We start from the raw sequence: 278,143 nt of genomic DNA on the forward strand, positions 1-278,143 counted from the left end.
GCTGTCCTGCCCTTTATGCTGGGGTTGGGAACCTCTCCCCCCCACCCCCAACTGTGTGGACAGACTGTTTTGGGAAGGAGCTCTATTGTGATGCTCGCAGCTTAAGAGTCCTGTAAGTCTGGCCCCTAGGTAGATGCCTAAAAGGATCCTTGGGCACCTTGGCATTCAGGGCCTGGTGGTGGGTGCCAGGCACCTTCATAAGTTCTGCTGAAACACTTAGGTGGGTGGACTGAACTGCTGCTCCTCCACTGGGACTGACTTACAGCCTTATACCCCAGGGGTGAAGCTGTGGGATTTCCCTGGGACTGTCCAACACCTGGGAGTACTCCTTTTGTCCAGCAGATCAGTTCTGGGTGCTGCACTTAAAGAAGGACATGGTAAAGCTTGAGTGAGTCCAGAGAAGGGCCAGAAGGGCCACCCATATGATCAGAGACTTGCGTGGCAAGCCATAAGAAGAAAGGCTGAGGGACCTGGGCCTTTTCAGCCTGAAAAAGAGAAAGCTGAGAGGGGACTTGGTAGCAGCTTACCGCTACTTCAGGGGAGTACATCAAGGGTTCGGTGAACAACTAGGACACCCTTGCGGAAGACCAGAAGTAATGACCACAAATTCCTGGAAGACTGTTTCAGGCTCAACATTAGGAAAAACTTCTTCACAGTTAGAGTGTCCAGATTATGGAATAAGTTTCCTCCAGAGGTGATGCAATCGCTTACCCTGGAAATCTTCGAGGAGACTGGGTGGTCACCTTGCTGGGGTTACTTGACCCCAGTTGTCTTTCCTGCTTGGTCCAGGGGGCTGGACCTGATGATCTTCTGAGGTCCCTTCCAGCCTTATAATCTATGAGGGAGAATTTCACTGCAGGATGGAACATGTGGATGGATGGGATGCTCTGCATTGTTTTTACATTGGTGTATTTGAGTGGGTTGTCTGTGTTGCAGCCTCCTTGCCCTTTCCTGGATGGGTGCTGTGTACGTGCAATGGTAGGGGTGGGGATGGCCTGGCTCTTCCATGCCCAAATGCACTTTTGCTTTCCAGCTGTGACAGGCTGATGCTGGCTAAGCAGGGAGTCTATAAATAACCCTACAAAAATAGACACCATCTAGGCACCAGGCCTAGATTTCACCTCTAGAGGGAGACTGCAGCTCATGCATGACAGAAGAAAGGGCTGGTGGTGGGTAGCACCTCAGGAGCAGCAGTTTAAGCTCAGTTCTGCAGCCAAAGGGCTGTTTTCTGTCTTCTGATCAGTTTGGACAAACAACATATGCAGACAAAGAGCAAGGTTTCCTGCTGTCTGGTGCCAGGGCCTTTTGAGGATTGCGACTCGTCATAGCCAGTATCCGGGTCCAGCAGTGTGAGAGTCAGTGGATCTGGTGGGCAGGGCACTGACCTGGGTCTCAGGAAGTCAGAATGTGATTCCTAGTACTCCTGTGTTTGTTGTCTTGGATAATTCACTTCCGTGCACCATGGATATCCCTCCACACCCCTGTGTCTACATTGGCAATTCAGAAGGCACCCACTCCCATGGTACACAGGGCCCAGGGCCCTTGTGATGGGGTGACCAGCCCTTAGCTGGGGCCAGCTGTGTGCAATCAGCCAGCTCAGCTGCGGATAGTCACATGTTCCCTACGGAGGCCTGGAGAATGGAGTAGTGGGAGAAGAAGCTGTCTAGGTGGGGCAAGACAATGATCTATAACAAATGGCTACCTGGGTGCAGCTGTGGATATACAAGTCTTAATTTATACCTGTGTAATTTTACCACACTTTCCTAGAGTAATTTTGTGCTGGTATAGGGCTGTGTCATGTGTCTGCTTGCTCTCTCTTTTATATCAGCATAAAGATTGATTACACCAGTCCAAGCATGCCATGTGCCCATCTCAGTTGGGGCCTTTATCACTCACAGGTAGGGTGGCCATCAGAGAGGACAGTCTGGTTGTCTTCTGTCCTCTATTGATACGAAACCCGATGCCTTTCTCTTGAAGAGAAAAATAGAGGACATTAACACGTCAGGTTTCATATCAATAGAGGACAGAGTAGCAGAAAAATTGAACATCCTTTATGATGGCCACCCTACTCACAGGCACTCCATTAAGCCTGTGGTCTCATGTCCTCAAGTGGTGATGGGTTGGGGCTTGTGCTTTGAGAGTACAGCACTTCACTTCCTTTCCTGGGATCAGCCCATGAACACCTGCCACTGTCTCCTCTCCCTGTCCTTTGGGGTCTAAAGCTGCTGCACCTAAGGAGAGCTGTGGTATCCTCATCCAGAGAGCAAGGCTATAAATAGGGCACATCCCATGGGGCGTTAAGTCTCCACAGTTCTGTAGTTTCCACAATGCTGCAGATGTAGTCACCATGGTGAGGGGCTGACCATTGAGAACAGGACTAAGTCAGCAACTTGGCCACTGGAGAGCAACTGGAAGATAACAGCACTTTCCTGGACTGCATTCAAACACATGCTGAAAGGCCTCTGAGCCTGAGCCTGGTGTCCTCAAAGGCTGGGTCTCCACTGTGAGTCTTTTGTGGCGTTACTGACATAACATAGTGGCAGAGCAGCACGAAACCATCTCCAGAGGCAAAACAAATTAGTCTTCTGAGAAGCTGATTTTTTCTGGTTTTCCTGTCTAAGCTAAGGGCTTCTGCTGGTTGGTTGGGTACTGTGGAAGCCTAGTGCTGGAAGGGGCCTCTCAAAGACAGTCCCCCACATTTGTGGGCAGTTGCTTCTCTGAAGAGTTCTCAAACTTGTCCACTCCAACCCTTCACACATGCTGCACCACAAAGCACCCTATGAAACCAAGCCCCAAACACCCAGCAATGCAGTACAGGTGATAAGTGGAGGAGACAAGGGCACTGCCAATGACCTGCCACTGTGATGGCAGATAAGTTATTGCTTAGCATATGGCCAGGGGATTCCAGGAAAAGGATCATGCCCCATACTCTAGAGGCAGGCAGAGCACATGCTATCTCATGTCTTGGACTCCTGTGCTACCAGGAGGCTGGAATTCAGACTCAGCTCAGGGAAAGGCTCTGTTTCCCTTCCTGAACTGCTTAAACCTTTAGTGGAGCTTGTGGGTTGGACTCTTGCTGCCCTGCCCTCATGCAATCATTTATGCCACCATGAAGCAACTGTAAAATGCTTCAAGGTTACAGCAGCAGCAGCTTGTAGTTCACTTTGTATCAGATAAATGGCCACAGAAGAGCATGGTGGAGCCATGCTATTTCAGCACCCAGAGAACAAGAAGCATGTCTGAACCTCAGATCCACTTGTGTTCATAACAGCACAGTCATTTTCAGTCTGGAGATAAGCAGGGAATGGTAGTATCCCTGGACTCTGTGTGTCCTACCCCATCAACCAGAAGCCACCATTCTCAGCTGTTGGGACAAGGTCTGGCATATGTATAGGCTCATAGACACCAGTATGATTCTTTCTATTGGCTTTAGTGGGAGTTGAGTCAGGCCCCATCTTGCCAGCTTTGGTGGCTGGTACCCTGGATTCCCCCTTGCTGCACCAAGCCCTGACTCATCAAGGGTTGATGCTAAGATTGTGCTTAAGTCCTCACCTGTGCCTAGAAATCACACATCAGCTGATGTCTATATGATTTGAGTTCTATGGAAACTCATTGGGAGGATGCTTGTATCTATCCCAAAGACCATTGTGTTACATTAGCTTTAGGCAATGACAAGTGAGTTCTTCTGATCAGCTGCTAAACAAACATAAGCCTGCTGGGTACATAAGCCTATGTGTGTGTCCACATAGATTTGCATTGCTTTTACTAAAAGAGCCTGGAAACCTCCCTTAAAATGAAGAGCCCCTGGTATCATAAATCTCACTGCGAGTGAGTATGACTTATGGCTTCCAAGTGCTACAGTGCCAGATTTTCAAAATACGTAGGTGCCTAAAGATGGTGAGAAGCTCTCACTATGATCTCCAGAAGTGTATAAGCTATCAAGCTTCTAACTTGCCTTGATTTTGATGGAACTTGGCCCTTTTGGTGTCCCACAAGGAACCATGTGTATCTCTTAGGGCTTAATCCCTTAGAAAACCTGCAGCCATGTCAACATGGGAAACTCTCCATCCTCCAGAGTGGTGCCTGCATGCCTGCTCCACTGCCTCCTAAAGTAGAAGTGTCTGCATGACATTGCAAGCAAGCTAATTAGCCTGTGAATTAGTTGCTCACTTCTAACTAGCCCACCAGCATTGCCATGTGGATGCTGCACTCTGTTTCTGGTTTAGGAGGCAGCTTGCCTGGAACAGCACACCATGCTTGGGGCTGGTGTCCTGGAGCACGTACAGGTACTTGACTAAACAGCAAGGGGCCCCAACAGCTCACTTCAACCAATACATCTCTTGCTTCAGAAGCACCCTGTGAAAGACTAGGAAATTGCTCATAAACAGGTACACAAACCTCCCAGTCTAGGACTGTGTTAGAGTGGGCTTGAGTAAGATGTACTGGTACTACAGGAAAAAGAAAAGAACAGGAAAGAGATGCTGGCACTGACTTTTCCCAGGCGAGCCCCCCAAAGAGAGCAATGAGGATGATGATGACAAGTATGAGGTTGAGTGAAAGGACTGAACAAATAGGAGGGGGTTTTGGGAGATGGAAAGGGGAAGGCCAGAGGGGTCTGAAGCAGTCCTCTGCATATTAGTGATGGTTTCAAGTGGATGGTAAAGTAAAAAGTGTAGAAGTGTGTGTTTGGGGAATGGGTTGTAGCCGTGTTGGTCTAAGGACATAGGCAGACAAGGTTCTTTGAGTAAATCTGATATCTTTTATTAGCCCAACTTCAGTAGTTGGAAAAATTCTTCTTTGCAAACTTTTGGGTATAAATACCCTTCATCAGGCTGAGGAAGCATCTGTAGCTGGTATGCACTCTTCCATGATGGAATGAAAAGTGTGTTTTTTGGAAGGTCGAGTGAATCATAGCAGTCACAAGACAAATTGTTAGAGGTACAGATATATATATTGCAAAAAAAAAGAGATATGTTTGTAATATGGACATGGCCTAAGTCACTGTAGAATATGGAACTGTGCTTTAAAGTCTAGGGGCTTTGGAAAGCATCTATCCCCAGTCTTACAGTCTCCACACCTCAGTTTCACTATCTCATGCAACATCATTTTGATTAACAATAAGATAAGTATATGGGGCTGTTTGTAGAGAGTTAAGGCAATGCAGCTTGGGCCAAGTTATGATCCGATGTGGCAAAGAAAGGAGCTGAAAGCAAACTGTTGCTGCCTTGATGACTTCCAAAGAGCCAGTGAGCATGATTGGCGGTGAACCCATGTCTAGGGGGTGTTGCCATCTAACATCTTTTTTTTTCTTGTGGGTTTGTGGTAGGGAGGCCAAAGTGAGCAGAAGGGAGCAAGGCCAGAGACTTGTGAGAGGATATTGAGAGGCATAGATCTGGCTGATGGGAATAAATAAACATACTGTCACAAGCAGCCGGCTGGGCTTCAGGACGACTCATTGCTTTTGCTGTTTGCTGAAGAAAAGGCATTCATAAAATGGGTTAGTCACTCATCTTTAAAAGGCAGCCGCTGTTGTTCCCCGCTGTTCTATGCAATGCAGAGCTAAAAAGCAAAGGAAATTAAGGAATTATTTGATCTCCCATTCTCCCCCTTCCCCCTTCACTTCAGCTTTTTATTGAAGTCGGACCCACAGGTCTCGCACAAATGAGGCTAACAACAGGCTGTCACCCACACCTCAGGTCCATTCAACTTGGACAAGTTAGTTTTTCTCTTGTTCAAACTCCTTTAGCAAAATATAGGTGGCGGGGAGGGTGGGAAGGAGAAAAATAATCAAAACCAATACCAAATTCTTTAACCTTTTGACTCGGGAAGGGATGGTGCATGGCTATGTTACCTATGGAGAAGCCCTGAGAAGGGACTGACACAGGCAGCTGTGCTGCTTCCTAGAGCTCCCCACTTCACTAAGGGGTGCTGAATAGGTAATTCTAATATTGCTATATACTGCACTGATGTCTGGCCATGAGTCTGCCCTTTTTCACACAATTTCTGGGAAGGGGCAAAACCCCAAGCTTCAGACATAGTTGTGTGGAAAAAGAATGGGACTGCTACATCCATCTGTTCCCTGCAAGTCTGGGGCCAATCCAGCTGTCAATGAGAGGGCAGCCAGCTGTGCTTCTCTTGCTGTGACCCTGTACATTGGTCCCCTGCGTCTGGGGGAAGAATGGAGGCTCAGCCCTGCTAGGGAGTAGGTATTCCCGAGTCCTGTGCCAGGAGTGGGTGTAGGGTGCTGAGCCTACTGCAGACCTTGTCCCAGCTGTGTGTGCTGAGCTTTGGCAATCCTGCCTGTAAGACACCACTGGCGAATTATCGTTCTTGCCCTACATGCACAAGGTTCTCCTTTGTTCACAGTCTACAGCAGACAGAGAGCCATGATCTAGTCTTCACAGGCCTCAAGGAGTTCTATCCCTTGGTCTAGGAAAGGTTTGTCCACAGTTCTGCTGGAGTTCAGCTTATCTTGAAAGACCAGGCCAAGTGTAACTGAGTGAGTGAGGTCCAGCCCCTTCAGTGCTAGGTGGGTTGACATCCACTCGGGCTGGGCCAGTGATGTCAGCAGCACTATGTTGATTTCATAGATTTTCATAGATTTCATAGACATTAGGGCTGGAAGGGACCTCGGGAGATCATTGAGTCCAGCCCCCTGCCCAAAGGGCAGGAAGTCAGCTGCGGTCATAGGATCCCAGCAAGATAAGCATCCAATTTACTCTTGAAGGTGTTCAATGTAGGTGCTTGAACCACCTCTGCTGGCAGACTGTTCCAGACCTTGGGGGCTCGGACAGTAAAGAAATTCTTCCTTATGTCCAGCCTAAAACGGTCTTGCAGGAGTTTGTGACCGTTCGACCTCGTCATCCCTTGGGGCGCTCTGGTGAACAAACATTCCCCCAGATCCTGGTGGTCACCCCTGATAAACTTATAGGTGGCCATCAGATCACCCCTGAGCCTACGCTTTTCCAGGCTAAAGAGTCCCATGTCTCTCGGCCTGTCATCATAAGATCTGTTTTCCTGACCTCTGATCATGCGCGTGGCTCTCCTCTGGACTCTCTCAAGCTTCTCCACATCCTTTTTGAATTGTGGGGCCCAAAACTGGATGCAGTACTCCAGCTGCGGCCTCACCAAGGCCGAGTACAAGGGGAGAATGACGTCCCGGGATTTGCTCGAGAAGCATCTATGGATGCAAGCCAGCGTTTTGGTCGCTTTACTAGCCGCAGCATCGCATTGCAGGCTCATGTTCATCTTGTGGTCAATGACGACCCCCAAGTCTCTTTCTTCTGTAGTGCTAACCAACGTAGCACTGCCGAGCCTATAAGCGTGCTGCAGGTTTTTCCTCCCAAGGTGGAGAACCTTGCATTTATCGGTGTTAAACACCATGAGGTTCTCGTCTGCCCATTTGCTGAGCTTGTCCAGGTCAGCCTGGATCACCCGCCTATCTTCTGGTGTGGATGCTTTGCCCCAAAGTTTGGTGTCATCGGTGAACTTGGCCAGTCCACTCCTGACTTCAATGTCCATATCATTAATGAAGATGTTGAACAGTATGGGTCCCAGGACAGAGCCTTGAGGGACCCCACTGGTCACAGGGCACCACAATGAGTGACTGCCATCAATCACAACCCTCTGGGTCCGACCACGGAGCCAATTTCCCAGCCAGTGGATCGTGGTGGAGCCAAGGCCACAAATGGCCCGTTATTATTATTCAGAGGCTGCAAGGCTCCCTACAGGCTAGGGCTGCTCTCATTGGCACCACCGAGTCAGTTTCCCCTGTGGGGCTTTGTAGGGGTGCAGTCCTGCTGTGCATCCCATTCCTTTGCTCCAGTCCCTCCCTGGCCCAGTCCTGAGTTACCCCTACCCCAGGCTCTGTGACAATGAAGGGCCCTCTACTGACTCTGTACTAAGCAGGGGGATCTTGGCTGGCACAACAGGGCTGCAGGTCAGCAGGGAACCAGACCCTGGAGTCTCCCCAGAGTGGAAGGCAGTAACATCAGCCTGATGCAAACCCTGCTGAAGAAAATGGAAAGACTCTGGCTGATAGCAATGGGAAGGGGCTCTCAGGAATGGCTGCTCAGCCTATGGCAGCCAAAAGCAAGGTGCCTACTGGGTATAGTGGTGGGTCCTGCCCCAGTCAGCGTGCTGATGTCATCCTCCTCCCAGCTGAATGCCAAAGCACTTTCCCTCCAGCTCTTTCTGCTCCCTTGATCCCAGCAATGCGAGGTTTCTGTGTTCTACCTGTAATCCTTTCCTGCTGCAGGGCCAGGAACAAAAATCCTCTCCCCGTCACTTCTTCCAGCAGTGCTCGAAGCCTTATGATTTCTTGCTGTGGCAAAACGACATCATTTGGAAATAAAAGGCAAAGGGGAAACTCTGAAACACCTTCCTGTTTCTTCCATTATTCAAAATTAAAAAAATTTCTCCCTCCTCGGAGTTGACTAATCACAAAGGTCACTTTCTGTGGAGCTGCTTTTCACTGGAGCAGCTGGGTGGAGCGTGGGATTCAGCATGTTGGAAATGCTGTCAGTACTGTGGGATGGCAGGTTGGCTGGATCCTGCTATGACAGGCACTGCAACAGAGAACCCCCTTCACAAAGTGACTGGGCGCTGTTGGGGTTGAGATCCCCCACCAGCACTGATCAGGGGCTACTACAGCTCCACTGGGCAGAAACTTCCTTCTGACTCCAGGCTCTATTTATCCTATTTCTTCTTGGATCAACATCATCCTTTGCCTTCATTAGCTCTTCTGCCTGTCTGGTGTGTCCCCCTTGCTCTGTTTATACTAGGCAATGAGACCCTCTCTGAGCTCCCATTCTATTCCAAGACCACCCAGCTCTGCTCATCTCTTCTTGTGTGACTGGCACTCTGGTCCCCCAGTCAGCTCAGCCTCTGCTCTGGTTGGTGTTCATCTGTCTGGAACACCTAGCATGCTGTATACGTGCTCCACATATCCTACTCCTAAGCTGTTCAACTCCAGTGTTCAGAGGTTGCTTGTAAAAGTACCCAGGAGAGTTAGGTACTTGACTTCTGTTGGCTCTCAAGTTGATGCAGACTCCTAACTCCTATAGTTCCCTTTGAACCAAATTCCTAGCCTTGCTGCATATTCCCTACTCTCAGCCCATGAAATATTTGCCTGAACAATAAGGCAGGAAGCTTCAATGGTTAGGACACACTTGAGCAATCTGGGTCCAGTGTCCTGCTCTGCTCCCCTCCTCTTCCCCCATCCCTATGACCTTAGACAGATCACGTGGCCTCCCTGGACTACAGTCTGTGGGGCTAGCCTTGTCTTACTGTGCTGGGGTGGACCCAAAGAGGGCCCCTGGGACTTATGGACAGAGTGGCCACCCAAGGTGAAGTAGAGTCATACAGTCTGGCATTTGCTTTGCAGCCCAGGAATGTGGTGAAGTACCTCCTTGGCCTGCAGATTCCCTTGTTCACTCAAAGCTTTGAAATGACAGGGCCCTGGAGCCCTCCCAGGAAGGAACAACAAAAGCCCTGGCTAGGAAAGCAAATTCCCCCCCACGTCTGGGATTTATTTAGTCAGTTCTCTTCCTCTTTGCCTTGGCCCTCCCCCCCAGCACTAGATATCTGGCTACCTCCCAGTTGTGCACTCTGTAAGGGGCTAGGAGTCTGCTCAGGGGAGGTCTTGGGTCTCTGACTGCGTTTTACCAGATGCCTGCACTGCCCCGTGTCTGTGGTGGAGAAGTGTGGCTAGTGCTCAGAGCAGAAGGGGAAACTTGGGATGGGCCTAAGTCCCTGTTGAGCTTGTCCACTGGTCTGACCCTCAAGGCAGCTCTATCCCTGGGCAGGCAGGTTTGCCCATGGGGCAGGGAGCTCCCCATGCCTGGAGGAGCAAGGCTGCTGACCAGAGTCTCTTCTCAGAGCCCTGGGTTCTGATAGGTGTGCTGGACCCAGGCAACCGACCCCTTGCAGACAGAAAAGGATGAAGCCCTTGAACTGTGCCTGCCCTTCTGAAGTCCTCGTGTGGAGCTTAGTTCCTGCCCCCCCCCTCCCCCCCCATAGTAGTGACTGCCTGGATGGCTGTTGGCCAGGACAAGTGATACTGGGGGTGGGCACAGTAGAATGGGTCTACGGTTTTCAATGCCTGCTTGTTACAGCAGCAGCTCTCAGCCAGTCCCAGCCCCCTTCTACCCAGGGGTATATCCAGCCCTCCCTGTCACCTCCCCAACAGGCAGGAGCCTCATCTCTCCTCCTCAGTGTCTGGGAGCCAGGCCCCATCCCTTTGCCCACCTCAAACTGCAGCAGACACTGGTCCTGCACCCCTCCCTCGCCTCTCTGACTCACAGGTGCAGGGCTGGACAGAGAGTACAGGCTGACATCTGTGCTCCCTGGGGCTGAGGGGAGATGGCTTCCAGGGTGGCTTACCCAGACCTCTTGGGTGCGTGCGTGAAGGGCTGGATGTACGCATGCCAGGGAGCTGGGGGCGGGAGGGAGGGGGGAAATGGGAGCGGGTTATTTTTTTCTTCCCTAGGCTTTTTATTTCTCCCCCTTCTCTCAGTTTCTTCAGCAATATCTGCATTGCGTGGGGTTAAATTATTCCACTCATCTGGAGCGGTCTGACGTTCAATTCGGCAAGTCCTTGGGAACAGTTCATGAATGACTCACCTGATATTCTGCTTGTGATTCATCCCTCCGCTGGGCTTAGGAAGTGGCCCCCTCCTCCACACACACACACACACACACACACACACACACACGCACGCATGCACATGGAGAAAGGTAAATATAAAATCCAGGCCCTGGCTGTTCACACAAGCAGGACTTATCTACTTCTCTCCTCCTCGATTGCTTCTTGAGCTTAACCCTTTGCAGATCCAGCTTTCAATGAATAAGAAATACTTGTACTGGCTTCTTTCAAAATGCAAAGCTTGCCTCTTTGGGACACTCTGGGCGAGCTTTCTTGCATTGCTGCAATCAGGTCCAGTGGCCTGACTCTGCATTGCTCTATACTGCATACCGCCATTGGCAGCAGCACAAAGTAATGGGCAGGTGGCTATGATCTGGGACATCTTTCTTGCATGTATGTAAGGGGCTGCATTGCATGTGGGGCAGAGGAGAGAGGAGCCTGCATCTGCAAAAAGCTGGGCTTGCCCTAATATGACTCACAGACAGTGTTGGTGCAGTGTGTCTGCACTGGATGTGTGCATGGGCATAGCTCCACCAAGCTAATTAAAGTGGTACCTTTTTCCTTAGTCTCAGCAAGTCTTGATGCACTAGAATTTTCTTCTGGAGCAAAACAATACACATGCTTCACCTCTCTTTCCCTTTTCATGTCCTTGTGAGAAGGTATTTAGCAGAATCCACAGATTCATTGCAATCTGACATTGCCACACCATGATGTGGCCTCAAACTTGCAACCTCTGGGCTGTCAACTATGCACCTTAGCACCCACATAATCACCCAGCTCTCACTGCTCTGCCAGAGATTGTAAAACACCCTGCGGGAATAAGGATCCTCCTCCTACTATGTCTGGAGGGGAAACTGAGACAGCTTGGTTTTGGGTGCCTCAGACTTTCAGCACTCCAGCCCTTGGGTCTCAGTGTCAGTGGTCTTGATGGGAGATGAGCCTTTGAGCTTCTAAAGAAAAGGCCTGATTCAGGCATAGGGTTGAGGCCTCTGTTGAGAGGGAGGGGAATCTGCTGCCCTGGTTCTACACACTGCAGGATCTAGCCCCCTTGCTGCTGGCCTCTGGACAGCGTTAAACGCCTGCAGTCAGTCAGCCAGATGCTGGCTGCTGTTGGGGGCAGAACAGCAGCTGTAGTGAATCCAGGACAGCTGTTCCTCAGAAACCCCTTCATTTCTCTTCTTGAACCTCTGGTTTTGTGCCCTCGGCAAACAGAGCATTAGGGAGTGTGTGTGTGGGGTGGGGGGATGCGTCCAGTACTGGGTCTGCAAGAAGCAAAGCCACCAATGCCAGGTGCAATAGGCACAACCTCTGGCCCTTTAACCAGCTGCAGGAAGGGGAAGCCAGTCCCTGCATTGCTGCACTTGCATGGCCATGGAGACCCACATTGTCTTCCACTCATGGCTGAGGACATGGGTAGGAGGGGCAGGGGTTCTGTTGGGGCAGTCGTATCACCTTTCCCCCTGCATTCAGGGTGCTGTTCCTCCATTTCTTCAGCCTGGCCCCCACCCCAGGGTTGGCGTTTGCAGAGACAGGGCTGATCCTGCTCCCACCGCAATGAGCAGCAAAATTCCCATCTGTTCAGAGGGAGCAGCCTGATACCTTGTGCCCATCCTCCTGCTGGGGGGTTGTTCTTGTGTGGTGGATAGGGGTAGGAGGGCTGTCTCCAGCATAGACCTACCCCACTCTCCTGATTGTAGCCATGAAAGCCTTGAGGCCTTCTGAAGTTTTGAACTCTTTCTGCACCATTTTACTGAAGCAGGAACCTTTGGCCCTTTGCCTGAGGGACTGGTGATGGCGGGACTGATCAGGTTACAGCAGTGACCTGGGACAGCCCCACTCTACAGATCCTGTGGCAAGAGACAAACCAGGAGAGTGATCTCTGCACCACTGGGATTTCCTAAAGACCCAAAGGCAGTGAGACACTTGCTGTAGGTCTGTAGGATTTGGATTCTCACTATCCCAACCTGGAGATACCATATGCTTCTCCTGCCCTCAGAGCAAGTTGAAAGAGAAGTTACCTGGTGATCTCATGGCAAATACCAAGAGGGTTGTGGTGAATACCAACAACGGAGCCACACTTTGGATGTCTTTCTTGTGCCTTGTCTCTCTGCTAGCATCAGTCACTATTTCTCTGCAGAAACTTCCTCTGGCATCATTTCCTGCCTGTCCCCATTCATGGGGGGGCACTCCCTGCCGCACAGGACAGCCCTGCTCACTACCGTGAGAGGAGATTGGCTGTCACTGCAAAGCAGGCAGGAGTATGTCTGGTCTATGCTGCAGGTTCCCTCACACTACATGCATTTTTATGTGCCAGTTGCAACTGTACAAGGGACTGGGGAAACCTGCATAAGTCATGAAGAGCCCACCCTTCAGATGGGAATGCAGAACCAAATCTTCAGCTGAAGCTGCTGCTGTACAGCTGGCACCCCGAAAAACCTCATAGGCTCAAGCCATGAGACCACTCAGCTGAGTCTCTGTGGCTGCAAACACCTTGCTGAGCATCTCAGTGGGGGCCAGCATAGTGTTTGGTCTGGCACAGCATGTATCTGGTCTTTTTGTCCACTGCTGATGCTGGAGCTGACAAGGGCACTGCTAAATCATCTCTAGAGCAGAGCCATAGCCAAGAAGAATCAGACCTGGGTGCATCCCAGCATTCTGTATTTGTGCTAAGAGGGAGTGCCAGGTGCCGAGGGCAGGAGTGGGCCAGAAACCCCCAAAGGAGACAGTTCTGGGAAAACCTGCCCCACAGGAATGTTTCCTCCTGATGCCCAGCAGGTCAACTCATGGCCTGAAGCAGGATGTATGGCCCTTCCCAAACTCTGGGGGCCAGTTTCCCCTGTAGGCAAAGGACCCTATACCTTGATCCAACTATGCTGCAATTTAGAGGTCTACATGCTCCCACCTGTGGATGGGAGCAGGGTGGAGGAGTTGGAAGCTGGCTCTGCTGGCTTGATGACAGGTGGGTGCTGTCATCAGCAGGGCAACTTTCAGCTGGCTGATCTGGGCTCTATCCTGGCTCCAGGCTGCCTGACTGGAGAAGCAAACCTGTAGCTCCAAATTCCTAGCTGGTTCAGAAGATGAAGTCTGCTGTGCGCCACCACCAGAGCGTGTGGACCCTGCTGCAGGAAAGCCAAGGCAACTTCCTGGTGCTGTGGCACCAGACCAAGGACAATAGACTCTTGAAATCACTGTCTTTCCCAACGGAGCCTCTTCTGCAGTGCAGCAGTGAGGCAGGAGCTGTGTTACTGGGGCTGCATCAGGGGTGGGGAGCTGTGTTGCAGGGAAGGATTGACTGGTGAAGGCTAACCAGGGCAGTGGGATTGGATGTGGGCTTAGCAGCCAAGGCAGGAAGAACCCATGGAAGTTTCCTCCTGGTGGAAGATGCTGCTCTGGCACTTTAAGTGGAAAAATATATTCTGACTTGTGTGCTTAAGCTGATTGACCCTGGGTTGGAAGCGGGGCAGGAGCTCACTTTGTTTCTGCTTTGAAAGCTGCTTCATTGCTGAATTAGTCTTCAAGGACAAAGAGAACCAAGAGTTAAAGAAATGCCAGAATCTCTCTCTCCCTCTCTTATACACAGACAGACAGACACATAAGTATGCACAGACATGCACAGATACACACCATCAGTTGTACTGCTGACACAGCTTTTTAACATTGCCCAAGTGACTTAGGAGCTATTTTCAAATGCAACTTGAAGCTTGACCTTTACTGGCATTTAGACACCTAAAGAAACACCTAGCCTGCTCAGATGGACACCTAGCCTGCTCAGATGCTTCTGGAAAACCCCCTTGTCTCCTATCTGCATTGCTAGGAACCTTAAATACCTTGGAAAAATCTGACTGTTAGGAGCTGAAATCCCACTGCCTTTCAGCAAGATGTAGGCTCCTAGGTTTCTTTGACAATGGAGCCAGATTCCTTGGTCACTCAGGTGGTTTGGTAATTGTTCCCTTCAGATCCCATCTCAGCACTGTGGTGAATAGCTGGGGCTTCCTGGGAGCTCAGCACATCTGGTGGATGCTGAGGGTCCCCCCTCTAGGGTGTGAATGAGAAGCTCAGAGCCCCCAGTGCTAAGCCTGCCAGCGAGGCCTCTGATTATCATGTACAGAACATTACCAGAGCCTGGCCTTGCTTGTCCTTGTCTGCGTCTGGGAAGCTGCATCTGTGCTTCCCTCGGCTTCAGACTCCGGGTACCTTGGAGTGCTCTGTTTGCACAATTGCCTGGAGTATTAAGTTGATTACAAAGCTTCAGTTTGTGCAGAGCTTCTCTGCCAGGACAGTACACCCTGCAAAGAGCAGAGGACAGAATGGATTGCAGCGGCTGGCACCTTTCCACCAGCTTCCGGTGGAGAAAGAAGAATGTGTTTGCAGAGAGGTTTGTCAGATCAGATCGGGAGACAAATGCAGAGGTTTGTGAAAACGAGTCTGGCTCAGCTCTGGCACTTAGACAGGACTGTGAAAAATAAACCAAACCAGCCCACGGCAAGGAAATGCTCCCTTGAGGAATCTGCCTTTTAAGCACTGCAGCTTCATGCAAATTCCAAGGACCCAAATGCTTGGTTTTACTCATACTAAAGACCAAGCTTCTTTAAGAGTTAGTACTACCAGCATGTGATGAAATGAGCTTGAATTCATGAAATCTTGTGCTCTCTCTCTATATCTTTTGTAATTAGGTTATAAGGGTACACGACTCCAGAGCCTTCCAGTAGTACCAGGCCCATGACACACAGTCAAGCAGTTCTGTTTCCATCCAGCAGAGGGCAGCACGCTCAAACTCTCACACAATTCTCCAGTCTGTTGCACTGTTGTCCCATTTCACAGGTGGGGAAACCTGAGCACCAACAGTGGAAGTCCTTTGATGAAAAAGTAGAGCATGTCCCTTGGAGGTATTCATGACAGAGATGAAACTAGCTTCCTAGGAGCTCCCAGCTCAGAGCCTGGCTGCCACAGAACAGTGCTGCCATGCTAGTCTCCATTTTCCATGGGCTTGGGAACCCAAATACCTTAGGACAAGGTGCTAAAGCAGTGGGGTTAACTCTTTTGGCAGGCATGCCATGAATTAGCCCTGTACCCTCCCCAAATGCCATTCCAATCAACTTTCCCCTGCCTGATCTGCTGCTCTGCTTTTTGCTTCCTGACCTATCTGTCACTGTGCTGCCTGCCCCTTCCCGAATCAGTTGCATGCCACACACAGATGCTACCCATGCAACTTGTGCCACATGTGCCACAGGTTGGCCACCGCAGGCTAAAGGATCAGGGCACAGTTCCTTCCACTCAGAGCACAGGTTAGGGGATCAGGAGACAGGGTATTGGAGGGTTTCATCATCAGATGAAGCAAGGGCCCTCTTATTTGGGGAAGCAGGGATGGGGCAGAGCTGCCACAAAGCTGGCCATGTCTCCCTGATTTTGTGCTCGGTGTCAGTGCAGTGCCACCTTGGGACTTCTCTAACCAACATCAGCCAGTAATGGTCCCCAAGGGAAAAGCCGCCCAATGACTACAGCACAACTGAAGCACAGCATGGTCTGGCCACTCCATCCCACCCTGTGCTGGGGATCAGACAGAAATGGTGTGGAACTGGCCTGTGGGTTTCCTCATGTCCCAGGACTTTGGCCAAGCTCTCCCAAGACAGCTCCCAGGAATGGCTGATGGCTGCTACCCAAAGGTGGGTCCAGCGCTATGGGGAAAGGCTGGGAGTATAGAGATGACACCTCCTTTGCTCCTTGCCTTGCTGTGACTCTGGTATGCCAGAGCTATCATAAGATGGTTTCTGTACCCTTGAGTGGCAATGAGTGGTAACAGGCAGACTGAAATATTTCTTTATGTTGCCATACATTCACAGCACCTGCCAAGACTTGGAGCACAGGCCTGAGGATGCTTCAGCCTTTCTTTGCCTGGGGGAGAGGGAAGAGGGTGGGTTGAATGTAGGGATGTGGTGGAAAAAATGGAATGCAAAGGAAGTGCACTGGGAAGCAGCATCTCTCTTCCTGCTCCAGGCACCTCAGCACATTGGTGCACGCAGCTTGAAAGCAGAGGGCATTGCTACAGGGGCACCTTTAGTGGATCTGTCCCTGGACTAGGCTCCTTTCCCTGGCATTGGCAGCTGTCTGTCTGCACTCACTGATCACCTATTGCCCTTCTGGAATGCCTTCCAGTAGAGGATCCCAGGGGAGAGAGTGGCAAAGGAGGAGGAGTGTGAGGACACGGGCTCCACCAGAACTCAATAGTGAACAGGGAGCATGAAGTCAGGGGACAGCAGGCAAGAGAGTTGAGGAAGTGTCCCATTTCAGCAGTGCTCTGCATCATGCATGGGCATTTATATCCATGCAAGGGAGATGCAGTACTGCCACCCCAACCTGCTGCAGGATTTGGCCCAAGGGGTTTTAAGATGGAATCTAAAACAAGATGCAGAGTTAAAGGGGCAGGGAGATATCAAGGAGTTGTAGAGAAGGCTTTTGCTGTGGTAGTAAAGGGGGCAGGAGGAGAGAAGGGACTGGCTAGGGCAGATGTCTGTGTGGCTGCTCACGGAAGGAAAGTTACTCGTGTGGACAAGAGTAGGACTAGGTACTGCACAAGGGAGAAGGACAACACTGGATGTGCCCAGGAAATTGAATGGCTTAGAAAAACACAGCAGAAATGCGGGGTGATAGTATATGGAGCTTTTACATGGCCCTGTTTATCCAGTTGTGGTTAGCAGCAGCATCCCCATTTCATTGCTGAAGGAACTGAGCTGCACAGGAGTGAAGTGGCTGAGTGGATACCCCAGCTTCTTACTTCTATGTGAAATCATTTCCATGTTTTCTGAGAGTAGCCTGAAATGGGTGGTAGCCTTTTAAATCCAATGATACAAATAAAACCTAAAGGCATCTTCAATGGAGAAATGGTAGGGAGGGCAGGGGCAGGGAGGCACTTTAAAAGCTCCAAGGCTGGCCTGATTCTCCAGTGCCCCATGCTGTGGGTAGGTGCTGACACAGGTGCCTATCAGATACAAGCACTGTGGATTCACCTTGCATAAGGTGGAGAGCAAAGGAGAACCCCGCCATTCGGGAGCCCAGCTTTGAAGATTTCTCCAGGCTCAGTCTTCAAGGGCTTGGCCCCTGCAAGGGGATCCCACCATTCAAAAGAGCTCAGCGAATGGTGTGCAACCATTGCTCATGCTTACTCTCATACCCTCACCCTGATGGTGGGCACTGAGAGTTCCTCCCTTGGGCTTGGATCCTAAGCTGCTTCTGCTCTATGCGGCCACATGAAATCCAGAAGCAGACTGGTAAAAGCAGTAGTGCTTTAGCTATCCAAGCTCCCCACTGGGTGCTCAGCACACTTCTCACATCCTGTACTGAAATCACTTCTGGTTTTGCTCACTGCTTCTTGCACTTTCAGGTTCCCAGTGCTGCAACATCTGGGTTTCAAACACTACTAAGGAAACGTTCCTTAGAAGCAACTGATTTCTGTGAGCAAATTGTGGGGATGGTTTCTCGGCTGGCTTTGTTTTGCCAAGATTTTAATTCGGGGCCAAGTTTAAGCTGATGACAGCCCTTTAATAGGTTGCCTTCAACTGTGCAGCAGAGGCGCTGAAAGGCAAGCATGTGCGTGGGCACTGACCAGCTGAGTCTAATGGCTTGCGTCTGCTTTGTACACGTTCTGCAAAGATGATGGACAGCAGCAAACTGGTCCCTGTTCTCTGGTGCCAAGGGGAGCAGGGAACGCGTGAGGCTTTGGAGATGCGCGTGCCCCAGCCTCAAGGGTGCCCAAGCCTCAAGCAACGGCGGCTTCCTTCAGGAGAGCTGCTCCTGGGCCTATGCAAGGAAGAAGACATGTTTGGCAACAGCCATTAGTGGGCCAGTGGTGCAGCTGGGGTGGATGTTCAGTGAAGGCGCTCTGTGTCCCAAAGCTTGTCTAAGCTGTGCTCCAGCCAGAGAAGACCCTGCCGCTCACTCTCTTCAGAAGCGCGCCTCAACTACCCGCCAGCTGCCTGCAGCTGGGCCATGCATGGCTTAGCCTGCAGTTGCGTGTGGCACGGGCATCGAGTGGTATTTGGGGAGGAGGCTGGGTGTCATCAGGGGCTGCCTGCGCTGCCGGCCTAGGCCGTGGTCCCTACAAGGCCAAGTTGCCTGGGAGCACACAGGGGTGCAAAGCCCACAGGCGAGCATGGGTTGCCTGGAAGGAGCAGGCAGCCTGGGGGCAACCCTGGGCTGGCTGGGGGGGGCTGGTTTGGGGACAGGGTCGCCAGGTCTTAAAGTATGAAACCATTGTGTTGGAAGCTGAAAGTTATAGTATTTGTTGGAAAACTATCCTACACTGGCCGTCTTCTTATTGACTTTGTATTGCTCCCAGTGAGGGAGCAAGAACCGGGGCATCAAAGTTGAAGCATTTCTTTACTGGAGGCAAGTCCCAGCGCTGAGAGTCAGCCCGGGATCCCAAGAGGGACCTGGGTCTTGCATCTCCCGCGTCAATGAGCCGCCTCAAGCGCTCCCCACAGCTGGAAAAGGCGCTTTTACTATCACGGGCCGGAGGTCGGACGCGGGCTGGAGTTACCGCACACATGCAAGCCAGTTATCCCTGTGGTAAATGGTGCCCACGGCTCTACCAGTCACCCAGGTTGGGGGCAAGACGGACCACAGCTGGCGCCGGGCCCTTTAAGGCGCAGGCCGCGCCCCCGGGGGCGGGCTCGGGGGCAGTGAGCGCGCGGGTGTTGGGGGGGCAGAGGAAAGGGGCTATTTTTAGCGCAGGGTTCCGTCACGTGACGGCGAGTGACGTCACCGAATGTTGTTGTCGGTGGCGGCGCGAGGGAGCCCACTGCAAAGATGGAGGCGCGGCGGCGGTGGCGGCGCTGCTGTCCCGGCCCCTGCCCCGGCCTCGGCCCCGCGCCCTGTCCCGGCCGCTGCGGCTGCGGCTGTGGGCGGAGGTGAGGGCGCCGCGGGCGCAGCTGCAGCGCGGCCGGCCGGGCCCCGCGCCGCCCCCTGCCCCGCGCCTGCTGCATGCCCGCCGCCCGCGCCCGTGCAGGTAAGGCGGGAGGGGTCGCCACATCCCCGCGTGGGGCCCGGCATCGCCCCGGGGGTGCGGGGCAGCCCGGGACGCTGTGCCTTAGCCGTGCCAGGCTGCTCGCGCGGCCCGGTGGGGTCCGGCCCCGGGGGCTCGGCAGCCCTGCTTGCCCTCCTGCCTGGCGTGCGGGTGTGGGTGCGTGTGCACGGTAGGTAGGGTAGGCAGGAGGGGAAGGGGATGCTCCGGGGCGTACCTATGGCCCCACTGCAGCCTGTGCCCACAGGAGATTTGTTGGGAGGAAACGGGGCGTCTGGTGAGAACCGCACAAAAGCCATGGGGCTGCGGCCTTCCAGCAGGGTCATTCTGCTGCTCCCTAGGAGAGCGCTGGCTTGGATTCCTCACGTGTTCCTTTAACCCTGCTGGTGCTTGTGGCTTCTGAGGCTTCTTGCCACCCTGGAGCCCTTCTTCCTTTGCCCCCTTTTTGGTAACTGGCCTCCGAAGGCTTCAACTTGGTACTGTGGTGCCACAGCCAAACCCAGGGGGCTTCCAGGCTGGGACGGATGCACCGATGCCTTCTCCCACCCCAGCCCTTCTCTCTGGCTGCATGTGCTGCACACCCCTGGTGCTGCATTTCCCTGCCTATAGCCTGAGGTAGGCAACCCCTTGCATGGATGCCAGAGCGTGGCACACAGGCATTTTGTTTGGCATATGTACCTCGGGGCACCCCCACCCCCACCATCTTCCCCAGCAAGGATCAGGCCCCTCACGGCTCCCCTGCTGTAAGATACTGGCATACTGGGGCAGACAAGTCAAGGTTGTGGATGTTTTTGGCACTGCCCAAAAATGTTGCTGACCCCTGCCCTCACAGGAGTGTTGCGGGGCTGGGGGGGTTGGAGTAGGGTAAGGAAGACATGCGTATTATTGCAAGGGAGACAAAAGTCTGTGTCTGCCTCATGTTGCATGCTAGCTTTGTGCTATAAATACTGGGCGGGGGGTGTGTGCGTATTCTTTGGGGGTGGGTGGGGGGGAATAAAAAGGCTCCTGAACAGCAGCTGCTCTTTAATGATTTATCCTTCCTGCTTGTATCCTTTTGAGGAGGATTGTCTAGAATATTGAGAGGCTAAGAGGTTTCCTGCTGGGCCGTGGGTTTTTTTTGTGCTGGCCCTGCTTGTACTGCTTCTCTAGCTGGAGGAGATGTGGGTCTGTGGTGGGGTTCACTTGCCCTCTGGGGGGGGGAGGTGTGTGTGTATGACTTCCAGATTTGCTCTGCTTTCCCTCTTCCCTTCCTCTCCATCCGTCCCTTGTTATCTTTGCAGGTGACCTGAAAAGCAGGGCTTTGGGGAGCGAGCAGTTCCCAGGGAGGGTGGGCTTGACTGATTGATTGGCTCTGTATCCTGTTGGCACTGCTGCAGCAGGACACGGGTGCTCTGGTGCTGCAAGCCATGGGCCAGATCCTGCTGTCAGTGTCAGCTGCAGTGGGTCCGGCAAGCTGCTGTAGATTAGTGCTGGTATGTGACAGAGGGCAGGATGCAGCCGGCCTTTTTGTGCACACGATACTGTTGAGTGAAATGCATTGCCCTCTGCCAGGGATACCAGCCTGCAGTGTCCTACAGGGTTGCTAAAGTTAGAGGTGAGAGAGATGGGCAAACAGGCAAGTATACCCCCATGCCAAGTCAAGGACAGTGGGGAGCTCCCAGCGCTTTCCTGGGGAGGTGATTCTATGCTCTTGTCTTGCTGTTGGGGAAATGGCTCCTTGCATTTGTCCTCAATTCTCCTTCCTGTCCTGTTTCTCCTGGAGTTGCATCCTGACTAATTCCCTTCCCTGCTGGTTGCTTCTGCCCTTCAGATGCTGGGGTGAGGAGTCCTTGCCACATCCTAGTTCATCGGTTGCTCAGATAGTTAATTCTTTCCTCCCAAGCCAGTTTCCTTCATCACTTTTAGCTCTCTAATCAGCCTCCCTTTCTGCAAATGCAGTGGCTAGAACCCAGCGTGATTCCTGGTTGTGGTTGCTTCTATCCCAGATACTGCTAATTTATTATTATGGCGGTGTCCGGAGAAGCCTGGAACAGCAGCAGCAGAGCCTGGCTGCACTGGGTGATCCTGCAGGAGAAGACATTCCCAGCCTTAGGGAGTGAGTGTAAGCAGGGAGCTAGTACTGGGAGAAGATTGAGGGCCCTGGGGCCAGCCCTGGTGGGGAGGGGAGTTCCAGAGGCAGCAGTGCCAATCCCAAGGAAGCAGAAATCACAAATTGGATCCCTCCCCTCAGTTGTGAAGGTTGTTCTTAAATATCACAGCTTGTTTTTAACAAAAAACTCAGGGTTGTCTTTATTTGGTCAGTGGGGCAGGGTCTTCTTTAGGACTCTAGCATTTAATCTCTTCTTTGCCACCATGAGAAGAGAGGCATTTGGTTAAATGGCAGCCCAGCCTCTCACATCATTACGTGGCTCCAGGAGCTGGTGCTGTATAGGGAAAGCATTGCAGATTGTGAGAGCAGGCAGTGTACTGTGCCCCATTTCAGTGCCTCACAGGGTGAGTAAGTGTGTGCGGTCCCATTGACTCCTTCCATTGTCACTACATCCTGCCCCTGGGCCTGGACTTTCTAAGCTCTTGGGACTGGCAGAGCCTGTAGGATGAGCAGCAGAGGGTGGAGTACTCTGCTGAGTCCAGCCCCAGGGTGTCCCGGCAGGAAGCTAGTCCGCTTGCTCTGCACCATTCACCCTAGGAGATTCTGTTTCTGCTCAGTTGGACTCAAGGAGCCCCCTGCCCCCTCTTTCTGGTGCCCACAGTGAGCCCCAGTGAGCAGCCTTTGCTTCCTCCCATCTTGCTAGGGGTCAGAAGCTCCCTCAGTGCCCTGGGACCATGAATGCCCTGTGCCCCCAGAGGCTGGGGCAGCATAGTGAGCTCCTGCAGGCGGTGGCAGGAGTGTGGTGGCAGCAAGCAGGGAGCTCCCGCAGGTGGCCACAGTGCTGTTGGCAGTGGTGAAAGGGGTGTCAGCAAGCATCGACCAGCGGTCAGTGACCACCTGTAGATGCCACCAGTAGGGTTGGAGGTGGCCAGCGGCAGTTGCAGACTGCTTGCATATGCTGCTGGTGGTGTCCATGGTGAGGGGGGTTAGGGAGTGGGGAGCAGCAACTGCCGGCAAGGTCAGCAGCACCTTTTTGCAGGGGGTGCACCACCATGCTCAGGGAGTGCACATGCATTGCCAGTGTTTGGGACAGTCTTGAACTCCCAGGTGATCTGGGTCAGGGGCAGCAGCGAGAACTTTCAAGAAGGGCTCTCCCACAGGGAAAAAAATGGCTTATCCTCAGTCCTGCAGTAACACGTGTGGACCCCAGTCACGGACTTCAGGCCCTCAGGTGTACTGTGCTTTGCAGCCCTGGAATGAGAAGACTGGGTCTGCCCAAAGGGCCTTCCTTTGGTGGCCTGTGAAGGTTCAGATTTGAACCTCCCTCACACCTCTCTCCATTATCACAGCAGTCTGAGCACACTTGGATCTTAAACAGAGGCTGTTTTATTGCACCTGCTTGTCCATGGGCCTAATGGGAATTGGGCAGCCAGGGCCTTTAAGTGGCTTTGAGAATCTGAGCCTTATTTACTATTCTCTTAATGTTTCCAAAAGGTTGCTCAGGCTGAAATGCTGTGCCAGATCCTTGGGGGCTGCAGGCAAAGGCTGTGCATAGCTCGGTGTTCAAAGCCTTGGCTGCACAGGCTTCTGCCATCAGTATAGAGCTGACTTGGAGAGGTAGTAAGCCTGAGCAGTGTTGTCCCAAGTGCTGCTTCTGCAGGTGTGTCAGCAGTGCTGCATGGACTGATTGCAAATGCAGCTGACTCTGGGGCCAGAGGCAGGGCAGGCAGCCCACTGTGTGGTACTGCTTGGAAAGGAATCCGTGGCAGAGTACATCTCTGCAGTGCCAACCCAGGGTCTTACCTGCAGGACTCTGCTCCCGAGAAGGGCTGAGCCTGGCCTATGAGGCTTTGACCTTTTGCTTTCAGGAGGGCCTGAATGTTTTTAATTTGGCTTAAATGCTGGCCCTGTCAGTGGCAAAACTCACTATGACTGCAGAGCTGGGATCTTATCCCTGTGTTTCCAAGGCGGCTTGACTTGCAAATGAAAAGATATTGAAATTTGAAACTGTTTGCTCATGGAACTCCCTCCTGAAGTTGGAACTCTAGCTAGAGTCTCTCCATCTCACCTGGCCTGCAGATACCTATATGTCCTTTCCCTACTATCTTCAAGTGCATCTGAGTGCAGAATTGGCTCCAGTGAGATGGGCATTGTTAACTCTGTTGCAGTGTGGGAGTTAGTGGAATCCTGGTTTCTGTCTTTCTGAGCTTTGTGGGAACAAGTACAATGGAGATCCTTTAGTTAGGACAGTCAGCAGGTTGAAGCAGATCTGGAGCAGCTGGCTTTACACTGTCATATCTTAGAGTAGAGCTCTTTCTGTCAAGTGTGTGTTTTTAAAACCTCTTATGGGGTCAGTACCAGGAGTGCAGTAACTACTGACCAGCAGAGCTGTGCAGTAGGGGTGTAAGGCCAGTCTTGGACATCGGGGTCTCTTCTGGTGTATGGCACAAAAGTGTCCGGCGGGCAAGGTCTCAATGTGGTGGCAAAAATGCTTGGTCAGACTATTGCAGTTGTTCTCTGTGAGCCAGATTCCCAGCTCATACACATCAACATTGCATTCAGTGTACCTGTGCTGCTTAAGAAATTAGGCCTCAGAGCATCTACACTTTCCATTTGAATGAGGCAGGGGTTTTGTGAGCTAACGGGGGGGGGGGATGCTCCTGGAGTTTTGGATTCTATTTCTGACTTTGTGACTAATTCTCTGGGTGACATTGGGCAAGTTGGTTCACCCTGTCTCTCTTTCTGCCCCTTGCTGCAATTGGGTAGCTAGACTGAAGGTCTACACTTACCAACTTGCTGTTGTAGCCAGTTTGGGGAGAGATGTGATTTCTTACCCAATATAGCTGTTGTCAGTAAAACCCAGGAGTGGACCCCGCTAAACTGGTACAGCTTTGTCTGGAATGGGAGTGTGATTCTGTGACTAGTGCAACACTCTGGCTTGCTGTTACACCTGTGTCCATGCTAAGAGCACTGTGCTAGCATGGCACCCTGATATCTCTGTGCCAGTAAGGTGCTCTCAGTGTAGACGCAACCCAGATATGAGGGTGGCCAGAGGGCTCTGGGATAGACACATTCTCTTATTAGGTGTGTGTGATGGTCAGGCTTCAGCGAGTGATGTGGGTGCTCTCATATGGATAAGTGCCTCAGGCCCAAGTTTGTAGCATTTGCTGCCTCTGGTAGAGGAACTGAGGAGACTTGGCAGCTTCATGGAGCTTGCAAAGGGAAACAGAGGCAATAGCATTGCAGCCAGTTTCCCTTTGCTGGCTCCCAGCTTAGAGCCAGCTTCAGAGGGAAACCGACTGGACTTAGTCAGTTTCCTCCCCAAGCTGTTTATGTAACCCGCTGGTGAGAGTGTGTTTCAGCTCCCTCCCCATGCCGGCTGCACAGAGGATGTGAGGAAGTTATGCGCCAGCCAGGGAGCATTGGTTGGCTCAAGGCTGCAGCTCTGTAGCCCTTGACTTAGCTTGGGGGTGTTGGCTGAGGGAACAGCATTCATGCCCTTGTTCTTCAGGCTCCCTCTGTTAGAGGCTGAGAGAAGGGAGCTGACCAGGACCTGGATGAGTCTTCTCTTGAAGTCCACTCCCACCACCACCCAGAAAGCCCAGTTGGCTCATGTGGCTGCTGGGAGTCAGGGCAGTTAGCTGGAAATTCAGCTAATCAGGGTGGGTTTGTAAAACCAGAGGTTGCTCCCACCAAGCCACTTTTCAGGAAGCCTTTTTGAGCACCTCTCTTGTCCCCAGTACCTCTCCATTGAAGATGGCAGGTAGGTACTTGTGATGTTTGGAATGATACCCTAGTGTTCATGTGGTGGTGGAGCAGTGACATGACTGACCCTGTATGCATCCAGGGTGGGCATGAGCCCAACATCTCAGGGCAGAAAATCATGCACCTCCGCCCCTCAAGCCAGAAGGGAAGCTCTGTTAGCTCATGGCTGTAGAAGCACTTGCGTTTTCCTGTGATCCACCTGCTAGAAAGATGGTGGCCCATGTTCTTTTGGCACAGTGGTGAAATGTACTAGGAATGGGCTTCACATGACCTGGGCCTAGGGAGAGCCCTTTCCCCAGCCACAGAGTTCTGGGGACTCTGCAGCCCTCATTGGGGTCACCTGGTTGGCAACCCCGGCAAGAACTGTTGTTTCCCCTGAGCCACTGAGTTCATGTGAATGGAGTTGAAGCCAACTCCATCACCTCCCTGGCTGGACCCGAGGCTACGCCTGTCTGAGCTGGGATAGAATGTGTGGAGCTGCCAGCTCCGTTTCACAGGGGTGTGTTGTCACCTCCCTTGCTGTCAGCTGTAGTTCAGAGAAGGCCCAGCTGTTCCCCATATGGATAAGTTTATGTTGGGTCTGGTCTGCTGGTGGAGATGGGACTGAGTTATGCCCTGGGCCATGCTGTGTGGACTCCTCTGTGCAGCCAGATCCTAGTGTGTTAGACATTGTATTGTGATTCCTTTAGGGGAGGGGAGCAGTGCCGGGAGGAGGGAGAGAGTCCAGAAAATAAGATGAGGGGAATGTATCTGTGTATGCATGCAGCGGGAGCACGAGGTTTGGATTGTTCATATTGTCGGCTCAGCATCTACTTGAGCTCCAGTCTAGCCAGTGCCAAGGAATCGGGTGTCTGCTTGGGTGCTGCTCTGCTAGAAAGGTGTGGCATCAAGCATCCCTCATAGCCTTAGGCCGACACCCGCCCTAGCCAGCTTCACAGCACACCCACGTCTCTGCTCTGTCATGCTGCACTATGCGCTGGTGTGGGGAGGGAGGTTTAATCCTGCAGACCTACCATGGTCTCATCCTCACCTGCTGAGTAGTCTGATGACCCCATTGGCATGGCAGTTATGCTGATGGGCAGGTGCTCTAGGTTGGTGTGGAGAGGGACTAAGTGACACTATGTTGCCTGCATCTAGCCCAGTGCTGCACCTCTCCAGCTGTTGCAGCCTTCCCTGGTGTACTCCTGCCAGCACAGACTTGAGCTTGCTTTCAGAGATTGCACCTGTTTGGGTGTGTCCTCCCTCCCCCTCCCAAACTTTTAGCAGTGCAGTTCTGTGCTCCCAGTGAGGAGGGGATGGTAACTGGGGCTAGCTTTGTTCTGTGGGGCTGGTTCTGTCCTGCATTGCTAGCTGGCAGGTGGTTGCCCTGTCTGCCCCAGTGAACAACATGGTAGTTGAACTAGGGCGGCTTCTCAGTTGCGTTGAACTTGGCCTCTGCTTCACACAGATACAAACAGGCTAGGGCAGGCCTTGCAGTTGCAGCGTAAGAACCAGGAATGCCCGAGCTGTGCTACTGGTTGCCTCTGCCCCACTGGGTAGGCCAGGGTATGGTGTTGCAGCAGTGTGCCTGAAAAGCAGCCAATTGTGCTTGGAGACTTGTGTGTGTGTGTGCCTGTGCAAAGGGCCAGCTATGCATCTAATTGTCCCCTTTGCTGTAGAGATGCCTGATTTGCCTGCTCCATGGAACATTACACTGGGGCTCTGCTGGGCCAGACTCTGAGCTGGCATATGCTAGTATTGCACCAGGGCTTGCATCTGTTATCACTACTTGGGGTTTGGCTGTCCTTCCTTGCCTGCCTGTCTACTGGCAGGGTTGTGATCCCTACTGGCTGCAGGGCAGTGGAGCCACATGCCTGAGCTGTGGCATTCTATAAGACTCTGCCTTAGTGAAGAAGGAGGCTCAGCTGAGAGCTTTCCCTGCTTCTCTCTTCCAAGATTGGCAGTTGCAGCTCTTCCCAGCACCAGCCTCGGAGGCCTTTCAGCAAGTGCCTGGGAGGCCAGCATCCAGCTCCATCCTATGTTGGCAACTGTGTTGTTTAGGGAGAAGACCACAGTGGGCGAGGTGCCTGAGAGACAAGGCAGGAGAGAGCATTGACACCCAAATCCCAGTGGCAGTGTTTGGCACCCCTCTTTGCAGAGCCACTGGCACTAATCCAAAGTGCAGGCACATGCTGTATCTCCTGGACAGGTGGAGATTGTAAGGGTGGCAGCTGGGTGCGCCAGGGTGAGTTATTAATGAGTAACCCTCAGCCCTTCTCCAGTGCTGCTCATCCGAGGTTCTCAAAGGACTTTACAAGTGTAATTTAGTAGAGCCTTAGAGCCCCATTGTGAAATGGGCTGGGGATTAGGTGGTGCAGTCTTGTCTAAAGGTTACAGTGTTGGAACCACAGTAGGAATCGGGCTCTTGGCTTCTGTACCCAGCTCCGGCACTGACTTGCCATTTGTCCTTGGGCCTCTTACCCCTCCCTATCCCAGTCTTTCCCAGCTGTATAATGAGGGCAAATAACAGATGCCGCCTCCTAGCAGGGGTGGGTTATCAGGTTTTGTGATCCCTGGGTATGATAACTGCTGTAGAAAGTGCGTGGGTCACTTCAATTGCTGCTGAAATGCAGCCACCTCTGAGGCTAAGCTGCAGCAGCTGTTGAACAGCATGCAACAATGGTAGAGACCAGGGAGCAGAGAAGACTGCTCTGTTCAGCAGAAAGGTGAGAGAGAGGGAGAAGGAAGGAACGTGAGCTGATTAAAATAGAACTGCTAAGCACCTGTAGAGAATGTCAGATCTTTCAGGGGCACAAGGAGGCAGGGCACCTCCACTGTCCTGCATAGGTATTGAGGGCACTGGGTTTGGTATGGGCTTGGATTCTCTAGTGTGGGGTCTCTGAGGTCTCCTCTCAAGTTCTGACCTGGCTTGACCCTCCTTTACTTGTAAGGTCTGGCAGCCTCTGAATACTTGGTAGATTGGCTGCTGGCAGGACTGTCTGCTCCTTGCCTGTATTGATGTGCTGAGCAGGCTCTGGCAGAGAGAGGCCGGGCCACACTGGGGCTGAGATGCATTCAGCACCAAACCCTAATGCAACAAACTGTCAGCATGAGACTGGCATAGCAGGGCACTAAGGAAGGCTGAAATCTCAGAGTGCTCTGATACCTGGCATGGAGAAGGGACCAAGAGCATCTGCAGGTGACTTCACTCCTCTGATGGTTCTGGACTTGTTTCCACCACCACTTCCCTGTCTGTGAGTCAGCTCACTGCTGTCCATGCCCACTATGGTCTCAGGACATGAGCAGTTCTCATCCCAGAGCAGTGCCAGTGTTTCCTGCGGGTGGGTTCCCAGCTGTACTTGTCCCTGCCCTCGTCCAGAGCATCCTTACCATCTAAGTCCTGATCTGTGACTTTTTTAAACTGGGGTCTTTCCCCTCTCACAGCTCTGCTGGGGCACTGAAATGCCAGCCTGTATCCTTGCTGCTGCCCTGATCTTGGGATTCCCCAAGTGGGGTCTTGGTGCCTCTTAGCTTTGACCTACAAAAGCAGCCCCTGCCATTCTCATCCTGCCTAGTCATTCCTGAAGCCCAAGTTGTGGCACATGTGGCCTGGACTGCCAATTTTTCAGGGGTGGTTTTACAAGGTGAATGCCCTGGAAGCCATTGTGTCTGGGCTTCACTTGAGACCTGAAGCACTATAGTTGATCTGAGCTGACCTCTTTGAGAAGATGCCTGCCTGCCTTGGCTGCTTGCATTCCTCAGCAATGCCAGTCGCCTTGCCACAAGCACCAGGTGGTGGGACTGTCTTCGGTCTCCAGCCATATGCGGATGAACTTCCTGCCAGCTCCTCTGTGGGCACTGAGCTGTGTGGGTGAAGGCTGCCAGCTTAGCAAGTAAATGCAGAGGTGCCACCTGTTGGGTCTTCTCTCTAGGCATGTTAATGGCTGCAAGACAGGAGGGGAAGTATTTACTCTGATGGAGCAGACCCAGGCCAGCTAGCCACAGGGGGTGAGAAATCCCTGTTCCCAGCTGGCAGCTGTGTGTGGTACTGGGAACAGCCTCCTTTTCTGCCTGTTGCACATTTTCAAGCACAGGCTTTTGAGGGGCAGAACAAACCCAGTGAGTTACTATGGGTTAACAAGCAATGAGAACAGGGGCTCTGGCTACACCAGGGGGCCTCTTAAGGCAGCCAGCAGCTGCCATGGGAAAGTAAAATAACCAGTGCAGCTGTGGGCACCATTTGCTTCCTTGGGTTCTCCCTGGGTAAGGGCAGTGGCCAAATGGATTGTAGCAGCTGGTAAACATGTGGGCATGTCTACATGTGCCTTCTGCCAGGTGGGGCCAGAAGCCCCTGGCATTTGGAGAGAGGGGTGTTGCTCTGAGTAGGGACATGTCTGTAGCTGCACTGGGTCAGTAGAAGCCAGCCTTCACTGAAGCCCTGTTCTCTCATCTTCATGGCTCCTTTGCCTGAGTTAGCAACACTCCACTCTGAGGATTGCAAGTGGTGCCTGGCGGTGGCCACAAGTTATAGGTCTAGAAGTGACAACTTGGCAATAAGTCTACAGCTCATAGCCTTAGTCTGGGGAGGGGCCCATGAGTGTAAGAGCAGGAGGTGGCAGGGTCCAGCAGAGTTGCATTCAGTTCCAGGGCTGGAGCAGCCTGGACTGTGACAGGATGGGAAAAGACATGTGCATGCAGAACTGGGCACTGGGTATCCATGAGTGGCTTGGTAGGGCAGGGCTTGACCTGGGAGAGCAGGTAGGGCTGGGATCATGGGGGTCGAATCATGGGGTAGTCGTGGTGCGAAGCCAGGGCCTGGGTCAAAGCCTTAACCATTTCTGACATGCCCCTGTAATGGGTGCTGGTTCTTTAGGGAGGGGATTGTGGCTGTGACGCAGGCTTCAGCTCTGTGCTGTCACTACCCCAAGATCTTGGCCTTGCCTGCCCATCCTGCTCCTGGGTGCAGCATCCTGACCACCCATCCGTGACCCCATCTCATCTACCCAGCTGTGGGCCCTGCCTGCACCAGTTCTGCTCTGTCTCCACAGAGACCCCAGGATCGCTGGGTGGTGCCAGCAGGGGGTTGGGGCCTAGGACAGAGCCATGAGCCACAACCTGCATGCCTCATCCCACAGAACTGGAACCTGTCGCAGCGGCATGTGGGAGCAGATTGCAGCTCTGCCCTGGGCCTGGCAGAGCTGTGATTCCACTGTCACTACACTGATCCCAGCCCCGCCTGCCCGTCACCCTTCTGGATGTTGTTTCCTGCCCTGGAGGGGCTGGCTGTGGCCCTGGTCCTTCTAATGTGATTCTGGAACACAACCACTATGACTGCTGTAGGCCTTGTGTGAAGGGGGAGGGAGGTTATGGGTTTGGTTGCAGGCATCACTGCAGGGCTGGTGTCTCTTTAGGCCCCTGTTCCCCACTTAAGGATGTCCAAGGTGCCTGAGCCTGGCAGCCCATCAGGCTAGTGTGGCTAAGATGCACCATTTCCTATAGCTGGCAGTGGACACTGCAGCAATGTGGTTAGTATAATGGCTGGTTGCCCTTGAATCATGAGCTATAGCCAGGTGGGCTTGGGACAGGGCATACACTGGTGTCTCTGGAGCTGTAGAAAGGTACCATTACCAGTCTGCCACTGTACCCTCATCTGCTTCAGCCTGCCACATGGGAATAGTTATCTCCTTTTCCCCACTGTTCCTTGTCCTGTCTAAGCATGTGAATTGTGTGTCCAACCAGCAAATGGCAAAATGTGGGGATCCCAGTGTGAGATCTGAGGGGTGGAAGAGCTGCTAGGGAATGAATATATCATATTTCCTTGTATACAACCTACATTTTGCCTCTTTTTTTCCCCCCCTGCCCCAAAGTTCAGCCACTGGAAACTGGGGCGTGCATTATAAGTGAGGTAGTAGCTAGTTTGTCTTATGGGGCAGGGGAGGTGAAAGGAATGTGGAGTGTGGGGCTTACTAGCTACTGGCTATGAACTCTTTTCCTCTGTCTCCTCCAATCCCTCTCTGTCCCCATCCCACGCCTCTTCTCAGCATGCTGCAAAAGCTGCTACTCAGTTACTTACTGCCACTTGCCAGTATTTTCAAGGAAAGATTTTTTTTTTTCCTCCCTTCTTTCATTATGCCTTTCAAAAACAAGGTGCATGTCTTATTCAGGGGTGTGCTGTGTGTGAGAGAATGTGGTAGAATTAGTGTATCTGCTGTCTTCTGCATTAGGGGGCTGGAATGACTCATCTGTGTGTCATAAGTCCTATTCTTCTGACAGCCCCTGGAGTTTGCTGTGGGGGTCCTGTCCCTGGTCTTGCAGTGCTGAGGCATGTGGCCAGGGGACAGCCCCACAGACCCAGGGGTCTATTACAAACCTGGCATGCTTTGTAGCTGGCACCTGCATGCATTGAGCCAGCAATGCCCACCTGCCAGCCAGTCAGTATTTCAGCCCCACTGCATGAATGCCAGCAGTCAGCTGTATTGGTAATGCTGCCCTCAGGCTGCAGAGCCCCACGTGCTGAGCCAGGCTTAGTGTCCCATCAGTGACTATTGATTTGGGGGGGGGGTCAGTGAAGGGAGGCTCCATGCCACCAAAGGGGGAGAGGGAAAATAGGGGCTATCTGAGATTTGGCTGCCAGGTGGTTTTTGTGGGGGCTGGTGTTTTGGCCTTGTCAGCCTCTCTCAATTGTGGTTCCTCTCCAGCAGGGCTTCTCCGACAGCTGGCCACGAGGAATGCCTGAGACCCCAGGCTGGGGGTAGAGCTGTGCATACGCACCTTTGCCTGCTGCTGTCCCCTTGTGAACGCCAGCCAGGGCCTGCCGTACTGTTGCTTCCCAGAGGGACCTTCACCTCCCAGTCTTTGGCCAGGATACGCCCGCCTGTCTCTTTGCCGGACGCCATGAACTCCCAGAATGAGTCAGGTGAGCAGGGGCCCTTTCGCTGTGTTCTGTGGGAGTGAGCTGGTGCAGGAGGGCTGCACAGCAGACCCAGGGGGGCGAGTGCACAGCTTGGCAGTGGCAGCCCCAGGTTTGTATGTTCTAGGCAGACAAGGCCATGACTTCCCTTCCTAGCAGGGATGGTTCTGCAGTGTCGACTTATTTAGTGACCTTGACTTCCGCTTGTTTGTACCTTTAGCCTCAAGCCTTCACTCTGTAGATCTTTAAAGATTACTTCCATGGTGCCTTTGCTCCATGCCTTTGTGTTCTTTTGATGTCTTGGCCTGTGGTGCTGTATATTTGACTATTGCTCTGATTTTTTTTCCCCCCTGAGAAGTGGGTGCTGTAGGTAGGGAGGGCAGGCCAGGCTCTGCAAATCCCTGCTTGTGTGAGTTGGGCTTTTTGGGGTGGGTGAGAGATGAAGGGTGAAATGCTCTTAGTCTGAGCCAGACAGTGGCTGTTGCTTTGGGCAGTGGTCATGTTAATGGCTTGGTGTAGTGTGTAGGAGCCCAGCTCAGTCTCTTCCTCACTGCTGGCAGGAGGACTCTAGCTTCAGGATGGTTGGACTGTGGCTGCCTAACTTACCACCTGGAACTCTGCTGAAAATGTCACCAGAAGCTTGTTCTCCTTGATGCCTGCACTGTGTTGTTGTGTAAAGCCTGTGCTTGAGGCTTCTAATCTGGAAGTAGGCTGTGTGGCAAGGTGGCCAACCCATGGCACATAGGCCACAAGTGGCACAAAGGGAAGAAACAGGAGAACAGTAGCTGAAGGGGCAGGGAGCAGGAAGTAGTTTGCAGAGGGAGAAGGGGATCAGAACGGCACCTGGGGAGGATGCAGGGCTTAGCTTCTGACTTGCCTCTCCCCACAGCCAAACACGGTACACTGTAGCATTTTCTTCTGAGCTGGAGCATGTTTCCAAGCTCACTGAGGGAGAGGGACATGTGTGGTTAGCATGGACTGTTTCTGTGGCTCCCTAGCTAGCTCTGAGCATCATTGTTCTAGGCTAGGGTGGAAACTCTGTAGCTATTAAGGGGCCACACTCTGTGGGAATAAGTACTCTCATGGCTAGTGTTAGGGTTTTGTAGGGTGGGAACAGGCCAAAGTGGAGGAACAGCAGCCAGCTGGAGATGAGCTCTGCCCCGCTGTGGGGGTGAGAGTTTTCCTGGTTGTCCTGCAAAGGGTTAAGGAGTAGGACCCTGTTGGTTTCCAGCTGGTCACAAACTCTTTGCACCACCCCTTAGACCCCCAGACCAGAGTGGGTTCTGTCCTGCTGAGGAATGTCCTGCATGGAGTGGCCATCTCATGGCTCCCAAAGGAGCAGGCCCTGCCTAAGCACACCATGCAGCTAGATGGCGGGGGGGACCAGGAGCCACCATCAGACCCTGTTTGTCCCAAGTTGTACAAAGAATGTTGCCTCTCATCTGGGCTCTGCTCTCCCCCAGGTCTCAAGGTTGGCCCAGAGCTCCAAAGGCTGGTGTCAGTTCTGGCCAGGAAGGTTATCCCTATTGGTGCAATGGCGTGTGGCACTTTGGGGTTGGGGGGGGGTGGGCATGGAGGAAATTGCCTGCTGGTCAGGGGGACTGGGGGTGACCACAGGCATCTGCTGCTTTGAGTGCTTGAGCAGATTTTTTCCTCCCCCACGTCTCCTAGGTTTGTTGGCAAGGCCATGTGCTGTGTTGGCTTTCTGTGGGAGCGTGGGGAGTTTGGCAACTTGTGTGCGCATGCACGTGCCTCTGTACATACTGTGTGTGTGTGTGTGTGTGTGCATGCACGTGCCTGTGTACATGTAGGGAGCCTAGGGCAGCTTTGTAATTCTGTTCTGGGAAAAGCATCTTTTGGAATGAGAGCATCTCTGTCCCTTTGGACCTACCCCTGCCCGACCCTTGGGATCAGAGTAGCACCTTGTCCAGCCTGTCTTCTGGTCTGTGGTCCTGCCAGTGCTCCCCTGTTTCCTCCAGCATAACCCCACAGTGAAGCTGGGCACTTGCAAAGCTTCCTGAAGTCTGTGAGAGATAAGCAGATGCTCCCAGAAGGGCTTGCTCCTCTCAGAAGTCTCTTTGCTTTCAGTCCCAGCCAGTTCTATCAGGCAGTCGGGGAGCAGCAGAGCCAACACTTCCTGCATCCTCCATTCCCTCTCTTAATTTCATGCTGGTGGAGGAAATGTGGGCTGCCTTGGGTCTGATGGGAATAGGATAGCACTGGGGCATTGTGCTCCTAAGAGACCGTGGGCTGGGCATGTCTGGGAATCAAACAGAGATCTTATGAGAACCTCAAAAACCCCTTCTCTGTTCGGTGTTCCTTGATTTTTTTTTTTTTTTTTTTTTTTTTTTTTTGTCTGTTACCTGTTGCAGTGAGTGTATGTGCCTCCCTTCTGTTCTCTGCTAGGCAGGGTCTGAGGGACTATACAGCAGTCATTTGGGAGGATTCCCCTTGGGGTTGAGGTATGTGGGAATGGTGCTTTGGGAATATGTCAGTGCAAGTTCTCTACATCTCTGCTGCTGTGAAGCTTCAGACCAATGTGGTGCATGGACTAGCACAAGGTAGGGATCTCAGATGTTTTAGTGTCATGTCCTCTCTTTCCTGTCTGCAGCTGTGTTTGAGTGCTGTTAAGCACCTGCTGTGTTCCTTCCCAGAGGTGGTTGCAGCTTGGGGACTGTGTATGGAGCGGCTGGGTGGAGTTCTAAGAAGTCTGGCTGCTGTGTGTAGGTGCCTAAATAAACTCACTGGGAAACATGGAACAGGCACCAATTCATGCTCAACTCTTCCTATTGTATTTCTAATGGAGCTTGGCCATCTTGACAGGGGCTTCCTGTCTTTTCATCTGCTCCCTGGAGGGGTAGGAGAGCTTTTCTCTAGAGCATAGGTAGGAAGAACAGACTGCAGTGGACAAGAATGTCTGTGTACTGATAATGGATGCATCGAGTAGAAATACTGACCTTAATTAGTAAGGCAGATCAGAGGTATGATGGTTCCCTGTGGACTGGCAGATCTGAGGGTTGTGTTAGAAGTGGCATGCATTGAGGTCTGGGTAGGGACTTATGAAGGAGCCCAAGGGAGTGATATGGGGACAGGGTGGCTCCTCTGACATCCTGAGGTAGTCAGTCTCATAATGTCTCTTCCAGGGCAGGCATTGATGATGAACCCAGTTGAACAGCTCGAGTTGTGTGTTTTCATATCCATGCACTGCAGCGGGTAGGATCAGGGTGCTGTGGTTGTGATGTGGCCTTCAGGTACATCTGGCATGTGTCTCTGCTTCCTGGGGGGTGGTGAAGTGAACATGATGTCCATGTTTGTCATCTTCTACCATCCAACGGCTGTACATGGCAGCCTTGAGTCCCTGCTCTGCCACAGACTTGCTTTGTGACCTTAGGCAAATCACTTAGCTCCAGTGTACAGCTCATTGTACAGTTATGTTAAAAGTGCTGCTTTCCCTCCCAGAGGCACAGTCAGGATAAATGTGTTAAGTAGTTCAGTGTTTGGTGGACTCCTGGTGCTCCCTCATTGACTTGCCCTTTGCCTGACTGGAAGCTCTTTGGGGTAGGCACACTCACTCTGTCTGTGGCACCTTCACCTTGTGCGGCAGGGTCTTCTTGATCAGTGTCTGGGACTCTGAAGGGCCATCACAGTGCCAGAAGTAGAAGCTCTAAGGCCTCAGTTGTCTGCCCTTTCTGTGGGCCAAGCGTAGCAGAGTGAGGCAGCTTATCCAACTGATGGGGCTTGTTTGACTTGATCTGATACCCTTTCTTAAAGGCAATAAACCATAGTTGCAAGGTGCAGGATGGCAGCTGGCTGGCCTCCTCGGCAGCAGTGCATTTGTGGGTGCCATGAGCAGGCGCCACGGTGCCGGTCAAGCTGCTGCAATTGCCTTTGATCTTCGGCTTCCTGGAAGCTTCATCAAGGTATCTGGAGATGCTTGGGATGGGGTGGTCCTTACCTTGCATTATCCCCTCAAACACTGCACTAAGCAAGGAATTGGGCCCACTGGGGCAGTTGAGGAGGTGCACCGTGGTTAGCATGAACGATGCATACCTCTGGAGGCTGTGGGGGGCATGGCAACTGCCCGCAGGTGGCGGCAAGGAGCTCCCACAGGTGGTCACAGTGATGGGGGAGAGGGGTGGGGGGAGCGGCAACTGTCTGCAGGTGCTGCCGGCAGCCTTTGCAGTGCTTCTATTGGAGTGCACTGCCAATCTTGGGGTGCCCGTGTACCTCCTGCACATCACCAATGATGTTTGGTGCTGGCTGGCATGTAGGATTGTGTTTTGGGGCTTGGGAATGCCTAGAGGTTGTAGCTGGAGCACCCTCGGGTCGGTCGTGGTGTGGGCACAGGGAAGCTACCTGCCTTGAGACGGACATGAGGCAGCGGACACAAGGGACTTACTCAAGGTTGCCTAGTAGATTTGTAGTAGGGCTGGGGTTTTAACCTGGTTCTCGGCCTTGTGTCTTACCAGCCTCCTACTGTGACTTGGTGCCCTGTAACTTGGGACAGGGTTGTTCCTGAGGTGGGGGAAGGACTGTTGTGAAGGGGCAGCTCTTTGCCATTGCCCTGAGGTTGGTTTTAAATGCAAAGCAGATATGCAGCCTGTTTGGGGTGCCATGTTCCTACCAGAGCTGGCAGAGCCCCAGGATGTCAAAGTTGCTCACTGGCAGCCTCAAGGTAAGGGCATCTGACCCCCACTTGCAGTAGGGACTTACTCATATAGCAGTAGCCAGTACCAGGGGGTCAGATGTATCCCAGAATCCTTTGAGCCATCTGCTCTGGCAACACCCATTGTGACTGGAACAAAGGAATCTGGGATACAGAGGCAACAACTAGAGCAGCCCTGCTGCTGCTTGCTGGAGCAGGACCTAGGGCCCACTCCATGCCATGGGCAAAGCGGTTGTGGGTTGTTTCGAGAGTAGAAAGGGGATGGCATAGTCTGATGAGGTGAAGACTCATTGAGGAGTGGAGCATGGGTTTCTCTCCAGTAAGGGGACCAGGGCTTTTCTGTTCCTGTTGCACCTAGCAAACTGGGTTGCTATTTGTGCTATTGCCATGTCATCCCCAGAGGATGTGCCCTCTCTGCCTTTTGTCTGCCATATTCTTAGCCCAGATAGGTCAGACCCATGATATCAATGGGGGTCCTTGGAACTGGGATCATCTCAAGTGATTGGTAAAACCCTAGAGTAGGGAAGTTCACAGGTGACTGGTAGAACTGCATTGCTTCTCAGCTGGGGTCAGGTGAGGAGCTGGCTTTGCACTAGCTTGGGACTTGAAATGAGTTTGATTTCTGGTCCTGCCACAGGGTCCCTTTGTGCCCTTGGGTACATCCCTTCCCTCTCTGGGCCTCGGGTTCCCTGTCACTGATGGGGATTATGGTCTTTGCTTTGTAGTTATGCCTGGAAATCCCAGTGTTGGGAGCAAGGGCATGTGATACTGGAGGAAAATGCAGCCAGGAATCTGCTTTTCATCCCACTTTTGTCCTGTCTCTAGCTCATAAACCCTTTCGGCTTTGGGATCATCCCCTGCTGTGGCTTAGCTCTGTCTGCTGCAGGAGTGCCTCAGCAGAGCATTTCTGATGTAGATGCAGCAAGGCCATCCATCCACAGCTGAATTGGGCCATGCCAACAACTTCATGGTTGCAGGAATAACTGCATCTATAGCAGACTTCTGCTAAGTTGGCCATACTGGGCCAGGATCATACATCCTTACTGCCCCAGCTGTGCTGGTGGAAGGCTGTGGCCTGTGTGTCGGTACAACTTCTAGCTTGGTGCAGATCCTAGGGGCTGCCATGATTTTAATTATTAAACATAATAACCGTTTTTCCTTCTGCCTGGTGTTCCTGTAGAGCAGATCCCTTGGTAAGACACAGTGGGGTGCTGGGTGGTATTTGTTAGTTGGTTGAAGCACATTCCTTCTGCTCTGTAAAAGGCTTATGTCGGACAAGACGGCAGCATGGCTGGCATCAGATGCTCTTTTTTCAGTGGCCAGTGATGTGAATGGCTCTGCCTTTTATGGGCAGTGGTTATTGATTCGTGGAAAAGCATCTCATATTTTAAATCTTGCATGTGGAGTCTTTGTACATGGCAGGCGGATGCCTTGAAGGGCTTGGCTTGTGGCCCTGGGCATTGTTTCTACTACGAGTAGCAGTGTGATTGCCAACTGAGCTGACATGTGAGTGGTCCTAGTTGTGCTGAAAAGTAGCAGCCTGGGGCTGAGGGAAGCTTGCACCAGTCTTGGGGTAATGCTTTGGTCCCAGGACAACTGAAAAGGGATGCTTATTTGCTAGTCTTTTACATGACAACCCACAATTGCTGCTGTGGGCTTCAGGGGGAGAGGGCTGTCCTCTGAGCTGTACCTCCTATGATCTAGAGTTGGCTGGGGGGAGGTGAGCCTGTACTGAGGCACGAGATTAGCCTGGGTTCAATCACAGCCCTGTATGAATATAGACTGTTCACTTCCCTTTTCCGTTCTAATTACTTGGGTCTATTTGGAGCACCTCTCCTTTGCCACCTCAGATCCAGAACTTCTTGGGGACAGGGCCTTTATCCAGCAGTGGAACTCTGGTCATTTAGTTGCTTTTCTTAAGTTTTCAGAGCCAGCACTTTGGCAGTGTGTTCAATTTTCCAGGAAAGGTAATTCCCGTCCCTTCAAACTCTGAGAGGCACTCTCAGCCTGGGTCACATTGGGAGGGTTTTCTTTGCAAGTCAGAGGGCTGGCCCTTTTTCTTTTTCTAGTAAATGCTCAAATTCTGCAAAACAATGCCCTTGCTATGAGGCCTGGAACATTGGCCAAACGTGGGGCATTTTTCTTCAGGAGGGAAAAAGTTCTGAAAAGTCTGTGCAAGGGTCTGAAAATGGGAGAAAATGTTTGTGCTGCTTTCTTGCTTTCATCCCTTTTGATGTATTAGCACATTACAGCTCTCTTCCCCACACCCCATTCCTCTCTTTGAAAAGGTTTTTTTTTGCATTGGGAATATTGAGGAGTCATCTCTTTCTGCAGGATGACAGGAGGACTGAAATGGGAGCTTTTTCCCTAGTGTTTGATTAAAATGCTCCTTCATAAGGAGAATGTTTCTCCTTAGTGTTTGTCAGGTGCTTGAGTTCATTGAGAGTTTAAAAAGCAAACAGAAAAAGACAAACTCAGTTTACAATGGTGTAAGTAAATGCACAAGGTTTGGGATGACAAATTTGGGCCAATGGCTGTGAAGGAATCTTTTGTCCCTTGTAGATGTTCAGGTCCTGCTCTGTTCTGGCTGCAGGACCTCAGCCAGATGGGCAAGTTGAAGTTTGCCCCCAGAAACGTCTGCACCATGATGAGGGAATTTAACCCTGGGACTCCCAGGTTTCCATGGCCCACATATCCATCATGCACTGTGGGACGAGAAACCTGCATGATGCCACTCTCCCCTAGCTCATGTCCAGTGGGAGAGCTGCTCATACATGCATCTGCCTCTTCAGGTCACTCTGGTACCAAGGCTGTACTGACAGATCAGCATTGCGGAAGACTGGGAATTCACCTGTGTTAAGGAAGTGCTCTGCAGTCATCCTGCCCTCTCTTCCAAAGTCTGAGCTGGCACTGGCTTCTCCTTCCTGAGCTTGCCTCTAGAGCCCTGGGGCCCTTCCATCCCAGCTCTGAGACTTGGATTTCTGGAAGCTCATTGGACTCTTGTTTCTGGACATGGGCCTAGTGTTTCCTGGTTTTGGTCCTGGTCCTGTCTGGCTATAACATGTCATGTAACTAGGATTTTAAGACCAGTGAAAGCAAAGAGGGTTTGATATATATCCTTCTTTCTCTGCTATCTTGCCATGCATTTTGGGTCTGGACTCCCAGGAGACCTGATCCTTTGTGTTCAAAGCAGTTATGGCACTGACGAGGCAAAATCCACCCCTTCCACCTCCTCTCCCCGGGGGCATCCTTACTGCTGTCCCCTCATGTTATCTCCATTGTTTTACCTCATTGTGAGGGAGAACAGCCATCAGAGCTCTCAAGCCACCCTTTGGCCTTGTGTCCACACTGCAGCTGCACTCCCCCACGTGTACCACCGAAGTCTTAGGAGGCATCTCCTGGGGCTCCTACTGGCCTGAGTCAGCTGAGACCCTCTGAATTCTCTTGCATTCTGGGAACCAGAAGCCATGTCTCATGGCTCCTGTGGTCAAGATGGCTGTTTGCTGGGGCTGGTCAGAGCCTTCCTCCCCCACAATTTAATTCATGGTAATAGTCAGCAGAGGATTAGGCCTGTTGGTTGCTGGGTTTGATTTATGTCTGAAATTTTGGGAGGTGGGGGGAGGGTGTCCTGCATCTTCTGTCCAAGTGTCCTAATCTCTTTTTTCTTTTACCCACTGCGTTTAGATACTGCACCTCTCCCTTGTTCTCTGTGGCAACTGGATGCCAGGTGCTGCAGGACTGGCTGTGTTGCATCTTGCATCTGATTTCAAGCCCCTCCCCCCCCGGGTAGCGGCCTGTTAGGCTGGCATGACTAAGGTGTATGAGTTTCTGTGCCCGATGGCATGCAAAGCTGGGTTGTGGCTGCCACTTTATATCTAGCTTCCTCTGACTCCCCACCTGGCATAACTTGGTACCTGCTATAGATGGAGTTGACTTCAGCTTGAGTCACCCCTGGAACTGTAGGAAAATGCCTGTATCCTGCTGGTGCCCTGGCTTTGCACAGGTGTAAAATGGCTGACATGCAGTTCTGGCTGTGGATGGCAAGGCTCCAGGTCATCAGTCAGAACCTTGGGATGTGGCTGTCTCGAGTTTATTCACACTTATAAATGTATTGTTTGAACCATGCAGGGCCACGGTCAGGTGCTGAGTGTGGGGTGTGAGGAGAGCGCAGTTTGGACCCTGCTGCTGTGACACCTTGAGACCCTGTCCTGCCTGGGGAATAGGCATGGTGCCCCTGAGAGCCAGTCTGCACTGGCCAGGGACACTGCACATCCTGGGCTCTACAGCTAAGGTAACATAGGCAGCCTAATGTGCTGGGTGTATGTTCAGAAGCATGTGCAAGACAGTGAGCTTAATGACATGTGCCCAGCAGTGCCCCAGAGTGGCTCTATTGGCCTCATGTGGCCATCCCAGGGTGGGTGTGGCTTGCTTGCCTCCACCATGCCCTTGTGTGGTCCAGTAGCCATGCAAATGTGGCCTTTGCAAATATGGCCTTGGCCTCCATCCTAAAGGGCTTTGAGGTCTTTGAATGCAGGTACCTGTTCATACTGCTGGGTTCTGAGCAGCTCTAAGAAGAGCCTCCTGGTTCAGTGTTCAGGCCCGGAGCTTGGAAATGTTGTGTGTGTCTACATGAGATGCTTAATGCACAGTAGCTTTAATGTATGTGCAGTAGCCTAATATGCTGTACATTAGCATGCAAGGCAAAAACTGCTAATATGCCACTGCACAGTAGCCTTAGGCTACTGCGCAGTAAGGGTCACTGAAAAATCACGTGCTGGTGCTACTGGGCAGTAAGTGTAGTTACTGTACACTTAGTACTTCATTAAGCAAGTACTAAACTAAATGTGCAGTAACTACTGTGCATTAATAAACATGTAGATGCGACTACTGAGTAGGTAGCTCCTTTTTGAGAGCCCTGTGGGGCCCAGAACGCATTGCAAACTAGACCACGTGCTTGGGCACCCCTTGCTGAGCGTTTGGCTCCCAGGCTCGATCCAGCTGTCACGCATGCCCTGGGGAAGAGACGCATGCTGCCTGCAATCGCTTGTCAGCCCATGATCATTAATTGCCAAGCTCTCTGTTAACACAGAAGCTTGGCTGAGCTTGTACCAGGGTAGAATTGCCAACAGTTGGGATTCTGTATCCCACAGCAACCTCTGTTCTACCCCTGTATCAAGGTTGAAAAGTTCCTGTTTGTAACCAGCACTAGAAAAAATCCTTCACAATACATAAGGTGAGCTTGTTCCCAGCCACTGTGAGCCATGTAACTTTGGGCTTCAGGCTTTGCAAGCCTGTATATCTCCACCAAAATGCACATCCCAGATGCATGGTAGATTTATCCGTCGTAAGATGCCTGCCTTGGGGCTTCCATTCCAGAGTTGTGGGGCGCCTGTGGAGTGTGCTGATCAGAGTTATTGTCAACTGGCAAATTGGGGAAACTAAGGCAGGGAAGAGAACTGGTATTATTTGCAGGCAGCATGGAAGGCTTGTTTATGGCTTTGTCTGTGTTCCCTTAGTGTTCCCCTGGCTCATGTATTTGGAAAGTAAATTACTGGAGTGGTTTGGATGTGAGGTGTTTTTTTTGTGTGTGTGTGTGTGTTTAATGCCATTTAATCTTTGGCTGTTTTTATACTGAAATCTGCTTGAGTCAGCAGTTCATGTGATTGGGGCTTAGCTTAGTGTTTTCCTTCTGCTGTTGCTCCCATGAGCGAGAAATTGGCCTCAGTCATCAGTGTTATGGTTGTGCTTACAAGTCTCAGCCAAAACTTAGGCCCTGTCGTACTTTGAATCCAAGGGCATCACCTTCTCCCCACTCCTGGGGCCTGGACTGACTGCAGCACCAAGAGTGGCTGATCTGGCCTTTGGCCTGTAGCAAAGCAAGGAATGTTGGGTGCGAGAGAGTAGCTGGGTGACCTGTAAGGTTCAGCATCAGGTCCAAACTCTTTCAGAGCCACTAGAGACTCCTGTTGCCTTTTGTGGGATTGTGGTTCAGGCCCTCACTTTTGCTGAGCCTCTGTCTGAGCCCTGGCTGCAGTGGCTTTTCCTGTGGAACCCATAGAACTGGGAGGCAGGGAAAAAGCAGGGTGTTCATCAATCAGCAGGTTAAGGATGGAAGGAAATCCTACCTCTAAACTGCATCTCTTTTGCAGAGGAAGGTGTGGACTTAGCATGAGACTAGAAGCCAGGGCTCTCTAGGATTCTAGTCCCAGCTTTGCCCTGGCTTGCTGTGGCTTGGCAGGCTGCTTTGCCCAACTCTGTCTCAATTTCCCCATCTGCAGGATGGAGCTGATGCTTGGGCCTTACCGCATGAGGAGGTAGAAGTTGGCTGTGGGGAAGGGGAGTGGCTGTGGAGGTCTAGGGAGGTGCAAGGGCTATGTTTCCATTAACTGGAGAACATGAGCTATCTTGGACAACTGGTTCTATGAGGATGCTCGTCTTGCAGGCACGTGGCTTCAGCCTCACAAAACTCTGCACCCGTAGCTTGCTCTAGCTTTTTGCCTTCCATCTTGCACAGTAAGGCAGAAGTGATCTGAGGTCCTGCAACAAAGTGGTGTCAGAGCTGATAATAGAGCTTGATGCCTCCCTCCTGGGTCTTAGCAGGTATCCTGATTCCTTCCTCTCTTCCTTGGGTCCTGGGGTATCCTTCCTGTGAGTGACCTGTCCAAGGTGGACTTGGCTTGCCAGGAGCCTACTATAAGGATGTCTGGGAAACATGTAAGTATTGTTATCTCTGTATCTGCAGGAGGACTGCTAGGTTTGCCAGCATCCCTGCCACCTCTCTCTGGGAGGCATTCTCTTGTCCCCTGGTGGCCCTCCTGGCTTAGAGTGGAGGCCTGGGTGCCAGTGTCACCCTTGCCTTGGAACTAGAGAGTGGGACTCGGTCTGTGGCCTGGAATTAAGATCCCCATCCAAAGCATTGCTTTTTCCCCAGCAGGGGGAGGCACCGTGCTGTTCTGAGTCGTGCCAGCCCTGTGGGCCATGTCCGATGTATTGGGCCAGTGGCTTTGCACTGCTGGGAAAGGTGTTTGTTCCCAAGCCCCAAGAGGATGAGTTAGGTTCTGGTTCTGATCCTCAGTTGTGGGATGTGGGGTGCAGGGAGGGTGGGCCCAGCTGACAGTTGTTGGTGCCTGTTTATAAATCCCTTGTGGGGGCATGTCTGCCTTGGGCAGGGCAGGGCAGGGCCAGGTTGTTATGCCAGTTCCCAGGGAATGGCACCATCTGGCTTTTACGTTGTTTCTTCTCTTGTGCTCTTGAAGTCTTAAAATAGCTCATCCCTCCCCTGTTTCAGAGGGGGAGACTGAGGCACAGAACAAGTAAGTGACTTGCCCATGGCCACTCTGGAAAACTCTTGTCAGAGCAGGGGTCTGAACTCTGGGTCAGCCACAATTGCAAGCCCTTGGACTCATCTGCATAAGGGCCCACATTGTGAGTGCTTCAGTGAGCAGGAACCTAGCTTGATGTACCCCGGCTCTCATTTCTTACCCTAAATGCTGAGTGCTTGCATCTCCCACGAGGGGCTGTATGTACTTGGCACCTCAGAGGATCTGGCCATTGGTGTGTTGGGCTTCTTCCTTGTTGGCAAAAGTGAAGCCATCTAGACTCTAGTTAGCTGAGCTAGAGGGAGAGCCCAGTGCAGGCAAAGCAATCTGCAGCCTCTACATGCGAGAGTAGGCTGTGTCTAGTCTTGGGTTTTTCTCCATCACCTTGAACTCAGCCTACTGAGGTTTGATCCCTTGCTGACCACTGTGTCTTCCTTGGAATAGTTTCATGGTTTCATAGCTTGTAGGGTCGGAAGGAACCTGAGCAGATCATCAAGTCCAATCCCCTGCAATGACAGGAAAGAGTACTGGGGTCAAACGACCCCGGCGAGGTGTTCATCCAGCCTCCTCTTAAACACTCCCAGGGTAGGAGCCAGCACCACTTCACCTGGAAGCTGGTTTCAGATCCTAGCCACCCTGACAGTGAAGTAGCGCCTCCTGATATCTAGCCTGAATCTACCCTCTGCCAGCTTGTGACTGTTATTCCTGGTAGCGCTTTGGGGGGCGGGGGAGAAGGGACTCCCCCAATGCCTGCTGGTCCCCTCTGACTAGTTTGTAACAGGCCACTACATCCCCTCTCAGCCTTCTCTTGTTCAGGTCCCTTAGCCTCTTCTCATAGGGCCTGCCCTACTGCCCCTGGATCATGTGAGTGGCCCTCCTCTGGACCCTCTCCATGTTGTCCATGTCCCTCCTGAAGCATGGTGCCCAGAACTGGACACAGTACTCCAGCTGCAGCCTGACCAGTGTCACAGAGGGGGAGGATCACCTCCTTGGACCTGCTCGAGATGCATCTGTGGATGCATGACAAGGTGCAGCTGGCCTTCCTGACTGCATCCCCACACTGTCGGCCCATGTCCATTTTGGCATCAGTGATGACTCCAAGATTCTTTTCTGCCTCTGCACTGGTGAGAAGGGAGTTCCCCATCCTGTAGGTATGGTGCTGGTTCTTCCTCCCCAGGTGCAGCATCTTGCACTTGTCAGTGTTGAAACCCATCCTGTTCTCATCCGCCCACCCCCGTAACCTGTCTAGGTCCGATTTGCAGCCTATTCCTCCCTTCTAGCGTGCCCACTTCTGCCACATCTTAGTGTCATCAGCAAATTTGAACAGGGTGCTTTTTACCCTCTTGTCCAAGTCACTGATGAAGATGTTGAACAGTGCGGGCCCGAGGACTGAGCCCTGGGGTACCCCACTGCCCACATCCCTCCAGGTCGAAAATGACCCACCACCACCACTCTCTGGGTGCGACCCTCCAGCCAGTTGGTGACCCGTTTGACTGCGTAGGTGTCGATGCCACAGTCCCGCAGTTGTTTTTTATGAGAACAGGGTGAGAGACAGTGTTGAAGGCCTTCCTAAAGTCCAGAAAGACTACATCCACCGCTACCCCTGCATCTAAGGATTTGGTGACCTGGTCGTAGAAGGCCACCAGGTTGGTCTGACAGGACCTGCCTCTAATGAACCTGTGTTGGTTGCCCCTAAGCAACCTCCCCTGCTGGCCCCTCATGGACATGCACCAGGATAATTCTCTCAAAAAGCTTACCCAGGATTGAGGTAAGACTGACTGGCCTATAGTTTCCTGGGTCCTCCTTCCTCCCCTTTTTTTGAATTGGCCCTCAGTTAGGTCTTTTGTAGCAAAGGTGAGGCTTGGGAGGGACTGGTTTCCTGAGCTGGATCCCAGTGCCTCATGTGGCAAGGTACCAAGGTCTCATGTGGCAGAGCCCAGAAGGTCTTGGGTTTATACCTTGAGGCAATGGAATGATAGGGAGATGAGAGAGAAACCAGGGCTGAGGCCCTAACATAGGCAACTGTGCCAAGCTCCGTGCTTCTGCTTCCCCACCTGGAGTACACCAGCCAGAGCCATGGTTGAGGACCTGCTTCTTTGCTGCCATGCATCTGGCACTGTTGTTTATACATGAGACACAGTATGTAAATATTACCAGGATCTGGAGCAAATGGATGTGAAGTTATCCTGAGGCAGTTCCCATGGTCCGTGGTCATCTCTGGGTCATGCTAGGAGGTGGAAGGTAATAGGTCAGAACCTATTTGCTTTCAATAAACAGCCACCCTGGGATGAGTGTAGACAAATGAAATCTACTTAGTATAAGCTCAGTGGAATTTCATCCTAGATTTGTTCAGGGGTAATGCTCTACGCTACTGGGCAAAGTTACCCCAGGGCATGGGTTTGTGCTGTCTGTCCATTACCCTGGCTTAATGTCAGTTACATTTGTATGTCAACCTTTTGTCTACCTGCGGCTTTAATGCTGTTTGGGGGCCACCAAAGGATTCGGAATGGAGTGGAGCAGGAATAAGGGTGAGCTATGAAGGTGGGAGGAGCTGGGATCAGGGCAGCTGATGCCACAAGCTGACAGGAATTCTTGAACACAGCAAGAGGTGCCTCAGTTTTAGTCCACACATCAGTGCTGACCTTTGCATGAACAGGCGAGTACAGGTGAAGTGTGCACTGGTTGTTTTAGATGCTGTTTCTGCATGTGCTGGGGTTTTATCTTGGTGGAACTTTGCTGGCATAGGATGGGAGCAAGGCCTAGGGGATCATGCTGCCCTGTAGGGGGTAGAGGATCAGGCTTGGTGTTTGGGCTATCCCAAGGCTCAACATGTATATGGAGCAGGCCCCCAAAAATCCTCATTTCAGAGGCCTAAGGTTGAGTCCAGTGTTGCCCTGGTGCTGGTGGCTGTTCCTGGATGACCCAGCTGTGAAGGGTACTGGGTCCTTTGGGCTGGGAAGTCAAAGGTGGCCATTGGTGATGCTGGACATGTCACTGACTTGCGTGACCCCAGCTCCTGGAACCGGCCTGGTAGTTTGTTCTCCTCACACTGACCTGTGACTGTTTCTTGACTTCACTAAGACAAGACCACACTGTAGACACACTCATGCTATTTTTAAGCAAGCCAACTTGGGCACTGGCATCAGTGTCACCAAAACAGCCTTTTTCTGTCTGTTCTCTACCAGTGCAAGGGTAAGAAACCCCTTTTTGGTGTTTAAATGAAAGCTGCAGGTTTTCTGAAGTCCTGGAGCTGGGGCTTGTAGAAAAAAGTTCATGTGTTTACAGCTGTGGTAGCTGGGCATGGTGACAGATGTGTCTCTCAGACAGTGTCAGGGCCTGGGATTCTGCATGCTGGCACAGCTTGGCTGGCTCGAGTTGGGTCAGTCCTTTTCCTGGGAGCCCCTGCACATTGGATCTTCTCTGTGACCAACTGATGCATGGAAACCCTCAGTCTTTTGCATTCTGGGAATGAGTGGAGCTGTTGTTCTGAACTGAGGCCTCCATCTATCATCTAAGAGGAGGGGTGGGGGAAGACAGACCATGCAAAATTTTGAGAGGGGAGGTGAAAGGCTTTGTAATTGGATCCAAAAGAAGGAGCAGGGTGGGCATGTGGATAACAATATTGAATTAGGTCTGTGCTGCAGGGCTGGAGTCCAGTAATGATGAGAGAAACCAGGGGGTCAGTTTTGAGCCACAAATGTCCATGTGATCAGCCAGATATTGGCTCAGCTTGGGTCCAGCCAGCCATTGTATCCCTTGATGGGTCTCCATCCATCCAAGATGCCTTCATGGGAACTCCAGACTGGTGGAATGCCCCTATTTGACCCCGTGGGGATGAGTGGAGCTCACCCAGTTGGTCCCCAAGGCTGGAGATTGGGGGTGCCATTGTAGGAAAAATGAATCAATGGGGAAAGGGACTAGTCTGAGCTTTAAAATGTGAGAAGTGGAAGGGGCTGTCAGCCAAAAAAAACCTCTGACCCCACCCACTGCTCCTCAGGGGAGCTGAGGGGTGGTTGCCCCCTAGAACACAAAGGAATAAGGGAGCAGTTGCACAGTAGTACTCCTCGCCCGGCCTGTGCCACAGGAAGACAGACTAGGAACCCCCATGGCTTTGTGGGGTTGTACACAACAAGCACTTTCATAGATTTCATAGACATTAGGGCTGGAAGGGACCTTGGGAGATCACAGAGTCCAGCCCCCTGCCCAAAGGGCAGGAAGTCAGCTGGGGTCATAGAATCCCGGCAAGGTAAGAATCCAATTTGCTCTTGAAGGTGTTCAATGTAGGTGCTTGAACCACCTCCGCTGGCAGGCTGTTCCAGACCTTGGGGGCTCGGACAGTAAAGAAATTCTTCCTTATGTCCAGCCTGAAACGGTCTTGCAGGAGTTTGTGACCGTTCGACCTCGTCATCCCTTGGGGTGCTCTGGTGAACAAACTTTAGAGAAGGGTGCTGTGCAGCCAGAGCTCTAAGATGGGCTACAGCCTGGCATGCTGGGCACAGACATGTGCTGGGGTCCCTCTTCACTCCAGGAGGTGCAGGCAGGAAGAGAGCCTTGACTCCAGGCCTGTTTAGTATCTAGCCTCTTCAGGACATGTGCTTCAACTGTAAGTGCTGCCCTATTCTGTGTACTGTGTGTGTGGTAGGTGGTGCCTTTTGGGAGGAGGGGCAGGGGGCAGGACTTGATGTTGGTGCTTTCTTGCTTTGCTCCTTCTAAGCTGTTTGGGTGACTGGAACATGGGAACTGTCAGAAGGTAGCAGGTTCCAGTCTGTGCCTGCTGGGCTGTATGCATGCTGGGAAGTTCAGGGATGGGTTGTATGGTGACACCTGTTAGGGCCTGGAGAGGGTTTTGATCCTTGTCTTGCATCCTGTCGGGGCATGAGGGGAGCAGAGAGCTCGTTGCGTTGACCCCACTCTCCTCTTCCAGCCCTGTATGGTGACAGGGTGGTGCCTCCAGTTCAGGGCACACATGGTCTCTGTCCCAGTGCAGTGTACATTGGACAGATCCCAGCTCCTGAGCCAGCCTTCTCCAGCACATGTTGTTTTGTTGGCCAAGGGCTTTTTCTAGTTGTATGGAGTCCTATATTCAAAACTACTGGATTGTCTTCAAACCCACCCTATAATTTGTCCAGTGGGAACTCCAGGGACATCTGGACCAGCACTAACACAGCCTGGCAGGAACCACACTTCAGGGCAGAGCTGGGGCTGGCCTTGTGTACTGATATTGGTCTTCGGCCCACGCTAGCAGCACTGGCTGTCTCGGTGTCCCCGCTCCCTGAGGATTGTGCATGGGCTGTGGTGTGGGAGACGGGGATGTGGGTTTGGCGCCTCGGAAACCTGCTTTGGCGGGGTGACTGGTGTTCCAGCCTCTGGCAAAAGCTGCCATGGCATGCAGGGGCTGCAACCCCAGGAAGTACTTCCCAATAGGGGAGGTGGAAGTAGTTTCCCCAAAGCTGAGACAGTAAGGCAGAGGAGTGAAGTGACTTGCCCAAGGTCACTTGGCAATGAAGAGCTGGGAAGACATGGGGGAAGGGGGTCAAGTCTCCCAGCCCCCTGCTCAGCACAGTGTCCTTTGCTGGTTGAATAGGCCTTGGCACCAGCTTGAATGGGTTCACACCCTCCCCCAGGTGGCTGGACAGACCAGCTTGGAGCCCCAAAACCAGTTATTCCCGCTCCAACTGTTGGACCCTGCTTCACTTCCTGAGATGGGGGAGAAACCACCAGCTTCTCTTCCAGTCCTGTTCCCCCACTGCAGAAATTTGGGAGAAGTTGAATCAGGTTTGAAATCTTACAGCTGTGTGTGTGGGGCGGGGGGGAGGGTGTTGCTTTTTTTATATAAGGGTAGGGGAATGGGCTGCAGCTATACCCCCAGCCCAGTACTTATCTGCCAGGCTGTGCAGGCCCCTGAAGTGCATGAGTCACTCTCTACTCAAAATGACAGCCTTTTTGGGGTGGGGAAGGGTCAAGCAGGGGCTGGCCCTTTCTGTGTGCAGATATGCGCCATGGCCTTCTTTGCCTGACAGGGCTGCTGTTTGGGTTCTCTCCCGCCTCCTTTAAATACAGCGTAGTATTTTTAGAATGCTGCTCTTGTAGCACACAGCCTAATCCCACTTGTCTGGAAAGCCGCCTTCCCCCCCACCCCCATCTCCCTGCCTATGAGAGCATTGTTGTGCAAGCTTCCCAGTCGTCATACTATCAGAGCCTTTATAACATCCCTGGGAAATTGGGGGTCTTGCACCAACCAGCAGGGTGCCTCCCCCCTCAGACTGGCCCTGGCTTGGATCACAATTCTGTTCTTGTAGGAGTGGGCTCAGCCCCACGTAGCCATTGCCTGTCTTCAGCTGGAGGCAGTGCTGGCTGTGTCAGAAGAAGGAACCTAGCAGGGGGCATTTAGGTCCCAGAGGCTGTTTTATTGTATCGTGTCGTTCCCCCCCACCCCAGCTTGTAGCCTGCAGTATGAGAATGTGTAGCCCTCCTCCCACACCCTTGTCAAATAATTTTGCCCTTTGCTGCCACTTGGGCTGGGCTCGCTTGGCTGTATGTATTGTCTGTACTGTGGGACCCTACCTGGGGACTGGTTATGACATCACCTTGTCAATGAACACCTTCCCCCCCACTCCTCCCAGCCACCGAAAGGGTCCCTTCCAACATGGTTTTGCTTGCCCACCTTGGGGCAAAGTGTGTTTTGAAGGTCCTGAGGTGGGCAAGCAAAACTGTTGGAAGGGACCCTTTTGGTGGCTGCTCCTCACCTCCATGGGACTGACTTCTTCAGGGAAGGGCTGGCAGGGAAAAGCTAGGTAAGGCAGGCAACAGACATGGGGCATGTGTGGGAAGACAAATCCTGGGATATGTGGCATTTTAATGCTCTCTTTAGTCACCAGTTCCAGTGACCTATTTTCACTTGCAGTGCTTTGGAGGGGGGTCTCAGCTCAGTCCTTAGCAAAGGGCTGTTCCTGTAACATGACCTCCAGGCTGTTGTCAGGGCTCTGGCACCAGGGACCTCTGGCTGTTCTAAGCCTTTGAGGGTCTGGACACCACCTCCAAGCTTGGGGCATCTGAGCATGGACTTTGCTGTGCTCCTGTGAGCTGGAACTTCTAGTTCTGTGGTGGATTCCAACTTCTCTGGCTTGCCTACAGCCTATCCACACTCCTTCTCATGTGTCACCTGCGGGCATGAACCTGCTGCAATGTGTCTAACTTCTGGAGGCCTTTGGTGGGTGCAGTAAGCCGAGGCAGAAGGGCCTTGCATGGTATCTGTGATACACCCTTGTGTGACTTGTAGCATGCATGGTCTCCAAAATACCAATTCCTGAGTCCTCTGCAGCACCCTTCACACTAACCCGGAGCTGGCACTCTCTCTGGGGGCATCTGCCTTGCAGTACTGAGCTGCTTTTGTGCCAAGAGGCCCCTGCTGCAGGTGGCTCCCCCTCCTCATGGAGGGTGAATGCCTTGGCCCCTGTTCTTCTGTCAGGGCCTCCCTGCATCACCCCCATTGGGTGATGCCAGGCAGCTGCCAGGTGACAGACCTGTGGTCCTTGGTAGGAGACAGCTTATTGCCTAGTGGGGGACTGTGATTCACTGGGGCAGCACTCTCACTATCTTCCTGCCCTTGAGGAATTTCAGTCCAGCCCAGAGGTCAGAGGGTATGGGGTTGGGGGGTGATGAAGCAGGGACCCGGCTGAAGACTAGGGTTTGCAGCCTAGCAGTGGTGTCTGTAGGGACTGCCTTCTCCCTCAGAGGTTTCCCGTGGTGTAGACCCTTCCCATGAAGAATTCAGCTTGGGCCAGATGCTGGTAAGGTAGTCTGCTCTGTATTACAGCCCCTACTCAGGGTGACACCCTAGCTCTGCTGGTACTGAGACTCATGTTTTAGCTTTTTCCTGGGAGTTGCCTCTTGCAGCAGTGGACCTGGGTGCTGATTGCTTGGTCTGGGAGTGCTGAGGAAGCTGCAGGTGTCTCCCAACCTCTGCTCAGGAAAACCCAGCCACAGAGCAAGCAGGACATCCCCCTGCTGCTGAAGCTGGCATGCTGGTTGGTCCTGAGCACCCTGGCTGCCACTGCTGCAACGCTGGACCTTGACGTGAGGCGAGAGGTTGAGTGTGCAGAGGGGGCAGAAGGATCTTATGGCCTTGCACCCGTTCAAAGCTACAGAAATAGCAGCTCTGACGTCAACTCCAAAAGTGCCCTGTACATGGGAGGGGGCTGATTTGGGGGGGGGGGGGAGCAGTCCAGAAATAACCCTGCTATTAAAAGTCCCAGGTTTGGATTAACACGCTGGTAAATAAACGCCTCCCCCTTTCCCACTCGGTCGGAAACTTAAAAACAGCAGCAGTGGCTGAGCCAGGCAGGCGGGTGACGGCAAACGCGGAGGGTGACCAACCACCGGGGCACGCCGGCTATGGGGCCCTGAAACGTGATCCCGGCCTGTGCTTCCATAGGCACCTTGGCTCCGGACTGTGCGTGCCATTGCAAAAGGCAGCACAGCATGAGGGAAGGGGGAGCAGAGGCCAAGCAGCTCGCGGAGAGCATCTATGTCCCAGGCAGGGTGAGGGCTGGTGTGTGCCTAGGTTCCTCTGCTAGGGCTGCATCAGATATGCCCTGTCACTGTAATGGTTTGTTTTGTGTGGTGACTGGAAACTACTGTTGTGGGGCTGAGGTGCCACAGCACAAAGTGCTGTACAATCACAGGATAAAGAGACTGGCCTTACTCTGAGTGTCCAAGCTAAGATAATCTTAGCCTAGCCTGGCCTTCCCTCATGCTTCTGGCTACCCCACCTGGCAGGGGCTCTGTTCTTTTGAGGCTTAGTCTTTGGGACCTTTTCTGTTGTTGGCCTCTGCCCAGGCTGCCAGAGAAGGGGCAGACAGCACTCTGTTTATGATGCAAATGGGAACCTCTGATATCTTCACATGGGGGCTGGGGTACAGTTCATGGTCTTTCCTTCCAGGTGCTGGAGCTGGGCTTGGAGTGGTCAGCTAGAGGAAGAAAAGATCAAACCTGGCTTCTCCCCCAGCCCCCTCCTGGTTTCCAGCTGCCTGGCATCTTTTGGGACCTTTGCAACCCAGCTGCCCCCCGCTCCCCTTTACTCCAGCCTGCTCCCCTGTGCTGCCCTAGCAAAATCCCACACTATCTGGGGGCTGCCCAACGGGCTGAGAAAACTCAACAACCCACTGCTGCTGCTGGGTTAGTTTGATCTGGCTGCTGTTTATCTTGGATGTTTGTCTGCCCCCTGGGTGCACACTGCTACCCATCACAATGCCACCAGGTGCCCTCTGTCTGAATTCACCCTGGTAGCAATGTCCTGAGAACTCTTGTTGCAGCCTCCAGCATCTCTCCTTTCCTGGGATGGGAGCTGTGCTCTGCATGGGGCCTGAGTGGGAACACTTTTTCCTGGAATCTTGCATGTTTTCTTGGGGCTGAGTGTGGACATGGGGCTTCGGGATCTTCCTTGCACTGGGCAGGCTGCTTTGAAGCCATCGCCAGAGCAGGTGCTGGCACGTTCCAGACAGATTGGGCTGAGCCTGTCAGATTGGGATGAGGTTCAGAGAAGGAGCATTAAGTCTGTTTTCCTACTGCTTGCCTTTCTCCTTCATGTGGCCCTCGCTTGCCTCTGTTTGGCAATGCTTGCAGCCTTTCCCCCAATGAAGCGATTACACTGACCCCTTTGGTAAAGGCAGGCTGTGACAGGCAGGCTCCCTTTGCATGAACAATCCTAATTCCCTGAGCATGCTTGAGCTATTTATAGCTGGCTCCTCCCCACTTGTTCTATTTCAGGTCACCCCAGGCAGTTGCTGTCTCAGTGTGTGGAAAGGATGGGAAAAAAAACCGATAAAGGGAACTGTCAGTGGTGCATTGTGTGTGAGCAGAGGGTTTTCTCAGCCAGCCGGGGTGGAGAGGAACTTGGCCCCATCGTCCCTCGTCTCCTGTCTCGGTGAAGCGAAAGGCAGCCTGTGTCTCTGTTGTCCCTCTCCTGTGGCAGCGAGGTGGAGAGGAGGAGGAGGGGGGGTGCTGCTGCCGCCGCCGCTGCTGTTGCAACGCCAGCTCTGTGCTAGTCCTCCGGGGATCAAAGCCATCTCCTAGGGTGAATCACACAGTGCCGAGATGAGCTTAAACCGTCTTCTCCCTCTCCACTAGCATCTCGTCTGCCTTCCGGATCAGCAGGCTGGTCCCACTCAGCCTGGGCGCTCCGCTGGCGGGATAAGCAAGGACTGTTTCCTTTCCTCTCTGCAAGAAGATCCTCCTTGCATTTCCTGCACATGAACTGATATTCTGTGGGGTGGGCTGCCGTGTTGAATCTTGCCTGACTTTGGATGCTCTAACTTTCTCTCAGAGCCCAGGCACACCTGTTCCCTGCCCCATTTGCCATTGGCGAGTGGGGGGAGAGCACCATCGGATGAGTTTTGGTCACAGCCTGGCCCTGCTGACCCTCCCTTATACTGAGCCCTCTCTTCTACCTTTGGACAGTGAGGAGAAGGTGGGGAGGGGACGTGGATTGTTTGGCCCGGTCCAGTGGGCAGTCGGTGGCTGCTGTGTGTGCCCCCCCTGGCATGCTACTTGTGCCCAGAGCACTGGGACTGCCTGAGATGCTGCAGACCATTTACGAGACCGAATCATGTTTCTCTTCAGATGGGGTATCCGGACGTGATCAGTCACTGGAGCTCTTGTCCCGGGCGCAGATCCACGCGCTACCTGTGGCAGGTGAGTGTGGCGTGGCCATAGCTGTGGCTCTGGGAGTAAACCATGTAGCTCCGGGGGCCCTCTACTTCAAAGGCAGCCCTCAGGGGCTGAGCAGCAAATGCCTCTGGCATTGCTGGGGCCCCATTCTGCAGGGACTGGTCTATCCAGGGAGGGTACTCTGCAACCCCCACCCAGCTGAATGGGGCCCATGGCATTACAGAAACGAGCCCTGACGTTTTTTTCCAGCTTGTTCAGGGCCCAGGTTGCAGAGGCTCAGCACCCTCAGTTGGGGGCATATTTCCCAGAGGGTTCAGCTACTGCTGTGCCCCCCACCCCTCCATTTTTCAAATGAGGCCCAGATCCTGGGTTCTGAGCTCTTCTTTTGATGATCTGATTGGGGGGGGGGGGGGATGCATAATCCTGTATTGTTTGCTGAGTCCCTGGAATTTCTTAAAACCTGGCAGGATGGGGCCCAGGCCTGGACAAATGGGGCACACAGGTGGTATAATGCCATGTTTCTCGTGGTTTGAAAACATTTGCCTCCTTTTAGTTTGGGGATGAATGATACCAACCCCAGTTGGCTCGAGGGCTCTGGCTGAGGGACTGGGAAGGGGTCATTTGGGTGTGATAGCAAACTCACTTGTCTGCCCAAGGCAGGGTCTGACTGGCAGTCTCCTTCCCTGTAGAAGGAAGCTGGTTCCTGTGGGGTCCCTCTTGTTCCCACTCCTGCCATTTCCCCCTAGCTTGCAGTAAGCATCGCTTCCTTGGTTGATCTGTAGCCAGTGGTCTCTCTGCAACAGGGCTGTGCTCCCCAACATGGGGGCCTGACTTGGGGCCTGATCTGAACCCCTTTGAAGCTGAGGGCCAGATCCCCAGCAGATGTACTCAGGTTTGGCCTTGGCCTGGGACCTTGGGTCGCAGCTGGCCCCAAAAGGGACAGCCCTGTGGGTATTGCTGTATGCTAGCACCCACCATGGTCATGTTGGCAGCCCCAGAATGGACCCCTTAATGGCCTCAGCCCTTGGAGGTGGCGTCTTGGTTTCCCCAGCAGGGTTGTAATTGGTGGAGTGTCCGTGGCCTGACCAGATAGAGGACTGGTGCCCTTTTGGCATGGTGCCTGACAACACGTAGTGCTGACAGCTGACATGCCATGCACTTGGTGCATGTGCTGCGCTGTGTGGCCTCCAACATGCCTGCCCCTCAGGTTGGCTGGGGCAGTTCCTCTCTAAGTGATGGGATATAGCTCTTGGTGCATGCGGGGTGAGGATGACTCAACCTTCTGCCCCCAGCCCATGTCCAGTGGGGGCTCTTCATGGCCAGAGTGCCACTTGGTCTGCTGGTGTTTTTGGGATGGGCTTGGTTAGATGCACAGGGGCAACTTCTGCTGGGACTTTTTATCCTTCTCTCAAGCTGCAGTCTTGTTCTGACCCCCTCATCCCCTTCCCACTCCCTGAGGGTCCTCACTCTCCTCAGAAGACTTTAAAGCTCTTTAGTAAACAGGCTATGGGGTTTCTCCCCCTGATGCACATCTTCCCCCTTTGTTCTGCAGCCAGACGTAGTATCTGTTTGCAGCAGGTATGTGCTGACAGAGCTCTGTAGCTTCCCCCTGCTCCCTCCCAGGCTGGAACCATAGGTGGGCAGTGTCCATCTTAGCCCCCCATCTCTGCCTTCAAGGAATGTATCTGCTGCTGGTGGGTTGATAGCACTGACTCCCTTCCTGGGGCTGGGAGAGACCTTGGAGCTGGTGGGTCCATTCTCCCCTGCTTTGTTGCCCCTCGCTGTGTGCAGTTTCCTTACTCTTTTCCACAAGCATGCCAGTCTCACTGCCCCCTCCCACCCCATTAATGGGGAAGGACTGTTTTCATAAACATCAGCCATGCACTTGCGTCAGCCACGCTGCAGCCGATGCTCAGCAGACGCAGGGAGCAGAGGGGCGTGGGCGCAGGATAAACACGGGTGCACATTGGCTTTGTCGTGCATGATTGTGTGTGACGGCTCCTCCCCCACTCCACACTGTGCCAGCCAGACGGGGGTGGGAGGGGGTGGAGCATTTTTGTCTGCTGGGATGTAATGCACTCATGAGAGAGGCCAGGTGGGGTGTATAGAGGTGAGGCAGGTATATGCCTGTCGCAGCCTTTTGTAAAGCTGGCACAGTTATGCCAGCATTAGCTGATCTGGGTGGGTCCTCTAGTTCTGGGGGGCTTCGCTTTGCTTCCTGGCAGGTTAGGACAGGCACGTGAGGCTTTGGGCATCTGGTTAGAGCAAGCTGTAGGGCGGCCTGGCTGGGCTGAGGGAGCTTGTGCATAGAGTATTCTGCATGGTGTCAGATTCTGTGGGCTGGGGGCAGGGGTAGGTTGGGTTCAGGGCCATGCCTTCTGTTGGGTTGGAGAGTTGAGCTGGATAGTGATTCCCTGAGAATTTTGGACCAAGGAATTGCTGTTAACCTGCATGGCCCCTTAAGACTTAGAATTGAAAAGGGACGGGGTAGTGTATTCCACAAACCAGTTGCATGAATGGCCTCATGACTTGGTGATGTGCCACTGTCCGTGACTTCTGTAACGCACCCTTCTGCTTCAGTGTCTGTGCGACTCAGCAGCAGGTGTGACACCATGTTCCCGCCACTCTGCCTGGCCATGGCTGTTTCCTAGAGATGTTTTCAGAACTGGGCCCCTTGGGAGGTGGGTGGGATCCTGGCCTGATGGGCGAGGATTCTGGTGAGGGTTACTATGGGGCCTGGACAAACCTGTTGATGCTGGTATTGCTCCCAGTGGGGAAATGTAGAAGACCCCATCTGCTGTCTGGAACTGGGGAGATCACAGCTGGGATCTGCTCAGGGTCCAATGAACTGGAGGATTCAAAGCTTCCAGTTGGCTGCTTCCCTTCTGCAGTTTGGCTGTGGGGCAAGCCCATGTAAGGGGCCTGTTCCTTTGTGGCACTTAGATGGAGCATGATCCCTGTAGTACTACCCTTTCCATAGGCCTCGCAGGGCAGACTTCTGTTCCTGTGGAGGAAGGCAAAGCACTTTGCCCAGAGCTGGCAAGCTGGAGGCCCAGAGGGGAATGTCACCAGTCCCCATGTCCTGTCCAGTTAGAGCTGTCCCATGATGGGTGCTTCCTATATGTCTGCTGGATTTTAACTACTCAGGCATGCTGGGCCCTCAAAAGTCCCCCTTTGACATCAAGGGGGGGTCCTGCCATGTGCTGCAGTTGGTGTTACCTCAAAGGTATTGTCTGTGCCTCCAGAGCTGTGAGGCTTCAGTGTTTTGCATCAACCAAAGCCAGGGAGGCTGCAATCTGGGGCACGGTGGGATGCGTGGTGTACCCCAAGCCTGCCCTTGTGTAGAGCAGGGGGCCTGTTCTCTCTTCCCCTGGCCCCAACACTCAGAGGGGTGCATGAGCTTCTGTTTCACCAGCCATGAGTCACCCTGCCTGGCAAATTACAGGCTGTGTGCAGTGCTGCTCCAGCCATCTCACTAGCTTGGCATCTCCCCGGGCCGCTGCCTCGAGATCTATGCAACGGCTCTGGCTACTTGGAGGGATTTTTTTTTCAAGGGGGAGGAATGTGGAATGTAAATAGATGTTTCAAATAGAAACCCTGTAACCTTCTATTATAAAAAGATAATAAACACGCAGTCACATGGCAGAGGGGAAAGGAGGTCTGAGAATCCCCATGGATACTTGAACCTTCTCCCATTGAGCTTCCCCCCCTTCCCCCCCCCACTGCTCTTTGCCCTCTAATTATGTGGGTGAAAGGAAAGATGGCAAAAGAGTAGTGGTGGATAAATGTATATGACACGGGCCCTGGTGCCTTCACACCAAGGCTACATTCAAGATTGCATCTGGACGGAATTTTTTTTTCTGAGCTGCTTCAGAAACTGTCCATTGCTAAAATGCAGCCAGCTCTGTGGTGGAGTCCAGCTGGCCTCTTGGCATGCAGCATACAAGAGCTTGGAGGTAAGGAAAGAGTTGGAGCTGTGGGCTTCCAACCTTTCTGGGTCCATGGTGTGTATTTTCAGCACCAGGCGGGGTTGTTTGCTGGCTTTGGGGAGGTAGATGGAGTGTGGAACAGAGACCCAGGTCTGGGCCATGATGACATCTTGTTATTTGGTGTTTTGGGGCTTTGGTAGAGGGACGGGCATGCAGGCCAGGGGTCAGGAGAGATTCTGGAGGTAGTGTGGCTGGCCCTCTGGATACGGCCAGTGAGAGCCAGATGACCTGAGTTCTATTCCTGGCCACTTACTCACTGTATGGCCTTGAGACACAGGCTGAAGGAGTGACTTGCTCAGCCTTCCCCACTTCTGCCATGTGACAGCAGTGCCTGGACACAGCAGAACCCAGTGCTGTGCTGACTCCGAGGGGGATTGCCTCAGGCCCAGGGAACTTGCATGCTACATAGGCAGGACAAACTGCGAGTGGGTTGGGACAGAATTTATCCAAGATGTAGCATCAGGTCAGTGTCAGAATTGAGGATTGAACTCCCAGGCCAGCAGGTTGGCCAGGGCTGCTCACCCCCTTGCAAAGTGGTTTGAGTTGTGTGGTGCTACAGGTTCACATTAACAGGTAGGGGAGATTGAAGCTGCATCCAGCCAGATTCAGGTGCACGTACCCGGTACGTGCACAGATCCCAAAGAGTTAATCTGTGGCTTCACTGGCTGGCTGCTAATTGGAAGAGGTGCAGGCCATTCCCTGTGTCCAAACAGCTGTGAGCTGCTGATGAATTGGGGGTGAAGTGCAAATGGCTGAACTGGAAAATCCCTCATCTTGGCCACTTTTAAATTCCCATTGGTCAGCTGGGGCATCCTAGAGCTGCGCTCCATGATGGCGATGCCTTTTGCTGTGGGAAATCTGAACTGGCTTCACGCTGAGAACTGTTTGCAGGGTCCTTGTCCCAGAGAGTACCTGGCTTTTTTGTAGTGTGTGAAGCAGCAGGCCTGGAGTGTTTGCCAGCTGTTGGTGCCATGATTGGCCATGGTCCCAAGGGCCCACTTACATGCTGTTCTGCAGGGCTGGATCGGGCCCACCCAAGTGCCTCTGCAAAGCTATATGGGTGTTCCATGAGTGCAGTACACAAGATGCAAGTAACTTGCCTCCAAGCTGATCCATTGTGCTTCCTACTGTGGGGTGGGAGAAAAGGGGGCTCTGCCCTTTACTATAGTACTCGGTCTAGGTGTGGGGGGGGGCTGGGCTGGGAGTCGGGACACCTGGGTTCTATTCCTGGCTTTGCCACTGAAACTGCTGTATGGCTTTGGTTGCATCACTTCTGCTGCTGGTGCTTTTGTTTCCCTTCCTAGTTTCAAACTGGGGTGTGGACTGACTGTGTCTCTTCAGGCATGTATGAGTGGGGCTGGGTATGGTGGGGCCTCCCTCTCTACCAGGGTCAGTGGGTAAGTATTGTTCCCAGCTGGGGCTGTAATATCTGGGCAGTTGGGATCTCTGCTATGAGCAGTTCCCATCCTGCTTTTACTGGACTGTAATGTGCAAATGTCCTGCAAGCTTTTCTGCTCTCCTGGGCAGGCTGGGGTGCTGTCCCTGTCTTGTTCCTTGATTGTTTTTGACATTGCCCAGGATCCTTGTCCCTTTCAGGTTCTTGCTCAGCCACCCTGTCCTGTTCTTTCATTTCCTGCAAGCTCATGCTGGGCACTGTCAGAACCTGATACACATTGCCAGGCTGGGAAGCTTGCACTCCCTCAGAAATACCCCTGGATTGTTGCTCTGTTTGGTGGGGTCTGAGAGAAGGGGAGAAGGGACCAAGAAATGGGACGAAGGAAGAACATAGATTTAGAAGGGTATCCTGCTGCTTGGCCCCATCTGTGCATTGCCTGCCACTGGTGCTGCTCATGGTTTGTATGGCAAAGATACCCCAGGGCCTCACTTGGTGATCAGGATTACTTGTGCCAGCCTTGTACCACACGGTGTGGGGTGGGCTCTGGGCTGCAAGATATCCTACTCGAGTGACGCTGTTTAGGGAGAGCCCGCATGCCCCGGCCCAGTGTCTTTGTGAGCACCCACATGTTGGTGTGCTCTTCTCTTCCAATTTCTTCAGTAAACAACCTGGGCTTCCAGTTAGTGGGATGCGCCTTTTTTTTTTAAGCGCTGAATCATGGTTGTAGGGAAAGGGATCTAAATTTTGGGGAAGAAAGTGTGTGGTGTTACCTAGATTACAAGTAACCTTTGGGGTAGGCTACTAGTAAGAGGCCGAAGCAGGTTTATAGCTCAGCCTTTTATTTGCTTGCACCTTAAAACATGAGAACAAGCATTTATCCTAAAGTCTATCTGGCTACCCACAACAGCACAATATGCATTCTCGCCCATCTCAGCTGGGGAGACTTGAGAGGTGGGAAGACGGTGGCGCACAGATTGGCAGCAGGTCTTCTTGAATGGCAGAGTTCTCCAAATATCTCCCTAGCCTATGCCCAATACTCATAGATGGCTGGCTTTAATATTCTAATAAATAACCTCTGATTTGGTTTCATTTAAATGTTTGTTTCACTGAAGCTTTTGGAACAGGGCTGAAGCAGGTTTTTTTTAACAGACTTGGATGGTGTCAGTTATTTCCTTGGGGGAGTTTCTCATCTCTTTCCTTCCCCACTGTGGAATGCTGTTTCTGTTTCTTCTTGACCTTTACTTTATGGCCTTTCTGATGGGCTGTCTTTTTGTTTTTACAAATTATCTAAGCATTTTAGCAAAAATATATCTATTATAGCAAAATGACATCTAAAACATTTGGTTGCATCAATCACTACTACTACTTTAAGACAGAGCTATGATATAGTGTATATGGATTATTTAATGTATGGCCTTCTCTTATCTCCTTTTTTAGGCCTTGTGCTTTGTTTAATTGTGTTTGATGGTTTCCTTTATTGCTGACCAATTTAGTTGTCACATTGCAAAAGTTCACACTACAATCATTCAGACAGGTTTTTGAAAATGGCTAAGGCTGGCAACAGCATGTGTGCGTTGGGGGAGGAGATCTGAGTTGCTAATGGAAACCCAGTGTGGCCTGTAGGACCCGTAAGCACCCTTCTCTCAGCTGGGGTGGAGTTTGCTAGACCTGCCTTTGTTTCTTATATACTGGAGAGAGAAAAAAACTTGCTTTTTCAAAATCCTCCCCCAAGACCCCAGGGCACTGAGTCCAACCCACTGCAAAATCCCTGCCAGTGCCAGTTGGAGGGGTGATTTCCCCCTTGTCTCTCAAACCCCAGAGGAGTTGGGTATGCTTCTGCTGGGGAAATGTTAGAATTGCTGCTATTTACATGGAGGTAGCATATAAAACTCCTGCCCCAGAGGGCTGGTAGAGAGAGAATCTGCCCCAAGCAACTTCCAGCTTGGAGTGATGGGTAGAAGCTAGGGCTTGGGGCACCTGTTTTGCAGGGGTAACAGAGGTGCAATTGTGGGGCAGGTTTTAAAGTGTTCAGTATGTACAGTGGGGTCCTTCTGTCACTGCAACAACACATCCAGACCATGTCACTGCAGGAACCATGGCAGAGCCAAAGACAGAACCATGTCTCTCAGGTGGCAGGGCTGTACCCTACTCACAAGGGTGCCTGCCTGCCCTCCTTCAATAGGGCGCTGCCTCTTGGTGTCATTAAATGCTGGATCCCACCCCTGTGCCTCTAACCCCCTGCCCTTTTGGCAGAATGGCCCCTCAGGGGAATGCCAGCAGTGGGGCTTAGATTGGACAAAGATGATTCCAGGAGCCCGGTTCACCCAGTACGCACAGAGGGGTGCACCTGCTGCAGCTGCACCTTTTGGATTCCTGATCCACACCTGTGTCAGCAAGAGGAGAGTCGGGCTCTCTCTGTCCCTGCCTTGCCCCGTCTCCACAGGTCCCTGGAAAGCCAGTGACCCCTGTAGCAGCTCTTACCTGTTCTCCGATTTCTCAGTATGTTCCTTGGAGCTGATCTCCATTGCAGCTCTGTGCCGATGTGCTCATGTAGGATGCTTTCGAAGGCCTGCCAATGCCTAAGAATACCAGGCAGGTATTTTTAGAGCTGAGTTCTAAGCTGCTTATCACTGCCAACCTGGCATTAACACCCTGGAGCCAAGTGCTGCTCTAATCCAGCTCTGCTGCGGGGCCTGGCACACGACAGGTTTTGCAGAGGAAGCCATGCTGGGGCTGTGCCCTGGTCCTGCCAGGTGCCTGGCACCCTTGGCCGGCTAGGGAGGAGGCATAGAACATGCACTCAGAGTGTGGCTGGAAGGGTGTTTCTTTGGCCCTTGGGGCCAGGTGGGGAGATGTATATTGGTGCCCCCATCTGTTCTGAACACAAGGGCCCAAGCCTGCCCCATCTTCTGGGATCTCATGGCACTTTCTACCAGAGCGTGGCCTTGGCCTTCCCTACCCTAGCAAGGGGGTATCTATGTTATAGCAGCACCTTAAAATGCTAGGGCCCTGGTGCTATGCAGTGGGAAATGGCCCCTGTCCCAAAGCATTTAAAATCGAGCTGCATACAAGATGGGGAGCAAGGAACTGCATGGGGGTGGGGAACGGGTGGAAATGGGAGGTGAAGGGACAAGCCCAAGGTCATGCAGAACATTTGTGGCAAAAGTGGGAACAGGTTTCTTTCCCCCCATCTCAGCAGGAGATGGGGAGGTCTGGGTTGGTTCAGCCTGGCAGAGTGAAGGCTGTGGGGGTCTGATTTCTTTTTGTAACCATATGGAAAGGAGAAGAAGCTAAAGGACTGTGTTGGGAGTAATGGGGGTAAACTGAGCAAATAACTTGTGATAGGGGATCACAGGTTTGTGGCAGTGGTGCAGGCCCTCATATGGAGTAGGAGGCTTGGGAATTGGGTAGGTCTGAGATGAGGCTTGGTCAGTTTTATGAAGGGGATGATGTATCGCAGTGCTTGGGATGGCAGAGACTGGACTGGGGGAGCTGGGAGGGCCTTGCCAATCCTGTGCTCCTGTCTCCTAGGGCAAGGCTGCTGCTTTTCCTAGTATTCAAAGCTGTCCTTCATGTACTGCCCCTCCTCCCCCACCCCAGCATCCTCCTTATTAGTCCAGTGCCTGCCAAACCATTCTGAGGCCCCTCCTTCACCCCACCCAAGATAAGCGCCCATGCCAGAGAGTGGGGGCACCGATCTAACCGACTGGTTCATTTGACTCAGCCAGGTGCAGTAGTCTAGTCTGATGGGAGAAGCGGGCAGAGCCGAGAGGCTGCAGGGCCACAGAACAGAGCTGGGAGCGGTGTCCCCTGTCCTGCATTGCCCAACCTGGGCTGGGGGGTGGCAGCTCTCGTTGAGCTTGGGGTGTGGTGGGGTGGGATTCATCTTTGGCTTCTCAGTTTTCCCTGGGTTGAGGAGGTCTGCCTTAATCTCTCTGGAGTTAGAGGTAAGGCCAAGTTGCAGAGCAGTAGAAGTAGATGGAGCCTTGAGGGGGCAACTCTTCAGCTGAGGCAAGACAGACAGGCTGTGTGGACCCTGGTGCTTGGTGATGCGACAGTGGAACAGGCCCCGAGGGGCCACTTGACCAAGGCTGGAGCGGACCTTAGGCTGGGCCTGAGGAAACTTGGGCTCCATTTCTGGTCCTGCTGGAGAGCTCAGGCAGCTCTGCCCCAGCTCCACACTACCTGCTGGGGCTGTGGTGAGGCCAAAATCCATCAGCATATGCAAGGCGTTTGGGGCCTCAGCTGCTGAGTACGAGGGTCCTTTGAGGTGATTCTGCAGCCCCAGCTGTGAGGCTACCCCGTGTCTCCCCAGCCCTCCATATGCCCCCTCCTGCTGGTTCCTTTGGCTCCCTGGGGTACAGCACTGCCTTCGGGGTTACTCAGGATGCAGTGTTGTAGAGCTGTGCTGGGCTGGCTGAGAAGCTGCTGCTTGAAGAAGCATTGCAGCTCTGCACCTGGGCCAGACAGTGGAGCTACTAAACAGGGGCTCCCCCTGTGCCTAGTGAGGGACTAAATGGCTCTGGTCCAGGTTCTGCTGCCATTGATGTGGTGGGAGCGGTGTCAGGCTGACTGCCTAGTTCAAACATCCTGGCACTCTAGAGGTGCATCGGTCCGATTTTATCAGATCAGCACTGATTTATAAAGAAAATTGACTGTACTGGAAATTAGCCTGATGTGGCTGAGAATTTGGCTAATAAATTGCACGTAGGCAGCAAGGTGCACAGCCCAGCATCATGGAGAGCTGTGTACAGCTGGTAAGTCTGTGGTGGAAGGGGAGGGAAGGGGCGTGGTGGGGGGCAGATCAAGGCTTCCATGGTGAGGGAGGGAGTGGTGCTGGGGTAGGCATGGGATGGAGTTGCCCCACTGGAACACCCCCCCCCCCCCGATGAGCTGTGGCTGTCTAGCATCCCAGCCCTACTCCGTCACCATGGAGCCTTGGTCTGCCTCCCCGCACACCCCTTCCCTTCCCTCCCCTTTCCACTTCCACCATAACAGTTACCAGCTGCATGCAGCTCTTCAAGCTGCCAGGCTGCATATCGGAAATCGGATCTGTATTAGCTGATATGCCTCTTTTAAAAATTGGCTGTCGGTATCGGCCCCCCAAAATCTCTATCAGTGAACACCTATAGCACTCCTTGCTCTGATATCGAAATGCTGGCCCGCTGGGCTCTCGTGAGACAGGCTGCTGGTTTACAGATTGGGGGGGGAAATGAAGCACAGAGGAATTATCAAGGCCAGGGGTCTTATGACCTCCCATTTTAAGCACCTATATAAGTAAGTGTCAGTGTCTGGGGCTCAGGGCTCCTGGGTTCTAGCCCCACATCCCAGAGAGGGGGCTGCTACAAGGGGGCAGGACTCCTGGGGTCACTTCTTGACTCTGCCACTGACTCACTCCCATGGTCTTCAGCCTTCCACTTTTCTGCACTGGCAGAACAGCAGGATTCTGGGGTGACTTGCTGGCTGTCTGTGTCCCTCCCTATGCTGGCCCCAGGAGCTGGCACCTGCCAGGTAGGAGCATGTGCTGCTGCTTGGAGGAGGAGGGGATGTGTGAGGAAGAGAGCCTAGCTGGGATCCCTCTCCACGGGGGTGCTCTGCTCCCACTCTGTCATGGGAAGGGAATCTCCTCTGAGCCTGGGGCTCCTGCCAACTGTGCTGCCCTTCCACCCTCTGTCCTGGGAGCTGCTTCTGAGGGTGCTGGCAGCTGGTTGTTGTTCTTTCTTGGGAAGAATCGCGTGGTTTCCTTGGAGTGGGAAATTAATTGCTTGCAGCAGTGTGGAGCCTGACATCCCCTTGATACCAGTTAAGTCAGGGGCTTCCTACCTATGCAGGTTCCTCTCCTCCAGAGGCTGTGCTGCACCTGGGGAGCGTCCCCTGCTTCCAGGAGTTGCAGAGATGTCCCTGGGCCTTGGGCAGCAGTGGGATGGGCTGGGCCTGCACCTTCCTTGCAAGGAGATGGTAGCTTTGTAAGCTTGACCTCTGTATAACCGTCCATGTTTCCTTCTATGGAGAGGTGTAGCTGGGACTGAGAGCACTGGTGGGGGGCGGGGGGGGAAGAGCTCCTAGTTATTCCAGTCCAGCAGGAGGTGCTGCAGGAGAGCCTGGCTGTGGGAGAGATCCATGGGTGGTGTAGTCTTAGGTTCTGCCAGCAGCAGGTGTTGTAGCAGGAGCTGCAGTGTTTACTCAGAGCAGTGATTGGGGGGGCGGGGGAGGGATTGAAAGCCACTTCCACATATTGATCCTTGGTACTGTCTCTTGCCAAGAGCTCCCAAATTGACAAAAATACCAGAGCGCACAAAGATAAAGATATGGGCACTTTTTATTGTGTGAAAGGAAAGGAAAGTGATGCAGGGTCTCGATGGGGAACAATTTAGAGCAGGGGATAGGCAGACTCCAGCAAGTGTGTACGTTTGGCATGTGGAGACACTTTCCTTGGCATGCCAGGTAGTGTGCGAGGAAAATGTTTAAAGATGTATACTTTTTTTTTAAGCTGCTGCTCTGGTCTCAGCACTGCGGCAGGCACCAGGGGCACAGTCAGGAGCACGTTGGCAGGGATGCAGTCTGTGTGAATCTTAGAAAGTTAGGGCTGGAAGGGCCATATAGTTCAACCCTCTGCTCAGAGCAGGACCATCCCCAACTAGATCATCCCAGCTAAAGCTTTGTCTAGCCAGGTCTTGAAAACCCCCCAGGATGGAGCTTCTTTCGCCTCTCTGGATAACCTGTTCCAGTGTTTTACCACGCTCCTAGTGAGAAAATTATTCCTAGTATCTAACCTGAACTTCCCTTGCTGCAACTTGAGACGGTTGCTCCTTGTTCTGGCATCTGTCACCACTGTGAACAGTCTCTAGCTTCATCTTCTTTTGAACCCGCCTTCACATAGTTGAAGGCTGCTATTAAGTCCCCTCTCAGTCCCCTCTTCTCTAGACTAAATAAGCCCAGTTCTCTCAGCCTGTCCTCAGTAAGTTATGTCCTGCAGCCCCTTCTCCAGTTTTGTCACCGTTTGCTGGACCCTACAATTTGTCCATATCCTTTCTGTAGTAGGAGGCCCAAAACTGGACATAGTACTCCAGATGTGGCTTCACCAGTGCCAAATAGAGGGGAAGAATAATTTGTCTTGACATACTGGCAACACACCTACCAATGCAGCCCAGTATGGCATTGGCCTTCTTGGTAACAAGGGCATGCTGCTGGCTCATTCAGTTTATTGTCCACATTCTGCTGACCCCACACCCTGTCCCTGAGCTGCGCCCTCCAGCCCGGCCTGGCCCCTGGAGGGGAGCTGTGAGTGGGTGAAGCTGGGGCCCGAATAGGCGCTGTGGAGGGCTGCTGTGCTGGAGGCTCCCAGCTGGCTTGGCCTTGAGCGCTGTTCCTAAGGGGCCCCCCAGGCAGGCCCTTGTACCAGGGGTGGCTCTGCCCCGCTTACATTGTGCCTGGTATGCAGGGAGGCAGAGTCCAGAGCCAGGAGCCCCCTGAGCCCAGAGTCCTGCCTCAGCCAGGCAGCATCCCCTCATGGGGTGGGTGGCTGTGGCCCATCCCTGTGGAGCTGTGTGGGCCGTGTCCCAACTCAGGTGCTGCTGGGTGCCCCTGCCTGCCTGCTCACCCACTGCAGCATGAATCTGGAGCCCTGGGGCAGCCCCCGCTCTCCTTCTATTGCTGCCTTCCCAAAATGGGCTGGCCTGCCTGCAGTGCCTACCCTCTGTGCCTGTTTCTCTATGCTACCTGTCCCAGCACTTTGTGCCCGGTGGTGCTCTGCCCAGATGGCATGGGATGTCTGTCTGCCTGGGGCCCAGGCATCCCCCAGCTCAGGAGGCCTAAGCATTCTGACCGTGGTGGCTGCTACTGGGGTGTCACTGCCTTAGTCTGCCAGATGCTGCCCTGGACCAGTGGGCTCGAGCCACAGCTGGTAGTGGTGGGAGAAGTGGGTGGGAAGGGACACACCCTCTTTCTCTCTTCCCTTTTTTCTCATCTTTCTCTCTTCTTTCTTTCCTTCTTTTCCTTCTTTTTTTCTTTCTCTTTCTTCTCTCTCCCCTTTTCTTTTTTCTCTTCTTTTCTTTCCTCTTTTTCTCTGTCATCACATGCTTAACAAAAACAATATACAAACAAAAGTAGTATATGAAGTTTTTTTTTTTGTCTCCAGGTTTAGAATTTTTAGAAAACATGATATTTACTATAATAAAAAAGCAACATTTTATGATTATTAATTATATTAATAAGCAGTGTGTACTGTCATGTACCCCTGTGCTGGCTTTGTTTTTGTGGCATGCTGTCACTTCGGCATCTTACAAGGTAGATGCTTTTTCAACACTCCTTCGAAAAACATTGCTTACCCCTGCTTTAGAGTATGGGCTGTTGGCCTCATTCCCTGTGCTGGGGCTTTTGAGCACAGGCTTTCCAGAGCTCCATGTGGTATGTGCAATTGGAAAGCCAGGCTGGGAGTGCACATGCAGGGATAGTAGGGCAGGACTCCTGGGCTCCATTTGCAGCTCAGGGCAGGGAGCATTACTGGTGGGTTGGAGGTTCTGCCTCTTCTCAGCGCTCCCCAAAGTCTTTTGTGCCTCTCGGGGCGAGTCTCTCCCCTGTCCACCTTGCACAGTTGTGAGCAGGTGACTGTGTGCACCCTGCATGTGGGGCAGAGTGGTGCATCTTCTTGTATGCAGAGCTCTCCTGACACTTCAGTGGAAGTCATTTTTCTATTATTATCTATCCAGCTGAGGGGTGTGCATGCATGTAGGGGTGAGTTCTTTTCCCTGGAAGAAGCTCTTGGGAAGTGCATTTGAGGGCAGTGGAGTTGGTGGAGCTCCAGAAGCACCTGTTTTCCCAGGGAGCAGCTGGCTCTGATTTGGTCAGGATCTGTCCCTACAGTCCTTCCCTCCTCACCTCCTTGAGACCTTCCCCATCTCAGCAGCCTTTCCTGTCCCTGCGAGAGTCCACCGGTTGGGTGTCTCAGCAGCAGCCAGCCCTGCTTTGCCTGCAGCCTCTGGCCAGCACTGTCCCAACTCGGGGAGCCCAGGCTGTCCTGGGGTAGCCTCATGGCAGCTTGGCACCACCCCCTCCCCTCCCCTCCTCCCAGCAGTAGTTTACTTCCCTGTTGGTTTTGGAAAACCTATTCCCCCTCCAAAGTCTAGCAGGTTTTGGTGGAAAGGCCTGAATTTTTCTTGCCCTGCGCCTAGTGTCATTGGTTATTGCCCCCAAGCTACTGCCGTGATGATCTCGTGGTGTTTAACACTCACTCTGTACTGCAGGAAACCACCACACCGCAGGGCACCAGCACTCTTGGCCTCTTGTGTCTCTTTCCCACTCGCTTCAGGGAAAGGCAAGAGTCACACCACTGGCACAACTGCTAGGGGCAGGAGAAGGATCAGGCCTCTGAGGTATAAATACACAGAGCATTTTGGTGATGACAGCCCTGAGCCATGGCAGCCAAACCAGAGGCTGGCAAACTCCAGATACTGGGGAATTTTGAGGTGGGTTATGAAACTCCTGAAATATACTCCATGCAGGGCAGAGCTACCTCCTTTCCCCCCTACCCCTTTACAGCTTGGGAAATGCTTTCACTGTAGCAGAGTGGCCTAGGAGCAGGGGCTTGGGGAACATATTCAGTTCAACCTATGTCGAGGCGGGTTTGGGAGGCAGCAGGCAGCTTCTGCAGCTGCAGTCCAGCTAGGATGCAGGGGTCATTTGATCTGTGCCAGACTGCTGGACACCTTGCTGCCTTCAGTACATTTTCCTTTCCCCTCCTTCCAGCCTTTGAGGAGCAGGAGCTGCTGCCCTGATTCCCAAAGGTTCTGATTTCATATCCATGGGGTTTAGGCACCTAAATACCTGCAAGGATCTGGGTTTGTGACTCAACCCAACTCCAAAAGGAAGTCTGTGGCAGGACAGGTATCTGTGCTGATATCTCCCCAGAGACATGCTGCTTTGCAGCTGCATCCCTGCTTCAGTCAGGATCTATCTGTGTTTGTTGCACATGAAAGTGATCCTGAGGATGTCTCCAGCTCACCGATGAAGCTGTGGCTTTGCAAGATTTCACCCTGGCTTGCCTGAGACCAGGAAGGTTGCTGGGCAGCTGAGGCCCATGTCTCTTCAGCTTGCCTGTGGTGGGTAGTGGAGCCAGCAGGGTTAGAGCTAGCTCTGATGGGTGTGCATGGGCCTCAGGTGCACCTTGAATGCCTCTGCCCTGAGCCCAGTGCTTCAGAACAGAGCATGGGAGACCTTTGACCAGCAGAGCCAAGAGCTTCCCCCAGCAGCTCAGATGCCACCAGAACTGTGGGCAGGTCATCTCCTTCTGACTCACCAGCATGTTTTCCTGGGGACAGTGCTAGTCCCTGCCTTGATCGTGGCCCACTAAGGCTGGAGCCCTGGAGTAGAAGCTTGTCCTGGTGTTCAGGGTGGAGGGTAGTAGAGAGATGCCTGCAGATGTCTGGTATTGACTTGAATGGGTCCCCCTGTTCCCTTTCCCCCTACCTGGCTACTGATGGGTCATGGAACATGGCCTTGCAACTAGAACCCTGGACTAGACTCTGGAGACCAGGGGGACACTCTGCTTCTCTGGCTTTCCTTCCTGTGTGCCTTTGGGCATGTCACTGATTCTTTCTGGGTTTGAGTTCTGCACTGGGGCAATAACACCCTTTTGCCTGTTGTCTCCCCCATTGAGCTAGGAGGCTCCTTGGGGCAGGGCCTGTGTCCGTGCAGCCTTGAACCATCCTCTGATATATCGATAATAGTGTGATGGGTGGGGTAAGGGCATATATCTACCTGTCACTGCTTCAGCCCTATAGCGCCTCCCTGAGGCTATGGCTGGCTCCCCTCCCCCACTCCCAGTGCGAGATGGAGCAGGAGATGGCTGAGGGCAGCGTGCTCTTTGCTGTCACGCCCTGGGAAAATGACCGGGTGTGTGTGGAAGGCATGGACCTGGGTGGATCATCTTCCCCAACCACAAACTCCAGCTCTTGTATTTTTGCCTGGGTCTAATTGGAGCTGGCAGCAGAGAGCCCTGTTCCCACCCTTTCTAGCACTCCCTGGGGCTTTGCAGTGGAATTTGCCTCCCCTTTGCCAGGGGGTTGGCATTTGTCTTTCACAGACCTGGGCACCCAGATCCAGCTCATGCTGCATCTCAGAAGTATTGGCAGTGACAGGAAGTGACAAGTGAGCTATGGAGGAAGTCCTACTGCAAGCGTGGCAGGGCAGGTACTGAGATCCACTATTCAGCATTGTCCCTGTCTGCAGGGTGGCAGCCCATTGCAAGACTGCAGTAGGGGAAATGCCAGGCAGGGGTATCCAGGACAGTGTGCACAGCTCCTTTTGCCCAGCAGCCCTCATACTTCTGGTTTATGGCTTCCCCTAGTGCAAGTGAGGAGGAGGATGCCAGAGCAGTGAACACCTGGGACCTCCTGAGAGTCGCTTTTCTGCCCCTCTGGCTAAGGGGAAACTGTGGAACAAGAGCAAAAACAAGACCTTTCTCTCCCTGCACAGGGGTCAGCAGCACCCTCCGGGGAGCTGGGCTGTGACTCAGGCTTTTCAAGCTCTTTACTCTAAATTCTGTGCTACAGATCTGGCTCCTGGAGCTCAAGGAGCTAATGCTGATTTTTGTCCCTCACTCCCAGGCCAATGAATATGTTGTGTTAAGATGTCTACCTTGGGTACCAGTCTGGTTCCATCTCTGATGGCTTTCTTGCCTGTCAGGTGCTGCTATTGCATCTGTGCCAGGCAGTTAAACACCTTTGTGGGTTGGAGCTAAGGGAGTTCTGGTCTGTAGCAGATCAGGGATTTGAATCTGCATCTCTGGGGACATGGTGGTGGGGCCTTGGGTCCACTCTGCGCACAAGTTTGGGTTTTGGGGCAGCAGCTCTGATCTTTGCAGCTGTGCCATGGGCAGCTCCCTGCTAGCTAGCTATCACATGTGCCCTGCTACTGGTTGGCCTGCCCCAGCTTCCCCCTACAGAGCCCAGCTGGGGTCCTGGCTATCTTCCTGCCTAGGTGTGTTGTGCAGTCTGCTGCTGGCAGAGTTGTGCATCCTCTCGCCAGGAAAAAGCTACTTCTGAGCAGGGCTAAGTGCATGTTTGGCTGGGGCCAGAGCACCCCAGGTTCCCCACTTAGTCCCTCCTATGTCTCTTCTTCTGCTGCAAGGGCCAGGTCTTCTGCACAGCCCATTAGTGTCTGAGCTAGATCTCCCCATTAGCTCTACTGGTGGAAGTGGTATAGTGCTGTTTAGCCTGGTGCTCTGCCTAGGGTATATCAGCGCCAGCATGGCACTGTGCTGACAGGATTAGCTTGCTCCTCGTACCTGAGCTAGGTTGGGCATTTCTGCCTGGTGCTGCATGCATGTACCCAAAGATAGACTTACTGCTGGGACTCCCTTTACAGCAGCTCAGAGCTCCTCAGAGTCTGGGTTCAGTCTCACAGCCCTAGGGAGGCAAGACAGCAGGTTTACTGCTGTTGTATTGAAACCTGCCAGGGGCAGGGACTTGACCAAGGTCACACAGGAAGTTATTGGTGGAACAGGGGATTGAACCTGGGCCCCAGAGGCAAGTGCGCTGACCACTGAGCCCTAATACCTCTCCTCTTGCTCAGAGGTGATTAGCAGGGTTAGCCTGAAGCCAGTGAGAAGGTAGGGCAGGATGGGACCTTGGAGGCAAGCTGGTCCAGAGAGGCATAAGCTTTTGCAGGCAACAGCCTGTGTTGTTGGATGCTATGAAATCACAGCATCACTAATGAAGTACATGGTCTCTGAAAGCTCATACCTGTCTAAGCTGGTTAGTCTCTAAGGTGCCACCCTCTTGTTGAGACCCAGGAGTCAAATGCTGCTCTCCTTCCCCTCCCTATACTCACAGCCTGATGAAAAGCAGGAGGGCCGGGACCCCCTGCAGGACTCCCTCTCCACCTCAAGGGCCAAACTGCTGTGGGACTGGTTCTCCTGTTACTCATGGCTGTGTGTTTCCATTGACTTTGGGCTTATTTGTGATTTAAACAGTCATAAGTACAAGCAGGGCTTGCACATGCCTTTGCCTTCCCCGTCCCACCCCAGTGTTGCAGCAGAGGGGCTGGGGCAGGCTTTTCTCTCCTAGCATTTCCACTCTGGGGATCCTCTGTCTTCTTTAGGGTTGCCTCATGTACAGCCCTCCCAGGAAGGAGGATGGGGCAGGCATTGCCTTGCAGCTGGGTGTGGGTTTTCCTTAACAGGGGAAAAGTGCAGTGTGATGTGCCTTTTACAGTTTCATAGTTTCTAGGGTCGGAAGGGACCTGAGCAGATCATCGAGTCCGACCCCCTGCCATGGCAGGAAAGAGTACTGGGGTCAAATGACCCCAGCAAGGTGTAAATCTAGCCTCCTCTTAAAGACCCCCGGCGTAGGAGCCGGCACCACTTCTCTTGGAAGTTCGTTCCAGATCCTAGCCACCCTGACAGTGAAGTAGCACCTCCTGATATCTAGCCTAAATCTACCCTCTGCCAGCTTGTGTCCGTTATTTTTTGTCACTCCTGGCTGTGCTCGGGGGAACAGGGACTTCCCCAATATCTGTTGGTCCCCCCTGACTAGTTTGTAACAGGCCACAAGATCCCCCCTCAGCCTTCTCTCGTGGAGGCTGAATAGGTTCAGGTCCCGTAGCCTCTCCTCGTAGGGCCTGCCCTGCTGCCCCCTGATCATGCAAGTGGCCCTCCTCTGGACCCTCTCCATGTTGTCCACATCCCTCCTGACGCACGGTGCCCAGAACTGGATGCAGTACTCCAGCTGTGGCCTGACCAGTGCCGCATAGAGAGCGAGGATGACCTACTTGAGATGCATCTGTGGATGCATGACAAGGTGCAGTTGGCCTTCCTGACTGCATCCCCACACTGCCGGCCTATGTTCATCTTGGAGTCCATGATGACTCCAAGATCCTTTTCTGCCTCTGCACTAACAAGAAGGGAGTTCCCCAGCCTGTAGGTATGGTGCCGGTTCTTCCTCCCCAGGTGTATCACCTTGCACTTGTCAGTGCTGAATCCCATCCTATTCTCATCTCCCCACCCTTGTAACCTGTCTAGGTCCGATTGCAGCCTATTCCTCCCTTCTAGTGTCATTTGTGAATTTGAACAGGGTGCTATTTACCCCCTTGTCCAAGTCACTGAAGAAGATGTTGAACAGCGCGGGCCCGAAGACCAAGCCCTGGGGGACCCCACTGCCCACATCCCTCTTAAGTCGAAAATGACCCATCCACTACCACTCTCTGGGTGCGGACCTCCAGCCAGTTGGCGACCCATTTGACTGTAGATGTCGACACCACGGTCCCCCAGTTTCTTAATGAGAACGGGATGAGAGACGGTGTTGAAGGCCTTCCGAAAGTCCAGAAAGACTATGTCCACTGCTACCCCTGCATCTAAGGATTTGGTGACCTGGTCGTAAAAGGTTGCCAGGTTGGTCTGACGGGACCTACCGCTAATGAACCCGTGTTGGTTGCCCCTCAGCATAACCTCCCCTGCTGGCCCCTCATGGACATGCACCAGGATAATTCTCTCAAAAAGCTTGCCCAGGATCGAGGTAAAACTGACTGACCTATAGTTTCCCAGGACCTCCTTCCTCCCCTTTTTGAAGATGGGAACCACACTGGCCCTCTTCCAGTCTTCTGGCACCACACCAAAGCACCACGAGTGCTCGTAAAGCCGTTCCAGGGGTCCCACAATGACCTCAGCTAATTCCCTCAGTACTCGGGGGTGGAGATCGTCCAGACCAGCTGATTTGAATACATCCAGTCCCACCAGAAGTTCCCTGACTAGATCCTTACTAACCCTTGGCCTGGGTGCAGCTCTCCTGGGGCCTGAGGGGGGCCCAGAGGGGGGGGGTGGCTGTTCTGGTCCCTGCTCAGGAACATAGAGGCAAAGAAATTATTAAATATGTTGGCTTTGTTGTCTGGTGTGACAACCAGATTTCCTAGTGTGTCCTGCGGGGGCCCCACATTACCTGGAACCTTCTTTTTGCCCCCTATGTATTTAAAAAAGGACTTGTTGCTGTCCTTGATCTTGGTAGCTAGTTGCAGTCCCATCTCTGCCTTGGCCTTCCTGACCGCCCCCCTGCAGCCCGGAGCAACCACAGTATAGTCCTTCCTGGTGATGGCCCCTCCCTGCCAATGGGTGTGCACCTCCCTTTTAGCTAGGAGACATTCCAAGATGCTTTTGGTGAGCCATGGGGCTTGTGTGCCCTCCTGCTCCCTTTGATCTGTGTTGGGATTACCTCCCTTTGGGCTTGGAGGATTGTCTCCTTAAGGAGCAACCACTCTTCTTGGACACCTGGCTCCCCTCCCCTCTGGGACCTCAGTGCTTCCCCGACTATTCTCCTTAGTGCATTGAAGTCCACCCTCCTGAAATCTAGGGCTGCTGCCTTGCTGTAGGCCTTTGCCACCTTGTGCTGGATGGTGAATTCCAGCAGGTGATGATCGCTGTTGCCCAGGGGGTTGAGCACCTTCAGCCCCCTCACCAGGTCGTCTCCCCAGGTGGGGCTGTGCACCTCCTGGGTTAGATGGAGGTCCTGCATTTTGGCTAGGAACCTATGTGAGCGGTCAGACCTGGCTGACTGCTCTTCCCAGCAGATGTCTGGAAAGTTCAGGTTGCCCATGATGACCACGTCCTTTGACTTTGCTACCTCTGTGAGCTGACTTAAGAATTCCTGGTCTAGCTCTTCCCCTTGGTTGGGTGGTCTGTAGTACACCCCCACCGTTAACCCGCGACTGCCCTGTATTCTAACCCAGAGCACTTCAGAGTGCCCTTCCTCCAATTCTTTGTTAATTGACAAGGATGTGTATTCCTCCTTAATGTAGAGTGCCACACTTCTGCCTTTCCTCTCTGTCCTTTTCCTCCTGTACAGCCTATAGCCCTTGATATTCACCGCCCAGTCATGCGTTGGGTCCCACCACATTTCAGTGAGCCCCACTATGTCTGGGTTGGTGTCAGCCAGCAGGAGGGTAAGTTCCTCCTGCTTGTTTCCCATACTACGAGTGTTTGCGTAGAGGCATTTGAGGCCTCCTGTGGCTGTGTGCACTGGCCCCCTGCTTCCAGCATTGCCCTGGCCCCTGTTGCTTACCTGCCTATATGTTCCACTCGTCCGCCTAGGCTGGGCTGTTCTTGTGGGTGTTACTTGGTTTGGCAGTCCAGTGTTTCCTCCGCCCTCATCTTCCCCTTCCCCCAACGAGCCTAGTTTAAAGCCCCCCAGAGGAGATCCACCAACCTAGAAGAAAACACACGCTTACCTTTAGGGGAAAGCTGGAGCCCATCCCATCTGAGCATGTCTCTTGTCATGATGTGCCAGTCATTGTCGAGGAAGCCAAAGCCCGCCTCGAGACACCATTCCCGAAGCCTCCGGTTGGTTTCCACGATGCACGTTGCATGCTGTCTTCCATGTCTGCTCACTGGTAGGACAGAAGAGAAAACCACTTGTGCACCTATCTCCTTCAGCACACACCCCAGAGCGTGGTAGTCTGCCATCAAGTGATCAGGGCTTCTCCTGGCTGCATCATTAGTACCCACGTGGATTAGGACTATGGGCTAGTAATTGGTGGGCTGGATCATGGCCTGGATCATGCCCTTCATGTCCTGAATCTTTGCTCCGGGTAGGCAGTAGACCTTGCGTGTCGAGGGGTCCTGGCGACAGATGGGGTCCTCTGTACCTCTCAGGATGGGGTCACCTATGACAATCACTCGACGCTTTTTTCCTCCTGGCCTGCTTAGCTCCTTCGGCCTGCTCGGAACGTGGAGAGCGTGAAGTTGCCTCCTCTCTGGTTGCCTCCTCTCCTTCCTTGTCCTCCAGAGTTGCCAGAGCCTCATACCTGTTCTCCAGCCAGACTGGAGAACTGGTACTGCTGTGTTACGAGCAGCCCTGGTTTTGGAGGTGACCGTCTGCCACTCTGCGGTGGAGGGCACTTCCCGGGGTGCTTCTTCCTTGGGTGTGTGACCCTGCAGGGAAAGGAAATATCTGTCAATTTCTTCCTCAGCCTCCCTGATTCCCCTCAGCCTGCTAACCTGCTCCTGGAGCTCCCCCACCTGTGCCTCCAGGGCCCTAAAGTGGGTGCCTGCAGCACAGGTGTGGGGGTCCCCAATCCCTGCCCCTCCCAGGGCTGGCTGGGCAACTCCTGCAGACCAGGGGGAGCGGGGATGCCAGCCCCCCCATGGGCTCTGTCTGGATGGAGGCCTCAGACAAGCCCCGGGAAGTCTGCGCCCCCCAGGCAGGGGCCCTGGCAGCACTCCGTGTCGACACCATCGTAAGAGTTGCTGCTAGTTTCTGGCTTAGTGCAGTGCCTTCGCCCCGCGCTACCAGGAGTCTCCCTCCTGGCCCTTCCTGCTCTCCTGCCGCCACAAACACCAGCGCGCGCTGTTCGCGCTGCTCAGGAGTGCGGCTCCCTACTGGCTCAGTTAAGAGGGATCCAGGGCTTCCCCACTGGATCCGGCTTGGCTGCTTCGGTCCCTCTGGCCCACTTACCTTAGGGGGTTCAGCTGCTGCTGGCTCCGCTACTGCTGTGTTCGCCTCCGCTTCGGGTCAGGTAAGGGGGCACACATGCGTGTGGGACACACGTGTGCCTGGATCCCTCCTCTTCTCCCTGCTCCTGGCTCCCGAGTACCTGGGAGGGGAGAAGCCCTAGTTCCCCTTGCAGGAGAGATGCCAAGGCTGGAGCTTGGTCTGCCCCACTGGTACCTCTCTTGGTACCCCAGTAGGGGTGGTGCCCTGGGCCTGATCGTTGGCTGCTTCTCCCAGGCTGTTCCTCCCAGGTGCAGTCTGGAGTGTAGGTGTAAGTGGCAAAGCATCCCCTGGATTCTGGGCTCCTCTGGAAGTTGAAGCAGCTCCTTGCACATGTGGAAGGGGCTCAAAATCAGGATACCCCTTCTTACTCTGATGACAGGGCTGGTGTAGGCTTCCCTGCAACATGGGGCATTGTCTTGAGGCCAGTGCAACCCTGCTTCTGGGCCTTGGTTGCCACCCTCTGCCCTGACTTGTCAGTCGGGCCTGGATGTAGAGGGAGAAGCAGACTGAGGGCAGCTACAAGTGTGCATATCCCATGGGTGCAATGGGCAGTATATTGAGGACTGCTGGAAAAAATGCACATTGGCATGCACACACACACGTGCCTGCACCATACAGAAAACTGAGGCTGACTGGAAAATGCTCATGTGCCCACACATGTGCCCATGTGTAGTAAATCCAGGATAGGTAGAACTACACCTGTATAGCTTCCCCATGTTGCGTAAAATGTACAATAGGTTGAGGATACTTGGTGTAACACACGTCTACCCATGCATGTACATGCAGAAATATATGTGGTGACATGCACCCCCCTATCCCCCAATGTGTGTGCTCTGCAGTTCATTGCCACTTACAGGGGATGCAGGCGTGCAGTCCCACACCACAGCATTCTCCTTGCTGAGATTTTAGTCAGGCCCCACAGTGACTGAATGCTCCAGAGAGGGGTATCATCGGCTGCTTCTGCTCCTCCCTCTGCCGATGGCATGCTGGCACTAGAGATGAGCTGCAGGCTTGTCTGCAGATACCTCTGGCGTGCCAATCAGTCAGTGTTGCAGCTGTGGGGGAGTGGGGGCATGGGTTGGGGTAAGGTGGGGGTGAGGCTAGGGCATGGGTTATTGTCTGGAGGCTCATTTGACTTGATCAATCGATGTGTTGGCAGTGACGTCCATGTGTCCGTCCATCCTCACAGCCGCGCGTCAGTGTCAGGATGTCTTGAAGGATGACCCACGCTGGGGAGCAGGGAGTATTAGTATTCTGGGCCGCTCCCCCCCCACGCCCTCTCCACCGCCCCCAACTTCCTGTTTGGATTAGAACAGGTTGTTCATTGGAGTGCGGCGGCCCTGCTGCTCGCATACAAATGGGGCTGCGTCTGCCAGGCGGTTACTCACGGCTGCAGCGGGAGCGTGGCTTCATTCATCTGCAGCGCCAGCAATGCTTAGCTCTGGGGGAGGGGCTGTGGCAGTGTTTGGAGCTAGGGCTGGGTCTTGGTCCTCCTTCCTTGAAGTGCAAAGGTCCCTGAGTGCCCAGGGAGTACAGTCCAGGGGAAGTGGTCTGCAGGAAGCACTGAGGGCCAGGGTATTAGGCATAGACTGGAGCCTGGGTGCTTGTCTTCCATACTCAGCTCTGTGACAGTCTCTTTAGTAGCATGGACTGGGGGCCCAGGTGCCTGGGTACTGTTCTCTCTCTATGAAGCCTTGAGCAAGTGAACAAGGCTGCAGTTTCTGGGGTTCCAGCATGTGACCCTAGGGCCTGGTTTTCAGAGTCACTTAATGCTTCCGGCCAGGGTTGCCTGATGTACAGGTACCTGGTCTGGGTTCTGCCCCTGGACTCTGTGCTAGGTTGCCAGGTGGCTTTGGGCAAATCTCTTCCATTGTGAGTGCCTCAGTTTTCCCCTATACAGTGACCCCCAACCTCCCTTGTTGATTACTTTAAGGCTGAAGAAGAGCTGCTCCAGACTGGTGATGCAGTTGTGTGCAAGGCCGCTCAGGCCAAGCAGGTCCCCCTGAAGGAAACTGGCTCAGGAAACACCTTCCCCAGGGTTTGCCAAGACCTGTGTCATCTTGTAGGCTTTGGGGAAGGGGTTACTTCCTCTTTGCTTCAGCCTCTTGTACCTGTGTCATGCCCTTTGCCTCAAAGTGCTTTCTTCTGGTGGGCTGAGGGAGGGGAGACCCCAAGACTTGACTTGGGGAGTGGGTGGTAGAATCAGGAATGGTCCCCCAGGGCCCTGGCAGCCGGTGTCCTGTTCTTACCATTCTGCTGCACTATCAACTTGCCACACCAAGGAGAGATCCCAAGGGGATGTGCAGCCTGTGGCCTCAGCAATGCTGGGTCCGAGCTGGGAGTGGCTGATCCTGAGGAGGCCTTATTCATCTGCTTCTGCTCACTATCTCATGCTGGCATCATGCTGCCCAGCTCTAGGCCAGAGAGCAGCACTGCTGGGAGCACAGAGCCTACCGTATCCGAGCACTCACCTGACCTCTCAAGAGGGCTGTGCAGCCCACCCAGAGCTCCATGCTGCTACAGCCACTCTGCCACCAGCACTTGAGGCAGCCAGGGGGTGTCTGCCCTCCACTGCAATCACAGCCACCACAGCATGGACACGGCCTGCATGAGAAGCAGCTGCATATCCTGTATCGGGTTTCACAGATAGGGAAACTGAGGCACAGGGTGGGGGTGGGGGTGTATGATTGCACAGCATGGAGGTGTCCTTGGCTGGTCCTGTCCCTTTGTGCTCAGCGCGTGACCTTGTGGGTGAAAGCATGGTCTATCTGTAGCCATATGCACAGGATAAATAAAGTTTAATGCAGCCCATCAGTTACTACATATTTAACAGCAGCACCTAGATGGCCATTGGCTGTCAGGGCTCCATGTTGCACACATGCAGGAGCTGGCAGTCTTAGTAGCTTGGGAAGGGGGAGAGAGGTGAAGTGACTTGCTCACAGTCATGCAGGAGGTCCGGGTCAGAGGGGGACTAAGACCCAGGTGTCCTGGTGCCATCTTGTGTCACTGCTATTTCCCCCTCCGTAAGTGATGCCTTATATGCTTGGTCCCAGGCAGGGATGTAGGGCCCCATTGCACACAGACCCAGATATTCTGATGTCTTGTGCATTTTTCCCTGTATGTGGCTGCAGTGCCAGTGTTTTGGAAAGGGAGATCCCCCATGCACCTCATCTCCTTGGATCTAGGGGGGCAGCTGTGGGGGAAGACTTTATGAAAGCATTCCTGCCTTGGGTATGAACATTGGGTGCCCTATTCCATCACACATGCCCTCTGCAATCTTGAGTAACTCATTGCAACCACTGGATTTTAAAGGGATTTTGGTACTTGAATAACATGGCTGTGCCCCAGTACCCTGGGTTTGATGAGTGTGAGAGAGTACCTCCTCCACATTGCCAGGATGGAGAGGGGCACAGGGAACAGGCCACACAGGAGTCTTTTTCCTCACATCTGGCCCAGGCAGGATTCTCTTGTCTCATGTTGTGTGACACCTCAGCAGAGCTGGCACGGGGCCCTGCTTTGCTGAGCTGATAGCATGCTTGCACCTTTTTGGCCTGGGTGTAAGCAGTGCTGCTGGGTATGAGGCTGTGGGGAGGAATGGGTCCTCCTGACTCTCCCTCCCTAACAGTGGCAATGCCAAGGAAATGGAAGTAAAACATCACCACACCTCAAAGTGACCCCACCCTGCCCTCCAAACCAGGTTCATGAAGATTTAATTCGGTTTGTTTGTTGATGGTGTCAGATGGAGAGCACAAAGGCAAGGACCTGCTTCCAGGGGGGAACTGGCTCATGGCAGGGGCAGGGTTAGGGGTAGGGGTGCCCATTAAGTCCATGGACCTGCCTGACATCACAGCCATGACTGAGAAGGCAGAAAGCCAGGCTGGGAGCAGTGTGTGTGTGGGGGGGGTATGTGGCTCTGCTTGGGTGGGAATGGTACATGGCTGGGTGTGTATCTCATCTCTTAGGGGCTGGCTTACTGCTCCACCAGGGCAAACATGGAGGTGGTTTTGCTTTTAGCTGGGGCCTGCCGGTGTCTGATGCCAGCCTGAGCTCCAAGGCCGTGTCATGACTGTTGGTGCTTCCCTCTCCTTGGTTCTTTCGTGGCGTCCAATCCTGGCATACTGATCACCATCCTCTACGTGTTCTTCCTGCCCTGGCATAGCATCCGAGGACCCCAGCTGTGGACTAGGACACCGCAGTGCTAGGCGCTGTACAGGCAGAACAGTAAGACAGGCTGTACCCCAAAGAATGAACCATCAATGTATCGGGCAACACACTGCCGTGAGGGACAAATGGAAGTGGGGACATGGAAAAGCCAGGGGGTGGGAGCGGGCAGCTTGGCTAGAAGTGGGGGCTGGGCCCCTAGAGTCTTGCCAAGGTAAAGTGTTTCGTAGGTGAGTTCTGAGGTGTTTGAGGTGGCAGTCAGTGTCATAACAAATAGCCACCATTTCTATGATGGTAACACCCTAACGAAGGGTCCCATTGTGCTTGGTGCTGTACATACCCAGAGCGAGGGATGGCTCATGCTCTGATGAGGTGAGGTTGACTCTGGCCCTGGGGTACCAAGGATCTCTTCTTGCTGGAAAGCTGAACTCCCCAGCAGCCTCTTTCCCTGCAGATCTTGGGCGATGGGTACTCCATGCCTCAGTTTCCCCTGAAAGCCTGGGGCAATGACACTGGCCTTCCTTAGATTGGGAGCTCTGTGGGGCAGGGGCTCTGTATTTGTACTTCAGAGGCCTGGTCCAGGATGGGGCTGCCGGCCCCAATACAATACCCCAATACAAACAAAGAATACTGCCACAAGTGTGGGTGTGTGAGAAGGGCAGTGCAGGGGGGTGCTTGTTACATAACACATTGATGCCCAGAAGAGGCCTTGAGCTCCTCGGGGGACCTGGTCAACAGAGGACCACTCCTCTCTTTCTCTCCTCCATCATGTCCTCTGCATGGTTCTGGGACTCTTAGCAGCCCTGTTTCCCAGCACTCCTCGCCCTGTTCCCTTCAGACCTTCTCTCTCTCCCTCCTTCCCCGGCCCGGTCTCTCTCAGAACAGCTGCTGTTTGGCTCTGTCTATATTTAGCACTGCCTCTTATTTCCCACCTCTCTGTGTAATTACAGTAAAGCTGCAGGGAGGCGGAGGAGCCTCTTCTAAAGACTTCTTGGCCTGTGCTCAGCAGGAGGTGCCGACCCCACTGGGCACCCCCACCCCAGGCTGTCGGGCTGCCCCAATACGTTCCCATCTGCCCCTGGCAGGGTGGCTGGGGCCTGGGCCTTGAGCGGGGGTGGCAGGCCTGTGTCTGTGCATGTTAATGAAGGCACACGTGGTTTTACAACAGGCTGGGAAAAGAATCAGGGGTGTCAGCAGCTGAGTCACCCACAGGCCAGGCTCATTCAGAGTGTGCCAGAGCGCGCCCAGTGATTCACGTCTGCTCCCAGGATGGCCATGCCAGTGGGGCCTGGGGACCACAGGTGGCAGGCAGCACACAGGCCGTGGCTGATGGGTACCTCCCTCTGGCATGGACACAAGCGCCAAGGCCTGGAGCACTGGCCCTTCCTGGCCTCATCAGTTCTAGAGGGGACCATCAACCCCTTCCCTGGGACTGGCAGGGGGACCAACCCCTGGGCCTTGCACTCTAGGCTCAGCTTGCTTCCCTGGGTGTCAGTAAGGGTGCAGTCAGGAGGTGATGCTGCATTGTGCACTTAATACCTGACCCTACATCAGTGGCTGAGTGGTGGGTCAGCACCTCCTGACCGGAGGCTCCGGGCTTCTCTTGACCTGTGATGCTGGGGCAGGGCAGGAGACATGGTAAGGATTGGAGATGCTTCCTGATGCCCCCTTTGATGACTGGGAACCAAGAAGTCACCCACTGGCCACAGGGCCTTCACTGCTCCTGCAGAACAGCACCTGCCAGGGCCCAGACTGGACAGATTAGCAGACCAAATGTTGGCGGCACCCAGTGAGTCCTAGTGTGTTTGCAGCCCTGATCCAACCTCTTGCTTAGGGAGCAACCTCCCACAGCAAATCAGGAGTCACTGTTGAGAGAACAGATGAGACAAGGCTTGGGGCTAAATTGTGGGGACAGGTGAGGGGGAGGTGATTCTTGGGTTCCCAACAGAGAAGGAGGGAGAGTGGGAAGGAGACCTGCCAGCTTCCAGATCTTGGTCATTTTTTCTTGACCCTGGTTTGACTATAGCCCTCTGGGATGCTGTGTCCAGCAGGCTCCAGGCTGTACTCTGGCTCCTGGGATGCAATGCCCCTGCTCCCCTCCCCCCTTTGGACACAGTCCCTGAGGCTTGGCTCTGCTTCCTCCCCAGCGGTCGACGTGAAGCCAGCGCTGCCTGTGGCCATGCCGAACTCCTCCTGCAGCAGCACCCCAGTGGACCTGCGTACGGAGGCCCGTGCCAGCCTGCCCAGTGTGGACCCCACAGTGCGGGAGCAGCAGCTGCAGCAGGAGCTGCTGGCCCTGAAGCAACAGCAGCAGCTGCAGAAGCAGCTGCTCTTTGCAGAATTTCAGAAGCAGCATGAGCACCTGACCCGGCAGCACGAGGTCCAGCTGCAGAAGCACCTCAAGGTGAGGCTCCCCATGGCTGGGCCTGCCAACCCTTTCTACAGCCTGCTTGCTGCTTCTTTGCTACCCTGTGCTGTGACAGCTGGGATGGAAGCCCTGTTATAGCTCCCAAGCTAAGCAGGCTTGGGCCTGGGTGGCCCTTGAAGGGGAGTCAAAGGGTTGTGGGGAACACACTACTAGAAAGACTCCATCTCCTGGTTGGTCATGGGGCCAGGTGTCTCTGAAGAAGGTGTGAGATACTGCTTAGTGTTCAGCAGTGACCTGAGCAGGGGAGTGCTTTTGTTTTTGAGCCAGACCTGAGTTATGACATTGATGCAAGTTCTGTTGTGAGTTTATGTCCTGCAGCATTGGTCCATCTTCCTCAAAGCTCCAGCTCCTGGTGTCACATGGTTAGGTGAACATCTTGACTTTATTTGGAAGTCCAAGCCATCCTCCTTCCACCCACTCTGATTGGCAAAGCCAGGCTGTGCTTGGCAGGACAGTCTAGATTAGCCTTCCCAGCAGCGTTTGTGGCTGAAGGCGGTTGAATGGAGCTGTGCTGAGATTCAGTTGTCCTGCATTGCCTGTGGCTTCTTGGTGTCCTAGCCATTCCTGGCTGTACCTCTTGGGAAGCCGGCACTGACAATGCAGGCTGAGTCTCTTAGGATCTTCTAGGGCTTCAGTCCACCCCCTTGCTCCCTTCCTGACCTCGGGAAAATCATTGGCACTGCCTCCCTCATTTCCTACCTCAGGTAACCTAGCCAGGTAGTAGGGAGAAGAGCTGGGAGCTTAGTGCTACCTCCAAGCTGCAACAGTCTGCTGCAAGGGCCTGTTACACTCCCAGCTCTGCCACTGGCTGGCAACGCTCAGCCTGGCTCAACCTTGCCTCCACCCTGAAGATGGGGAGGTTGCTGCTAGCATGGCCTTTCACTCCATTGGCCCCTGGTATCTGTCACACTGCAGGCCCCAGGGCACTGCAGCCCATGGGCTGGTGCTGTAAAATAGCTGGTGGCAAAAGGATAGAATAACTTGGGTCCCCCATCTAGCTGCCCCATCCACATAGACATCCTCCTGGGATTGCATTGATTGGGCCCTGTCTCCCAGCAGCAGCAGCAGGAGATGCTGGCAGCAAAACGGCAGCAGGAGCTGGAGCAGCAGCGCAAGCGGGAGCAGCAGCGGCAGGAGGAGCTGGAGAAGCAGCGGCTGGAGCAGCAGCTCCTCATCCTTCGCAACAAGGAGAAGAGCAAAGAGAGTAAGAGCTAGTGAAGCTGGGGCTGGTGGAGCCAGTGCTTCCTGCCCCAGCTTATTTTTGCTTGTATTTTTGTCCTGGTTGACCACAAGTCCACATTATTTTTTGAACTATGCCTGGCCGAGCCCAAAAAATCAGGCCATTTACCAGATAGGCCCAGGCCGTGCAAGGCTGTTTGCCACATGGGCACCCAGCTGGAAGCTCCAAGAGAAAAGGGGAAGCGGGGCAAGGTGGAGCCTGCCGTCATCTTTGGTGTGGGTGGGAAGACTTGGGAGAGCTCAGCTAGGCCTGAGGTAGAGTGTTACATTCTGGGAGATGGTAGCAGTGGTGGCCTAGGTGGGACTGTGGCCTGTGGCAGGGGCATGTTTTGCACCTGCCTTGGCTTTGGGTTATGAGATGAAGAGATCTAGTCCGGGTGCCTGGCTTGGAGCTATGTTTAAATAAGAGCCAACCTGAGGGGGCTGTGATTACCTTCCCCTTTGCCAGACTTGTGCAGGGGACATTGGTGATTCAGCCCTGGCCCATTCACTCCTCAGCCCAGGAACCAGCTGAAAGTGTCAGCATGTGCTCTGCCAGGAGGGCTGGAGAGCCTTGCCTTGGGGGCTGTGCTCAGGGCAGGGTGGCTGGCCTTAGACTAGCCCATGGACATGTCCTGTGTGTCTACAGGTGCCATCGCCAGCACAGAAGTGAAGTTGAAGCTTCAGGAGTTCCTGCTCAGCAAGTCAAAAGAGCCGATAGCAGGCAGCCTCAACCATTCCCTCCCACAGCACCCCAAATGCTGGTAGGTGCCCTGTGGGCACAGCAAGCCTCTTCTCACCAAGAGATGAGGATGGGTGGAGCAAGTGGCAGGTGAAGTGGGTCAGGCCTCTCCTCACAGGAGCCTGCCCTCATGATTGGCACAGGGGCTGGGATTCAGTGCTGCAGTGGGTTGTTCCTGACTTTGCAGTGGGGTGTGGTTCAGTGGCTGGAGCTGGGAGTCAGGACATCTGTGTTCTCTGCTTTGGGGAAGGAGTGTGGTGGGATGTGGGTCACTTAAAGCTTCTGAGGGGCAGAGCTGGGAGGTTGAATCCATGTCCTGACTCAGTTCCTCTTGCAAGCTGTAGGAGTTACATGGCCTCCTAGGGCTCTCTGTCTTTCCAGGCTGGGTGAGGCCTGGGAACTTGCTGCAGGTTACATACAGGCCATGTGTGTTCTGGTCTGTCTGTGAGAGTAGTTCCCCATAATGGCACTCTGAAGGCATGGGGGTGCAAGGAAATAATGTGAAAGCAAGATCAAGACAGTTGGACTGCAAGCAGTTTCCTGGGCCTTCGCTGCACACTGAGGGGAGTGGGGGGAAACCTGGTGGATGGCTCTGACATCAGCCTTTGTCTCTGGCTCAAGGCACAGCCTGGCACACACAGTGGCTAATTGCATTGCATTGACCTGTTCCACTTCCTGAGCTGGGGATGTTTAGGGTATAAATCCACTTAGCCAGCTCAAGCAGAGCCTAGGTTGGCTGCTACTGCCTATCTGCTTCCTTCCTCCCTCCCTCCTCCTTTGTACTCTGACTGAGCCCTTCTTCCCTATGAGTCCCTGATTCTGCCCCCATCTGCTTGGTCTGAGTGCAGCGAAGTGAGGGCTCTGATCACCCAAGACCCCTGGGTTCTTACAACAGCTGTTAAACCCCAGCCTAGCCTTGATGCTCTCCAGGTCTGCTCCATGGGAGGAACTGGGCCTGCCACCATCGTAAGGGGTAGGGGGGCTGGGGGCAGGCATTTGTAACCTCCAGGCATGGGGAGAGCCTGTCTTGGTCTGGGATTGGAGCCAGGGCTGCCCTGGGTTTTTCGCTGTGACTCTCATCCATGTCACAGCCTTGGTTGGAGCCAGCTGTATCTGCTGTGCTCTTGGAGGTGGACATTGATAGCCATGTGCTCTGGACCTGTTTCTCCTGTGGGCTTTCAATGATGCTGGGGAGGTGATTGGGTGGTGACAGGGATCAGAGGAGCATGGGCCTGGCAGGTCACTTCTATTCATCCCCCTGCCCCAGACAGAGGCAGCTATGTCTAAACCAGCTCAGCCAAGTGCATGTCCAGCTGCTTTTAAGCACTGCCAGTGAAGGAGACTTCCCAGCCCCTCTAGGGAACCCGTGCTAGTGCTACACCACTCTGAATGAGAAGGTTCTTCCTCATATCCAACCTGAATCTGCCCTCTTATAATTAGGCCCATCATTTCTTGTCCTGTCCCGTGTAGACCCAGAAATGAGGCCCTCACCATCCTCTTTATAGCCACCCTTCAGGTATTTCCAGACTGTTATCAAATCCCACCTCAGCCTTCTCTTCCCTTGGCTCAATAATCCCAATTTCTCCAGCCTCTGATCCTGTGCTATGCTTTCTAGGCCCTTAGTTGTTCTTGTTGCTCTCCTCTGGATACTTTCCAGCCTGTCTATACCTCCGCTGCCAGTTAGGGAGCCTGGGCTAAATTGTGTCTTAACCTGGAGGACTTTTCAGGGAGGCAGAGCCATGTGGGTCAAGAATATGGGCCAGATTGGTTCCCCCTCCCCGTGAAGGCCTGACTGATGGAACTAGGACCCCACTAGGACTGTGTTGCACAATAGGCTGCCTGACTCCCCAGATGCTGCCTTGCTACATGGAGGCAGCTAAGGGAGAAGGGTCTCCCTCAGGGCTGTACCTGCCATGTCTCTGCAGGGGAGCCCACCACACCTCGTTGGACCAGAGTTCCCCTCCCCAGACAGGAAGCCCAGGAACACCGCCATCCTACAAACTCCCCTTGCTTGGCACCTATGACAGCAGAGACGACTTCCCACTTCGGAAAACAGGTGAGTCTTACTGCAGGGTGGGAAGGGCAGGGAGTCAGATGGCTGGATGCCTGCCTGTGATGTGGTGGGAGGGTCACAATCCAGCATTCCTGGTGCAGGTGTCACAGTGACCATTGCAAGGGCTGCAGTCTGAGTGAAGGGGTCAAGATCCAGCAGACTGCAGAGATTAGATTAACTCTTGTGTCCACTGGGAGCCACGGTTGTTGCTGATGTGGCTTCACATAGCATGCAGAAGGCTGTTATTACTTGTACAGTGTCTAACAGTCAGCTTCCACCAAAGCTTGGCACACTGGGAGCTGGGCTCATTTGCAGAGCTAGCTCCTCCATAGGGCCACAAAGCCCAAGGTACAGAAAGCCCAGCTCCTAGGTACAGAGCTCCATGCTCTGTTAAACACCAGACTGTATCCCACAGCAGCTACTGAGCAGTCATCAGCAGAAGATCCATGAGGTCCTCCTTACAAACTGCGCTGGATTTGAACCTGCAGCCCAGAGGCCTCAGGTTCAGTCTGAAGGCAGGACTTCTACAAGTGGGTGATTCTGCTTTGAGGAGAGACCCAGCTGCCACCCACCCATAACTCACCCCTGTGAGACAGGCCAGGGGTGGGGTGCAGGGCCAGATATATGGACCTGTAGCAAAGGCTGGCAGGACAAAGGAAGAGGAGGAGGAAAGTGGTTGAGGGTATTGGATGGGGGGCATCAGAAGGTTAATCCAGCTTTCCTTTGTCTCTCCAGCCTCTGAACCCAATTTAAAAGTGCGCTCACGGTTAAAACAGAAGGTGGCAGAGAGGAGGAGCAGCCCCCTGCTGCGCAGGAAAGATGGGACCGTCATCAGCACGTTCAAGAAGAGAGCAATCGAGATTACGGGTTAGCAGCAGGCGCAGGGGTAGCAGGATGTGGGCCCTGCCCACAGAAGTTGCTGTGTGGCACCCTCAGGGCCCCATGACTACACAGGGCTTTCTCCAGATTGACAGGATCCTGCAGGTGGCCTGTGGTTCCATGGACTGAGAACCTCTTGAGGCTACTGTGAGATCTGTGCTCAGGCTGGAGGGGATGGGCTTCAGGTGGCAGAGGGCCTTATAGATGGAACATTAGGCTAAGCGTCCAGATTCCTGGGTTCTCTCTGCTGGTGGTTTGTTTTAGTGGCAAGTCACTTTCCCTGCCTATGTCTCTGTTTCCCCATCTGTAAAATAGGCAAGGTGATGCTGATGGGTCTCTGTGGCAAACTGTGGGGTCTCTATGCAGACTAGGGGCCACTGTTCTGAATTGTTCTGACCATGGGCTCTCAAGCAGAGCTGCCCTTTAGATGCATTCAGAACAGCCACCTGGAGAGCTGCCTGAGCTGCTGCTCCCTGATGCAGTAGGGATCTGATGCCATCCAGCCTTGACATCCTCCACAGATGGGGATGCTCAAAGCCAGGAGACTAGCACATGTCCTTCTTTATCCTGCAGGAAGTCAGACCTGCAGTAGGATGCTTACTGGGACACAGGGTCAGCCGAGCTGGTTAAACTGGGACCAGTGGTTTTTGATCTGACTAGAGATGGCCTTGTATTCCTGATGGGGCTCTGACCCTGCAGCAGCAGGCTAGGTGTAGATCCTCTACAGGAAGCAGCAGGGAGCTGCCGTCCGCCGCACCTAACCCACAAACGCTAACTGGGTGAAGGCTGTACTGGATCTCAGCCTACTCTGGGGGAACCTGCTTGACCATGCGCAGCTATTTCTTGGACTGTCTGTGCGCACACTGTGTGCCGGATAGGGACATGCCAGGCCCCCGCCTGTGTGCTCAGATCATGTGACTGGGCAGCATGTGGCAGCCAAGAGCTGGTTGTGTGCAAGCTCATGTGGAGTGCTTGGTCTGGGCCTGTGATGGGCGTATGTGCTCACACCAGTTGGGCCATCCATAGTGTCCATGGGCTCAGACCCCAGGCCTGTCCATGAGGCAATGCTTATCACTGTATAGTTATGCCAGTATAAACCCCATGTGGATTCTTCCCGTCCAGTATATACTGGTTTGACTCTAGCAATGAAAAGTCGCCTAAGCTGGGTGGTTCCTATGCTTTTTGGACCAAGAGGCTGTCATCTGCCCCAACACATTCACCCTTATCCATCTGCTAACTGAGAAGGGGGCACCTTGTGGTTTCTGTGGCCTGCAGACTGTAGTGTGGGTTATGCTGTAGATACTTCCTCCTTGACAGGGCTTCAGGCCAAGCCAGTGGCTTGGGGGAAATGCTGGAAGCTTATATATTCTCCACACCCTGGCTTGAGTGCCCAGGTGTCTGCTCCTGGGCCTTGGGTTTGCCTGCCCTGAGCAAGGGGTCTCTGCACAGCCAAGGCAGAGCCCTGCCTACAGCAAAGCTTCTCCCTTGTCTTGCTCTGGTACTGAGGGAATCACCCCAAAGCCAGTTGCTCAGTGTGTGTGTGTGTGTGTGTGCGCTTGCGCACACATGTATGCACATGCAGTGGAGTACCCCAGAGCCAGATGCTCTCCAAGGAGGCATTTTAGGAGGAGACAGGATGCAAGGGGCAGACACCTTGGCATGGGTAGCATGTAACATCAGCCACATTTGGGAATCAACCCAGGGCTGTCAGCTGTGGCAGCTGTCAAGAGGCACCGTCTGCCTGAGTATCAAGGGAAGCAGCATGGAAACTTCTGGGCCAGATCCTCTGGAGCTGCTGGTGTAACCCAGCAGAGCTCCAGCAGACTGCATGGAGCGAGAGTTCTTGGCAGGTGGCAGCCAGCACAGTCCATGAAATGGTGCTCCAACTGTGGCTCTGTCCTGGACATGGCAACCCCAGAGGGTGCTGTGATGGAGGAAGGCCATGCAGCTGCCCCTATGTGGGAGACTGGTGGAGCTTGCAGAGGAAGGCAGGAACTTGAAGGCAGAACTGGTGCTTGGCTTTTTGCCTGTCCAGGTTGGGGGCTATATTTGGCCGAGTGTGTCCCTGTGGGTGCCCAGGCACTGGGGCAGCAGTTTCTGGCTGGATAGGCATACTCAGGTCCCAGGCACAACCTGCCAGGAGTGGGCATGTGTGTGGATTTCCCCCGTGGGTACATTGGATCCAGAACCATGTTAAAGCTCCAGCTGTGCCCCTGCCCTGGCCCTACGTGGTCCCTTGCACTAGTGCAGGATGTTGCTCAGCAGCCTCCAGCCTGGCCCGGGTATGCCTGCCTGCAGAGAGGGATGCAGCTGTGGGGAGGGCAGAGGGCTTAAGGGCCAGCAACAACTGTGCCTCATATGGGACCATATTGACTACAGCCGACAGGCCTTGCAGAAATTGTACAGCAGGTGGGGAGCAGCGATTACAGCCCTGGAGCACAAGTGCTGAATGTGGCTCCAGAAGTCTGTGCTCTGTCCTGCCTCCCCAACCTTCCCCTTGTCCATCCTGTGGGCCCAGGAATTGGGACCAGCTGGTGATAATTGTGCTTCACCCTTTCCTTCACTCAGTGGTGCTAATGGATTTAACCCTCGCAGCTCTAGCCCTATCAGGGGAAGCGGCATCCCTCCTTTGCAGATGGGAAAGAAAAGGCACAGAGAGGGAAAGTGACTGAATTGTTGTCTAAGCTGAAAGCAGACCCCACTTAGGCCCTTTCTGCCCCCAGTTCCCCTCCTTTGCCTGCTGCCCCCTGGTTCCCATTGGCAGGTGCTCTGTAGCCCCGTCTGCTCATTCAGGGCAGGGGTCCCCTCTTATCCTGTAGATTGTGCAGGGGAGGAGCACCTGGCTGGTGCTGAACATGTGATGCAGGTTGAGCTTTGGTGGAAGGCAAAAATGGCAGGGCTTAACACCCTGGCTGGGGGAGGGGGGCGCTTCCAGCTGGGTGTATCTGTGGTCTAGAAGCTCTGGAGCATTCCTAGGGAGCAGGTATCAGTGCCAGGAGCTGATGTGTGCATCTCTGTTTCCCTTGCAGTGTCCTCAGTGTGTAACAGTGCCCCGGGATCTGGCCCCAGCTCCCCCAACAGCTCCAACAGCACCATCGCTGAAAACGGCTTCACCGGCTCCGTGCCCAACATCCACACTGAGGTTTGCAGGGTGGTCCACACCCCATGCCCGTTCCCCAGGCCCCATGGATTTCCTCAGCCCTTAGAAGCATGGGAGGCCCCTTTGCCTAGTGGGGAAGTGCTCTGAGCCCTGGTGGGTGTATGTTGGAATATGGCATGCCCTGTGCTCTCCTAATTCCCTGGTCTGGGCTTCTCTGTAGCTCTTTTAACCACAAGGGCAACTCCATCACCCTGTCTAGTACCTAAACAGGTCATTTAACCAGGTCAGTGAGGCTGATGATGTAACTAACTGTGGTCCAAAGGGGCTTGGACACTCCCGTGCAGGTTGTGGGTATTAAACACAGCAGTTACAGATGCAGGTTCCACACAAGGCCTTCCTAGGCCTCTGAGTGCTGAAATGCTGCAAGGAGAGAAGGGCAAGGGACAGATCAGTCTGCACAGGCCCTGCTAAATACTCTTTCCTTAGCATCCGTGTTCTGCCATTGTGTGAGACAAGCATATTCCAGGTCAGGAGTTTATATTGGGGTGAAAGGTCAGCTGACCCTGGCTGGCCACTCCAGTGGTAGGGAGTGGATCTATAGCTAGGCCCAGATAAAGTGTTCTGACCACCTGGTGCTAGGCAGGACCTGGAACTAGCTGGGCCTGTCACTTGACCCAGAATAGCAGCTCTTATGTTCTTAAGTATTCCCAGTGTGGAGGAGCATGAAGGGAGGAAGGGCTCTTGGACATTGCTGAGTTTGAGCTTCTTTTTACACTGATCACACATCACACACCCAAAGCACACCTGTGTTTGTGGCATGTTGCCTGAGGCCCTGCATCTCCAGGTAGGTGCAGGACAATGGACAAGATGTCCCATAGGAGCCACAGGAATGCTGTTCACAGGTGGCTTTGAGTGGCAGCATTGGAGAATAGCTCTGGGATGACTTGTGGCTTTCACCTGGGGCTGGGAGAATGAGAAGAGCATTTTGTATCTCTGGTTGGGATGTTGGCATTAAATATATACACACATAGGTTGCTTTGAAAACAAGCTTGTATCCCAGCTAGACACCATCCAGGCCCTCCCCAGGCGCCTCCCTCAGTGACCTTCCATGGTCACTCAGGGTACCCAAGGAGCTGTTTCAGGCTCATTTCCTATTTCTACACAGTGCTGCCCTGTCACAACTGAAATGAGTGAAAGGAAGTCAAAATACCATTTGGATTCCAATACAGTCCAATAAAGAAAGTCATTCTGGGTTGGCAGTTTGCTAGAGGCAAATTACCTGCGCCCCTGCCACCTAATGGTGAAGCATAGCAGTAGCCACCTATTGCAGACAGCTGCATGTCTGCTGCTTCTCATCCCTCTGTACTCCATGTGAGTGTACAAACCTACATTATCTGCCTCAGGGTATGCGTCTGTCTGTCCCTGTCCTCTCCCTCAGCACCAGGCCTGAAATAGGGAGTGTAGATGGGACGCTGACTGTTCAATGATGGGAGTGGGTGGTAGTCCAGGCCCTAGAATGTACATTCCATTCCTGAGACAGGGGTGCGAGTCCATGCATCAGTTTCCTGCTGGGGCTTGTCACTGGCACCTTTTGCCCTAGGACTGGCCTTGAAGCACAGCTGGCATGTTGTGCTCAGATTCCCTGCAGATGTGTCCTGGCCTCCCATGCAGTCTGACCTCCCTGGTGCTTTAGTAAGGAGTCCTTGCCAGATGTCAGTGTCATAGAACCTGTTAGGCTGTCTGCAGATGTCAAGGCCAGACCCCAGCCCATGAGTAGTCTCAGTTGGGTCCCTGCTACTTGCTCTCCAGAGCTGCATGTGGTGGTAGACTCTGGCTTGTCAGATCTGGGCTGTGGCTGGACACAGCTGACTGCCATGAAATAGGGGCATTCTTGGCATGGATCGGAGGTTCAAGGCCTTCTGTTTCCCTGCCTTGTGGGATAGAAGCCATGCCTGAGGAGTGCACTCTTACAGGTGGAATATTACCCGGAGTGGGGTGGGGATTGAGACCACTGAGGGCCCAGTTTGTCTGGGGTGGGTGGCTCTCAGGGAGCTGGGACAAGGCTGACACTCCACTGGCCCAGAGGAGCCAGCCACCGGGTTTAACCTTGATGTGGCTGTGGACAGCACTGGGAGCTGCAGAGCTGTCTCTGCCTTGCATCCCAATCAGGCTGAGCCTCTGCTCCCTGCTGCTGCAGTGGGGATCTGATGCCAGCTCACTGCCAGGAGCCAGCCAAAGAAGAGATAAGGGTTCCTGGACCCAGTAGATTGGGGTGGCGGTGTCCAGCACAAAGTGGGTGGGGAAAGTATCTTTCTAGGGGCATCTTTGGAAGGGGGTGGGGGGCAGCATGGAATGCAGGCTGGGCCCATCCTGCCATGGGCTGGGGGATCCTGCTGTGCCCCATCCTCAATGGAGTGTGGGTAGAAGGGTGCCTGCAGGGGTGGAAGGGGCATGTTCTTCAGGGCATTAGGGGCCAGCAGGGAGATGTTCTCCAGGGCTGGAAGGGATGGGTTGGTGTGAGAGATGGTGTTGGGGCTCTAGGGCTGGATGGGTGTGGGGAAGATGTTCTCTGGGGCTGCTCAGGCCAGGGCTAGGGGGCCATTCTCAGGGGCACAAGGAGCAAGGTGGGGGATGTTCCTCAGTGTGCTAGAAGCAGTGCTGGGGACATTCATTCATGGACTGTCCTGGATCAAGGCCGGGGCCTAATCAGGGAGTGCTCAGTGATGAGCACAGGGATGAGCTGTCAGTGATGAGTTCCTGCCTCTGAGCCCTTTGGATTGAGATGGTCAGGGGACAGTCAGGGACCCCCCTGCCTCAGGTCTGCCCAGTGGGTTGGTGACCCAGGCACGGCCATCCTATCAATGTACCAAGGATGTAGCAGTGCAGCATCCCTTGCCCCCTGGACCAGGGCTGCTCCATCCCATCATCCTTTCAGGCTTCTTTGGTCTTTTTCCTCTTGATGCTGAACAAAAAAGCCTGATAATCCCTGTTTGGATGTTGCCCCTCCCTCTGTCCCTCCCTAGTTCTGCCTTTGGTGGCAGGGAGCTCCCCCTGCTGGCCAGTGCTTTGCTTGCAGAGCCCGTCACACCACATTTCAGCAGGAGTGGCCTAGCCTGCAGCGATGCTCCCCGGGGACTCTGGCTTGCACTGTCCACTTGCCTCCCTTCTCACCTCTGTGCGCTCCTTCCTTCCTGCAGCAGATGCTGCCGCAGCACCGAGCCCTCACTGTGGATGGGACAGCGAGCCAGCTCAGCCTGTACACCTCCCCCTCGCTCCCCAACATCTCCCTGGGGTTGCAGGCCACCGTCACCGTGACTAACTCCCACCTTAATGTGAGTATGGATGCCCTGCACACCTTTGTGCCTTGTACCCCAGGACAGCAGCTGTGGTTAAACTAACTAGTCCGTGATCCAGGAGCTCCTGAGTCTTGGCACTGGCCCAACCCTGGCTCCTAGCACAGCCATGGAGCAGGCATACCACGCTCTGTGCCTCAGTTTCCCCATCCATCAGCAGCTGAGAGCTCTTTGCTTCAGGGTAGAAGCAAAGGGCACTTGCAACCTGTGAACCCTTCAGTGGGTTATCCACTTATCTGTTTCCCGGATGGGGCAGCCCAGACCTGGAGGAGCTGTTTGCCACAGTCAGGCACAGAACTGAGGCAGAGGTGGGCAGCCAGGGGGCATTTTCTGGAATGTTTCCTGCTTTACCTTGACGCCAGCCCAGGACTTCTGGAAAGCACTACTGTGGAGAGCCAGGATCATGGAGAATTGCTGCAGCTTTAGCAGAGTCCTGATCTCACTCTGAGCCCCTACGCTGGCTGCTAACACATGGCCTGCCCTGCCCTGCTGGGGTCCAGTATTGCCAGAAGTCGTTTGTAGTCTCTCTGCAGCCTGCCCTGCCATTGCTTTGCCTGGAGTTCCTCTCTGTATTGTGCTCTGTTGACCTGTGCATGTCTGCACCCATGCCCAGTGAGGCTCCAATCTGCTCCCAGCTGTAGATCCCAGGGCAGGATTCAAGCCAGGACTGGTGACTGTAGCTCATGTCCCCCATCCCTGATCACCATTCCTGTGCGATCACCATTCCTGTCTTTCCCACAGGCCTCCCCAAAGCTCTCTACACAGCAGGAGGCAGAGCGCCAAGCCATCCAGTCACTGCGCCAGGGCGGTGCTTTGACGGGAAAGTTCATGAGCACCTCATCCATCCCTGGCTGCCTGCTGGGGGTGGCGCTGGAGGGTGACACCAACAGCCATGGGCACTCCTCCCTTCTCCAGCATGTCCTGCTCCTTGAACAGGCACGGCAGCAGAACACGCTGATTGCTGGTGAGCTTGGCACAGTTGTGGTGCAGGGGGTATCTGGGGGTTGCAGACGGATTGTAGGGCACAGGCAGGGGGCATCTGCCTCCTTTCCAGGGGTTTCTCTTGTTGTTCTGGTGGGGCAACCAAGGCACAGAGGGAGTGACGACTCTTCTGAGGCTGTCTACTGACTCTGTAGCAGAGCAGGGGATGGAACCCAGGTGTCCTGTCACGGGGTCCCTGCTGCAGTGCCCAGACTTTGTCCCCCTTCCCTCACAGTGGAGGAATTCCTCAGTGCAGAGCATCCTTGGGGTTGGAGCCTTGAGTCTTTAGGATGGGAATTAGGAGGCTGGAGCAGGGTCCCCTCCATGGCCTCAACCAGATCATTTCAGGCCCCTCAGTCACCCTGTCTGGGAAAGCCCTGGGCATCTTCTGGCCACTTAACTAATGCAGCATCTTAGTGCCCTGGTTGCAGTTTGACCTCTGTTGCACTAAAGCACAGGATGTGAGATCACTTGGCTGCCTAGCATCATAGCAAGGGTAGAACCCAGGTGTCCAGGGCACTGTTTCCATTGCCCTGTAGAGCTGGCCTAGCTGTGGCCATCCCCTCTTCAGCCTGACCCTCTGTGCCCCCTCCTGGCAGTGCCGCTTCACGGCCAGTCCCCACTGGTGACGGGTGAGCGCATCTCCACCAACATGCGGACGGTGAACAAGCTGCCCCGGCATCGCCCGCTGAGCCGCACCCAGTCCTCGCCACTGCCCCAGAGCCCCCAGGCCCTGCAGCAGCTGGTCATGCAGCAGCAGCACCAGCAGTTCCTGGAGAAGCAGAAGCAGCAGCAACAGCAGCAGATTCAGCTTGGCAAGGTGGGCAAGGAGCAGGGGCTGGGCAAGGCATGGCAATATTGGGTCAACCTGGGTCCATGCTGTCTTGGGTAGGGGGCAGCAGTGCCAGGGAAACACCCTTGTGCTCTGTGCCACTCTGGGCATGAGCATGGCAGCAATGGCCAGGCAGAGCTGGGTTGGATCATCCTGGAGTAGCCACCCTGAGCATGGAGGCAGCAGCCATGGAGATGTGCCCCCTGGGCATGGCAGCTGTACCAGGGACACAGAGATATGCCCCCCTGGCCTGAAGGTAGGGCACAAGCACTGCCTCCCAGAGCATGCCCTATGCACAAGCAGAGACATGGTCTCTGGTACCCTCCAAACTCACTGCCCCCTTTGCCCTTTCTCCAAAGATCATCACCAAGACAGGGGAGCTGCCCCGCCAGCCCACCACGCACCCAGAGGAGACAGAGGAAGAGCTGACAGAGCAGCAAGAAGGGCCGTTGGAGGAGCAGGTGCCCCTGGGGCAGGGCTCCTTTGCTGTGGATGGCTCCACGGAGAGCGAGAGCACGCAGGATGACTTGGAGGAGGACGATGGCTGTGTTCCACTGAAAGACGATGCAGGCGAGAGTGGGGCTGAGGAGGAGCACACTGAGGTGCAGGATGTGGCCTACAAGCAGGTGAGCTCCTCCTTGCTATGCCCTGGCTTCATGCTCGTCCTCCAGCTGGCATCTTTGGCAGGATTTGAATGCATGGCCTCAGAGCCCTCAAAGGCTGGGCCTGCTGAAAAAGCTGCTGTACAAGCTGGTAGCAGTAGCAGGCTCATCTCCTCTGCCATGCGCCTGCTGTCCAAAGGGAACATTGTGTGTGTGGGTTATGCCAGCGTAGGTGCTACTGGCCTGGAGGCCAAGTCTCCTGTAGAGCACTGCCAGGCTCATGCGTTTTTGGGTAGGACATAGCTAGAACAGGGCAGCTGTTTGTGCCTGGGTATCCTTCCAGCTGTTGCCCATCTCTTTGGTATCTGTGTGGAGCGAGGGTGGAAGGGAGAGGGGGGAAAGGGTTGGTGGGGCTGCAGCTCTGGCCCCCAGTGCCATTCATTCTCTGTGCTGCCTCATGAAGGACCTAACTAGTTCCTGTCACCACTTTAGCCTTGTGTAGGTTCCTGTTTACCTAGGATGCTTCCCTGCCCCCCCCCTCAACTCCTTTGTACTATGTGGGTTTTATACTGGCCAGTGTGAGAAATCTAGGGAGCAGGGAATGGGCATACCCAGGCTGGTTGGGCCCAGAAGATTGTCTTAGACATGGCTTGGACAGCTTAGATGTGGGTTGGACAGACTCCCTGGGATCACAGTGGGCCCTAGAGGTGGCTCTGTGTGTGCTTGCTTACACATGCAGCTGGAGGAAGCAGACAGTGGCAGGGAAAGGCCTGGTCACTATTGTGGGTGACTTGTGCTGTAACATGTCCTACTCCTTGTTTCCCTGCATAGGCCAGTGGGACCAAGCTTCTGTGTAAACAGTGCCCTCGTGCACCCCTCACACACTCAGGCCCTGCCACAAGCACCCTCTAAAGTCCCCCCATGCCGCCCTCATCCATGAGCATGGCTACTCTTGTTACGCACGCTGCTGTTGTGCACCAGGCACACGTGTGCACTCAGAGCATCACAAGGCTCCAGCCTTTGCCTTGTATGCGTGCCCCCTCTCATCTGTGTTGCCAGAGCCAGTGAACATGGAAGTTGGTCCCTTCTCCCTTCCAGCTCTGTTTGAGCCCAGTGGCTGGAAAATTTGCTCCCACTTGTCTTTGAAGTCTCTCCCCTTCACTGGGGACTGCAGCAGAGCTGACTTGGAAGGGAGTGTGACTCATCTCCGCCCCCACATACCCACCATGCCCCCCCCTCCACCCCCACATGCACACACCTCCTGCATCATCCCCAGCTGCCACTTCCTGGCCATGACTCATCCAGGCTTCTGCTTCCCCTCTGCTTTCCAACCCCACCCCCTGCTAAATGTGTTATCAGCCCTGCCTCCCTGTCCTCAGAGGGAAGAGATTTGTGAAAGGGAAATGGACCAAGGAGGAACACTTGGATCAGAAGCTGGCAGGGAACAAGGCAGGGCTGTTTGTTGTCTGCGGTGCTACCCAGAGGGTTGTGGCCCATGCCTCAGCATTCCCCAGCCAGCCCCACTCAGGATCCAGCTGGGTACCTGTGTGTTGCTGGAGAGAGGGAGATGAGGCTGCCATAGAGATTTGGATGCCCACTGCCCAGGGGATATGGACACTCACTCCTGGTTTTCTTGGTGAGCAGCTTTGAGCAGCTTGGTGTGGCCCTGGGGTCACACAGGGAGTCTGTGGTAGAGCAAGGGGCAGGGCCAGGGGCTGATCCCTCACCTGAATCCTGGGTTTCAGTTCAGCAGTATTTTTATTTCAGTCTGTAGCACCCTGCCATGCTATGGCTGGCTGCAGAGAGCAGCAGGTCACAAGAGATGGGCCTGGGTGACATAGGCAAAGCCAACCTGGTACCCCTGTGGGTCTTGCCACCTGCCTCTGAGGGTGGGTGAATGTCAGGTGCCCTGGCTTGGAAGCTGTGAGAGGTCAGCATGAAAGGCTCTTCTGGATATGAGACAGGGCAGTGCTGAGCAGGTTCTGTCAGGAGTGGGTGACTTGAGCCCAGGGGTGCTGCCTTACCCTGGGCACTGTGTGTCTTGAATCTGCTGGGCCTCTGTGCTTCATTGTCATCTACCTGGAGGCTGCAGCTGAGAGCGGCACCTGGAGCTGTATACGCCTGTGCCAGTCTTAGCTTTGAAGGGCAGACGTGCTTAACAGGCAGGGGATGGCAAGGGTGGGAGGGTATTGGCAGCACAGTGAGTGGTGGTGACTGACCATGACCAGATCCCATGGCCCAGCATGGTGCCCCCCCCCCAACAGTGTCTGCCCTTCATGAGCATGGCAGCCTCGCACCAAGTGTAATTCTCCTTTTCTGTCCCCAACGGCGAATGGCCTGGTAGGTGTTCCCTGATGCCCAGCAGCTACAGCCTGCCCAGCTGTACCAGGTGCCCCTGAGCATCATCACCCTGCCACACCAAGCACTGAGCCGCACCCAGTCCTCGCCTGCCTCCTCGGGCATGAAGAGCACTGGAGCCGAGCCCCCGGTCAAACACCTCTTCACTACAGGTAAGGGACTGTGGGCCCAGCTCTTTCCAGCAGGGTGGCAGCTACAGGGGAGCGCTCTTGAGCTCTGCCTATGGGCCAAGCCACACCCGCAGCCCATCTCATGCCTATGGCTTAAGTTCCACCCTCTTGTGGTGCCAAGTAAGGGCCCCTCTCAGGCAGCTGGGCGGATCTGTAGTCCGGGGCAGTCTGACTCCCTCTGAAGTACCTTGATCAGCAGTGGAGCTGGTTGTTATCCAGTGTCCAAGTGGGATCCCACTTATTCCAAGTTCCTTGCAGATGGGGCTGCTGCACTCACCCCAGGGCCTATGTCACAGGTTTCCTTTGGAGGCCCCAGGGCTGGGCACCTTTGCTGGGTTTTAGCAGTGAAAATGTAAAGGGTCTCAGGGCAGAATCTGGTAGGGACCCACCTAAGAGTCTCAGACTGCCTGCTGCCTCCTCCAAGCAGCCTGATTGCCCTACAGGAGAGATGCCTTCCCCTTTGCCGTTCCCTGCCAGACCCTGGAGTCTTGGCAATGAGGGGCAGAGGAAAGGAAGCAAGGAGGTTACCTGGGGCTTAACACAGGGATTGACCCTGGAGCTGACATGCTGTGTCTTACCCAAGTCTGCCACAGGCTTCCAGCTGCCATACATGTCTCTCACCACCAAAGGAGAGACAGGACTGTCTTGTGGAGTTGGTGTGGGTTACTCAGGATAAATCCTTCCAGGACAGTCTCCAGGGATCTGGTCCAGGCAGCCCCCTCATCCCCCCTTCCTTCAACAGCCAGAGGGGTCTTGCTGCTCCTACTGCCAAGTCAGGACATCCTGTTTTTTCCTGCAGGTGTGGTCTATGACACATTCATGCTAAAGCACCAATGTACATGTGGGAACACTAACATTCACCCTGAGCATGCTGGGAGAATCCAAAGCATCTGGTCCAGGCTCCAGGAGACCGGCTTGCTGAACAAGTGTGAGGTGAGACTGAAGCCCAGGGGGCTGGGATATAGCTCAAGTTGCAGGGCAGGGAACGGATGGACCTAAGAGCTGAGGGTGCAGGTATCTTAGGTTGGACTTGCTTGGGGAACCTAATGCAGAATGTGTCTCTCCCCATGCTGCACTCCAGTATAAATGGATCCTTGGGGAGAGGAGGAACAGGTTGGCCTGGGGTGAGGAGAGGGTGCAGCATGAAAGCACTGTGCCACCGCCCTTCCTGCTGACATGGAGCATTGCATAGGTGAACTATTGCAGGGACTGGACACAGCCGCAGCATACTGGGAGCATAAGGCAGGATCCCCTGAAGCTGCAGCAGCCCTGCCTTCCTCCACGTATGCCAGGAGCCCTGTTTGTCCTGTGGGCTCCTAAGGCCAGTGATCCCTGAAAGAAGCCAGCTTTGGAGCTGAGCACATCTGGGGCCGAACAGCTTCTCCTGGCTATAGCTTCGCATTGGGACAGGGGTCTCCTTCACGTCTTTCTCTTTTTGCAGCGGATCCGGGGCAGGAAAGCCACGCTGGATGAAATCCAGGCAGTGCATTCAGAGCATCACACATTGTTATACGGAACCAGCCCTCTCAACCGGCAGAAACTTGACAGCAAGAAGCTGCTGGGTAGGCAGCCTGAGGCCCCTGCCCCACTCTCCCCTTGGTGGAGGCCCAGAGAGCAGATGTGTGCTGCTGTGAGGAGAGGCAGGCCTAGAGCGCATGGCAGGGGGTGTCTTCCTTAGGTGTTTGCCATGATCAGTATCCAGCAGAGGAACTATTGCCCAGTGGTTAGAGCAGGGTGGGGGTGGAGCCATAATTCTTGGGTTCCTAGCTTGAGGGAAATAGTGTGACTGAGGAGAAGTGGGACAAACAAAAGAAAGGACTCCTGGGTTCTCTTTCTTATGCTGGGATGTGCATGCTGCCCTCTGATTAGAGCAGGGCTGAGGAGTCAGGACTCCTGGATTCTGCTCCTGGCTCTAGGCCTATTCGATCCCTTCTTTTGTTTCTCCTGGCTCTAGGAGGAAATGGTGGATTCATGGTTATAATCTGTGTGTGTGGGACCTGTGGGGTGGTGCTGCATCCTTGAGCCCAGACCCCTTCTGCATTTATACACTTTCCCAGTCCCAACCACGTGGGGAGGCTGTGGGGGCAGGGGCTTCCTGTCCTGCTCAGATCTGTGCTCTGTGTCACGGCTCATGTACTCTCCTAGGTCCCATCAGCCAGAAGATGTATGCAGTGTTGCCCTGTGGAGGCATTGGGGTGAGTACATCCTTGGGGACAGGGCTGAAGGGAGGGGGCACCACAACCTCTATAACTAATGGCCCTTGTCACTCTGTGGGCAGGTGGACAGTGACACGGTGTGGAACGAGATGCACTCGTCCAGCGCAGTCCGTATGGCTGTGGGCTGCTTGGTGGAGTTGGCCTTCAAGGTGGCCTCGGGAGAGCTCAAGGTGAGGTCTGCACATGTGCATGTGCATGTATGCACACAGACATGCACTTGTATGTGTACGTCCAAACACGTATGCATGCACAGAGCTTGCAGCTTTTCTCTGCTGGTGGCAGGGGTTCCAGGTGTGGCACACGCTCATCCTCTAGTGGCAGATTCCTGCTACTGCATCTATCTAGCCTGCATTCCCAATCCCAGCTCCACAGAGGCCTTTGGGTCCCTGACTCCTATGTGGGCTTTTAACTACCACAGACATGATTGGCAGTCAGGAGCCTAATACCCTTGTGGGCCTGCCCAGGCTTTTGATGCTGGAAGCCTTTAATTGACATGGAGCAGGTCCATGTAGTGCAGGGTGGGCAAAACGCGCCCCGGGGGCTGGATGCGGCCTGCCAGGCCATTCTGTCTGGCCTGTAGGGCCCCTAAAAAATTTAGAAAATTAATATTTATCTGCCCCTGGCTGCCTATCATGCGGCTCTCGATGGCTTGCCAAAACTCACTAAGCAGGCCTCCGCCTGAAATAATTGCCTGCCCCTGATGTAGTGGATAACAGCTGACTGCTGGAGCTGCTCCTTCAAAGCCTTGGGCTATAGCTGTGAAGGTGTAGTGTTCAGTCCCTGCTGATCCATGCAAAGGCATCAGCCTGGTGTGACTCCAGGGGCGGGGGTACTAATCTGCCCTTCTCCCCAGCTCGGTGAGGAGTTGCACTTTTGTGTCTCCCCCTTTGCCCCAGCTGCAACAGTGAGAGCTTCCTTGTTCCACACACTTGCAGCCCACTTCTCTCTGGGGCCCTTCACCGGCTCCCTGGGGCTCTGAAACATGCAGCCCCAGGGGGGCTGAGCTTCTCAGTGCCTTGGGAGCTCTGGCTCAGGCTGGAATTGTAGCTGCTTTTCTTCCAGTTTGGCAGCTGGAACAAGGAGAAGGAAAATCCCCCATGTGGCTGGCCCCCATGAGGCACAACATGGGAGCTCTGAGCAGGGGGTGGGGGGAATGAGGCAGAATGTTTGGGTCTCTTCCTAGTTTTGGGATACAGTCTTTAGGTACCCAAGGCGAAGGTTGGGAATCAGGACTCCTGGGTTCTGTTCCCAACTGTGGAAAGAAGAGCATGGTCTTGTGATTAGGACAAGAGGATGGAGGCTAGGATACCTGGGCTCTCTTTCTAGCTCTGATAGTGCTGCTTTCAGTTGTGGAAAGGGGAGTGGAATCATGGGGCTGGAGCAAGAGAAAGCACATCAGGATGCCTGGGTCCTATTTCCAATTCTGTTGGGGCCCACTCCATGACCTAGAGTCATACTCTGGGCCTCAGATGGGGAGAACAGGCCTTGTCCCATGAAGCAACCCTGATATGAGGTGCTGCTATTGGTCCCCTGTTCTTTAGAGAGTCCTGTGAGCCCCAGTGTGGCCCTGGGCCCCCAGTGTGTCTGGTGCTGCATACAGTCCAGATGGAGCTGGAACAGACAGCTTCCATTAGTCCTGACAACCTCTGCATCCACGCTGGCATTTCTCCCTGCCCTGATGGACTCTATCCCTGCCTTTCCTGGGTATCCCTGGAGCAGAGTCAGGGCTGGGGAGCCCTCTGTTCTGGAGAGCTGTTGGTCTGGCTCAGTAGCATAACCCCACTCCTGTCCCATCTTCCTGCAGAATGGGTTCGCAGTCATCCGGCCTCCAGGGCACCACGCTGAGGAGTCAACTGCGATGTAAGTGCAGAATTTCCTTCCTCACCAGCCCAGGCACCCTCATGGGGGTAATGCAAAACATAGTGGGACTGTCTGATGCCTGGCTTTCTCTCCCTGGCTTGTTGCCTGCTGCCAAGAGCCCCATCAGACCACTGAAGAGATGGATCCTGTCTGTGTCATGCTGCGCCTCACCCCCTCTCCCACACAGGGATGGGATTTGACAAGGGTGATGGCTCCTGTGGCTAAACTTGGGATGCCTGGAAGGGGCCTGATTCCCAGGCAGTGCAGTGCCTCTTGCCTTTTGAGAGCCACGCCTCTTTGTAGGACCTCGAGTTAGGCTTCTGAACTCACTGCAGGCACCTTAAGGTTAGGTAGTTGCATCCCCCTGTCCTGACCCCTACATATGATCCAGGCCTGGGTGTTCTGGAGCACAGACTCACTGGCTCACTCCAAGCAGTAACAAGCATGGTAGCGAAAGCCCTTCTGGCCACCCTCTCCACTCTGCAGCCACTAGATCATGGCAGCCCTGGTGTAGACGCAGGTAAATTCAGGAGGGCACCTTGCTCATCTCTCTCCTGCTAGGTAGCAGTGACCAAGCCTTCTCCTCTCCTGCCTTTCTAGGGGCTTCTGTTTCTTCAACTCTGTTGCCATTGCTGCCAAGCTGCTCCAGCAGAAGCTCCATGTGGGCAAAATCCTCATAGTGGACTGGGTAAGAAGCATCTGACTGTTCCCACCCACACCCCAGGGCCTGCCTCTGCCTAGCCCTCTTCTGAGCTTACCTCCTGGCGTGAAGATGGTGTCCAGGGAGATAACGTGGATCACATTCTGTTCTTAGTCACACAAAGAGAGGCTGCAGCCATCCCCAAGTGTGACCACAGTCACCTATTTTTGCTTGTCATTAGTAGTCTCCAGAGGCAGCAACCTGCTCAGCCAAAGGGGATTTGTTCCCACTTTCTGAGCTGCTGCTCTACGCAGAGATTCCCTGGGGATGTTTGAGGAGCTTGAAAGTCACTTGTGGTGCCCCATCCTCTGCAGACTCTGTGAGAGCACAGGATCAGAGGGGGGGAGGCACTGTGGAGACAGCAAGGGGCACCCCTGCCATTGAATGGCAGCTGCTGGGGGGCTGTGGGAGAGATACAGCTGGGATGTGGTGCTGATGACTACTCCCAGACGTCAGGGGCATGTTAGCCGCCCTTGGTTCTCTGCATTGGCCCTGAGTGGAGTGTAACGGGAGGCCTTTGCCCAAACCTGAGCTGCACCCAGCCTTTAGAACTGCTGCACCCCATTCTGCCCACAGGACATCCATCATGGCAATGGCACCCAGCAGGCCTTCTACAGTGATCCCAGCGTGCTCTACATCTCCCTACATCGTTATGACAATGGCAACTTCTTCCCCGGCAGTGGGGCCCCTGAGGAGGTGAGTGCCAGGCTGGCCTGACCCGGGGGAGGGTGTTACTAGTGTCACCCATGGGCTGTGGCTCCTTACATGGTGCCTGTAGCCAGAGGACAGCTCTCAGAAAGGCAGGAGCTATCATTTTAAGGCCTGAGGCAGCAACTTCCTTGTGGGAAGCCAGATGTGCTCCAGGGCAGGAGGAGGCCTGAGTCCCTGTGGGGCAGAGACTGCAGACAGGGATCTGAACCACAGTCTGTAGGGAGTATGGGACTCCCTAAGCTCAGACCAGGGCATTCCCAGCAGGAGGTTTTAGTCAAGCAAAGTCTCTCAGTGTCTGCTTACTCTCCATCCCCTCCAGAGGTGTCTCGGGGATTTCCCTTCACTGCAGCTCCTGTCACCAGCCTGTGTGAGGCTGGGACCCCAGGGGCTGAGTTAGCATGGTCCTCTGCCCCATGCTAACACCATCCACATCTCCTGTGTTGCAGGTTGGCAGTGGGATGGGCGTGGGGTACAATATAAACATAGCTTGGACAGGTGGTGTGGACCCCCCCATTGGAGACGTGGAGTACCTGACTGCATTCAGGTAGGAGCGCCAGGCAAGCTTCAGCTGGGGGTGCTGCTCTGATGGTGCAGCCCTCTCCCTCCCCCCCACCTCCTTCCCTTTCCTGGGGGGTGGGGGGAAATTGGAGGGCCCTCTTCCTTGGGGGCTGCATTGGATGCTTGGAGAAGAGCAGGGGACTTGCTTTCCTCCAGGGCAGTTGCTGGGGCCATGACTCACCACCTCAGGCCCAGAAAGTGTTTGTGGTTTGCTTTGAGGGGCAGGGGTGGTTAAGGCTTCCTCTGTCCCATTCCTGAGCTGGCAGGTCCACCCTGGCAGCCCTGGGGACCTCAGCAGTGGATGATTGAGGCTGAGGCAGGTGAGGGGTCAAGAAGGGTGCTCTGAGCTCAGTGCCCATCGCGTCTCCTCCCTAGGACGGTGGTGATGCCGATAGCCAATGAGTTCTCCCCAGATGTGGTCCTGGTCTCTGCTGGCTTTGATGCAGTCGAGGGACACTTGTCTCCCCTGGGTGGCTACTCTGTCACTGCAAAATGTGAGTATGGGGGAAGGCTAGCAAGGTGGGTGACTGACCTGGGAAATAATATCACAAATGGTGAGCTTGTTCCATGAAGCTGAGAACACCCACATGTAGGTGGTGACCTGCCTTTTTTGTGGCATCATAGTGTCATCTGCTAGCAAGGCCTGGAGCAAGGGCTGCTTGCCGCTCAGTACTGTAGGTTTCGGGACAGCCCCCCACACGCCCCTCCTGTCCCCCATCCATTTATGCCCTGCCTTTCTTCTGAGCTCTTCCAACCTCTTTTCCTTGCCCCCCATTTTTAAGCCAAGTAGGCCTGCATGTGCTACTGTGTGTGGAGGGAAGAACCTGAACTAGCAGCATAGAAAAGCTTCTACTGGCCATGTGCGGTGTCTGCAGTAAGCTCCAAATTCAAATTGCAAAATGCTTGAATAGTTGGCTTGCTGCCTACTTAGCATAATTGCATTTTAAACACTGACTTCTGTCTTTTAGGCCTCTGCTACACATTACATATATTACTTAATTAACTGGTTTATCTTTCAATAAATTTAGATCAGCCACATGTGCAAAATAATTCACTCCATAAAAATGTCTCTTCAGGTATAAAAAGAGCCAATCAGCTACAAAGTTTGTGCCTGAAAATATGTAACAGCTCTATAGCTGTTTTCTATCCTGCTTTAATTTGAACGTGTGGCAATGCCCTTATAGTTGCTGTGTGCATTTTGTGTCTGTTTAGTTTCATAGTTTTTTTATTTTGAAATGACTGACACTGGGGCTTGGGAATAAAAACAAAGGAAAATAAGAACTCTTCAGTCCTGAATATCATTCACATTGCGGTTTGTCTCAGACCTGAAGAAGAATGCACTGTGTTTGAAAGCTTGTCTAAATCTATTCCACATGTGCAGTTGGTCCAATAAAAGGTGTCATCCGCAATAGTCCCTGCCTCTCACATTCACATTTACACTTAACTAAAAATAAGAGTTATAAAAAATTGTTAAATTATTTTTAGAATAAATTATTTTTAGAATAATTTAGAACCCCAGGGTGTTGAGGGAGCTAGCAGGAGATATTGCAGGGCTCTTGGCATGGCTTTACGAGTGCTCATGGTGCTCGGGCCAGGTGCCAGATGACTGGAAGATAGCCAACGTGGTCCCCATCTTTAAAGAAGGGAGGAGGAAGGACCCGGGCAACTATAGGCCCGTCAGTCTTACCTCAATCCTAGGGAAACTCTTTGAGAAGACGATCAAGGAACACATCTACGATGGACCGGCTTCAGGGATGATGCTCAAGGGCAACCAGCACGGTTTCATTAGGGGCAGGTCATGTCAGACCAACCTGATTGCCTTTTATGATCAGGTCACAAAAGCATTGAATGCAGGTGTTGTCATGGACATAGTCTTTCTGGACTTCAGCAAGGCCTTTGATACTGTCTCCCACCCCATCCTCATTAAAAAACTAGGTGACTGTGGCATTGATGCCTACACAGTCAGATGGATCGCAGATTGGCTGAAGGGTTGTACTCAGAGGGTGGACGGGTCATATTCGACCTGGGGGGAAGTGGGCAGCGGAGTCCCCCAGGGCTCGGGCCTTGGGCCCGCACTGTTCAATTTCTTTATCAGCTATTTGGATGATGGGGTGAAAAGCAACCTGTTTAAATTTGCTCATGATACCAAAATTTGGGGTGAGATGAGGACATTAGTAGGGAGGGAAAGACTGCAGCAAGACCTGGATAGGTTACAGGGGTGGGCTAACAAAAACAGGATGCATTTCAATACTGACAAGTGCAGGGTGCTGCACTTGGGCAGTAGTAACGAGCAGCACACTTATAAGATGGGAAACTCCCTTCTTGAGAGCACAGAGACAGAAAGGGATCTTGGAGTCATTCTTGACTCCAAGATGAACATGGGCCGACAATGCGAGGTCACGGTTGGCAGGGCTAACTGGACCTTGTCGTGCATCCACAGGTGCATCTCAAGTAGGGCCAAGGAGGTGATCCTCCCCCTCTGTGTGATGCTGGTCAGGCCACAGCTGGAGTACTGCATCCAGTTCTGTGCGCCCCACTTCAGGAGGGATGTGGACAACATTGAGAGGGTCCAAAGGAGAGGTGATCCCAGGACAACAGGGCAGACCCTACAATGAGACTGTGGGACCTGAACCTGTTCAGCCTTCACAAGAGAAGGCCGGGGGGGGACCTGGGACTGTCTATAAACTCACTAGGGGGGACCAGAAGGGTTTGGGAGAGACCTTGTTTCCGCGCCCCCTGGCATAACAAGGAATAACGGCCACAAGTTGTTGGAGAGTAGGTTTAGATTAGACATCTGTAAGAACTACTTCACTGTCAGGGCAGCTAGGAGCTGGAACCAACTTCCAAGGGAAGTGGTGCTGGCTCCTACCCTGGGGGTCTTTAAGAAGAGGCTTGATGCCTACCTGGCTGGAGTCATTTGAGCCCAGTTTTTCTCCTGCCCAGGCAGGGGGTTGGACTTGAAGATCTACAAGGTCCCTTCCGACCTGACTTCTATGATTCTGTGAATTGTTTCACAGTAGCAGTTAACTAATTTGTTTCTTTGTAATTAGTATAATATATCTAACCTGATCAAGATTAAAGTCTCATTCTTCACTAATTTAATAAGTTATTGGTAAAATATTTAACTCTTACTTGACATTATTTGACCAGTCAATTTGACTAAGTATTTTTTGACTAGTCAGATACCCCACCCTAGGATGGGGCTGTCCCATTAGGTACTAAGAAGTCATGCTTGGTGATGGGCAGGGCTGTCCTGAGGCAGGGAAGGGAGTGAAAGGCTATTTTGGAGTGTTGCTGGAGGGCCATGATTGGGGCCAGGCAGGGCTGTCCTGGGCTGGGTGTCAGAGGTCATGTCAGGGGGCAGAGCACTTCAGTACTGGAGAAATCAAAGATCTATTAGTACTGACAGAGGTTCATGAGAGATGGCTAGCCCAGGTACCCAGCCCAGCAGGGCAAGATAAGCAGGGCTCCATCCCTGGCCTCCATTCAGCCTTTCTGTAGGATGAAGGGGTTTCATACCCCCTCTATGTGTGTGCAATGGGGAGAAGGAAAATGTCACCCAGGGTATAAACCAGTGGCAAAGCCCTTTGCAGTGCCCAGGTGATGGGAAAGATGTACAAGATATGGTCTGTTTGCCTTCTTCCCCCAAGAAATGGGGTGGTCTTATCCCACCCAGACTGAAGGATGTTTTCTTTCTGGTTCTGTAGGTTTCGGACACCTAACCAAGCAGCTGATGAAGCTGGCTGGTGGGCGCGTGGTGCTAGCCTTGGAAGGGGGGCATGACCTGACAGCCATTTGTGATGCCTCGGAGGCCTGCGTCTCTGCTCTGCTCAGCTTAGAGGTGAGCACTGGAGTGGGGACTCCAGCTGGCCCTAGCCTACTTGGCCCATTCTGGCTTTTCTCTGGGTCCCCCTCCTGCCTGTTGTTTAAACCAGTGGGGGACAAGCTTTTTGTCAGGCATGCCTTGAACTAGCTCTACACCTTCCCCAAGCGTCACTCCTATTCCTTTTCCTTGCCTGATCTACTGATCTATCTTCTGCTTCCATCCTTGTGCTCCATGTCTGATCTGCTGCTCTGCTTTCTGCCCTATCTGCTGCTGTGCTGCCTGTCCTCCCTGATCTGCTGAGTGCCACACACCTAGGCTGCCCATGCCACTTGTGGCACCCTTGCCTCAGATTTCCCACCCCTGGTTTAAACCATGAGCCCCTCAGGTTAAGTTGTCACTGTGTCTGTGCAGCACCTGGCATGACTGGGCCCTGGGGCAAAGGTTGCCTGTCCTATCACAGTGTTGGGGCAGCACCTGATCCAGTGGAGCTCTGCCCTCTGTTGCGTGCTGCTTATTAGCTATAAATTAGTTAATTAATGTTGTTATGGGCTGTCCTGAATAGTTTAGTCGGAAGCCAAAATGCTTTGCTGAATGGGGTCATACTCTCTAAGAGAGCTGACTGCTCGTTAGAGAGGGCCCTGTGTTTCCTCTGCCCTCCTGCCAGTGAGAAATTGCAGCTGACAAGAGGAGGCAGGGCTGTTTCACTTGGAGATGATGCATCTCATGTCTCTGGCAGGTCTTCCCTTTGGTTGGGGTTTCTGAATGCAGGGAGGGAACCTGGTTCATATTGGGGTTCTGGTGTAACAAGTATATAGAGGCATAATATACAAGCCATGATACCAGCCAGCTGGGCCTGCTCCTGGATGTGAGATCAACCCCAAACCAGTCTGCGAGGTGTGGCTTTCACACTGGGGCATTCCCTTGGTTCTTGTTAAACCCAGCTGTGATTTCACAGGATGCTAGGCCATGTATTCAATGGGGGTGGGGTTGGCTCATGCTGAGTGCTTTTGAAAACCCATGCCTGGACATTAGTTGGAGCCTCTCTGGGTATATAGAGAACACTCCTGCACTGATCAAACTAAAGGGTGAGGACCAAAACTGGTCCCAATTCCTGTCCTTGCAGTAACAGGACACTGATGATGCCTTCATCCCCCTGCTTCACCAGGGTCAGGTTAAGGGATTCTTGATGTTTTGGGCATTGTGCCTGGGAGTTGTACCAGAAGGTTGTTCCTAATGTTTTTAAGAATTAGTTAGATGGGGCTGATTCTGCCTCAGCGGGGGCTAAATGAGATGGCCTCCTGATGGTCCTGCCATCTCTGCTTTCCTGTGATACTGTGACTCTGAAGCCCCAGTGCAAGTGTCATTAGCTCTGCAGACTGTTCTCATTTACATTTCACCCATCCAGTCTCACACCCTAGCCCAGCCCTGCTAGGTTCACAGTCATAGCAAGGAGGGTTTAAAAAAGGAACCGTGATCCTAATGGAACTGAGAACAGTTGACTTCACAGGGGCACTCTGGATCTTATGGCTTAAGAAAACATATTTTTGTGTTGACAGCATTTGGAGATAGCAGAATCTGGTGGGTAGAGGCAGAGATGTCTGGGAGCCCAGGCTCCTGAGTTGTGTTGCTTGCTCTGCCTCTGGTCTGACCTGTCATCTGGGGCCAGTCGCTTCTCCACCTACATTCTTCAGCTTCCACATCTGCAAACTGTGGCAAGGGATGTTGGCCTCACTTTGTAGGGCATGACATGAGCCCCTGATAGGGAGCTGGCATGATTGAGATAGGCATCAGTAAAAATCTGATGGGGGAGGTGTGTCCTGGCAGTGCTTCTGCAGCCAGTCTGCAATGATGAGGCTCCCACCACCCTCCCATGGGACAAAAAGATGGGCATGGGTGGGAGGAGGGGTGGCTATGCAGGGGAAAGTGGAATTGACTGAAGCCTGGGTGGCGATGTGGTGGAAGGGTGTGTGGATGCATGTATGTGTGTGTGCATGCACACCTGGATGCGTACACATGTGTATGGTGGAGGATGTAAAACATGTCTCTCTTTTTTGACTGTCTCCTTCCCTTCCATCCCTCCCAGCTGGACCCCCTGGACCCAGCAATCCTGCAGCAAAAGCCAAATGTAAACGCTGTGACCACATTGGAGAAGGTCATTGAAATCCAGAGTAAGTGGGAGCACCTGGGGATGGGTTGGGGGAGCCCCATATTAATGCCCATCATTTTCACTGCCTGTGGCAGGGTGACAGGAAAGCGAGTCTCTGCTTTGCACAGTGGCAGCAGAATTGGGAACAGGTCAACTCTTTTGTGGGGTTGCAGTGCTGGCTGTGGGGGAGCTCCTAGCTACCCCTGCCCCAGTTGCATGAAGCAGGTTGTTGGCTGTGGAGCTTGATGCCCCTTGTAATGAACTCCTGGTGCCTGCAGGCAAACACTGGAGCTCTGTGAAGCGTTACGCCTCTGTGGTCAGCTGTTCCTTGCTGGAGGCCCAGAAGGGCGAGGCGGAGGAGGCCGAGACAGTAAGTGCCATGGCATTGCTATCAGTTGATGCAGAGCAAGGAAGCACAGACTGCAACCCCAGGTATGGTCCTCCCTCCCTCCTTCTCTCCCATGCATGTCACCTTGTCCTAGTCCCTCATCCCATCCTGGACACTTTGGGTCACGTTGCACATAACATTCACTCCCATAACATAACATAACATTCCCAGTGCACTGGTTCATCCTTCTGCAGCCCACAGGCTGATTTATTGAGCTATGTGCTTGGAGGCTTTACATCTGGGTCTGGGATCCAAGTCAAGACTTGCAGGGACAGTGGGGATAGAACTGTTGTCAGGCCCAGGCCTTTGGCTGTTGAGCAAAGGAAAGTATTTATTAGTTGATATAGCAGTAGAAGGACTGTAACACAGAAGTCATACATCTGCTTCAACCCAGTAGTGGGCAGTGGTGGATATGACCACCCACACATACTCCCACACCCTCATCCAGGTCACACCTGCAGTGCTACAGTTTCAAAAGCAGCTTCTGAAGCTGCTCCTGTTGCTTCTTCATGTCCAGCTTGGTGCACACCACAAGCTGGGAGGCCACCTCAGGCCAGCCCCTCCTGCCCAGGCCTTCATCTCACCTGTGTCTGCTTGGATCTGTGAGCTAGGTGGGTACTGGAGTCACTGAGGCAGGTTCAGCAACATGTGGCAGGTCCATTTACAGCCTGGACTTCTGTGTTCAGGCTGGCCATAGGACCAAATACCATCCAGTGATCCACTGAAGAGACCCCATGATTCCTGGAGTGAGAGGCAGGGCTTCTTTGGTGGAGCTAGGATGAGGGAAGACATCCCAGCCTGATCTGTGCAGGGGGTATCCCAGTCCTGTGTCTGCCATATTACTCTCACCTGCTAGCAGGATGGAGCCTGGAGCCAAACCTCAGTGTCATCAGGCTCATCCCCATCTTCTCCTCTGGCTACATTCCCTCATCTCCCCTGCTTCCTGGCAGGTAGGGAAGCAGGTGGGCAGGGGGCTCAGACTCAGGCCTTATCTGAATGGAGATGTGGCCCCATTTAAGCCATTGGGGGGCTGCATGGAGCAACTCTCCTCGCTCTCTGGCAAAGGACATGCCACATGAGTGGCACTGAACATGCTCCACCCTGGCTTCAGACAGGCGTCTGTTCTAATACTTCCCCATGCCCCCTCTCCATGCTGACCTTACTTGCGTTGCTTATACTGAAGAGGTAGGGCTGGGGGGAAAGAGGTGCTACTGTGCTCCCCTTGGCACTGTGCCTTATGATTTATATTCTAGGTGCAGCTCAGTACCCCCATCCTTCCAGGCACTCTGCAGCCCTGGAAGACAGCCTCTAGTCTAGGCCAAAGAGCCTGCACACAGGACTAGGCAGACAGAATATGCTACAAATGCCCATGCCTGCCTTTGCCAGAGCTAACTTGTTTTTAGAGGGCTATGGGAGTCAGGGGCACCCTAGCTGCTGGGCTGTTAGGAAGTCTTGCTTGTCTGTGTCACAGAGGCAGGCATTGAGAACTGAGCCAGCCCTTATCCAGGCCCCTGTGACTGCTAGTGGGCACGGCACAGCTGGATCTACAGAGCTAGCTGCATGCTCGTGCTCCTGCATTAACAGGCAGTGTGTCTCTCTTTGCTCCCTAGACAAGTGGACGAGCCGATGGAGGCCGAGCCCGTGCTGTGAAGTGCCAACCCGTCGTGTAGCCGTCGTCACTCTTGTGGGTTTTTTGGTCATTTGTGATTTTGTTTAAAAAAAAAAGAAAAAGAAAATTCTTTTTTTTTAATTAAAAAGAAGAGAAAAGAAACAAAAAACCCCCCACATCACACTTGCCTCAGCCACTGAGCGGCGCGTGCGATTGCTTGTGTCCGTCTCCAGCCATCTGGACCCACCAGCATCTCAAACTCACCCCCGTGCCTCCGGGATCCAGGGGCTGGGTTGGGTTCTCCTTCACGTTCTTTCCCCTGTTTCCTTCTCCTCCTTTTTTGGGGGAGGGTTCCATCGTTCTTCCCTCCTGACACCGTGCGGTAGCAGCTAAATGAGGAGCCGTCTCACTTTGGAGTCTTTTGCACTTTGGGACTGGGAGAGAGGAGATCTCCAAACGGATCAAAACGCTAAGCAGCAGCATGTCCCGTTTTCTCTCCCTCTCTCTTCTTTTCTCGTTCCCTTTTTCCTGCTCATGCCAGAACCTGAGCTCTGGGGCTTTCTTGTATTTTGGGTTTTTTTTTTACCCTTCGCACCTGAATTCATCTTTCTGTCAATGGTGTTTAAGTGTTTCTTAAGACAGAAGTGACTCTCGATTCTTCTTGAAGACGGTCCCTGGGGAAGGCGGAAGGAAATATTTGTGCCTTTAATTAAGTCATTTTTTTTTAATGCCTTAATTTCCCTGTGATTTTCATTTTTCTGAGTTTAGTTACCGTTTCTGAGGGAGATATACATATATAAATACAGGGGAAAAATAAGAGTCACGCTATAGTATGATTCGAAATCTACCCCCACCCACCATCCCCTCTCACTCCCTCCGGCTTCCCACCCTGTAATTAATCCCTTTGTAATTAAGAGAGCCATTGTGAGCATATGTTCCTGACCAATGCTTTCTGGAAGTTGTTTTTTTTTTGTTTTGTTTTGTTTGGAGAAGCCTCGTCTCGCTGTAAATAATTTGATTTCCTGTATCATGTGCACAAAAACTTGGTTTCGACGAAAACTTTTTTTGTCCGTTCGTAAAAAAGAAAAAGAAAAAAAAAACTATTTTCTTTTCCTGTTACTTCACCAGCCTAAGAGAACTTAGAACGATTTTAGCTTTAAAAGAGAAACAAAGGTATATAATTTTATTACAGATGTATTATTTAATAGTATTTTTTTAATTGCGCCACACACGCTTTTCCTTTGGAAAGTCGGGTGGGGGGGAGCCAGGGATTTGTAACAAGGACAGAAATGGGTCGTTTTGTTTTAAATTATTCTTTGGTGATGGGATTTCTTGGTTTCGGGTGATGTCAGACTCCGTGTCGCGTTGATTTGCTCTGAGTTGAAGTCTTGACAAAACCCATTAGGGTGACAAATGGCTTTGGTTATGAGTTTGCTTGTGGCTGCTTTTTCCAATGCCCTCTCTGAGCCATCTGAGCTTGTGACCCCCTCCCTTCTTATGTTCCTGCGCCCCCATGTTGCATCTGGGATTTTGGAGTGAGGGAGAAACGATGGGGGTTTCTTTCAGGGGGAGGAGGGTAGCCCATTGTAGTGGGAGAGTGCAGTTGCAATGTGCCCTGCCTAGTGTAGGAATAGGAAAAGGCCCCCTAGGGCTGAAGTACAGGAAGGAGTGGATCATGCATTGGTCCCTGCACCGGTGCAAGTACAGGCCAGGGTGACTTCTCAGTGCCCAACACAAAGCGATGCAGGAGAACTTTGAGCTGGCTGCCATATGAGGGAGGCATTCTGGGAAATAGCACTAGGACTGCAAGCTGGGCTCTTGACTGCCGCTGGCTGCCTTTTGTAGTGGTTGCCTCCCACACTGTCTAATGCTTGGGGCTAGGCCTGGATCCAAACAGCCCCAGATGCTGTGAACCCAGATGCTGATGAATGATCTCTATAATGGGGGGAAATCTGGGCCCCAGATCCAAGCCCCACTGAGCTGTGGGCTCAGTGTTCCTGTTGCCAGAGGGATGCCTTCCTCTGTAGGCAGTTATCTTCCCTTCCCTTTCTTGCCTCCCCCCCAGCATTGGACTGGGCAAATGCCAGCACTAGAACCCCAGTACCAACAAGTGGAGGGCAGGCAGACCCATAGCAGACACTCCTGTGGCTTCACCCTCCTCTGCAGGTTGGGCAAGATTCAGGGGGCTTCTGGACTCCTATCTGCAGTGTGGATGGGATAATCTGGCTGCCCATTGTCACAGCCAGGTCTTGTGCCCTTCAAACCTGAGATCATTGAACAGATCTTCTGCATCCTTGCAGCCTGTTTTCTCACTGAGCCCCTTTCCCCTCCTTTCCAAGGCTGGCTCCAAATCATCCTTCCTCTGGGTGGTGTCCTAGCCCTAGGGGCCAGTAGGAGCACATCTCCCACCAGACAGCCTGGTACCCAACACTAACAGCAAAGTAGGGGAGATTCAGTGCAATACATGGTTGAGAACACTACACGGGACTGGGCAGCACTGCTGCTGAGCACTACGTTCCCGTCCATCCCCCTTAATTGTGGCCAGGGCAATTGGAAAGGCCCTTGGGGTAGGTCGGGCCTGTGCACCTCGGCCTTGACTTTGCTGCCTTCCAGGGGTTTGCCCTGGGATCCCCTGTGGCTTCTGAGCACTCCCGTCCATCAGAGCCCATGTACAGCTCCAGTGCTTTTCAGATCCTGACTGCCTTCCTTCCCGCCGCAAGCAGGGCACAGGCCTCTTCAGCTCCAAGACCCCAAGACCATGTTAAGCCAGGGCAACACCTGCCAGAGGCAGCCCTGGCCTTGCTGTCTTGGTTTCAGGCCCTGTGGCTTCCCCAGATGAACATCCTCCTGCTTTGGCTGGGAGGTTGTAAGGAACCCAACTTTGCCAGGGCAGAAACCAGACAGCTCCTCCACCTCTATTTATCAGCACCTCACCCCCCACCCCATCCCATTCTCTGGGCCCTGCTGGGATATGCCAGCTGTTGGCCTTGTTGGTAGCATGGGCAGGGTGACAAGGCCAGTCACAGCCTCTCAAGTGGGAGGCATGAGGGGACTGCTGTGGTGGAAACTAGGGAGGCAGGAGGGTTTGTGTCTAGGCTTTTTCCTGTACAAACAGCTCCACCACAGATGGCCAGAGGGAAGGGTCTTTGCCACTAAGACAGGGCTTTCTCAGCTTGGGGGCTGGCTCAGAAACATGCCAGGCATGTGTGATCGTAGGGTCCCAGGGGTGGAGGTTCAACTAAGCAGGTTCATGCCTTCTAATCTGCCTTCACCCCTCCCCAGTGCTGAGGGGACATTAGTTCCCTGTCCTGACTTGCTCTGGGGCATTTCCCTCTGCCTGTCCCCAGTGGGGAGAGGCTTCACAGTTGGGCTGCTGTGTAGGGGGACTTGGCAGGGAGGCGAGGATCTCTGCATGGCCCTTAAAAGCTGATGGGGGGTGGAGTTTGCTCCAGGGACAAAACCTGCCTCCTCTCTTTGTGCTGCTGTTAGCTCTGGGCAGGTGCTAAGAGCTTGAGTAGGCCATGCAAAGTGATCTCCCTCCATGTCCCTATCTCTGGGGGCTTCCTTGTCAGGTGGGAGCTGGGCCCTCCTCAGCCTTTGGCTGGGCTGCCTCCAGGAGAGATGTGGACATTGCAGACAGCCGTCCTCTGAGGGGGTGGGGATGGGGTGTTAGGCCTGGAGAGGGGGCTTTGTGCTGTCCTATGCGATTCTGGTGCCTGGTGGGGCAGGAGGCTGTGCAGATGGGACTCGGGGGGCACTCAGCACTGGAGGCAGGGGGAGGGCGATGCCAACAGCTTCTCCCCCTCCTGGGTGAAAGCCTTACCTCTGCCCCCCACCCCAGCCCCTATCTTGCCACAGGAGCAGGGTGATTCCCTTCATCCCTCCCCAAGAGGAACAGCACACAGCTTCCACCCGGGCCTGGTGTCACCAGGCTAGATGAGACCTCAGCTTCTTTGTGAACTGTGCTGAAGCCCTTCACTCTGACTCCTGCAAACTATCCCAATCCCATCTCTGCGAACAGCACAGCCCTGGGGCACCCAGCCCAGGGCTCCGTCAGGCTGACGGTCCACGGCACGGGCAGCTGTATTGATAGGGCTATGTGTCTTTCTGTTGCACTGGTATCTGGGGGGTCCCATCCTTGTTGCCCTGCATCGTAGGCACTTGTTTCCATCTGGTAAAAATACCACCAGATCCACAGGGTCCTGTTGTCCAGCACTGTGGCACAAGTGCACTGACCATGTCAGAGAGGCCACAGGGGAACATGTTCCCAGGACAGGGCAGTGGCAAAGCCATGGGGCAGGGATGCCAGTGTCTTATCTTGGGGGAGGGGGAATTCCCCTCTAGTCTTAGGGCAGATGAGCAAAGGAAAGCTTCTGTCTCTCCTTTCCACCTTGTTTCCCCACAGGGTTGGGTTCATCCACAGCAGCCAGGGAGCAAGTCCCCCAAGGGAGGGAGTCCAAGCAGGTGCGGGGGGAGAGAGGGTGTTGATCTCAGCCAGGGCTCCATTTTCCATTCATTTGCAACTAAACAACTAAGGCGAACCGAAGCCATCGCTCCGTTGGACGACTCCGTGCGTGTTTGTCCGTGGTGTGGATTGTGTCCCCTGGGTATCGTTTCTTGAGCTTCCCCTGTCTCGGCAGTATTCAGTTGTTAGGGGTGCTCTGTGGGGCTCTGTCTTTATTTTGCTTCCCTTCCCCGTGATGCTGTGATGCCCCCCTCTTCCCCTGGGGGTGGGAGCTGTTTCCGTCTTTAGTTTCTTTTTTTTACCCCGTCCCCCCTTTCTGTTCCCCTCCCTTGCTCTCTGTCTTTCTCTGGATATGGTTTTCAGTTGGGTATTTTGTAATCTGTTATAATGTTTGTCCTTGTGTAAATAAAACTGTTTCTGGCAATACTCGGTGGTGGAGACAGCCTGTGTGGGTTTCTTTGGGCTTCACATGCTTCCTCCTCACCAGGCCCAGGTCCCACTGGGCTGACAGTCCTTATCCTGCTGGCAGCAGGGCCATTGCTATTCATTTCGGTAACCGAGACTGCTGGCAGCACAGGAGGAGTGCGGGGTCTGGCTGCTTTGAGACCTCTCTGCATGCTCTGGGATCGTACAGTAGGAAGAGTGTTGCACAGGGCTTTGGGAGATGTGAGTTCAAACCCCAGCTCAGCCAGAACCTCTCCAGGTGGGACCTGGCAGAGTGACTGACTCACTTTGTGCCTCAGGTTCCCCAGTTGTAGAACGGGGGTAACAGCCCTGCACTGTGTCCTGACAGTGCGACGCTTGCCAATGATGAGGCACTGGTGAGGTCCCTCATGATGTGACGTGCTCTGTCAGGGTGACCAACTCTTAGCCCTGCGTGCTGTTCTCACAGGTGGAGGGAACATCACCCGTGCATGAAAGGCTGGGATGCAGCAACCCTGGCAGGGAGGTGCAGCTCAGAGGCTAGAGTTAAGGCCTGAGACTGTTAATGGATAGGGAGAATCCAGACCCAGGTGCTGGGGGCTCATCTGCTCACAAAAGTTAAGTCAGACTAAGAGGGTGTGAATTTAAAGTGCCACTACTGTTCAGGAATAAATCCCTGTGCAGATGCTTGATTTGGCCCAGGGGTAACATGTTACAGTTTCACTTGGGCCCCTGGATAGTTACTGTGAGATAACTCAATGTGCAAACAGGACTTTGGAGATCCACTTGTTCATGGAAAAACTAAGAGCACCCTCTATCCCAAGGGCTTCAGTGGCAACACACAGAACCTCTGATAACTGATCTAAATCCTTAGCTGTGGGCTCCTTGGCAAAACTCCACAGCAACCTGGGGAGTTCCCTTCTTGTCAGTGCGGAGGCAGAAAAGGATCTTGGAGTCATCACTGATGCCAAGATGAACATGGGCCGGCAGTGTGGGGATGCAGTCAGGAAGGCCAACTGCACCTTGTCATGCATCCACAGATGCATCTCAAGCAGGTCCAAGGAGGTGATCCTCCCCCTCTATGCGGCACTGGTCAGGCTGCAGCTGGAGTACTGCGTCCAGTTCTGGGCGCCACACTTCAGGAGGGATGTGGACAACACGGAGAGGGTCCAGAGGAGGCCACTTGCATGATCGGGGGCAGCAGGGCAGGCCCTATGGGGAGAGGCTACGGGACCTGAACCTGTTCAGCCTCCACAAGAGAAGGCTGAGGGGGGATCTAGTGGCCTGTTACAAACTAGTCAGGGGGGACCAGCAGGCACTGGGGGAGTCCCTGTTCCCCCGAGCACTACCAGGAGTGACCAGGAATAATGGTCACAAGCTGGCAGAGGGTAGATTCAGGCTAGATATTAGGAGGCGCTACTTCACGGTCAGGGTGGCTAGGATCTGGAACCAACTTCCAAGAGAAGTGGTGCAGGTTCCTACCCTGGGGATTCATAGTTAGTAGGGTCGGAAGGGACCTGAGCAGATCATCTAGTCTGACCCCCTAAAGTAGAAGGAAAGAGTACTGGGGTCAAATGACCCCAGCAAGCTGATTGTCAAGCCTCGTCTTAGAAGACCCCCAGGGTAGGAGCCAGCACCACTTCACTTGGAAGTTGGTTGCAGATCCCAGCCATCCTGACTGTGAAGTAGCGCCTCCTGATGTCTAATCTGAATTAAGACAAGGCTAGATGAACACCTTGCTGGGGTCATTTGACCCCAGTACTTTTTCCTGCCGAGGCAGGGGGTCAGACTTGATGATCTGCTCAGGTCCCTTCCAACCCTACCAACTATGAAACTATGAAACCTGCACAGTGGGGCTCCACTGACTTCCATGTATGGCCATTGGTCCATGGCCATATTGTCCTGCCCCATACCTATCACTAAGCAGGGCAGTGCCTGGCATGCAAGGGTGTGGGGAGATGGAGGTTAGAGCCAGCAGCAAGCCCAGGACCCTGGGGAGAGCCCAGCCTCTTCCCGCTGGTCAAGGAAGTTGGGACCCCATTGCCCAGTGAGGACCCCTTTCCATCCTCCCTACTGCCAGGCCCCACTGTGCAGATCAGATTTACCCCTGCATCTCAGCACCCTGGTGTGTCCCAGGTGCTGCTGCTCTCTAGTTTGCAATGATGCACTGGGTGCTCACAGGTGGCAGGATGGTCCTTTATTTGGTTTGAATCAAATTGCTGCCTGCACTTGGCACAACAGCTGCACAGTGATTGTCACTTCCTGTCATCCTGTACAAACCTAGAGCCCCCCCCCACACACACACACTTCAAGCTCCAGAGGTTTGGGTTTAGCATTAGCACTGACAACACATACACGACCAAAGGATCTGTATTCAGCAGGGGCAACCACCTGGGCCTACATCTGCCTCCAGCCATGTCCCAGGCTAGTGTAATGGCATGGATTGCTGAGGGCAGTTTTTTTTTCTGGTACAGGGCCTTGGCCTAGGCTAAGCAGATACACTGCTTCCCTGTACAGGTGCATGCAAAGGAGTGCAGCTGGGAATAGGGTAAAACAGTACTGAGCAGTGTCTTGAATCAGGTCCCTGGGTCACCGAGCATTACATTTCTAGTGTGGATGGAAAGTTTGCAGCACAGCAGCTGCCCGGGGGCCAGCTTTGTTCTCCAGCCTCCCTACCTCGCAGTGTGGTGCTTTGTGTTTGGCCCCCAAATCCCTTGCTCTTGGCAACCTTGATGGGTGCAGGGGAGACCTGCAGGAGGAAGGGAAGACAGGGCAGGGGAGACCCACAGCTGCTGGACAACCAAATGGCTCTGGCATGGAGCTCCCATGTACAGAGGCCACAGTGGCCATTTTGCAACACTGCTTGGTGCTCTTACTCAGCACAGGCAGCCCCTCGGGACTGGTGCAAGGTGCAAGCTGCTGCTTGTTTAAAGCCTGGCCCTTGGGATCCTCTCTGAGGGAGGCTGCCCGCCTATGTGGAAGGAGATGCTGTAAACTCTTCACTCAATAGGGACCTCATGCTGAGCCTGCTGCTCATGCTAGCTGCATCCAAGCCCACAGAGAAGAACTGAATTGGGCCTATAGCATCCAATAGGCCCAATGAGGTGAGGGCTATAGAAGGTGAGATCACCTGAGCATTAGCTACACGGGAGGGCCAAGGGGTGTAATCAGACAGGTTGGGGCAGGAGTGTGGGCCAGTGCTGCACAGAAGATGCTATGCAGCATGTGGCTTGGGTTGCAGGTATGGGATGGAGTGCACTAGATGTGGAACAACCACCGCCACCACCCATGGGGAGGCGACGTATTTCATGAAGCTCAGCCCGTACCACAACGCAACATTCTCTGGCTGCAGTGTGTCGCTGAGCAGGCGCAGAGCAGGCAGGGCCACCAGGGTGCACACGGCTCTGTGCTTCCAGCTGGGTCCCTCATGCTTCTGCTGGGTGGCAGTGGAGGAGCAAGCAGCCAGCCCCAGGCCCAGAGCCGTGCCGGTGTCCCGGATCAGCGAGGCAAAGGGTCGTGTGTCCATGCGGATCCAGTCAGGATTCCTGCACCATGTGGTGGCAAGGTGGATTGACCTGCAGCAATGGGGACAAGGCAGTGCTTATGACCCCTCTCTGAAGCGCCCTGCACCAAGAAGCCTGTGAGCTAAGGCTTGGGACTCTCCTACAGGCCCCAGGCGTTGCTGGAAGCCAGTAGAATCCTTAGGGTATGCACAGGAGCCACGGGAAAGAAAACATTGCCCTTGCCCAGCTCTCCACAGTTATCATCTGCCTCAAGGGTCTAACTACAGTATAGCAGAGCTAGAGCCCTGAAGCCCCTTAGTAGTGATGTGGCATAGGGCAACTGAAAGGCATCCCAGCTATCACCTGCACCCCAGGCTACCTGAGTTAAGCCAGCAGAAGCCCTCTTATGCCTGGAAGCCCTGGAATTCACATGGGCGCTGGCTGCCAGCCTACCTGTCTCTCCCCAAAGGCTCCGCCCCTCCACTGGTTCCTCCCCAGTTGCAGCTGCACCTCTCCCCGCACTTTGTCCTTTATGCACTCCCCATCCATGGCCCCACCAAGTCCCAGGACTTTCTGGTCTACCTCCTGATTCTGGCCAAACTTGCCATCTTTCAGATCAGGGAATTTTCCCTCCTGGGTCAAGTAGGGGTGTGTTTCTTGCACCCGCCGACACAGCTATGCAGGCAAAACTGGGGGCAGAACAGAGCAAGGACTGAGAACATTGCCCTGTCCTTGGAGTCACTGTGCCTCCTTGCAGCTCCACTGCACAACAGCTTACCTCTTCCTGGGCTAGGGGGATGCTACTTCATTGTACCCAGAAGCTGCAGGAGGGCAGCCCTGTGTACAAAGCCCCATGGAGAAGGAAGATGGCCCAGACTTGGGTGGGTCTTCAGCTGAAGCAGAGAGAACCCACTGGTTCTACCTAGCCATACCTTGCAGCTGCTCAGGACCCAAGTTCAGTTCTGCCTTTGTTTGCTCAGTGCAGTTGGGCTTAAGGTCCCTCCCCCACTTCAGCTCTTCCTTCAGCTCTGCAGAGCAGGACAAAGGGGCCCCTCCTGGTTGAGGAACTCACCAGTCAAGGTCTGTGCCCAGGGCAACCATGGCACAGTATATCAGGCTGGCACTCAGCAGCAGGCCCAGTGACGTAAGGCCGTAGAAACGCAGCTCCCTCCCTGTTGGGACATGGGCCTCGAGCAGCCAGCCCAGGGCAGCACCTGCACAGCAAGAACAGGCAGATCTGGAGGGATGGGGCTCTCACCTGCAGAGGAAGGAGCCTGGCCTTCCTCAGGGGAGGAGGAGGTGGAGGATGTGGCCTGGCCCACACCAGGCAAGCAGCCTCACCCTTGCAGCCAGTGAAGGGAGCTGCTGTCCCACTGCTGCTATAAGTAGCAGCACCAAGTACTTGCTCATGTGCAGCAAGGTGTGGGGAGGGAAGTTTAATCCACTGCATGCCAGGAGTGCTGCAAGAGGAACCCCGGGGGGTGCTGGGTACAATGCTTTGGTCCTGGGTGGTAGGATTTCTGGCACTGGAGAACACCTGTGGTTGTAGGGGGGGTGCCTTGGCTGACATATGTACGCTGCTGGGAGTGAGGACAGCCTGGGATGACCTCTAGCTTGGCTGCTCTGAGCAGGTCATATGTGAAGTCGCTCCATAGCCAGGCTGTGGGCAGGTGACTGGGCTGCTGCAGCTTCATACAGATCTAGTATGGCCTGGCTACCTCACACACAACTGAGGGTAGAGGCAGAGCCATGAGCCAGGCCAGCCCCCAACTTGGTGCCTTCCATAAGGGTGTTTGTAGGTGATTCAGCTCCTCCCAGCCCAGCTGGGCCTAGGGCCAGAACCCAAGTACCCATCTCCTCCCCCACAAGGGGAAGGGAATGCCTCTGCCAGGGCTAGAGAGGGCTTTAGAGCTGCAGCTTCCTCCTACCTTCTGCAGCCCTCTCCCAGGCTACTAACCTGCCAGAATGCCACCAAGCACCTGATGGGGGAAGTGAGCCAGAATGAAGATGCGTGAGAGCCCCACGGCCAGCAGGAACAGAAAGTAACCCACAAAGGGTGCAAGCTGCACCAGGCGGCTGTGGGAAAGGAAAGAGGCAGGGCAGTGGAAGACATCCAAGGGGAGGAGACTGCAGCAAGAGACCAGCCACTAGTGGCTTCTGCAAGTTGGGGCTTTGTCTTTGTTTTTGCAGGAATTTCACCCAGTTTTCAAAGGCAGGACCCTATTGGGCAAGTCATTTGCAGAGATGGAGCTGCACTTGCTAGAAAGTGTCCTGTTCAGCCATGGGCTGCCCCATCACCCACATGGGCCTTGTGCTGAGTTTGATTCAGCAGAGTACAGACTGATTTTTTTAAGTGCATGCTTAGGCCCATGATTTGATGCCTGGCTGAGCTGCTGCATGCCCCTCTACCTGGGATCTCTTGAATGTATATTAACAACTTTTTGCTAATACACAGCTTTTGTTAATATACAGCTGCAGGATGTTGGCTGCCAGGGCCCCCCTGCTTTACCTCTGGCAGGTTAGGTTGTTGCTTTGTGTTGCATCAGGGTTGACAGTAGTTTTAAAAAGAGGTTAGCTTATGGATTTATATAGGATAGTTTAGATAGAGATGATCCTGCCTCAGGCAGAGGGTGGGACCAGATGACCTCTGGAGGTCCCTTCCAGCCCTACTTCTGTATGATTCTATGAATGGAGGCCCACCCTGGTAATAACACCTTGGTTTCAAAGGTGGCAGCTAACCCAGCTCAAACCCTCCTTCCATGTGTGGTAACAGAGCTTAAAGCTCTTCAGCTGGGCTGGGCTGGCCAGGTATGTTGTTAGACACCTGGGGCTGGTCCTTTGTTGCCCTGCATAGTGCCAACTGCCTGCAATCTGCTGCCAGGTCTGAATGGGTATGTTTGACCAGTACTGACACTTCTGTGAATGAGGACCCTGTGTTCTGAGTAGGAGAGAATCAAGCCCAGAGTAATGCAGCCTGCTGCAGACCTCAAGGCTTAGTGTTTAGTTTATACCCACTGGGATAAGCTGAGCATGAAGCCAGACCTGGGCAGAGGCTCAGCTATCTTATAGTGTGGTCAGCCAGTATCAAAAGACTGCCTGACCCAGGGACCATGCAACACCCACCTGCTGGACTGTCGGGAGGCCGCTGCCGAGAGAGCTGTCACCATTGGCCACAAGGCCGCCCCCATGATCATGCAGTGACCAGAGGGGCTACCTGCATGGAGGGAATGCAAAAGGTTAAACATATTAACTCCCATCCCCTGGACAGAATGAGTCAAGGTGGGAAGCAGGATAAGCCAGAGGATAAGAATGGGACTTGGGGCACCTGGGTTCTCCTCCTTGTCCTGCCACTGGGCTGCTGGGCATGTCCTTTCATTCCCTGTGCCTCAGTTTCCCTACCTGCAAAATGAGGGTCATGAAACTGACCTCCTCTGTCAATTGCTTTGAGGCCTGTCTAGGAAAGGCACTATGGAGGAACTGCAGAAAGGTAGAGTTAATGGCTGGCTCAGATGGGCTGTCCCTAGCAAGCACCATCAGGCAGCGCCAGTGTCAGCTCTGCAGGATGGGTGCCTAACTGGTGCAGACCACTGCGACTTCCCAAGGGAGGGCTCAGCCCTCAATGCCCCAAGGTCTCCTCTTTCAATGCCAGTGCTGATGGGAGTCACTTCCTAAGAGCCATTGGGCCTGGCCCGTAAGGGGACAGAGCATGGCAGGGGCTGGCTACCTCCAAGGCAGTGCAGATGTATGGATGGTAATATGCCAGTCTGGGAGGACTGCAGAGTGGCTTGTGCATGACTCGCCCCACTGTTGCTACGCAATGGAGCACTGTGCTAAATCAGCACTCACTATCCCAAGAGACAGCGCTGGGCCCCCTCAGCTCTTTAGCACATGTGATCTCTGGGCACTTTAGCAAAAGAGGGCAGATATCAGCAGCTCTATGGGACAGATGGAGCAACTGAGGAAGAGGCACTTGACTGGAGTGGATGATTTTCAAAAGTCTTGGAAGAAATGGCTGCCTGTGATCAAAGGGGACTAGACTCGATGGCCCAGGAGACCCCACCAGGTCCTGAGCTCCTGAGTGAGTAACTGTCTGCAGCAAGGTGACCTAGTTTGCAGCAGACTAGTTAAGCTCATAGAAAAAGTAAATTCTCTCTCTATACCTTGGACCTTTGCAGCAGGCGTAATTCCTGGGGGCCGTGTTGTGGTCATAACAGATCCCACAACTTTCTGATGCAAGGTGCAATCAGCCTTCTGGGCCAGATTCCAATGTTACTTTCTACTTCCCTGAAAGCCTGCTGCTGCTTCAACTCAGCATCACAGTCATCCTCACTTCTGGTCCTAAACTGCTGTGCAGTGCTGCCATGCTCTGTGAAGCAGCTGCCATGCTCTGCCTCAAGAGGGGAGCATGTCAGTGGCAGGGGACTGGCAGGGGGGTCAGTGGCTGGTGCTCTGAGAAGGCAAACTCTGGCTATCAGAGCAGTGGTACTTCCTGGAGACATAACCTGAGGGTCCAGCCTTCTCCATAACCCACCTGGCCCCGTTTCACAGGAGACAGGAAACTGGCGCAGCTGGACACTGTCCTTGCTGGCGAACCCGGATTCGTAGACCCACCAGAATGGCCGTTCACCAAACAGGAACCTGAGGGCAGGAAGAGGAGACAGAGTTGTGAAAGCCACAAAACACGAGGCCCCAAGCCCCCCACACTACGTTCTTCCTGGAGTGTGTGGGCATAGACACACAGCAGGTTTACTTTGGAATTAAAGTGGAGTGGACACACAACACACATTCTTACACTGGGATAAGTCATTCCAGCCTGGGGAAAAGTTATCCCAGAGCACACAGCATGGAGTTTGGGGCCAGGCTGTTCCCAGTGACAGAGGCATCAATGCAGAGTGACTCTGCTGAAGACAGCTGTCCTGACAGAGCTGAGATCAGGATCTGGCCAGTGCATTCTGTGACTGCTCATTGCTGGCTGTTTAGTGAAGGCTCAAAGGTTATGGAAGAACAGCAGGAGGAAAGGACAGAAAGGATATAAAGCAAGGAATGAGAGAGAGGAAGGAGGAGAAAAGCAGACAGAGGTGTGGGGGTTTGCAGAAGGGTGGTGGGTAATACTACTGAGTGCTGGGTCTGATCCACTGTCCACAGGTATCAGCGGCAAGGTTCTTGCTGACTTTGAATGAGATCAGATGGGACCCTTAGAGCCCAGTTCAGGGCCTGTTACAATCAATGGAGAGACTCCCATTGATTTCAGTGGGATTTGGATCAGGTCCTCTAAGCCCATGTGGGCTGGGACAACAAGCTGCTTGGGAGCCAGTGGCACTGACAGCACGAAGCAGCTCTGGGTAACCCCTGGGTTCCCTACCTCTTGGACAGCACTTGGATTGGCCTAGGAGGATTCAGACAGGCTGCATATCAGGAGAGTCCCCTGCTATCATCATGCACGGCCATGCCGGGTTTATCCTCACTTGATCACATCCAAGGCAAAGATGTTTCAGCTGCCAAACTCAAACAATGGCCTTTCTATTTGGCTACTACCTCAAATTTGCCTGAACTCAACAATCAGGCTAGAAGCCTCTGCCTCTGCCATTGTCACTAGAGATTGTGATTTCATTGCAAGATTCAACTGATGTTTTCTTCAGAAGCTAGTAGAGACTCTGCCTTGCTTTCCACAGCCTGGCTAAGGGGAGTGGGATCTTTCATGCAGCCACCAAATACAAACATGCAAATAGCAGTAATGATCAGCTCAGTGGGTCCCTCCACCTCAGAGTCCTGTCTCAGCTAGTGGCCACCTCTGGCTATGTCAGAGGAAGGAATCCTGCTATAAGCAGCTGCTTGGGTTTCTTTTTTTCACACATAGAGCCCATGGCTTGGACAGTGCTTGGGTTTCTCTCTGCTGTTTCGTCTTTGCAGGAGTAGCTCACCGTACTTTGCTGCATGCAGCTGCTGCTGTACTGAGCAAGCTTGAGTGTGCCCTCCCAGGGATCTCCTAGGACAACTTCAAATGAACTGAGAGAAAACAATAAATAAATAATATTCTGAGCAATTAAACCTGGGATTTCTTGGGCCGTTAGTTCAGAGGCCTGAGGCTGAGCTGCTCAAAGCAGCACAAAGGATTCATCCCCAAAGCCTTGCAAAGCTCCATCTGACTATCCTTGAGGGCATCATCACTGGTGGGGAAAACTGTAATGACAAACTGAGGTCTGCTTCTGCTCCCCCTAGCCATGCAACACCCCTCCTCCTTCCAGGCCTAAGGTCTCTGCCCTGCAACATCAGCCATTCCTCCATGTAACTCTGCTGCCTGTGAGGCTCTAAGTTTATGTTAGACCGAGAAAGAGGGAGACAGGCCTGGAATGAAGGATGTGGCCCCGCATGGGCACTGCCCTCTCTCACTTTATTGGTAGGTTAGAAGGACTGGTTGGACAACATAGGCAAAACTGGGCCATGTACAGGTGGCACAGATAAAGGAGACGAGTGCCTGTTCTGTGGGGAGGACCAGGCTGTGGGTAATTTGGTGACAGAAAGACGCAACAGGGTGAGGATTCAGAGAAGAACAGAGGATTCCAGGATGGTTTATAAGAAGCTGAAGAGTTTGGCTAAGCAAGGACAGAGAAGAGTTGCTACAGATGGCCCCAGGAGGCTGTAGGAGGAAGAGCAGGGCTTCACTAAGGAAAGGCAGATTCAGGAGAGAGCTGGGTCTCACCCTGCATGTTGGGGGACATATCAGAAACACAAAGAGACCGAGAGTCTCCCCTCATGGGACCAACAGCTGTGGAGCAATTGGCCAAAGGAAACTGAGTTTGCTCCATTGCTCAGGATAATTAAAACTGGACTCTACAGTGCACCAAAGGGGATGGATCTGCACTGGCCCTTCACAGAAGGGACCTGGCACAGGCACTTCAGCTTCTGTGTTGGGCAATACGAACATTACATCTGTCCTCCAGGGGCAGCCCACAGGTCCACCTAACCCCATGTCCTGTTTCTCATGGTGGAAGAGGTCAGGTGAGACGGTGTTTATGCAGGGCCGGTCCAGACAGATCTGTCCCCTGCCCTTCCCCCACTACAGCTCCTGGCATCTCAAGGAAGGCCGAACTAGGAGGCTGCAGCCCTAGCTATTACGTTTGATACCCACAGACGGGCCTGTCTTTCGTGAATCTGCCCCATTTGCCTTTCCTTAATGGAGTTTCTCGGGGCTGCTTGGTAACCTACAAAGACCTCCTGCAGCGCCGGGCTTTCAAGATCATCAGTGTAAGCCAGGCTGTCACCCCTCACCATTTGAGCAATCATCAGCGTAAGCCAGGCTGTCGCCCCTCACCATTTGAGCACCACGTTGAGCCATTCGGAGATTAAGCCTATCCACAGCACGGCCACCCCGACCTTCCGGTCCAGGAAGTAGGCGAGAGGGAAGCAGACAATGAAGATGCACTTAGGGTCCCCCAAGAAAGTTGCCCAGAGCCAGAACTTCTCCAGCCAGGGCGGCCCAGACTGCAGCACCTCAGCAAAGAGGACCCCGCCAGCGTAGAGTGCATCCATGGCACCTGGAAGAAAGGCACATGCGTGAGGCCTGAGCGGCACCAGCAGGGTGAGTCTGGGGGCATCTGCTGTGCCTACCACGGGATCACTCAGAGGCCTGAGGCTGCAGGGATGGAGGCGATCTCCTGGCACAGGGGCTGGGGACACCCCACTCATCGGTCCTCCTTCTTGCCCCATCAGGCTGCCGACTTCCTCCCAGCGCAGCCTCCTACCTCACACCCTCTCGCTAGCTGGGGGGCAGGTTTCTAGGGGTGCTGCTTGCACGGGGCAGCACCAGCCTTTGCGGCCTGCACTGGCGTCCAGGGCGGTGCAGACACAGGCCCCCGGGCTGTCCAGGAGCGGCCCCCAGACCCGGCCTCCACGCAGGAGGCGGCGGGGCGCCGGAGCCCCCGCCCCGCAGCCGGGCCCGGCAGGGGGAGAGGCCGGAGGAGGCCGAGCTGGAGGTCCCCGTGCAGCGCGGCCGGGAAGGAGGCGGAGGCGATGCAGCACAGCCTGGGGCAGGGGCAGGGGCACCCCACACCCGCACAGGAGCGCGGGCACCCCACCGCGATCAGAGCCGGGGCACCGCCAGCCAGGGTCGCGCCGGGGCGGGGACTCGAACTGGAGATCCAGCTCCCGCACCCCCACTGCTCACTCCCGCTCTGACCGGCAGCTCCAGAAGATGCTTCCTCCTCCTGCCACTCCACGTCAGTCCTGCCTACATTTCCCAAGGGCCTCTGCAGCCGGCGGGGCACGGGGCGGGGGAGGGCTCATACTGCTTCGCACCGCGTTCCCTCGGCTGCGGCCCCCGCTGCCAGTCGCAGCCGGGCGATGGCGCTCGTTGGCGCCGCTTGTCTCCGTGACCCCCCGCACCCCCAGTTCAACGCCTGCGCCCCAAGCGCAACCCGTGCCCTTGGCCCACGCTAAACCCGTCCTAATCCTGGATGCCCCTTCACCCCTACCCCAGCCGGTCCCTCCTGTCTCCCAATCCCACCTAGCTCTCTCCTCCCTGTAGCCCAGGGGCGGGCAATTATTTTGGGCTGAGGGCCACTTACTGAGTTTTGGCAAGCCATCGAGGGCTGCGTGACAGGTAGCCAGGGGCGGATAAATATTAATTTTCTACATTTCTTAGGGGCCCGGCGGGCTGGACAGAATGGCCAGGCAGGCTGCATCCAGCCCGTGGACTGCATTTTACCAATCCCTGCTGCAGCCACTCCTGCCCATGTCCCCAGATCTCTTCTTTGCATCCCCAAATCCACCTATCGATACTCTAATCCTAGGTGGCTTTTAGACCCTTGGTCACATTCTCTCTTCACTCCTCCCAACCCCAGCCATGCATCCCCTACAATTATCATCACACCCTCGTGCCTCCCATCCATCATATCCTCCTGGTTCTGCTCTTTTAAGGCCTGATCTATGCCATCTCCCATCTATGCCCGCTCCAATCCGACTGGAGCAGTAAGTAGATGGCCTCTAAGCAAGAGTCTGACAATGGTGAGGTAACCAAAGTCTTAAGTCATCCTTGAAACATCCCATCAGATGCATGTCAGTACTGTTCCTAATATGTGCAGTGTTCAGCATCCCCAGTGAAAAGTTGGCAGTAAAGGAAGACCTGTCAGGAGGGCAGAAGTAGCTTTACTCCAGTTTGCTTTTTATAAGTTTTGAGGATTTGAATCTCAACCTCTCCCCACCCCCAAAAAAGTTTCCCTCACCCACTTATCCTTTGTCTTATAAATGTTCTTATCGATCCTGGAAAACTGTAAATAACCAGTTGCCTAGAAATGACAAAGAAATGAAATCTGATGCCTTGTGATGCCATTTCAGGAAAAGAAGTCCTGCAGTTCAATACTTCTATTAGGGGAAAAAAAAGCCCTGCATATCAGGCCCATGCCTAACAGCTCATTGTCCTATTATGGCACCTGTTTCTGCTGCCCTAGGGAGTGATGTTGCCAGCATCAGTGTCTTCCTTTGACTGCCCACATGCCCGACCAACCACATGCCCATTTACAGCTGGGGCCACTGGGGGCTGCCTTGTACTGCCCCAAATAGGGGTAGATTGAAGCAAATGGCTGGTCATTGGCAATCCCTGGTTTCGAGGATGATCTCTACCACCATGGCTCTCCGACGGTGCTGAGGTGACTGCTAGGGAATCCACGCCCAACCTGTCCCAACCCTGCACCCAGCAGGTTCCATTCCCTTCACCCTGGCAGCCTCCCAGCACAGACGGGAAGGCCACACTTGACCTGTCTGATAATTTTAATGGCAGCAAAGTGGCTTCCTCCCCTCTTTTGGGCACTGGTACCTTCCCTTCCCAGCCTTGCATCTCGAGAAGCACTAAAGCCCTCCCTCTGCAGCTCGCCTGCCTTTCATCAGCAGGAACAAACACCCTCTCAGCTGCTGCCTCCCACGGGGAAATGAAGCCCTTTCTTGGCCCTTCACAGGCAACTCAAGGGGATGTTTTAGGGGTCACTGCAAGGCACTTTCAGCAGAGCAGCAGCACACAGGTGGGTTCCTCTGCTCAAGGTGTGAGCGGCACCTTCCCCTCTGCCTCAGGCCTTCAGGACGAGGGTGCTGCTCTGCTTCCCCAGGGGCTGCCTGCCCCCTGGGCCTTTGAGCCCCATGCTTTTCCTTCTAAATGTGAGGTGGGGGGGAAGGGCCTTTGTGCAAGAGGGTGGCAAGTAACACCCGCTGGGGTAGCTGCGATGCCCTAGTCCTGGCTCTCTCCGTGCTGCAGGGGGAAGGGGGGCACAACTCCCATCCTCTCCATCGCAGCCCCCCCCCCGCAAGTTCACGCTCTCCTCAGGCACGGGCGGCCCCGCCCCTCCACTCCCGGCCCCGCCCCTTGGCCCCGCCCACAGCCACATCCCACCCGCTTCCGCCCCGCTGGCCCCGCCCTTGCCCGCAGCGCTCCACGCTCCCCAGCTAGCCCCGCCCCCGTGCGTGATGATGGAACCGGCGCGGCGCGGTGACGCAGCGGCGCGCCGCCTGGCCCCGCCCCGCCGCGCCTGGCGTGGGGCTCCCTGTGGCTGCTGGTGGCTGAGCCGCGCGAGCCGAGGCCGGCCGCCGCGCTGGGCCCAGACAAGATGGCGGCCCCGGGCGAGTACTTCAGTGTGGGCAGCCAGGTGTCCTGCCGCACGTGCCAGGAGCAGCGGCTGCAGGGCGAGGTCGTGGCCTTCGACTATCCCAGCAAGATGCTGGCGCTCAGTATCCTGCCGCGCCGGGGCCCGGGCAGGGCCGCGCCGGGCTGGGGCTGCCTTCGCCGCGGGGCGCGGGGCCGGCGGGGGGCCCGGTGGGGCGGGGGGAGCGCGGCCTCGCGGGGCGAGGAGGCTTCCGGGAGCAGGGGCTGCTCGGCTGTGGGTCCTGCCCAGGCGGCCCCCGGCTAAGGGGGGCTCTGGCGAGGGCGCCGCCCGTGGGCCTGGAGCAACCCTCCCTCCCTCTACCCACGGGCGCACGTGCCCCCTGCCCTGCCTGGGTGCCGCTCGCCAGGGCCCAGCCGTGCTCGACCCGGGGGGCAGCGGGGGCTGGACTCTACGGTGGCCATGGGATGGCGGTTTGGCCCTTCCGGGTGAAGGGGAGCGAGACTGAGTGCTGGGCCAGGCTCACAGGGGCCATCTCTGCAGCTCCCTGGGGAGAGCAACCGGGTCCGGCTTGCAGGGGAGCACAGGCCGGTAGGGGTTGTGAGTTAGGTGTTGGTCCCTTCAGAGGGAAGAGGATGCGCTGTGTGCATGGGGCACTGGCCTGTGAGGTGCTTCCCTAGGTTTGTCCCTGTTTCGCACCCCCAGGTTTCTCTCTGTTGGAGAGTTTCAGCAAGTGAGCTTCTCATACTAGCATTCATTTGGTCCGGCAGGCTGCCTCCCGAGACTCCTGAGTCCCTGTTTTGTACTGTGCTGTGCGTCTTGGTGATGCATGGGAGGTGGGGAAAGCCTGACCTCAAAGCATCTCCTCCTTCCAGGAGGAGAGAACTGTTGTACCAGACCCATATGCTTAATGCAGTCTCTTCACACTAGCAAGCCTAACATCTCTGTAGCCTAGATGCGTTTCCTGCTTACTCTAGCAGACAGATGAAGAGGAATAGTTAGTCCTCCACTCCTTCATCAAGAACAGATTGCGCAGGAATTAATGTCAGTTCTATAAAGGTTTTTCCGGGGGTGGTAAACTGTTTTCTGATTTACACTTTCTTGTCATGCTGGAAATACCAAACTACTGCAAATGCATGTAGGGTTTGTTATGCTAGCTGCATTTCATAGTTTCATAGTAGCTAGAGTCGGAAGGGACCTAGGTAGATCATCTAGTCCGACCCCCTGCCTTAGCAGGAAAGAGCACCGGGGTCAGATGACCCCGGCAAGGTGCTCATCTAACTTCCTTTTAAAAATCCCCAGGCTAGGAGCCTGCACCACTTCCCCTGGAAGCTGGTTCCAGGCCCTAGCCACCCTGACTGTGAAGTAGCGCCTCCTAATATCTAATCTAAACTTACCCTCCGCCAGTTTGTGACCGTTATTCCTGGTCACTCCTGGCAGTGCACGGGGGAACAGGGACTCCCCCAATACCTGCTGATCCCCCCTGACCAGTTTGTAGCAGGCCACAAGGTCCCCCCTTAGCCTTCTCTTGTGGAGGCTAAACAGGTTCAGGTCCCGTAGCCTATCCTCATAAGGCCTGCCCTGCTGACCCCTGATCATACGAGTGGCCCTCCTCTGAACTCTTTCCATATTGTCCACGTCCCTCTTGAAGTGTGGCGCCCAGAACTGGACGCAGTACTCCAGCTGCGGCCTGACCAGTGCCGCATAGAGGGGGAGGATCACCTCCCTGGACCTGCTCGAGATGCATCTGTGGATGCATGATAGGGTACGATTGGCCTTCTTGACTGCCTCCCCACACTGCCGGCCCATGTTCATCGTGGAGTCAATGACGACTCCAAGATCCTTTTCCGCCTCCGTGCTGGCAAGAGGAGAGTTCCCCAACCTGTAAGTGTGGTGCCGGTTCTTCCTCCCCATGTGCAACACCTTGCACTTATCAGTGTTAAACCCCATCCTATTCTCATCCGCCCACCGTTGCAACCTGTCAAGGTCAGCTTGTAGCCTATTGCATCCTTCTAGTGCACCCACATCCCCCCACATCTTAGTGTCATCAGCAAACTTGAACAGGGTGCTTTCTACCCCCTCATCCAAGTCACTGATGAAGATGTTGAACAGTGCAGGCCCGAGGACCGAGCCCTGCGGAACCCCACTGCCCACATCCTTCCAAGTCGAGAAGAACCCATCCACTACCACCCTCTGGGTGCGGCCCTCCAACCAGTTGGCGACCCATTTGACCGTGTGGGCATCGACACCACAGTCTCTCAGCTTTTTGATGAGGACAGGGTGAGAGACAGTGTCGAAAGCCTTCCGGAAGTCCAAAAAGACTACATCCACAGCAACCCCTGCGTCTAATGATTTGGTGACCTGATCGTAAAAGGCCACCAGGTTGGTCTGACAAGACCTGCCACTGATGAACCCATGTTGGTTGCCCCTGAGCATGCATTCCCCCACAAGGCCCTCCTGGATGTGTGCCAGGATAATTTTTTCAAAGAGCTTACCCGGGATTGAGGTCAGACTAACTGGCCTGTAATTTCCCGGGTCCTCTTTTTTTCCCTTTTTGAAGATAGGGACCACATTGGCCCTCTTCCAGTCCTCCGGCACCTCGCCAGAGCACCACGAGTGCTCATAGAGCCGTGCCAGGGGTCCCGCAATGACCTCAGCCAGTTCCTGTAGAACCCTAGGGTGAAGATCGTCCGGACCAGCGGACTTGAACACGTCCAGCTTCTCCAGAAGTACCCTAACAAACTCCTCGCTAACCCTTGGCCCAGGCGTGTCTCTCTCGGGGCCCGAGGGGGGCCCAGCAGGGAGGTGGCTGAACTGGTCCCTACTTAGGAAGACACCCATTGAATGGGATGGCCTCTTCCTTGAGCCTTCAGAGCTTGCCATGAAGTGATTCTTATGTGCTTAAAGAGTGTTAGTGGAGCAGCTTGTGCGCAGGTAGCATCTGTACACCTGCAATGTTCCCTTGGTCAATTCTTGCCCTAGGCATTGTTTACATGGGGAAAGTTGTTCTGGAATAAGCAAGGGGAAATGCTTAATAAAGCATAGTAGCTATTCTGGCCAACTTCCCTATGTAGGCAAGCCTGCGCTGACTGATGCTTTGTGATGAAGGCCGGGCTTTCTCTGCTTGCAGGAAAACATGACAGGAGTACCTCTAAGCTTCCGTGATTAGACTGGACTAAGGTCTCTCTCCTAAAAACTGTACAGTGTCCCAGATTGTGTTGTAATTATAACTTGTTAACAAAAACAATTCCTGTCTGTTTTATAGTCCTGTGCCCTCCACCCCCACAAAAGGAAAAAAAAAATTGTAGCAGCAACTGAGCTTAAGTACCTGTTGCCAGCACTGTTTCTGACTCTTACTGTTGGCTGTGCATGGGTTTGGATAGGAGTTTGGATGGTTATTTGCTGAAAAACCTGATGCTTCTGATTTGTTTCCTAAATAGCTCAGTAGCACTCCTTGCCAGTGCTCTTTTTAGACATGTTAAATACCTCTGCCTACGTTTGTTTTCCTTAATGTTTTTTTCTCCAGAATGTCCCTCTTCCAGTGGAAAGCCCAACCATGCAGATATCCTGCTTGTAAACTTACAGTATGTTTCAGAAGTGGAAATAATTAATGACCGCACGGAAACCCCTCCTCCTCTAGCTTCACTCAATGTTAGCAAGGTAAGAGCCTTTTCTCCCTTGCGTTTGTGAATTTATACTTGATTCACAGGAAGGGGCGACTGCTCTGGTGACTGCTAATACTTTTGCTACCTTTTGAGTTGGGTGTATTTTCTACTGTTAAAATAGCCTCCTTTGAATGATGCTTAGTTGATGTGGCTTGGTTATGAACTTAAATCTGATCTTCTGTTTTGGTTTTGTTCCTCCTTGTGTCCTGTAGCACTCTGTCATGCCAGAATGCTTCTGTGTTAGTGGGTAGACTGGACATCTTTTTGCTAAGTGATTATTCAGGCCTGAAGTGGAGGTCTAGGACGGGAGGGTTTTCAAGGTGACTTTGCTCAGACAACGAAGCTCATAAGTTACATTGTGTGAATGAAAATGCGAATGTCCAGCTTTCCTTCTGGCTTTGTTTAACTGGTTCAAATGCTTATTGAAATGTATTCTGGAGCATGCCTGTTTGAGTAATGCCAGAGAAAGGAGTATGTTATCCATTTCTTTAGTTTGGTTTATAAGGGAACCAATGGAAGACAGACTGCAGTCTGTAGTTTGACTTGCTGGTGGCTCTGCGTAGCTATGTTCCTGGTGCTGGCCATCATTCTTGTCTGGTGGATGGGGTCAGATTTATCCCAGTGCCACGCTTCCTTTACCCTGGGGTGCTGGACAGTAGTTTGCATTTCATGCTGTGCACAAAGCACTCTTGGGTCCTATTTACACTGTGAAAACTCAAGGTAATGTTGTTTTTCACATGTTTTTGCTATGGAGACCCTCTCCTGTACTAAGTGTCCTCAATTGTACCCCAGCGTTGTGCCCTTTAACTGCTGGAGCTGCAATTTGGGACCCTTACACGGTCAGTTTTAAGCTCGGAGGCCCCACTGTGAGGGATTACTCTGCTGTAATGGGCTCCACAATTCATTGAGTTTTTGTAGTGCACATAGCTGTTTTCCATGCTGGTGAGTGAATGTGAGTTAGCATCTTTGGGTATTAAACACTAAGTGTGAATGAAGGCTTCCTACTTCCGAACCTTGGTGAGTGTTTAATGCCTTATATGCATGCAGTGCTTTTAATCTAACAGAGCTACAGCTGTGTAGATCTCTTTGCTTCTTGCAGACATCCCAAGATCTCTGTTAGAATGTGACACAGTGCTGGCAGCACAGCAGGAAGTGAAGAGTAAGAGGGAATATAGGCAGATCACAATCCTCTGAACTGGAGTTCAGCTAGGGCTAATGTTAATAGCCCAGTATAAAAGTGCAAGAGGCTCTTCAGTGATCATGGGGTGTCAGGACCTCTCAGCCTAAACTTTTAGCTGAAAGAAAGTGCCATCATTAGCAACGTATCTCCTTGCAGAGCTGTGCACTCATTACTTAGCTTGTTATCTGCTGTGCCTGCCAGCCCCTCTGCCTGAAGCACATGAGTGTTTGGGAAGTGGCTTCTCCAAGAACTGATTTGACAAAATATGCTAGAGCAGTCTCTTGGTTTCTCTTTGGCAGTGACACTAGTAGAAGGAAATGGTCAAGAATAGGCTTAATGTTTTGAGCAGTTCCTTCCCCACTTCTGTTTTCTTTATTCCTTCTTCAGCTGGTTCCTGTGGAATCGGAAGGTTCCTGCTATGGCTAACAGCTCGCGATTCCTACAGGAGAGGGTGCAAGCCTGGAAAGCCATGGGATAGCACATTGTCTCAGAGTTCTTCATGTAATTTTCCCTCGAAAATACCACTTCTGGCTTCCTGGTAATGCAGTCTGAGAAACTGAAAGAGAAAGTAGCCTGTACAGTCAGATAATGTCCAGGACCTCCAATTTCTGTGTGCTACTTGGGCTGTGGGAACTGAGGGGAAGGACTAGTTAGCTCTGTGGGTGCTGGCCTTCCAGTATAAAGTACACTAGTACTGTGTACTAGTGCTGGAGTTGGTACCTGGAGTGGTGGGTTGATGTGCCTTTTAGCTGTGTGTCACTGTGAGAGGGAGAACATTGAGAAGGGTGTGGTTGTTGCTTTAACAAAATTTACAGGGACTGCAGGGGAGAGTTCTCTGTAGGGATGGGCTTTTCAAGCTTCTCTGGCCAGGCAGTGGTAATTCCCAGTGCAGCCGATCCTGTGCACTGGCTAGCATTCTCAGTGACTCCCGCAGTACACAAGCTATCCGCTGTCAGGTATCATGGCGCGGTGTCTAGGTATTACAGGTTTTTTCCCCAAACATCAGCATTGTACTTGTGCGGACCAGCTTGTACCTTGCAAACTTCTGTCTGCTTATTGGATTATCGTGTTGACAGAGGTATCAAATGACACAATTGCTGTAAAGATGTAATTACACCTTGTAATTGCATTAATTGCTGTAACTGGAAATGCTGTGGGTATGTGCAGCAGGCGTACAAGACTGGCTGGCTACTAGAGAAATGGCTGGCTGTGTACTGCACTTTAAAGCATATTAGCATAACATTGTATAACTAAATACTTGGGTCTAGCCTTTGTGGCAGCATGAAGGTTTGTAGGAAGTTGGCGCAGACAACACAAATTAAATTGTTCTCCACTAGTGATTTCAAGTGGGCAGGTGCTTCTGTATTTCATAATAGCCCAGGATCTTTCCCTTTACTGAGGCAGTGGCAGCATTTAACAGAGCCATGCTTTTGAAGGCCGGGGAAGGAAACTTGCTTCTAGGCAGTGTAATAGTGAGACTTCATAAGACAGTCTTGTTTGGAGAGATGTATTATGATAGGTTGGGTTACAAGTGGGCATTTGTAGCACTTTGAGACCCCGTCTGTGCTGGGTGCTGTATGTGTCATTGAAAGTCCCAGACAAAAAATTTGCTGTCCCTGGAGATAGTTAACTGGATTAGTGAATTTAATGTTAGAGCAAAGGGACTTATGTATGAAGTTGGAAGCAGGGAGAGCAGCCAATTAAGTGTGGCCAAAGAAGCATTTTTCTAGAGTAGGGATAGTGAGGTGTGAATGGAGTATATGAGGGAGTGGGAAACAAGTAAGTGTGTTGCAGGTACATGTCTGAGTCAGCTGGAGGAGAGGAAATCTTACCTGTAGTATAAATGAAAGTGCTCTAGGAAGAGGCTGACACTGGAGCAAGGCTTTAGTTAGGGCACAGGGTGAAAACCAGGAGGGACCACTTCTGACCATGATAGAGGGCTAGGAAGCTAGAAGGCAGAGGCTACTGTATATGCTGCTTCAGGGATGTTCTTGCTACTGTATCGGTGGGTGTGGACAGACATAATAGTTATACTGTTAAAAGCTGTTCCTTTTGAACTCTGCTCCTATGCCAGTATAAGTAGAGTTAAATTCTGCTGTGACTTTACATGTCTTTTGTTCAGGTTTGACATTACAGTGGTTGAGCTCATTTCTACCAGTGTCTCAGTGGTACAGAGATAGAATAATGGATGACTCTTCTGAGCAGCAAGTCTCTGCCCACTCCCCTTTTGAAATGGTTTAAAGTGACCCCTGTCTATGCCCTGGGACACCTGTGGCTTGGATATAGAAAGGTAATGGGAGAACTGAAGTTAAGTAGAGATTCACTCAAGGCAGGGCTGAACTTGGGTGGCTTTCTGGTGGCATGATGGACACAAGGTAGTTGTGAAAAGGATCTGAAGTGAGAACTGCATCCTTTACCCTCAGAAGCACAGTAAAGGAGTTTGAGGAGAAGAGTGGGGAATAGAAGATTTCCTTACCCAGGCTGAGGATGTTGTGCTTTTGACTCGCTAGTAAATTTGTTGTTGTCTCTCAGTCAGGTTCTGACAGCCGGCATGGGATGTGGTGGACCCCAGTCACAAGCTGTATGTTTTGCCCAGATGCAGCTAAAGCTCGAGCAGTGAGATGCCCTCTGTAGGGGGTGGATGGAGGTCTAGTAAAGGTGGTGCCGTCACAAAAGACCAAAGCTGTGGGTTGAGAAGGGCTTCAAAGAAGAGGGGCTTTTTAGCCCCGATGTCTGTTAGCCCTGTATTCAGTCCTTGCATGACATTTGTGCCTCCGGTGAGATCTCGGTTTTTTTCTGCTGGCTCTGTAGCTCTCCATGGTCCATGCCACAGATTCTGGCCATCTGAGTGCCCCAGGAATCACAGGCACTTCAGTGAAATGCCAGCGACAGATTGGTTGTCCTGCTCTGAATGAGTCTTGTTAGTAATTGCTTTGGTACATGAGCTGATGGCACTGTTGTGTGCTGTACCCCGCTTCTAAGATGGGATGCTTAGGGCCATTGGCGATGTGTAGGGGGTGCATGTGTACCCTCTGAGAGTGGCGGTGCACCCCCTGACAAGTGCCACTGATGCTGCTGGCAGTGCCTGTGGGCAGTTGCTGCCACCCCTGCTGCCATCCCTGCTGGTGGCATCTGTAGGCAGTCCCTGATTGCTGCTGCCTGTCACCAACATCCGCAGGTAGTTGCCAGCTGCTGGTCGGCACTTGCCACCCCTCCAACCACCACCACCGTGGCCGCCTGTGGGAGTTCGCCACTGCCCCACCGCTGCCGCCTGCGGGTGGTTGCTGTGACCCCCAGCCTCCAGGGGCATGTGTCATTCACATCTAGGGCCAAAGACCTAGTGGCTTACGTTGCCACTTAAGAACTTGTTGGGGGGAGTAAGGGATCTTGGGCTTATAGGAAGTTGGTCCCTTTTTTTAGCCTTGCCTGTGTTGGTATCATTCATACGTGCATGAATAGGGAAGGGAAGTGACTCATTCATTCATAGAATTGTTGCACAAGGTGCATATCTGCATCAGCTTACTAGCAGACTAAGTAACAAGTTCAGCTGCTTGCTGGTGAGTGGGGCAGTGGGGGGGTGTGGAATTGCACACAGTGTCTCTGAGGGAGGAGCCCAGAGCCAAAGAGAAGCAGCTATTTTGAAGGCTTGGATTGGAAACCATGTAACAATGGGTATGGTCCTGGCCAATTAACTTTCCTTCCATGACCAGCAGCAAGGAGTAAGTGCAGCATGTCCTATTCAGCTCTTACCTTGCCCAGTAAATACTTGCAGATTAGTATCCTGGCACATGGCTTAGTGAATCGGCTGGAGTTGCAGGGAAACTTGAGCTTTGCTTTTAGTTTTGTTCTCTAAGGGTGAACACATCTGTGTGGTTGAGGCTTGGTGCTAAAACCATTTGGCTTGCTCCAGGCCTCACTGGGTAGGAGGAATAAAGTGCTATGCATGGGTGATGGGGATGCCTGGAATGGCTTGTGGCTGTGCAGTCATGCTTTCTCTGACTTACGGTGCTTTGCACTTCTTTGGCCCCAGAAGGGTCACTGGGCTCATCATGCAGAGAGCATCTCACTAAGGGACTTTGCATCGCATGTAACTGGCAGTCTGTGTCCAATGTCCTGGGCTGTACCATTCCTGCTCCTCGCTGCCTTCCCTATTAAGGTGAGGGCCTTCTCAGTCTTGCCATGGTCACCTAAATACATTCTTGACTTTTTCCTGGCTGTTATACATCAAGCCCCTGGAGAGGCAAGACTTTTCTGACCCAGCTGCTGCGTTCATTTGCATGCTGAGGCCTGATAAAAGTGAATAGCATCAAAGCTGGACAGAGCCATTTAAGCACTGGGCTGTTGCAGTGCAGGCGAGCCTTCTGCTAAATGCTGAGCAGACCTTTCAAAGGCAAGAAGCTGGGAACAGACTGCTTCCTGGGGTGAAATAAAAGCTCTGCCCCATGGGGTGCACTTCAGCTAGCCCAAAGCCCATTTGCTCTCAGCTCAGTCTTGCAGCTTCAGTGGGGGATGTTACAGGTCCAGCCCCTCCATGAGCCAGACACTGCTAGTTACCACTGTCAAGTCGGGGCATCTGAGGTTGCAGAACAACTTTCATGGTCATCTAGAGCCATGTACACCAGACTCTTCTGTAGAGAGCTGTATTTAAACATAGCACTTCTCTGGCCAGGGTGCCTTCCCCTTCCCCCCTCTGCCACCATGCACGCAAACACTTTTACTGGTTGGGAAAACAGTGTTAGCAGCAGCCATGGCAAAAGATGGTTGTTAGTTCAATGACTGTGCTGGGTTAAGTTACCAGGGAAAAATGTGGAAGTGAGTCTTATAATTGGGCTTCAGAGAGATTTAGCTCTTGGCAAAAGTGTTCTCGAAAGAGATCTCCAGACAGGGCTCCTTCAGAGCCAGGCAGCCGCTTGTTTTTGGCCAGAAGGGCTGCTGGTGAGCCAGAGAGAGGCTTTTCCTTCTCCTATCCTCCTGGTATGACTTCTCAATTGTTCAGTGAAACATTCAGGAGCACATGAGAAGCAAGCAAAGCAGCATTGCGGCGCAACTCATTCAGCTAAAAACAGAAACCAGGCATGACAGGCTGGGGTTTTTTTGACTGGCATTTCTTCTCTTTTTGGGTGGAGTGATCTGTCGTTTATTAGCATAGTTTACAGCTATGTCCTAAGACCGTGAGGAGTTTGGGATTTTAATACTGGGGAGGGGAGGGAGAGGGAATCTTCCTCTGTGGCTGGATGAAATCTACTGTTTTCAGCTAGCTAGGGAGAGTGTGCTGGGCTGTTTGAGAAAGCACTGCTATTGGATGTGATGTTCTTTCACAGCATTTGGTAAAGTGAGTTAAAGCTCACAAAGGCTTGAGCTACAACACATACGCACACTTCAGTTAGTCTATAACAGTGGTTCTCAACCTTTTTAAGCTCAAGGCTATAGAGAAATAGTAGGGCAGTTTTTTCTGTTGCAAAGAACTTGGAAAGACTACAACTATGGGGGTCTGTGTCAAATTTTTTGTTTTTGTATTGTGAATCATGTTAACATGCCTGAAAGTGCTAATGTTGTGGCATCTCACAGCACCCTTGAAATTATCTCAAGGCACTTCACAGTGCTGTGGCAACCTGATTTGAGACTTACTGGTCTATAAGGTACAAATTGACTCTGCTGCTTTCATAACTTTCTTAACTTCAGACTAGCATGGCTAACTATGTCACTTTGCTCATGTGATGATCTGTCACGGGAGTGTTTCCATGTTCACTAGGTGTAGTTAAAATGTGCTGTCCTCTCCCACATTTAACTTTACCCCTGTCACCCATTTAGTCAGCAGAGAATGGATGTATCTGTGGGGGTTCTCTTTCACTTTGATATGGTGGATACTAGTTTGTTTATTGATAGGGTCCTTTACAAACATCCTACTTAATCACTAGTGCTGGTCTTGTTGAAGGGAATCAAGCTCTGGTTTCTGCTTCTGAAAGCTCCTCTGAACACTTTGCCTTCTTAATTGTCTCTCTGAGGCTTAGAGGGCAGGGGACTTCCTCTTGTTGTAGGGATTTTCCTTGTGACTGATTGGAACAGCTTTGTCCCCACCTCCATGAGCTTCCAGCACTCCAGCTGGGAGCCTCATGTGGAGGCACTGAGCATGACGGCATGCGAAGACAGCTGGTGAGTGGGGAGGGAGGCTCCTGCCTGTAGTGCTGGGAGCAACATGTGGTGGCGTGGAGCCCACCTGACCTGATGGTGTGCAAACCAGGAGCCAGGGGGAGTTGCATGCCATTGGGCCAGTTGGGCTCTGCACCACCATGTGTGGCTTTCTGCTTGAATGCTGGAAGCCCCATGTGGAAGCATGGAGCCAGCCTGGCCCGATGGTACATGCCTCCCACCTGCAGTGTTGGGAGCCTCGTGCTGGCATGGAGCCAACCTGTTCTGGGCTGGCTCTTTGTCACCATGTGCAGCCCCTGGGACTCAACTAGAGCTGTGTGCTGCTGGGAGGCTCTGCCTGCCATGAGCACCCCAAGGGCCTGCTGCTGCCGTTGGTGGCAGAGGCTTGCACCAATGGGGCCTTGCACCTCTATACACACTATACAAATGCATGTAAGCTGGGACAAAATATTTTTGAAATAAAATTAAAATGTAATAGTAGATATATAGTTTTGTTTTTTTCCAGTTTCAAGATGGCAAACCCCCATCCAAAAAAGAATACTTTTGCAGGGTGAGGGGATGGACTTCTGGTGGCAAAGGTCAGGGATTTAAGGGTGGGATTTTCAGTCCCAAGGTGGCAGTCAGGTCAGAGTTACCCTTGCAGCCCTCAAGAGCTCACTAAAAGCTATTAAGTAGCCCTCCAGCCAAAATAATTGCCCACCTCTGAGTTAGCTGCTCAGAACCAACTTCCCCTGCATGGCTGTCATATTATGCAATGCATGACTTTATTCCCAAATACTCTACTTCATAAATGGAACAGCTGATTCTGAATGAGTGTGGGGGGGCCTTATTTCATTGGTGTTGGACCTGGGGTTCGGAGGGAAGCCGTACTGATGCATCCCAAGTGTATTTCCAGAGTCTTGCTTGCAGTTGATTGGCTCTGTTGCCTGCAGTACAGCATACAACACTGAGCTAGGGAGTAGAAGTAACATTTTAAGGACCACGAGGAGAGGGGGGGTCACATGTCCATTTGAGAACTTATGTTTAGTGGGGTTGAACCCTTCTGTTCTCATGGACATCACATGCCCCGTTAGTGCTTAATTGTGATGGCCATATAACATAGTATGATCCTTGCCCAGAAGATCTCACAGTAGCTTCATGCCAGAACTAATGCAACCCAAGGCACTCAGTGCCACGCTGAACTCCAGGCTAAGGCAGTGCTGCTTGCACTGCCATAGCCTTGAAGCCTTTCTGCTGGAGCCATGCTCCAACCACTCTGAACTACAAATGTGGGAAGATCAATGAGGGATACAACTAGAGGTGCACCGGTACATAGGTCCCATATCAGATCGGCACTGATATAGGGAGAATTGACTGTATCGGAAGTCGGCTTTTTTTGCCTGATTTGGCTGATTTTAATGTGGCCAATAAATGCACTGTGCATGGGCGAGCTGCAGCATTCATGCTGCCAGGAGTGCAGCCTGGCAGCTTGGAGACCAGTTTGTTATGGGGGGAGAGAGGGGGCAGATTGAGGCTCCCACAATGAGAGAGAGAGAGTGGGGTTGGATCAGGTGCTGCACAGCCAGAGCGGGGTGGCTCATCCGGGGTGTGTGTGTGGGGGGGCTCCTACTGCTGCTGCTACGCACACAGGAGGGCTGGGGCTGAGGGCTGTGTTGGGCTCTTCCTGGTGGGGGCTGGGTTGGGTTGTACTGTGCTTAGGGCAGGCTGTGGCAGCGCTGGAAGCAGAGCTATGGGGGGGCTATGGCAAATTTTGAGGTGGCTGTAGCCTCTTCCCAGTGCTGCCACTGTCGCCTGCCCTGGGCACAGCTTGGCCCAGCCCCCCCCCCCAAGAGTCTGGTGCAGCCCCAGCCCACAGCAGCATCCTGCCTTCACCCTGTGTGTAAATCTGGGAGCATGCCCCCATGCCCTCCCCGGGTGCATGCAAGAGCAGGAGCCACCCCTGCACCCCCTGGACGAGTTGTTTGTGGCTCTGTGCTGCGCCCTGCCCTGGCTGAACAGTGCCTGCCCCAGCCCTGTTCTCTCCCTCACCGTGGAGGCCTTGATCTGCCCCCCCCCCCCCACGCCCCTTCCCTTTCCCCACCCTTCCCCCATACCAGACTTACCAGCCGGACACTACTTTCCAAGCTGCCTGGCTGCATATCAGAATCAGATTGATATCGGCTGATATGGCTCCCTAAAAATGGGCCATCAGTATCAGCCCAAAAAATCTCTATCAGTGCATCCCTACATACAACAGCTGTAATTTCTATGACTGTTCCCCTCTTCATGGCAAGAGGTTCTTCTGTGGAGCATGTTCCACCTGTCGTCTTACCCCTTGCTGCTACATGTCTCCCACTCGGGATTTTGATTTTGTTGTGGCTGGAAATCACTAATGCTGCCTGTCTGTTTCCTTCCCCTCCAGCTTGCCAACAAAGCACGGACAGAGAAGGAAGAGAAGCTGAGCCAGGCATATGCAATTAGCGCTGGTGTCTCTCTGGAGGGACAGCAGCTTTTTCAGACTATACATAAGACGTAAGTTTGGCTTTTTTAGGGGGAGGGGTATCTGCTCTCTCCCCTTTTCCAAAGCAGCCTCCATGACTATGTTCCTACCTGTTCTACAGCTGAGTGGGTTCTTTCAAGAAGCCTTGGAAAGCTGTCCTCTTCCTGGCTTCCTTAGTGCAGTTGGTCCCAACTTCCAGCAAGTGTCACAGTTGATGCTCCAGGCTCTTTTTTTCTGTGCTTAACTCAAGTCCATCTCTGCTGCTGTTGACTTGCCCTGTCACTTTTGTGCACTCTGTTTTTCATGGGACTTCAGCTGTGGCAGACTCTGCTCGCCAAACCAAGTGCATCTCTTCCCAGAGCTGTCACTTCTCCCTTTCTGTTGCACTTCAGCTTGCGCAGATTTAACCCACTGTTGCTCTAAGGTGGAGTTGAGGTGTAAGTGGCCCCATGGGATGTAGCCCCACCACCTTTCCTTACATCCTTTAATTAGTGCAAAATGATTAGCATCTTGTCACTGTACTGTTTCATACAGTCACCTGGCTTCCGGCAGGCTGAAACTATAGCCTTGTGAGCTATCGTGCCACTTGGCTGCAGTGTCAAGGATTTGGGTTAGCAGTTGTGCCATGCCATGTTACAAGCTAGTGTTATGGGTACATGGGAGAGTTCTTTTGCTTCTGATGCAGTCAATAAGATCCTGAAGCTCCATCAGAGTGTGATGAATGTTCCCTAGAGGTTTGCACCTCTCTAACCTGAGGGGCAACTTGTAACTGAGAGGTCCTACTGTAGCATCCAAGCCTACCACAATAGTTGTGAGTGATGTCTGCATCTTGCTGCTAGACACCTCTTTCATCAAGACATCAGTTCCAGTAATCCTTCCCTGGAGGTGCCAGCTGTAACATCAGTACCATTCTGGCTGCTGGTCAAACCATGCCTTCAAGCCTAATTAACAGGGGTGGGGGCGGGGGTGGGTGGGGGGGTTGGATTGCTGCAATCTGATTTCAGGTCTTCTGCAGCCAGTAAGCAGTTGACAGGCCCATCAGAATCCCTGAAAGGAGAGGTTTCATGGGATGGGGAGAGTGGGCAACACAGAGCCCAGTAAAATGGCTTGGCTTCTGCCAGTTCCACCTGGCTTGCTGGCAGCAGTTTGCACTCTGCAGTAGTGGGTGGGTATGGATGCTCATCAAGCGACTGTCTGGCTTTGTGACTAAAACTCTTGACCTGTTTGTGCCCATTTCAGCATTAAAGACTGTAAATGGCAAGAGAAGAACATAGTTGTGATGGAAGAAGTTGTTATTGCTCCTCCATACCAAGTGGAAAACTGTAAAGGCAAAGAGGGAAGTGCGCTGAGTCATGTACGCAAAATAGTAAGTAGCACCTTGTCTACGTGCCTGCTTTGCGCCATGAGTCTCTGTCCACTTCTTGGGACTCTGCTAAAGAGAAATGGTGCACTCGGTCAATGAGATGGCTGTTGTGTATTCACCTCCATCTCCCTGCCTTACTGATATGAGTAAGCTGTCGGCCGGGGAAGACTGTTCCAGGGTTGATCAACTCTAGTGCCAGTACGATCACCAGCTCCCATCCTCCACATTGGCAAAGTGTTCTTTGTCTGGAGAGCACTGAGACATGGTCTCACCACCCTATTCTGAGTGTAACACCACTCAGTCTGCCCTCCTGCAAATGTGCCTAGCCAGACTTGTAGGGCACGTTCAGCCAAGTTCTTCCTGTGGTAAATGCCAGCTGGAAGTCTAAATGCTTTGGCAGAAGGGCATTCAGCCCGTGTGTCTTTTATCACCTTCCTCACTGCCGTCTCCTTAGGTTTGCCTTCTGCTCAGTGTCATGAGCCTGGGTGACTAGAAATGTCCTTAGCTGCAGGACAACATGCCACTATTTTAGTCTTTCTCCCAACCCTCCATCCTGATGAAATATGCTGTTGAATTAAAACCTGACATCATTGATCCATCTTCATTCTCTTCTGCCTTGTCCAGGTTGAGAAACATTTTAGAGATGTGGAAAGCCAAAAGGTAATGCAACGTTCACAAGCACAGCAAACACAGAAGGAAAGCACCCTGTCGTCCTGAGTCTGGCCCCTACCACTCACTGGGGGGTTCTTCCAAGATCCAGCAGAAGATGAGATTGACTTCTTCAAAGAAGGCCGGGGTGGGGGCGGGCAGGGGTTATATTTTATTTCCTGTGGGCTCTCTAATGAAGAGCTCGCCAATTCCAAACTTTAGACTTTAAAACAAACAAACAAACAAAAAGAGAATAATTTAAAAGATCATCCATTACTTGACTAACAGACTTTCTTTTTGTCCGCCATGTTTTCTCCTAGGACAGTCAGACTTTGTTAGTTTTATTTTTGAATTTCTTTCTTCTGTCACCCTGCAAAAATACCTTGCTCCCCCTTTTATTTTTACAAAGGGGGTCCATCATTCCCGTTCCCCCCTCCTCCCACTTCCTTCTATAATGTAGGAGAATTTCACCCCACGGCGCCCTTCTAAAAATAAAAATAACAAGCTGACTGCGGTAACTGAATCGGGACCTTCTGTGACCGGCGCGGTCTCGTTTTAATTTTGTTTGCACAGGGCAAGGCTTGAATTAGTCTTATTTTTCTTATCTTTAAATATATATATGAATATATATTAAAATGTTCTTTAAATATTTTTCTGCTTCTAGCAGTTCTCTTCACTGGGATCATGGCAAAAAAAAAAAAAAGGCCCATTGACCTCCCTCTTTTGTCCTAGCATGGCTGGATATTCCAGGTGTTGCTAGGGAGAACTTGAACCCAGGAAGTTGGTGGGGAAGCAAGAGACTCAAGGAAATGATGGCTCCTCTCTGAGCTCCAGATCTCTCTCCCCCCTGGGTTTTCATTTCTTCCTGTGAAGTGTACCCAGACTTGGGAAGAGAGGCAGGCAGGAGGAAGGATGCAGGGTACTGCTGCCAGGAGATTCTCTTCTGACCTCTGCATTGTAGTACTGCCCTGTCCCCTGCAGGCCAGAAGCTCCAGGGCTGCGTTGGCATCCTCTCCTGCAGGCGTGCGCAGAGGATGCGAGTGAATAGTGTTCGGGCGCGTGCCTTAAACGGTTCGCACGATCCACATGGACTTGCACTCAGCCCTTCCATGTCCGGGCAAAGTTAGCTAACTTCCAGGGCCCTTATGAACTGAGCCACCTGCCTGCACATGCCTCTGGGGGCGGTCTTGGAGAGGCTGCAGTGCTCCACTGGTTGAGAGAGTGCTGTGGCTTCTGTCCTATCCAACCCTGGGAGTCTTCAGCTGTGGCTTTGGCTCACTTTAATTGTGTGTCACACCCAGATGGCACTCTTGGAATAAAATGCCAGCTGGATTGACACCCGTGCTGTATGGGCGACTGTGGCTGTTGGCTAATGGCAAGCTCAGTGTGACTTTGGGGAGCAGTGAAGGAGGCCCTGAAGCCTGCTCCCTCCCTAAGTAAGTGGGCATGGGGACCGGCTAAGCAAGTCAGTCTCTCCCTCTCTCTCCCTTTCTCTCTCCCTCTCTCTTTCTCCTTTTTTTTGCCATGATCTTTCCCTTTTTACCTATTTTTTCTTTTTGTTTTAATTTTGTTTTTGTTTTTTGTTTTAAAATAAATGGATCAAAATTTAAATAATTCAAGCCCTGCCTTAAAAAAAAAAAAAAAAAGGAAAATTTTTTAGTATTGTTTAGCAAAACAATAAAACCCAAAATTTTTTTAACCATCAATTGTGTCTGCATCTGTGGGTTTGTCTACTCACAGCAGGGGGCTGGAGCCAGGGCTTGGGGGATGAGAGAGTCCTGCATCCTTCTTGGCTGCAAGGGACCCTTCTGTGTGGGCTGACTCTCTGGTTGGTTTCCTGATGACAAAACTGTATTCAAAATACCTCTTCAGTGGGGGCAGGACCTTGGTGTGGAGTCTCAGGCACCTGGATTCCTGTGCAGTATGAACAATGCAATCTAACCACAGATGAGAAGAGCTGCCTTGGTGTAAGTACTTGGTGGCATGGTGCTTGGGTGGAACAGCCAGAAAAGCTGCTGATCCCTGCCCTTGGCACTGACTTGCATCTATGTTTTGTGGCAGGGCTGCTGGGAGGGCAACCCTGTGTTCACAGATGTACCTTGCAGTTCTAAACGGGTAAAGAAGATTGGCTGTGCCCAGTACTGGCCCAACAGATTGGGCAAGTTACAGCTTTTGTGGGTGGAAGAGGAATGTGGCTTTTTTTTATCCCCATTGTGGAGAGGCCATGGTTTCAGTTTGATGAATAACCTTGGAACAAGAACAGCCTTGGAGAAGGAAGACACTGGGCTACTGTCCAGATAAAGCAAATGTAAAGCCCATGTTGATCCTTCAGCTCCAACTCGGACAGCAAAGGCCCATGGACACTGGTACAGGTGCATTGCCTGGTGGCTCCTCAAATGAGGCCTACGTGGAAGCTCACTCCATACAGGCTGCTTGCTAACAATTGTGTGCCAGAGATGTGCCAGTACTGATAGGGCTTCACCTGGTCAAAAGCCATACTACGTGGGCTGGAAACTTCTCTGTCAGGAAGAGGAGAGGAGAATTGTCCTGTTAAGACCCAGCTGGGCCTTACATGGCAGTGTATTTTGGGCTCTTGCCCTTTGGACGTTTCACCTGCTTGAAATTCACAGCCAGCTGTGGCTGAGCAACTGCAGCAGGGTCATTGTGGAGCAGAAGCTGCTGTCTGGATGTTCCTGGCTCAGTTCAGAAGCACCTGCTACATCCTTCCTGTGCCTACGTGAGGGAACTGCAGGCAGTCCTCGGACTTATGACACAACTGGTTCCTGAAAACACATCTTAAGTTGAAACGTTGTAACTCAGAGCCAATGTTCTCATAAGAAACCATGTTATAAATGTGGGATCGGTTCCTGAACCAAGGCTAGATACCCTGTTTTCACTAAAAATACCCCAGAATTTTGTACTCATCAAATATAGATGAGTAATATAGCTACATTAATGTATTTATATTGTAAATAGCAATCATACTGATTTGGAAGGACTTCTTTGAGGTGACTTTGCTGGACTTCTTGAAGGGCTCTTGGTTGGACTTTTTGAAGGGTTCTTGGCTGGAGTCTTCTCAGGAGTCTTGGTTGTGGGTTTTTCTGGAGTCTTGTCAGCTTTCTTAAAGTTTCCAAGGAAGTTTGGACAGATGTTCTCTGGGGAGATGAGCGACACAGTGAACTTGTTCACTGGCACGGCGTGGCATTAGAGTGTGTAAAATCAAAGTTGATGCCATAAAGTCGAAACGGTGTCAATTAATGAATGTTGTAAGTGCAAAACATTGTAACTCGGAATGTTGTAAATTGGGGACTGCCTGTACTCCCATTCCCATCCAAGAGAGGGGCTAATGACAATTTGAGGGGCAAGATCCTCTAAGCCACCCACTGAGTGCCAAATAGGTTCCCCGTTGTACTACCCTAGCCTTGCCTGCTCTAGATACTGTACCAAGGTAATGCAGTCACCTGCTTGATGTAACTGGATATGCCATGCAATGGCAGCATCTGAATTGGGCACACTGTGATGTGAAGGGCTTGCCGTGGGACCTCTGTTAGACTGCTAGTGATGCAGGTGCCATGGAGGCCTGCACTGCCATCGCTACATCTGCATAGAGACAGACCATGAGCTGGCCCAAAATGTTTGCTCTGCTATTGTCCTGGGTGATCAGAGCCTGATGATGCCACCCCAGCTCAGTCTTGTGTACAGCCAAATGCACCTGCTGATCCCACCTGTGTGTGTGAGATGGGTTTGGAGTTCTGAGTCTCTTCCAGTGCATAGGTATTACACCCAACCTCATTGCCATGTGCTTTCCTGAGAAAGATTGGGGAAATAGCTGTTGTCATGGTCTTGTGTGCTAGCTGGGGAGTTCTGTGCAGGGGAGGGAGGGGCACTCAAAGCTCTCCCCATCACTGCCAGCCTCCTTGCATGGGGGGCAGTGAAGCCAATATCTCTATCTTTGCACCTCCATGCTGGGAACCTCTGCCAGCAGCTGCTTTCTTGGATGGAGCCTGTAAGTGCTTTTTGTAACTGCTTTTGGACTAGTCAGGTATGACGAGGACTGGCTAGGGCTGGGTGGGTTGCCAAATCCTGGGAAAGCCTTTATACATGACAGCCTAGGCCTCGGGTGCTGCACTGTACATCTGATTTAGGGCTGGAATACAGAGTCTGAGAGAGACTCCTTTTTTCTGCTCAGATCCTGTGTCTCAAGGTGAGAACTGGCAGGGGTAGAGGGGGTGTCTGTCCTGGTCACTCCTGCTCTGATTTAGTGAGTAGCACATGCACCCCACACACTATGCTGTGGGGCAGGGGGCTGTAGCCCTACCTCTTTCTTGCTTTGCCCTGCTCTCTTGGTCTGGCTTTGCACTGATCAGGGGGAGCTTTCCCTTGCTCCTTGCTGGGTTCTTTGGTGCCAGCTTCTCCATCTCAGCCCATGGAGCCCAGTTCAGTTCCTGCCTCAATCATTACCCAGAATACTGCACACATTACCTTGCTGGTCTAGGCATGACTGCCCCCTGCTGGAGGACAGGGGTATTGCTCCCACCGCCTCTGCGGGACTGCAGGGTGGGAAGAGTATGTGGTGTAATATGCAACTCTGCTGCAAGAAATCCCCCCAAAAGTGAGAGAACTGGAAGAGGATTAGTTATGTGCATGAACTGGTGGGAAGAGGAATTGGCTATCTGCTGGCAGAGGATTAGGTGGACGCTTCTCCCAGGACACCTTTCTCGGGTTTTTTGCACTTAGCAGCCAGCATAGTCGCATATGGCTGTCCTGGCAGGACACCAGGCCCTGCAGGGACTCCTGGCCTTGTGCTCCCTACAGTGCATGCACAAAGGGCTGTGCTTGGTTCTTCTCAGACCCTGTCTCTGCACACTGAGCATCAGCTGTGTACCCTGTGTGAAGCCTCTGCTGGTGGCTTCTGCTATGGAAATGAGGGTGGTCATGTGTGAGCTTTGGGAATGACTGACTCGCCTCAGGGAACCCAGTGGATTTCCTCCTTCTGTGTGCAGTGCAAGGGGATAGGGGGTGAAGGGGGGGTTACTGCCTCTGGTCGTGTGAGGTCTCAGCTGCTTGTCAAGAAGCATTTGAGCTGGGATAGTCACAGCTGGTCCAGCAGCCCTGCCTTCTGTATCAGCTGGTGCTGCAGTCTTGGCTCTGGCCCTCCCCCTGTGGTTCACAGCTGCCCAATGGGTGGAGCAGCATCTGGGGTCTACAGCCCCCTGGGCCCGATCCCAAATCGGGGATCTCTCAGGTTCTTTGGGTTCCACCCAGTCCTGGGACCTCATCCCTCAGGGCACCAGCTCAGACTAGACTGCCTTGCCTAGGGCTCTCGGTCTCACCTGGGAACAGCTTCAGCATCCAGCAAAGCTTTTTTCCCCACAGAAATGAAAACCCCAAGGCATGCTGTTTCTGGAATCCAGGGTAAGGGAATTTTTTTCGTGTTCATAGATAGGATCCCACCAGGCTGGCTCTGTACAATACCCCACAGCCTGTCTGATGCTCTCTCCATGAGCACCACCTGCCGGGGCCACCCTGGAATGGCATCCTGGGCTGTGGGGGATGATAATGTCCGCGCTCGGCTGCTAGAGGCACCTGCTGTGTGGAAAGTAGCTCCCTTAGCCCCTTGTCAGCGTATTCACTGCTATCTGCTAACTGCCATGGATAGCAGTGATACCCATGCTGTAATCTGTCCTGGGGCCTGAGAGAGAGCACTGACTTGTCCATCATTTCCCCTCATTTGTATTCCCCCTTCCCTTTCTCTCCTGGGTCTTGCTTTGTTTCCAGCTCTCCCAGCAGGAGGCAATGTCAGGGTGGTGCAGAAGCACTGGCTAGGGGAGGACCCATGTCTCAGTTACCGTTGTCCCAGCAGAGGGGGGGCAGGGGTGCCAAGGCCTCCCCTGGGCCTCTCCGGAGAATGACAGTGATGCAGACTGCACCTGGCAGGGAGTGGGCTGAATAGGAGGTGGGATACCTGTGGCTTAACCCCCCCACCTCCTCCACAGGCGAGGCATGTGGCCAGGCAACTCGTTCATTAAACAAAAGCCTTGATTAGCTGCTGGGATGAGGGGGGAGCTCCTGAATGATGGATGAGGTGTGGGGTGATGAATTTTGCATGTCTGGCATGCGGGCATGGGTGCTGAGTGAATGAAACGCAAGATGCCTCAATGCCAGCCCCATGAATTATAAACCCCCAGCCTTGCTCAAGTTCCTGGCTGGAAATGGGCCTGATCAGTGGAGAATGAGCAGGGCAGGGGAGGGCATCACCACAGGATGTGGGAGAGAACCAAAGCCTATGTGAAGGTGCAGCACAATCACTGTCCGAAATCTCTTCCAAATGGGCTTGGTGCCTGCACGGGTGTCACCGGTAGGCAGCCAGTTCTGGGGGGCAGCGCAGCAGGAGTTAATGTTCCTCTGTGTCCCGGCAGAGAGACATGAAGGCTGCAGTTAATGTGGGCGGCCCCTGTTTTGGGGGTGTCTCAAGTGCTGGGTGCCTGCCTGAACCTGGAGCTGCTGGCAGCTGTCAGGTGGTGCCGGGGTGCTCAGTGCCCCTGAAACACTACTTTGGGGTGTCTCAAGTCAGGCACCTAAAAAGGAGGCTTCTGAAGTCTTGGCCACAATCGTGTACCTCAGGGCACATGGATGCCAGCTGGCCAGCCCAAGGGTGGAGCAGGGGTTACTAGGTTCCCAGCTACCAGTCACTTAGGGGGCCCAAATTCCCTTCCCAGAGCCCAGGAGTCTGAGTGATACCCTTCCCTAGCCACTGGACTGCACGCCTGATGGGCCCAGTGCTCCCAAACCCCAGGGCAGGGAGATAGACCTAGCAGCTTCCTCCTCCCCCAGCTTCTGCCCTGCCTGCCCTTTTGCACTGATCCTGGCGGCAAGAAGGGCAAAAATCCCCCCATGCTGCATTGCTTTGGAGTGGAGGAAGAGGTGGATACCTCACCCCTGTCAGAGGAGGGAGGAGCTGGAAGTTTGACAGCCCATCTGCCATCTCTTTCAGCACTGCCCCCTCTTCCTTCCCCCACTCTGCCCCAAAGCTCAGGGCTTCTGCTGGGCACTGTGCCACCCTGGGGGGAGGGAGAGAGAGAGAGAGACCAGGCAAGTGGCATCCAGCCAAATGGCATTGGTAATCCCCAGCTGAGTGAGACTCCACACACTGACAGATCCAGGATGTGGTCCCCTCCGACAGCACCAAGGACCTCAGCTGTACCTGCCTGGGAACTGGACTTGGCAAGGAGCAGGAGCCCAGGTACGTGCATGTGGGATGAGCAACTCCAGCTCCCTCAGCCCCAGGCTGGTCCCACTCTATCCCTACCTGCCTGTCTTTGGAGCAGCTGGGAATGACATGGCCTCCAGGAGAAGGGGCTGGCCAGCTGCGCAGGGCAGGAGAAGGGCCTGGAGGGCATCTTCTCTTCTCGTCCCTCGGCTTCCCTGGATGAGGGACACTGGGGGTGCCAGAGGGGGTGGGTCCTTCCCCCAAAGGCAGCCCAGGGAGACCGCTTCTTCCTGGTGGCTGGGCTGCATGTATTTCACCTGGCAGCAGCTCCCAGCCTCCCACACACACACACACTCTCTCTCATCATGGGTCCAGGGGGCTGCTTTTTGGTGGCCCAGTAACAGTTTCATTGGGCTGGAAAGAGGAAGCAGTAGGCACGTAATCCTCCAGCCTAGAGGTTAGAGCTCTCCCCTAGACCAAACCCATGTGGTATATTCCATGCAATGCCCCTCCAGGGGCAGCTGGGCTCAGTGTGTGTGCCCACTGGATCGAACCCCTGGTTAAACCTGTCCCTGGGCTACCCCAGTGCAGCATCTCTACTTTGGGGGCGGGGTCCTTTGTCCACCCTCTGCCATGACACTTACCCTGGGGCCTGTGGTGGTGGTGGCAATGCTAGCTCCTGCCCCAGGGGACCTCTCCCTGGGCTGCCTATGCTACTCTGCAGAGGCACTCCCATATTCATGCCCCCCATATATGCTCTCAGACTGATCCCATCTCTCACTCCCTATACCCCACCTGCCCCTCCCCATGTTCCCCTTTCCTGCCTTGGCCACAGCTCTCTGGACTGGAGCTGGGCTTGCCCCCCACAGACCACAGGCCCACTCCCTGCCTGCCTCTGAGCAGCATGGTGAGGGGGGGAACTTTGCTCTGAGGAAGGCCATGGTAGGGGTGGACTTTCTGCATGCCCTTAACTGCCCCCTTGGCAGGTATAGCAGGATGCAGCCTCTAGGTACAGCACATTGTCTCCCCTGGATGGCAGCTTGCGTGGACAATACTTTTTTAAGAAGCAGGATGCATTTGGTCACTCTTACTGCATCAACTCTAGCATCGGGAGAGCTGGCAGACAAGCTTCCAGGCCCCATATGCCGTCCCTCAACTCTGCAGCTGGTCCCAGAAAAGCAGTCGCCAGATCCAGCTCCTAGCGCATACTCTGCGTTCACACAGGCTCCTGGGCAGCAGGTTTTGAGCCCAGGACCTCAAGCCCTGACCTCTACTACTTGGAGAGCTACAGCCACTGACAGCAGAAGTAGGCTGGCATCCTAGAGGAGGCCGAGCCATGCTGGACTACCAGGTTATGTAGCAGGGAGGACATGCACAGCCTGCTCTGTCAAGGGCTCTGCGAAGTGGCTTGGATGTGGGTCTGGTGTGTCAGAGCTGGGTGCCCATCCTCTGCTAAGAATGAGTTCGCTGCTTTCCCTCCAGTCTTGGGCTGGGGTGGGGGCCAGGCCCCAGTGAGTAGGGTCATGGACTGTGCCCCTTGCCTCTTCCCCTGCTACCTCAGAAAGTGGCCAGCATCTGCAAAGCAGTGAGACCTTTCAGGCTGAACATGCCCAAGGGACTCAATTCAGGCTAGAGCTGCCTGTCCCCATTTTGATGCCCAGGCAGGGGTCTCCCTGCCCATTGGGCAGCTATTCTTCTACCCCATCTTGCAATCAGTTGGGTAGGAATTGTCAGCCTCAGAGCAAGTCAAACTGTGGTCAAGGCTGAAGCAGCAGTCAATATGCTTTGCAACACTTGTGCAGATATGCTGCTGCTCTGGGCCAGGCCAGGCAGCGCAGGATGGGAGTGCCCCATGTGGGAGATCTCTTAGCCCTGCAGATGACCTTGCAGCTGGCAGGGCTGAGGGGCTGGTAGAAGGTGGGGGTGGCAGGGACGCCACAAAGTGGGAGAGGCGGTTATTCTGTAACAGATCCCAGCACACAATTTTGCCTGCACAGTTGGGGCACAAGTACCATGGGGAGCCTAGGAAGGGATTTCCCTCGGAAGAAGTGACTGTGTAATCAGCCCGCAGGGGAAACAGGGGACTCCGCAGAGCAGAAGTTCCAAGTTGGGGTAGCATGGGTAAACTGCAGCATCTTGCACTGATTTACACTTTGGCCTGCCCTGGCCTAGAATCTGGATCTTGCTTAGACCCACCTGAAGCTCTCTCTGCAGCACCTCCTCTGGGCTCAGAGCAGAACCTTGCCCCCACAATGGCTCTCTACATGGATGGAATTAGCCCTCCTGGGGTTCTTAGATGAGCAGGGAGATTGTCTCTTGGAAAACCCCATTGCAGGCTGTTGCTCTCCCTGCCCCTCTCCAATATTTAGTGCCCTGCCCAGTTGGGCATCCAGAGGCTGGCAGGTAAGATGAAAAGAGAAGCCCAGGCTGGAAGACACTGATGTGAGTGACAGGCCATGCCAACAGATGGTCCCATTATGGACCTATCCATTCTGCTCCCTCCCCTTGGGAATTGTTTACGTTCCCTCTGCTTTGTCCTGAAGAGACTGAAGCCCAAGAAAGCTCATGGCCTGTCATTCAGCAAAGCAGTCTTTTGTTACAGCCTCCTCCAAGGAAATCCGAGCCCCTCCTCGGCGGTGGGACTGATACACTGGGCTGAAAGTGATCTGGACTGGGGTTGTTCCCTCTGTCCTTCAGTCTGTACCAGGACTGCGTGCAGTGCAGGGAGTCTCCCCTGCCACCCGCATTCACCATGCTGCCTTTACTTGTGGTGCTCTGTCTACTCTGGGTGCTGGGGGGAAGAACCTCCACAGCCTGCCCTCCGCTGTGCATCTGCTACGAGTCCTCCAGCTTTGTGGACTGCCATGGCCAGCACCTGGCCTACGTGCCCCATAACATCCCTCGTGGCACTTGGATGCTGGACCTGAAGCACAACAACCTGAGCAGCCTGGAGGAGGGCTCCTTCAATGCCCTGTGGTCCATGAAGATCTTGTTCCTTGCCCACAACTCCATCAGCAGGCTGTGGCCCCAGGCCTTCAGGTCTCTGGGGTTCCTGGAGAAAATGGACCTCAGCCACAACCTCCTGACCCAGCTGCCGCGTGACTTCTCTGTTGAGCTATCCTCCCTGAGGGAGCTCACAGCAGCTTACAACCATCTTTCAGCTGTGGGCTTTGAGAGTCTGCAGCACCTGGAAAACTTGGAGAAGCTGGACCTGAGCTACAACTGGGTGGCGTTCATTGAGAAAGGGGCTTTTCGGGGCCTGTCCCGGCTTCGCTATCTCTATCTCCAGGCCAACTGGATAGAGTTCATCCACAATGGCTGTTTCTCCATGCTCCAGAGCCTGGAAGTCCTTGTCCTCAGCAGCAACAACATCAGCGTCATTGAAGGAGAGGCCTTCACCTCTCTGCATAGCATGAATCTCTTGGCCTTGACAAGAAACCAGCTCATTCACCTCAAGTTTAAGACCTTCCTGAACATCCAGACAGCTGGCACCCACCTCCAGCTTGCCGGCAACCCCTGGGCCTGTGACTGTGACCTCCAGCGGGTCTTTAGTAAGATCCTGAGTGTGCGCCACCTCCACGTTGATGACTATGAGAACATCACCTGTGCCAGCCCCTGGCAGCTGGCTGGCTTGCCCCTTGTGGCCGTGGATGCCCAGCTGTGTATGGCGGAGACAGCCACGGTCCTGGTGATCACTGTCACTGTCCTAGTGACTGTTATTGCAGCCATTGTCATGGCAGAGCGGAACAGGAAGAAGAGCCAGGAGAAGAGCTGGAATGAGTCGGAGGGTCCTTTTGACTCACAGGAGAAGTGAGGGAAGCTGGGGTGGGACAGGGAAGTGCCTGGTTGCTTTCTTAGCCTCCCCTCAGCTCCTGGGCTCATCGCTTAAGGCACTGAATGCCCTTGCCTTCCTGCAGACAAGGTTCTTTAGGTAGATATGATGTCTTTCATTAGACCAACTAAATAGTTGGAAAGATTGTTCTTTGCAAGCTTTTGGTCACAAACACCCTTCTTCAGGCATAGAGAGAGTATGTCTCCCTGCTGCAGCTCTGTCTTTGACAAGTTCAGACCCTAAATCTGTCCCTAGGGCACAGCCAGAGACTGGCACTGTATTCTGACCCAGCGGTGGACTCCTGCAGCTCATCAAGCCTCCAGCAGCTTGTTGAGGAATAGTCTCCCATGGGGCCCTCAGCATTGTGGGTTAACTGGCTGCTCTGAGGATGATGCTCTTCCCATGGCACCTCATCCCTCTGTCATACTGCATAGCCCTAGAATGGGAAAGAAGGAATAAATACACCAGAAATAAAGCCTGCTTTCCTTCTACCTTCTGGCACGGTTTCTCCCTTAGGGGCTTTGCCTGTTGCTAGGAGCCACTGGGAGCTGGAGTTCAGGGCTGTTCTGTGTGCGTGCAGCATCCATCACAGACAACCCTACCCAAGTAGCTTCCACTGTAGTGAGGGTTGTCAGCTGTTTGTGGGGCCCTTTGCACTCTTCCCTTGCGCAGGCACTGGTAAGAGGGCTGGGTGCAGCTTCTTTCTCTGAATTTGTGTAGATTAGCTGGGGGGGGGGGGAGGGGGCATATAACCCACTCAGGGGCTGGGCCCTTTGACATTCAGCTGGTACAAGCCACAAGCCTGTGGGACATTGCTGAAGCCATGCAAGTCCCCCAAAAGGGGAACTGGGCCCCTTGAAACACCAAGGAGCCTTGCTCGAAATGTCCTTTAAAGAGGAAAGGAGACCCCTGGTCCTCCCTTTCCTTGTCCCCATCCTGGAGAGCTCTGTGGACACTTCCTGGCATCGCAGCGCCCGAGCCCTATTCACTGGGCATGCGGGAAACATAGGAGTCAGCGTCACCCTGCTTCCTCCAGCAAGCTGCTGGCTCCCAGCTGGGCCCAGCCCTGCCACAGGTACCCCAGCTGGCAGCGAGGGGGCAAGGGCTCGCCCCAACTGGCAGTTGGCTGGGCTAGTCCCTGCTCAGGCTCTGCTCCCAGGCCGCCCCAGCGTCTCCAGGGGCAGGGCCCAGCACTGCGCCAGCATGGGACGGAGCGGGGCCTTGCGCTTAGAGTCCTAGGCGCCTGTCCCAGTGCTTGACCCCCGCACAGCCACAGCGTCCTCTCCTGCAGCCCGAGGGTCTTGCACCTCATCCTGCCCCCACCATGGCCACGGAGATCGTCGCGGGGTGGGGTGGCCTTGTGGCTCTCCCCTGCCCTCGGCCAGCCGGCCTGGCGCTCGGATCAGGGAAAGCTGGGGCGGCCCCGCGCCCGGCCGGAACCCCCGCGTCGCGGGCGAAGGGCGCGGGGGGACACGCTTGCGGGACAGGACGGAACGGGGCGCGAGGGGCGGGGGCGCGCGTGCGCGGAGGGCCGATGGGGACGCCGCTTCCGCCCCGCACCAAGATGGCGGCCGGCGGCAGGCGGCGGCGCATGCTGCAGCTGCTGATGCAGTTCGGGGCGCTGCTGCTCACGCGCTTCCCGTTCTGGAACTGCTTCGGCGCCCTGCTGCTCTTCGCCGAGCGCGCGGACGCCCGCAGGTGGGGCGGGGCGGGGCGGGGCGGGGCGGGGCGGCCTAGGGGGCGGGGCGCTGGGCTGAGCTGCGCCTGGGGGGCCCTGGGCTCTGCCCGCCCGGCTGTGGGCACGAGGCAGCGGGTGTCAGAGATGCCCTCCGTTGGCCCGGGGATGGGGCGTCGGGGCTGCAGGCAGCATCTGGGCGCTGGGTTATGGGCGCGAGGGAGAGGCTTCCACAACCACATCCCTGCCTCCGACGGTGGGGTCGCCCCTCAGCCCTGCCCCGCCTCATCCCGGTGCCCCTCGGTGTGCATGGGGGATGGTGCCTGCTTTGCCCTGAACGCATGGTGTTGCCAGGGCGGCTGAAAGCCCTTCTTACCACACCCAGGAAGCCGGACATTCCCATCCCGTACCTGTACTTCGACATGGGGGCAGCAGTGCTGTGCGCCAGCTTCATGTCCTTTGGGGTGAAGCGCAGGTGGTTTGCGCTGGGAGCTGCTCTGCAGCTGGCCATCAGCATGTACGCGGCCTACATCGGGGGCTACGTGCACTACGGAGACTGGCTGAAGGTGAGACCCTTGTCCGTGTTCCCTGCTGGCTGGCAGGGGTGGGAGCACCTGCCACCCTACGTTGCTGTGCCGTCCCGGCTCAGTAACCATTGTTGTTGCCTGTGATCGCTGTTTCGCCTGCCTGAAAGGAAGGCAGGCTCAGCCCAGGCCCGTCTGTCATAGTGGAGCCAGTTGCCTCCCAGTGCCTCAGGGTTGGCTGCCCCAAGGAGTGAGGCTGTGGCAGACTTGCCTGGCTCCCCCCTGGGCTGCATCTGCTCTGAACAGAAGGCCTCAGTCTCCAGGCTTGTTGAGCCAGCTGCCTTTCGCAGGTCTATGACAGTAAGAATTACCCTGTCACTACTTTTCTTTTCATTCTACCCCCCACTTTTCCCCTGGGTTTGGTCCTGCTATGGCCTACAGTCTGCTCCCAAGCAGTGGCCAGAGTAGTGCACAAGGCACATGTTGCAGTCCTGCTCTGTTTCTTCCTGACTTCAGCTGATGATTAGCTCACGCCCTGAAGTCTGAACATGAGAGAGGTCTTGCCCTTTGTATTATTCCTGCTGAGACCACACTTGTTCATATAAATGCCTCACCCTTTTCCTTTTCTCCTGAAAGCTTCCTGCAAGGCTCCTTTTTTCTTTCCTAGTCATTAACAGGCACATGCATCCTGTCATCCCCCTTCAGGTGAGGATGTATTCACGCACAATAGCCATCATTGGCGGGTTCCTGGTCCTGGCGAGTGGTGCAGGTGAGGTGTATCGCCAGAAGCCCCGGAGCAGGTCCCTACAGTCCACTGGGCAGGTCTTTCTGGGCATCTACCTCATTTGCGTGGTACGTATCTGCATCAGGGCAAGCTTTGGCTAGTCTAGGATGTGCTTGGCTTGGAAATGGCATGTCTGCCAATGGTAGGACTGCACAATGAAGCCTCTGCCAGCCAACGTGTTGGCTTACACTGAAAGCACTAAAGCAGTAGGAGGAGGCTGAGTAATTAGAAGGAAGGGGGGAGTTGGTGCACTGCTTCAGTGGCTGTAGGTGAAATGTTCAGTTGTTGGGGCAGTTCTGGTCACAGCTGTAGGAGGGTTGGTGCTGCATGAGGCCTGTGCCCTCTTGACTATGCTGCTGGATCTCAGATCAGTCCCATGATGCATTGTGTTACCTGCGTCCTTGGAAGCACCTGTCCCTTAGGAGAGGATATAGGAAACAGAAGCAGTGAATTCACCAGATTGGACAGAAATTGGCATGAATGAGGTGGTTCTTGTTGGACTCAGGGGGGGAAGTCCTGTTCCTTTTTGCTTCCAGAATGGCACTGGGAGTCACCTGCTGCTTCCAGTGCTGCCTTTTAGGGGATGGGTCAACCTGGCATTTGGATTCTGTGGGGTTTCAGGCAGGAGTGGGACCAGATGACTTCTGGAGGTCCTTTCCTGCCCTACTTCTCAATGATTCTGTAAAAAGCTAGCAGTGAACCCTTGTGCCTTGGCTGGATTACGGCTGTGGTAACTGCACGTCTCCTCTCTTGAGCTGCCTTGGAGTGTTGTGGTGCATGTAGTTACACACTTGCCATGTAACTTGGGGAGTCCCTGTACCCTTTCTATCTGTGATAATTCACCCCTACCTCCTGGCTTATTGTTCCTCTGCACTCGCAGGCCTATTCTCTCCAGCACAGCAAAGAGGACCGTCTGGCTTATCTGAACCACATCCTTGGGGGGGAAATCACGCTGCAGCTGCTCTTCATCCTGTATGGGGTGCTGGCCCTGTCCTTCCTGTCTGGCTATTATGTTAGGACGGCTGCTCAGATCCTCTCCGTGATCCTGCCCTTGGTCATCCTGCTCATTGACGGGAACCTCGGCTATTGGCACGACTCACGCCGTGTTGAGTTCTGGAACCAGATGAAACTCATCGGGCAGAATGTCGGGATTTTCGGGGCTGTTGTCATCTTGGCCACAGACGGTTGAGCTGGACACATTGGGATGGACAGAGGACTGCAATTGGGGATGGAGTTTACAGGAGGGGAAGGGAATTTTTTAAAGCATCACTGTTATTTATTCATTTGTTTACTTTTTTTTAAATCCTGTTTTATTTTTCTGCTGACAGCCAAGAGACTTGCTGGGTCCTGCCTCCTGTATGGTCGCAGTCGGATCTCACCATTTCCTTTTTTTCAAGGTTTTGAGCACAGCCTAGCAGGACTGCTGTTTTGGTTCCATATAGCAGCAGGCATAGGGCAGCTCATAGCTGGTGTAGAAGCTGATGTAGATTCTTCCTGGTCATAGAATCACAGAGTTGGACGTGACTGCTAGGGTTGCTTCCTGCAGGCCTTTGCACAGATGCTTGTCCAGCCTCTGCTTGAAACCCCTGAAGGAAGGAGTCAGATGAGCTAATTGGGTTTATCTGGGGGATGTAAATCTTGCCTTTGAAAGCAGAAGAACGTCCGTTAGGCTTTGGCATCCATGTGGAGAGTCAGTAGCTGGGCTGTTGGAGAAGTCAGTGACAGACTGGATATAGATATCAAAGCTGTCTTCCTGGTCTGCTGAACTCTGTGCCTTTGCCAGTAGTGGGGTGTTGGGGTGCTGTCACTTGTGTGTTTCTAGATTACATTCGTGGCAGAAGAGTAATAGTAACATTACCTAGCTTCATGTAGCGCTGTCCATCAGTAGATCTCAAAGTGCTTTCCAGGGGAAGCAGGGCGTGACCTTGCTGTACCAAACACTACACTGTCCTCAACACTGTCCTTGGAGCTGGTGTGGGGATCTCTTCTCCACCTGCTCTTCTTGTAGCAGGGTGCAATGGAGGAAAGGGCTGTAGGAGTCACCCAGGGCTGCTTTTATTGTGCCCACTGAAAGCCTGGAAGACAGTGGAGAAGCTTGCTACCCCCAGCATGGTGCCATTCCTAGAACACTTCAGCACAGACCTTGGGGAGAATCTCCCCCAAATCCCCATGAGGATCCTGTGCCATGCTCTGCCTGCAGCCCTCATTGGCTTTCAGGGCAGGCTGGGAGGCAGTGCCGCATGTTATGACCTGATGTGATGCTGAAAGGAAATTTAACTTGTAGCCAGGTTTGTTCCATCCTGTGCTGTCCTGGGTTTCCAGAGCTGGACCCCACAGGGGGGCCATGTGCATGCTGGATCTGTGCAGCTCCTCATGTCTGGTGAGCTGGTGGAGAGCTCGCCAGTGTTGTAACTCCTTGAATATTCCCCCCCTTCACAGATAAAGCTGCCTACTTTCACTTGTCCTTGAGTCTTCCTTGCTTTTAAGCCACTTTCTTCATTGCCTGTTTCTGATAATTAAATGAGAAAAGTCTTTTAATTCTGCCCCTCAGGCTCTTATTTTTCTCCAGCTGTTGTTTTACCTTTGTGTAACCAAGCCCTGTCTGTCTGTTGACCATGGCTGCTTCAGCAGTTGCTGTTACCTTCATATTTGAGCACCTCCTAATCTTTAAGGCATTTATCCCCACACCACCCCTAGGGGGCAGGGCAGGCCTCTTGTCGTGCTTTACTGATGGCAAACTGAGAGACAGGTGTTGTGCCCAAGGTCCCACAGGCAATCTGTAGCAGAGCAGGGAATTGACCCTGGGTCTTCCAGTACCCTCACAATTGGCCCATCCTTCCCCTCTATTTCCTGTATGTCCCCCTCCACCCTCCCTGCCTCCAATCCCAGAAGATACTTCAGTCACTTTTCTCTAAAACCTGGAAGCCAGGCTTTTTTTACATCGCCAGTAGGAAGGTGATCAGGAGAGTTGGATAAGCAGCACTTCTTAACCTGGCAGCCTGATATTCAGATATGTTAAATGTTCCTGGGAGTGCCTGGCCCCTCACAAGGATGATATGGAGGGACTGGGAGAAGCCAAGAGGCAGGGCACAGCCCAGGTTGGGAACTGAGGCCCAAATAAATGGGTTTGGTTTGCATACCTTATCTGTGTTTTACACACCCTGCCCCTTCCTGGCATAGTTTTGTTGATATAAGCTGTCAAGTAGGTCATTCCAGCAAAACATTCCTTCAGCTCAGGGCTTTCTTAGCTGCTGGAGTGGATGGGGGGAAAGGGTGCACCAGCTGGGGCCATGGCACCCTATCATCTCCCCAACTGCAAGGTCCTCTGGGGCAGGGACAGGAATTGAAAGCTGGAGAAGGGAGAAGGGGAGCCTGGATACCCAGTAGCTGGAGCTGGAGACGGAGAGCTTGAGAGCTGCAGGTTACTACGATTGTGGGCCTAAGTGGCCTGTGGGCTGCCTGCTTTAGCTGGTTTAGCTTAGTCTGGTTGTGGAGCTTGTTCCATTGCCAAACTGTTGCTGGTATGACCTTTGTCTCTCCCTCATCCCTGCTCTGCCCTGGGGGTACTCTTGTGGCACTGCACCTCAAACAGATCTTTTTAAATGCAGATAATCACCCCATTTTACAGAACAGGGACCCATAGAGGTGAAGTGACTTGCTCAGGTCCCAGGAGCTCTCACCCAAGGTCATGTTCAGGATTTGGAGCTAAGCCAGGAATGGGGCTGGGGTGTCCTGTCCCAATCCACCATCTCTCCCCTGTATGTACAAGCATCTCTCATCCTTCTTTCCTCTCACCCTACCCTTTTATCATGGGCCTGATGAGCTGGCTGTATCATAGCACCTGGGGCTTTCATCCCAGTTTCCTGGATCCCTGAGCACCTTTGAGGGTCTAACAGTATGTCAAGGGTGCAATGCACAGTCATGGTACCTCCTTATTGGTGAACCTCCTTCGGCGGGCTTTAAACTAGGCTCGTCGGGGGAGGGGGAAGATGAGGGCGGAGGAGACGATGAGCTACCAGGCCCAGCAACAGCCAGCGAGCCCAGACCAATGGTCAAAAGGGAGAAACAGGTAAGTGATGGGGGACGGGGCATTGCTGAGACTAGGGGGTCAGCGGGCACAACCGTTGGAGGCCTCAAATGCCTCTACACGAATGCTCGAAGTATGGGGAAGAAGCAGGAGGAACTCGCCCTCCTCCTAGCTGTCACCAGCCCTGACATAGTGGGGATCACAGAAACGTGGTGGGACTCATCGCATGACTGGGCGGTGAGTGTCAAGGGCTATAGGCTATACAGGAGGGACAGGATAGGAAGGAAAGGTGGAGGAGTAGCACTCTACATCAAGGAGGAATATACTTCCTCGTCAATTAGCAAGGGGGTAGAGGGGGGGCACTCTGAGGTGCTCTGGGTTAGAGTAAAAGGCAGTCCAGGGGATAGAGACTTAACGGTGGGAGTCTACTATAGACCTCCCAACCAGGGAGAAGAGCTCGACCAGGAATTCTTAGGTCAGCTCACAGAGGCACTGAGGGCTAAGGATGTGGTTATGGGGGACCTGAACTTCCCAGACATCTGCTGGGAAGAGCAGTCAGCCAAGTCTGACCGCTCACGTCGGTTCTTAGCCAGAGTGCAGGACCTCCATCTAACCCAGGAGGTGCACAGCCCCACCAGGGGAGACGCCTTGTTGGACCTGGTGCTGGCCACGGGTGACGACCTGGTGAGGGGGCTGCGGGTGATGGGCCACCTGGGAGACAGTGATCATCGCTTGCTGGAATTCACCATCCAGCGTAAGGTGGCAAAGGGCTGCAGCAAGGCAACAGCCCTAGACTTTAGGAGGGCTGACTTCAACAAGCTAAGGAGGATCGTTGGGGAAGCGCTGAGGACCCAGAGGGGAAGGGAGCCAGATGTCCAAGGTGAGTGGTTGCTCCTTAAGGAGACGATCCTCCATGCCCAAAGGGAGGTAATCCCAACAAGGGTCAAAGGGAGCAGGAGGGCACATAAACCCCCATGGCTCACTAGGAGCATCCGGGAATGTCTCCTTGCTAAAAGGGAGGCATACACCCAATGGAGGGATGGGGTCATCACCAAGAAGGACTATGTTACAGTCGCCCGAGGATGTAGGGGGGCAGTCAGGAGGGCCAAGGCAGAGATGGAGATAGGACTAGCTTCCCAGATTAAGGACAATAAGAAGTCCTTCTTCAAATACATAGGGGGTAAAAAGAGGGTCCCGGGTAATGTGGGGCCCCTGCAGGACACGATGGGCAACTTAGTCGTCATGCCAGATGACAAAGCTAACATATTTAACGATTTCTTTGCCTCTGTCTTCCTAAGTAGGGACCAGTTCAGCCACCTCCCTGCTGGGCCCCCCTCGGGCCCCGGGAGAGACACGCCTGGGCCAGGGGTTAGCGAGGAGTTAGTTAGGGTACTTCTGGAGAGGCTGGACGTGTTCAAGTCCGCTGGTCCGGACGATCTTCACCCTAGGGTTCTACAGGAACTGGCCGAGGTCGTTGCGGGACCCCTGGCGCGGCTCTATGAGCACTCGTGGTGCTCTGGCGAGGTGCCGGAGGACTGGAAGAGGGCCAATGTGGTCCCTATCTTCAAAAAGGGAAAAAAAGAGGACCCGGGAAATTACAGGCCAGTTAGTCTTACCTCAATCCCGGGTAAGCTCTTTGAAAAAATTATCCTGGCACACATCCACGAGGGCCTTGCAGGGGAATGCATGCTCAGGGGCAACCAACATGGGTTCATCAGTGGCAGGTCTTGTCAGACCAACCTGGTGGCCTTTTACGATCAGGTCACCAAATCATTAGACGCAGGGGTTGCTGTGGATGTAGTCTTTCTGGACTTCCGGAAGGCTTTCGATACTGTCTCTCACCCTGTCCTCATCAAAAAGCTGGGAGACTGTGGTGTCGATGCCCACACAGTCAAATGGGTCGCCAACTGGTTAGAGAGCCGCACCCAGAGGGTGGTAGTGGATGGGTTCTTCTCGACCTGGAAGGACGTGGGCAGTGGGGTTCCGCAGGGCTCGGTCCTCGGGCCCGCACTGTTCAACATCTTCATCAGTGACTTGGATGAGGGGGTAGAAAGCACCCTGTTCAAGTTTGCTGATGACACTAAGATGTGGGTGCACTAGAAGGGTGCAACAGGCTACAAGCTGACCTTGACAGGTTGCAACGGTGGGCGGATGAGAATAGGATGGGGTTTAACACTGATAAGTGCAAGGCGTTGCACATGGGGAGGAAGAACCGGCACCACACTTACAGGTTGGGGAACTCCCCTCTTGCCAGCACGGAGACGGAAAAGGATCTTGGAGTCGTCATTGACTCCACGATGAACATGGGCCGGCAGTGTGGGGAGGCAGTCAAGAAGGCCAACCGTACCCTGTCATGCATCCACAGATGCATCTCGAGCAGGTCCAGGGAGGTGATCCTCCCCCTCTATGCGGCACTGGTCAGGCCGCAGCTGGAGTACTGCGTCCAGTTCTGGGCGCCACACTTCAAGAGGGACGTGGACGATATGGAAAGAGTCCAGAGGAGGGCCACTCGTATGATCAGGGGTCAGCAGGGCAGGCCTTATGAGGAGAGGCTACGGGACCTGAACCTGTTTAGCCTCCACAAGAGAAGGTTAAGGGGGGACCTTGTGGCCTGCTACAAACTGGTCAGGGGGGATCAGCAGGTATTGGGGGAGTCCCTGTTCCCCCGTGTGCTGCCAGGAGTGACCAGGAATAACGGTCACAAGCTGGCGGAGGGTAGGTTTAGATTAGATATTAGGAGGCGCTACTTCACGGTCAGGGCGGCTAGGGCCTGGAACCGGCTTCCAGGGGAAGTGGTGCAGGCTCCTAGCCTGGGGATTTTTAAAAGGAAGTTAGATGAGCACCTTGCCGGGGTCATCTGACCCCGGTGCTCTTTCCTGCCAAGGCAGGGGGTCGGACTAGATGATCTACCTAGGTCCCTTCCGACTCTAGCTACTATGAAACTACCTAACTAGACCAGCCTGAGCTCCTGCTTTGGAGACTTGCTGGTGCTCATAGATGCTCTTGGACCCGCTGCTCTTTTACTTAGCCAGCGAGAGGTCTCTGGGATTTTGTGGCAAATAGGGAAATGCAGGCTTGCTGGCTAATTGTTTCACTGTTGTGGATGCTGGGGAGGGATGAAGCTGTTTGGGATCAGGGGCAAGATTTTCAAAATGATTTGACTTGTACTTTCCAAAGTTGCTTATGCTGATGGAAGCCCAAGTGCCCCTGAGATCCCTCATCACTGCAGGAAACTGCCCCATGCATGCTGAGTCACATGGCTTCTTTTGAAAATGCTGCTCTTGGTCTGTGATGTTTATAGCTGGCCTTCCCAAGAGCTTAAAAGAGGATGGGGGAAGGCTCCAGGGACAGTTCAGTGCCTATCCGCTTATGAATTCTCTGGCTGGTGTCTGAAGCTCAGCATTGATTCAGAGCAGCTTTCCATACTAGTAAGAGCAAGATAAGGAGACAGGGCTGATCATCCAAGCCTTAGAAGCAGCAGAACAGTGAGACGAAAAGGAAGCCAAAATGCTGTGGAAAGCTTTTCTACTTGATCAGTTCTTTTGCACACTGTATAGAGAACTCTGCACAGACTGACAGCTTTCCTGGAGATGCACGTGTGTAGGGGACAAAGACTAGCTCTTCTATAGGATTTGAGATGAGGATATCACTGCACATGGTCATTAATGAAGCCTCACTGAGGCTCCCTTCTGAGGCAGGTCTGGTTTTGAGTGTGGGGAACCCAGGCATAGAGCTGGGGAACAACATGGCTGAGGTCACTGGGAGGGTCAGCGTGGACTGGCTTGGGGCCTCCTTGTTGATCATCCCTTTGGGAAACTACAGGAAGCTGCCCTGAGTTCTGTCCCCAATATGGGCTCTGTTCCTTCGCCTCCTTTGGTTTGCAAAGGGTTGCCCCCTGTCTAGCTCCACTCAGGCTGATGTGCTGTGCTGTGCTGGGGTTTGCAGAAGGAGTCTGGGATGGCTTGTGCGTGGCTCACCAGCTCATAGGAGTCCCGGAGATCAGACAGCCCAAACCAGAAGAAGATCCACTGGCAGTGGGAGAAACTTCCATCACTGTGCTTGAAATACCTGGTGGGGACAGAGTGAACACTTGCTCCCAAAGCTCCACGGTCCCCTAGAGCAGCAAGTGCAGCCTTTTGTTTAGGGGCCCACTTTGACCTTCGAGATAGGGGAAGGTCAAAGTGGGCCCCCATATATTGCACTAGGCACTTAAAGCATCCAAGCTAGGCATGGACATTGATTAATTTAACCTGGCAGCACCCTTGTCAATAGCAGGATAGCAGAAGGGACTGTAGGCCAGGGGCAAAGGCCATCTGTAGCGGGGTAGGAACCTGGGGCAGTGGGAGGGAGGAGCCAGGTCTCAGGTGCAAATACATGAGTATAGCACAGGTTGGTATAACTGGAGGTGGGGTGGGGTCAGCCCTGTGATGCGCAGGCAGAGCAGAGCAGAGCAGTGTAGACCATCGGGGGGGGACCAAGTGGCACAGGTAGAGCTGTGTACTGGAAGCCTCAGAAGGAAGGGCTGCTGGGCTTTGTGTTGGGACTAACATCATGGGGAGTCCAAGGGAGGGATGGGGTCTTCAAGACAGGACTGAGGGACACAAGCAAAGGTGGGTGCTGGGGTACCCAGGGCTGGAAAAAAGGGGGTTGTGGGGGTAGTGGGTCCCAAGCCAGGTCCAGGGCATGTAAAATTAGAGCCCAAGGCACCATTCTAGCTCTGCTGTCATCCCTAAGAGGTAGCATACCCTGCAGAGACCCTGCTATGGGTGCCAGGACTGGGCTGAGGTCCCCAGTGCTCCACTTACCAGGGGTTAATAGGGTTGGTGATGCGAGATCTCCAGAAGAGGACATGGAGGTCCTGCCGGATGCACTCCCACAGCGCTTGCCCGCAGCCCTGGCCCTTCTTGCTGGTGCTGACCACAAACTTGTCCAGGTAGGGCGTGCTGCCCAGCACTGACTCCTCTGTGACAATGGCAGCTGCATTGTAACTGCAGGGCGAGGGTTGGCTGAGTCGGATGGGGCCATGGCATTCCCAGCCCACCCTAGCGCAGGGGCAGGGGTAGGGGTAGGGGTAGCAGCAAGCATGTGCCTTTTCCCTTTTCTGGTCTGCAAAGAGGCTGTTGATCACTCCTTCCACCCCACTCCTTGGCAGCTCTGCCCTGCTATGGACCCGCTAGCCAGTGGTGCTGTGTGGGGTGTGTAAGTGCTGCAGGAACTCACACTTTAGTCTGGGAAATCCTTGCTATTGACCAAGTGTCTGAGTGTCCCAAGGGTTTGGATCCGGCTGGATGGGCAGAGCCAGGCCAGCTGTGATGCCTGGATCTTGCCCCTTGCTACAAGTGCATCTCTCAGCCCTGGCTCAGTTCTCTCAGTGCTGCCTGGAAGCCCTTGCTGTGACTGAGGCACCACATGCAAGGTGATGTACTTAGAGGGTGAGGCACCCCTTGCCACAATGACTGTAAGTGGATTCAGGAAGCAAAGAGCAGGCAGGGAATGCCCTAAGTTCACTAGGGCCACAGGATGGGGTGGGGATCCCTGTGTCTGTCTGTCTGCTAGGGCCTTTTAGCACCACAGGGGCTGCCCTCACCTGTCCCCAGAAGTGGCTGAATTGAGACCTCTCCTGCCCTGTCTGAATATCCTGTAGCCACACCCTTCCACCCAGCAGGGAGGCAAAGGCTGGCCCTTACCCCTCAGAGAAGTAGATGGAACGCAGCCTGGGCTGTAGGGAGGCCAGGTAGTCCCCTCGCAGTGTCCTTCCAAAAGCCGTGTTGATCAAGGTGATGAGGCGATCCTGGTCCACCTCGTCCAAACTCTTGGCCCGGAGCATACGCTCAGCGCTCTGGAACAGGGTTCCCGGGCCTGGTGTGGGGACATAGGCACTAGGAAGGGGAGGGGCCTCCTGGGCCATGGACTGTGGACCGCTGCATTGACAGGCAAACTTCCACCCAAGAGTTCCCAAAAATTGCATGTTCAAGCCCTCCCCTGCAGCTACCAGGCACAGAATCTGAAACACTAAGAACACACTGGTACAAGCAGGGAGAGAGGGCACCACCAGTGCCCTGCTTGCAGTGATGGGGAAGGCACTGGGGAGTGCATGCTTGGAAGATCCCAGGAGAAGGGCTCTGCTCTGCATTACAGAGAAAGGCAGAAGCCCCCAGTCTGTGCTGACCCCCTGCTCACCCCAGGTGTGGCAAAGAGCAGGAGAGCAAGGCCCTCCAGCACAGAACCTCGGGGCTTCTTGTATCAGCAGGAGCATCAGCACCCTAGTCAAAACCCCCAGCTTAAGCTATGGCCAATGGCCCAGTGCCTCGGAGGAGGATGGCCTGTCCCCAGAATGCGAGAGTGTATGTGAGGGGAAAAAATCCCCATCCTGACCCTAATTTGCAACCAGCAAAGACCTGAGGTCTGGGATTGCCACACTGCTACCGTGCTACAGAGTTACTGTTATTGCACAGCTGGGGCAGGAGAGAGGAGGCAGGACCAAGCCTTTGGTTGGCATGGCAGCATTTTGCTTTCCACTACATTTCGCAGCTCTGGCTGGGCACATGGGGTCAATTCCACATCAGCCTCAGCTCCCCCAGTCCAGAGCTTCCCACCCCACCTCACACCATGCCCAGAGGCAGCTCCAAATCCCAGGGTTCAGGCTGTGCTGCCATGCCATGGCCCCTGGAGGGGATGCTCTAACCTTTGTAGCTGAAGATCTCGGCAAGCAGTGTGTGGGCGGAGGTGATGACCGCGGAGGACTCAGGAGGCAGGCGGCTGAGCAGCTGGGCTATCAGCTGGATCTGCTGCTGCTGCCTGTGGCCCAGGCCCTTGATGCCAGTCACCAGGCCCAGATCAGCAGGGAGGTTCACCTTGCCCAGCACCTGCAAGGCCGAGGGGAAGGCCCAGAGGGTTAGTGAGGGAGATGGGTAGCATGTCCATGTGCTGGGTCCTTTTTGGGTTCCTCTCAGCCCTCCCCATGCTGGCTGTCTCCAGAAATGCCAGGAGTGGACCCAGACCTCTGGGATGCCACATACTGTGCACCTTGTCCAGCAACCTTGGAGAGGGCTTAGGAGCCAGCCTGCTTCATAGACATAGACATAGACATTAGGGCTGGAAGGGACCTCGGGAGATCATCGAGTCCAGCCCTGACACACCTTTTGGCTGGAGTCCCTGAGGCCCCCTGATGTGTTGAGGAAGATGATCTTGGTGGGCATCAGTGCTTCAGCGATGGCGGTGGTGACCTTGGCAGAGTCAAGGCGCAGGGCCCGCCGGCCATGTGTCTCCCCAATGGGGCACACCAGGGGAATGTGCCCACCCTCCAGGCACCACTGAAGCAGGCCGGTGTCCACTATGATCTCACTGTGAGAGCAGAGGGGTGTTAGGAGTTGAAGCCACCAAGGGTGGCTGCTGGGACATGGCTGTGGGAGGCCTGCTGGGGTCCATGGGCTGACCTGGAGTGGGGGCCTGGCTGCTCCACTCCTAGCAGGGAGCCTGCCCCAAAGAAGGGCATGGCCACAGCATTGTTCCGGCGCAGGGAGTCCATCAGGGCCTGGCAGTTCTGGGCCAGAAGAGCCTTGGTCTCTGGGAAGGTGAGCGTGTCGCTGAGGGAGCTGTGAGATGGCAGCCCCATCACCACCAGTGGTGTCACGCCCATGTGCTGCAGAAAGGCCAGCCCGAAGGCCAAACTGCTCACAGCTCCTGCGCAGCGTGAGACGGCCTCGTCCACCTGGAAGGAGGAGAGAGTGAAGCGGCTGTGCATCAGCCCAGGGCATGGGGTGGTGTTTGGGGCATGGATCTGGCTAAGGGGCAGCCCACACTCAGTGCTGGCTGGTGCAGCACTGGCATGCCAGGTGCTGGCTCTAGCTGAGCATTTGGGAGCCAGTCAGAGCTGTTGGGATGTGCTGGGGCTCCAGCACTTAGGAGGAATGAGAAATCTCCCTCCACGCACCCCCCCAGCCCCAGGAAGACTGCTTTCTTGCCTCCCACTGTGCTGTTGCCGCACTCCCTCACTCATCTCTCCCCACTTTCCACCGCTGGTCCCCATCACTGCAGCCTCTGCCCCCACAACCCCTATCCCTCTCCTGCTATTCCCATTGCTCCCTCCCTACATCTTTCCCCCTTCTAGTACCTTGCAGCCTTATTCTTTCTCAGCTGGGACTAGACCCTGTTCCCTCCTTAGTGTGGGGCACTGTACACCCCTCTGCACACTTCCTGGGGGTGGAGAAGGCAAGGGCCTTCACCACCTCCACCCTCCTTCAGCCCCTGGTGCCCTTTGCCCCAGCCAAGCATCCTTATCCGGGCCCTTATCTTAACCCTGCTGGTGACACTGGTCCTTATTGGCTCCCAGGTGATTCCCCAGAATGTTCCCGAATGATGTCGTTACACTCGTGAGGTGATGACATCATTCCCCACCCCCCGGGGCTAAGGACTGCTGCTTCCCCCACAGCAGAGGAGGAAAGGACAGGAGAGCTCAGAGTGGGGCAAGGGAATGAATAAGCATTGAGGCTCCTAGCCCCTATTGTGCCAGTTTTCGTCTTGCTGCACCCCCTACCCCTGGGATCAGCCCAGCTCCAGGGGTCTGAGAAGGGGGTGGGGAGGAGGGGGGGGTCCCACTTCTGTTGTTCCAGACCAAACTGTGAGGTCCACCATCACAGTCCTTCCTTTTACCCACAGCGTTGGAGAAACATGTCATGACCTCATGCAGATCTCAACCTGGCCCTGATATCTGAGTGCCTCAATTGATTTTATCCTTGCAACTGCCTTGTAGGGCTGAGGGGGAGGACTGTACACCTCCTTTGCACAGAGGGTAAGTGACTAGCCCAGGGTCATGCAGAGCAGGAGCTCAGAGCTTGGCTTCCCAGGACAGGTTCAGGCTCCACCTCCCTTCCTCAGACCACTACTCCCCCTGTGCAGCATCTTGTCTCCTGCCTGTTCTTAGGCACTTGTTCATGGCTCCTTCCCTTGCTGTTTGCCTCAATTGCACCCTGAGGCGGTGGGGTCTGCAGGCTAAGGACCCATCACTAACACCTGCCTCTCCTTTCACCTGCCCTGGATTTACTGTCTTTTATATTCTAGGGCCCTGTTAGATGGTCCAGAAGCTGGTGTGCCAGCTGGTCACTGGGCAGAATATCCTCTTCTGTCCCTGCTTCCTGCAGCGCCCCCACACCTCCCCTCCTTTCTACCCTCCTCATGTCTGCTCCCTGAAGCCCCCCCAGCATCCCCCTTTGCCTCTGCATCTTGTCCCTTTCAGAGTCAACCTCAGCACTGCCCCACACCCCCTGTCTGCTCCTAGCACTCCCTTGTGCTCCCTTGTGTCTCCTTTGCATCCTCCCCTGCTCCCCACGGGGCCACCCCTAGCTCCTACCTCTTTCTGTCTACTCTTTGCAGGGCTGCCTCCATGTCCTGCTTACCTCGATGACAGCAAAGGGCTGGCCAGAAGTGTGTTTCCAGGCCTGGAACTGGGCCAGCCAGTGCTGTGCCTCTCTCGGGCTGGCCCCACACTCCTTGAGAGAGGCTTGGATGTCCTTGCGCACCAGGGAGCTGCCTGCCAGGAGGGGCAGGGATGCCATGCTGCTTCCTGCTGCCTTTTCCTGGCGTGGCTTTAGGTGCCGGCTCAGAAGCCGGCCTGAGCCCTCCTGCTGCCTCGTGGCCATGCCCCAGCCTCGTGCCCGTGGGTGGATGAGACGGCCAGCCGAGGCAGCCACAGAGCCCATCCTGACCGAACCCATCGAAGCCCCACACTCTTGGCTTCCCTCTGTGTGCACTGGCTCTGTGATGGTCCTCAAGGATGCTCAGGCAGGCAGGGGCTGAGCTTCTGCCCTCTCACTGCTTTGTGTCTGTGGCCTGCCTGCCTGATGTCCCTGCGGGAGTGATGTTGCATCTGAGCCTGTGCTGTTTGTTGAGCCCACGGGGTCAGGGCTGGGGCAGGAACCAGCCACCTCTCCCTGCCACTGATGCTCCAAACAGCTATCACGAGGGGCCTCGCCCTGCAGATAACCCCCCTCATTGCGACAAAACCTTGGTGCTGTTATCTGTACAGAGGTCCTTCCTGGAATGGTCTGGGCTGAACAAACAGGCTCTTGAGCAAGCCCCGCAAATGCTGTGGAAGCCAGGGATGACCCCACTCTCCCAGACCCACCTGCCTTGAGGGGGGTTGGGAAATCAAATGGGGGCACCCTCCTCCACAACAGATCCTGGGCTGGGAGGCACCGTTCTGTCCTCCTGCCTCCTGGTGATACTGGCTCCTGCTGGGCTGGTCTCAGCATCCCTCCCATTGTCTCTGCCTGAGCCACCATTCTACTACTGGGTGCCTTATTGGAGAGTGATAGCCTAATGTTTAGGGGTGCCAGTGCCCACTGGATGTGGGGAGAGCAAGGGATGTTTTGGGGGGCAACAGTGCTTCTTGGAAATCAGGCCCTTGCTGTCTCAAATTGAGCTCCCTCCTCCCACCAATCAGAGACTACTTGAGCAAATGAAGACCCCACTGACCACCCTGCCCTAGGCGCCAGAGTCAGCAGCAGAGCTGGGAGTGGAGCCCAGCCCAGGCGTCCTGGTTTCCAAATCTTTACACTCTTCTGATTGGGAAAGAGACTGGGCCTGTGCGGGGCAGTAAAGGAAGTAGCTGAGCTTGGAAACAGGTCTGGAGGCAGGCAGAGGTGGGGAACGAGATCCAGCCATGGGTCTGAGAGCAGAAGCAAGCCACAAATCACTCCCAGTCCCATGACCTGGAGTTTGAGAGCCGTAGGGCTATGCTAGAAGCCCTTTGGGGAATAACGTCCCTGGAATGCTTTCTTTTTTGTGTCCCTTAAGAATAGCTCACAGTTATTGAGGAGGTGTACCGAGGCAAAATGGTTGAGAGCCACTGATTTTAGAAGGACTTGATTTTTCAATAATTTTGCAGTTGTATATTTAAAGGAATTCTACCTGCTTCATTCTCAGCAGACAGGAGAAATCCTAAGTCAGCAGGACTGCATGAACTCTGTCCGAGGGTGGTGAAAGAACTAGCTGAAGTCATCGCAGGACTGCTGGCAAACCTCTTTGAGAATCTGTGGCACTCAGGAAAGGTCCCAGAAGACTGGAAGAGGGCCAATGTAGTGCCCATTTTTAAGAAGGGGAGGACAGAGGGCCCAGGGTGCTACAGGTCAATCAGCCTGACCTCAATCCCAGGAAAAATCCTCAAAAAATTTCTCAAGGAGTCCATATGCAATAAGCTAGTAGAAGGCAAAATTCAGAACAACAGCCAGCATGGTTTTGTTGTGGGTAGGTCATGTCTGACTAACCTCATCTCCTTCTCTGACTAGATTTCTCACCACCTGGATAAGGGAGATGAGGTCAACGTCATTGATTTGGACTTTAGGAAAAGCCTTTGACTTGGTATCCCATGAGGCTCTCCAGGTAAAACTAGGGGACTACGTGCTCAACAATTCAACAGTCGGATGGGTGGGAAACTGGCTATGGGGTCAGACCCAGAGAGTACTAATAGATGGATCTGTGGTGACCTGGTGGGAAGGTACTCAGTGGGGTCCCCCACGGTTCGGTAGTTGGCCAGTGCTTTTCAACATCTTGATCAATGATCTGGATGTGGGGGAGAAAAGCACACTGGCAAAGTTCACTGATGACATTAAGCTGTGAAGAAATGCGGCCATGCATCAGGGTAGGCTGATGATCCAGACAGACCTAGACAGATTAGTTAGATGGGCGGACCAGAACTAGATGCTGCACTGAGATGTGTAAAGTGCTCCATCTGAGGAGGAAAAATCTGCAACAAAGTTCCAGGCTCAGTGGTGCTGTGCTTGCTGGCACCACGTCTGAAAGGGACCTGAGGGTCAAAATTGACCATAGAAGGAACATGAGCCACCAGTCTGATGCTGCAGTTAGCAGCTCCCCTCTGCTCTGTCGGCAGGGGTTGCTCTCACCTCTGTTTCTGCCTCCTTGCTCAGGGCAGCTCTTGTGAGGAGTGGATGATTTCAATGTGAGCCAGTGCTTAGCTTCAGAGAGAAGACTTCAGGAGGATTTTTCACTGTGCTCCAGGCTCGCTATATACTATGCTACTTGTCTTATACATCTTCCCTCATGCCTGAGGGGCTTTGCAACGACCTGCCCAGTTCCACCCTTCCCAGTTCCTTCTCATTCGGTGCTTTCAAAATGTGCTGATTCCCTGCAGCAGGAAGCAAACCTTTGCCCTCCTCACCTACCCATGGTGCATGCCCAGGTGCAGGGAGAGCATGCCATGCCCTGCCTTTGCTGTGCTGACTGAATAGGGCTTTACCCCTCCAAGGTGCTCAGGCCTGCACTTTGTACCTGGACCTGAGTGTGGAGAGCCCCAAACTCCTTCCATAAGCCAAACTGTAATGGGCTGTGGGTACTCATTTCTATAGAGCCAACCAGGCAGATGTTGCCAGCAGGTGGCATCAGAACACCAAACCCACCTGAGAAGACACTTGCCTGTAAAGCAGCCTTGGTCAGTGGAGGGAGCCAGGTTTTGGGGCCTTTCCCAGGGAACTTGAATACCAAGCGAGGGGGAAATGGAGCATGCAGATCCAATAGCTGCCATGGGATAAGGGGATACAGATGCGAGGGTGTAACATACTATGGGTGTGAGGGAGACAGACCCTTGTGCAGCTCTGCTGGAAGCAGTCCCAGGGGAATGTGATCCATGTGCATCAGCCTGATGGGGCCAGCGTTGTCTAGTCTCCACTGGCAGGGCCGTGGTGGGGAGGGTGGAAGCTCGCCCTGCCCCAGGGCACCCAAATCTCTTGGTGGATGCCTATTCCTTTTTTCTTTTTGAATTGCAGTAGTGCTAACAGGCTGCAGCTGAGCTCAGGCCCTGCTGTGCTGGGTGTTATGCAGACACTTCTCATCCAATAGCTGGCAATTGCTGGCAGCAGAGCAGACCCCAGCAGCCCGTGCAGAGAAGAGGTAAGATGTGAAGGTTCATGGGGAAGGAAGCGGCCTGTAGCTGACCTGGGCCCTGAGCTCCCTCCCCTCTTCTATCCCAGTCTGGAGCCTAGCCACAGTCTCAGTGCTAGGAACAGAGTGCAGGTCTCAGCCGCAACTGAGTGGGGTAGCCACTGTGTGTCACCAACTCCTGTGTGAGTGGGTGTGGGAACCCCAGGCAGATCTGGGATCTGCTCCAGTGACCAGGGCTTTATCCTAGCACAGGGCTGTGCCCCACAGTAGCCTGGCATTACTAGGGCTTGATCCACTGAGGGGCTGAACTCCTTTGCGAGGTGCCAGCACCCTTCACCATTGCTGATGGTATTGGCAGTTGTGGACATACAACACTGGGCAGAATGAACCCTTTCCCCTGTTGCAGCTGGAAGTGAGACTCCTCCTGATGATGTAAAAATCGTGGTTCGTTTCTCGGGAGGTGAAAAAAAACCTTTAGCCACAGACACACTCTATTAGCAACACAAAAGGTATATATTTGCAAATAGGGTCAGAGAGAGAGACAAAAGATCAAACACTCTGCTGCCCCCGAGGGAAACTGCCCAGCTGGCTTTATCCCCTCTCTCCTGACCATGTGTGCAGAAGGAGGAACTTTTACAACTCATTTCCGATTCATACAAACATGTATGTGAATACGTCAAATCATACGTCGCATGTGTATTATAATTAACTACTTAAGTATGCGGGGCGGATAGGCTTATATGTATTAGCTTATTGCGCAGGGTTAGAAAGTATCTGAGGTTACAAGAGTTTAAATTTTCCTTGCTTCAAGGCTAGAATTGCAATTTACTCTTATCTGCATGAGAAAAGCTGAGGAGTATATGCTTTACTGTAACAAAGAGATAGTAACTTTGCAAAACAAAGAGAGAGTGATACCTTAATACAAAGAGCTCTCAGTAGCTCTCCCAGTTCTCTCACCAGGGAGGGCTGACAGCTGCGCTGTTTTAACAAGACTTATTGATAATACATTTTTAATAATATTTCTAACACTGACATACATACCCTAGGGCACAGGATCTGGACTCGAGCTGGGTTACCCAGCTGTGGGGTTGTGCATGTGCAGGTGGAACAAGAGCCCTTCCTGTCTGGGTGTTTAACTGACGCCATGGGGACCCTGGCATTCTTCCCTGGTGTGAGGCTCTTGCTGTCCCGTGACACCTGGCTACTAATGTTGTGGGGCTTGGTGTTCTGGCTGCAGGTCGGTGCTCCTCACACTAGGGGACACCACTAGCACAGCATCTATAGCCTGCTGTGCACTGCAGGCCAAGCAGCAGGGCTAGTACGTGTGGGCTCAGGTGTAATGGTCTGCCTCCAGGACCTTGGGGGGTGGGGGGGGGTTATGTCTCTAGTGGCTGGAAAAGGGACTTTTTGCTCCCCCTTCCCTCAGCCTGCCAGCCCCGACCTGTGATTTTAGACCTACAGCTGTAAAGGGAACAGACTAGCAATGAATAGGGGCACTTTGGGGTTCTGGTAGGGGGTGCTGGGCCTTGTCACACAGGAGAGCTGGGGTGAATTCTAGGCTCCGACACCTGGGGGTGGCCTGATGGGGGTGCTGTGCCCAGCTCAGCTTCAGCCCCTGCCTGGTTCTCCATGCTGAGGCTGAGATGACCCTTCCATCTACTGGTGTCACGTAGACTTGGCCTCGAGGATGGCTCTGCTGTAGCTGTGTCCCTGCAATGGGATGGGGGGCTGGGTTCAGGTTTCTGCTGGGCCTGGTGGCTAAACTCAGTCTTTCATCTCCTTACTCAGCTTGTTGCTCTTGAATGGCTAGACCCACATAAGCCCTGGGTTTGTGTCTGGGTCAGTGATCTGGGATTAACCCTTCTGTTCCTGGTTACACTTGCTTTTCCACCAGTGGAAAATTAAGAGGTCTTGTTTTCCTAATGTTGGTAGGGGCCTACAGTCAGAACAGCTCCCTGTGAAATAGAAGTTACATTGCCAGGAGGACAGAGGTGAAGCTGGGGGCACAGTGGAGGAAATAGAGGGTGTGGAGGGCTCCCTTTTGCTTTGGGGATCACTAAATGGCTTTTTCTGATTCTCTCAAGGGGTTGTAAGCTCACAGTGGCACACAGTTTGAGCATACAGACATGGTGAGTTCACTTGCATTCATGGGCAGATCTAGAATTTTGAAAGGGGGGGCAGATGTGGTGAATCGTCACATATAACACAACACATATTTTTCTCCAGGTAAGAAGAAACTAGAAGCTTTACTCATATGTTAGCAGTCTAGGCAATGTTATTCAGTGAAGGACTGAAGCAAAAACAAATGTCTTTATTGGAGTGTACATTAATTCGTGATACTTTATTTTTGCCCAGTTTGTTCTGTTTTCAATATAAAATGTAATTAAAAGATGCTGTTTATTTAGTCCTATAGTCATTAAAATGCCATGTACTTGTTTTTTTGATACATGAAACACAATCAAGGCTTCTTGAGCATCTCGACAGTGCATCCAATATGTCACTGAAACTTATTTCCACACCTGAGTTAATGTTTTTAACTAGAGTTAACAACAGTCTGCAGGGCTGTGAAATAGGAGTTACATTACCAGGAGGAGAACAGTTAGCTTGATTAGTGGCACAGTAATACCATTCAAAAGGGGAGAGGGTCATTAGCACCTGTGGTATGAAGAGTTTATAAGGAATCAGATTTTTTTTTTTTTTTTTCAGCTACAAAATATTTTAATGGGTAAATGAAATAATAATAAGCTACAATGAGGCTTTGACAAGGTCTCTTAAATTTATAAGGAATCAGATAGATTACAATAAGGCAATGTAGTCAAGTGACTCCCTTGCTGCTGCCTGAATAGAAATACTGCTGCCCTTCCCAGGTGCTTGATTTTAAAGTCTGGGTGGACCAGGGTATAGCTTTTCCATTGTACCACCCCCACCCACCCATCCAACCCTGCCTGCATTAGTCGTGTTCCCTGTCACCCAGGTGCCCAGGCCAGCCCACACAGTTAAGAGAGGTTGAGACCTCCACATCAGCCATCTCCCTTATTTATTGGGCATTCTGGATGGGATGAGAGAGGCAGGAAGAGGGCAGTGGCGGGGCAGGGAGGGGAAGTGCCTTTGGTGCACAGCAAGGAAGAGCTCTGAATCAGATGCCTGGGTGCTGAGCAGGAAGTGGCACAGCCATTTCCCTTGGCTTCTCTCCAGTACCAGCTTGCCCTAGTCTTGGTAGGGATGCCCAGTCCTGTTTGACACCAGGGAGGACATGGAGGGGCAGGCCTGGAGCAGACCCCAGAGCTGGCTCCACTCTTCTTGACCCCTCTTTGCTGCTGGCCCTTTTGCTGAGTGAGACGTGCAGCCGGGGCTGTCGTGGAGGGAGCGAGCACACAGGCCTGTGCGTGGGACTGTTCCCATCCTTGGCATTGGGCGTGCTGCTTCCCTGCCTTCACTATGTTTCATTACCGGGAGCCTAGCAGCACCTGCGGCCCTGCTGTTCTCCACAAGCATTGCAAAGCCTGAGAAAGCCTCCCTTGTTTTCCTCTCATTGTCCTCACAAGCGCGATGGACTCTGGTGATGTAAGCAAGACTGTTTCTGGGGCGACCGGCCATCCTCCTCCAATGCACGTGGCATTGGGGCTGCAATTGGATTTGAAGTGGCTACAAGTGGCCCAGGGCATCTTGCCGTTTCCAGATCCTGTGGGGAGCAGGAGTCCATCCAGCCCCTTTAAATCCACTGGGAGCCCTCTGGGTAGTTTGATCAGGAAAGCAGTGGGATAAACAGCCCGACCCCAGTCAAGCCAATGGAGGAACTGAAGCAGATTGAAGTGGTCTGTCTTTGCCAAGGTAGCCCTGCATTTCAGTGACAGCCCTGCCAGGTCTCCTGCACTCCAGCTGAGTGTCCTGTTTGCTGAACCATGTGGGCAGGAAACACCTCATGAAGGAGGGTCCCCTCCACCCTAGCCCAAGGCACTCCCTCCTGATTGCTCTTGTGGAGCATCTGGGGAGGATTTGCTCCCTGGCAGATACACAGCAAATCCTGCGGTGGAGCAGAACAGCCCTTGGTCCTGAGGCACAGGCATTCATGGGCTGGGGCTTGGCAGGCTGTGCCCAGGCCCCCTGAGACATCCTCCTGCTGTCTAGTTCAGCCTCTGGGCTAGGTTTCCGCAGGGCACCTCTGGTCTAGACTGGGGACAACCTGAGAGAAAGCACATGGTGGTTTGTGGCCAGGTGAATAGCACAGCTACAAGAGGGACTGGAGACAGAGGGGAAAGTGGCGTCCTGTGGGCAGCCAGCCCTGGAGCTGTGATAAAGAAGAGATGTCCCGTTCACAAGCAGAGACCTGAGGTTCTTCAGCGGCTTTTTATGCTGGAGCACTGAGCAGGGGGGCGAGGCTCACACCCGGTCCCCAAACCTCCATGGGAGCCCAAGCACCTCCCGCTGCCTGCTTCTGCCCCTGCTTCCTATCATCGAGGGGTAGTGCCTGGGGCTGCTCAATGGACTGAGGAGGGGATGGGCATACCGTTGGCTTCATGGCTGTGGCAGAGGAGAAGACAGGTGTGACCCTCACCCCCCACAAAGAGGGAGATCAGCTGCTTCAGGCTGGGTGCATCTACACGTTCATTAATGTGTACTAATAGTAACGTAAAAGTAAATGTATAGGTACTATGCATTACATTTAGTACTTGCATAACCAAGTACTAAATCAATGAGCAGTAACTGGTGCTACTGTGCAGTAGCCTAATACTACTGTGTAGTAGCATATTAGCATGGGTTTTGCCTGGCATGCTACTGCGCGGTGCTATTAGGCTACTGTGCAGTTAGTGTCTTGTGTAAATGCACCTGTGGTGTATCAACATCAGCCCCATGGTGTAGGAGTCATGTGGATCAGATGCCAACCCCTCTCTTCCCTCCCATGGCTGGACTATGAGTGTTTGAGCTCAGCTCCTGTAGTAGCTTAGGAAATAAAACAAGCCTGCTGGGCTTGCAGAGGGCAGTGCCCAGGGGCCAGTGGTTTATCCTGCTGCTGTTCTGCCACCAACCCCATGCCCTAGAGGTAGCATCACAAGCACCCACCAACTTGCTTTTCTCTTCTTGGATCAGCTTGGCAGAGGGTCAGCCCTGAATGTCCTGACACTCCTCTAGTCAACTTCAAAGATCTGTGCCCCTACTATAGCACCTGTCAAGCCAGCTGATGCTCACAAAGTACTGGTACTTTGCAGCTGGTCTTGGGTCAACAAGTTATAGGTGATGCACCCTTCCATTCTGCAGCAGTCTCATCTTTTTTGGTGATGAATGCATGTAAGAGCACAGAGCAAACATCATTGACTGATTATTTTACTCCCTTAGCATCATGCCATGGCCATATAGTAAGTACTCTGGTTCTTTTTAAAGAAACTTCCCATTTAGCATTGATCTGCAGCATCATGCAGTGCTCCTCTAGCCAGCTAGAGCATGGACAGCTTGTACTGGGAGTCCTGTAACCTGTTTGTTTCTTTCTTATAAATGTCAAAACCCTTCCTTAAGGGTTATACTGGCAGGTGGAATACATCTCATGAGAAATTGGCAATGGTTGACTCCTGATAAACAAACACTCACCCCTGGATTATTAGTTGCTATGACCAAACTCTTGGAGTGAAAAAGAACTAACTAGGCTGTACTAAAGCTTCAGTTGACCCAAGCTGGGCTGAGCTCAGAGTAAACTACTAAGAGGCTGGATGAGGCAATGACAATCCAGTTAGCATTGGTGGGGTTACTGGCAAGTACCTATGCCTTGCTTTTCAGCAGCAGTGCCCTGGCCTAAGGGAGGAAGATAAATCTAAAACCAGGTGCCCTCCCTCTCTGTAGGCCTATGAGGTGCCAGAGATACTGCAGGTGAACATGGCATGAGTGCCCTGCCTATAGCATTGCTCCCTGTTCCCCAAAGTGCTCCAAATGGGAGCGGGGATTGTTGCCAGAGACTTCCACCAAGAGGAAGAACACTTGGAAGGCCTCCTCTTGAGGAAGTGCATGGATTGCAGGGGGATAGGGACTTTGGAGAACAGGCAGGCAGGGCTATCCAGCAGATAGTAGCATCAGCTGGCAGCTCAGGAGAGCTTGGTTCTAACCCTGCCTGTGCCACTGGCCTGGGTGAGTCACCTAACCCCCTTAGTGCTGCAATTTTCCTCTTTGTAAAAGGGAATAGCAATCTCCTTTGTGCAATGGGTTAAATGAATAGTCTGCAAGGTGGATAGAAAACTGGCTGGATTGTAAAGGGTAGTAATCAATGGCTTGATGCCTAGTTGGTAGCCAGTATCAAGTGGAGTGCCCCAGGGGTTGGTCCTGGGGTAAGTTTTCTTCAAAATGTTCATCAATGACTTGGAAGATGGCATAGAGTGCATCCTCAACAAGTTTGCAGATGATACCAAGCTGGGGGGGAGCAGTAGATACATTGGAGGGTAGGGCTAAAATTCAAAGAGGCCTCAACAAATTGGAGGACTGGGCCAAAAGAAATATCATTAGGTTCAGCAGAGACAAATGCAAAGACCTGCACTTAGGATGGGACACTTTCATGTGCCGGTGCAGGCTGGGGACTGACCAGCTAAGCAGCAGCTCTGCAGAAAAGGACCAGGGGGTTACAGTGGACAATAAACTGAATATAAGTCAACAGTGTGCCCTTGTTGCTAAGAAGGCTAACAGCATACTGGGCTGTATTAATAGTGTTGCCAGCAAAGTGAGGGAAATGATTATTTTCCTGTTTGGAACTGTTGAGGCCACATCTGGAATACTGGGTGTGTCTACATGTGCACTTGAATGTGCATTAGCCTATTTTAATGCACATTAAAGCATCACAAAAAAGTGTTATTTAGTTACTGAGCGTTACAATAGGTGAATGCATCACTTAAAAATCATGGGTGCCTGTACACAAGCACAGAAGCTGCTCCAACACTCTGTAATTACAGTGCATTGAAGTAGACTCGATTAATCCAGCCAGCTTCTGCATCTCATGTGTCAGCTACACCTGTCCCTCAAAATAGCAGTGGGGGTGCTTTAACTAAAGCTCGTTTGATGAGCTTTAGATAAAGTGCCGCTGGTGCCATTTTTAAGTGTGGGGATGCTGATACACGAGATGCTCTGGGTGCTCTAATTAAAGCATGCCCCCCCAACCCCACAACTCCTGAAGCACATGTAAAAAACTCTGTTACAATAAAGGGTGCCCATATATAAGCGCAGAGACTGCTCTGATGTCCTGGAATTCCAGTGCTTTGGACAAGATTCAATTAATCGACTAATCAAGTCTGCTGGAGCATGGCAATTACCACGCTCCAGCAGCCTCCTGTGTCTCATGCGTCAGCATCCCCATACTTAAAAATGGTGATGGGGGTGCTTGAACTAAAGCTCATCGAACGACCTTTAGCTCAAGTGGCTCTGTTGCCATTTTTAAGTGTGGGGACACTGATACATGCAATGTGGTGGCGCTTTAATTACAGTGGCTTTCGGAGCCACTCTAATTAAAGTGCCGTCCCCACCCCCAACCTCAGAGCACATGTAAAAGTGCCCACAGGTACTAGATTTAATGTGCATTAACTAATGCATGTTAATACATGTATAGACTCTCCCACTGAGTCCAGTTTTGGGTGCCCTGCTACAGAAAGGTTGCAAACAAATTGTAGAGAGTCCAGTGGAGGGCAATGAGAATGGTTTAGGGGCTGAGGCACATGACTTCTGCGGAGAGGCTGAGGGAACTGGGCTTATTTAGTCTGCAGAAGAGAAGACTGAGGGGGGATTTAATAGTAGCCTTCAGCTACCTGAAGGGTGGTGCCAAAGAGGTTGGAATTAGACTGTTGACAGTGGTGACAGATGACAGAACAAGGAGCAATGGTCTCAAGTTGCAGCAAGGAAAGTTGAAGTTAGATATTAGGAAACACTTTCTCACTAGGAGGGTAGTAAAACACTAGAACAGGTTACCCAGGAAGGTGGTGAATCTCTATCCTTGGAGGTTTTTAAGACCTGGCTTGACAAAGCCTTGGCTGGAATGATCCTGCTTTGAGCAGGGGGTTGGACTAGATGCCCTCCTGAGGTCCCTTCCAACCCTCATTTTCTGTATTCTATGAACACCCTAAAGGCCCTGATGAAATATAGGCTGGAGGTGCTGCTGCTGCTATCTTATAAACTGCATGCAGCAAAGTTTGGGGTCAATACACAGATGGCCCTGACTTGATTTATCCTTGAATAATGGGCTAGCATCTCACTGCTTGGGAAAAGCATTGTAGGGGTTTTTAGCAGTTGTGGCTGTTCAGGAGCTCAGCATTAGGTTGTTTCTAGCAATGCAAGGAGGTGGGTGAGTTTCACAGACATCTTCTCCTGAAAGTACCTGAGCCTTATCTACAAGAGGTGGTGGCTGGGGGGAATTCAGGAGTTGCCTGGGGGGAGTTCAGCCAATGCCCCATACCACAGTGTGCACAGTCACACCCTGCATTTTGCTGCACTTGAGCCAAGCTGTGCCCCACTGCAACATGCTGGGTATGTATCCCAGCCTGTTTTGCACCACTCCCTTTCCCCACAGGGGCCCAGAGGACTTGTGGGAAAGAAGGCCACATTCTCCCCCTCTCCTTTGCAGCATCTCAGGCTTTTCTTGCCCTTTCATTACACCAGGGCTTTACCAGGCTGGACCTGGATGATCTCCCATCTGAGGGCTAACCTGAGGCTGCCTTGCTTAGCTTACAAAGCTTTGGCTTGGTCCCAGGCTCATGCTCAGAAATGACACTGCTCATACCTCAGTGCACGGGGCCCCTGATGCTCCCCCCCTACCCCTATGCCCCAGGAAGCTGGGGTACATCCAAGGCCATTACAGCAGTGGGAACAAACAAACCCATGGCCTGCTGTCACATTAAGTGGAGTGTATGGCACTCCATCCTGCTGATAAGGAGCCTCTTCGCTCTGCCACCCAAGAACGAGGAGCACTGAGTGCAGCTCTCGGAAGTGGTGGGTCATAAAGCTCTCAGGAGCAGCAGGACCATGTTTGCACAGCAGCTAAACTTAGATCTCACCAGGGATGGCAGGGAGGGGTGGAGGTGGGGTAGGTATGAATCCCCATCCTCTACCAGTGCATGTATTTTCTGGGCTACTGGGGTGTTCTTGTACCCCAGTGACCCCTCACTCCTTGGGCCTGTTTGAGCAGAGTGCAAGTCTGCCCTTGGTGCCCCTTGAATAGGGCCTTCTACACTGGTACAGCTTCACCCAGCTTGGGACCCAGGGCCAGCCCTGGGAGTTATATGGCAGCTCCATTCTTTCCTGCTCCCCCACGGCGCTCTCATGTTCTTCCCCGAGTGCCTCAGAGTACACACCACTCACAGAACAGACCCTCAGCCTCATTACACAGATGAGTAAACCGAGGCATCGAGTAGGGCAGTGACTTATCTGAGGCACTCGCGGGCCCTATACTGTCCCTTATCTGATGGAGATGGACAAGGTTCAGCTTGGTTTGCAATCCTCCTGCAGGGCAGGGCCACGAGAGTTGAGGAGTCCTTGACTGCTGGCTAGAAGTGGGCTTCCAAGGCGTGTTCCTCACCTCAGGGAACAAGCAGATATATTTAGTCCTGAAATAAGGCTCTATGTGAACAGAGAGGAGGATTAACCCTTTGAGCAAGGGGCGTGGGGGATTTTCCTTTGGTTGAGGTCTCCAAACCCTGGCTGCCTGCCTGCAGCTGAGCCCTGGGCTCAGTTCAGGGGGGCTTAGCAGAGCTCTCTGGCTGGTGAAATGCAGGTGGTTAGACTTAGTAGGTCCCTTCTGGCCCTAAAGCCTCTGCCCCTTACTGTCAAGGAGTCTTTGCCCCCCAGGATGTGGACTCAGCCAGAAGCTGCTAGCTGGAAGGAGCAGCCAGCATTGCACAGCATTGCAGAGGGAGCTTAAATACCACAGCTGGCTTCCCAGGCTCAGTCTGTGCAGCGGGAGGTAGAGATGGGGCCTGTCTTTAAGTCCCAGGGTCAGAATCACTGCAGCCTTCTCAGTCTCGATCAGAACTGTCTGCTGGGCCTTCATCTGCACCAGGGGCTTAAGCAACGTCACCTATGTACCAGGGTCTGTGGAGAGCCAGCCTAGTCTTTACAGTAGGTGTATTAGGTTGGAGAGTAGAGTGGTGGCCAGAGCATTAGCTTGTTAGCACCATCACCTTCTGCCTCTGTTGCTCTCTGTAGTGTACAGGAGTAAGTCAGTATCCCTTTAAACAGTCTGTGAGCCCTTGAAGTGGTGCTCACCATATTCTGTGTTTTAAAAGCAGCCTGAGCAGCAGTATGTCACTGGGCCCTGCGTGTGTGTGAAGCTGGGGCTGAGGTACATTTCTTTATGTGGGGCAAGGATTTGGCAAGACCAGGGGACCCAGAGCCTTCAAGGCCTATGACCTATGCACTGTTCACACAGATGTTGGCCACAGCCTCAGCTATGTCAGAAGGGCAAGAAAGCCTCCTGCTCCAGGGCCCAGGCTGGACTGGGTTCGGCTCCTGGCTCTGCTACTAACTACCTATATGACCTCAGGCTGGTCCCTTTACTGCACTGGGCTTCAGCTTCCTTCATTCCTTGGGCACCTAGTAGCAATGTAGGCCTTGGCTCCAGGTGGTTACAGCTAGGAGAATTCAGCAACAGCAGCTCTCACAAAGAGTGTTATCGCCATGGCTCCAAAGCCGCTTTCATAATTGTTAGGGGCTGGAAGGGACCAGTCGTCTGGTCCAACCCTGCTACACTTGGGCAGGAAAAGCAGGTTTTAGAAGGGGGCACCTGGATTTGAACCAAATGCTCTACCCCCTCTACTGAGCCTATGGCACCTGGGATTCCCAGGCAGTCTCCTATCCAAGTATCCTAACCAGGCGCAGCCCTGCTTAACCTCTGAGAGCACACATGGGGTCAGGTGTGCCCAGGGGTGTGTGCCTTTCTATGGCTTGTGCCAATAGTGCGTTAGAGATGGAGGAAATGGGGGCACAGAAAAGGCACGCAGTGCATTGCATTACTGTGCATTGGAGAAAAGAATCCAGAGTTCCAGCTACTAGAGCAAGGACTTCCTTGCACTGATCTCTTGTCCTAGCACAGTCTAGTAATCACACATGCATGGCAACAGGTAACTGTGGTGGATGGGCTACAGTCCGACCACAAAGCCACAACCCCTAGTGAGCATGAACAATGCTGCTAAGGGCAGAGCAGAATTGAGAGAGGGGTTTGGGGGTAGGGGCAGGATGCCTGTAGGCCCCTTTAATTCCCATAAGCCTTCTCTGGGTCTGTGGAGAAGCTTCCCCCCTTCGTGGGATGTCTTGCAGTCTGTCTAGCTCTGAATTCATGCAGCTTCTAGCAGCTGGAGTTAAACCAGTTCAGCTGAACTGGAGCAAAGCTCCCGTGTGGATGTTCCTAAACCGGTTCAGAAAGGGTGTGGACTCTTTAGATCAGGGGTTTCCAACTTTTTTTAACAAGTGTATCCCTTCTGGGCGCATGGGGGCACATATCCCCAGGTCTGCAAATGGGTTATGGGTGGGCTGGGGCTGAGGCTGCACTGGGCTATTCCAGGGGAGGTGGGGTGGAGAATGGGCTTGGGATGGGTGGTGGTGGTACTGGGAGGGGCTGCGCATGCACATGCACATGGAGCTCCAAGTACCCTCTATGACTCTTACAAGTACTCCTAGGGGTATGTGTACCCCTAATTGACAACCACTGCCTTAGATTAAACTGGAAGTCGGTGGCTTTACCCTGACTGGGACAGGTAAAGGGAACTGGAATGCTTGAGGGCCCATAAGAAGTGGGACAACACATGGCCCAGAAGGACCTAGGTATGGCATGACCTGGGCACGGACTGAATAGAAAAGGACACTTCTGTGGCTCCTTCACTGCAAGGTCAGGCTGGCTGTGTTGGATTGCTGGCTGCAGTGCCCAGAGTGCTGGTGCCTGTTGCTTTCTGTGGGATGTGCTGTGGTGGCTGGATTTTCCCAAGGACTCTGGACAATGCGTGCTGAGCAAACTTGTCCCAGTGGGAACTTCTGGGTGTGGAAAATTCAGTCCCTTATTAGGTGCCTTAAAGTTCTCTGGCCTTGATTCTGGGAGCCTAGCCCTAGACTTCCTAGGTCAGTGGCCCCAGGGAGCACCTTATGGACAATGAGCCCCATTGTGTGAGGGTTTCACACCCTGAGGTGCACATGGCAGCCTCCTCCTTGCTCCTGTGACGGGCTGGCCTGTGATCCTGCCCAGGGGTTTTGAAAGGGCAAAAGATGATTGGAGGACTTGGGATTCCCTTTCTGCACTAATCAGGCCACAGAGACTCACCTCCGTGTCCCCTGATTGCCCCCTTGGGTCACTTGGAGGGGGATAAAAGGGGCAGCGTGGGCTGACTCAGGAGAGACCAGTGAGGGACAACAAGGAAGGAGCTTCACAGAGCTGGCAAGAGCTGAGCCAGCGGGGTAGGAGCAGTGCCCTGGAAGAGCCTGAACAAGCAGGACCTGCAGGCAGCAGTGGGACCCTCAGCAATGCGGCGTGCGGCCGGCAGGAGAGGCCCCCACTGGGCTCCAGGATCCCCAAGGAGAAGCTGCAGCCAGCAGGAGAGGCTCCCCCGCTCCAGCAAGGATCTGAGCAGCGACCTGAGAGGTTTCCCAGGTCTGCTTCCAGCTTCTCCAATCAGAGGCCAGGCAGCTTGATGTGAGGCCGAGGCTCCAGGAAGGTCAAGACCCCTAGGCTGGAGCAGTGCCACCAGTGCTGGCTGTGTGTTCCTGCCCATCATGTGGGAGAGCTGGATTCAAGTCCTAGCTGGGGTGACTTGGGGTGTGTGAGCTAACAAGAGGCAAGTTTTCTTGCAGCAGAAAGGGGCCATTGTGTTTTCCGCCCTTTCTCCTCCTCCAGGTACCAAGGCCCTATATTTCCTTGTCATTTGACACTGCATTTTGTGCCTTTTTATATTTCACCAACCTATATTGTTTGTTTTGCTGTTTGTGTTATGTTTTGTTAACCCTGTTTTTTTGTCAGTGATTGTAAGTGTCTAACCTTTGTTGAATCCTGCCCCCTTGGGGCACTGTAGTGTCCACTATACCCTCTGATTTATGCCTGTTATGTTCCCAGTATTAAAAGGTATATTGTTAAGTCCCCACTGGTGGTCTGGCTCTCCTTAGAAGGGGAGGAGAGTCCCTACACTTCCCACAGCGCTTGTGCACCTACTTTGATCCCTTCAATTGGAGAGGGGGTACCTCTTGGAGTACTACTGCCCGGGTTACACTCCCACCTGGGCCTCAGTCAGAGCAGCATTTCCATTTGGCTCAGCATCGCCCAGTGACCTTTGGAAAATTGCTGTTTACAGACTCGCTGGTAAATGGCGCGGAAGCTGCTTGTCCCCCTGCCAGCGCTGGTCCCTGTCAATACTGTCGGCTCCGGAGGGGCTTGCTCACTTGGTCTGTGCAAGTAAGCTGGGGTGGGGCATGCAATTAGTCCCTCTTCTTGCATGTCACTGGCTGGAGTGCTCAGATGGCTCCATGACATTTGTAAGCCATTTGAGAAGATTAGACCTATCTGTGTTACCATGTGTTGAGGATGTAGCTGGGGGCCATGCTATTTACACTGCTTCGGCTCTCAGGAGAGATGGGGCCTGGAGGGGATCTGAAAATTGATCCTGCTTTAGTGTGCTGGCTGAGGATACTCAGTGGAGTGGTAGGGGTTGCTTTCCTATCACAGCAGGCTGGCTTGGCCACTACCATAAGTCTGTCCACTCTTCTCCTCCAGCTCCTTCTGGGTGTTGGTCAAGCTGTGGGCCCAGCCACGCTGCTGTCTCAGGTGTCACTCAAAGGAGATGTGCTTGTTGGCATCATGCTGACAGCCACGGAAAGTCCCTAGCACAGGGGGTATAGGCTGCTCTGCTGATGAGATCTCAGACTGGTGTAGTTTGGGCATGAGGTCATGAATTCCTCTCTCCTCTGGGTAATCATAAGAGCGAGGCTTTGCCTTTTCATCCCACAGACTTGACTCAGGTCTGTGCCTTAACTGCTCCCTGCATGGGTGGGCAAATCATTGTGAAGGGCCTCAGCACCCTCTGCAGGGCCCAGCCTGGTCAGGACTGGGCCCCTCCTGGGCTGCCAGCCTGGCTCAACATTTGAAACATGGGCAGTTTGGCTCAGAAGAGGGGTTCAGCTCCCAGCTGTGCTGTAAAATCATTAGGACTGTGGTACTGACACAATCCCACCTCTACGCCACAGACCAGTTGGGTTTGCTTTGCCCAGGGAGCTTTCTGTGCTGGGCCCACTGGGGTTGGGGTCAGCAAAGAAGTAGGGGGGTGGGTTCTCTCTAACTCCCCCTCTCCACCTTGTTGTTAGGGCATAACTCAGCTTTTGGGAGCAGATTGTGCCTGGCAGCAGATCCTGAGATTGGGATCATAGGGAGCTGGGGCCAGGGATCATGAGAGCAGGTCCTGGGCATGGTACTTTGAGGGCTGTCTTGGGAGAACCCCAGCATTTCCCATAATATATGTGAACTTTCAAAAAACATTCAACAAGATCCTTCACCAGAGGCTTTTAAAAAATCTTTGTTGCCATGGATTGGAGGGAAGGTTTTTCTGTGGACTGAGAGCTGGTTAAAAGATAGGAAGCAAAGGGTAGGGGGAAACAGAACTAGAATAGGTACAGAGAAGGGCACCAAAATGGCCAGGGATAAATTCATGGATGATAGATCTATTCATGGGTATTTAACAGAACAGTTGGAGATGTTCTTCTAGCATTTCTAAACCAATAATGATGGATGCCAGGTAGGGTATCACTCTAGAGATATCTAGTTCAGGGCTCTCCCTGTATAGCATCTATTTCTGCCACTGTCAGAGACAGGCCTATTTGATATGCCAAAAAAGACCATCATGGGCTGTTGCTCATTACAAAACCTATAAGCCTCCCTTAATAAGGGAGGCCACTGGGGACACACCAGTTAATTTCTGGGACAACCAAAAAAGAAAACAGCAATGGGAGAGAGGTCACAGGTTAAGAACAAGAGATTCAGAAGGGGACACTGAGCAGAGCACACTGGCCAGTGCCTACTGCCCCCTGAAGGAGTCGAGGGAACCTGTGGGCACTGACCAGTGAAACTCTGACCAGAGCCATGAGTGGAGGAGTGCCAGAAAAGCAGCCCTGCACTTGCCTGGATTCCTCCTGGCCAGAGCCTCCTTCTTGGTCTTATAGATGGCCAGCTTGGCCAGAGCTAGGAGGAGGTTGACCAGGAGGTCCCAGGACTTGGTGGGGCCACGGATGGGAAATGCAAAACAAAAAAAGTGCAGGGGAAGTGCAGCCAGAGCCTCAGCAGGAGGGTCCGAAGGAACCAGAAGAGGGGCTGCAACCTGGCGCACTTGAGGTAGGCATGCACCATGGTCTCTCTCTGTGGGCAAAAGGGGCAGTTGTTGAGAATGTCTATAAGGCATGCCAAATACACGCCTGTGGAGATGGCTCTGCAGAGGAACTGCTAGCTGAGGACCATGGTGACTTGTGGGATCAAAGTGGAATACAGATTTGTCCACTGGCTGTCAGAGCCAGATACTGGACTTGATAGACCATAGGTCTGACCCAGTATGGGACTTGTTATGTTCTGATGTGCTTCCCTGTAACAGGACCCCATGACCATGCTGGGGGCAGGGAAGTGAGGCATAGCTCAGGGGGAAGGCCAAGAGGGGCCTGGCACTCACTTGTGGGCACCTGGGGCATGCTGGGCAGGGAGTGGTGCTTGGGGGGAGCAGATGCTCATGGGCACTGTACTCCTGAGGCAGGAGAGTGAGGTTGGCACTGTGCTGGGCAGGGACTGCCCCCTGCCTGTGTATAAAGGTAGCTGGTGCTGCAGGTAGAAGGGCTTTATCCAACCAACTTCTGATCCAGCCAGCCTTTCCTGATGTTTTAGGATGCCTCTGAGGTCTAAATGCCAACCCACCTGCACCCCCCATGAGTCCATGTCTGCTTTTCATGGGGAGGGGAGGAGGGGGATCTGATCTCAAGCCAGCCTCTCTCTGTGTGTCACATACAGCTCTGACCATCTCTGCCTTGGGGCTGAGGCATAGATGGACTGGCATATGCTGGGCAGCTGTAGCTGCCCCTGCAGCCAGCCCAGGGCACTGGAGATGAAGCCCACCCTGGGCAGGCAGCCTTGAGTCACTGGGAGCCGGTTCTGAACTCAGCATAGACAGTGCATTGCTGGTGTGAGAAGCCAGCAGGAGGCAAAGACTGAATGGCTGCCATCAGTTTGGATTAAGAAGGTCAGGATGAAATGGGGCCAGGGCTGCTGCATCGCTGCCACTCACCTCTCTCTCAGGCATGGAAAGCTCTGGCAGAGCCTAGTCTGGAGGAAGAAGCTGCCTGCTTTGATGGATGCTCTTGCAAAGATCACAGCTCTGCAGAGCATCCTGGGGTGGGGTACAGCATGACACAGCAAGGGCAGGAGTGGATGCCTTCACTGGCTTCTGAGGATGACTGAGGCCTTCCCAATACTGTGCCAGCAGGGAGTGCTGTAGAGCAGTGGGTCTCAACCCTGGTGTGTGGGGCAGGGGATGGGTGTGTGGGGAAGGGGTGGTGTGTGGGGGATCTGGGGGGCCCCAAGCAGCCCCTTAAAGCCACAGTTTCCCACACTTTTCTCCTTTAAAAGAGAATCCATTTTTAAGGGTTTTTTGATCCAGTTTTACAGTTTGAGTGGGACCCTTTCATATATTCTTGCGATCTACTTTTGGGTCACGACCCACAGGTTGAGAAACGGTGCTGTAGAGGGTGAGCACTAGATGAGTCCCACCTAGCAGGCGGCACTGCAAGGGTGGTGCAGGAGCACTGGCTGGGGAGGTCCCAGCTACCCCTGTCCCAGCCTCACCCAAGCAGGAGCAACCCCCGCCTCTGCCAGAAGGGGGCACTGTAAACACGGGATAAGGCAGGAGCAGTGGGTGTGCTGAGGGGCCTCCCTAGCTGCAATAACCACAGCTCCTTACATGCCATAAGCAGAAATGACTAGTTCTGAAACTCACTCCTGAGCCATGTTCTCGTGCTTCCCTTGCAAAGTGGCAGGGTGTGTGTATAATGAGCTTCTCTATTCCTTCAGCAATTATTGGCATGGGATGAATAGTGGGTTGATGGGACTGGCAGTGCTTTGAATTCACAGGCCCACTGTCCCTTTTCTGCCCACCATGACATAAGGAGGCCTAAAGAGATGTGTAGACATACAAAAAACTAGAACTCTTGATTCCAAAAGGGAGAATAAAGAGATGTGTGTGAGGTTTGCTGGTGCTGTGTGCATGGACAGCAGGGCCCATGGGGTGGCAGGATGCCAGGATGATGACACAGGGATGCTGAGTTGATGACATCCAGCATTTCCTTTCTGATACAAGACGTGCTACTTTAATGGAGCCATAAAGGATAATGGAGTGGCTGCTAACGGGGGGTGCTGATAAGCACATCTCATGGGTCCTGGCTCCTGTGGCAGAGGTGCCTGGGCAAAGCTGAGCTGACCTGCAGAGTCCCCTTATAGGGTACCCTCTCTCCCCCAGCTCTTTATGGACCCGTAGCTGGGTTGCATTATTTGCTGCTGGAATGCAGCCACCTCTGGGGTAGAGCACTGTAGCTAGTTTAACAGCTCTGAGAATCAACTCTACTCCTTCATTCCAGCCTGTCTCTATTCAGGGGGATGCCCAGGGTGTCAGTGTGCTCAGGGCAGTGTGTACGTGTGTGCATGCATGAGATCATACACAGCAGGACAGTGCCGGGGGCTTGCGTGTGGTCAGAGACAGAGCTCCAGAAGGACGCAGCTCCTTCCTGAGGCACCTGCAGGCAGGGTCAGCTTCCTGGAGAGTCAGGCACAATTGTTTTCTATCAAAACCTTTGTTTTCTGCTGGGGTTTTTGATGAAAAAAATGGAAAGTGGATGATTTTCACATAAAACCTTTCCCAAAGCCCATTTCCATCCCCACGTGCAATAAGAGACAATGCACCCAGGAAGAAAGCTCAAGTGATGTCTTTGAATTAAGGACATCAATAACAATCGGTCTAATCTGTGTAAAAAACCGCTTGTCCCGGAACCTCCTTCCATGATCAATTTGGGCCCAGCATATGTTTGAACAAGATAAGAGAGTGAATTATCTAGTCCCTTGCTGCCTGTGTGTACACAGCAGTCCAAATTCAGTTGAAACAGATGCTACATCAGATGGAAAACCTTTTTATTGTCTGGGGGGGGAGGGAAGGGGGGCATGGTTGTAGGGGGATACTGGGGAGCAAGAGAAATGCACTAGGAAATGGATTTCTCTTTCTGTCCGCTTGTGTGTTAAATTTCTGGGAAAGCAGGTGATGCCACCACCCCCAACCCGATTGCTGCCTTGGAAACTGAGCTGGTTTGTAGGTCTGGGGTCAGAGCACCAGTCGGGGATTTGAGGGAGCTTGGTTTGAGTCCCTTCTCCGCCAGTGACTCCCAGTGTGATTTTGGGCAAGCTTTTATCCTCTCTGTCTTACCCAGAAGAGGGGGCAATAGCTTTGACCTACATCACAGGGAGGATAGAATGCACTGGAGGTGTACAGGGATATATGTTATAGTTGTGTTGGTCTGAGAAATAGAGATAAACAAAGCTCTCGGGTCAGAGGTGATACCTTTTATTAGACCAACTAAAGAATAGTAAAAAAAAGTCTTTCTTTGCAAGCTTTTGAGTACACACACCCTTCTTTAGGCTGAGGAGCATCAGATGCTGCTGTTGTTGGGGCCAAACAATTGCCACAGCTCAGTGATTCTCAGTCAGGGGGTTGTGGTACCCCAGGGTGCTGTGAGATCCTTTTAAGGGTGTTGCAGGGTGCCATGTAATATTACATGTACAAACATCTACATGTGGTTCACAAGATAAACCCAGAGATTTCATGTAGGGCTCCATAGTGGCAAAACCATTCTGACCTGATGTGGGTTTGCTAAGTTCATTGCGACAGAAGAATTGTTCTGTTATTTTTCTGCACTCATGAAATGAGTGAAAACTCAGAGCTGAGATTTTCTGCGGTGTCCTGGAGTCTAACAAGGGAGGGCCTGGAGTCTAAAAAGGCTGGGAACCACTGCCATAGCTAGACAGGGCCTCAGGTTTTGTTCTGTTTTGGAGGCAGCTGTTGAACAAACAGCACCACCTGCCCTAAGATAAGTTGCTGAAGTTGCTTTCCATTTCCAGAGATGGGGTCCTGAGGGTCTCACCTTATCACTAATGCCTGGCTGGAGTGGTCTGAGCTGACTCAGCCTATGAGGCCAGTGCAGTGGGACAGGGTTTAGAAGGCTTGGAGCGGGAATGACAAAGGGAATTACTGGGGGGCAATACTGGGTCATGGGAATGGAGGGAGGTAGAGGGCAGGCTGCAGAGTAGGATGGAGGGGCACAGGCATGGCAGCACTGGGGTGTGCCGTTTGAAGAGCTTCTTCTCCTTGCAGCCTTGCATTAGATCAGTGGTCCTCAACCCATGACCGGCAGGCCTCATGTGTCCCAATCAGCACATTGCTACGGCCCATGTGACATCCTGTTAAAAAAAACCAACCCAGTAAAGCTGCTGCCCCTGGTTTTTTAGCCAGGGATCTGGGTTTTCCATTTGCCATGAAAAAACACAGGTTTCCCCCTTTTAAGGAGAAAAAGGTAGGAAACCACAAATTTCCCCTTGCAGGCTGGCAGAGTTCCAGCCTGCAAGGGGCTGCTTGGGCCTGGGACAGGGGAGTGGGGCAGTTGGAGGCAGAGGGTGCCACGCACGTGGCAGCCAGGCAGTGTGGAGAGCAGCTCCCGCAGCTCCCTCCAGGTAAGTCTATGCAGAGGGGCTGGGGAAGGGTAGATGGAGGCCTCCAGAGTGAGGGAGAGAGTAGAGTAGAGTAGAGTAGGGCAGGGCTGGGAACGCTGCCCAGCCGGGGTGGTGTGTGGGCCCAGGACCAGGGCAGGAACGTGTGGCTGCTGGGCCTGGCCAGGGAGCGGGACAGAGCCACAGGCAGCTTGGCCAGGGAGCAGGGGGTGGGCCGCTATTGCTGGGGAGGCAAGGACCGCCTCACCATGGCAGTGTGGCCGGAGTAGGGCTCCTGGCAAAGGCACTGAGCCTCCCTGCCCACTGGCTTGCAGAGGCCCTGCGCCAAGGACAGCAGGGTGGGGAGCCCCGAGCCTCCAGCAGGCAGCCCGCGTCTGCCTCCTACCACTGGCTTTGCTTTGGCCGTGCCCCCGCGGGGCGGGGGGGGAGCCAGGCTCTGCACTCTGCTTCAGCCTCAGCAATCCCTGCTTCCCTTGGGTGGCAGCCAGGGCTTGGGTGCTACTGGGTGGGGAGTGGGGAGCAGGGGGCTGCAGGCCCTGGCCCTGGTCCCATAGCTCTGGCAGCTGGGGGCCCCCTCAGCTGCGGGGTGCAGCCTGTGTAGCACAGCGAGAGCTGCAAGTGTGGCCCACTATGGCAAATAGGTTGAGAACCGCTGCATTAGACTGACCCTCCTTCCTACTCTGCTTATGGCCCCCAAGGAATGAGCAGCAGTGAGTGAAACACATGGTCAGTACCAGGGGAATCATGCCTCTGCTGTGGGGAGAGCTTGGGAGCCTTCAGGGAGGGCATGGGCTGATCATCGCAGCTTGTCGGTCCCTGAAAGAAAGTTATACAAAGATATATAGAAACACATTTTTCTCCTTGACCAACTCTAAACCACAGCACTAGGGAGTCCTTTCCCTACCCTATACCTCAATTTCCCCAGGGCAGGTTAGTGCTACTGACCACCCCTCTAACCTGCTCTGGGGTCTGTGAGAAGGAGCTTGATAGGGGAGGTAGCAATTGCAGTGTGATGAATGCCTCTTCAGCATGTCCATGGTGCGCGGTGCTGCAGCCACCACTACATCACAGCCCTCCCCTCCTCTCCCCTCCCCTTGCTGCTCAGAGGAGATAATTGCATCTCTTCCCAGGTTTTTTTTTCTGTCTGTAGTATTTTTTCTGTCTATTGATCCTGCATCTGCCTCAAGTGAGTGCTTAAAAAATTAGAGGCAGGAATTGATTTTGTCCTAAGTAAATAGCTTTTCCTCAGGCCCCCTGCTCCCCTCATTGATCTTGTGTGTGTGAGATCCTGAGGTGCTCACAACTCAAACTGAACAAAAATCAAGGAGGCAACCAACTGGTATACCAGGAGGAGCGAGGAGAGAGCTCCAGGGCCCTTCTGCTACAGTCCAGTCCCAGTTTTTAGGCTTGCCATCTCATGGCTGTTCAGTGGTCCCCAGGTGGTATGAGTTGCAGGTTATTATTAATGTCTATTGTAGTGCAGGGGCTACATCCAAGCCCAGCATCCTGGATGACGGGAGTGGTGCCGGCTGCCTTCTACCACCTCATTTCTGGTTGGAGATGCTGTTTCAATTGTCATGGTATCAGCCCCTGTCTGTGTTGGCCATGGGAGCTTGTGGAGCTGCAGAGACAGGATCTGAGCAACTGGGGCGGGGTAGCAGAGACCTGGGGGCGGGAGTGTCAGGCATCAACAGAGCTGCATGGGGAGCCCAGGACTAGGCTAGCAGCTGGTCAGGCCTGGGTTGCACCATCAGACCTGAGCACCCCGAGTTTCTGCTCTGTAGAGCCTACGTGCCTGGCATCCAGCACCACCAGTTGCCTATTCATTAAAGTTCCCAGGTAAGCACCTCCTGCTGGGCACTAGGAGTTGTACAACCTGTGCAGGATTCTTCCCGTGGATGGTTGTTTCACTGACAACCTTGGGTTCTGGCTGGCCTGGATATTTGCAGGCCATTCCCTGGGAGACGAGAGTGACCTAAGGAGATTGATGCCTAAGTTTAGCGTCTGTACACTGTGATGAGTAATGCCTGGTGTTTAGTGAAGGGAGAGTGTGCCAGGTGGACGGAAGCATGAAAGCCAGCTTGCGCCATGCCAGAGCTTGCACAAAGCATATGGGGAGGTGCTCTGTGAAAGCAGATCTATTGCCTTCTCGACAGGCAGCTGGGGCTGTCAGCAGATCCAGCAGCCTGATGCTGTGTGCAGTGAACTTTTCCATATTGCCCCAGTCCTGGGATCTGACCAGACACCCACCTCAGCATGTCCCTCTTCCTCCTACGTCCATCCCCTCCCCATCACCACCCCGGCTGGTCCCTCTTGCTGCTCTGCACGGAGCAGAATTGATATATTAGCAAATGGGCTAGAAGGCTTGAGTGCAGCTCCTCAGCTGCATGTGGCCTGTCTGATGGGGGTGCTGGCAATGTGCTGGGGCTCCCCTGTGCCTCTACCTGGGCTGGAAGGGGATACCCTATCTCTTCCTGTTCCTGGGTTGAATCTGCTCTAGATTGGCCATTTGTAAGGGGGCAGTGCCAAACGGAGGAGCAAGGTGCTTGCTCTGCCATTCAGCTTTTTATGCACTTTTCCTGTTCCAAGAAGATATTGGGTGGCACTGCCAGGGTGAGGCATCTTTGCCTGGTGAGTCCCGGTCTGTCCTGCTGGGGCTAAAGAGACTGTTGTGGCATGGGTCTGAAGTTCATTTCGCCTTATGGCCTGGCCCAGGAGTTGCAGAAGTGTATTAAGGCTGAAGGGGTGAATTGACCAGGTCAATGGGGCGGGGGTCCTAGTTGCTGTGTGACACATGCCTTTGTGCCCACATGCCTGCATGTGGCCTTTGAGAGTTAACTGCTTATACTGCTCATGAGCCAGTTCTGCAGCAGCTGGTGGGGCTCAGCAGAGATCCAGGGTGGCCCTGAGGCTAGAGCCCTAGCCATGGGACCTGGAGTCAGTCCCATGCTCCATGGGCACCTTGCTGGCTTCAGGAATGGGTTTGTAAAAGGATCTAGGCCAGGGGTGGGCAAAATACAGCCCATGGGCCAGATCCAGCCCACCAACAGTTTCAATCCAGCCTGTGGGTGGACAGCTGCCAACTCATTGGCTCTGGCATGCAGGCAGCTGGCAGCTCCAGCTGCTGCATCACGCTGGGCAGGCAGGTGGGACTGCTTGTGTCCAGCAGCATCAGCCCTTGACATGGCAGTATCATCTGTGGACCCAGGCAGGGCTTCCACCGTGGTGGGTGGGCAGCAGCATCAGCTGTGACACAACTGGCAGGTTCTGTGTTGGGGCTTTAGATCCTGCTGGCTGCACCCACAGCTGACACTGCTGCCTGATCACTGCGGTAGACGCCCCTGCCTGGGTGCACTGCTGAGTGTTGGGACTCCTGGCAAACTACAGCTTTGGCTGGGTTTTGGAGGGAGGGAGGGAGAGACAGAGAGACAGAGAAAAGGGAAGAGAGAGACAGACAGAGAGAGACAGAGAGGAAGAAGAGCGATGGATGTGTCCCTCCACAGGTCACAAAACTCATTAAGTGGCCTTCCAGCTGAAGTAATTACCCACCCCTGATCCAGGCACTTAAGGGGCCAGCAGGGGGTTCAAAGGCACCTTAACTCAATGCTCATGCACTTTGGACCCTCCCGTGTCTGTAGATACTTGAATCCCAATCTGTGCCATAAGGGTAAGAGCCTTTCTCTGCCTCACAGAGATGGGTGGAGAACATATTGGGTGGTGATGTGCACCAGACAAATGCCTCAGATGTGGCATAGCACCATGGATGGGGGAGGCTTCATGTGTCGTAGCGAAGGGCTGGTTTTGTATTCCCAGCTCTGCCACTGACTTGTTGCACAGCCATGGACATGCTGCTTTGTGTTTCCTTTGGTTCTGTTCTTTTCAGCAGAGAGCTGGCGCAGTGGGGCCTGATCTTGCTTTGTGTATCTGATGGCCAGTGTGAGGTGGATAATAACTGGTACCAGTGGAGCCAGGGGCCTGTCCCTTTCGCCCTCTCCCCATGGGTTAGATTGGCGGGCTTCTGCAATGCAGTCTGTGGCTGCCTCTCTCTGCCTCTGCCAGTCTGTGTCCATTCAGCTCTCGTCATTGCTGCTGCTCCCATAATCCCTTTGCTTTGGGGAAGCCACGTCCTTCCTGCTTCTGAGAAGCCCTTCCAGAAAATCCCAGTTCCCTGAGAATTCAGCAGAGGCTTCCATCCACGTGCCAGAGCTGGCAGTGCACAGGCAGATTCAAATTCTTCAGCCAGCTGTGGTGTGTCAGCTCAGCCCCCCTCTGGCGCTGCTTGAGGGAGAATGGAGATGTCCTTGCAGCAAGGAGCTGGAAGTCCTCCCTCTGCCTCCTGATGAAGGACACGAGGGATATTCCCGCAGGCGTATGGAGAACAGGGGCATTTCCTTCAGCAGAGAGAATGCTGACGAGAGGGCGATGGGAACAGCTGCACTGGGGCAAACCTTGAAAGCCTTGAGGAATCAGGGTAGGGATGCAGGGACTTGAATCAAAGCCAGGGAATTATTCATAGTGACAACGTTATTACTTGTATTGTGGGTGCGTTGAGAGCCCAGCCAGGGGGCAGGACCCATTGTGTGCACCCACAGCACAAGAAGATGGAGTCTCCTCCTGCAAGGAAAGGTGGGAGCCTCAGTGCCCCTGGCTGAGCAGAAAGCAGGCAGTGCCAATGCCCTCACCTTGCTGGTATGTCCTTCCCAGGAAAGTGGCACAATTCTGCAGCTGCAAGGGCTTGGGGACAGCTCGTGAGTAGGGCCTAGGAGCTGCCTGCCCCTCCATGGGTGCTGTATTCCCCAGTGCTGCAGCGGAGCTGGGTTCTCAGCTTGGGGGCTTGCTGGGCCATGCAGAAAGTCACAGGGGATCTGCTCAGGGATGTGGCTAATGAAAGCATTGGCCTGCACATGGCAGGAAATGAGGCTGGCTGCTCAGAACCATGACAACATTAGCATCTCCTTTCCTCGCTCCTCTTATCTATAGTCTGTCCTTTACTGTCCCTGCCTGGCTATTTTTCTCTCCCTTCCCCCACTTCTCTTCCTCTGCCTGGTTATTGGAAGCTCTCCCTTTCCCTTGTTAGCCCCTGGCATCTTCTTCCTGCACAGGGTGCTGTGGGGAGAACCAGTGTCCCCTGGTTTTGGGTTCCACAGGCCCTATATGCCAGGCTCTAGTCTGGGCAGGGGGAGGCAGGGGGACTCTTTCATGCAGGGGAGACCACTCAACTCTCAGGGACTCTGGGCTCTGTGAGACACTGGGTGTGTCTACACGTGCAATTAATGTGCCTGAATTTTCTGAATAATATTGGAACTAGCAAACAGCACATTAGACTAATTTAAAGTGCAGTAATTGTGCACATGTAAATAGTGATGCTTTATTGCACATTAGATTAGTTTAATGTGCAATAAAGTGATGCAGCCTCTATGTCTAAGTCTGTGGATCCATGAGGCTTCCCCACAGGCCCTGCTCCCATCAAATGCCCCCTCTCCTTTCCATGGGGTGTATAATTTCCTGTTCTCTTCCAGCTCTTCCCTGGCCCCTGCCAGTAAGCCTCGAGTCAGAAGCCCTGGAACAAAGGGGAGAAAGAGGGGCTATGGGAAGGGAGTGTGTGCCAAAGGGCGATGGCACTGCCCGAGCAATGGGCTTTGATTTTTAGGTGGCAGTGTCCTGGCTTTGCATGGCAGGGATCAGCTGGGGAGGCAGGATGGGTAGACACACTCTGCTCGTATTCCCTTTCTATGGGCTGTGTGCCCAATGGTGCCAGCTCTAGTCTGAGCTGCTCCCAAGGCTCAGCTCAGTATCACATGAGAGTGGGTTGGAGACCCTCCCCACATGGTGTGCAGCTGCAGGCCACACACCAGAGTCTGGCAGCTCCGCCACAACGCTGTCCAGGACCACCTGGCGAAGGGCACACTGGCTGCAGCAGGGGAGATCTCCATGAACCACACCATCCTGGACTGTGAGAGCCAGATGTGCCCTGACATTGTCATCACAAATGAGGAGGCCAAAAGGATCGTGATCGTGGACATTACCATCCCCTTTGAGAACCGGCGCCAAGCCTTCACCAACGCCTGGGCTTGCAAGTGGGAGAAGTACGCCTTACTGGCTGGCATCCTGGGGAGCTGCGGCTACAGTGTGATCGTTGACGCGCTCATCTTGGGAACTCTTGGAGCCTGGGACCCCAGCAATGAGAGTGATCTGCATGCTTGCTGTGTCTCCCGCCGCTACGCCAAGAGGATGCGCCGCCTCATGCTGTCCGACACTATCCGTTGGTCCCATGACATCTACATCGAGCACATCATGGGCCATCACCAATATATTGACCCCACCAGACCAACTGCTGCCAGACCAGACCCAGAAGGGACCCCCCTGAATCCCCCTCTGCACCTGATGGACTCCAAGAGGGATCTTCTACAATGGACCACTCCACTCCACCCAAAGAGGATCCCCAAGATAAGGATCTATAGACTGAGAAACTTTCTTCAACCTACCCCTTCACCATTGCAGATCATTGTACGGGTTTGTGTACATCTTCCCCCAGCCCCTTGCCTCAGCACCGGGCTTAGCTGGCTAACATTGTATTTTCTGTAACCTAGCTGCGTTCCCCTCCTCACCCCCATCCCTCTAATGTTAGTCCCTCACTCGGGCGCCCTGTATTTCCCTTATGGCTCTGTCATCTTTTTGGTGCATGATTCTTAACATCGACTAATAAATTCAAACCATGCTTTGCAGCTGCAGGCCCCAGAGTTGGGAGAGCTGGTCCCTGGCTCTCTCCGGTGAAAATTTTTCACTCTGATGTAGGGGGCCCAATTTGAGGGTCCCAGCTGCTAGTGGGTGGGTGCTCAGGACCATCTAGAAACACAGGGCCCTCCAAGACGCTTTGTGTTGGGTCCCCATAAAGACCCGTGCCCACTGCATTCTAGACCTCGTAGGCCCCGTTTTCCTGTTAGGGTGCAGTGAGCAGGTGCTCTGTGTCCCGATGGGGAAGGGGTTGGTGGGAGCAGCCGTACTCACTGGGCCTGGAGCTGGGACGGGGATGAAATAGCAGGGGTGGGGGAGTAGCTGGAGGTGTGGGTGCCTAGAAACGAGGATGTGCCTTTTACCTTCCCAGCTGGCTGCAAGCTGCTTTGGAAATGGCCCTGAGCTAGAGCCTGCGGCTTCTCCAGCAGCTCAGTAATTTACAGACTCCTCCACTTTTTAGGAAAACCTTGCCTCAGTCACCCAGTCCATTGCATACCGCTCCCCCACTCACTGCCTCAATCCCTGTTTCCAAGCGCAAGGGGTGGAGGCTGCTTGCAGGACCTGCTGAGGATGGGGCTGTGCATGAATGCAGGGGTGGTCTGAAGATTGCAGGGTGGTGGGAGTGTGCCTTGATCTGGGTATAGCAGTCAGTACTAAGAGTGCTCTGTGTGAGCATGACGAGGTGTGAGCACATGTGCAAGTAGATGTGTGTGACCAGGTGCGTCCTAGGGCAAGATGGTGTGCGAGGTGCTTTAAGTGCACTGAGGTGTGTTTGATGTTTGGTGTGAGTGTGCCGAGGCATGCAATGCACTTGGTGTGAGCATGCTGAGGTGTTTACAGTGCAAGGTGTGAGCGTGCAGAGGCATGCCAGGGCGCTGTGTATGCTTGAGGGGAGAGGGAGAGGGGAGGGGAGCCTAACTTGCAGAGGCATTTGCTGCTCTGGATGGTAGGTGAGCATGAGGCCCTGCTGGGTACCCTGCTCCTGTGGGGTGAGGCAAGGGTCACTCCCCAGCGGGCTGCTGGCATCTGTCTGCTTATGATCTTTCTGAGGTGGACAGCTCTGGCTTGGAGCCAGAGGAGCATGAGCACCAGGGCTGGGAAATGTGAGGTCTGGCAGTGTCCCTGCTGGCACAAGCTGCATTGCTTGCATGTGAAAGCAGACTGAGCGCCAGTGGGGGCAGCCTGGCATCCTGCTGACTGGCTTGGGCAGCGGCAGCGGGGCAGTCTGACTAAATCCCTGCTGTGCTCACAGCATGGCCCAGCCACCCTTAGACAGACCTTGCTCCCCCCACCCCTCAAAGGATCTCCGGGCCCTTGGGGGTGGGGAAGAGAGGATAATAGGGATCTCATTGTTCTCCTTCTTCTCATGTCAGCCCAGTTCCCAGTCTAGGCACTGGTAGATCCTAGACCAGTGAAATTCAACCAGGGTGCCATGGCACCCTGAGGTGCCTTGAGATCCTTTCAAGGGTGCTGAGGGGTGCCACACAATGTTAGCACTGTGGAGCATGCAAAAGTGATTCACAAGAGGATCCAGATAATTCAAATAGGAATCCATAGTTGTGATCTTCTGAGTTCTTCGCAACAGAAAAACTGCTCAATTATTTTTCTGTATTGAGAGTGAAAGCGAAGAACTGGCATTTTCTGAGGAGTGCTTTGAGTCTATCCCAGGGTGCCTTGAGTCTAAAAAGGTAGAGAACCACTGTCCTAGACAATGTGGAAGGATCAAGGCCTTACCTTACTGGAGAGCTTACGCTGCCTGCATAAGAAGCTAGTGCCACATGGTTGGAGGGCTCTGTCACCCCAGGTAGCAGATACACAAAGTCTTGGAGGATCAAGCCCCCCAATGCATCTGACCCTGAAATGCCGCTGCTTCTGGGATGATAGAAGGCACCTGTTCAACAGCTTGTAGGAACGCTGTGCAACAGATAGTAAGAAAGGGGCTGAGGCAGTATGGATGGAGGTAACCCCCCTTTGTGTTTGCCTGGACACAGGGGTGAATCTCCCTGCACCCTGGGGAAAGTTTGGTTACTGGGCACAGAGAGCAGGAGCTGGGCTTCCATGTCTGGCATCTGCAGGGAGACTCCTAGCTCGGGGGGGGAATCAGGTCCATTGGATGCTTCCAGCCCCCAGCTCAACTGTTCCCCTACTCCAGGCACACCCCTCACCTGTCCCTGTGCCCTTCCTGCCCTCTGCCGTACCCATTTCCTGACATCCCCTCTCTTCTTATACAACACATCATCCTCATCCCTGTCCTCCATCCCACCTGTTCCCTGGCACCACTGTGATAGGTGGCCAGGGTGGGGTGGGGTAGGGGTCATAAATCCTTCCTGACAGATTACTCAGGCAGCAAAGCACTTCTAGCTGGAGATTCCTGGCTAGAGGGTCTTGCCCCTCGGCTCAGGGTCAGACAGACCACCATATTTGGGCTCAGGAAGGAGTTTTACCCCATGACCAGAATGGTATGGACTGTGGGGGGTTTTGCCTTCCTCTGTAACAGGGGACATGGCCCTTTACCTGGGATCTCTTGAGTATGTATGAACAACATTTGATAGAAGCAAGATGTTGGACGCTGTGGTTCCCCTGTGTCAGGTTAGGGTGTTATGTCTTGTATTGTATCAGGGTTGACAATAGTTTTACTAAGAGGTTAGATTATGGATTGTATAGCATAGTTTGAATAGAAATGATTCTGGCTCAGATAGGGTATTGAACTACATGGCCTCTGGAGGTCCCTTCCAGCCCTACTTCTGTATGATTGGCCCTGATGTGCTGCCCTCTGAGGTGACAGGTGGCTGGCAAGTTGCTGGGTGGCGCTTACTAAGAGGTATAGTGACCTGAGCGTGAGGGGCAGTGGTGTAGAGACCCACTGTGTCCGTGATGGCTGAGGCATGAAAGGAAGTGAGGGGTTGGGGGCCACCTGGGTCACTAACCAGGGCAGAGTTGGAGCTGTGCAGGGGGAGTGTGGCCTGCTCAGCTCACAAACAGGGCATCTGAGCTGGAAGCCTGGTTGGGAGCTAGATGGGCCCTGAACTCATTGTACAACCTACTCCTAGGGCTTGGTACAGTGCCTTTGGGTCTTTCTTGCTGAGTCTATCAGGTCTCATCCACCTTCCAAGAGAAATTCATAGGCAGCTCCAGGAGCTCCACCCAGCCGGTCTCTGTGGGACTTTGTAGAAGGTCATGATGGGATAAGCTGCCCTTGGGTTACCTTTCTGAGTGCATGTGTATGTGTAAAAGTGTGAGAATGTGTGTGAGGCCAAGTGTGAGAAACTACCTTAGTGTGAGTGACAATATGTGTGAGAATAAGTGCAAGGTCAAATGTGAAACAGTAACTATGTGGGTAAGAGTGCATATATGAAGGTGTGAGTGTGAGCTAGTACCTGTGTGTGTGCAGTAGGGAGTGTGAGATTGCAGTAGTGAGTGCTTGAGTATGCGTATATGTATGCATATACCTGAAAGCTTGCCTATCTATCCCAATCATGCAGGTAGTCCAATGAAAGATATGACCCACAAGAATTCTTGGCTCTGTGTATGTCTTTGCATTTTTTTATCTATGGCTGAGTGGCAGTGAGAGTGTGCGTGTGTGTATGTTTGTGCTGGTGTGTGTAAGCATGAAGTATGTGAATGTGTAGACCTAAGTTTGTGCAAATGGTGATGCTGACGCTGCTGTCCAAGGTGAGAAGGCAGCCCATGTTGCCATACTCAGTCTGGCTTTAATCCAGCTGGCTTTGGTACTGCTAGCAGCATTAGCAACCTAAGATGCCTGGCATCCGATAGCCTCCCTGGCTTCTCTGCGGTTCGCACCAGGCTGGCCAGATGAAAACTAGCCCAAGTACATACACCTTGATGGCATCTTAGTTCCTACATGGCTTGCGTGTATGAACAGTAGGTGGGCATGTGTAGGTGAGCATGTACACTTATGTCTGAGTCTGTGAGATGGGGAGTGGGTTAATGTGTGTGTGTGTGTGCACGCATATGTGAGACTAGGTAACAGAGAATGTGAATGTGTGTGTGGGTGGGACTGGGGAAGGGTGAAAAGGGTTGTGTGTGTGTGTGTGTATGTGTGCGCACAGCGGCAAAAGCTATTGGTGGGGGTATGACTGAACACACCATTCTGGGGTCTCTGCCCCTCTCCATGTATTTCTGGGTTGTGTGCGGTGGAGAAAGGGGCTCCTCATGGCTCTGTCTCCAGGAACTGCCCTGACTCCCTTTTCTCTGTTAGCTTGACTCCAGCTGCCAGTGGGAGGGTTGTCGAAGTGTCTGAGGTTCTGCTCCCTGCTGAAGCCATCTGCATGCAGGGTGAGGTCAGTTCCAGGTTATCCTCATGGCAAAGTGCCTGCTTCATTTATTGTGGTGGGGCATTAGTGCCTCCGTGTCAGGGCTCCTGCCCTGTAATTGATATCTATGAGGCCATTTGTCAGGCACGCACATTATGCTCTTGACGCTGTGCGTCTTTGAGGATGGAGCAAAGCCTTGACAGATCAGCGTGGCTCATGCCAGCCCAGCCCTGACAACCCCCCCCCAGGGGCTGATAAAAGAGCAATGAGTATTTGCTTCTGTCTACTTAAAATGATGAGAGAGGTGATAAAGGGATAACTCGGCTTGGAGAGGGCAATAATTCTCCTCCCCTCCTGTCCAGGAATCTCAAAGCACAGTGATGATAATTAATGATGCCTCACGGCCTCACCTGGAGGCGCAGGGGCAGCTGAGTGTTGTTATACTCAATGGATGGAAATGGAGAAACTGAGGCAGAGGAAGGGAGGAAATGGCCAGGGTGATGTAGCTGGTAACGTCTCTGACAGCCAAGGGCTCCAGAATTGACAAAAATGACGAAGTATGTAAAGCAGACACAGTTTTTGTCATGGGAAAGAAGAGGGCTAAGTGACAGGGTGGGAGAGTTCCTAGGCTTCTGCTTCTACTGTGTCTGTATTAAAGGTGTGTCACTATTGCTGATTTAGCCAGCTAATTGGCACCCAGGTCTGAACTTCCCCCTTAGTCTGCCCTGGCTGCTCCCACCAATGTTACTGTCCTTGATAGCCTCTTGCGGACATCTTCCAGCGTTCCCTATGCTGCAGAAAGCTGAGTCACTCTGCTTCTTTCCCAGTGAACTGTGGGAGAGCTAATGTGTCCTTCTGGCAGCACACAGGGGAATGGCGGGAAGGCCTTGGAGGACTGTGAGCCCTCAAGGGACTTTGCCCATGTCCTCACTGCAAGGAGAGGGTTACCAGCCGGCACAATGAAGTTCCACTCTTCCCCATGCCATGCCCAGTGTCACCAAAGTCAGGTGAGAAGTGTGTGGGTAGCAGTGGGGGACACTGCTGGGGAGATGAACCCTGGTGGAACAGCACTGCCGACTGCAGAGACTGGAGAGATTTCCCAGAAAAGCCTGGTGTAGATCCTGCAGTGCCCCTGGCTGAGTCATTCATGGGGAAGGAACCCAGCTCCTCTGTATCTAGAAAAGGGGCCACAGGTGCAGACACAGCTAGGAGGAGGGTGGCAGCGGGGGATGAGAGCTTGCTTCCCAATTTCTACATCTCCCAAGAGCCCCCTTGCTTTCAGTGCCACTCATTTTTTCAGTGCAGGCCTGTTTTCATATAGACTGAACATGCACAGCTACTACTGGCTTCAGATAGGCTGTGGGTGCTCAGCATGCTCATGGAATCAGGCCTCAACCCTCTCACCCCAAACCAAAGGCTTCCCCAAGCAGAGACCCCTTCTGAAAAAATCTGCTTTGAGATGCTCTGTGCCTCAGTTTACACATCTGCAGCAATGGGAAGTGCAGGAAATGCTACTTCAGGGGTTATTTTTATTATATAAGGAATATCACGCAGTGGGAGCTTCATTTATGCTGTCTGGCTATGGTGGCATGATTCCTGATTTGAGGCCATTGGTTTCAAAATCCAGGATCTATTCTGAGCTGGGGTGGCCTACTGTGCTGGTGTAGCAGAGGCACACTAGCATCTATAGTCAAAGGCATGTGAGGGAGAGGTGTGGCCAGTGTCATACCTGGCTGTATGGGCTGTCCAGCCTGATGACCCAGTACCCATACACAGCGGTCCTCATCAGGAGCCCAGAGCAAGACTTGAACTACTGCCTGTGCAGCCATAACAAAACTTCTCCCCTCCACCTCATTGCCTGTAATAGTGAGTGACTCTACAAAGCCTTTGGAGTTCTCCTTCTCGGATGTGCTGTGACCATGCAGAATGAATTAGCAGCAAGCTACACCAAAGCTTGAGGTGCTTTGCTTGGTCCTGGGGCAAATTCCCCACTGACCTCAGCACCACGTTGCCCAGGCAGGGATTCACCAAGGCTCCCAGGACCTGGCCAATGGCTGCTAATACCAAATCCATAAAGAATGAGTTCCCTGGCATTGGGATTTAATCAGAGCAACATCCAAAGGGCAAGTCATCAGTCTATGAAGGAGCTTCGATGACTATCGATCGCGCCAGGGCACTTTCTTTGGAGTAATCAGCATGTTAATAAGTGATCCAGTAGAGAAACAGTGATTAATTAACTAATCACCTGCCCTTCTAATCATGGGAGGAGGGGGTCTGGTTGCCTGTGTGTGATTGCATAAGTGGATGCATGTATGAGTGAGCCATGGTTTGCTGTGCAGATTCTTTTTAAGCCACCTGCAGTGATTGAGTGGTGTGGGTGGGAGAGTGGCAGTGCCAGCCCCAAGGTGGGCTGCCAGCAAAGGCGGTATTAGGGCTAGCTCCAGATCCCTAGAGCTGGAGGACACTCTGCCCTGTCAAGGCTGTCTCCCAGGGACCTTCCTGCAGGCCACAGGGAGAATTTGGTCTTCAAGGCCCACTTGGTCCTAAGCCTCTTGGCTAGGTCTGGTGCTGTGTTGTGGCAGGGGCGTCCTTGCTGAGGTTTCCAAAATGGTTCAGGAGAATGTGCCCCCTGATTCCCGCTGGTCATCAAAGGAAGCTGGGGAATGTAACTCCCGTAGGCTCTTCTAAGCACGTTAGTAACCAGCTGATTTCCTGCACTCATCCCTCTGCCCAGGTGACAGGGCCAGCTCACGAGCAGGTGGCTGATATCAATACCTAACTGGCACTGGCCTGAATTAACTCTAGCCACCAAGGCCCATTTCTGATGTCTCCTTCCCCTCACCACACCCTGGACCAGGAAAGAAATGCGAAAATACTGAATGAGGAAGGGATATCATGTTCTCTCCCTTCCCTCCCCCTTTTGGTTTGCACTGCTGGCTGCTCAGGGACGTTTGTACAGAGCCTTGTACCAGAGGGCCCAATCATGGTTGGCCCCTTGGCATGACTGTACTGAACAGGAGTTGGAGTGGAATTAGGGGGTGGCTGGTTCTCAGCTGGCACCCAGCGGTGGGTTGGAGGCTCAGCTATTTCTCTGGGAAGACAAGCATCAATACATTTGTAGGGAGAGATGGCAGTGTTCAAGATACCTGGGGACTGCTCCTCACCTCCAGTGCTGTGAACACTGAGCGCTCATATAGGCACTTTCCACTGATGGATCCCAAAACAGGCCGGTATCCTTTTCTCCATTTGACAGGTGGGGAAACTGAGGCAGAGAGCGGAGCAGTGACCAACCCATGCTCACTCAGAAGGAGCCAGGGATAGTACTTGGGTGTCCGAAATTCCAGTCTGGTGCTGTACCCACTGGATCACCCAGGGTTAAAGTGCTAGAGGCTCTGATGTGTGAGACGGCAGAGGGACTATGGCAAACAAGATGGTCCTGTGGGGGAAATACAGATTGGTAGATTAGAGCATCCCTAAGCCTGCTCTAACTAGTGCCAGGGACCCAACCAGTTCTGAAGGCAGGGAGCACCCCTGCCTTCCCCTTGGGGTGGCATAGCTGAGTCCTTTCCCCACAGAGGGCACATGCTAGGGCTGGGGGCATGGTTTATGCTGGTGTGTTTGGGCTGAGGGTGGCAGGTTGCTTAGGCTCTGAGCCTCTTTGGTTTCCCGTTCTGAGTGAGCTACGACAGGGCAGAGAGGACAGAGGCCATCAGAGGGATTTATTTGCTGCGCCACAGGATTGGAAGTGGAGCCAGCTGGGAGATAACACTTTGTACCAAGCCAGAGCAGGGGACTCATTGCGCGAATCCATCACCGGACGTGACTAATGCCCAGGGAGCGTCACAGCCCTCAACAGCGCTGATGAGCTGGCTTAGGCTTTGCCTTGGCTCTCAGAGTATGGTGTGGATGGAGCAGCCAGGGGCTGACTTGCCCAAGGCTCCTGAGCTGGGACTGATGATTAATCCACCCCCAGGGTCTTAATCCCAGGCCCAGACTCGCTGGGACTAGCAGAATCATCCTCTCCCCTGATGTAGGGTGAACCCCCTCAGCCCTATGCCCAGCATAGTCAGGGCTCACTGTCGTGATTCACTGCTGAGTGGACTGAGGCATGAAGTCCTCTCCAGCAGCAAGAGCCACACCAGGCCCCACAACCTCCACCTTCTGTGCAAGGCAGGTGCTTTGATGTTCTTGAAATCCAGAGCAAGTGCTTCATAAGGAACCAAACACCTTATCCACCCGGGTACAAGCTCCCCCTCAACTTATGGATTCAACTAAACAGGATTTGCTCCAGAGCCGGATGCTTTAATGTCACACTCTACAAGATTGCCTTAAAGGACAGTCCAATATGTGAATGTGGTGATGCACCATGGACTACTGAGCACCTCCTCATGTGTGCAGCACACCCACGCACCCAGGATGAGAACCTGGCAAGTGTCAATGATAAAGCAGTTGTGAGGCTCCACCGCATTAATGATGTGCAGAGCGGGAAATGAAGCATACAGGAGAAGAAGAGAAGAATCCAGAGCAAGTTGTTAAGTCCCCACAAACAGCAAACACCCTACCAACACAAGGCCCTCCCTGCCCACTCCTCTGCCTGGGGGAGAGGGTTAGTGGACAAACAACAGGTGACCCACATGATGCCATACCATGTCACACCCTGCTGGGAAGCCCACTGCATCCTCTGGGATGGGCTTGGTATATGACTCTGCAAGAGGGGAATAGCCAGCCCTGCTGGGCTCCATCTCCATTCAGCACACTGGCCCCTGGTGCTGAGCTGGAGTGGACAGTGGGAGCTTTTCACATGGAGTGGACAAGTCCCTCAGAGATGGTGAAGTGGTTTGTGTCTGCCCAAAGCATGGCCTGCACTGCAGGGCTTTTGTAGCTGTGCCAGAGAGGAGGCATGGGGGAACATTGCTGAGGCTTCTGGATTAGTGCAGAGGGGCACAGAGTTCCTGCTGTGTAACTGTGCCCCCCAGCCTCCCTGCATCCGGCCAGGCATCACCCCCCTGTGCTGTGGGGTTTCGAGTCCCTTCTCTGCACTCCCTGGGGCTGGCTCCAGACCTGCTCCCTGGGCAGCGGCATGCGTGTGGCCCCCAGGGTGGATTATTACGGAGGGTCTTCTAGTGGCAGTGCGACTCAGTGGCCAGATCCTAACTGTGATCCAGGAGCCCCAGGCTCCGGTCCCCGCTCTGCCTCTCTGTTTGGCATGTCACTTTGAGTGAGTTGTTTCTCTTGGACTGGTTCCCCCTTCTGAGGATCTGCCACATATATTCTGGCTGGCAGCTCTGTGGGACTGGGCTGCCCCTTAGCAGGTGTTCGAACAGTGCCCAGCATGGACAGGACCCAGCTGCTGCACTGTCGTCTCCAGCCCTGGAGCCTGTCTGCCAGGCTCCAGGCTCCTCCTAACCTCTTGCAAGGGCAGGAAACAGCCTCACTCCCACTTTCCAGCTGTGCTTTACTGAGGCACAGCAAGCTAGTGACTTGCCCAAAGTCACCCAGAGAGTTAGTGGCAGAGCCCAGAACTGTAACCATTGCCAGTGCATAACAGGTTAGGAAAGTTTGCCGTTTATTCTCCTGTCCTTTCTCCTTCACTGCTGAGTCACTACGTGTGCACATCCTTTTATTTAGAGCCGTTCATGCATCCACCCCTCATTTCTGCTCACCCAGGCCACCAACTGCTTTGTTCAGCAGTAAACTCCCTCCTTTCCCTGCAAGGTGACCTGTAGTGGCCCAGCTGCGGAGAGAATAGGGCTCAGCTGCAGAGCCCTGAGATCAACCATGGATTCACACAATGCAGTATAGTCGTCATTCACTTCTGTGGCTTTCTACCTGGGGCTGATAGCTTGTGAACATGGGGGCTGGAGAGCATTGCTTCACAAGCTGGGAGCTGCCCTTCCCCTTTGCAATGGAGCTAGGGGCCAGGACATCAGGCTAACTAATATGCTACCAGCTGGCTCTAGTTACCTGAGTTGGCTTGGTTGTCAGTGGCCTGACCACCCCCAGTTGCCCACACTGTGTGTCTGCCTGCTTTTAAGTAGTGTCCTTTTAGTGCCTACCCAGCAGAACAGACACTTCCTACTTAGTCTTGGGCTTCTGACACCCTGGTTTGGGTTTCCTTGATCATGCTTGTTTGTTCCTGGTTTCTTGTGCCCTGGGTCCTGGTTTCAGGCTCTGAACTGCCTTGCCAGCTCCTCAAACCCTTGTGCTTCCAGGCTCCTGTGCTCTGACAGCCAGCTCGTGGCTTAGCTTAGCTATTGTCCATGTCCTAGTCCTGTACAACTGTAGATTCCTGCTTCAGACATTCTGGCTAGTGATGCTGGTGTGGATCCCTGCTCCCCTGTTCCTGACATGCCCTTGTCTGTGTGATGCTACCAAGGGGGACTGCCTACATCCTGGTCCCTTATAGAGCTTCGTCTTCTGGTCTGCTTGCTTCTGATCCCCTGATTCCCTGCTCTAATCTGGACCCTTGATACCCACTTTCTGATGCCCTGAGACTTCCTGGAAGAGGGGAAGCAATCAGCCTGGTCCCAGATAGGGTCAAGCTCTGAGCACCTGTATTCCAGTTGTGCCCCTGCCTGGGACTCAGCAGTTGTTCTCAGCCCTATCAAGCTATAAAATAAACCAGAAGAGGGCTTTAATCTGGAAAAGAGTTTGCCTATGCAGTGAATTACAGTATTTCCCTCCCTCTGGACCAGTGCAGGGGGGTCAGGTGCCTGGTAGTAACCATTTGCCTTTGATTGGCACAGGCAGGGCACATGCCCAGATGTGCAGACCAGGGGCTAGGTAGACATTTGTCTGAGATCCTCACTTAAGTCCCTGGAGGCTTCATAGCCTGGAGTAAAGTCCCCACCTCCTAGCAATAATTGTAATGATTAGGTGGTAGTGCAAAGAGAGGCAGTGGCACAGTGGGTGCAGTGACCACAGATGTGTCCATCTAAGCCTGGTTCTGGACTTGTTGTAAGCAAGGGCACCTATTATTCAGGCTGGGATGGCAGAAGCAGCTGAGATGGTGCTGGCTGCACTGCTCCTTTGTGTGATGTGGTCTGTAGAGTCTGATGTGCCTGGACCCTGCTGGATTTGCTGCTAGACTTTTGGCCTGCAGGTCCCAGTAAGGGACTGAGGCTGTCCTAGGTGCTGTTCAGACAGGTAACACAAAGGTGAGCCCTACTCCAAGAAGGCTGCAGTATGAATATTTAGTGATCACTCCTCACCCTGCAGCATGACTGAAGGAGGTGTGGGGAAGGGTGTGAAGACAGTCATCAGCAGTCCATTCCAGGAGCACTTCCTTCAGGGACCATTTGGAGAACTTCCTGCAGCTTGGGCTGGACTTTCTCTATCTTGAGCTCCAGTGCCATTTGTCTCCCTACCAGTGTCTCCACACTCCTTCCCTTCCCTGTGCCCCTGACTGCCTTTTCATGGAGTTGGCCCCTTCTTCCTCCCAGAACATCATCCTGAGCCTAATGTATCACTAGCTGCCATTGCCCTGCTGGCTCTAGAGGTGGCTTGGTCCTCTGCACCCAGCCAGCTTCAGCTGTGCTTCAGCTGCCAGTTCTGGGTGCATACCGCACCCAGAACAATGGGGCTTCATTTGGGCTGCTCTGTAGGCATCGGCAGAATGAGTGGTAATGTGTCCCGCCTCCGGCTCATCTACACTGCCCCAGTCCTCAGGTTTGGGAATCACAAGGACTGAGCTTATGGCTGGTTCTTATGCAGGGACCAAAGAGAGATGGCAGGAGGAGTACAATGTGTGTGTCTGTCTCTCCTCTCTGTCTCTGCCTGTCTATGAAAGCATTGGCATCCTATATATCCTAGTATCTACCTGGAAGGTAGAGAGGAACAGAGGAAGCAGACAGATGTTATTATAGGTCTTCTGTGCTGATTGTTACCTGTCTACCCATTGTGGCCTTTATTTCTGTCTGGAATTCCAGAAGCCCATCTGTTCGTCTGTCCTTTCTTCTGTCTCCTCCTTTTTATTAGTCCAGGTGCCCCTGGTGCAGGCAAATCTACCCAAGTGATGCTCCAGCATATGCAGCCTGTTGTACCTCCTGGGGGCTTTCGCCTCTGGGTTGGCACATGGCAGCTTTTCACTGCGCACAGTGATGCTGTGGAGCAGCTGAGGGCAAGGTTTGAGGCTTTAGCTGTGGGGCTAGAGAGGGAATTGGGGGACTATTCCTTGTGTTGGGAATTGGCTTGGGCTTCATTGCTGGCACCGTGATGCTGCCAGGGGTCTCCAGTGAGCACCAGGGCCTCTGTGCTACCTACTCCCTGCCCTGAGTCCTGAGTCCCCCGTTTTGGGTCTACTTGCAATACCTGTCCTGGATCCCACCACCCACCTGCTGGTCTAAACTTCCCATTGCTCCAGGAGGGTCTGGGCTGGAGCGATGCCCATACGTTGTTCCATTCTGCCCCACCTGCTCTGGTATGCACTAGGGAGGGGAGATGCATGGCTGCTGGGAGCACATTGATCAACAAGTAATGGGGGGAGGGGCTGGGGGGGAGGAGCATGTGCTCCTCCCTGAGTCTCTTAGAGCCAGCTGGAATATAAAGCCCCCAGGTGCTGAGCGGACAGCAGAGGAACGTTTGCACGAGCAGCAAGAGGCATCCGAGACTCCAGGTTCTGCCCTCTGAATCCAGCCTCCACCTGATCTTCCTTCCACCTCCTGCCCCAGACGCCTCCCCACAGTGAGTAGCTTTGTTGGGGTTAGCTAGGGCTCTCTGCTACCCTCTGCCACTACAAGGGTCCACTGGGCAGCAAGGGGGTGAGACCAAGCAGGGGCAAAGGGACAGGTATTGCAAGGGGACACACTGAGCAAACAGAGCTGCTTGGGGTTGCAAGGCAGGGGGTAAGGTCTAGGTGGACAGGCCAATGGCAGTGTGCCCAAGGGGAGTGTGATTTGGGTCACTTGTGATGGGGTTGGGCATGCATGGGTGGGGAGAGGTGACCCCATGTCTCTTGTTCCCATCAGTATCCACCAGTGCAGCCATGGGGGGGAGCTAGCGGCCAAGGAAAACTGTGAGAGGGGCCAGGAGCAGTGAGACCCTACCAACCTCAAGATCTCTCTTGCTCAGTAAGGGAGTAAGCTCTAGTGAGGCTGGGTGTGTGCAGAGGAGGCAGCACAGGGCAAGACAGCACTTACGTGTGTGTGATGAGGAGATGCTATATCACACTTTCAAGAAAGTGGAGGTTGGGAGGGGGTGCTTGCACAAGGGAAACAAATGTCAGGTTGATCACAGCCCTGGTGTCACCTCAGAGCTGCATAAGGGTAAACCCACCCCAGCTGAGTGGCTTTCAGCTGCTCAGTTTTGGCAGCATCCTTTTGAGCCCCTGGGACAGCTTAGAAATGGGACCCACAGCTGGCAACACTCCCTGTGTAACATGATGGGCCACTGGGTATCTGGAGCACCTGCATGGCAGGTGAATCCAGCACAGTGTCTGGCAAGGCACTGCTCTGGCCAAGCACATAACAGGCAATGCACATGCACCTTTCCCTCCCTCAGCACTGTATTGACAATATGGGTGTAGCAAAGACAACACAGGAACCACCCTCCCATATGTTCCCTGGCTCTCTCTCTCTGTCTCACACACACACACACACACACACACACACACACACACACACACACGAAATGCATACATAAAGAAAAGAAGTACATATAGACCATACATATGGCATCTGCTGAAAAGCAAGAGGGGTCCTTCATTTGTTATCTGAACAGTGTAGGCATGTATACAGTGCAATAGGAATAATAGTAGCACAGACACATGAGCTCATGCATAAGCAGAGGAGGCTGCACATATGGATACCAGCATAATTCCATTGTCTCCTGTAGTTTACGCTGATTTACACTGGAGTGTCAGAGAACAGACTCTGATCCCCAATGCCTCTTTCATATATAGGGTATCAAATGATGATTGAACTGATACTTGCTACAGTTTTTTTGCAGGCAAGTTTTCAAGAGCTACCTGAATATAACAGCATATTAAATAACATATTTCAGATACTATCATAATGTATTTGATGCATTGTTGCTGTTAGATCTATTATTCACATAGTATTTGGGATATAATATATGAAACAGATAGTTAGGACCTATTCTGATCTTCGCATTGGTACAAACCAGGAGTCACTGTTACAGTGCTGTAGGTGATAATGGATTTGGGGTCCAGTTGTTGAATACCTGCTGCATTCCAACCCAGGGCTGGCTGCATGAAAGAGGCTGGAAAAGTGATTCCTGTTCATGGGTAGGATTTTTCACATGGAGCCTGGAGGGCAGAGAGGACCTATTCCTGTTGGGCATCATTGGGAGTGGGGCACTGATCTGGGCTCCATTGAAAACCCCAGTTTCTGTGTGTGTATAGGGAGGGCCAGATTCACCCTTTGGTTAGAATCATGGAGCCCTATTGTCTTCTGTGGGGCTGCACCTATATGAAGGCATGAAGTTGTCTGCCTGCAAGACTTTGAGGGCCCCGGGGATGAGCCTCTTACTAGATGGAACTGCAGGTACCCAGAGGACAGTAATGAGAGGGGACAAGAGGACCAGAGGTGCCACTTTGTTTTCTAAAGGCACCTTGACTTCATGGCCCAGCAGGCAGGAGAGCAGCTGAGGACTTGGCAAATGGGGCTGCAGGTTCCTGCTCTGCCACTGACTTTGTGACCTTGGGCAAGTCACTTAAAAATCTGTGCCTCAATTTACCTTTGGCAAATGGGGATAATGGGGCATAAGGATAAATGCATGAAAGGGTCAGAGTTGCAGAGACAGCACAGTGATGGAAACTGTAGAACTACTCTGGGGAGGTAAGGGATGAGAGTCTCAGATAGCTGGGAGCAGTGGATTCTTGGTCCATGAAAGATTAGAACACCCTCCTGAGTGCCTGTCCTTGGAGGGGGCAAGGCAGCCCCTGGATGTTGGGGCTACAGGGAAAGTGGGGAGCTGGAGAAGCTCCTTGTCCCCACTGGGGGTGGGGCATGAGTGCAGTTGGCAGCTGAGTGGGGGACATCCCCTAGGGAACTGCGGCACAGAGAGTAGGCAGGGCTTTCCAGAGCAGGTCAGGGGCTAAACAGGATTGGAACCCAGTTGTCCTGATTCCCACTCACGTGACCTAACCATGCAGCCAGGCCAGGGCCTCAAACCTGACCACAGGCTAGGAAGAGGGGAGGTACCTTGCATGGATGCTGCACCCATGGCACTCTGCCTCTCTGTAGATGGTCGGCTCTCTGAAGCTCTGGCCCCTGTTGGTTGCTGTGACGCTCTGCGTGCTGTTCTGCCTGGGCACCTTGGTAGACGCCTACCCTCCAAAACCAGAGAATCCTGGAGATGACGCATCCCCTGAAGAGATGGCCAAATACTTCTCTGCCCTTCGACATTACATCAACCTGGTGACAAGGCAGAGGTGCGCTGGGCACATGCGAGCTTGCGTGTGCATGCGTGTGAATGTGTGTGGGGTGCCCATGTTTGGGCACAGGGGTGGGTGTTGATGCTGTGGGGGTAGCTGCAGGTGCTTAGGATCATGGGAGTTTCTGCTGTGCCTTTAGGCTTGTGCACAGATAGCTGTGGGTTTTTGCACACACATGCAGGAGTGCTTATGTGTGCACAGACACATGCAACCCTGTTTGAGCATTGGTGCATCTGGGCACTTGTGGGTAGGTATGTGTGCACAAGTGTTTGCTTTGCCCGTGTGCATGGTTGTGAATGTGTGTGCCTTCTTTGGTGTATGCATTGGTACACAAATCTGAGCACTTGCCTGTTTTCCTAAGTGGGTGTGCATGCTTATGTGTGGGAGGGGATTGGTATTGTGTGCATGTGGGGAAGGGCAGGCTTTTACTGCCCTTGTGCCCAGTCCTGGCAAGATCCATCCCCTGTGCCATTCTCAGGTCTGTGCTCTAGCTCCTGTGGGAGCATCCCATGTTTTATTCCCCCTCTGACCTGGATAATTTCCCAGTGGAGTGCCTGGAAGAGGCAGGCTTTTGCATTGCGCTGGCTCTGGGGGTCTGTCTGGGGAGCACAGCGGAGATGTGTGCTATAAACTGAGACATTAAACACCAGCTCCATCCTACATACATGCACTCCAACACTCATATACCTCTGTCCCACCTACTCGCCCCCATCCACTGCTTCATGCCACTTCACCCTTCATGTGCACACATGCAGACTCAAACACTTTTGCCTACCTACCTATGAACGTGTGGATGCGCATGCACGCACACACACACCTCTGCCTACCTTTCCCCCCACCCCTCCATACACATATTCAAACAACTCCGGTTGCCTTCCCACACATGCGAACACATGCACACTCAAACACCTCTGCCTACTTGCACACACATGCACATACATACACACACACACACACACAAACACCTCTTTCCATTTACACACATACCCACATGCAAATACCTCTGCCTAACTTCCTGCACACACAAGCACATATGCACCCATTCATGCAAAAACCTCTGCCTACCTTCACTCACACACATGCATTCAGGCATTTCTGCCCTGCCTGCCTCTCCATACACACACTGGTTCATGCCCCATTCTCCCTCCATGCACATACCTACACACATGCTGCCTCTCATCCCAGCCCCTCTTTGATGGCCTGGCTGAGCCCTGCTCATGCTGGCACCTGCCTTTCCCCTCCCGCCTACCCTCTCCAGTGCAGCGGTTGTGCCAGAGGGTGAGGGTGGTTCTGGGCTGTGCTGCCAGCTGGGGGTGGCAGCCTGTAGGAGGCACCTTCAGTGCTCTGTCTGCCCACAGGTATGGGAAGCGATCCAGCCCTGAGGCCTTGGTGTCTGAGCTGCTGTTTGGGGACAGCAGTGATCACGCTGGGAGATCACGGTAAGCATGAGCCCACCCCTGCAGCTCCCTTCACCTTAACATGGCTGCCTCCTCACTTGCTTGTCTGCTGGGTCCTCACCTCCAGGAGGGTCTGCAATGCAGGCTTTTTGTTGTCTCCCACCAGCTGGGAGCTGGCTGTCAGACAACTCAGATCCCAGGACTCTGGCTTGGAGTTGAAGCCTAGAGCAGAGCCCTATGAGCCAAACTTACCCTGGCCCCTTCTCAGATGTGCTGCCATGGGACATCCTGGCTCAGCCTTCCTCAAGCTGGGGAGAGCTGGTCTGCCAGCCTCCGGCTGACACTAATATGTGGCCATAATCTCACTTCCATGCCCCAGCATCCCAGTAGGGCTGGGGGGATGAGAAAGCAACCTGCCCTGTGATAGAGAGGGGCTGAAGTGCTGGCGATGGGACAGTCCCCCCTCTTGGCTCCTGACTGTAGCTGGCTGTGGGGTGAGGGGCAAGGCCAAAGGGAGATGGAGATGGGGCTCCTGGTGAGGAGGATGTGTGGTGTTTTTGGTGGGTGGGCAGGAGGGAATAGAGGTATTCAGGGCTCTGTGTTTAACCTCCCTCCTGCTTTCCCACAGGTATGAGGACTCCTCCATGTGGTGATCAGCCTCCTGCCCTCCCCCATGGCCTCTTTTTAAATGTTTTTGTGTTTATTTGCATTTTAATTGAGCCCCTCCTCCCAGGACCTGGAAATCTTTTTGTGAAGGTCTCCTTGCTTCCTGCCTCTCCCATCCAGGCCTCCCACTCCCCTGGCCCCTCCCCAGGCACCCTGAGTCCCTTCTCTCCCCACTCCCAGCTCTGGGAAGGGATCCTTTCCAGCTCTTGAAGCCCATGTGGTGCTGAGGACCCCCCCATGCCCCAGAAGGGGGGAGGCACTGAGATGGGGCTGTGCTCCGGGGTGGGGTCAGGGTTGGTGGGGCAGGTGGTTTGTCTGTGTACCCATGTCAATGTGCTACAGCCAGTCGCAAAGACTGAGCCCCCCCGGGTTGATTTTTATTTTATACGTTGTTTATAGACACATTTGCAATTAATTCTCTGGTCTCTGCCTCCACAATAAAGAGCAAATTTCATGGAAACCAGTGGCCTCTGGAGCCTTTCTGTTCTTGGTGGGCTGCAGCATCAGGGGCCTGGGCAAGCATGGCTGGGGCAATGGGGAAGGTGTGCACACTCAGGTCCTACAGCACCCACACGACAAGCAGGGGCATGCATGGCAGAGCAAGGGATAGGAGGGTGTGTATGGGGAGAGAGGGAAGGATAGAGAGTGATTAGGAGTTGGCTAGATAAGGGCTGTATATGGAAATGGATGGATAAATACAGGAGTGTGTGTGATGGGTGGGTGCATGTGGAGACAAAGGAGCATCAGGAGTGTATATAGGGAGGGATGGATGTATGGGAAGAGAGGGAGGGACAGTTACAGAGATGGCTGGTGTCTATGAGAGTGGGTAACATCAGTGGCCAGGTGGGTGTGTAGGTAAGTGAGAATAGGCGTGGGTTGATGGATAGGGAAGTTAGTCACATTTTCACATAAGACCTTTTTTGGCAATGTGTAAAGCTCTGCCAACAGCAGGATCTTTCACACACGCAGTGAAGGGGTCATGGGGTTTAAGATTAGGCCTTTGGCACCTACAGGCCACAGCATCACCAGGTCAATCCCAGCTCCAGCTCATCTGGGGTCCTTCCATGAAGTTCCTATTTGGGGGACGAGGTGACCTGGGTAGACCAGTGGGAGCCACAAGCCCTTGATGGGAGGGCTATAAAACCCTCCCACTTCCTGCAGGGCCTTGTCTCAATGGCGGCATTGTTGGGTGCTGCTGTCTTGGACCTTCCTGCTTGATCCTGTCTTGTATCTCCTGGTTTGATCAGCTGTTTGCCCTGCCCATGACCTTTGGTTTGACATCCTAACAAATGCGCTGATACTTGGCTTTGACCTCGGTTGCTTGTCTTCTGGTCAGCCCCTGAAGCTAGTCCTAGCATCCTAGGTCCTGCTTACTGTGACTGGTTCCCTGGGTCCCTCTTGTTGGCACCCTGGCTTCATTCTTGCTGCAGATTCCAGCCTTACTGGCTTGTGGCTTAGCTTGGTGATGATCACCCACATCCTGGTCCTGTATGGCTGCCTGCCTGCTCTGGATGACCTGGTTAGGGACTCCAGTTGGGATCCCTCCCCCTGTTCCTGACCTCTCCCTCCTGCCTCGACCCAGGTGATCACCTACATTCCAGTCTGGAGCAGATCTGGAGGCTGGGTGCAGGGGATGTGGTATGCAGTGGTGCGGTTGCTGCCTTTCCTTACAGTCCTCCTCCACTCAGAGTTTCAACGTAACTTTGGTGATGTCAAATGTTCTGCCACACTTGAGATGTGGAGTAGTCCAGTCATAGGCTCAGCATGGTGTCCTACAGTGTGACAGCTGGGAGGAAAACATGTGTTGGGTTATATGTGATGATGCACCGTGTTGTTTGCACCCCTTTTTCAAATTCTAAATCTGCTCTTGGTCCCAGTCCCTTAGAGACCTCGGCCTCCTGGCCTGCGCCTGATCTCCTCACACTAATTGGACCCTTGTTGATAACAGGTTTTTATGAATCCAAAATAAGTTTTTTTTCTGAACTCTTCATTTGACAGGGAGGGAAGTCTTCAAAAAGAAATCACCCAGAATTTAAAGCAGCCGAGTCACCCTGTTCTGACCTGAGCATTTCCCATCATCAGTCTGAAACGAGTTTTAGATCAAACTTCCTTTTATACTTAAAAGCTCAGTGGCTGCTGTGTGTGCAAGCCCTGGTGGGGAGACTGGTGCTAGTGGAGCGATGGGGCCCCAGTGGTATGGGGAGATCTGGGGATGAGACTGGGGCCAGGGCTGAGCAGGGACTGTGCCAGTCAGCTCCACGCAGTAGACTGGCTGTGCCTCCTCCCTCCTGCCATCTGGATCCTCTCCCACCCCAGCTCCCTTGGATCTGTCCCTCGTCTGGCACTGCCTGTCTGGGCCACAGCAGGAGCCAGTGCCAGCTGGGGAAATAAACTCAGCTGGATACAGGAGAGAGCTCTTTGCTGGACTCCCTCTCCCTGTCTCGGGACATGAAGGGCACAACTCAGTCCTGCTGCAAGTGGATCCACTGAATTCCTGTGATCTCCATTAACAAAAATTAAAGACTTTTTTGGGAAAAATCTTGTTGGTCTAATAAAAAATATCACCTCTGTCCAGGAAGAGGTCCAGTCCTGGAAGCTGCTTCTCATCAGAGCTTCCAAGGCCAAATCAGTGACTGGTGTAAAGCAGGAGTGCCCCATTGACTTGAGTGGAGCCCTGCTGATGTACTGGGGAGCTGGCCTATGACATAGTGCCTGGGATGCATACAGGAACCAGCACTGGGTGGGCACTGCCACCAGTCACACGCCCAGGGTGCTATGGGGAGACAGACAGATGCTCTCATGTGCTTCGCAGCTCTAAGCCCCAGGGACCCATCAGCCCCTGCCTGTGGCTTCAGCCCCTACCCAGAGTGGCAAGGCACCTGGGCTTCAGGGATCATCTGGTCTGCGCCCTCTGCCCATGGAGAAGCTGTGTTGTGGAACCAGGGCACTTGCTCTGTGGAAAATGGGCTGAGACCCCCACAAACTGTGACACGCAGAAGACAACAGCATCCTTCACCCTGCCCAGGGACACAGCAAGGTGTGCCATGGGGGGCCTGGGAGTGCCGTGACTGGTATCTGGAGCTGCCTGTGGTGCTGGCAGCCCTGAGTGGGGCAAGAGCGGGGAGGTTGTGCCAGGCGTGTGGGCCAGTCCTTGATCAGACTTCACCCCAGTGTCCACAACTCCATCAGGGCTGCTTGAGGCTCAGCTGCCCCGCAACCCGATGGGAAGCCTGGCCTGGTGTTGCCAGACAGCTCCTGCCCTTCACAGGACCCCTGGCATAGGCACTAGCTCCTGGGCAGCTGCTCTGCAGTTGTTGGGGGAGCCTCGGTGCCACCTGCTGGACAGCAGTGCCCACTGCAGGATACAAACCATCACAGCCAGCTTTTGGCCAAGGCACCTGGGCCACAGGTGAAGACTTTCCCCTCTATCTACCTGGCCACGGCCCCAGGGCAGTGCTGGCTGCAGGGCTGCATGGGCCAAAGAGTTTGGGTCTCTGCAGGGGCTTCACTCTCTCAGTAAGGTGTTGCTTAGGGGCTGTATGTCATACCCCCCCTGCCAGTGCAAGCACCACCTAAGCCCCCCACCCCCCAACTGATTTCCTTGCAGGGAAGGTGGCTTTGTGGTGGTGCCAGCTGCTCCAGGCATGCCTAAGCGAACCCCCCCGACCTGTGTTACAGCCTCCCATGGGCAGATCTTGGATTTTGAAAAGGGCGAAGGGGGGCAGGTGCATCATCACATATAACACAATACACATTTTACTGCAGGTAAAAATAAACTACAACTTTTACTAACATGCTAGAGGCCTATGGCTACATTATTCAGGTTAATATCAAAGTAAACATGGATGTAATTTTATTGGCATGTGCATTAATTTGCTCTAGCCTATATTATGTATTAAAACACAACAAACTAGGTAAAAAAAATTAATTAGAAGATGTTGTTTCTCTAGTCATGTTGTCAGTAGATTTAAATGTACATCTTTCATATTCATAAAACAAAATCTAGCTTTCTTGAGCATCTTGAAAATGCATCCAATGCTTCATTGAAAATTGTTTCCACACCTGAATTGACCTTCACTTAAGTTAATGTTTCCACATGTGAGTTGATATTTTTAGCTACAGTTAAAAACAATTTGCAGGGCTGCAAAACAGGAGCTACCTTAAGAAGAGATGCTAACAGCAGAACTGCAGAAGAAAGAATTGCTTCATTAGTGGAACATCAAGACCATTAAAAAGAGAGGAATGTTAACACCTGTGGGATAAAGAGTTTAAAAGGGATCAGAGAGATTACAATGAGCCATGAAGTCAAGTGACTTGTTCACTACTTCCTGACTGGAAATACTGCTGCCTTTCTTAGGCAGTCCCTTCTAAACTTTGGGAGGAGCAGGAACTAAAGGGGGGTGCACCTGTACCACTGCAGCCCCCGACCCCTGGATCTGCCTGTGCAGCCTTCCCTGCACAAGCCTGCAAGGTGTGGGATTTTTTTTTAAATAAAACATTTTATTAAAATAAAATTAGAATATAAATCCTAAAATTAAAATATATCTCTATCTATCTATATTTAGGGGTGTGTGTGTGTGTGTGTGTGTATACGCATTCTCTATCATAGACTTCCATTGCACCTTTTCTTTTCCAAACCACCTTAATAAACCCATGCACTCATTACAATAACTGCACCAGCTCCTTTGTGCCCCCAGTGCACTCACCCTCTGCCCTTCCATAACCCAGACACAGCCTCTTAGTCCTGGCCCTGATTCAGGGTTTCCCTTCTCAGTTCGTTCACAGTCCTTGTTGCTGTTGATGTTGCTGTTGCTTCCACTGCTGCTGATCCTGTTGTTGTTCTCCTTGCTAACTTCGGGTCCAGTTGTGTCATTGTCCCCTTTGTTCTCCCCATCCACTTCCCTTTCTGCGGGGCGCTTTGAACATCCTGTGCCACGTGTCCCTTTTCCAGATGGAGTTGGCTGCGTCCTTTCCCACCGTTTCCCGGTAGTAAGACTGGAGTTTGCTCAGAAACATTTTAACACCATCCGTTTGCTCAAGCTTAACGTGACTGTAGTGTGAGGAAGCCTGGCCTGCCCCTGTCTGGCTGAGCATGCAGGACTGGTGGTCTGGGTGGCAGTGACCTGCCCCCTCTCTCCGACCCACCTTGAAGAGTCAGGTGGGACTGAGCAGAAGGAAAGGGCATCTAGCCCCATGGGTGGGAATGGCAGGAATGGCCTAGGGCTGCCTGTGGGGCCCAGGGCCACACCTTGTCAGGCCAGCCTGGGTATACACCTCCCCAACCTTGGCTGTCAGCTGCAGGTGGGCCAAGACCAAGGCTGTTCTCAGAGAGGCTTGGGGGGCTCCAACACAGCAGCCTGATGAAATATTAACCATGCCTCCCCTGGGGCTGAACAAAGGGCCTCTGTTCCCAGCAGGAGCCAAAGGCGGAAGCCTGCCCAGCCTTCAAATGGGGCAGGGGAGGTTGGCTGGCCCAGGAAGGGGGTGGAGAGCTTGGGGCAGTTGAGCAGCCAGGAGCCAGGTGGTCTCTTTCCCAGGTGAGGGGTGGGACAGGTCTATCCTGGTGGCACTTGGCCTGATGGACCTCCTCCCACAGGAAAGCTGGGCTTAGCCCCCAGCTTGGACCCTGGATATAGGGCAGGAGCAAGGCAAAACAGCAGAGCCCTGCAACCCAGTGAAGAGAAGGGGTGGGTGTGCTGGGTGGGCCAGTGCCTGGAGGGTTGGCGATGTTTCCATTACGGGGAAAGGAGAGAGCTGTGGGCGCTGACCACTGAGGATGACATCAGAAAATGACGCAGGAGGGGCCAGAGGTGGGGAAAGAGGAGATATAAACCCCCAAGGTGGCTCTGGCAGAGAAGACTTTGGCCAGACCCCAGCACTTCGGTACCACTTTACATCCCTGCACTGCACTCGCTCAGTTGAGGTAAGTAGCTAGGGCTGGGGGCACCTCCATGTGTGCGTGGGGGGTGGCGGGGAGGCTAGTTCCTGCTGCTTACACACTAGTTTAAAGGATGCAACCTTCCCAGCACATCCCCATGTCCCCTTTCCACACATTGTCATGGACAGTACTTTGTAACTCCAGGAGCTGGGGTTGCAGGTGGAGGGTTAGTTCAGGGGCTGGAAGCAGTGAACCCCTGCCCTGTCCCCACTAAGTGCTGATGGGGGAGCCCAGGCAGCTTACCAGGCAGAGCATCCCATAGCAAGTGGAAGCTGACAAGGGAGAGTTTGGGCAGTGGAAGTGGTGACAGATGGGGTTGGTGACAGGGGTTCAGGAGCCACATTCTGGAAACAGAACCATTTGTGCAAGCTGAGGGGCTGGGGGAGCTTTTGCAAGTGTGCAGACATGACTGTGAGCATGTGTGTGTAGGCACACCTGCATCATGTCTGTAGGTCTGTGTGAGCCTGTACATGGAAAAATATCAGTGTGAGCCGGAGGGCTGGCATGTTTGGGTCTGTGCCCTGGTGTGGGCATGCATTTGAGGCTGCTTGGAAGTATGTGTGAGAGCAGGTATGAAACGCTAAGTGTGTGTATGTGTGTAACCATGTCCCAGAGACTGTATGCATGAATCTGCATGTGTGCAATTCTGTGTGTGCCTGTGTGTGCAATTTGATGAGTGTATGCGTGCATGGGGGCCTATGGATATGTATGTGTGCGTGCCAGGCATGCAGGTTGTGTGTGAGTGTGCATGTGTGTGTGCGCACTTGTGCAAACTGGTGATGGTATGAATTCATGGGGGGAGGTGTGCAATACTTTGTGTGTATTTGTATGCATAGCTGGTCAGCTGAATGTATGTGTGCATGTATGCATGTATATGTGAATGCACTCTCAAGAGGGCAGATTGTGTGGTTGCCGGCAAATATATGTATATTATGTACTTACACACATGGAGCAGTACTGCCTGTGTGTGTACATGCATGTTTATGCTTACAGGATATCCACACAAGCCATCCCAGCCTCTAACAAAGGCAATGCCCTGATTCTCAGTTTCTCCCCCTGCTCCCCAACCCCACCGTGTCTCTGAGCTAGGCTGGCACTGCCCCTGAAGCATATGAGAAACCCCTGTCCCCTACTGCCATTTATAGCAGTCTGTCCCCCTGCCCCATCCCCAGCTCTCCCCAACGCCCAGCAGTTTTGTCCTTGCTCCCATCCCTCCTCCCTGGGAAAACTCATCAACCACCTTGCATCCAGAGCAGCTGCTATAGCTATTACCCTGGGCCCCCAGGCAGCTCCCTGAGGTCCCACATGTACACTGCAGGCTCTTTGCACCTTTGCCCCCTCCTATTGCCTGTCACTGCCTGTGCTAGACCCAATCCAACAGGTTTATGTCCTTCCCTTCTGTACCCTACCTCCTGCCCATTCAGGTGATGGCTGCAGGGCCTGTTGTCCTGATTCATCCATCCCTTCCTCTCCCCAGACAATGGCCTCCCGTGGACGCTGGGACACTCTCTTTGCCCTCACCTGCTGCATGGCTGTGCTCATTGGGCATGCTGCCAATGCCACCCCCCTGCAGCCCAAGTACCCTGGGGATGGCGCTCCTGTGGAGGACCTGATCCAGTTCTACAATGACCTGCAGCAGTATCTCAATGTGGTCACACGGCCCAGGTGAGTGGCTTTGCTAACCAGGCCCTGGTGAGGCCTCTGCTCAGCTGCACATACCTGGAGAGATTACTGGACCAGCCTTCTATATGGCCTGGTTTTGTGTAGGACCTGGATGTAATATAACCCACTCTTATGTTTTTCTCCCCTTCTAGGTTTGGCAAGAGGTCTGACAGCCAGGCCCTCTGTGGGGACCCCTACCGCCTCACAGGATGCTAAGCTGCCAGGTAAGGTCTGTCCTGGGCAGGATCTCACTGATAGGGCACATATGCGTGGGCAAGTCTGTTACCTTTCAGGCTACTGAGAGGTCAGAGCCAAACCCTGGGGAATCCAAGAGGGGACTCCATCTCTCTAAATCTGTCCCCGGCAGCTGGTGCCTGCACGGTGCTGTGGTGCTAGGGACTCTCTTTGCTGCTTCAGAACAGGTGGCCCAGCGCCTTGCTAGAGCATGCTGCCTAGGAACACAGGACACAAGATACAGGAGGGTGACTGTATCACAGGCTGCCACATCACAGCCTCCCTTTCCAGCTCTTTGCTTTCTTGCTCTTGTGCATCAGGCAGTATGAGTGAGGATGCCTGGGTTCTCTCCTGGTTCTGGAAGGAAGTGCACTCTAGTGGTTAGAGCTGGGAGCAGCAGCCAGGACTCCTGGATTGTCCTAGTTTTGGAAAGGAAAGTGGTCAAAAATTAGAGGAGGGGCGTGGGCATCAGGACTCAAGTCTGTCACCTGGAGTGAATTGTGTCCCCTCTTTGTGCCTCAGTTTCCCCACCTATAAAGTGGAAACAGTAGTGCTGCTAAGCCCTCAGGGGCCTTGTAAAGCTGTGTTATATTTGCCTTGATAACAGCAGAGTGAGGTGCTGCATGGAAACAAACCAGGGTAGCGTGGGTGGTGTGGGGAGCGGCTCTGGGTAAAGCATTACCACAAGCTTCCAGCAGGTGGCACTGACAGACCATGTGTGTAGGGGTGGCATAACGGGTGGCACAACCTCTCCCTCCCTCTGAGTGGAGAGAAGTAGACCATGAAGGGGCTGCAAAGGATAACAGGTGGCTTGTGCCCTGTATGTTCCTGAAGCCACAATGCAAAGCCCTGGTCCCTGTAGGATAGAGGGACAGTCACCCTGGATGGACTGGGAAGCTGAAGGGGAGCAAGTTACAAATCAGAGTTAAAAAGGGAACAGGGCTTCTGACCGACTCCATGAGTGACCCTTGCTCCGGGAAAGGCTTCCACTGACTCCCTTGGCTTCTCCCCCCTGAAGCTGCTTGAGCCTTCTGGGTACTTCTCTGCACTGCCAGGCCTGGCAATGTCATGCTTGCCAGTCATTTTTACTCTCAGGTGGTCAAGCATTAGCAGAAGAGGGTAGGATTTGGGTTGTAAATGATGCAGGGGTACACCTATCTATCCTTCCAGTCATCATTGCCATATTCAGTTTGATCACCATCTTTGTGTGTCCACTCATCACCAGTGTACCCCCTATCTATACCTCTATATCTGCAACCTGTATCTACTCAGTGTATGACTACAAACTCCAACAAATGCTTTCCTTAAATAAGGGAGGAAATCAATGGAAATATTTTGGTCACTATTCAGCTGAGTTAAAATCCTGTTTTCAGGTCTGAGCAACTGGAGGACAGTGTTCAAGAAAGCACCTCTGCAGCTGTTAATTGAGCTTTATTAAGTGTCTGGAGCTGGGCCTGGGTGCTGGCACACAGAGCTCTCTGTCAATCAGCCAATTAACTCTGGTGCTGATTGGCTTGGGGCTGCACACACAGGCAGGGACAAAGGCAAAATGTAAGTGGCAAAATCAGGCAAAAACGGGTGTTTGTGTGCCAGGAGCAATTTGAGAGCTCAGAGGTGACCGCAGGGCTGGGCAGTGGGGAAAGCACAGTAGATGATGTGTCCAGGGCTGCCTGGCCAAAGGGGCTGGGTGAACAACTGGCTTCCATCCATGGACCCATAAAATAACTCCCCAGGAATGTTTGGGATCAAAGAAAATGTTTCCACTGCTCATTTGGAAACATACTGGTTTCCTTTTAGTTTTCAGGGATGTTTATTTTTCCTTTTCTAGAAGTCATAGGAGGTCAGTTTTGGAACAACCTACTTTTTGGAAAAAAATAATTGTTTAAAAAATATTAATAGGAAACACGTTGACCTTGTTTGGAAGGGGGTTGACATTTTACAGCAAATTCCATGAGAATTCACCAAACGCCAGATCAGATTTTCTGGCATATAAATTACTAGTGCAAAAGCCCTTGCCTGTGATGTGAGGCAGCATCAGCACTGGGGAGGGGGAGAGCTCACTTCACTCCACAGTGTCATCAGTAGCTTCCTCTTGCAGCCAGTGTCAGCACCCACCGGCTACTTCTCTCCCTTCATTCAAGTGGTGGGTTCAATTTCTTACTTGCATCCTGGGGTTTAGTTGTTCACTTCATTTGCAGAGAATTTGACTGTCCTGGGACTCCCCTGTAGCATTTGTAGGGATGAAGAGCTGGGAGGAGATGCTGAGCCCCATCAGGCATGATCAGGATGAGGCCATGGTTCAGGCATCTCCACCTGTGTGTCCACAGGGGGCTTCTATGCTCCTTTGTCCGGAGTGTCATGGCACTGACTGAGTACTGATCACCGGCAGGCAGGCCCAGACTGCTGCAGAAAAGGTCATGCATGTCTCGTCTAAAGGAGCAGCTGTGCTTCTCGTCTTTCCCAGCTGGTCACCGTGTATCTGCCTGTTGGGTGTCATCTTGGCTTTCTTTGATGTCCCTAATACAAAAGCTGCTGCTTCCCATTAGTGGGGGTAGGCAGCACAGGTAGCTCATGCATTCCTGGCAGGCTCCAGCTGCAGTGTGACTGAAGGCTGCATTAGTGCAGAGGGGCTCTTCTCTGATCTGATGCTGGGTTGGAGTCATGGTCTTCACTAAGAAAAGGCCTGAGGATCTGATTGCTCCTGTGCTTAGGGCATGGCCAGTGTGGGGGTTAAGGTAGCTTTTTGCCACCATCCTCTGCAGACCCACACAGAACTCTTCTTACCTTCTCATGTAAAGTTACAGTTTCAGGGCTGCAACAGTGAACAGAGGCAGGGCAAGCATACACAATAGCCTATACTGCTCTGCACTCTTGCCATGACACTGGCATAGCCCTCCTGAGAGCACAGATCTTCATGGTTGGGGAGAGTCCAGACAGAAGGGGGATCTCAGGGTTGGCTCTACCCACTTTAAGAAACCCCTTCTGGTTAGAGCTGTGTGAAGAGCCCAAATGTAACTACAAACCAGGGCTGGAGTCTCTAGCCGTTCGTATTGCAAAGGCAACCTTCAAAGCATGGCTTGAATGTCTGCAGCTGCTGGAATGAGTGTGCCTGAGCCTACAGCCAGCCTGATGCAGCAGTTCTCAAGTAGCATGCTGCCCCAGCCATCTGGGGGGCTCAGGGAAGTCATCTCTGACAGCTAACTGGGTGCAGTGCTGATGGTTATTAACATTTACTGTTCGTATCAGGGTGGCACCAGGAGGCTTCAGCTGAGATCAAGCTCCTGTGGTGCCAGGTGCTGTGCAGGTGCTGGGGGAAGCAGCTGATGCCCTGAGCTTCCCTGCTGCAGCTGGGCATTCACTGTTCCCTCCTAGCGAATATTAGGATGGATGCAGTGTGAAGAGAGCTGGGAGGAATTCCAGGCTCATTAGCCTGCTGATAGCACTCAGCAGCAGGAACAGACCAGAACCTGGCTGAGCTTGGTGCTGCACAGACACAGAGCACAGGGCTCAGCCCATGAGGTAGTCTCCACTCTCCAAAAAAAAAATGAGGAGGAAAAGAGACTTTGATGAGCTATTTCTGTCTCCTGTATGGTATTGGTCCTAGGGCTCCTTCTGACTTGAGTATGGACTACGGCATTGCTACTAGCTAAGTACCCCATCTTGAGTTCAGTCCTCTTTTCCGCTCTCAAAAACCTCATGGTTGCCAGCATGTCAGGCCCCCACAGGGAGACCAAGGGGTGCATGAATGCCCTGATGACCCCTCTCAGATGTCAGCACCTTTTCACCGCACCTTCCAGCATAGGTCCTTATGTTTTCAGGACTACACCTGGTGCTCTTACTTGGCCTGCTCCAAATGTCTGCTAAACATTGCAACATATACCAGCAAGGTAGCAAGAGGTTTGTTTTTTTTTGTTTTTTTTTAACAAAATTTTTCATGTTTCAAGCCAAATCAAGTTTAAATCCATGAGTCAGTCCAGAACCATAAGTGGCCCTACAACTGCCAGACATCCTCCAACCCCCCACCAGGGGCTTCGTATATTTTCAATGTCTTTTGGCAGGCATCCTATTTGCAGGCCCAAGCCTGGAGGCTTGGGGTTCAGATGCCCCCAGCCTGCCCTCAGCCATATGGCTGCAGGAGCAAGCTAGGGAGGAGCCTCCCATTTCCATAAAGTGGGCTTTAAGTCCTAACACCCCGGCAGGTACTAAACCACTCCAGAAGAACAGCTATCCCTGGGAACACTTAAGGAAAACTGCCTTTGTGGACCCAGATACCCCTGTGTTAAGTAAGTGGGTTGCTGAGTCTGCCTCCCCCCATGAGTAAGCAGGTCCCCTCCGCAAGCTCTGCACTCGAGATATGGGCAGGAAGGGTAGGGTGGGGTGGGGGGCAGGGGAAGGACCAGGAGGAGGAGGAAGGAGCAGGGTCTGTGCAAGGGCAGTGCAGTACAGGCCCCCTGGGCATTGAATTAGTTAGCAGCTGTGAAACTGCCCAGCACTTGCTAGCTGTCATTGGTGCCCCTCTTTCATAAAGAAGAGGGCCCATGCGAACATTTGTCCTCAGAAGTTATCAGGCCTGATTAGGGATGGGGCCGGGGGGACATGATAATATGCTGCAGCCTTGGGGATGGCTACACTGCTGCTGCTTTATGGCTCTTTAGCTTCAACTGTGGCTGTGCAGGCACCAAGAGCCAGAGTTCCTGCATCTGTCTTCCACAGAGGGGGCCCACCCTGGGCTGTCTTTGCAAAGGTGAGGTCAGGGAATAACAGGCTGAGGGATGGAAAAGATGGCAGAGGTAAGCACAGAATAGGGTCAAGAGGAAAGGATTTAGGGCCCTGGCATCTCTGGGGTCTGACTTGAATTATGGTTGGTCATTTCAGTGCATGATCCAGGACGCCAGTGACCTCTGGGTAATGAGGAACAGGAGCTGCTGGTCTTCTGCAGGTCTCTTCCTACCCTCGCACCACAGGTCCCCCAGGAGACCTCTGCTTCACCAGATATCCAAGTTGCCCCCTCAGTCCTCCACCTGCTCTCCCTCTTAATTCTTGGAAGTGTTAATGTGAATTGTAAGAATAAATCTGATTGTCAGCTGCTGTCAATTTGCTCTGCCCTTGGTGACTCTGCTCCAGAGCGATGGGAACTCAGCCCTTAAGTTTGGGGGTGGCTGGGGGCAGAAGCTGGGCACCCCAGTGGTGAGTTTTGGGGAGGGCCTATTCACAGTGGAGCCTTGTGGCCACCTACAATTCTAATTACGGAGGGCTGCCCAGGTTTGCTATGGGAGGCCAGCACCTGCCCAGCAGGGGATCTGGCTGTGGGGCAAGAGCTGCTGTTTGCAGCGGGGTGTCAGTGATGGCTGGGGCAGCTGCATGACAAAGGGTCAGTGGGGGACCGGCTGGGGTCCAGTGAATCTCTGAGTTCAGGGCAAGGTGACCATATCTGCCTGCAACCCGCCCCCACCCTGGCTCAGCATCTGGGTGTCCCAGTCCCAGTGCACTGCTTGGCACATGGGCCCTACTGCACCCCATGGTCAGAGGTGCGAATCCTGGCACTTGAGCCTGGCTGGGCAGAGCCCCATCCCCGTCCTTGTGCGAGTGCCCCTCTTCCTCTGCCCTAGGGCTGAAGGTGGTGAGCAAGGGGGCCTCCCTGTGTCTTCTCCCAGCAGCTCAGCAGGCTTCCCAGGGCAGAAGCTAGCGGGCACCTGTTCAGGTTCAGCCCTTTGTGTCCATGGGTCCCAGGCAGGGCCAGTCCAACCATTAGGCGAACAAAATTTGGGTGGGGGGGGCGCCAAAATTATATGCAGAACAAAATAACAGGAACGTCATTCTAAATAACAGCCCTGGCTGGGTACGGCTCCACCTTGGTCTAAGACCTTTGGTTCGGTAAGGGGAGAAAGACCTCTGGAAAGATCTCAGCAAATATCACTAGAAGCGTGACTCCTACCTTTGCAACTCTCAAGCCAATTTATGACAAGAACATACTGCTGGCACTGTCATCCTAAAAGGTGAACCCCATCTCCTCTATCATCTTAAGCCTGCTCTAGTTTGATTTTCCTCACACTGGAAGTGGTGGGGGCACAGAGGTACGCAGTTTGCCTAGGGTGCAATTACCTTTGGTGCCAGGGAAGTATGGCCCTGAGGACAGGTTCTGGGAGGATGAATTACTGGGGGCTGGGAGACCCCAGCAGAGAGGCCAATGGAGAAAAGTAAAGGGGGGGAGGGTTGAGGGACCAAAAAGGGGTGATGGAGGAAGCCAAGCACTGGGCGGACCCTCCTCGTTTCAGGGCCCCTGTTGCCTACAGCCCGCCCTGCCCCCAGCCGCCATTGGGCCCAAGCGGGCCCCACGGGCCGCTCTCGCTCGGCGGCTGCCCCGAAAACCTGCTACGCGCCACGTCCCGCCGCGCGCAGCGCGTCGCCGCTTTAAGACCCGGGGAGGCCGCGCCGAGATTGACGCTGCAGCTCCGGGCGGGCGGGGGAGCCCGGCAGCCTCGCGCCGCGCCGCGCCGAGCAGCAGCAGCAGCAGCAGCAGCAGCAGCAGGTAAGAGGCGCGGGGCAGCGCCTGCCCGACCGCGGCACCTGCGGTGTGTGCCCCCACCGCCCCGGCGCTGCCTTTTGGAGGGGGTCTCTCTTCGCTGCTCGCCGGGGGTCGGCTGGCCGGAGCGGGGCGAGGAGATGGGCTTCATCTCTTGGGCTCTGCCCCTCGCCGGCCGGAGCGCGACCCCCGCCCGCGGCGGGTCACTCCGGAGGGTCTGGAGCAACACGTGGTGACGTCACCGGGGCCGCCGCGTTCGCATGCCGACCCTCGCCCACCCCCTCCCCGCGGCGCGGCCGGGCCGGGGGGCGCTGAGGGAGGCGGGAGGAGAGCGGGGGTGTCTGTTACCAGGGATGAGCTCACGCCAGTTGTTTTTCCAGTAGGCGGCAACATCTTTACACACACACATGCAGACACACACAGCCATGTCTCCGTCCTAGGCGACAGCATCTTTACACACACACACACACACACAGCCATGTCTCGGTCCTAGGTGACAGCATCTTACACACACACACACACACAGCCATGTCTTGGTCCTAGGTGACAGCATCTTTACACACACACACACACAGCCATGTCTCGGTCCTAGGTGACAGCATCTTTACACACACACACACAGCCATGTCTCGGTCCTAGGCGACAGCATCTTTACACACACACACACACACACACACAGAGCCATGTCTCGGTCCTAGGCGACAGCATCTTTACACACACACACACACACACACACACAGAGCCATGTCTCGGTCCTAGGCGACAGCATCTTTACACACACACACACACACACACACACAGCCATGTCTCGGTCCTAGGCGACAGCATCTTTACACACACACACACACACACACACAGAGCCATGTCTCGGTCCTAGGCGACAGCATCTTTACACACACACACACACACACACACACAGAGCCATGTCTCGGTCCTAGGCGACAGCATCTTTACACACACACACACACACACACACACAGCCATGTCTCGGTCCTAGGCGACAGCATCTTTACACACACACACACACACACACACACAGCCATGTCTCGGTCCTAGGCGACAGCATCTTTACACACACACACACACACACACACACAGCCATGTCTCGGTCCTAGGCGACAGCATCTTTACACACACACACACACACACACACACACACACAGCCATGTCTCGGTCCTAGGCGACAGCATCTTTACACACACACACACACACACACACACACAGCCATGTCTCGGTCCTAGGCAACAGCATCTTTACACACACACACACACACAGCCATGTCTCGGTCCTAGGCAACAGCATCTTACACACACACACACACACACACACACACACACACAGCCATGTCTCGGTCCTAGGCGACAGCATCTTTACACACACACACACACACACACACACACACACACAGCCATGTCTCGGTCCTAGGCGACAGCATCTTTACACACACACACACACAGCCATGTCTCGGTCCTAGGCGACAGCATCTTTACACACACACACACACACACACACACACACACACACACACAGAGCCATGTCTCCGTCCTAGGCGCTTTACACATACACACAGAGCCATGTCTCGGTCCTAGGTGACAGCATCTTTACACACACACATAGACACACACAGTCATATACAACATATTTATACACATGCAGCCATGTCAGGGTCCTAGACAACAGCATTTTTACACACACACACACACACACACACACGTGCTCACACACATGTGCATGCACAGGAAACAACCTCTTCATGCACAAGCACACGCATGCACATCCCAGTCCTAGTGCCCTGATGGGAAGGAACAGCTGGCCTCTCTGGGGCTGCCCATCTGGGCACCACTTTGCCAGCCTCTGTAAGGCACTGAAGGATCTCTCCATGGGTCACGCTCTCCTGCTGCCTGTGAGTCATTAATCTCAAGTGTGGTGATGGGCAGGAGGGAGATAGTAAGTGAACCAGCCTGCAAACATGCCCTGCCATAGGCTGCCTGGGGGGAAGGTCCTGATTCATGGGGGTCTCTTGGGCTTGCGGGAACAGTCACATTGTGTACCCAGGAATGACCGTGCAAAGCGCAAGGTGTGGAGAGGAGTGAATGAAGAGAGAGTTGTTCCAGGTCAGATGAAAACTTGTAGCTGGGAGGGGGTGGCAGAGTCCTGGGAATCAGCCTGAGCCAGTGACAGGCAGTGAAAGCAGCAATTCATTCATCAGGAATGGGGATTGCTGTGGCAATGGCAGAGCTGTGCTCTGTACCCAGGAGTCCTGGCTTGCCTTACCCTGCTCTAGCCACCCCTCTCTTCTCTTGATTTATATTTGGGAATATGGCCCCAGGGTGTCCTGACTCCTCTCGCCCCCCTGCTCTGCCCGTTAGACAATACTCGTTTCTGGGTACAAAAATGGAACCCAGAAGTCCCGACCTTTGTTTTTGCTGATGGGGCTGGAGAGCAGGAGAGAACCTCCCTGGGTTTGTGTCAGTTCTGGTTACATTATTGCTCCTTTCTCTGCTGAGCTGCTAATGAATGTGCTTTGGAGCCTACTATCAAGGAGGGCTGCTGCAGGAGGGTATGGCCTGGAGGGCCTGGTGGCTAGGAGCCAAGTCTCTGCTCCTCAGGAATGTTGATTGCTGTTGGCCCAGGCTGCAGGGTGCATTGCATATAGCTACTCTACTGCCAGGACTCCTGCTCCCTTGCCCCATGCCCCAGGGAGCTATGTCAGGGATCTCCCCCTCAGATCTGACTGGGCTGGGATTCCTGCTTCAGGGGCAGTGGGGTGCAGTGTGCTACACTCCTGACTAAAATGGGGTGCTGGCTCTTAGCTCTGGCTCAGCCTGGCCAGGAGTGAAGAAGCAGGGAGGGATTTTTTGTTCTGAGGCTGTGGCATTTGGCATCCTGTTCTTCTCCTCCAGGCTCACTGTGATCCAGGCAGCCTCGTAGCCTCTCTTGTGCCTGTGCGTAACCACTGCATGCTCCAGGCCTCAGGCTCACTCCCTGGGACCCTGCCCTGCACCCCATGGGGGATGTTGCTGCTTTGCTGGGCTCTTGCTCAGGGAGCTGTTGCCTTCTCATGGCCTAACTGGCTCCTCACAGTTCAGGATGTAGGATTGCATCCTACCAAGCTGAGAGCCAGGGACAGACCACTAATGTGTGTGCACCCCCTACCCCCTTATTCCTGCTCCACCCAAAGTTTAAAACCAACTCCTTGGCAGTGGCTACAGCATTTCTAGTCGGCAGTGTTGAGGGAGTCACTTGATCTCATGGCTCATTATAATCCACCTGCTTCCTTCTAAACTCTTCATTGCACAGGTGTTAACAACCCTCTCTTCTTTTAATGGTCTTGTTCCACTAATCAAGCTATCCTTTCTTCTGCAATTCTGCTGTCCTTTAGCTGCTCCTGGTGATGCAGCTTCTATTTGAAAGCCCTGCAGATTGTTTTTAACTCATTCCAATGAAGTTATACTTGTTTTTCATTCAATCTTAAACTGAGCAATCTAGCCCTTGGCCCCTAATTTATTAGTAAAGCTTCTAGTTACTTTTTAACTGGGGAAAAAAAGGGTTGTTTTTATATGTGTTGAGGCTCCTTACCATCTGCACCCCCCTTTCAAAATTGTAGATCTGTCCATGGTGGATAGCACTTAAGAGCCAATGCACCAGACTATGTCCCACATTTCTTCTAAGAAGCTGCCCCTTTGCTTATGGTATCCCTCCTCTCCCCAGCTGCCCTGTACGGCAGCAGCTACAGGTTCTTTTCTTGTGACTCCCTCCTGTTCCTATGCTTGTGGAGGGCGATTAGAGATGGGTACATGCATGCCCTGCTGGCATACAGCTAGGCTAGCACAGTGGTATAGTGCAGTGTTTAGGACCCAAACTGGCCTCTGCCCCCACTTACAAAGCAGAAATCTTGTACCTGCCTATAAGTCTGATGCAGGTGACACTTCCTGCCTGCCCATATCCTGGGGTGGGGGGGTGCCTGGGTTGACATGGGCTGGGGCAGGGGAAGAGCCACCATTCCCCATTTAGATACAGAGCAGGAAAAGCAACAGGATCATCCCTGTGTTCCTTTGTTGCCCTTTTCTTTACTTGGGCTGGCAGGATCTCCTAATCCAGAACCTTTTTCCCATTCCTTATGTCCTGGCCAACTGAAGGATGGCCAGACCCAGAAAAAATACCCGGAACTGAATATTTTTGTTTCTCATGTGGCTGGATTCCTAAGAACTGAGGGCAGGGAGCTGGGCAGCCAGAGCAGAGAGTGGGAGCCCTGCCCTCCATTGTTCAAACAGCTTAGCATTATGGAGAGAGGTAGTGCCAGGAGCCCGTGAGCGTTGCAAGGCAAGGAGGCCAACTGATCAAATGTGACCCCATGGGTAGGGGCCATGTTAGTGCTTCAGAGATGCCTTAGGTCCTGGGTCCGTCCCTGCACTGAGGAGTTCACAGATGTGGGATGTGATGCATGAAGGGGGGCAGGGTGGGGGCAAAGACCTGCCTCTCTCCTCCCTGCCCCCAACATCAAGGGCTCTGCCATGCTCCCTGTATGCCAGCTCCCAGCAGGTGGGTTCCTGGGACTCCCAGGATCTCCGGGGATCACCCCCCTACAGTGTATGGCCAACCCATTTGATGGAAGCGGGCTGCCCAGCATGGTGCTGAGCCCCAAGGGATGCCGCCTTGTTTATACCTGGGGCTGCTCCTGCCCCAGCTCCCTCATCTATAAAGTCTCCCTGTCCTAGGTTGAAAGAGGGGCTCTGCCCCCCCCATTTCCTTCTGTGTTTTGGGGTATCCCAGCTGGATGGATTCCAGACTAACCAGACCCCTGGTGGCCCTCCCACAGGTGAGAGCCAGCTCTGGTCCCAGGGCGTGGGACTCAGGGTGCTCTTTCTCCTGTATCCTTCTCCTGCTCAAGTGTTGCTATAGCAACCGGGGAATTTGCATCTCTCCAGGCTGACGGTCTGTCCCCAGACAGACTCTGAGCAGCAGGGAGCCGTTCTTTGTTGCATTGCCCACCCTTTGAGTTTCTCCCCCTGCCAGGGCCGAAGCATTTTCCACCACCCTTTTTCTGACTCCAGGATCCAGGTGGGGATATTGGGAGCCCTGGATAGGTCACTACAGAAGCAATCAGTCCAGAGAGGACCACAGCATCTATTTACATCCATCAGCTTTAAGAGGGACTCCTCTCCATATTCCCCACAAAGCAGTCCTGGCTCATTCTGCCATGGGGTAGAGGTCAGGGGGAGGAGAGGGGCTGGCACTGTTGTGAACATGCTGGGTGATGAATGGCTTGTTCAGTGTAAGGCAGGTTTCTATCTATAAGATGAAGCCTCCATGGGCACTGAAAGGGTTAATGCTGTTGCAGCAGTGCTGTCCCCATAGCTGGGTCTTAGAGACAGGATTGCAAGAAAACCTTATTAATATGAAGTGCCTGGCTTCCCTGAGGTGGACTGGGACAGGAGCAGTGGCTGGAGGGGAGCTCTCTGGTACTCCAGCCCCATCTCTCCCAGCACGAAGCATTATAGGGGAATGCTGAAGCATTATTGGTCTGTGTGTGTGTGGGGGGGAGGTTAGGACGTAAGGATCTTGCTGATGTACTGTTTGCGTTTGGAGTCAACACACAAAATAGTTATCCCAGGTCTGCTGAAGACTGAGTACTTCTCCCCACTTTTACCTCTATTAGAAGAATCAATAATGAAGAATAAAATTAGCAGTTGCATGAATAAATATGAAATGCTGAGAGAGTCAGGTTGGGTTTTATAAAGGGAAATCCCACCTCACCAATCTGCTAGTGTTTGCTGAGGATGTTGGCAAGCATGGGGGAAAGGGAGATCCAGTTGATATATTAGGTTTTTCTGAATGCCTTGGACCAGGTCCCTCAGCAAAGTCTCTTAAAAGCACAGAGCTGCTACAGGATTAGAGGGAAGGTCCTCTCATGAATCAGAAGGTGGTTCAAAGAGAGAAAACAAAGGGTTGGGCTAAATGGTCACTTTTCAGGATGGAGGGAGGTCAGTTGTGGGGCCCCCAGGGATCTGTGCTGTGGTCGATTTCATCTTCATGCATGGCCTGGCAAGGGACATCCCAAAGTTTGCAGGTGATGCTAAATTGTTCCCGTCAAATCCTGAGCTGATAGTGCAGAGCTGCCGAAAGATCTCCCAGAGCAGAGTGAGTGGGTAATGAAGAGGCAGAGGAATTTCAGTGTTGACAAGTGCAAAGTAATGGACATGGGGAAAAATAATCTCGGCTCCACATGCACAACGCTGGGCTCTGAACAGCTGTCAGCACTCAGGAGAGAGCCCCTGAAGTCATTGCAGAGAGTACTGTAATAGCACCAGCTCAATGTGCAGCTGCAACCAAAAAAGCCAATAAAGTGTTGACCATTGTGGAGAAGGGAATTGAAAACAAAATGGAATATGCCATTATGCCCCTGTATAAACCCATGGTGCACCACAACCTTGAATGCTGTGGTCAGCTCTGGTCTCCACATCTCTCACTGGATGTAGCAGTATTAGATAAATTCCAGAGAAGAGCAGCAAGGATGATCAGGGTCAGGGAAGTGGAGCAAGTGCAGTCCCAGGAGAGAGTGCAAAGGCTCAGACTCTTCAGTTTGGAAAGGAGTAGGCCGAGGGGAATATGATGGAGGTCTAGGCTATCACTCAGGGTATGGAGAAAGTGAGTAGGGAATTTGTGATTCACCAGTTTCCAGAACACAAGAACAAAGGGTCATCCACTGAAGTTATCACTAGGCGGGTTTAAAAGTGGTGCTCAAGCTCTGGCCCATGGGTTGAATATTCACCGCCTATCCGGCCCGTGGGACCAAAGGCTGAGTGCCACTGCTGTAAAACAAATAACACGCACTTGTGGAACTCATTGCCAGGTAGATAGTATAATGGGGTTCAAAGGTGGATTAGACTGATTCACAGAGGATGGGTCCATTACATAGAATAGTCACTAAACCAAGGTTTGACAGGGGATGGCTCATTCTAGATATGCCTCATTCACATGCTCTCCCCTAAAGCATCCTCTACTGCTTGCCATTGCTGGAGACAGACTGCTGGGCTAGCTGGACCATTGCCCTGACCCTGAATGGCACTCCTGAGGTTTCCAAGTGCTGCAGCCCCAGCTTGCCCCAGCAGGGGGCACTGTAGCCATTGGTGTAGAAGCCAGGGCTACAAAGAGTTTCCAGGTAGTCCAGCTCCCACCTCTCCCAGCAAACTTCCTTATTAAACACAATTCTGGTTGCATTTAATGTATCCTTGGCTCCTGGGCATGGGGTTGATGATCTGGGGAGCTCAGATGGGGTAGTCAGTACATGCTGCCTCTGTCTCCAGCCCTCTCCCCATGTAAGCTGGAAGCAGAGTGATAGGGGGAGTTGAGCTGTAGGAAGCCGGGAGCCAGGGGCCAGTGCACAGGCATAGTTTGTGGGGCTCTAACAAACCAGGAATGTGGATGGGACCCTTCTGCTCATTGCAGTGATACTGGAGTCCCCCATCTGTTTAAATTGACAGTGGCTGGAAGCTATAGCTTTCCTAAGCTACATGCTGATACTCACAGGCCCCCTTGCCAGCTCTGCACCTCCCTTGAGCCCCTGACACCCCTTCTGTCCCTTCAGCCTTTCCTTTCTCTGCAGGTCTTTGTACATGCCCATCAGGAGGACTTCTCCCACCTGCTGCACCAGCACTGCCTGAATTGTGCCAGCTGCCAAGATGCCTGTGGCTGCCACCAACTCTGAGTCGGGTAAGAAGCACCGCCTGGGAGCAGGAAGCGTGTAGTGCCTATGGACTGCATTCCTTTAGGTAGCCATAAGGGGGACCTGCTTCCCCTAACACCTTGGTTGGCTGGTGGCCTCAACCCACTGGGTCCCCCAGCAGAGGTGGGGATGGGCCCTCACTGCAAAGTTGAACTCATGATTGGAGTATAGGATGGGGGCAGGGTCGACTGTTGCCATCCCTGCAGCATCTTCCTTGAATAAGGTGCCAGTAGGGAGTCTGGGCCCTGCCCTGAGCAGAGGGGAATTTGTATAGTAGCAGATGCTCCCATGTCTGGATTGCTATGAGCCTCACGATGGTGCAGTGTCTGCTTTGTTGGTTTTGTGTGTGGATGGGCTATGAGTTGGGCTTTGGTGCTGCCCTCTGGCACCCATGAGTCTCCTATACCTGCTTGAAGGAGAAGCCTCTTTCCCAGAGAGCTCAAGGTGTCCCTGGGGCATCTGGGGTGTGGAGGGGGATCTGAGGAAAGTAGGGCTGGAAGGGACCTCATGGATGGAGGAGCCATGGTCGAGTGCCTCAGCTGTAGGAAGGCTGGCTCACTGGTGAGGGTGCTGTCTTCGGTTTCAGGATACCTGGGTTCAATTTCTGTTCACCCCTTGGTGACCTTGGGCAAGCTGCAGGGATGAGCATGTGCCTGTCTGAGTGTCCCTCTCCATGCATGCTTGACTACCTCAAGCCCTGCAGGTGCCCAGTTCTGTAGGCAGTGATTAGGGAGTGCTCCTCTCCAAGCCTGAGACACCAGGAGGGTGGGTGGTATTCACCTGTACTCAGCTCATATATGAGGGAACTGCATTTCTGGGATTATAGTAATACTTCACAGAGCCATCACCCCCACACAGCACTGATAGCCAGTGACTGTGTGACCCATACAAGGCAGCATGTGGCAAGACTCACCAAGGGACCTTGACCTGGGGCAGGTTGGTGAGGGATGCTTGCACTGCATGAGTCATGCCAGGATGAATCCCAGGGGCTGGTGCTGGGCATCTACTCTGCAGAGCAATGCAGTGGCACATGGACTGTAACCCCCCCCCATACTAAGATCCTTTATGTCATGCTGGCAGGGTCAGCACTAGAATGGGCAGCATCTCAGGAGCAGCCTAGTTAGTGCAGGCAGTATTCCCAGGTATCAGTAGGGGGTGCTCTTGCCTGAGGGGCAGTGCTGGCACCAGTGTAGTGCCAGGGGTCCTGTTCTGTGGGGACAAGGGTGGGTGTCTCACTAGGAGACATGTCCCATTTGGGGATCAGTTTTTCCCCTTGTGCATGGGGCTGCTCCATCCAAGGCAGGGGTGGCCACCCTGTGACATGCATGCCTGAGGTGACATGGGCAGCCTCTGTGTGTGGCATGTGGGAGATTGGGGAGGGGACAGGCAGCACAGTGACAGATTGGGCAGGGAACACAGGGCAGAAAGCAGAGCAGCCAGTTGGACAGGGGAAGGGGATCTGAGTGGCTCTTGATGGTGCAGGGCTGATTTGTGGTATGTGTGCCAAATTGTTGGCCCCCACTAATTTTAAGGCATAAATCTGAGCTCTGTCCAACCATGTTCCTGTGAACATGTGTCAGCTGAGCTTGAGCTGGGATATTTACCCACCATCCTTTCTATATCCAACTGCAGGTCTGTATCTAGTTCTGCCTCCCTGTGCTGCCCCTGTAGCATAAGTTGAAGATAGGGTTCTTTGTGAGCAAATCTAGTGTGTGCTGTATATAATTAGTGGTATTGCACCCAAGAAGTGGTTGCATTTCTGTGGCGTGGGAGGCTTCTTTGCATCAGTTATTTAAAAAAATTGACATACCGCAATGGGGTCCCTTGAGGTGAGGGATGCTATCGGAATAGAGCTAGATTTCAGCAGAGTTTTAAGCTTTCTGTTTAGAATGAGGAAGCTAGCTGGCTTTGTGGTTGAAGCACTGTGTTGGGACTTCAGGGAATAAAACACTGACTCCTTATGGCAGGCATGCCACAAATTAAGCCCTCCATCCTCTCTGAAGTACCACTCCGATCCCTTCCCTGCCTGATCTGCTGCTCTGCTTTCTGCCCCACCTGCTGCTGTGCTGCCTGCTCCCTCTCTGATATGCCATGTGTTACACATAGAGCCTGTCTGTGCCTCTTGTGGCGCACACACATTGCAGGTTGGCCACCCTTGCCCTATGGGATCTCAGACAAATCACCCAGAGTGTAAGGCACTGACATACAAGCAATTACATTGGGATAAAGGGGAGGAGGGGACCCAGCACATAGCAGCTGAGCCCTGATAGCTGTTTTGCAATGTAGAGGGCATATGTGGTAAGTTGATGCCAAACCACAGTCATTTAGCTGTTGTTTCATTCAAGGTTTTGCTGACATAGTTTAATTTCCAGATTACTTTGGGATAGAGTGGGAACATGAAACAGTTATCGCAGATTGTCTGGACACTTAGTAAGTCCCTCACCCCTGTCCCTTTTGCACTCTCTCTAATTTTGTTTGTCTTTCTGCACCCTGATCTCTCTGCTTCAGTTCCCCAGCCTAAGGTGGGTTGGCTTGCTTGGCACTAGGAGGAGCTTCTGAGAGGGGCCAGGCATGTCAGATCTCTGCTTTTGTCTTGGTCCCTGCTCCCAGGCACCAACTCCCTTTCCCTTGCCTCTGCAGAGCTCTTCCTTCTGATGTTTCCCTTAGACCAGCAGGCTGCAATGTTTTTTTGGCAGAGTGTTCACTTTGCAACTTAGACTTGTAAGATGTTGGTATGCCAGGGGAGTGTAATAAGCAAAATGCCTTCACATGCCACACTCTGGCACGCGTGCCAAAGGTTGCCTACCCTTAGACACCCAGGATTGAAAGGCTCCCAAAATGGAGCTGTGGAGCCTGGCTGCTTTTTCAGGATTAAACTGAAACTCAGTTTGGCTCTTAGCAGCTGGAAAACCACCTACTGCAGGGCTTCTCAAACTTTGCATTACCGTGACCCCGGACATGCAGCGACGCGAAGAAGTGGAGGTACTTGGGAAGCGACATGCTGCTGCCACGTGCTGCCGCGCCATTGCTGTGCCCCTCCCCAATGCGAACCCCCACTGCACCCCCCTTTTAAGTTGCTCGCAATCCCCTGGGGGGTCACGACCCACAGATTAAGAACCCCTAACCTGCTGAAAGGTTCCCAGCTGCAAGAAAGGGCAGGGGTGGGTTGAAACAGGGGTGTGAGCGGGCGGTTCTAGCGGGGTGGGGGCTGGGAGCTGATGTGGTCTCTTTAAATTTGTATTCCATCCTGGCTTAACGTCCTTGGATGTAATCCCTCCCTGCTGCCATGGAAACGCGGGTGTAATGGAGCGAGTGCCAGTGCCCAGTTAAAACAGCCAGCCCCAGCATCTTAAATGGGTTGAGGCACTGACATGCCTGTGGCCCCCTGTGGCCCAGCAGGGATTAATGCAGTGCATTGTCCTTTATCCCTGCCCCTCCCAGTGCTACCCCATTGATGTCCCATTGCTATGCCCTCTTTGTGGTAGGTAGGAAGGGGTTAATAATAGTTCTGGCTGGTGCACAGGGTTTGCCTGCCCTTCTTTTAAGCAGTTGTCAAAGGCTTAGAGAGGAAAGGGGGCTGCTGTGAAGAAGGGAAGGGAGAGGGGCTGGGCATGGCCTGGGGCGACCTGGGGGCAGTGTTGTGGTTGCTGGTACAACCTTGGAGCTGTGGCTGGGATGTGTGTGGAGAGGAGGTGCTGGGGATGACCCTGCTCTCTGCAGCTTGTTCTGACCCACTTGCCAGCCTGAGACCATAGGGGCTGCCTGCCTCCTTGCTAGCATGTGCCTTATTCACAGTGAGTGCAAAGGCAGCATGGATTGTGCTCATGCCTGCTTGCACGGGTATAGACTGCTGCGCATGGTGCAGGGCAATGGAGAGTAAAGGCAGCCACATCTCTGGGTGCTGACCTGCTATCCCGTACCCATGGGGTGGCTACACTTTGTACTCCAACTCTATTTGTCTCCCAGGCACCATGAGGGTCCTGGCTTTCAGCATGGGTTTGGAAATGGATCCATGAGGGAATTAAGGAGCAAACATGCCTGCTCCTTACCGTGGGCTTCTCTGTGTAAGCTCTGGCAGAAGGGGCTGCTTTTCTATCTCATCCACTGGGAAACAGAGGCACGGGGAGAGGAGGTGACTAGCCCACGGCCTTGGTGGCAAAACCAGGACCAGAACCCAGGAGTCCTGCTTCCTAGTTGTGTCTGTAAATACTTGACTACTCAGTAGTCCCCAGTGGGTCCATCTACATGTGTGCTTTACTGTGGGGTAGACTTATTTGCCCTGTAGTAAGGCGTTGCCATGTACACATTGGCTGCTATTAGGCCAGAGTAGACTAATTTACTCAGCCTTTGGATAGTCCTATTAGACAAGTACTATCCGGCAGAGTAAATTAGTGCAATTAAACGCACACGTAGATGATAATGCAGGTGCAAATAGCACTTGGTCAGCTGAGCCAATGGGGCCAAACATTTGCCTTGCTCGACAGCTTCAGGGGCATTGTGGCCCAGGCAACTCCTCCACCACTTGCTGCTGCCACCTGTTGCCTAGGGACACCCTGCTGAGGCCTCTGCCAGCCCAGGCCTGCTCCCCGGGCACCTGGCCTTACCACTGTGGCTACCTGCCACCAGATGTTGCCACCTGCTGCCCAGGGCTGCCTCTCCGAGGCCCCTGCCAGATTGGGGTCTGCCTGCTAGGCACTGTGCCCACCCCGCAAGAACTGTACCCCACTGCTGTGGGGACCTGCTGCTTGTTGTTGCTGCCACCTGCTGTCTGAGGCTGCCTTGCTGAGACCCCTGTCAACTGCTGCCACATTGGGACCTGCAGCCACTGACACACAGGGATGGGGGCCCAGCTGGAACCACAAGGAGATGGTGGACCTCATTGCCATCTTGGGGGGACATAGTTCAGTAGCAGTTTGGTCAGGCAACAAGGGCCACTGCCCATGTGTACAAGGAGATGGGCCATGGATGCAGGAGCATGGACACTGGTGGTCCAGCCAGCAGTGCCAGATCAAGACCAAGGCCCTGAGGATGCAGTGGGTCTGTGTCTGGGACTACACCAGATGGTCTGGGGCTGCCTGTAGATCCATGCCCTTCCTGTGGGAGCTGGAGTGCATCCTGGCCCCCACAGACCCTGGCAAGGCCCAGTACTTGTTTTGCAGCATGGGAGGGCTGCTGAAGTTCAAGCCAGGGGCCCCAGTGCCAGGAGGACTTCTTGCTCCCTGCCCTCAGCCTCATCTGGCAGCTCAGGCAGCCTGGGCCACCACCTGTCCCAGCTACTCCAGCAGTGGCCCATCACCGATGAGGACAGGATGGGGATGCCCCTGCACATGCCAGCTCCAGCTTGTTGCTGGAGGAGGGCCACTGCCCGGGTAGCCATGCGCTGTGCCTCTCCACCTGAGGATGCATCAACCAGTTGGATCTCCTTTCCGTGGCCAGGGACAGTGTCTGACCACTGGGAGCGGCTGTCACAACTGCCTGGTAAGCCCTGCACAGAAAGGAGGGTTGGGGAGGAAGGGGTGCCATGGCTGCCCGTGCCCATCCCAACTCGCCCACCTGTCCCTGGGCTGCACACCTGGAGTCAGGGGTCCCTCACAGGGAGGAGGGGCCTCCCCTCTCTGCATGGCCAAGCTCCCCGCTACAGCCTCTGCTGGACTTTCCCTCCCCCTGAAACATGCAGGGAGGCAGTTCAGGACTCTGTTGAGCACCCAGTGGGCTCCCAGCTAGGCAATCAGGGGCCCATCACATGCAGGGAAACTCACTGATGGACAGCTGTGGGGGTCAGGCAGTCACAGTGTAGGCAGAGCAGCCAAGCATGTTGCAGGGAAGTGTGGGCTTGCCTGGGGCACTGTTGACACTCAGGGCCCTGCACCAGGTTTTCAGCTGCACCCAGGGCACCATGGCTATCAGCAGCAGCAGGAGGTAGTGGGTTGGGCAGTCCTCAGCATGCTCAAACAGCTCATTGTGGCATGCCCGGGTGATTCTGACCAGAGGCACGCTTGGGGCACAGCCCATGTGTGACAAGGGCCCTGGTCTGGGGCACCTCTCTGTAGAGGGCCGCTGGGTGGAGCAGCCACCAGGTCTGTGTCCCAGCCAGGCAGGAGCCCCTCAACCCCAGAACCCGGGTGCTACAGGCCTGGCAGCATGGGAGCAAGTGGCCTGCCTGCCCCCACTGTGGAAGCAGGGTGGCCAGGCTGGGGTCTCTTGGCAGCTGCCTGAGTGAGGCCCACCCTGCCAACTTACCATGGGCACCTGTGTGTGCGTGACCCCTGAGCTGAGGGCAGGTGGAGCACAGCCCTTCTGCACAGTGCATTTTATCTCTGAAATGTTGAAGTCTCACAAGGAGCATCTCTGCTCCTTGCTCTGCAGGTCCAGCTTCCAGATGCCGGGGAGACCCACCTGCTGCAAGTGGAGAGGGGGCCCCAGAGACACTGCCACCCACTGCAAGTGCACTCTACCTGCACCGGCTTTGCCAGTGCCAGAGCCAGGATCAGATGCATCTCCCTGAGAGGGTAGTTGTCGTCTCTGAGGCCAGGCTTGAGGAGAATCAGGCCTGCTGCTGCGAGTTCTGCAAGATGCAGTGGGTGGACTGCGAGCACTGCAGGGTGTACCTCACCATCTTGCAGAGTCAGATGGAGAGCCAGGAGGAGCAGTGCAGCATGGTGTAACAGGCAGTGGAGGCCACCGAGGATGACCAGCACGTCTTTCACATGGTGGTGGCCCTGGCAATGTCTTTTGTCCTGCCTGGCATCCAGCCCCCTGCCCTGGGCCTGGCTGGCCCCTGGCAGCTGCCTGTGAGCCTACAGTGGATGTAGGAGGAGGTGCAGTGCTGCCTGCAGCAGCAGGACACCCAGCCCCTGTTCCAGATCCTGGTCCCTTGATGTCACCCCCTCCCATGGCAGGGCCTGCTCCCCATGCGGACCCTGTTGCCCCTGCCCTGTGATGGAAGAGGGGGCAGGCTGAGCAGGCTGCACAGCGCCCACCCTCATCCCCCAGGCCAGTCCCTAGCCTGCTGGATTTGCCGAGGCATCAGACTAGAGGTGGTGATGGCCAAGGCTGGGGTGCCAGGTGCTTCCCTCTGGGCTCTGTGTCCTAGGCACCTGCTCCCCACTGTCCCCACCCCTGCACACTTGCACATATGCGCTGTACACATTTCCATGGGGGTGAGGGTGCTTTATTGATTCATTGTTTCACGTTGGGGTTGGGAGGTGGGGGCTGTTGCTGGGAGGAAGGAAGTCTGGTGTTGTGAGGTGGGGGTCTGTTGCTATGTTGTGGATGTAAATAAAGTTTGGGGTTTGATGCAAACTGCAATGGGTATGGTTTTGTGGTTGCCCTGTTGGCTTGGGGTTCATGGGTGGCCACCCAGGGTAGTGAAGGAGGTGGTCTGTGAGTGGCCTTTGCTGCTGGGTATGTGGCTTGCCCAGGGCCTCGGGGCTCTGGGGGTGGGGCGTCATCAGCACTGCCGTCACAGCTTGCGCTCCCAGTGCCAGGCATCCTTGGCATGTAGTGCCTCTTCTGTGGGCTCTGGGCAGAGGAGCTTCCTGTGGGCTTTGTAGATATTGTGCAGCACACAGGCTGCAGCAATGACCCCAAGTGAACTCAAGGTGGGCAGTGAAGGTGTGTCGGTGTCTCTTGAGGTACCTGAATGTGCACTTGATCAGCACGTGGCTCTGGCCCAGACACTGGTTGAAGTCTGCCTGGTGTTGGTTGAGGTGGCCAGTGTAGGGGTGTGTGAGCCATAGCAGCGGCAGGTAGGTAGAATCCCCTATGAGGAGAGGCAGGATGCTCACGTTGCCCAGCTGCCAGTCTGGGACACTTGGTGCAAAGCAGCTGCTCTCCACCAGGCCTGGCAGGGCAGAGTTCCAGAAAATGCAGACATCATGGGAGCTGCCAGCCTGGCCAGTGCAGATGTTGGTGAAGAAGCCTCAGTGGTCCAGTATGGCTTGCAGCACGGCAGAGTGAAAGCCCTGCTAGTTGTAGTAGGGGCGATCTGCCCGGGGTGGGCAGGCGATGGGTATGTGTGTCCCTCTCTGATGTACTGGGGGAAGCTAAGTGCTTAGAAGCCTGCTACCACCTCCAGGGGTCGGTGACCCAGACCATGGTGTTGGCAAGTATATCCTGGAGGGCACAGCAGACCTCAAGTATGGCCTCCCCAGTGATTGCCTTCTCCACTCCAAACAGGTGGGTGACATAGTGTAGGCTGGCCAGTGTGGTGAGCTTCATGAGGGTGCTGGCCATGTGGGTCTCTACAGGGCGGGGCTGGTGCATGGTGGTGGGCTGGCGCTCCAGATGTGGGCCAAGCTGCTGGACTAGCTCTTCGAATGCGGGCTGGATCATGTGGAACAAGTCCAGTCTCTGGTCATCCCCCCAGGTGCACATGACAATGCAGTGCCATCAGTCCCACCTGGCAGGGCAGGTCCAGAAGTGGTGGGGCTGGAGCACCATGAGCTTGTGCATGCCAGCCAGGTGATATTTATGTGGGTGTTGTCTGTGTTGCTGCCAGGGTCTGGAAAGTGGCCCAGGGGCTGGTAGCTGATGGCCTCTGGGCGATGAGGCACAAGCTGGGTCATGGGCTCAGGTATGGAGCTGTGGGGCAGATGGGGTCGAGGCCCACCAGGCCTAGGTGAAGGTCTGTGCTGATGTGGAGCGCAGCTAGTGCTGCAGCTGGCAGAAGGCTGCAGTGCTGATCATCACTGCTGGGGGGAGGATGAGGAGTGTCCATGGTGTACTGGGCACAGGCTCTCAGGATGTGAGAGCCTGGAGGGCAGTGCCAGCCGGCTGCAGACTGCTCAGGACTAGAGAAGCATGTGGCCAGAGAACAGCATGGGGCAGTCTTTTAAAGCAGGGGGCTGGTGCCCAGGTGCCTGCGGCTGGCTCTGGCTGGAGTCTGGAGCTCCCCCTGGTTGCAGCAGAGGACCAGAGCAGGCCAGGAGCTTCCCTGGCTTAAACTGCTGCACCCAGGCTCAGTTTGCTCCTGTCACGGCACGGGTGTAGACGCAGTGCTCGGATTAGTTTAGTCCAGTGCAAATTGTGCTGGAGTTTATTCAGTTGCATTAATTATACCTGTAGACGTGCCCAGTGACTCCCCAGCATTTGGAATAGCATCCAGTGTTACGCTCTGCTAGCTAAGTTATGTGCAGCCCTGTGAAAGGAATTCCAGTTTCTGGAATAGGTCAGCCAGACCCCTACTGTCCCCTGGCTCTGGGTCTTGGCAGGGGACCAGTTGCCTGCAGGCTATGCAATGCCCAGATGAATTGTCCAGGTGGCATGGCTGGTGGGATCAGAATTTACCCCCAGGGGGTCTACCCATGTCCCCCTTTGCCATCCGGTGCTGGTGCTGCCTGTGTCAATCAAGCCAGTGGAGACTGCACTGTCTGATTGGCTGGCATTTTTGGGAGACGCCTCGTCTACTCTCCAGTCGCCTCCAGGGCTTGGCTTCTGCCTCCTCCACCCTTCCCCACGCTGTTGCTATTGTGAAAGTGGTCTGCTCTGTCGCCTGGGCGGGTGAGCTGTCAGAGCAGCCAGAACCAGACACAGCCGCTGTGGCAGCCAGCTTGGGTACCCGTATCTCAGAGCAGCAGCAGCAAAGCAGTACTCTCAGCATCCCTGACCGACTGCAGCCATGAGCAGCAGCCCTGCCAGCGGCATCTCCTTGGAGGGGATTTCTCTTGACTCCTCTGAAGAGTCTGAACTCCGCAGGGAAGGTAGGGCTGAAGCTCTCCCAGGGGTACCTGACATCTGGTTATGGGGACAGTGGGCAGTAGGCACCATTTCTCCTGCATTGGGGGTGGGGAGGGAATGGTCAGCTTCCCCCCGAGCCTTCCCTGCTACCTCTGGGGCCATTGTCCAAGCTTGTTTGCTGCATGAGACATCAGAGAAGCTAATGAGGAAGAGCGCAGGCAGCCTGCAACAGGGTGGGTGGCTGAACAGGCTAATCCCCCATCAAAGGGAGGAAGGAAGGAAGGGGATGGGGTAGTATTAACTGGGAGGATGAGGGGGGGAGATGGAGATTGTGTGCTCCCAGGGGAGCCATAGAGCCACTGCTGCCCCTGCAACTCACCCTGTGGAGTCAGCTGGGGTGGGCACCAGGGCAGATGGGATGTTGTGGAGAGGTTGAGAGTAGGCTCTTTACCTGGCAGTGGGTAAAGATTCTCCTCTTCCCTCCAAAAGAGGCAGTGGCTCTGGATAGAGAAATGCCCCAAGGGGCTCCAGTGTGGGACAGGAGGGGAGGCAGCAATTGGCCTGTGGATACTTGATAAATAGGAGGGCTGGGCTGAATGCCATAACTCTGTCTCACAGATGATTCAGAGGACCTGAATTTGTGTCTCCAGTACCTGGTGCACTGAACCCTGGGCTTTTGGTGTCTCAGCTCGCTCCCATGTGGGTCTGACACCTCAGCAGCTGTCAATGGTGTTGGAAAAGTTGGATTTTAATTGCAGTTTTCTTTAAGCAGCTCCAGCAAAGAGGGGAGCTGAAGAAGAGCAATAGCAGTAAGCTGCTTACCTGTGCCTGGAGCACATGGGACCGGGGGGCTTCTTTGAGGGGCAGGATGTGCATGTCCCCATTGACTCCTATAGCTGTATTCCTTGCAATCTCAGAAGTGCCAGGGTGCCCGGGGTTAATCCAGCATGGTTGTTCCTGCCTCACTGTGGAGTGGGGGTCCCGAATTGATGTGTTGTTGTGTTTTGACGGTGGCTTTTAAAAGGCAAGAGTCAGCGCCAGGAGCAGACATATCTGATCTACCCAGGTTCTCTGTGGGTCAAGAAGGGCTGGCATCCCTACCCAGAGTCAGGCTCTTAAGAGGGCATCTTGACAGAGGGAGCAGGGTCACTTTTTCCTTGGGTCTTTTCCCCAGGGGGATCTGGGCTTGTCATTTTTTGAGGATCCATGTGTCATGAGGTTTGGCATTTCAAGCCTGGAGCAAAGGAATATTGTTATAAAATCCATTGCACTGATAGGTTTGCAGTAGGGGGCTGCAGATCAGCCATTTCTGGGACTGAGCTAGCCAGATGGCTGGGCATGGATGGGCAGCAGCTGATCTGGGGGATGGTTCAGCAGGGGGATGCTGCAGGTTGGGATTGAGGGGCATGGGCTGGGCCAGGCACTGAACAGCCCTGGACTGGACAAGCATGGAGGTATATTTGCAGAGCAATGTGATGTAGAGCAATTACAGAGTAGGGGTTGGGCTTCCACAGAGGGGAATGGGCCCATGGCAGGACTGGGACCCACTAGCCTGTCTGAGACCCCTGCAGAACAGCTGGACCAGGGACTTCTTTAGGAACTACCTCTGGGTGCTGTGGTTGGAGATAACCCTTTCATAGCAAGCGTTGAGCTGAATGCTAGGGCCTTGCTTTTCAAGCTGTTTGTCATAACGCTTTTGCTGTGTTCCCTCGGCTGCTTAACCCTGGCCTGGCCTGTGGCTGCATTAGTGCTCCAGTGCCCGCTGCCTCAGGTTTTATCTTGCTGTCCATGCATCGATTCAAAGGGAACCTGCAGTATTACTGAGTCAGAAGGGCAGCATTTTGCACCCACTTTGTGCCCTGCTATTACACGGCCCCCATGAAAAGGCACTGCAGTCACAGGGCAAGGCCTACCAGGATGTAAGGCATGCCAGGGAAAGCTGCGTTGGTGCCACCCCAGTTACCCTTGGCTATGATACTGCCCTGGGCTTGAATGCATGTAGATTCAAGCTCAGGTTTTCATACTAGTCCAAGTGCATTGTGCCAGGGTAAAGCAAGGCATGTGTGAATGTGATTTCCCATTGCCTTGGAGCAGTGTGCTTCCATGGAGGATACACTCCTTGCATATGTCAGTGCAAAACTCCTTAATGTAGACAAGCTCTCCCACTTTTTCCATGCTGCTGCTGTAGCAGCTGAGGGGCAGGGTAGTACCCATTACCAGCTCCCTCCAGCCATGGTACAAGGATGGCATGGCAGCATTCAGACTGAGTGCCTTCAATCTTAGAGCAGACTTGGATGCCCACAGTGTCTGCCAGTCTCTGCCAGAGCCCTGCCAACATGTTGTGTGGCTGCACCTGTCCCCTATGGTATCAAATGATTGCTTTGGTGTTGAGCCCAGGACCTGGTTAAAGTCCCTGGGAACTAGGTGCTTGCTGCTTTTCTTTGCAAAACCCAGCTAGGATCCACACATGCAGGGGGCTGGTTCCGGGACTGACACTAAGCCTCTGGACTCAGCAGAACAACTCAGGTGCTTTTCCCATCCATGACGCCTAAGTTTTCTAGTGCAGGGACTGTCCGTTTGTTCAGGTTTTGTGCAACACCTGGCACCATGGGCTCCTGGGCCCGGACTGGGGCCCTGAGGCCCCTCTATACTGTCCCAGGATAGAGGCTTCTGGGACATGGTGCCAGTTCTGCAGGAGGCAAAAGGAAAAGTTCTTGCCTTTGTCATAGCAGGCAGAAGAGGCAGGGGCTGCTCTGGGGCCTTTTTGGGGGAGGGAAGGGGAGGGGTACAGGTTGCTTGCTAGCTTCCAGAAACCTGCAAGGAAGGGCAGGGCTTATGTCCTTCCCATTTCAACTTTGCTTCCAGTCTGGGCTCTAATGAAAGGGCCTTTAACCTGCATAGTTCATAGCGTGTGTGACATGTGCTTACACCCTTGCAGGTGGCTATGACCATGCCCAGAGGCTCCATAAACAACACTTTCTCGCCTGTACGTGCTTGTCCCCACGTATATGTATGGAGCTGGTACAGGGGGGTGATGCTTGTCCTTGTACTTCCACATTTGGGCATGGGTGCATGTGCTTAGACACAATTGAGCACGGGATTAAGCTCTCACGTGTAAACTCAAATGTCCCTGCATGCTGGTATGGGAGGAGTGCGTACTCACATGGCAGGGGCCCACTGTGCAAAGCCCTGTCAACATACAAATCTGACCCCCTAGGGCATAAGTGCACACTTCTGTGCTTGCACATAGTGCATACTTGTGCTGTATGTACATAGCTGTGGTGTCCATCCACGTGTTCCTGACATTACTTGTGCTCCCCCAATGTATGTGCACTTGTGTTCAAACACATCCCCTCCAGCTACCGGTGACATTACTGGTTTTTTTACATTACCATAGCAACTGAGAGGGCTGGGCCCAACTGTGAGTGCTGCAGCCCCCCCAGTGAGAGACAGTTCCTGCTCTAAAGAACTTGACTGGGGGAGGGCAGGGAGGGAGTGACGTGCCTAAGGTCACCCGGTGGGCCAGTGGCAGGGGCGGGCGTAGAATCCAGGTATCCAGCACTCCAGCCCAGGGCTCTAACCACTTGCCTACATTGTCTCTGTTCACAGCCATGACCCACAACTTGTGCTAAGCAGAGTAAGTTTGGGAGCAGACCCCCCTCCCTACCTGCACTGAGTCCCCACTCCTGCTCCCTGTCTTTGTATACCCCTTGTTGCAGCTTTAGCTCTGTTTTTCTCATTCCATCCCCCATCTCTTACCATTGCCATAGCCCATGGATCCCCCATTTCCTCAGCCTGCTGCAGGGGCTGTTAGGAGAAGCTCCTGGTTGCTGCTCTAATCCCCACCCTGCCAAGAGCGTGAGGCGGTGTTGGATTCATGACCCACCCCATGCAGCACAGTAAACAGCCTCCCTGTACTCCCCGCCAGCCTGGCTGCCCTCTCCCCCCGTGCTTGGTGGCTGGAAGCCAAATCTCTGCATCACTGCACTTGTTAATGAGCTTGGCTGGGAGAGGGGGGGCTGCCAGACCAGGCCCAGTACTGTGACAGACACATCTGTGCATGTTCTTCCTCCTCTCTTGCTTGTCTCTTTGCAACTGGGGGCCTGAGCCCACAGGTACAGCTGGGGCTCTACCGCCATCCCCACAAACCCAGAGAGGTGACCCCAAGCCCCATACAATCTCCCCCATCCTTACAGGATCTTCCTTTTTCTAGGCTGTGATGCATTCCCCCAAGCCCTGATTGCCTCTTCAGCATTCCCAGGTTATTTTTCCTGTACGAGACAGCAGCTATTAGTACCAGTGCATGTTAGATTAGATCAGCCTCTTACCCCACAAACCTTTCACCAGGATGTAGGACCACGCAGAGGCCAGGGGACCATTCTTCTGCCATTGCCTTTCTTCAAAGGAAGTTTGTCAGCAGCTTGAAGGCTGTTATATGTGCTTAGGTGGGGAGCCCATTGGGGCACCACCCTCCAATCCAGCAGTGCAGTTGTCTCTCTGAGCTGCCCCCATCACCATAGACTGAGCATCTTGCCACTGTTAATGTGTTCCTCCTCTCAGCTCGCCTGTGGTGCAGGAAAGGCTGTTATCCCCACTAAGGAGGAACGAACAGAGGCACGGACCAGCAAAGTGACTCACTCAAGGTCACATGGGAAGGCTGTAACAGAGCAGGGACTTGAACCCATGCCGGCCAAACTGCAGGCTAGTTCCCTAACCATGGAGCTGCCTTTCCTCTCATGCTGCAGGAGGTGGGGGGAAGGTGCATTTTGGTCCCCACTGGTGGAAAAGGGGTGACTCCCCCTCTGCATGCTGGGAGATTGTAGGCCATGTCTCAAATTTGCAGCTGGTCCGTGGGCACAAAATTCTGGGGAAGTTCAGATCTGGGTCTGGACCTGCCTCAGGTTGTGCCCATATCTCCTGCCCAGACGCACCGCCTTTTCAGCTCCAGCCCTAGACAAGCTCTCTCCTGCCGCCTGGCCCTTTAAGAGCCTTGTATCCTGTGCTGAACACACAGCCACAATACCATGCTGACATGTGTTTCTTTAAGGGGGGGAGGACAGGGGGGAAGAGACCGACACCTTTTTGCTGCTCTCTGATTGGGTGGCACAGTGGTGGGAAAACTCTTGCCACTGATTGGGCAAGGAGCTCTTTGCTCAGAGAGAAGGGGCGGGGCAGAGGATGGGTGGGCCCATGGCTGTGAAGTGGTTAATTCCAGTGGCACCGATGGCCCTTTGTTGAGGATCCCCAGGTGTCAGCGCCCAGCTCTGGATGACCCTGCATCTGGCTCTTGGCTGCAGTGGGGAGGGGGCAGTCATCTGCAGGTGATGGGCTGTCAGTGGCCCACCACCCCACCCCCTGCCCTGTTGCCCTCCTGGCAAAGCCCCTGGGAAGGGATCTGTGCAGCCTGGAGGTAGATCTTTCATGCAAGGGCCAGCCTGAGTTCATGCCAGGCTGGGGGTGGAAGAGGCCATGAGAGACTGCTCGGTGGCAGGGAATGCCTGAGGCAGAAAATGCTTGGGGGTTGGTGGGGCCACAGGGACAGGCAGAGTGTACCTTGGCAGGCCAAAGGCCTCTTCTGCAAGCGCTCTACTTTGAAGCTGTGTCTGATCTCTGCCCACGGGGCTGCTTTCTTTCTTACTGTTCTCCATTTCTTCCCATCCTGTGCTCCCCTCGCTGTACTCCCACCCCCCACCTGGGATTCCTTCTCTCTTACAATGGCCCTTTCCTGCCCCCCTGCACCCTCCCCAGCAATGCAGCATGTCCTGGACAACCTGAGCGACCTCCCCAACTCCACGGGGGCGGCTGACTTGGACCTCATCTTCCTCCGAGGCATCATGGAGAGTCCAATAGTAAGATCCTTGGCTAAGGTACAGTCGCATGGGGTGGCTGCGGATGGCACAACGGCTGAGTCAAACCTGCTTTCCAGACTCCTGGGCAGCACCCCAGCTGTCTTCTCCACCTCCCTCCTGCTCCAGGCATCCCCGCTTGCCTCGCCGTCTCTCCTGTACCCTGCTAAGCTGGGATCTGGCCTTGCTTCTCGGTGCCTGTGGCTTGGGTGGGGCAGCTGCTACCAGGCTGGGCTCTGCTGGGCCAGCGAGGGGTAGGGGTTGAATATGGCATGTCTGCTGTGGCTCTAGATATTGCTTTGCAGTGCCTCTGCCCTTAGCTGGGGACCCTAAATCTGCTTTGCCAAGTGCATTAGGCTGAAAAAACACTTGCAAAATGTTTGAACTGCAGGGCATCTGTGTTGATACATGTGTGATGTGTGAATGCACGCGACTCATCTTGGGCACGTGTGAACACTGTGAATGTCATTCTGGAGCTGGATGTGGATGTACAGTATATGTAGTGGATGCATACAAAGGAGATAGTAAATAGGTATGAATGGGTGTGGGAGAAGTCTATGGGCAGATGCTGTGGGAGTGTGTATAGCAAGTGTGATTATGCACATGTCTAGATAATAGTTTGTGCACACACATAGATCTCAGCTAAGGTATATCCCATATCTAAACATGTTAGCTTGTGTGTTGCAGGTTGTGCTTTAGTGGTTGTCTGCAGTGGTATGTGCTGCAGTGAGTTCACTTACATGTGTGTGAATCAGTTACATTGTGTGCTTGTGAAAATTCATGCTGGGTGCTTTGTGTGCATGTGCATGTACATACATCAGTGTGTGCATGCATGCACTTAACTGTGATGTGCCTCCATTTTGTTCACATCCAGCTGTATATCAGCTCTGTTGTGTAGACACTATGTATGTGTGAGTGTGTGTATAGGTCCATCTGTTTGCTGACTCCATCATGTATGTGTAGGTGTCCACCTGTGTGTTGGTTTTACTGTATAAGGGTGTGTGTCTATGCATCTTATGCACACTTGTATGCCCACCTATATACTGGTCCTGCTTTATAGGGGGCTGTGTGTGTGGGGTGACTGTCTTTATGCTGATTACTTTGGGTGTGTGCATGTGTGTGAATATGCTGGCTCCAGTAAACAGGGTGTTTGTAAGTATCTGCCTGCCTGTGTGTGTGCCTGCTTATGTGCTGGCACCATTGTGTCTTTTGCTGCCTGCGTGCAGGCTCTGGTGCGTGGGAGTGATCCTGTGTGTGACAGTATTATTTTTAGCACCTTTTAGTGCTCCTCTCCCCTAGGGGTGCAGGCAGCAGCCTCCATCCTTGTCCATCCTGGTGTCCTTAGCAGCCAACAGCCAGAGCAGAGCACCAGTGAATGGGGTTGAAGAGAGGCTGTTTTGCTGGGCTGTTCCAGGGCTGTGGCTGCAAGGGGCCTTCCTAGGGAGGGGGAGGGAGGGGGGGTCAGGAGGATGAGAGAGGCTGGTTGGGGGTGGGGCAGTTTAAACAAGGAGCTGCCCCATTAAAGGGACCTGTCAGGAGGCACCAGGGCAGAAGAGTGTGGTTTCTGCCCTGCTCACCCGTACCATGACTCTACCTATCCCCCCAGACCTCTCCCAGGGTGGTGCTTGTGGCTGCAGGAGGGGGCATGGCTTGGGGGGCATGTGGTAAGCAAGGAGACTCCCATCTACAGAGGTTCTTTGGGGAGGCGGCATGCCCCCCCATCACAGCTACAGAGCTGGGCTTCAGGGTGATGCAGACAGGGGTTAGCCCCAGCTCCTGCCACATGCCAACCAGGGGGCAGGTGCTAGGGGGCCCCACCAAACCCCCTCAGCAAGGCTTGGCATGGTCAGCTTGCACCAGTTGGGGCTTTGGGAGGAGGGGCTGCCTGGGGCTGTCTGGCTGGCTCTAATCCCCCTCTCCTCCTGGCAGGCGCACGAGCGGCTGGAGGAGACCAGGCTGGAGGCCGTCCGGGACAACAACGTGGAGCTGGTGCAGGAGATTCTCAAGGACATTGCCCACCTTGCTGAGCAGAACAGCGTGGCTGCCGAGCTTGCTCACATCTTGCAGGAGCCCCACTTCCAGGTGCGCCCTGGGGTGGGGACTGGGGGCAGGGAGGCACACAGTGGGCTGGGGCGGGAACTCTGCTGTTTTCTGGATGCTTGTGTGATGGCTCTGGGAGTCCCAGTTGGGTCATGGGAACAGAAAGCCCCAGGCAGCCACCCGGGGAGGGCAGCTAAATAACCTGCAGAGTGGGCCAGGGGTTTGGCCACACTGGAGCCAGTCTGGCTGGGACCTGGGTTGGTGCTTCCTTGGCTGGGATCCAATCTGGGCTGCACTGTCTGGGGTCTGGCCTGTGCCCTGTTGTGCTTACATGGATGTGGCCTGTTCCATGCTGGGGATCTAGTCCATGGTGTGCTGGCAGGGATCTGATGGGGATCTGTTAGGCTGCCCCTTCCTGGCACCCTGGGCTCTGTGCATGGCTGCTGCAGCCCCTTCTCTGCTCCTAATATCTCCCTGCCTCTTCCTCCCCTTGTGCTGGGCTCCTAGTCCCTCCTGGAAACGCACGACTCAGTGGCCTCCAAGAGCTACGAGACGCCCCCGCCCAGCCCCATCCTGGACCCCACGTTTAGCAACCAGCCGGTGCCACCGGATGCTGTGCGCATGGTGGGGATCCGCAAGACTGCTGGGGAGCACCTGGTGAGCTGGCCACTGGTGGGGCAGGGTGGGAGGAGTGTGCCTGGGGCACGCATGTTTGTCAATGATGAAACTTCTGGGTGCTACCAGACCTGTGGAAATGTAGCAGTCCAGCTTGGGCCTCCACCTTTATGCTAGCCCAGCTGCCTGGGAGTGGCCTGCTCCCCTTCTCCCTGCAACAGGAGTCCCACTTTGCAGCTCTGTTAATCGGCACGCCCCACACAACCTGGTCACCTCTGCTGCTTGGAGACCAGTGTCATCACTGCCGCATGTCTAGGGAGGGGGTGAGGGAGTGGTGGTGATCATAGGGTAGGACCAGGAGTATGTGGGGAGGAATCATGGGGCATGGTGGGCAAAGCGTTGTGTGTCGGCAGTGGAGCCCGAGGGGAGCCCATGGTGCATATGTTGGGAGGATGGAGCGTGGGCCTTGTAAGTGACACTTGATGTGTGTAGGCATGTGAAGGGGTGGTGTTTATGGGACAGCAGGGCGTATATGGGATGGTGTGTGGGGGGTGTATGGGATGGTGTGTTTGGAAGGAGGGTTTGTGTCCTTCTCGCAGGCTTCACCCTTGCACAGCACCAGGACCCTGGGGACCAGTCCCTTGGCCTGTCCTCCCCTGGCTCTCCCCCACTTTTCCTACCCCTGTGGGCAGAGCCCTCTTGTCAGGCTTGGGAGGGTGCGTGAGGCCCTTGCCCGAGACTGGGGAGCCCAGGGAGCAGGTTTGCCTTGATGCCTGCACCCTTCCCACCCGCCACAGGGTGTGACGTTCCGGGTGGAGCGGGGTGAGCTAGTGATTGCCCGCATCCTGCATGGCGGCATGATCGACCAGCAGGGCCTGCTGCACGTGGGTGACGTCATCAAGGAGGTGAATGGCAAGGAAGTGGGCAACGACCCCAAGGTGCTGCAGGAGATGCTGAAGAACGCCAGCGGCAGTGTCATCCTCAAGATCCTGCCCAGCTACCAGGAGCCTCACCCCCCACGACAGGTAGTGCCCCGCTCTCTGTGCCCTGCTTAGTTCCCCTGTGGAGCATGGCATCCCCCCGCCATGCTCCACTGGCATGCAGGGAGCACACAGCACATCCCTCCTGTAGCCTCTTGAGCCCCACGTGCCAGTGGCTTCTCCACCCGTCCCAACATGCCTCTGTGCCACCTCGTTGGTTGGGCTCCCTTTCCTCATGCCAGCCTGCCTGAGTGCCGCTCCCCACAAGAGCAGGCCTGGGGTGTGTTAGCAGCGTGGCTGCCTTGGGCACAGAGCTGGAAGAATTTAATAAGCAGCCGTCAGCTTGATGTGCACAGCAGCATCAGGCAGCCGGAGTGAGCCCAGCGCACATGCGATCCCCCTGGCAGCTGGGGCCTTGATAAACATGGGGGAGGGGCTGTCAGCCAGCTGGGCTCCCTCCAGGGGGCCAACTGGGTTGGCTGTGTCCCAGGAAACTGCACATCTTCCTGCAATGGCCTAGCAACAGCTAAATCCCAGTTTTTCTGGCCAGTCAGAGCTAGGACTCTCCATTCCCTGCTCCCTTCATCCCAGGGCTCTCGTCTGCTGGCAGGAGGCAATGTATGATCTCTTGTGTGTCAGCAGTGTGCTCTGTGATGCATGGGTGTTAGCGGTGTGCTGGCAGATTGGTATATAACTGTGCAACCTGGGGTCCTGGGTCCCCCGACTGCCCCAGTTTCCCCACATGTCACCTAGGACTGATGACACTCACATGCATAAAGTGCTCTGTGGGAGGATGCGGTCAGAGGTGACAGGTGCAAAGCCAGAGCTGTGGCCTGATGCCAGCTGACCCCTCTGCCCTCTGTCAGGCTCTCCCCACACATTTTTTTTACATTTCTTCAGTTCCTCCTTTTGGAAGCCAGTGGAAGAAGCTCAGCTTCCTTTTTATACGTGGTAAATGGTGCCCCAGGCCCTTCCCTTGTGGGCACCTGTCAGCCTGTGCCGGCTGAGTCAGATCGAGCTGAGATCTCTCTGGCCAATGTAGCACAGATGCACCTGTATGTGTGGGCTTGTCCATGGGCTCCTCCCAAAGGGGCTGCCATGCTGCATTAGTAGCATGTGTATGCAGCTGTCTGGGGTGTGATGGGAGACGTGCACTGGCTCTAATCCAGCTAGTGAGGGTGGGAATGGCAGGGAAGAAGCAGCAGAGGCAAGTTAGCAACCCAGGGAATATCCACAGCCCTGGTGGGCTCATGCAGCCTAAGCTGAAACTGGATCATCACAGAGATTTTTTTTTTAATTAAAATATATTTCTATATATATAGAAAGAGTAATATATATACATCCTCTATCATAAGCTTTCCATCACACATCCACCCTGGAAGCACTCTGCTTCCCCCAGAGCAGTGCAGGTACAAAGCACTATTGACTCTATGTTGAGGTGTTTTGCAAGGGCAATGCCAGGTGCAGAGTGAGTGAGAACTGGGCCCTACATGCTGTGCAGAGCTGGGTGCCAGCCACGGCGTTGACACTGGCCAAGTGCATGCATGATGACTCCTGTCACCAAGTGAATGCTTGCATAGAGCCCCCATTGTTCCTGCCTCACAGGGCTGGGAATGGCAGCCAGTGAAGGGCCGAGCAATGCCTTGTGGGTAGCAGGGTGAAGGGGAGGGTTTCACGTGTGCTGCTGTTCCAGGGTATGTGGACAGTGGAAGGGGACCTGGGCAGAGAAGTGAAGGTGTCTGGCTCCAGAGATGTGAGCATGGTCCTGCTCTGGACTGATGGTAGAGGCTGCCCCCCATCCCACTGCCATTGACTCAGCTGGCTGTTCAGGCTGGGGCGGAAGAGGTGGCTGAGTGCAAGGCTGGCAGCAGAAGCTGGCATGCCTTCCTCACACTAGCCTGAGGGGCCCTGTAGGCAAAGGCAAACCCTGCGACTGACTTAGCCCCTGGACCAGCTTGCTGGGTTGCTCTCTGCTAAGTCCTGCTGAAATGGGCACACCTTGGCAAGAGAGCAGAAGTTTCTCTGGCATGGGTAGTATTGCGATGTCAGGCTGTCTTGTTGAGGCTTTGGGAAAGGCACTGCTTAGTGCAGGGGAGACCTGGTTGCTCTTTTTAGCTCTGCCACTGTCCTGTCGTGTGACCTCGTGTTTCAGTTCCCCCACTACCCACCATCTACCTCGACTGGAAGCTCTTTGAAGTGGCGGCTGTCTTTCACTGTCTGTGTGTCCAGTGTCTGGTGCAGCAGGACCCTGGATGATGGTGGGGTTTTGAGTCTTTCCTGCAGTGACTGGTGTTCATAAACCAGGAGGACCCTGGTGTGGATCTTGGCAACGGGATGGCAGCACTGAGTCATGGAGTGGGTCACTGAGAGAGACACCTGGAAGAGGTGCTATGGAAGAAGCCTAGACATAAGAAGTGCTGTACTGAATCATACCACCAGCCCATCTAGCCCAGCAGTCTAACTCCCAACAGTTGCAGTAGTAGATGCTTTATAGAGAAAGCGTATGAATGGGGCATGTCTAAAATGATCCACCCCCTGTCATATCCTCCCTGGCATTAACCATCTTTGGTTTAGGAATGACAGGGGATACATCCATGACTTTTCTTTAAAAGCTTCCAATGGCTCTATCCTCCACAACCTCCTGCAGCAATGAGTTCCACAAGTTAACAATGTATTGTGGGCTACTTCTTGTTTGTTTTAAATCTGCCTCTTGGTAGGTTTAGTGGGTACCCCCTACTTTTTGTATCATGGGACTTGGTGAATCACAATTCCTGTTCACTTTGCCCATACCCTGAGTGATTGTATATCTGTCATATCCCCTTAGCTCAGTCAAGGCATTTGCTCAAAAAAAAGGCAGAGAAAGCACTTCAAGGATGTCCTTAAGGCCAGTTGAAAAAATGCAATATTGACATCAATTCATGGGAGACTGTTGCCCAGGACTGCCCCGAATGGAAGAAGAGTCTGCTTCAGGGATCTCAGTACTTTGAAATCTTATGATGACAACAGGAGACAGAAAAGCAGAAGCAGCAGAAACAGTGTGTTGGGGACTGAAACAAGAATCCAGACCCACCCACCCCACATGGAAACACGAATCTATTGATCCTGGAACGGCCTCATCAATCAACTTCAGACCCACAGATAAGGCACTCAAGGAAGACAATCATTTTTGACTGCAAGGGTTGTTGATGATGATCATATCCCCACCCAACTTTTCCTTTCCAAACTGAAAAATCTGAGCCTTTTAACTTTCTCCTGGGATAGCCCCTGCCCTGCACCTCCAATTATCTTTGCTGTTATTTTCTGGACTTTTTCTAATTCAATTACCTCTTTTTTGAAATATGGAGACCAGAGCCACCCACAGCATTCAAGGTTGTGGTGCACCGCGGGTTTATACAGGGGCATAACAGCATGTTCCATTTTGTTTTCAACTCCCTGTCTCTTTTTTGGTCACAGCTGTACATTGAGCTGGTCCTGTTAGAGTACTCTCTACAATGACTCCAGAGTCTCTTGAATGGTGACACTGTTCAGAGCCCAGCATTGTGTATGTGGAGCTGAGGTTATTTTTCACCATGTCCATTACTTTTCACTTGTCAATGCTGAAATTCCTCTGCCACTTCATTGCTCACTTGCTTTGCTCTGGGAGACCTTCCTGCAGCTCTGCACTATCAGCTCAGGATTTGACAGGAACAATTTAGCATCGCCTGCAAACTTTGGGATTTCATTATGCACTCCCCGGGCCATATGTTGAAGGAAACCAGCCACAGCACAGATCCCTGGGGGATCCCACAACTGACCTTCCTCCATCTGAAAAGTGACCATTTGGCTTAACCCTTTGTTTCCTCTCTTTGAACCAGGTTCTGATCCATGAGAGGACCTTCCCTCTAATACTGTTGCAACTCTGTTTTTAAAAGCCTTTGCTGAGGGACCCTGTTAAAAGCTTTTTGACATTCCTGGGGACACCTGCCCAGATCTATGCCTTTCCCAATCCATCTGGTTCCATGCTGGATCCACCTCCCCTCCTCTTGTCAGTAGGTAGCTGCAGTACTGTCTGGGAGGAGCTGATGGGCAAGGGGAATGTAGGGCTGCCTGGATGCACAGAAGGCAGAGGTCACCTGTCTTTGTCCTGAGACATTCTGGCTACTCCCTCCTGGGCTTCCTCCTTCTCCCCCCACACCTGTGGCTATGGACAAAGCAGAATCTGTCTGCAAACATGGGGGTTTTCCTACCTGCTGCCCATGGTCTCACTGTCTGTGTGCTGGCTGGGGACTGGCTGCAGGTGGCTGCAGAAGGCAGCCCTTGTTTTCCTCCCATCACTCTGTGCTTCAGTCCTGTGTGAAGGCCCCAGGAGAGGTATGTCTGACCCTCCTGCCTAGCTCAGCTGGTGGTGGAGCTGTATGGTGTATTGGTTGATATGCTCACATGGGGAACAGCACAGAGCACCCCCACCCCTCTCCTCACTTCCTCTGTGGCCTGTCACAGCCTCTCCCACCCTTAGGGCCTTACTTGTGCTAGCAGGGGTCCATCCCTCAAAGAGAGGTGCATAATGTTTCCTTGGTGATTTGCACATCAGCTTGTACATGGGTTTTCACATAGCTGGATTATTATGTGTGGGCAGTATGTGTGTGGAGATGCACACATGCACAAAATTTGGTTACTGTGTATGCATAGCATGTGTGCAGATAGCGGGGTGATTGTGCATGCAGTTTGCATGATTGTGCACAGGTGCATGCCAGATTGGCCATTGTGTAAACAGAGCTTCTACCTCTGCACACACCTCATGCCCTGCCCCATTGGCATCCTTCAGGAATGGGAGTGCCTTGCTCTCAGTTGCAGGTTCAAGCTGTACTAGGCAGGGTGGGATTATCCCATTGCTTGGGGACTCAGCACCTGCACGAGGGACTTAGTTCTCTAGGGACCTTGGTGCTAGCCCTGGTGCTTGAAGCGATGGTGGTGTGTAAGGGGCCCCAGTGTCCACTGCCCTCTGCCCACAGGTGTTTGTGAAGGCCCACTTTGACTATGACCCCGCCAGTGACAACCTGATCCCTTGCAAGGAGGCAGGGCTGAAGTTCACTGCAGGGGACCTGCTGCAGATTGTCAACCAGGATGACCCCAACTGGTGGCAGGTAAGGGAAGCGGGGGGGTCACCAATGCATCCTGCACTGGTTCCCTGGCAGATGTGACCCTGGGCTGGCAGCAGCCCATTGCCTTGAATCTGCTTCTAGATCCTGGTGAGGATCAGAGGGAGGAGGCTGGTTGCTGAGACAGGCAGGGTTCATGCAGCCTGGTTCCCCTGACTAGGAACAAAGTGGGCTGCAGATGGGAACCTGGGGCTGCTACTTGTTTCATTACTGGGGCTGAAAGTCCTGCTGCTAATCAGCAGGGCCCTGTTGCTGGACAGGGCCCCATAAGGTGGGCTCTGGGGTGGGGCTGTGGGTTCCTTAGGGTGGGTGTCCCCTGGGGAAGGGCTGGGGGTGCCCCAGGGTGGCTCACCATGCGTGGGCATGTTGCAGGCTTGCCACGTGGAAGGCGGCAGTGCAGGCCTCATCCCAAGCCAGCTGCTGGAGGAGAAGCGAAAAGCCTTTGTGAAGCGCGACCTTGAAGTCACCCCCACATCCGGTACGAGGCCCCCTGAGTCCAGCAGACCTGGCCCTTGGTCCCCTATACTTTCAGTCGCAGTGGGGAGCCAGGTGGCAGTGCCCAGAAAGTGTATTAACCTGCCCTACAGTGGCATTCCCTCCCCCAGTGCCACTGGTGAAATGTAGGGAGGGAGTGGGGGGCCACAAGCCCTAGCTGTGTTCATACTCCTTCCCTGTGTAGAAAGCCCCTCACAATGGCAGCAGCCCAACCTGCATGGCAGTGCCTGATCCCCCCCTGCTCCATCACCTGGGCAGTGTGGTGCATGGCTGAGCCAGTCCATTCTCTGGACAGGAGCTCTGTGTGGCAGCATCAGTGGGAAGAAGAAGAAGAGGATGATGTACCTGACGACGAAGAATGCTGGTGAGTTCCCCAGCCTGCATTCCTATCTCTGCTGCCAGGCACTTGAGCTCTCTCAGCCTTCCCCCAGACCCATGCCCCAACCGTGTTTCACCCAGAATATCTCCCCTGATGCCCCACAGTGGGTTGATTGTGGTGCTGATGTCCCCCATACCAGTATTGGCACGATGTGTGTGTAGTGGCCCCCTACCCTTGTGCAGGAGCTGTTGCACAAAAAGTACCCCTGTAATGCAGCACCAAGCCCATGATGTCTCTGATGGGGCAGATGGGGGCACTGTGGGGATGTAATATCTCTCTCCTTGGCAGGGCAGAGGGGGCTCTGCATTTGCTAGGCTTGACTGTACTTCCTTCCTCCTTCCCCCGCTCAGAGTTTGACCGGCATGAGCTGCTGATCTACGAGGAGGTAGCACGCATGCCCCCGTTCCGCAGAAAAACCCTGGTGCTGATCGGTGCCCAGGGAGTTGGACGACGCAGCCTCAAGAACAAGCTCATCATGTCTGACCAGGCGCGCTATGGCACCACTATCCCCTGTGAGTATGGGCAGCCTGGGCACTCCCCCTCTGCCCCTTTCCTGATAGGTCTTCTGTCCAGGCACCACATTAGGAGGTGCTGTGCCACAGGGCGGTGTAGGGGATGCTCCCCCCTTCCAGTCAGCGCTGACCCTGAGACCCTAGGGCAATATAAGGGGTGCTGTGCTGCAGGTGGGGGCTCTGTGAGGGTGCTGCCTCCTCCTCATTGTCAGTGCTGACCTCAATGTTCCAGCCTGTACTATGGGACACTGTGCTGCAGGGAGCCAGCTAGAGACACAGTGAGACAGAACAAAGCCTTGCAGCACAGGGGAAACTGAGGCACAGAGAGGTAAATGGCTTCCTCAAAGTCCCACAGAGAGGCTGTGTCAGATCAGGGAGCTCTCCCAGCTTCTTTGCTGATACCCTACCCCCAGGTCTCCCTCCTCTTCAGGGCTGCCTCTCAGGGCCAGGCCCAGCCATGTGAAACAAAGTGAGCAAACAACTATATCCCCCACTGTGTCAGCCATCATGGAAACTTGCTGTTCTGGCAAATCAGAGCTACATCAGGTGCTGATGGACAGCTGGCTGCACTCCCATGTCTGCGACCTGAAAGCCCAGGACTAGCAAATGCTGGTTTCAGTCAGGGCAGGTGCATGCTATAGGTTACAGTCCCTCTCCGGTGGCGAGGGCTGTTAGTTATGGGGGATGACCAGTTTTTGGGACACGTGGCATTGTGGGAGAGTCTGTGTGTGCATTTCTGTGTTTGTGCATGCCCATACTTGTGTGTCGGTGTGTGAAAATTTGTGCATCTGTGTGTGCATATTACATGACTTCCTCCAGCTGGGTGTGTTTGTGAGGGACCCTGTGTGTCACAGTTGTGAACTGTGTGTGATGCGCATCTGTCTTAGGGTCTGCCTGGTGCAGGGTGTCTGGGGTGAAGGGACAAGGCTAACATGCTCCAAGGTAGCAAAAGGAAGGGGCTGGGCAGGGGGAGAGCTGGCATTGATGGGCACTGGGTTTAGTTGGTCATATTCATGATGGTGGATTAGGCTTTGGCAGTCTGCCCCTTATTTCCTGATTCTGACTCCTGGGCTGACCCTGCAGTGAGTACAGGGCCCTGTGACTCTTACGTGTCTGGGGTGTGAGATACAGGTACCAACCCTGGGCAGGCAGGTGCAGGAAGTTCACCCCACGCACAGCCTAAGCTCAGAGAGGTACAGAGGGATTTGCAGTTGACTCCAGGATGAACATGAGCCGCCAATGCAAGGAAGTGGATAGTAAGGCTAACTGCACCTTGTCGTGCATCTACAGATGCATCACAAGTAGGTCCAGGGTGGTGATCCTTCCCCTATATGAAGCATTGGTCAGGCCACAGTTGGAGTACTGCATCCAATTCTGGGCGCTGCACTTCAAGAGAGATGTGGCTAGCATTGAGAGGGTCTAGAGGAGGGCCACTCGCATGGTTAAGGGGCAGTGGGGCAGGCCCTACGAAGAGAGGCTAAAGGGCCTGAACCTATTCAGCCTCCACAAGAGAAGGCTGAGATGGGATCTGGTGGCTCTTTACAAACTTATCAGGGGAGACCAGCAAGAATTAGACCCTAAGCACTATGAAACTATGGTGCCAATCAGTGGGTCCCAGCACTGGGGCTGTGTGGGTCTGCAGTTCTGGTTCTGCCCCATATAGGATGGGTTATACATCTCAGAGCTGGTCTGTGAGTCCTAGCACTGGAGCTCTTGGGCCCTGTGTTCCCAGCCTGATCCCTATTTCTGAGTCCATGGTAGCCAGACTCAAGGCATGGTATTGGTGTCTCCCTTGGCAGACACATCACGGAAGCCCAAGGACAGTGAGAGGAATGGACATGTGTACTCTTTTGTGTCCCGGGGTGAGATGGAGGCAGACATCAAAGCCGGCCGGTACCTGGAGCATGGGGAGTACGAGGGCAACCTGTATGGCACCAAGATTGACTCCATCCATGAGGTGGTAGAAGCTGGCAAGATGTGCATCCTGGACGTGAACCCGCAGGTATGGGCCCTGCACTCCTGCATGCACTGGCGGGGAGCTTGGGGCTGTGCCATGACAGCCTTGGAGCTGAGCACTCTGCATCTGAGGCATGGGCTCCCTCCACCCGCCTGACCACAACACCCCACCATGACTAGGGAGGTGGAGGTGTAAGAGACCAGGACATAGGCAGTCTTGCCTAATGGTTAGGCTATTGCGGAAAAGCAGGGGCCCAAGGCTGGGTCAGAGAACAGAAGATATTATCAAAGCCAGAGGAAAATCCAGAGGCAGAGTCTACAACACAGTCCAGGGGCAGGATCTGGGATCAGCTGCCAAGTACCAATCTGAGGGACAATCCACAAGGCAAAGTCCAAGGGCACAGCTGAACCAGGGTCAGGAACCAGGAAACAGAGCCACAGGGAAATCCAAAGCAAAGTCCACAAATAAACCAAAACCAGGGTCAAGAGCCAGGAAAACCAGAGTGCCGGGATGGAACCAGGAGGCTTGGCACAGCAGAGCTAGGTCAGAATGACTGAGTGCCCTGCAGACCCAGGGCCCCGGCTGGTGCTGTATGGAGAGGCAGTGCTCCTAGGAGCCAATCAAGATGATCGCTTCCTACATGGAGTCCATTAGCTGAGGCTTACTGCAGGTGTGGCTCCTGAGGCACTTGGCCCAGTCTGGCCTGCCTGAGTGATCAGAGTCCCTGACAAGAGAACAGCTTGGCTTCTGTGGCCTCTCCTACACATGGCCTCTTCACTGAATCAGCGATACCTGGGGCACTTAGTTTACTGCAGTGCGGTCCAGAAGAGCAGGGCCCAGTCATGGGGCCAGATGCATCTGTCCCTCAAGACCTACTTGGACAAAGGGTGGGAGGGGAAACTGAGGCAGAAGTGGGGAAGTGACAGAGCCAGACTCAGGTGTCCTAATTCCTGGTCCCAGGCTCTGCCTGTGGGCCCCAGCTGCCTCCTCAGTGAACCATTTCCTCCAGGTTGTTGAAGCCCTGCCGGGTGGCACTGAGTAATGTCCCTCTGTGCCAGAACCAGTAGCCTAGGGTGAGTGGCCCTGGGTTCTGTCCCAGCAGTCACACTATCCAGCCACCCCCCCAGGCATGTCTGTTTAGAAGACTTCTGTTCTGAGAGGCTCTCCTGGTGTCTATCCAGGCAGTGAAGGTGCTGAGAACAGCTGAATTCGTCCCCTACGTGGTCTTCATTGAAGCCCCAGACTACGAGACGCTCCGAGCCATGAACAAGGCAGCGCTGGAGAGCGGTGTGGCCACAAAGCAGCTCACGGTGAGCACAAGCCAGCTCCCTCATCTTCTTCCAGACTGCTGCAGGGTGCCATGAAGGTAGAAACCACAGTGCCTTCAGAGGTAGCCTGTCCTCGGCCCATGGGGCACCAGCCATGGCCAAGCGAGGCCAGCCCCAAGTTCCTGGACATGTGTTGACATTCGCCAGTACCTCTGTGCACAAGTACATGTGCCATATGCTCTGAGTTAAGGGCTTCCTCCCTCCCTCTGTTCCTTGCTGGTATAGTCTGTGGCCCCTTTAGGCTGCAGAGCCCAGCTCCAGGATGGTCCCTTGATGGAGCCATCTCAGCCACCTACACAATGCAGTCCATGGCACTCCCTGTGGGATCCCTTCCTTCAGCTGGTACTACCACTTGCTATGGGGAATGGTGTCCCAGGAAGTTACCTTCTGAGCTCAGCTGCCCTCTGTAGCCAGGCTGCCTTGCCTCAGGCTATGGTTCTGAACTGAATGGGCTCAGGCTGGCATGGGTAGTCCCTTAGGGAGGCCAAAGGCATTGCCAGAGCCCTGATGGTGGCACAATAGGCATGCTCATGCCTAGGGGTCTTTGCTGGCTGCAGTGCCCTGGTGTGGTGCTAGTTGCTCTGGATGCCCAGTCAAAGTGAAAATGCTGGTGGTGAGTGGTCACTACATTCCCCTGGATTAACAGGCATGGAAGGGTGCTTGCCTCTGGCCCTGGCTAAACAGCTGCTTACTATTTATAGTAAGTATATAGCTTGGTAGTGCTGGGTGATGCTCTGTTGTACTAGGCACTGTGCAGGCAGCATGCTCTTACTGACTTAGCTCATTATAGTCTTCCCCCTTAAATTCTCCATCAGTGCTCAGTTGGGTACAGAATTCTTCTTGGCCTAAAGACTGAGTAAAGTTATTTCAAAGCATTAAAACAGCTGCTGTGCTCCTCCCCAGAAGTAGCTGCCTCTCAACTGTGGGATCCCTGTGTAAACAGCTGTAACTGCTCCATAGAGGCGGCTGCCTTTCAGGGTGGGTGAAGTAGTCCCTGCAATGCATGCGTTTTTGCTTATATTTGCAAAGAGCTCTCCCTGAGTTCTTTTCCAACCCCCTGCTGCCCTTGCTGCTGTCCTTCCCTCCTTCCCCACAAGCTGTAAGCTCGTTACCCTGCACACACAACTCAGGTAAGGAGCTGGAGTGCTGCAGCAGGGGGGCTAATGGGCTGCTTGTGCCTGGGCAGGAGGCAGATCTGAAGCGGACGGTGGATGAGAGCTGTCGGATCCAGCGCAGCTACGGCCACTACTTTGACCTCAGCCTCGTCAACGACAACCTGGAGCGGACATTTCAGCAGCTGCAGGAGGCCATGGAGAAGCTGCGCTCTGAGCCTCAGTGGGTCCCTGTCAGCTGGGTGTACTAGGCAGTCAGAGCCTGCAGTGGCAGCTAGTGCCTCTCCCTGCCTGACCCTACACTAAGGGCATTACTGACCCGCTGTTAACCTCCGTCCCCTGCCCACACTGGAATCGATGTCTCCAAGCCAAGGACTCCAGACCCCCTGTCTGCATCCCAGCCCTGTCCTCAGAGGAGCTGCTGTCCTGGGGGCTGCCACTAGGGTATGTGGGAGGGAGGGTTCCAGACACTTCTTTCCTGTCTCCTTCCCCCAAGTTGTAGCAAGTTTTGCTTGTTTTGGGCGTTCTTGTCAGGGTGCCCCCTGTGGAGGCCACTGCTGCCACAAGGGTGGGAGACGAGGCCCAGTGCCCTTTGGGGAAGGCTAGGGGTTGGATGGAGTGGGTCAGGGCAGCATGGAGCCAGCCAAGGAAGGGCAGAGCCCAAAACACAAAGCACAGCCACTTTAGGGCCAGGAGCAGGCACTGAGACACCTTCCAGCTCCCCTCATGGGGCACCCTTTAGCTCTCGTAGTGCCCAGCCCACTGCTGTCCAGCCTGATGTTGCCCAGCGGGAAAACCACGCCCTTCCACAATGGTACTGTGCCAGGGAAGTGGATGTTAGGAAGGCAGCAGGCGGCATGCTGCAGAAGGTGCATGAAGCTGGCAATGCCAGCTGTCTCTCCTGCCCTGCAGGTTCTCCCTGCCTTTGCTATCCAGTAGCCCTCCCTGCACAGCTCTCTCTGGCCACCTTCCCGGGAGCCTGAGCTACCCATCCTACATAGAGGGGCCTCCCTTCTGGCCACCTCTCTCTGGGCAGCTGAGGTGGCTCTCAGCTGGGCTTCCAGGACCATCTCCCCTTTCCAGGGTCGATCTCACTAGGAACCAAGTAGCAAAGGAACAAACTATGTTCTCAGACACCTTCCTTCACCTTTTCCCCACTGAGCCCAGGGGGGCAGGTAGTGGGTGGGGTAAGGCCACCTCCCATCCTAGATTTAGGAGTCTTTCTTCAGGAGTTGCTGGGCTTTGTAGCCCACTGACCATGGGGCGGGGAAACAAGGCCACATGTGACGCAGGCATGGGATGCTCAGCTGATTCCCTGGCCTGACTAGCAATCTTGTCCTGACAGAAGGTAGGGAAAAGAGCATTTGATTTCAGAGGAAAGGCCCTGGGAGACCAATCACACCCCCAGTCAGTGGCAGCCCCTAGATGTGCACCCTGGGGTGCTGTGTTATTGAGGTTGTGGGGCCCATGCCAGGAACAATGCTGCGAACAGTGACCAAACATTGCCACGTGCCCTGCCCTTGCTGCTCCTGGAGGAAGCCTGGTCCTGACTTCTCTGGAATGGGCCCA

General features: G+C 53.6%; 9 protein-coding genes and 1 pseudogene across 23 annotated transcripts in view; 8 read left to right on the plus strand and 2 right to left on the minus strand.

Annotated features, from left to right (window-relative positions):
- Positions 1 to 19,399: 19,399 nt before the first annotated feature.
- HDAC5 (histone deacetylase 5) lies at positions 19,400 to 119,701 on the plus strand. Of its 3 annotated transcripts, XM_090044239.1 has the most exons (26): positions 19,400 to 19,646; positions 55,010 to 55,081; positions 84,228 to 84,484; positions 85,565 to 85,712; positions 86,376 to 86,490; positions 88,394 to 88,524; positions 89,257 to 89,388; positions 92,430 to 92,542; positions 95,698 to 95,832; positions 96,595 to 96,817; positions 97,434 to 97,654; positions 98,026 to 98,292; positions 100,613 to 100,778; positions 101,596 to 101,729; positions 102,238 to 102,358; positions 102,942 to 102,991; positions 103,075 to 103,182; positions 104,817 to 104,872; positions 105,473 to 105,560; positions 106,149 to 106,268; positions 106,730 to 106,827; positions 107,217 to 107,335; positions 110,549 to 110,682; positions 112,751 to 112,835; positions 113,092 to 113,245; positions 114,812 to 119,701. In XM_090044239.1, exons 1-26 carry the CDS (start codon positions 19,622 to 19,624, stop codon positions 114,849 to 114,851), a joined length of 3,312 nt encoding a protein of 1,103 aa, XP_089900365.1. In that variant the 5' UTR covers positions 19,400 to 19,621; the 3' UTR covers positions 114,852 to 119,701. The 3 variants fall into 3 exon arrangements, with proteins under 3 accessions (XP_089900365.1, XP_089900363.1, XP_089900364.1); XM_090044237.1 differs by lacking the exon at positions 19,400 to 19,646 and having other exon boundaries at positions 54,916 to 55,081; positions 85,568 to 85,712; XM_090044238.1 differs by lacking the exon at positions 19,400 to 19,646 and having other exon boundaries at positions 54,916 to 55,081; positions 85,568 to 85,712; positions 95,701 to 95,832.
- Positions 119,702 to 121,880: 2,179 nt separating this feature from the next.
- Positions 121,881 to 131,515, minus strand: G6PC3 (glucose-6-phosphatase catalytic subunit 3). Of its 6 annotated transcripts, none has more exons than XM_090044245.1 (7): positions 131,378 to 131,515; positions 130,514 to 130,736; positions 127,733 to 127,839; positions 126,325 to 126,415; positions 125,159 to 125,277; positions 124,274 to 124,415; positions 121,881 to 123,273 (listed from the first exon to the last, which is right to left on the minus strand). In XM_090044245.1, exons 2-7 carry the CDS (start codon positions 130,729 to 130,731, stop codon positions 122,913 to 122,915), a joined length of 1,038 nt encoding a protein of 345 aa, XP_089900371.1. In that variant the 5' UTR covers positions 130,732 to 130,736; positions 131,378 to 131,515; the 3' UTR covers positions 121,881 to 122,912. The 6 variants fall into 6 exon arrangements, with proteins under 6 accessions (XP_089900371.1, XP_089900374.1, XP_089900373.1 ...); XM_090044248.1 differs by having other exon boundaries at positions 131,353 to 131,418; XM_090044247.1 differs by having other exon boundaries at positions 131,366 to 131,404.
- Positions 131,516 to 133,669: 2,154 nt separating this feature from the next.
- On the plus strand, positions 133,670 to 150,978 carry LSM12 (LSM12 homolog). Its single transcript, XM_090044249.1, has 5 exons — positions 133,670 to 133,914; positions 137,314 to 137,447; positions 147,184 to 147,293; positions 148,501 to 148,627; positions 149,249 to 150,978. The coding sequence occupies exons 1-5, from the start codon at positions 133,794 to 133,796 to the stop codon at positions 149,339 to 149,341; spliced, it is 585 nt and encodes a 194-aa protein (XP_089900375.1). The 5' UTR covers positions 133,670 to 133,793; the 3' UTR covers positions 149,342 to 150,978.
- An 8,256-nt stretch (positions 150,979 to 159,234) lies between these two features.
- Positions 159,235 to 160,481, plus strand: LOC149866810 (uncharacterized). Its single transcript, XM_090041653.1, has one exon. The coding sequence runs from the start codon at positions 159,235 to 159,237 to the stop codon at positions 160,294 to 160,296; it is 1,062 nt and encodes a 353-aa protein (XP_089897779.1). The 3' UTR covers positions 160,297 to 160,481.
- A 1,375-nt stretch (positions 160,482 to 161,856) lies between these two features.
- TMEM101 (transmembrane protein 101) lies at positions 161,857 to 165,821 on the plus strand. Its single transcript, XM_090044251.1, has 4 exons — positions 161,857 to 162,012; positions 162,375 to 162,555; positions 163,219 to 163,365; positions 164,178 to 165,821. The coding sequence occupies exons 1-4, from the start codon at positions 161,879 to 161,881 to the stop codon at positions 164,484 to 164,486; spliced, it is 771 nt and encodes a 256-aa protein (XP_089900377.1). The 5' UTR covers positions 161,857 to 161,878; the 3' UTR covers positions 164,487 to 165,821.
- Positions 165,822 to 170,922: 5,101 nt separating this feature from the next.
- NAGS (N-acetylglutamate synthase) lies at positions 170,923 to 177,022 on the minus strand. The gene is made up of 7 exons (XM_090041654.1): positions 176,720 to 177,022; positions 174,761 to 175,035; positions 174,464 to 174,668; positions 174,010 to 174,190; positions 173,012 to 173,183; positions 172,130 to 172,312; positions 170,923 to 171,392 (listed from the first exon to the last, which is right to left on the minus strand). The coding sequence occupies exons 1-7, from the start codon at positions 177,020 to 177,022 to the stop codon at positions 171,224 to 171,226; spliced, it is 1,488 nt and encodes a 495-aa protein (XP_089897780.1). The 3' UTR covers positions 170,923 to 171,223.
- Positions 177,023 to 199,768: 22,746 nt separating this feature from the next.
- Positions 199,769 to 224,770, plus strand: LOC149866813 (peptide YY-like). The gene is made up of 4 exons (XM_090041174.1): positions 199,769 to 199,790; positions 222,158 to 222,345; positions 223,707 to 223,787; positions 224,374 to 224,770. The coding sequence occupies exons 2-4, from the start codon at positions 222,158 to 222,160 to the stop codon at positions 224,396 to 224,398; spliced, it is 294 nt and encodes a 97-aa protein (XP_089897300.1). The 5' UTR covers positions 199,769 to 199,790; the 3' UTR covers positions 224,399 to 224,770.
- A 5,173-nt stretch (positions 224,771 to 229,943) lies between these two features.
- On the plus strand, positions 229,944 to 237,258 carry LOC149866814 (pancreatic polypeptide-like). The gene is made up of 4 exons (XM_090041175.1): positions 229,944 to 230,334; positions 231,827 to 232,014; positions 232,164 to 232,235; positions 237,121 to 237,258. Exons 1-3 carry the CDS (start codon positions 230,188 to 230,190, stop codon positions 232,225 to 232,227), a joined length of 399 nt encoding a protein of 132 aa, XP_089897301.1. The 5' UTR covers positions 229,944 to 230,187; the 3' UTR covers positions 232,228 to 232,235; positions 237,121 to 237,258.
- A 1,318-nt stretch (positions 237,259 to 238,576) lies between these two features.
- MPP2 (MAGUK p55 scaffold protein 2) overlaps positions 238,577 to 278,143 on the plus strand; it is a 45,077-nt gene continuing 5,510 nt past the window's right edge. The window contains exons 1-13 of one of the 7 annotated variants that reach the window (XM_090044252.1): positions 238,655 to 238,774; positions 246,375 to 246,481; positions 261,921 to 262,039; positions 263,948 to 264,100; positions 264,566 to 264,715; positions 265,471 to 265,698; positions 270,645 to 270,776; positions 271,164 to 271,269; positions 271,582 to 271,650; positions 272,016 to 272,177; positions 273,977 to 274,179; positions 275,316 to 275,444; positions 276,649 to 278,143. The exon at positions 276,649 to 278,143 is cut by the window's right edge and continues 5,510 nt beyond it. In XM_090044252.1, the coding sequence (XP_089900378.1) occupies positions 246,451 to 246,481; positions 261,921 to 262,039; positions 263,948 to 264,100; positions 264,566 to 264,715; positions 265,471 to 265,698; positions 270,645 to 270,776; positions 271,164 to 271,269; positions 271,582 to 271,650; positions 272,016 to 272,177; positions 273,977 to 274,179; positions 275,316 to 275,444; positions 276,649 to 276,825 (1,659 nt within the window). In that variant the 5' untranslated portion in view covers positions 238,655 to 238,774; positions 246,375 to 246,450 and the 3' untranslated portion in view covers positions 276,826 to 278,143. Of the gene's footprint in view, positions 238,775 to 246,374; positions 246,482 to 255,797; positions 256,196 to 259,781; positions 259,810 to 261,920; positions 262,040 to 263,947; positions 264,101 to 264,565; positions 264,716 to 265,470; positions 265,699 to 270,644; positions 270,777 to 271,163; positions 271,270 to 271,581; positions 271,651 to 272,015; positions 272,178 to 273,976; positions 274,180 to 275,315; positions 275,445 to 276,648 lie in introns of those variants that run through there. The other 6 variants (XM_090044253.1, XM_090044254.1, XM_090044255.1 and 3 more) reach the window with 6 other exon arrangements.
- Positions 248,309 to 254,359, plus strand: LOC149866816 (uncharacterized; annotated as a pseudogene). The gene is made up of 3 exons (XR_016442151.1): positions 248,309 to 248,323; positions 251,187 to 251,972; positions 252,861 to 254,359. The product of XR_016442151.1 is annotated as an uncharacterized LOC149866816 (transcript).

The sequence above is a fragment of the Crocodylus siamensis genome, chromosome 4 (assembly GCF_052110815.1).
Source record: "Crocodylus siamensis isolate JL-2025a chromosome 4, ASM5211081v1, whole genome shotgun sequence".
In the NCBI taxonomy this organism is placed as follows: Eukaryota; Metazoa; Chordata; order Crocodylia; family Crocodylidae; genus Crocodylus; species Crocodylus siamensis.

Excerpts from the sequence above, each read along its gene's own strand:
- HDAC5 (XM_090044237.1), top strand. The coding sequence starts at position 54,931 with ATGCTACTTGTGCCCAGAGCACTGGGACTGCCTGAGATGCTGCAGACC. Across the intron at positions 106,269-106,729 it reads GCAGTGGGGCCCCTGAGGAG|GTTGGCAGTGGGATGGGCGT; the intron begins GTGAGTGCCAGG and ends CCTGTGTTGCAG. Across the intron at positions 110,683-112,750 it reads CTGCTCTGCTCAGCTTAGAG|CTGGACCCCCTGGACCCAGC; the intron begins GTGAGCACTGGA and ends CATCCCTCCCAG.
- G6PC3 (XM_090044243.1), bottom strand. The coding sequence starts at position 130,908 with ATGGGGCAAGAAGGAGGACCGATGAGTGGGGTGTCCCCAGCCCCTGTG. Across the intron at positions 124,416-125,158 it reads GCTTGGTGGCATTCTGGCAG|GTGCTGCCCTGGGCTGGCTG; the intron begins GTTAGTAGCCTG and ends CTTGCTGTGCAG. Across the intron at positions 123,274-124,273 it reads CTGGGCACAGACCTTGACTG|GTCAATCCACCTTGCCACCA; the intron begins GTGAGTTCCTCA and ends CCATTGCTGCAG.
- LSM12 (XM_090044249.1), top strand. The coding sequence starts at position 133,794 with ATGGCGGCCCCGGGCGAGTACTTCAGTGTGGGCAGCCAGGTGTCCTGC. Across the intron at positions 133,915-137,313 it reads CAGCAAGATGCTGGCGCTCA|AATGTCCCTCTTCCAGTGGA; the intron begins GTATCCTGCCGC and ends TTTTTTCTCCAG. Across the intron at positions 148,628-149,248 it reads TGAGTCATGTACGCAAAATA|GTTGAGAAACATTTTAGAGA; the intron begins GTAAGTAGCACC and ends TGCCTTGTCCAG.
- LOC149866810 (XM_090041653.1), top strand. The coding sequence starts at position 159,235 with ATGCTGCCTTTACTTGTGGTGCTCTGTCTACTCTGGGTGCTGGGGGGA.
- TMEM101 (XM_090044251.1), top strand. The coding sequence starts at position 161,879 with ATGGCGGCCGGCGGCAGGCGGCGGCGCATGCTGCAGCTGCTGATGCAG. Across the intron at positions 162,013-162,374 it reads GAGCGCGCGGACGCCCGCAG|GAAGCCGGACATTCCCATCC; the intron begins GTGGGGCGGGGC and ends TACCACACCCAG. Across the intron at positions 162,556-163,218 it reads ACTACGGAGACTGGCTGAAG|GTGAGGATGTATTCACGCAC; the intron begins GTGAGACCCTTG and ends ATCCCCCTTCAG.
- NAGS (XM_090041654.1), bottom strand. The coding sequence starts at position 177,022 with ATGGGCTCTGTGGCTGCCTCGGCTGGCCGTCTCATCCACCCACGGGCA. Across the intron at positions 174,669-174,760 it reads CAGCCAGGCCCCCACTCCAG|TGAGATCATAGTGGACACCG; the intron begins GTCAGCCCATGG and ends CTGCTCTCACAG. Across the intron at positions 171,393-172,129 it reads ACCAACCCTATTAACCCCTG|GTATTTCAAGCACAGTGATG; the intron begins GTAAGTGGAGCA and ends TGTCCCCACCAG.
- LOC149866813 (XM_090041174.1), top strand. The coding sequence starts at position 222,158 with ATGGTCGGCTCTCTGAAGCTCTGGCCCCTGTTGGTTGCTGTGACGCTC. Across the intron at positions 222,346-223,706 it reads AACCTGGTGACAAGGCAGAG|GTATGGGAAGCGATCCAGCC; the intron begins GTGCGCTGGGCA and ends GTCTGCCCACAG. Across the intron at positions 223,788-224,373 it reads GATCACGCTGGGAGATCACG|GTATGAGGACTCCTCCATGT; the intron begins GTAAGCATGAGC and ends GCTTTCCCACAG.
- LOC149866814 (XM_090041175.1), top strand. The coding sequence starts at position 230,188 with ATGACATCAGAAAATGACGCAGGAGGGGCCAGAGGTGGGGAAAGAGGA. Across the intron at positions 230,335-231,826 it reads ACTGCACTCGCTCAGTTGAG|ACAATGGCCTCCCGTGGACG; the intron begins GTAAGTAGCTAG and ends TCCTCTCCCCAG. Across the intron at positions 232,015-232,163 it reads AATGTGGTCACACGGCCCAG|GTTTGGCAAGAGGTCTGACA; the intron begins GTGAGTGGCTTT and ends CTCCCCTTCTAG.